Source organism: Zonotrichia leucophrys, chromosome 3 (genome assembly GCF_028769735.1).
Source record: "Zonotrichia leucophrys gambelii isolate GWCS_2022_RI chromosome 3, RI_Zleu_2.0, whole genome shotgun sequence".
Classification (NCBI taxonomy): domain Eukaryota; kingdom Metazoa; phylum Chordata; class Aves; order Passeriformes; family Passerellidae; genus Zonotrichia; species Zonotrichia leucophrys.
In genome coordinates this window covers 63245192-63533549 of record NC_088172.1, presented here as the reverse complement: position 1 = coordinate 63533549, position 288358 = coordinate 63245192, and the positions used below count along the sequence as shown (strand labels likewise).

The 288358-nt window shown below is 39.8% G+C and overlaps 1 protein-coding gene across 4 annotated transcripts; it reads right to left on the bottom strand.

The window, feature by feature from the left end:
• Window positions 1-112016: 112016 nt before the first annotated feature.
• On the bottom strand, window positions 112017-237139 carry SIPA1L2 (signal induced proliferation associated 1 like 2). 4 transcript variants are annotated; one of them, XM_064708519.1, is made up of 23 exons: window positions 236859-237139; window positions 210755-210827; window positions 182556-184262; window positions 176903-177036; window positions 175335-175523; window positions 170389-170563; window positions 166539-166642; window positions 160132-160289; window positions 158004-158580; window positions 153512-153786; window positions 142398-142655; window positions 138740-138823; window positions 137133-137236; window positions 136809-136912; window positions 135004-135392; window positions 133343-133567; window positions 131241-131394; window positions 129047-129266; window positions 122135-122266; window positions 116744-116797; window positions 115670-115793; window positions 113954-114035; window positions 112017-113250 (listed from the first exon to the last, which is right to left on the bottom strand). In XM_064708519.1, exons 3-23 carry the CDS (start codon window positions 184018-184020, stop codon window positions 113104-113106), a joined length of 5154 nt encoding a protein of 1717 aa, XP_064564589.1. In that variant the 5' UTR covers window positions 184021-184262; window positions 210755-210827; window positions 236859-237139; the 3' UTR covers window positions 112017-113103. The 4 variants fall into 4 exon arrangements, with proteins under 4 accessions (XP_064564589.1, XP_064564590.1, XP_064564591.1 ...); XM_064708520.1 differs by lacking the exon at window positions 116744-116797; XM_064708521.1 differs by lacking the exon at window positions 122135-122266.
• Window positions 237140-288358: the final 51219 nt, after the last annotated feature.

Genomic DNA, 288358 nt, shown 5'->3' with positions numbered 1-288358 from the left:
TTAGGACACCAAATACATAATAAGTTAAAGTTCCCAAAAAGGAAGGTTGAAGCCTTAATCTGGCAGCAAAAATGAATCTCCAAAAAAGAGACAGAAGATCCTTTCTTTACTGACATCAGATTTGTTCTTGGGTAGTTTTTTGAGGTCACTGGCATTGTTTCTGATATAGCTGCTTTGAGGACACAATCTCTATGCAGGTTTGGTTACAAAGAATTTTGGGAAAGTTGGAAATGGAGGCTAGGTCAAAGAACTGTCCTTGACTGTATTTCCTCATCTAAAAGAAGTGTCTGAAGTACAGACAGTTCAGAGAAAATCTATAAATGGAGAATTTATAAAATAAGGGGTCAGTGGGTTTTCTTGATCTAGAGCTAAGAATAATCAGGGCTGCAGCCAAGGTGCCTAGAGATATGGGTGACAGTAATTAGTTTCATGCTGTGTTTAAAAGATAACGTTTTAGATGTAATCATCAACAGCTCACAAGACAGCAGAGGATGGGTTCAAATTACATACAGAGAGAAAGAAGGTACACCAGGTCAGCACTGTGTGAAATACTCAGTTTTCCTTTTGCCTGGTATTTATTAATGAAATATGTAGAGAAATATGGCTAAATTTGATGCAGAATTTGTTTTACTTATTGTGCATGGAAGATAAACTTTTGTGGTGGAAGCAGGAAAAACTTCAGGGCAAGGTTCAGATGTAAGGCTTGCCATTGCTGACTCTCCCAATACTTCTAAAAACTCTGTTTAATAAAGACCCAAACTGCTTCCTTCTCAGCTGACTGACAATCTTTAACCTGGGAGGTGCTCAGATGTTGTAAGGTTGTAGGTAGGTGGTTATGAATTAGTTTGGTTTGCAAATTCATCTCCCTGCTTCACACATGCATTTAGCCTGCTCCCCAGAGTGGTGTGTCATAGCACCAGCTCTGGGATGGTTGAGGACACTGCCAGCCTGAGGGACTGCAGTAGGAAAGTAGGATTTGGAAGAAAGGAAGGAAATAGAGTCCTGTTTCATCTTACCATCAGAACAACACAGAAAAGATGGAGAAGGCAGCACAGCACACCCTGTATTTCAGAATAACCATCTGGAGTAAATGAGGAAGCAATTTCAAGCTGGGATTTCTGTGTCATGGTGAAGTAATATCTTCCAATCTGCTCCTGTGAAATCTCTGTCCAAGGCACAGCAGAGGGAGGAGAAAGGTAGCTCAGTACCAGCCAGGAATGGAAACTATTCTCACAAGGTATTCAGAAAGAGGAGGTGAAAGAGGTTAAAAAAGGCAGGCAGTGTCAATTACACCAGCTAGGATCCTAAGGCTGGTCCTTTTCTGAGTGAATATCAAGCACCATGACTGTGGGCTTTGGTGAGGCACTAGTTTATTCAGGTTCACTTCAGGCTCATGGAATCACAGAATTGTTAAGGTTGGGAAAGATCTTTAAGGCTATAACCTTATTTGCTCAGCAGGATGAAAGAGACAGCAATGCCTAAAGAAATTATATGTAAGCTACACATACTTTAGAGGGCTTACTGAATCTGTGTAATGTCCATAGCGTGCAAGTTTTTTCTTAGTTAATGGAAGAAAAATTCTGTTTCCAAGAGAAATCAGAGGAAAACTTTTCTGCTTCTGCATGAAAGGTGATTTCCTTTATGCTGTATGCAGATCCGAGTTTCAAAGTCAATAGCTACTCAAAAGGAAATTGGTATCAGCAAGTATCAGTCCTGTACCATGTGTAGGGACTGCTGTGTCTCCCAAAAGAGGATTCCCAGTATCTAGTAGGCTGGACAGAATAGGTCTTCATGAACCACTGAGTTTCAGGTTTAGTTGAGTAACTACTCTGCACCAATATTTAGCTGAGATGTCTTTCCTAGAAGTAACCCATCGAGCTTAAGGGAATGCATCTCAATTAATGAACAAACTAAGTTCCAGAAGCATAGGAATTACCCTCATGTTTCTTTGGCATTTTCATTACCTTAGGCGCTTCAGTAAAGAGGAAGCTGAAGGTCACTTATAAGACAGAAAGATTCAACCTGAAACAGTTCCATTTGTCACTCTGAAATTAAGGCAATTTCTCTTTTCTGGAGCATAAATATTCCTGCATTTTCAAGTTAAAATCTCCACTATATTTCATTGACACTTAGCTTATTTTACCCAAAACGTGTGAATAAATGACATTTTTTCTGGTTCCATGGGTCTTTTCAGGATACTTTCCTTTTTCAGCTAGATGTTCTGGAATACTTTCAGTAGCTTCCTAAATTACATTTTACTACTACTAGCAAAAATATCAGTACTGAAAACAAGGAACAGCACAATATTGAGGAAAGAAATACAAAACATACAGACAAGCAACAGGGAAAAGAGCCATGACCTTTTTATTTATACCAGGCAAACTTTTTGGTACATGTTCTATGTACTCTATTTTATCGGTGTCTCTGGGACAACTGCCAATACACTAGCATATCCAATTAATAGAGAGAGCAAAGACTACTCCTTGAACATCATCATGATACCAGATTTTCCATTTAGCAGGACATACATAAAATGGTAAATCCCGAACAGTGAGATTTAGCCTGAATAACAGGTAAGGCAAGGGCCTGATTCATCACTGCATTACTCTTATTTTACAGAGTACCTTTGTCAAACCCAACATATTTCTACAAGCACAAACCCCAGAGAAACATGTTGGTGAGTCAAGAGACTGAGACTGACACAATCAATATTTTTCTTAGCGTTTTTCTCTTAGTCATTTAATGTCTTTCCAGATTGTATTTCTGCCCCAAGGAAATAGTAATTTAAGATTTGATTCTTCCCAGAACATGTGTTGCTTCCACAAACACTCGATACAATAAAAGGAAGGCAGGGAACAATACAGTAAGTACAGCAAGCATGTATAAAATAGATGCACAGCAGTCAGGTCACCCTGCCTGGTAATGAGCAGGAAGACCAAGCAGGAGGTGCAATATTAGTGCCTGACCCAAACCCCAGTGAAATCACTGAGTTGAAGAGCACAGAGAGACTCAATTCCTCTGCTGAGTTTAGAGGCTGATACTTTAGAAACACCATGATCACATTTACATGGAGAGTCTCAGCTCTGGCCCTTCTGCTGTACACCATTCCAAGGCTTGGCAGAGAAATGCTCCCAGTCAACTCAGGAAGGTGTCAGGCTGTTTCAGCCTAAGACAATGGTACAATGGCCAAATCTAAAAGTTTTGGCCAGCATAAAAGGAAATGGAGAGACACTATATTAGAAAGAAATAAAATCAGCAAACTTAGCATCTGGAAAAATGATACAGTTCAAGATTCATTGCATTTTGCTGACAATGAGTAGACTGGTGTCTGTTGACATTCCCATTGAGTTCTCAGACAGCACAGTCCAGCTTTGCCCACCATGCTCTGGCACCCCCCAAGCCATTAAAGACTAACAAGAGACTCAATTTAACAGAGATTCCAGATATTGAATAATGCTTAGGCATCTAAACATTAAAGGAGTGATTCCAGCACTGAACCACAGATTTCTGGACTCCTTCAAAATTTCCTGGGATACCTGAGACACCTTTCTTGACCAGACAGACATGACATAGAGGAGAGACTGTAGAGACTGGGAGAGCTGCACACTCTGTGGCCGTGTTGGAGGCCTGGCAGGGTGCCTGAGGTGCTCTGCATGCCACTGGGTGCATATGTTTCATGGGAACACTCTGTCTAAAATATGATGGGGAAACAATCCTCCCGTACAGTGCACAGATGGCAGTCATCCTGCTACCTCAGGTTTCAGGGAGGCTGTCATGGTTTGAGCCTGGCACAGAGCCAGTGCCCCCATGAAAATGCCTCACCCTGGTGTCTGCTGTGAGATGTGACCAGGAATAAGCAAAACAGGCTCTAACTTAAACATAAAGACCACTTTATTACTTAAACTACAGGGAAATAGGGAGAGACTATAAGGAAAAAGAAGAAAAAGAATTGAAAACCTTACAAAAAAACCATTTTCCTCCTCCCCACCACCTGACTTTCCCAATCCAATACATTCTCTCAAAACAACTGCCCAGCCCGGCACGACACTTTAGTATACTCAAACATCAGTTCATGAAGAGGAAAGGAGTCCTTCTCGTTCCATAGGCTTCTCCTGGAAACACACTGAGAACCTCGTGTGCTTCTCTGTTACTTCGGCACCGCCCGGAAGAAAAAAAAGTCCTTCTGCCGCTTGTAACATCGTCCTTCCATGCCCAGTGCTCTCACCACTGACGGCATGGACCAGAGCTGCTTTTAGGGTTGTCTTTCAAGGATGCCTTGTCTCACTCCAAAAAGGCACAGTCTCTGCTTTTGGGACCTCTGTCCCCCCCATATTTTTCCAACCCCCTGGGGCCGGGGGGTCCTCACGAAGAACCTTCCTGGTTTTGAGGCACTGCCTCCCCCTAAATGCAGTCTGTGTCACAGGAACAACTGAGTCCATAGCCACGAGAAAAGTCCAGCCAAAAGGCCACTCCAAATCATCTCTCCCCATCCAATCATCTCCACATCTCATCTCTTATCTCCCTTCTTATTCAGCTTCGAGGAGGATTAGCATTTTTGCAAGGCTCTAATCATGAAAGGAAAGGGTTAAAAGTTTCAGTCTCTGTCTATCTTAGAACGATGATACTCCCACACCTGCTGCTGCTGCGGCCGGGCAGTCTCCCTCCTTCTCCTCCCGGCTGGCTGCTCTCCTGGGGGGGGGGGGAGAGGGGGAGCTGGCTGCCCGAGGGCTGACTCTCTGGGATCTTCCACCCTTCCATCCTCGAAGCCCCCCCGAAGCCCCCTCAACCCCATCTCTGTCCAGGCCCCGGGCCTACCGCTACCGCAGGGGCCGGCCCCTCCCCCGCCCAGCAGCAACAGGCTGGGCGGGGGAGAGAGATCTGAACGTCTCGCCGCGATGTCCAAAAGAAGAAGTGCCAGGGCAGTGCCTTGCTTTTAACCCCTGTGTATTCTCAGAGGTGTGTCCAAACTCCACTGGCCACACCAGGTGTCAGTATGAAACCCAAAACCTTCATTGGTTTGACCACAGCTTCCCAGAATTCCCACTCCTTCCTGGTCAAACCATGACAGAGGCTGAGTCATGTCAGGAGTTTCCTATCACTTTCAGATGAGTATGGACTGGTTTAGAGCCCTAATTCTGATAGCTGGAATATATGAGGCTCTGATCCTTCATATTGCAAGAGTGAGCTCTGCTTGTGAAATAACTGGATTGGTTAACATGACGATTTTCATAAAACCATGGAGTTATGCCATGTTGGAAAGGACCTCAAGGAGCATCTGGTACAACATTTCTTTGGAGATGGACAGTCTAGACAATATAGGCCAGCACCCCATCCAAAGAAATCTTAACTGCGTCCACCACTTCCCTGAGGAGGTTATTCCAACAGTTGATTATTCTCATTCTGAAAAATTTTCATCATGTCCAGTCAGAATCTCCCCAGGAATAACTTGTACCCATTGCCCTTTGTGTTTCCATGTGCCACCTTGCAAAAAGGCAGCATCCAATCTCTTTGTAGCCACCTTTTAAATACAGAAACAGTATTTAAACACTGATAAGGTCTCCCCTAAGTCCCAAGGATGAAGAAATACAGTTTTCTCATCATTTCCTTCCATGGAAAGCTTCCCAGTCCTTTGATCATCATTGTGGAACTTCTCTGGACCTTCCCCAGTCTTTCTGCATAGCAGGGACCACAACTGAGCACAGTATTCCAGATGTGGCTTGACAAGCACTGAATAGAGCAGGATAAAGGTTTTTTATCCCTGTGGATGATGTCCTTGTTGATGCAGCCCAGCATCCCACTGGCTTTCCTTGCCACAGCAGCACATGTTCCCTCATGCTGAGCTTGCTACCCACTGGACCCCAGCTCTCCAGCCAGGCATATCCCAGTCTGTGCTGCACTCCTGGGTTCTATTTTCCCATGTGAACATTACATTTGTCCTTGCTGAACTTCATAAAGCTCCTGTTAGCCCACTCTTACAGCCTGTCCAGGCCTTCCTGCAGGATGGCTCTCCCTTTCCAAGTGCCTACTTCCCCACTCAGTTTGGTATCATTGGCAAACTCCATCAGGGTGGATTGATCCCACCACCCAGATCACTCATGAAGATATTGAACACCACTGGGCCCAGTATCAATCCCTGGGAACCCCACTTGTGACAGTTTGGACCTCATTTGTCCAGTTTAAAAAGGATTTACGACCCACTCTGGTAAGTCAGTGCCCAGCCACCGCACAGACCCCTTGTCTCCACCCTAATGCATCAGTTTGTCTGGGAGGAGCCTGTGGGAAACTATATGAAACACCTTGGAGACCCCTTGGATTTTTGTGGTGGATAATCGAGTAAAGACAATCTCAGTAACCTAGGCTGCTTTCCAATCCTGAATTAAGCCACTTAATTCAGATTAATTGAGACAGAAAACAGGTAATGGGGTTCATTTTAGTTTTATAATTCTCTGGAGACAGATGGTTCAGCTAGTATATGAAGTGCCAAGTGTACTGCTAACTAAACCTTTAAGTGAATGCTACAGTGGGATTAGAAAATCTCAAAGGACAAATGTCATAGGCATACAGAAATATACTATGAAAGAGAAAGCACCTCTAGAATACTTGACATGGGAGAGGTTTTGAAGAACAGATGAGAGAAACACCTAGCAGAGAGCACAAAGAAATAATTGATCCTGCCATGAACTGGGAAGAAAGATTCAATGGCATTTTACAGACTTTCTGTTACTTGATTAATTCCCACGAGAGCTCTCAATATACCATGACATTCTTCATAACCTTACCATTTCTTTGTCCTATGACCTCTACACAAACCATTGTGTTCACTTTTCTTTCCTACTTTGAATTGGTTTCTTCTCCTTTTAAAGTACCAGGCAGTAATATCTGTAATATCTGTAAATAACATAAAGAAACACCTTAGATCAAGCTGTCAAGTAATTAAAGCTATTTCGGTGGATTTTATTTCTTGTTGTTGCTTAACTTAGAATGAAAAATAAATAATATGCTCTGGATGGCAACTAGTGTTTTTTATTTGGTTAGGTGAAAAAACACAAAGGGACATATATTCAAAATGTCTTATAATTTATGATATATTAGATAAAAATCGAAGTAATTTCACTCAAAGGTGTGCTTCAACCCTTGTCTTTCTGCTGCTGAGAACTGCAAGGAATGTGAACTGGTTCTGGCTCCAATTCTAATCTCACTTGTGCTAATGTAAATCCAAAATAACCACTCTGAAGCCAGTTTAAAATGCTGTAATTGAGGGAAGGATTAAAGCTTTAAAGGCATTTTTAAAAATAGGGATTTAGGTACCTGGTCTCTGAAATATCAATTTAAATCAGATTAAAATTTGACAGAGGAATTTATCCAGCTGTCAGTTACGTGTTACCGTGACCTCAGTAGCATTCAGCGCCTGGGTATAGCAAAGATAAAAGCTCAGCTTTGCATCATAAAATTTCTAACCTGCTGATGCAAGTGTTAACAGAATGGGGTTTGACCCTTGCCTGGCATCAGAAATATACTTTCATTTTGATTAAGTCTCTTAAACTACGAAGTATCAATCTTAAACTATGAAGAATCAATTGTATTTTCTCCCTTACTGATACTGGGCATCGTTGAATATTTGTTTCACATTTTCAAGGAAAACTTAGCATTTTTTTCTTAGCTGATATTTGAATGAACATGCATTTTCTTTGCTTTTCCCTTTAGTCTGTCCTTGTTGACCATGCAGAGATGTTCAGTCAGTAGAGGCAGTGGGATTATTCACTGCGAATGAATTATCAGATAAAGTCAGCTCTGTCCTCAATATTTCAGTGCAGAACTTACATCTAAAAATATTTCATTATTTCTAAATATTTTTGATAGTTTACATGTGTTTTTTTGATTTGTTTACATGTGTTTGATAGTTTACATGTGTAATTCAGTGGAGAGGATTTTTAAATGCTTTTATTAGAGCATAAATTACTTATTATTTTTAGCGTGCCATGTCACCTAGCATTATTTCTTCTCCCTAATTAGATGATTGTATTATTTGAATCAGAAATTAAAAGAAGTCAGATAGGGATCCATAATAATTAGCATGTATCTGTGAAACTTTCTTGATAAATTTCAGCTCTGGCACAAGAACATTCTCATTAACCACTTTCATATGAAATTATCTTTCTGTTTTCACTGCAGAATATTTGAATCATGTGAAGTCTGAAACACTTCTTTGCACAGAGATGCTGTTACATGGTTAATCTGCTTTGTGTGGTTGATCCACTTTTGGATCTGATCGGGGTGACTGACTGTGATTGCCAAGGGGATGGGGCGCAGCAGGTGCCTCTGCTGACATGGGGACCATGGGACAGACCTCTCTGGTGAGCAGAGTCACTGTGCTGGAGTCAGAGGGGAGCGGTGGTGGAGGATCGGAGAGGTGAACATAAAAGTCTGGGTGACTGAAAGGCATCTCAGATCTCCATGTATGGGACATGATCTGCAGATTTTCGTGTAAATGTGAGTTGAACAGAAACACCTAAAAAGGCACAGGCTGCAAATCATGGGCAGCTGAGGTCTAGTCCTCACAGGCAGTGATGCCAGCAGGTGGCTCAGCCTTCCAGCTGCTAAGGACACAATTCAGCTCCATAAATGTTGGAATCCAGCCCAGCTGCACACAGGACATTGAGGCACATGAGGTGCAGGAGCCTTGGGGGATGCACAGCCTTCAGGGACAGGCACTAGCTGCTATGTTGAGTGTGACAGAGCATCTAAAATGATGACCTATATGTTTGTCGTGGTTTGACCAGGAAGGAGTGGGAATTCTGGGAAGCTGTGGTCAAACCAATGAAGGTTTTGGGTTTGAGACTGGCGTCCGGTGTGGCCAGTGGGGTTTGGACACACCTCTGAGAATACACAGGGGTTAAAAGCAAGGCACTGCCCTTGGCACTTCCTCTTTTGGACATTGTCGGGCGAAGAGGTCAGATCTCTTCCCCCGCCCAGCCCGCTGCTGCTGGGCGGGGGAGGGGCCGGCCATGCGGTAGGCCAGGGGCCTGGACAGAGATGGGGTTGAGGGGGCTTCGGGGGGCTTCAAGGATGGAAGGGTGGAGGAGCCCCAAGAAACATCGGGCAGCCATCCCCCCCCCCAGGAGGGAGAGAGAGGGAGAGTCGGCGGTGATAGCAGCCGGCCCAGGAGGAGAAAGGGGGGGGAAGGGCGCAGCCCGGCCGGCCGCAGCAGCAGCACGTGTGGGAGTATCATCTCGTCCCAGGACAGACAGAGACTGAAAACTTTTAACCCTTTCTTGCATGATTGGGGCCTTGCAAAAATGCTAATCCTCCTCGAAGCTGAATAAGAAGGGAGATGAGAGATGAGATGAGATAAGGACCTGGCCCGGAGAATGTGGAGATGATTGGATGGGGAGAGATGATTTGGAGTGGCCTTTTGGCTGGACTTTTCTCGTGGCTATGGACTCAGTTGTTCCTGTGACACAGACTGCATTTAGGGGGAGGCAGTGCCTCAAAACCAGGAAGGTTCTTCGTGAGGACCCCCCGGCCCCAGGGGGTTGGAAAAATATGGGGGGGACAGATGTCCCAAAAGCAGATACTGTGCCTTTTTGGAGTGAGACAAGGCATCCTTGAAAGACAACCCTAAAAGCAGCTCTGGCCATGTCTCGGTGGTGAGAGCACTGAGCATGGAAGGAAGATGTCACAAGCGGCAAATGGACTTTCCGGGCGGTGCCGAAGTGACAGGGAAGCACACGAGGTTTTCAGTGTGTTTCCACGAGAAGCCTATGGAACGAGAAAGACTCCTTTCCTCTTCATGAACTGAAGTTTGAGTATACTAAAGTGTCGTGCCAGGGCTGGGCAGTTGTTTTGGGAGAATGTATTGGATTGGGAAAGTCAGGTGGTGGGGGAGGAGGAAAATGGTTTTTTTTGTAAGGTTTTCAATTTTTTTCTTTTTTCTTATAGTCTTTCCCTATTTTTCCTGTAGTTTTAGGTAATAAAGTGTTCTTTATGTTTAAGTTGGAGCCTGTTTTGCTTATTCCTGGTCACATCTCACAGCAGACACCAGGGTGAGGCATTTTCATGGGGGGCACTGGCTCTGTGCCAGGCTCAAAACCATGACAATGTTCTATACTGAATCCACTGAATAAATATTTAGATGGCTATTTTAGAACAAACTGAATAATTCCCCAAGCTCTGGTGATTGTATTGGCTTAAGTACCACCGGCTATAACACTGGAGCATATGCAGGTGCCTGTGAACATGGTTGTGAAATCCCTCCCTTATTGTCTATACGTGCCTATTGGACAACAAATGGGCAAATTCCAGCTACTCACATGTCTACTTAAACTGAATACTTAAATTGAAAAATAATTGGAATGTGACCTGCAGGCAGAAATCAGAAGGGGGAGCAGAGAAGAGAGAACCTGGGAAATGCAGAAAGTAGAAGTGGGTATATGTGACTGGGGAATCTTTGTCTAAAGAAATAGGAAATCTGTAGCCTAAATTAAGCTATAGAACAGCACTGGTAGGCAGAACACTCAGGAACTAAGAGAAAGGCTCAAAAGTGTAGGATATGAAACTAGAAGGTGTTAAGATAATAGAGATGTGTCCCACTTGTCATCCAAATTGTAACACAGATATTGAAAAGTATGCACTGATGAGGAGCAGCAGAAATCAAGAAAAATGTCATGGAGGAGTACTGTAAAAAAGAAAGAAATATGACTGAAAGAAATGAAAAGAAAATATGGGGGAAGAGGAATCTGTTTAAGTCAAACTCAGTTCAGAGAAGGACAACTGAGAAGGTTTTAGCAGAATATTGCTATGCGTCTGACAATTTCTTACATTTAGAAAAGTACAGAGATTACAGCCTTAGTGAAGAAATACTGTCAAATACTTCAGTGGTATAGTACAGTGTAGCAGGATGACAACATTTTTTACAATTTGGCCTTAGACTGTGTGTGACTCATAATCCTACGTTGTTCCTAGATAATATGAAAATTATTGTTGCATTAGCTGGTAATGTTGCTCATAATTTGATTACATTTAATCAGAGTCTGTAAGTGGATAGGCTAAAGAAAAAAAAAAGCCTCCAAGTAGTTTTCTAAATATGTTAGCGTTATTATTTCAAAATGGCAAACTTTGATGAATTAGGGGAAGTTAATGGCGAAGTGGATTGAATTTGCATTGGATTGGTGGTGAGCCCAAAGTCCTGAGTGCCAGGAAAGCATAGAATTTCCTCAATCAAAAGAACAAAATTTATTTGGACCTTAAATCTCCAGTGATGGAAAGAAACCTGTCTGAAAGAGCTTCTCAAGGAGAATTGCAGGGTATGAGGAAAAGGAGAAAGATGACAAAACAGCCTTCAAAAATGTTAGAGCTAAGAAGCAACTTTTTAATGCTTTAATAAAATAGTTTTCTTGTACTACATTCTTCTCAACTTTTAATGTATTTGTTACCACTTTGCATGCCTTTAAATAAAAAAGAATAGAAGAATGAAAGCAGGCTATTGCTGAGAAGTGTTCTTGAGAGAGCTCTTAAGCCGTGTTTTCCATTTGCTGTACCAGATAAGAGGGAGTGAACACAAAAAAATGGCACCAGCAAGCAGAGGTGAGGAACCCTGCAAAGTGGAAACCACATTTTCTCAAGGCAATACGTAGCTGCCACTGTAAGTCGTCTTGTATCTCTCCCTGGATCTGTCATGTGATACAGAAGGCTCAGAGACACAGCAGGTGGAATTGAGGAGTATCTGCTCCTTGGAACTCCTCCCCACAGCAGAAGGATGTCAAGGGCTGGTGGTGAAACACTTTGACATGATGTGTTTCCTTATGGTTCATGGAGACCTTTGCAGAAACAGGTTTGCAAGAGCTCCAGATATGTGAGATGACCTGGGGGGACACCAAATTGTCCAAGGCCAGAATATATCTGCCCAGGCATCCGCTGGCTTGAGAATGCTGTACTGCCCCTGTTCCAGGCAGGCACTGGCTGTTCCATGTTCCATGCTGCAGTCCCTCCCTGGTCACCACCTCTGTCTGGCTGCTGGCCAGGGTTTTGTATGAGGCAAAGGGAGGAGAGCAAAACCTTTAGAGGTAGAAGATGAAAAATTCTTATTAGCACTCACAGTCTGCTCTGTGTTTTAAGATAACAGGTTCTCTGGGAAGCCCAGAGGGACAGATGTTCTCTCCTGCTTTGTATTTGCACAACACTTAGCGGTGAGAATGACTAGCTCCTATTTGGGACATTTGGGAATAAGACAGCACAAATGAGACCATTAACTCTTCCTCAGACAAATGCTTCTTCTCTTTAGTGGTTACTGGAATCTGAAGTGTACTTCAAAAGAAAAAACACCACAAAAACCATTCCCAAAAAAGCAAAACACTGATTTTGTTTTAAGAAATCTTGAGGGTAATATGTTTCCTTTGCCTAAAGGAAATCTCTCAGCTATAATGTAATTTCTGATTTTATTATGTACTTTCCCCACTAATTATTACTATTCCTTCTCAGTTTGGACTTTAATTATAAAATTCCAATTACAATTTCTGCAGGTTTATTGCATGGAATGGCAATCTGATCCAACAATTGTCTGGAGTACTCCACTGAATTCAAGCTCAAAGCTCTATCTTTTTAAAAGAAAAAAATAATATGAAAACCAGCCAGTCCCTGACTGACCACAGAAGATAATTCCTTCATACTAGTTTTGAAAATAAATGACGAAAATTGACTTCTGAATACCAATGAAGGTGTTTTCCAAAGCAATTCTCCTGTTTGCTATTTTTTTAATGGTTATTTTTATTGAAGGTATGAAAAACTATTAAAAAAGGTAATTGCAGATCTTTCAGCTTGGGAAAAAGATGAGATGGAAAATTTTTATTACACATCTTTGAATGTGTTTGATTCAGCTATTCCATGGCTTCAGCAAGTCAATTTCTGGCCCCTGCTACTGCCGCTGGGCTACACTGTCCAGGAAATGTCTGGATTCATATTCTAGGGATGAGCAGCTGAAAGAGCTCCAGGGCAAGTTTGTATTTTAAACAGCAGTCCTGCTTCATTATAGGAACACACAGGAGCATAGCACCATTCACTTCAGAGGTGGTGCTTTCTGCATTTGCATTGACAAGGAATATCATCCTTGCTGGCTGTTTTTTGCAGTGCTTGGGATAAAAGTGTTGCATCTCTGGACTGCTGGCTGCAGTAAGGCTATTCTTGTAGTAAACCATGTCACATGAATAAGGGTAGCAACACTTAGTCCTATATTGAGTGTATGGAGGGTTAGATACCTCCATGCAAGCCTCAGAGCATCACCTCTCCTTGCTGAGTCTGTTTCCTGCCACAGCACTATTAAGTATTCTCAATTCTAATTAAATTCCCTGAGCTGGTTTTGCTGCAGTGTGCTTGAGACAGTAGGAAATCTGTTTAGAGTCAGAAAAAACATACCAGCATTGTCAGAGCCATGCTGGTGATTGGCTGGGGGTGGGGATGGGTGGGGAAGCATCCCACCCTTGGTGTATTTTCCTCTGGCAGTAGCTGGATGTGCCCTTCCTCTTCCTTCTGCTTGATCTCACACAATACATATTCATATGTGTTTTGCATCCAGCCTTTCTTTTCCAGAGTGCTTGTCCTCCATGCCTCAGGTGAGAACTTGCCCTCAAGCTGTTCTTGCTGTTCCTGCCTTTCTACTCCAAAGGGCACCTCCCTGCCCAGCTCCTCCTTCCTCATTTTTTGAGCTTCTGCTGTCTCGTCAGTGAAGCTCTAGATCAATAGCCAGTCATGTTGGGGAGGACTGTGACAAAGTGAGCCAGGCTGTTCAACCATGATGCTCTACCTTTGATGCCTTGCCAGGATCCTTTCTGCACTTCATCTTCCTCTTTCTCCTTCCTCTGCTAAGGACTTGACTGTCTCAGGACATGACAGATGGCCAGGAGTGCTTTTTCTCAGTCTCCCTCTTTACCCCTGCATGGAGGAACACAGCCATGGCTCCTGGTCCCTCCTTTAGGGGCTGGGTCTGCAGCTGAGATCTTGAAACCTCACCAGGTGCTTCTACACCCTGCCTTGGGACTTGCCTTTAGCACTTCCTACAGAAGTCCTTAAACTCTTCTGGTCTATGAGAAAGAAAGGAAAGAGAAAAGGGAAGAAAGATGGATAATGAGGAAGAATAACCCACTAAATGGAAGATTTGGATAAGAAAATGGGTAGCTGAACTGAGAGCTGCAGAATGGGCAGGTTGGGAGGTCTGGCATGTAAGTTTAGACACCATACTGCTCCATTCTTCCAACACACATGAGACTTCTACCCTTCTCAGGCATACCAGATAATATGAATTTGTGAGTCAGTTTTTAGAGGCTGGAAACAGAGAAACTGCTTGTAGGGTTTGTTCTGTAAAACATTTGCAGCTGCTACTTCAGCAAAGTATTAATTTTAACACACAGTATCTTATGAAAACATTCATATATAAAAAACTTGATAATCTAGAGCCACACAGAGTTGGCAGAGAGCAACGTTTACATGAGAGAAGTTGGCTGAACACTCTCTTTAACAGTGCAAGCTCTTGGGTGTTGCAAAGCTGATGGTCATGCTGCCTAGCAGACTGGGGAGATGCCAGAAGAATTGCTCAGCAAACGGCTGTATATGGATGGTGACATTTCACCAAGCAGTTAGATGAGAAGTATTTGTGGATAGAAGCCACCTTTTTTTGGTCTCTGTTTGTACATCTCTTAGCACAGTGAAATCCTGGCCTTTTTTGTGGGTGGCAGTGTTGCTGCGCTACAAATGAATAACAAAAAGCACAGCAGGAGGAACTGGTTGTAGGCTTTCCTGTTAACTGTATGAATGCACATGGTTGACAACATACATCATGATTGTATCACGGCTTCTTGCAGGTCTTTAGCATTGCTGCCAATTAGTGCTTTTCAGTGCTTGCACTCATCCTTAGGTGTCATGTTGTGATGGGGTTTACCACCAGTCTGACTGATACCACTCCAGGGCGAGCCACACCAGGGCTTGGTGTGCTGCTCATGTATTTGCTGTGCTCAGCTGAATGTGACCATGGCAAATACTTCTATGATGTGAAACTCAAACTGAGCTGTATGTAGCACCCAGCTGGAACCTGGTACTGTTATCACAGAGCCCAGCTCAAGTGTCAGACAGGAGAAATCTCTGTGTCTTGGCAAGTAACTGGCATTCTTATGATTGTTTGCAACATGCTGTGGATGATGAATAAATGAGTGCGGGTACAAACACGCTTCTGAGTTCGTGACTGGACTGCACCCATTGCAGACACGTTGCTGCCTGAACAGGGACACACAAGTGACTGCAGCATCTTCCCGTTGCTTCTGTCTATCACATTCACTGCCTCAGTGTTTGTGGGTCATGGGAATAGCTGGATGAGTTACTGTGCTTGCGTGCCTCGATCCGCGTATTGTAGTGTGCCACAATGCTACACAATACTGCTCCCAGCTTTGTCTAAAGACAACAGCCATGTCTAATAGCCTTCCATGGGTACTCCTGCTCTTGACATTTCTTTGCCTTTCTATCCCTTGTGCTGCTTCTCCATTCCAGGCACACCAAATTCAATCTGTTTGCTCCCATCTGCACAGAAACCTCAGCAGCCGCAGACCCCAGAGTCTGAGAGTGATTGCGCTTTTGCCTTCTATTCTTGGGAATAGTATGAATGGTATCCATATTCCTCTGCTCCCCTGCAGTCTAACTTGTCTGACATCAGCTACCCTTTCAAAACCACAGTCACAGAAATCACTGAGTTGTGGAAAACAGAGCTGGGAGGGCACCCAGACTTCCTTAGACTGTTTCTTATTGTTTGATGAACCCTTTCAAAAAACAAGCTTGCATCTGTTTGCCTGTACAGGATCCTCATTATCCTCAAAAATCTCCCATATCTTGCCCATAACTGTGCATACCTGTGACTTAGTTCATGTTCCTGTCTATCTTCACTGCTTGCTTGCCAATCTGTTTTTGGGATTCCTTTTGATGATGAACCCCTGTCTGAAGTGTGAGAAGTAGTTTGGAAAAGCTGCTGTGTATGGAGCACCCAACCCAGAGGATCTGACTTCCTGATACTGCTCCACAAACATGATTGCAAAAATAATTTTGAAGATCCAGTTTTATAGATGAGAATAAGAACATGAAATAAATGAAAAAATGCTGAGGGAGATCAGAGTAACACACCCTCTTGCCCAGCACACTGTTTATGGTGGTGGAAGATGCTAATCTGATGGTGCATGTGAAGCTGGCCACTTTCTGTAGTTTATTTCCTTCATGCTCCAGTATTAAATATCTATGATCAGAGTGTTTGTGATGATCATTTCCTCTAGAAAGATCACTGGCATGTTCTGCAACTGGTAACTCTCTATTTTAGAGAAAATGAGAAGTGCTCATCTGTGACTACTTCCAAATTGAGGATGAGAGTGACTTCCAACTAATCATACCTGCTTCAGTGGGAATGCAGCATGTGCTAGAGACAGACACATCACAGGCTCTCCAGAGACAGACCTGATACTGTCTTAAAACTACTCAGTACTTTTCATTCCTATAAAGCTGTTCTATTGCTCTAGTTGTCATCGACTTCTCCCTTATTTCCTTGCCAAATTTATGACCAGCAGCAGGTGTTGACCTATTTTTTCACATAGCCTTCCCTTACTGGTGTTTCACAGCCCAGCACAGAAGCAGTCTTCCCCTCTCAGCTTCCACTTTGATGGGCTAACCAAGGCAGGCTCTTAAAGTCTTTGTATTTTTCTCTGAATAATATGCATTACTCTTCCCTGCCCTTTCTTCCAGTAAAGATTTATTTCTGTCGGGAATGTTTTTCAAATTAGCCTTAATCCAGTTACGCCAGAGTTTAAGGGTTGGGTGAAAATTACAAACTCACTTCACACAGGCTGTATCAAAAAAAGACTTCAGGGGAACTGGTTTTAATTACTAGCTTTGTCGAGATTTGAATTATCAAGCTGTTTGTCTCTAGTAAACAGCATCAGTCAGATTTTTAGGTCACATAAAAATGGGTGAGTCAGGAGTTCACAGTTAAAAAATGTACTGAACAGAAAACCCAGACAGTCTCATAAGGATTCCCTCACCTTGGGTGGAAGTCTTGTGCAAACCACTGGGGCTTTTCTGATCTGTTTTTCTTAAGCTGCATGCAGCTCGACGCAGAAAACCAACATGACCTACTCCCCAAGGCCCATCCCTCTGCCAGCCTCAGCCTCTCCACCTCTTCTGCGCTCCATAGAGGACCACATAACCAAACTAAGGGAAAAAAAAAGAAAAGTTTTCAGTTTCAATTGTCAGATTTTGACCAGTGTACCTAGAAATCCAAGATCACAGTTTGCAGATACGTATGTACATTCTCAACACAAGATCTTGGATGGAGAGAGTGTAAGAGACAGTGTAGATCTTGGGGAATTGTTTATCATTTTTCTGTGGAAGATTTTAGTGCTGCAAAGCCTGGAGCTACACTATCAGGAACAGCGGGAACCCCACTTCAGCAAGGCTATGAGGGAGTGGCTACAGAGGGAAGGAGAAACCCACATAAATCGAGAGATATTTTCTGAGAAAAAAATACCACTTTGAAAAATTTATGCACAAAGATCAGAAAGTTCAGTCATCATAAAGTAAAGATCCTTAGTTTTCAATGTTTTCAGAAAGGTTCTTAAGTACACAAAAGCATACCACAGCCAGCTTTAGCAGTATGTGATAGCACAGCATAAAAGCGAAGAAGAAAAGGTAATTTTTTTAAAACATAAAATGTCTGCTCTAGGAAGTTATCTGTCAACACTTTCCTAAACTTCTTCAACACTTTCCTAAACTTCTATTTCCAAAGGAGCAAGAAAATTCTTTGGTCAAAAATACTTAACATTGCCTTCAAAGTCACAATATCTAAAGTCTGGGTGGGTTTGTTTTTTTTTTTTTTTGTTTTTTGGGGTTTTTTAAAAATTTTGTACAGAGATGTGGTTATGGTGTGAACAATGCAGTTGTGCTAATGAATCTCTTTGTCAACATTCACATACATCTCCCTTTTCTGTATCCATTCTCAACTGTGATACACCTCACACAGCAGAGTTGTGAATTAATCTTTGACTCTACTTGAAGCAGTTGTTCATTTCATTTTGTGGAAATTCACTGACCAGAGCATTTTCCAAGAGAAATACAGTCTGGGTATAATATTTTCAGGTACACCTACATTTGCTGATTTCATCTGCAGAAAGGTAACTAGCTATTAACAGTCTACCCGCCTCCATTTCAAGCATATTTATTCCCATCCTCATTTTCTTATGTAGCTTATACAAACTTCAGGATATTGGGTTGGTCTTTGATCCTAATATGTAAGAAAAGTTGGTCACTTTTCAAGAGTTAGAATGCACATTAAGAATCTTTCAAAAATTATAACCTCAGAGTGTTTTAATACCTGATCTGGAGGAATTAGCTGGCAGGTAGAAAGTGTGGATTCTGCAAATCTGCCATTTTCTGTCCATTACAAGGAGGCAGTTAAGAGTGGGCAGGGAATGCAACAGAAGTTCTCTGTCCATAGGAGCTTCTCAGAGTGTCCATGTCATGTACATGTACATATATTTATGTATGTATGTATAGGTGTGTGTGTATATATATATATGCCTATGCATATTTATGCTAGAGAGAGAAAGGGAGAGACAGAGCAGTGGTAATGCAATTATTGCCTTTTACTGTAGGGATTGAAAGCCTTTTATTTATGAGTCTAATATTCTACACTGAGTTTTAATGCAGGTAATGATCAGGGAAGGTGGGAAGACCACAGGTAATGTCCTGGCACAAAAGAAACTTGATACTTTCAGAGGCAGTAGGAACAGACATATTTAAAGACTTTTGAAACAAGGAGTCAGCTTGAGCAGAAGTTTGTGGAGTGGTGCAGAAAGAGCAAGGAAAACTTCACCTTTCCAAAAGAATGATGAACTTCAGAAGCCCCAAAAAGGAACCTCCTGTGGTTTGCAGCCCCACTTCTGGACTTTCTGTGCTCTGAGGAGGAAAAATAACCAAACCCCAAACACATTGATACATGATCTCTGTAAATGAAGGCAGTTATCAGATTAATGCCCATGTAAGAGACATTATTGCTTCTCAACAGTAATGGTGTGGCAATTCTAATTACTTCTGTAGACCTTATGACACTATTTTTGAACAGAACAATTAGTTTAATTACACATTGTTTTCAAGGTGGCTGAGCACTCATCTGGCTCTAAATGCCAACAAAGGGTAAAGGTTCTCTCTGAGTGAAGGAAGGCCATATGACATTGGGGCCAGCGCAGCCCAATGAGCTCATCCACTGCTCCACCCAAAAACTGACTGCAAAGCCCAAAAGCAGCTCAGTGCTCGGCAGCTCTCTGAGTAAAATACAGATGGGGAGTAAGGGTGAGGGAAAGGAAATGCTGTGTGGGAGTGGAGCTCAGTCCAGGCGCAGAACGTCTCTCATTTCTGATGATGATGGATTTGGCTGCTCTTGGAAACGCAGTGGAAAAGCAGTGCCTCATAGAGATGGCAGGGAAGCCCATGTAGCGATCAGGGGGAGAAAATAAACCAAAAAATAGTCTGGGAGTTTTTCCAATCAACAGATTTGCCACTGTGAAGAGATAATGATCTGTTGTGCTTTTGTAGAGAAATGGTAGCCCTACTGAAGCTAAGAGGCAGGGCAAGACAGATGTCACTCTGAGGTTTAATTTCCTAAAGGCAGAGATGACCAAAAGGGAGCTGCATAAGGGAAGAAGATAGGCCTTTTGGACTATGCTTCTGAAGTTAACATGCAGAGTAGAATAACGGAATGGAACAATAATGTCCCTCAGTTCCTCATCTGCAACAGTAAAAGCTGAGAAGGAAGGATATGAAGGTCTGAGGTAGTAGAAAGCCCTGGGAGGGAGGTATGGGATTTAGAGGGAGGTGTGAGATTTGTAGCTGGGTGATGGCTTCAGGAGAAAAGCTGGGATGCTGCAAGAGCACAATATGAGCTTTCCCACAAGCTTCAGAGATCATCCAAAGAAGAGTATTTCTCACTCCCTCTCTGCTTTTCACATTTTACAGTCATTGTTCATAACTTTGCAGCTTGCAGGACTTAATAAAAGATTTTAATTCTCATCTTCCACAGCAGTGAACAAGGGTATGAAATTTTGAGAACACATGGTGTATTTTGCCAGGTCCCTGTTAGACACTTGACATGTGACAGGGGAATGGAATTGTGTAATTAAGTCCTGAGTTCTGTAATCACCTCAGACTTCAGTTTATAAATCCCTTACACCCTATTGCCTCATGCTGGAGGGGAAAGGATCTTGTCCATTGACCTACCATGCTGCTTCTGCAATTGCTCAGCCTCATTGATCTCTCTGGAAGTTGCAAGGGACTTGCTGCAAAATCCAACTGCTGAAGACACAGGCAAAGAGGCTGGAGAGCGAGTATAAAGAGCTGCACGTCCTGCATTCAGTGTGAATCAATACTATTCATGGGTGCCTGCCCTTTCCCACAAACCTTCATTACACTTGCATGAGTGTATCTGAACAGAAGATCAGAAGAATCGGGGTGTGTCTGTTCATTCATACCACTGGCAGCCGCAGTAGGGAGGCAATCAAACACGACGTGCAGGAGCAGCACTGCCTGCTTGCAGGTGTGCTCTTAGAGGTGAACACACAGACTGTGCTGCAGCCACCCAGCATGGCTGTGTAAAGATGTCCTTTCATTGCCTATCTCTCCAAGCAAAGCAGCCTGGAGAAATAATCCAGCCTTTTCACACTGCTGTGCTTGCAGCTCCTGTGAATGGGTTTCCACATGAAGACCCTGTCACTGCTTCCATTACCAATGCTCTGCTCTGTAATAGTAGAATGAAATGAGTCTGCCTATCCTGTACACTTCTTCCCTTGTTCTGAGCTAAGGGATGTCCACATCTCTACCCAAGCCCCTGATCTGACATAGGACTTCTCCCTTTCTGCATGCCCTTTCTGAGCCAGCGTTGTCACTGCTTGTTTATTTTTCTACTGAAACAGCTGGTTATTTCTGAATAATGAGTAATGAGTGTCAGTGTAAGGAGGGATAGCCTTGCTGGAGCTTTGCTTGGCTGGGGAGTCCCTACATGTGGTCCAATTGCTCAGCTAGGAGGGCATCAGCTGCTTCCTAATCAGCACAGAAAAGGGATCCCCACAATTCAAATGGGCAGAAGCAAGCAAGGAAGGACACAGGAGGATCTCAGCCTCTCAAACTCCTGAGCAGCTTTGAAGGACCCAGGAGTGAGAGTGACTGTTTCACAGCTTTGGCATGGATCAGTCATTTCCTAGTCACTGCCAGTTTACTTGCTTTCTTGGTGCATTTGGTATGCAGCAGCCAAGAAACCATTCTGCAGAGGCACTGTCTTCCTTCTGTGCTTTGCAATGTGTCCCCAAAACCACCATCTCTTCACCATTCTGGGACTGTGTCAGCCCTCAACATCTCCTCCAGCATGCCTTGGACTCTCAGATGGAGAAGCATCCATGCAGAATGGCACTCCTATTCTCTTCCCCCTGGTGCCAAAGCTCAGGGCTGAATTAGGTGAGAGGGAGAGTATCTGGATGGTGGTTCCTTGCACAAATCTTTCATGCTGGATCGCTGAAGGGCCCAGAACATGATTCCAAAAGAGACCAGTAGGGGAATGGTAGTCCTGTCAGCCATGCTCACAGTGAATTCAAGGGATCTACCACTGCCCTTCCTGTACCCTGCAATGAAGGAGTCATGCTCCCATCCAGATGTTTCATCTGCCAAAACATTTCTGTTATTTATTAACCTACTTGATTATTTTATGGGTTTGTGGGTTGTAGTAGCAGCGCAATGATAAGATCTCCAAGTGGACACTGAGGAGAGATTTGGCCTACTGAATGAGGCCAAAGGCTCACAGAACTTCAGGACCTGAAAGTGGATGAAGTACCTGATGCCTGTGTGGGTTTTCAAACAAAAACTGCTGATCTGGACAAGCTTTCCTGACTTCCTCAAGCATCACATCTTGGAGTAAAGATTTGTACTTGCCTTGCAGTCTGTTCCCTCTGTTAGCAAACCTGCTGAAAGAGAAGCCTGTCACAAACAAGCCTTTAGTTATAACAAGGCTGCATTCCTACCTTCAGTGTTATTAATACATCACTAAAGATGACTTGTAATATTTTTCACTTCTGTAACGTGTTCTATCTGGGGAATCTCAGAACATTTTGCAAACATTAATTAATAAGACTTGCAACACCACTGTTTACTAGCTGAGTGTTGGAATTTCCGCCTGCTCTGGATGTTCCATCTCCCACATCCAGAAGAACCTACGTCAGGCCATGTGCAGCAGGACACAGCATTAAAATGCCCACTCTGCCCAAATCCCTTGTCTGTACTGGGGCATCAAATTACGTGCTTCAGAAAAACAATCTGATCCTAGAACTGAGATGCTTGGATAATGAGAGGACTGTGTGTGTTGTAACAGCTGGCTTAAAAAACAAGTGAATGAGTTGGTGGCTAAATTCAGATAAGGGTTGTGCTGGATGGAAAGGGGTTTGGCTTTTTGGAATTCACAAATCTTGTTTTCCACAGACTTGTGTTGCCTAAATTTCAACAATTATTTTTTTGTTTTTTTTCAGTTGATGTACTACTAATAGGAATTTTAACTGCTTTTAGGAAGACTACAATTTGAAAAGATTATACTCATTCCTATCTGTTAGCCATATTTCTTTATTGGCATCTTGTTTTTTCAGACATCTCCATTCCTCTTGTTTGTGTTTGTAGGCCTTCTGTTCACATGCTTATGTAGATGTGATTTCTCTGACACAATTACAGAGATCAGTCTCATTTCTTTTATTTTTCAGCATGTTCCTTTATTACTGTTCACCCTCCAAACTCAATACCAAAACATTTTCTCAATAAAGATATCAAGACTGCCAGAATTATCCTATTTGGTTCTTAACTTTCCAACTTTAAAGAGATACCTTAAAGGCAATTCCTCTTGTGATCCTGGGTTTATTTTCTTGCCAATTACTTTTGTGCATTTCTGCATATCTGTGCTGAATCAATGTAATGCCAGACAATCTAAAAAAAGCAAGATAACTATCTGTGGAATGATAAATAAATCTGCCACATATAATCTGAGACTAGGCTTTAAAAAAAAAGCATTACCAGTATCTGACACACAGAGAGAAAACACAGAGTTGTATTTGTTGTTGAAACCATTTCTTGCTGTTCCTAATTACTTTGAATTCTTCTAGGTTTTGCTAATGCCCCATACCAGACAATTTCTATGAATGAAAAAATTACCATTTCTTATGCTCCCCTCAGTGTTCCCCCCAAAAAATATCAGAACTCTTCCCCTTTTCCATCCAACTCTAGAGCCACTCCTTCTGAACAGCAAGTATTGCTGAAACTGATTTGCTTTAAATGAGAAAGTCCTAGTATAGGTGGAATTGACATGCCACAGAAGGGCCACAAAGTTGAACTGTATCAAAATTCTGATTACTTTTCCTCTTTTACATCCTTAACAACAGTTGGGGCAGTAGCAAGAGAGTCAGTGCTCTTACCCAAGCTCAGCAGTACAACCTCCCACAACAGCAGTAGGGTAATAGAAGTGCTGTGATGAATTGATGGGTTCATTAGCCTACCATCAATGGATAAAGCTTCATAATAGACCTCAGAGGAGCCAAACACCAGTGCTTTAATTGCAGCAGGTGCTCAGTGCCAGCTTACGTATTAAAAAGAAAAACCAAATCTTGCAGTGGAATAAAAAATCCCTAGAATCAAGTAGACCACAAGAACAAAGAACAGGTCGCCAAGAGAGATAGAAAAGGGAACACGTTAACAACCATGTGCATTTCCAGCTTTACAAACTGGAGCTGTATTTCTGAAAGCTGAGTATGTTGCCTGTTTCCTGGCCTGTAGTGCAGTAATATCTGAGTTCATGCAATCTGAAGCTTACTCATCCCCACAGCACTTTTGTGAGATCAGGGAAGCTCTCTTAATGCCTTTCATGGGCAGAGAAGTGACAGCTCAGAGGCACAAGTGTGTCCAGGCATTTCATCCCTGCTGGGCCAAGTGGGGAGACAGTGTGCAAGGGGTTGGGTGGGAAGGAGTGGGAAGGGATGGGAAGGAACCCAGATCCACTGGCCCTTTCTTGCCCCTTAGCACAAACACACTGCTCATTTGCAGGCACTGCCATTTTGGGAGCAGGACAAGAAAATGTCGAGCTTCCTCTCCTGCAAGGATCTCAGTTGTGTCTGCAGTAGTTCTCCTTCACAAGCTGTTCTTGGCAGACAGATAATCGGGCTGGAACTCTAGGGAGCTGCACCTTCTTCCTGCATCTGCAGCTGGACTTCTGTCCTCACTTTTAGGAGTGGCTTTGCCTCACAGCTCTCTTTGCATCAGATGTATACACAGCAGAACACTCACCTTGGCAGGCTGCAGCTGTAACACAGACTTCAGGCAACTCTAGCAGGAAAATATGCACCTTTTGCTCATTAGGTGCAGGTAAAGAACGTGTCTCCTAGAGGCCTTCAGCTCCAGACCTCCGCTGGTGTGGTGGGATGATATAAAACGAGTGGGATGAAAGGGAATCATGTGGGTGCTACAGCACCAAGCTACAGATAAAACAGCAATAAGTACCATCAGATCAGGAATTCGTGGGTTTGTGGTCTACTAGACATGCTAAATATGATTTGAGATGTGATCATTCTAGCATTTGGGACAAATTCTGTTCTCAGTTATTCAGTTTTGCCTCTGCTGAGGTTCTGGGGTGCCCAAATGCTGGTGTAGTTGGACAAAAACGGACAAACCGAGTTCTGATTTTAATCAGTCCATGCACCACTTACTTCAACAGAGGTTGTGTAGTTTACATGAGAATTTATTATTTCCTATTGCACCTGTCATGTGCAATAGTTGTGTTCCCAAAGAAATATGCAGTAAAAATATACTCAGAGAAGTTAAAGGAAACAGGCTAACAGTAAGTGTCCTCAGCAATGTCCCTGGCCAACAAAAAAAGCACTGAGTACAGTCCCTGTGTACGAATGCAAGAGAGGATATTTACATAAATATGAGCAAACCTGTTCAAAAAGACTATGTTAAATATGCAAAAATGATAGGGTATCTACATACATATGATTTTGGGCTTGTTTTTACATACATGTGGGGAGACAAATGTGCTTATGGAGAGGGAGATGTGAGTATATATTGATATATGAACAATACTGCAGTCTATATGTGTGAATTTCAGTGTATTTGAATACTTACAAATATAAACATACACACAATGTGGGACACTGTGATACTTATGAAAATATCTGTCCCTGTGGTCATGATAATCTCTGTTGTGGAACTACAGAGTGAGAATATTTTGTAAGATTTAAGACTTTTCCATATTGCAGACTTCAGAGATCTGTTTGATTTACCATAAGCTAGCAATTTGTCTTAATAAAACTGGAAATGAGCTTCTTGTGACTGATCTCTTTCTCCTCATGTGGTGTGTCTGTGTGTCACACTCCTGCACCTCTCAGATCTGCTGTTCTGTGGGCCCTGATGCTGTGCCCAGGGATGTGTGTCTCAGCTCTCGTAGTGAGGGGCTGCAGTGGGAGCATGTATGCTGCCTCCACAGGTAAAACAGGCATCCTGGACATGGCTGAGATTATAAGTCTCCCAATAAAGCACCTTAAGAGTCTGACACACCTGGTTTTGTAGCCTTTACTAGTGATACTAAATCCCTTTTCATCTTCGGCTTTATATGACTAAAGAGCTGGAGAGCTGAAGTTTTTTACTGCTGTGGGAAGAAAAGAGGAGAACAAAGGTGATGATGATCCAGGCAGAGAGGACTTGTGCTTTTCTTTGCCACAGGCTCTGCTTTTCATCTTCAGAGAGTCACTTATACCAGCGTTTTCAACATGTGGCTACTGGTTCCTGGTACTGATTATAGGACAATTCATTTCAGTACCCAGGCTTCAACACCTGTCTTTGTCAGCCTGGTCTGAATAGTTTGTCCTTAACACTCAGTGCTGCTTGTAATGTTAAGAAGGCTTTGCATTCACCATCAAAGATGAGACAGTTTCAGTAAGAGATGCTTTTCTTGTACAGAGTAACTGCTATCAGCAACTACTGTATTACTTCATATGCTCTGTGCATGTGCTGAATATTATCCACTGCAAATTCCGTGAGAGTGAGACCGCTGTGGGTGATTGTTCCTTTGTGCAAAACATCCTGGGAGAGCACAGCTATAGCTCACTATTGTCTTTCTTCCTTTGTACTTGGAGTTCATTTTGTACTTTCTTGAGCTGATAGCTCTGCACCACTGTTGGTCCAACACAGGCAGGGCAGAGAGGAAAAAAGGCTTGGGATCAGCTGTATTTTCTGTAGCATCCTACTGCATTTTATCAGTTCACTGCTAACAATAGCTGAAGGCAAGGCCTGATGATATGCTGTTGTTAGGAAGAATGAATCGGAATGTGTGAGGGAGAATATCATAAAACAGAAACAAAAACAGGGGCAATAAGATGAATGTTCTATCTGCTATGAATCTGTTGAAAGATAATGGGTTGCTATTGAAGAGCCTAATGAGAATGAATAAAATATGTATGTCGTATAAATAAAGGGAATAATTGCAAATGGCCGGGGGTCTGAAATGGAGCAGGAAGTAGCTTCTGTTCGACTTTACAAGAAAATGCTGATGCATGAGCTGCTTTCTGCCTGGCTGACAGAAATTCTTTTCAGGACCCCAGCATTACCAGCAAAGCCTCTGCTGGCAGCTGGACATGGGTCAAAGGTAACAAGGATTTGCAGGTCTGTGGCTTGGGGCTTGTGAGCTATTTAACATTCAGGAATAGGAATGAACAGAAGGGAAGCCCTGGATACCAAGAGCTAAAATAAGAAAATCTTGATCTTTTATTTTCTTTTCTTTCTTTTTTTTTTTAGAGCATAAGTGGTAACATTTTCATTAGAACATTAGAAAACAAATTATATTTTACCAGCAGGACAGTGCTTTAGTACTCTCAAGGTAGATGGTAATAGGAGAGTGAGCCCTAGAGACAAAAGAAAAGCTTCCTGCAGGAAATTAAACCCAAGCTTTGCAAATAAGAACAATAGCCTACAATCCAGGTAAAACTACAGACACAAATGAATGAATACAAAATGAACATTAGCAGAGCCTGAAGCAGTGACACCTCAAAATACAAAAGAGAGGAGAGTGGCTTCACAGCACCTACTGAAATGAATTTATAACAATATGCATACTAATGAACCTGAAACGCCACTTAGTTTTTGCATCCATTATTCATTGTTCAGCTTTATAGGAAAGGCAGCTGTACAATGGAACGATTACAGGGAGCATCTCTGGGAGTGGGATGATAACAGGGAGGAAATAGGAGCAGCATCTGTTCCTTCACCCCCATCCCCTTGCATGAAAATTACCATGGCATTGGAAAAGGTTGCAAGGAGAGAAAGCAGATGAGAGGCTCAAGATGTTTTAGAGTATTTTTTTATTTTCCCCCTTGCAATCTATGGGATCACTGTCCCTGAAGGGGCAGGAGGGGCCAGAGATTAAAAGAAACACTGTACAAGAGCCTGTGCTCTCCCTCCTTGTCTGAACACGTTTTCTGGGGTTGATATATTCTTCTGAAAGCAGAAACTGTTGATGATTAAACACAAGAAAAACAATATAGATAACAAGTGGAGCCAGTTCAGACAGCCAAAGCTGTGAAAGCTCCTGGGCTTTCACAGAGAAGCTGAAGGACAGTTTTTAGAGAAAAACAGACAGAGGCAGCAATGGTAGCCTGGCTATCCCAGGTTCCTCTGTGGTCCCTGTCCATTTATGTTTGGACAGGCAAAGGCTTTCCTGAAGATTTTCAGCTTTCTCAGCCACCTGCAGCACTGTGTGACATGCTGAATCTGACCTGATAGTGAAATCACACCAGACAAGACAGACCTAGAGTGAATTCTTCCCAGTGGAGTGGGTCTTTTTCAGTCCGAGGCAAATTTGAAGAAGAACTATTCAAACATCTATAAATACTCATATATATTTGAAAGTTTCTAATGATCCCCCTAAACTGGGTGCCCTTCACATTTTCTTTCCTGAGTATCCAGGGCCACAATAAAATCACAGGGGCTGATGCAGACCTGCTGGGATAACAGAAACCTTTTCTGCACTCCAGCGGCTTTATTTGCTCCCCTTTAACAGATTGCAGCTGGCATGGGACTAAGTTTTATACACTGAGAGCTTATTTTGCATAAATACACTGGAAACAGAATGGCTGAGGTTGGAAGCATTCTCTGGAGGTCATTTGCTCCACCCTTCCACAAAAGATGGAGCACAGGCTGCTTCAACCATGAGCACTATAAGGTTTCAAGAACTGTGTTCATATTTCCATATAAATATACAAAATATGCTGCACATTTACGACTTTTTGATCTAGAATCTGTGTCTGAATTACAAAATTTAGCAGGGAATGCCTGATTTTTACCTTTCAAACTACAGTGAAAAGGTAGAGGATAAACAGATTCATTGAAATCATGGAAGCTTTTGCTGATTTTGCATTTAGTGGATCTTAAAACCTGAGAAAGCAGGTTTTGGAGTGCTACACATTCTGCATCACACTCAGCAGGTTCATGGAAATTTTAGCATATTCTGGTATAGGCATCACTGTTAATAACCTACCAGAGGTGAAAGTCTTCGGCAATCAGGTGTTACATTCATGAGAGTTCAAAGTTGTGCTGAAATCTCTGTAAAGTTATAAATTTTCATGAGATGGGGAAAAATTTTCACACACCTGGGTTATAATGGAATGGCTTGTATTTCTCTGGGAGTACTGCTTCTACACCTGGGTTTGATATTGTAAGTTTTACTGAAAAGAAATGAAGGTAACAGGTTTTTACAATTTCACATTTTAGAAAGCAAATACATTGCGGGGAAGGTTTTTTGCTCTGTTGGTTGGGGTTTTTTTCAGGCTTTCCAGGTTTTGGTTGATGAAAAACCCATAACATTTTGTTGGCACTAAAAAATTATTTTTAAAAAATACAACTAAACATTGTTGTGAAAATTACAATGTCCAACAGCGATACATCATCAAACCCTCTGTGAGGTTTTGAGCTGTTGAACTGCTGGGTTTTTTCCACTGTGCTAAGTCATTGTCATGCAGAGACATTCGCAAAACTACAGCTTCAGTCACTTTTAATGAGTGAATTCCTGTTTTGTCTGATTTTCCCAGTAACAGGAAAAAACAAAACAAATGCATAATTCATGTAAAAAAAAAGTGTTCTCTTAAATTGAAGATATAGTCTGCCCGTCTCTCTGTGTGATAATATGCTTATTCTCATGATATCTGTGTATTTATTTTAAATGAAATACTAATTTTAAAGACTCCTGACATCCCAAATACAGCACACTGGAAAGAGAGCAGAAGGCTCATCCTCAGGGATTTTGTCTCTATTTTGTAAATTACAAGCCCAAATGAAACCTGGCTTCATAGCATGCAGATGTGTTGTTCATTATCTCTTTATGTACATAATGAATAAATCATAAAGTCCAAATAAAAGTGTATATTCATGTATACATGCAAATAGGGTTGCAGTAAATCAGTATTATCTGCTCTGCCTTGTGGTATCTTTCTATTATTGTTAAATATGTAGGAGCCGAGGAAATATATAATTTCTTTCTCATCCCATCACAACATTATTTTAAGATCTCCTGACACCTGCAACTTACAGAATTTGCACTCATGTTGTGGGGGGGTAGCCACTTTGTTGATGAAATCAAATCAGACCTAGATAGATGAGGTGGTAAAACATTTTTCAAAAATCCCATCAGTTTGAATTATAGCTATGCTCAGAAAATGCCTGGGGATGTGCTGCACCAGCGAGCTCTGCTGTCTCTTGGTGCACCACAGCTCCTCTCCAGGGAGAGAGGCAGCCTGCAGGCAGGCTCTGTGGGGTGAGCCCCACCTCTGCTATTGGCTTGTCCACCGTGAGTTCCAAGCTCACTCGTGTGATCAGTTCCCGAGATGTGAGGCTTGTGTTTTCAGGGGATCCCCTATGACAAGCAGTAGCACCAGCTGGGTGCACACGCTCTGGTTGGTGTAACCTACTGTCAGCCCTGAGGTGCAGGCGTGGGCTGCTGTGTCAGGTGAGGAGGTGAGGAGAAGGCTGGGTTTGACTTTAATACAAACTCCCTGCTTTGCCAAATGTCTACATTTCCGAAAGCTTTGGGGAAATTCTGTTTCTAATGAAGTCAGTGATAAAACTCCCTGGGCCTCTGGGTTAGATATTCCTATTTCAGTTTGCAGGACTAGCAGTGATAAATGAAATTGTTTGTTAGTTTTCCATTGGGTTTCCTCTGAAAATCAGGGCACGGGAGTGCAGAAGTATGGAATGCCAGGGCATCATTTTTCTATAGCCAGTTTTTCTCTCTCTCTGCCTTTTGATGTAACCAATGTCACACACAGCAAGTCACACTGAGTGTGTCTTACCCCCCCAACAGTGACATCTCAGGACCTCACCTGATTAGTCTGCTGTGTCTCTGTATATTGTCTTTGTGGAACATTGTCACTTGTCTAGCCATGTATGAAGCCGGAAATAAAAACTCCCAATTTACTTTGATGTATGTGCCTGCAAATCATATTGACTGGAAATATAAGTAGGCTGCTACCTATAACAGTTAATTCTTATAGGAGATAGTTGATTGCTGTGTGTGATGCTTATAAAATGACCAGGACTCCTTTTAGGAAGCAACTCCATCATGCTCAGTGATGGATAGCAAAACAGAGTGCTACTAAAATGAAATTCACACTATGCAGCAGGCCATGATGTGACTGAAAACAACATTAAGAAGGTTATTCTGATCTAATTTTTTAAGTTCATGTTGTTATTCTGGCTTTCTTGAAGGAGAAATCCAAATAGTCTGATTAATGGTTTAGGAACCACTTTGAGCACAAATTTGTAAGAAAATGTTCTGCACAACTTGTAGTTTTGGGTTAAAATAACACACATTGCCCGTGATTTAATTCCTCCTCCATATTCATGTGCAGAACTCAAATGATGATGTCTATTCATCTACTTCAATAACTACATCTTCAGCTCTTGCTTGTTTCCAGCACTGTGAATACACAGATGAAAAAAGACATGCTGTTCCATTTATAACCAGCAATTCCTTTGCTTCTGTCTAAAATAGTTTGCAGGAAACATTCTCGTGTTTCATGACTGAGCCTGGAGCAAGAGCACAGAGCGAGTGGTGGTGAAGAATGGCAGGCTTTTTTTGAGTTTCTGCTGCTCTCCTCTCAGTGCAGTCACAGAGTCACCTACAGTAGAGACTCCATGTCAGTCTCCAGGAGATTTGGGCAATGCTGCTATGAGATTCCAGGTTAGTGATGCAAAGGAGACAGTTTTAAATATGAACGGACATAAATTTCACAGCAAATGCAAAACTTCCCTTCCTCCACCTTACCTTCTTTACACATAAAATCTTCTTGACTAAATTACCTATTTCAAACCACCTCTTCAAAATATTCCGCCTTCACCTTATCTCTCAAGTACTGCAACCCACTTCCCTACTGCCTTATCTTCCTACCCAACCTACCGAATGTCCTTAAGCACTCCCAAGCCCCGCTCCAGCTGCAGCGACACACTATTTTGCACACCTGTTTTTCTCCTTACCCAACACCCAGACCCCCTGCAGCTGTCTTTCTCCCCAGGTTCCTTTTCCCACCTCAGCACCCAGTCCTGTCTCTTTGATAGCAGTTTATTCTGTGCCGGTTGTAGCACACTCAGCAGTGCAATGCTTCTGGGTGGTTCATTAGGCAGCACAACCAACAGCTGTTTTGTGATTGCTCTCTCATCTCTCCACATGGGAAGATGTGTGCACAGCACAGTGTTTGCTCTTGAGATTCTTTAACTCTGTGCATGCATTGATGCATATACATTTGTGTATGTACATGTATGTGTGTGCATAATCCTATATGTAAATGTGATTTTATATGTATATATACGTATGTATAAACACACACACTTTGCCTTGCATTGATATGAATGAAAGAAACAGCAAAGTGCCCTGCCTATAACCACAGCCAGGAATGAGGGCTGAGAGTGGCTTAATTTTTCAGGGAAGCTTCTCACCACAATTTTTGGCTAACTCCTGAGAAGTCCAAGTCCCACAAGAGTGAGTTTTCTCTTGGTTGTGGCAAGTTCCAGTGAGGGCTGGAGGAACAGATCATAGACCACTGCTTTGTCCCAGAGCTTTAGGGATAAAATAAGTCTTTCAGAGACTTACATCCTTTCCCTGAAATCTGAAAAATTAAAGGCATCTGAGAACCTGAGTCCATATTAGATGGGGTGCACAGCTACTCAGGGTATAGAGAAGGGCTCAATCCAAAAAAGCTATAGATACTCTGTTCTGTGCATTTGACATTGGTTATTTGAATGACTGATATTCCACTTATTTTCAGGACTGTGTCAGGGATGAAAAGGCACAAACTTGCTGTTTGGAAGCCTTTGGAGAACAGCTGCTTGGCAAAAGCAACAATGGTATTTCTTCTATACAGTTCACCAATTGCACACTTATTAGAGTGGAATACTTTCAGACATCCCAGCTTTTACTCTTTCCTCTTCCTCTTTAACAATTTACTGTGCTCCATTCAAAGCCATCTTTTTACCATATGGATCTTTACAATCCAACACCTCAGATGGTGTCTTGTGTACTCCAGGGCACCAAGAGCAGCCAAATCAGGCTGGGTCCATGCATTTGCTGCTAGCTGTGTGCAGGTAGGAGTGGGTTGCTCTGCATTGGTACATGGCTTTCCTCTGATCTAAGAACTGGCATTTGCAATCAGCCCACAAGTGTTTTTGCAAAGGTCAAGCCCAATTATCAGGGAATGAGCCCACCTTTTCTCTGAAGGCTCTCTGTGTGCCCAGAGAGCAACAGGAGGGGGCTGCAGGGCCAGGGTTTTTGGATTTTTTCAAACACATTGGGAGGTTGCATGGACTCCTTGGCACACCAAAACCCCTAACACCTGGTGCCCAGAGTGGTGTGGGTCCACAGGAAAATAAAAGTGGTGGAAGTTGCAGGGTGAATGTTGGAGCAAAATTTCAGTTTGTGATTGAGGAGCTGGATGGGAGAAAAACTTTTACACAGTTACAGCCCCAGGTATAAGCTTCTGTTTCCTATTAACTTCTAATGGTCATATACAAAATGCCTCATTGTATAGGATATTAAATTGTTATCATCAAGAATAAAATTAACTCATTTTAGCAAGATTGAGTTAAAATTATTGACTGTTCTCCCTTCCACACTCTTTACTGCAGACTAAATGATGTGCTTATCTATTGAAAATACCATAAGTTTGGACAGGACATATGAAATTTCCTAAAGTAGAAATAGCATGCAGAGGAAAATAGATTCTGTCAAAAGTACATTTTTGCACACAGGTCTACAGTTATGCAGTATGGAATAAAGCTGATCCTTCACTTCACTTCTATTCACTTGGCTTTATTTCTTAGGGGTATAAATCTACAGGCAAAGATAAGCTAGACAAATAAGGGATGTTCTGAGGATGCAAAGTTTATCACTGCATGCTCCTAGACTCCAAGTAATACTTCCCTTTGGGTGCTTTACCATTCTTGCTCTGGGGTAAATGGATGCCAGAGAGGGTCTACAGCTGCACACAACCAAGATATTTTTAGTTCAACACCAGCTGAAATTTTGGCTGTTTCAAGTGCAAAATGCCTGAGGTGGAATAATTGCTGTGCAGCAGTCTGCTCAGATGTGGTGCCAAGAGCCACATCAATGGCCAGGCTGGACTGAGCTGCATTGCTGCAGCCTCCTTGATGTCACAGCCCAGCCGTGCCACCCACCATGGGTGGCCCCTCACACAGGGCATCCTTCCACACATAGCAGCCCTGATCCCTGGCAGCTGCTGCCCTGGACAGCCCAGGAGGGCACTGGCTGGGCCATTTCCTCATGCTCCCTCCAGCAATGCCTTCTGGAAGCCACAGTCCAGGGCTCCCTAATGACACCTGCATGTGGAGGAGGTGGGTTTGGACTCCAGTAGCATTAGTGGAGGCCCATGGGCTCCCTCTGGCCCTTCTTTCACTTTACAGGCAAACACAATTTCATCAGAAAAGCTATTTTGGGAGGGAGCTTTTCCTTTAAAATGCAATTCAGTTTAGAGACCCTAAACCAAACCAGGCCAGGCTGCCCTTGAGCCCTGCCCATCTGGGGCGGAGGAGGAAGCAGTCTGCTCTCACATGGGTTACAACCAGAAATTGTGGGCACATAAATTGGCTATGGCTGGGGCCAGATGTTTTAAGCTTGATTGGATTTGGGGTTGCTCGCAGATTTCATAGAGAGAAAAAGCTAGTTTTGAAGACAGTGGAGTTCAGCTTTTTGAAAGCTGCAGTCATTTAAACAAGCACTAGGTATCAGCATATCTCAGCATCTCTGTACCTTTCTACATGAATTTTAAGAAAGGCATTTTTAAAAAAAGTTTTGTAGGTGAATGAAACCCTTTTCATTGATAAAATCTGGAGGCTCCACATCTTGAATAACTTTGAATCAGGACACATGCATGCCTTTGATAGCGACTTGGTATAAAAGGCATGCAAAGCTAGGAAAACATGACGTGACTCAGAATTGTTGCTACAACTGGGAGCACTTACTGGGGAAAATTGCAAGTTCTGTTCCAGAGAAGCAGCACACTGTGACTGCCTTCAGACACCAGGTGGAGATGGGCCCTCCTTATTGCAGGATGTGTGGGCTAGGAGCCTTCCAAAACTCTCGACAGGCTGTGCCTCAGTACCTGGCTGGAGGCAGCATGCAGGAACCTCCAGAGGCAAACCTCCCAGCCTTCCTGAGCCCCTTCCACAGGCTCCCAAGTGGCAGGCGTTGGAATGACACAGGGGTCACACACAGCATTACAGACATGGTTTTAGTTAGCAGAGGCAGCCATCCCCATCCTCCCTGTGCAGCTGTGTGATGGGAGTCCCAGCCCAGCTCTGGCAGAATCAGAGATGCAGCAATTAACAACATTCATTTCCTCTGCAAGGAGGGGACTCTCCTGGAATCAAAGCATCATTTTTGGTCAAGTAAAACTTGCCCAGAGCCAGATTGCAGGAAAAGAAATAATAGCCAGGGCTGCTTTGTACAGGCCAGCGCAGCTCCATGCTCCTGCTTTAGATCTCGGGTCTCCCACAGGCTCATCATCTCTATGGCAGGGGAGCCTCCAAGTACATGGGCTGGGCTTCTTTGGGATGAAACAAAACCAGAACACACATACCAGTTATAAGGAAAGCTCAGGCTGCTCCAGAGTCACCCACTGCTGCAGAGAGGACATTCACTTCTGGGCATTTTCTCTGCTGCTCTGGGGTCTTCCTGCAGTGGGGCTGAGCACTGGAGACACTACCCCTGTGGCCAGCCCTGAGGTTCAGCTGGACTTTCTCATTCACTGTTTCTGAGGAGAATGATGCACAGGAAAACATGTGCCAGAAGGACAGCACGGCAGAACTGGGGACAGAGCCCAGACCATCCTCACCTAGGACAAGGTATCATGCAGTAGCCTTCCCCTATAGGTGTTCAAGAGATAAACCTCCATGGGCACTGTGTTTACCAGGGACAACCCCATCACAGGGACCACAAGGCAGTTCACCATGTGTGCCAGTCCCAGCCTGTCCTTGTCATTCTGCTCCACCCAGCAAAGCACTGGGACACTGACTCAGTACCTTTCTGACAGGGAAAATGAAAGGAAAGAGAAAGAGAAAAAAAGTTCTCTGAACTCTATAATGAATTCTTAAACCTGTTTTCCTAAAGGCATGAATTCTTCTGCCTGGTGACCTAAAGACAAGTTTTGGACAGATCAGTAAAGGTTTAAAAACCTCAGTAGAGTGATGACCTTTGTCTGCTTGCTTTGACAAAAGATGTTTGTGGGAAAAAAATCTATACTTTTCTTGTCCCCAAAGGCATTATCTTCATTATGTCAATGTGGCAGGTTTGCAAATTTCAGCAGTAGAACAGCTAGTCTGCAGTTAATTATCTGTGTTCCTACTAATAGGCATAACAGTCAAACAAAAGGAACAACAATAAGCAAGCTTTTGCACACTTTACAAGAACTGTTTGTGACTCTAAAACTTGAGTTTGTTGACAGATGACCTTTAAGAATGTTCACATATGTATGTTTTGTTCTTAGCCATGCAGCACTTATTGCTGCATCTGCCTCTGTAAGATTGCAAGACAAAAAATATTGTATGAAATACCCATTTTTGAACCTTTCACAGTAAGCAGCAGCTTTGAGTCTTTCTTTACAAGGTCATTACTCCAGCAAGTGCCCTCTGCTTTGATTTTTGGGTAGTACAACAATTCAGATTAACAATTACAAATAATCTGTCTGCTCAGAATGAACAAACAGTGAGCTGATAAGTGGCTTTAGATGATATCTGAGTTCAGTGTTGCTCAGAGTCAGAAGATACAAGGAACACAGTGAATGCACCTCAGCTGCTTCTTGCCCACCTCTTCCACCCCAGACTTTCAAGGGAGATTCTCCAGGATTACATGTTTGTGATCCTGATAGAGGTCTGTGGGAAGAGAGGAGCCATTGTAATGACAGCTCTCTCCTCACCATCATACATCACTGTCTTGAGCTATTCTTAGGGATGCTTGGAAAGCAGTCAGAGCAATCTGTGAAACCAGGCAGGGATGCTGACAGCATCTTACCATAATTATGATGATGTATACAGTGCTAGCTAATAAGGCTCGGGAAAGAAAAATACCAAAACCAAATGAACATACTCTATTTTCCAGGTTGTTTTCAGGGGCATTGGCATGAAGGATTTTAGGTAAGGGAGGGAGGGAGTTAGGATTGAAGAAGGACACTAAAAGGACACATACACAAAAAAAAAACCAAAACAGAAAGCCTTTCTTCAAGCTCGCTTCTTGTTCATTATAGATAAATTTGGTTGACAATAATTCTGACTCAAAGGAATGAGAATTACTGGAGTGGATTTAAGAAAGCTTAAAATTCAGCATGGTTTCAGAAACAAGAAGTGGGAAAAATTTAACCTTGTTATACAGGGGACTGAAATTCTTAGGGAGGTATTCTTGCTGATGTAAATGAATGCAAACTTTATGCTTGGCAGTGAAACCATGCTGTTTTATGGCAATTGAGGCTTTGGCCTGGGTAGAGGAAACTGCTATTGCATTCCTTCCACTGCAAGGGTTTTCAGAGCTTCACATCTCTCATGATGCCCATTATAAACAGTTATTGTCAAATGATTGTGCTAAAACCTAGGCATAGAAAAACAAGTAAGCTCCTGGCATGCAAAGAATGCAGGGGAGATATCAGTGAAAATGTAGTAATGGTGAGATCTATTAAATTTTTGAATGCTTGCTCAGGGAGCTGCAGAAGTAACATTACTAGAATCTTTGGTCTTTGAGGTGCCAAATGCATATCTTGCAGAGAGGAATAACCCTGATTCTGTGTCATGGAGAAGAGGACATCTAATTTTTTGCACTGCTGACTTCTGCTGTGTATGGAACAAAGTGTCTGGGGGAAGGATCAGTCAGCATGAGGGCTTAGTGAGCCTGAGGCCCTGGCACTGTCAGAGGTGGTAACAACACGAGCAAAGCACAAGGCTAATTTCTGTCCATGGAAGTACGATCTGAGCTCTGATTAAAGTGTAGGATATTTTCAAGTGGTTTGTAGCTGCCTTGGGAGCCAAGGGGGTGCCCACCAGAAGTTAGCTCTTCCTCCCAGAGGTGCCATTTTGCTGAGAGCACAATTCTCCTACTAAATCTGTCATTGTATCAGACTCACCACAGAAGGCTCCTCTCCTACTACTGCCCATGTATAGAGCAAGCATATTACACACTCCACAGGAGCTGATCTAATCCTAGTAGCAAGCATTTCCCCAGTTAAAATCTTTTTTGTTCAGTGAAACCAGAAAAAAAAAAAAAGGTAAAAAAGATAAAGAGAAATGGTAAAAAAAAAAAAAAAAAAGGTAAAAAGTTAAAGCTGAATGCTTTTAGTGCTGCAGATGACAACAGTAGAGCTCTGAGCAATGGCCTTGCCATTTCTCATTGTGCTGGTTCATCCACCTTGAATGGGTCTGGCAACTCAGTGTGAGTTCCTCTGTCCTGGACAAAGGTGGTGCAACCTCCTGAAGATGTGACAGTTGCCCAGGAGTGCCCAGTTGTGTAGCAAGTAGCTCATGCCTCAATACAAAAAAAAGTGAAGATTCATTCAATTTTACTGGGGAGGTGGCTCCAAACCAGCAGCTCTGTTGGAAGACAAATGGGGATGCATCTTCCCGTTTGCATGATGCCAGTATTTAAAAATGCAGTGCCAGGACCCCATTGTGCCAGCTACTGCACAAATGGAACAAAAGGCAGCCCCAACAGGCAAACAAGCTGCCAGGCAAGAAGCTAGAGCTGTGCCAGTCCCACAAGGACAGATTGCTGCTGCCTGCTGGGTGGAATGCCAGCCCTGCCCAGGGAGGGGTGTGAGGGCAGACTGGAATGAGGACAAATGAAGTGGCTTTGCAGGTGTTTACAGGGAGCTTCTCCAGGGGGACAAGGAACATGGGAGAAAACCTGAACCCTCGAGCCACTCACCAAATAGGAGCTGAAGATCCTGTTAGCAGTGCTGGTTCCCTCCCACAGGAGGCTACAGCTCTCTGGTGCACTGCACAGCACAGCCCCAAGGCAGGGAGATGTGGGTTAAGCAGAGGGTGCTGTGCCTTAACTTGCAGTTTCTCAGCCTTTGTGGTGGCTTTAAACCTTTGCTGCTGGCTTTTATGTTGAGTATCCTAGAGTTTTTTATTCTAATATGTTTTCAGTCTGTCTTTGTTCCTTGCCTAGCTCTACAGACACACATGTATTCTGCAGGTCATCCTACAACCAGAAAACCTATCCAAACATTTCTCAGAAGGACTGGGAGTGGAAGCAGGAGATAAAGCACCCCAAGCAGAAAGCAAGAGATCCACTACAGCCCACTGCTGTGGCACTGTGAAGAGCACAGCCATGAGCAGTTAAACCAGCTGCTGCTACTGAATAGATGATCAATCTGGGAGGATGCCTCTCTGTATTCTACATTCTTCTTCTCTTGGTGTTACTACTACAGTGCAGCCAAAAAAAGCAGTTCCCAGAAACATACAGGGAATGTTGTAACCAGTGAGCAACACTGGGAAAAGGAGAGTTTAAATTCTAGAGAAATTCTTGCAAATCACTTCTGGTAGGGGACACGGAAACAAAGGAACTATCAGGCACCACTCTATGGAGATAAGCCAGTGATGGTCCTCATTAATGCTCTGTCATGCTTTAAAGTTCAAGAGATACTGCAGCTTAACTTGTTTCCCTTGACTGGAATTCATCACTACTAATAGATCAGAGCCACAGGGTAAGCTGTTAGACATGCACTGGCAAGAGCAAACTGTTACTGCATGAAAAATCACATTAATGTCCTTGAAGAACCAAAGTCTGGGTGGAGGAGGCACTTGCCTGCCATGCCCAGGGCAAGTTCTGTTTACTAACTGGCTAGAGGGTCAACAGCTCCTTTTTTCTTGACTTTCCAGTGTTAGAGTTTGTCTTTATTTCCTTCGGTTCAGCTGCACCCACAGAAAAATAATGTAAAGGAGAAATCAAACCACCAAAGCTTCAAAATCCCCAGGCAGGGCATTTTGTATGTGTTTGCATGCGCATTCTTAGGAGGGCTGTAACACATTTGAAGGAATTATTTTTTTCTCCTCAGCAAACAGAACAGTTGTGAAATGATTTTTGCAAGCTTTACTTTTCCAACACATCTAATTAGATGCAGTGTTGTGCCTCCAATCAGATGTATACAAGGTGAGAAGTCTTTCCTGTGATTCAGAGGAGTTGTAACTTCAAACTGTGATGCCTTTTGTTTATTGTGTACTTGCATTGCTCAGATCATGACTGTGCCACGCAACAGATCACCTCTTTTGTCCTCAGAGCTGCTGAAGCCTTTGTGTGGTGGAGATGTGCTGTGTTCTCTCACATTGAGACCTAACTTTTGTTCTTTCCACTTCTTTCCTTTCTTCCAAGTTAAGACATAAATCAGTACATAAGGCTGCTTGTCTGTTGACAGAAACTCTCCCCCCATGTGTGTATGAAGTCTTCCATCAGTGCTTCAGGCAGTGGGGCTGAGCATTCCAGAGCCTCTGGAGCCCAGGAACGGAGCAGTCGTGCTTGTTTACGTGCAGTAACTTCCCTTCCTTTCCTACACAAATTCTTCTGTGCCATTCAAAGAGAGATAGAGTGTTCTGCCAGGATTCCCCCCTCCAGGAGCTGAAACAGCCTCTGAATATCTGAGCGTTTGTTATTTTATCCCAATTGCGTGGCCCCTTTATAGATTAAAAAAAAAACCTCTGGAAAACATCAACACAAACACTAAGCATGTAAGCACTCCTTGAAAACCAACCTCAATTTGTAAACTCATTTCCCAGAGCCTGATGTTGCAATAGAGACTCTTTGAATATAAGTAAGTTTAAACAGAAGGGAAGTAAGCTGTGAAACCAAAGGATACATAGATAGAAACCTGATTTGCACATTTGTGATAAACTGTAAACTCTAATAGTGTTTTGAAAGCATAATAAAATATTTACCTTCAAAGAGCACTTAGTGCATCGAAAAGAGATTATGTGCTGTGATTGATGATAAGTCTTCTCCTCTTGCGAACGCAGCATGGGTAATTTTTTCTTTAATTTTAAAGGAATTAAGTAATTATTTTATCGTAATATAATTTATTATTTTCAAGCCTTGCTCTTGGACTGCAGGCTGCATCTGGAGCTACAAACACTATTGCTGATGATGTGTTTGTCCAGTATGCAGCTTCAAGAAGGAAAAGCAGTGTGCTTCCATAGAGAGAAAAATCATGATTCCCCCCAGAATCTGCCATAGAAGAGGCTTCGCAGGACATCATTAAGCCAAAGGCTCAAAGACCTTAACTCCTACTTTTTCAAATCAACTCCTCCTACTAAGACTGGAAGGTGAAGTACAGCATTTTAAAGCTCTACTGCATGAGATTTCCAGTGTTCATAGGACTATGCATGATTGGTTAAGAATTTTCTGAATTGTCTAGGGAAGAAGAGAAGCACAAATCAGTGGCATTTCCTTGGGCCCATGTGCCCCAGCCTCTTAGGCATTATCACAAATCAGCAGTCCCTCTTTCCTTCTGTATCAAATTCAACCTTCAGGTCAAGGCAGGATGTCTGAAGGGCAAGCAGAATATTCTAAGAGAAAACACCTGAAGACAGAAAGCAGAAGAGGGGCCGGATTGGTGTCTCTAAGGAACTCAAGCTCCAGTTATTCTTTCCACCAAGGGAAATGAGATTGTTTTCTTTCCATCATGCAACAATATGTACATCAATCTAATTAGCTTCTATTGGACGCTGATTTCCTTTTATAAAATTAAAAAGTAATATTTAGAGAAAGACTCACAGACAGCAGATTTTTTTTCCATCTCATTTAAGCAGTGATTTGCCATTACAAATACAATGGCCTTTTAATGTAGTGTTTTTGTAAGAAATAATTAATGATATGCTCTCAAACAAGAAAATAGATCAAAATGCACATTACTTTTCAATACCCAGGACATTTAGAACACTTTTTACAATGGCAAGCCTAACTATTTTTTGTAATGATTTATTTGCTTGCTAATCTCTTCAAGTTCTTCTGCATTTTTTAACTATAATTCAACACTGATTACCAGTGGAGTTTTGTTACTTTGTTCAATTAATTTTCAAAACTTTTTATTAAAAAAAATTAATCCCTCGCTGTATTGTTGTCCACGAAGGAGTGCAAATTTCAGCTGACCAAGTGGAAATTTTTGAAGTGACCCCCAAACCTATGCATGTCTGTAAATGAGTAACAGAAACAACACAAACTTTTTGCAATGTCACATATACAGTGGTTTCTGGAGAGATCCAGTGCTGATCTAGAGAAGCTAGATGTTTGCACCAAATTGAGAAAGCAGGACTGTGACCTAATGCTACTTTTCAGCCACACAGATCATCAGCAGCACCACTGAAATTATCAGACCATGACTTCAAATTAAGTATGGAAAACTGAGATCAGAATTCACACTTATAATTAAGCTTGGCAAACAAATTTTAATGCTGCCAAGTACAAAATGCCCAGTTCTGTGATCTTCAGTGTGCACATATCACCTGCTCAGGTGCTCCAGATGTACTTGAAGATTTACATTCTCTGTCTACATATTCCCATCAATTACAGCACACTTCACTCTTCAGTGAGATTTATTATCTTATTGTATCACTGGGGCTTGGAGACTGAAGAATTATAATCTTACAAGCCATTACGAAATGATTTCCACTCGTTGGGACAAGTTCTTTCCAGGAAGAGCAATTATTTCTTGTGGGTTTTCAGTGGCACTCAAACCTTAGCCAGAGGCTGGTCTTATGCTTATGTGGGTGCAGATCAGACCTAGAATCAGAGGGAGGTGTGCAGGGTGGGTGCTCAAATACAAAGTTAAAATTTTTTCATCTGTGCTAAGAACTGCTGTTCTCATCTAGCCTCTCCCTCCATTTTCAGAAGACCAGATGAATAAAAGGGTCCAAATATTCAGAGGTTGTGAAGATTTTGAGTTTTTGAAGGTAAACCTGCAAGCTTTGTGGTTTGCTGATATCTTTTTGGACAAATGTGCATTGTGTATTATCAGATTAGAATTGCTCAGGAAAGAGGAAAAACTTTGACAGTTTTTATTGTTGGAAATTCCAGCTAACAAGAACAAATGTTCCATAATTTGCTAGTTTTAGAAACAACTCTGGCAGAGCTTGGGTTTGGCTGAACCCTGCCCCATTTTCCCCTATCTCCTCTGCCCACAGGGATGCTGCTCCCTCCCAGGATAAGTAGGAGCCTCGAGGGTTTCACTCCAAATCCAGACAAAACCTGCTTTGGAAATAGTGAAATCTCCTGACAATGGGATTAACCTGTCAGCTCGGCTTCCACTGTTTGATCTATGCTAGCAAAGAGTATTTAGAGAAAGGCTTTAAATTACAATTCACATCAAATCTCCACATGGCTCAGTCCCTGGGCATAGGGGAGTGCTCTCTGCTCCCCATGCTGATGTGTTGAGGAAACAAACACTGCCTTGAGCCAGCTGTCCAGGCGGGATATGGCAGAGCTGCTTGGGGATGTCCCTGAGCCTTCTGTCTGTGTCAGATTCCTTTAGAGAGAGCCATGAGAGGCTGCCTAGAGCAGAGGCTAGACAGAGTTAAAGAAATCAAGTAGGTATTTATTAAAAGACTTTCAAGGGATACACCTTGGGCAGAACAAGAGCCTGGCCAGAGCTACACCCAAAATGGATGACGGGTCACACATTTTCACACTTTTATAAATTTCGGTCCATTTACATTTTGGGACTCATTGTTCAATTACAGCTTCAGGTAATGGAGTCCCATCTTCCAGTTTGCTCTCCTCAATTCACTGCTGTTTACACTATTTGGGCCTGAAGCTTCAGTGTCATTGGTTCTCAGGCTGGAAAAGGATTATTTTGTCTAACTAAACTGTGAGGAGAACTTGCTAACACTTTACGTGAAGCTCAGAGTTATATACTAATGTAGTACAGAATCTGAAAAATATGAAAGCTAAAACTTAAGGCATCAGTGCCAGGACACAGCCAGTTACCCTGGGAGGCTCCCAACAGGGATAAGAGTAAACAAATTAGGTATTTCCATGTCTATGGTGGTTGTTTCTAGGCAGGCACTCTGCACCTCAAGGTCCCACAACACCTTACAGGAAGGAGGCTGGAGCCCATTATCCCAGAAATGGAAATGCATAGGTAGCTCTCATGACACTTTTTCATCCATAATGAAAAGTTCATATAAGACTTTGGCATCATTGATCTCATTTTACAGTTGAGGGAAAACAAGGTTTGGGCCTGAAGTGAATTTTCCCGCAGGGTCACCAATGAGCCAGTGGCAGAGGTAGAAATGTTCCCAGCTCCCTGAAACTCAAGGTGGTGTTCTGTGCATGAGAGCGCATCTTCCCCCAAAACCTGCTCAGTGCAGACATCCAAGCCTCACTCATTCTGTCTAGGCTGCAAAGGGAAGAGGGCAAACAGAGCATCTGCAAATTCCTACTTTCCATCATGTCTCTCTGAGGTGTGACTTTTGCCTGCATCATTTCTCATGGAGGCATCATATTCTAATAGAAAAGAGCAAAAAAGCTGATCTGGCTGCTGCTGAAAGATGACAATCCAAAAACAATTAGGTATCTATCCACCCTTTGTTAAAATCATGAATAGCACATGTGGGGAACATACCCACTCAGATGACTGGAAAAATAAATTTTCTGGTTTTGCAGATCTTTTATTTAAATCCTGCAAGGAGCAAGAGAAGCAATTTTAATAAAAAATGCAATGTGCAGAAGAATTGCTGCTTTTCATCTGCGAAGTGAAGAATTTTCTTTATTTTTACTAATTTTGAATTTGATGCAGATATGATTCCAATGCTAATTATGCCCCCCACTGTCTCTATGCTCCAGTGAAATGTGACTCCCTGATGTTTCTCTTTGTCTTTTGTTTACAATTATGAGAAGTTGATGGAAATCATCTGGTTTTTGCTTCTGTACTGCTGTGGGATTTGTACAGCAGCAACCTGTCAAATTAATGACCTCTAGCACGAGAAGCTGTGGCCAATTCAGGCTGCAGCCACAGCTGAAATCTTAGCATTGCACTGTTTCTCTCTCATCCCCCACATATCTGTGAGGAAACAGTTCCTGCATCATGGAAGGCTGATCTTAGAATTAAAGGTAAACAGTAGGATCTTCACAAGTAAATATCCATACCAAATTTTGCTAAATGTTGTCTTGCTCAAGTCCTCTTTTCCTTGTGCCTCAGTTTTCTCCGGGGAAAAAAAAAAGAAGAAGAAAAGAGCGGAATAATGCAGATGTGTTCTGAGCATGATCTCATTTATGTTTCCAGTGCTTTGGGACAAACTGGAGACCAGAGGGTTCTCTCAGCACCTACACACTGAATGAAAATGCCTATTGTATAATTTACTGGTGGCCTGCTCATGACAATTCCCAGTCTGGACTGCCTGTGAATATGTTTGCATTTTCTGGAACTATGTGGCTCTGTGAGGCATCAGTCTTGCATCTTAGGGACATGCAAAGCTAATGTTTTAGGAAGATAAATAATTTAATTCACCGCTGATTATATATAATATATCTGAACATCTTGTGCATAGAAATACAATTACAATCTTTGTACTGGCAATGAAAGCATTACCAGGAAAAGCATCCTGGATTTCAGAAACCGGGAGACAAATACAGCTCACTATCTAAAGGGCTGGTTCAATTAATCCTTCAATGCCAATTGAAGTGAAATATCAGATTTCCTTCTGTACAGAGGAACAAGAGAAGGCTGTTTTCCCTATTTCCTTGGGGGTTTTGTCCTACTTTTCCCTAAATCCCATTCTCTTTTTCTACAGTTCCCTGTTCTCCCACTGTTCCTGGTGTTGCCCTCCTCGCAGCTGGTGCTCTGGGCTGGCTGGTGGCCAGCACACACTGGTGGCACTGGTGCTGCTGCTGCCATTGCTGCAGGGCCAGCAGGGGCAGGCTGGGCCAGGGATGGATGGCTGCTCCTCTGCAGGAGCTGGGAGCCCCACTTACAGGTGCACAATGCCAGTGGGCCTCTACTCACCTTGCTTCTGCATTCTCCCACTGACTTTCACAAAACAGTTGGGAATTTATCCCATTTTAGTATCTAAAAGCTACCTCTAAAGTTTTATCTAACATAGCTGAAAAAAGGCTAACTTTTTGGAGAGTAAATAATAGTTATAAATGTACATCCTGACATTCAGCCTGCTAGTTCTACACTTTGTGGTATACGCCAATTTATATGATGACCAGCAAGGGCAAAAACTGGAGGTTTAGACACCAGAATTGCTTAGTGGCAATTTGTCTCAGTTCAGCATCTTCAGCCACCCCAATGGGTCACAGTTACTTTACATAAAATATGAATATTAATAACATTTAATAATAGGAATAATGATGTCACCATCTGTATTTCGTAGGTTCAGTTGGGAGCACAGATAGTCAGCTTGGGTAACAAAGTCAAAACTGGAAAAAGGTTTTAACTTACTGGAAAAATGTGGCAATGAGTGTTGAATAGCAGACAGATGTTCCCATGACCCTCTGTTTTGGCATGTTCTTCCTTTAGAAGAAACCAGGGACTGAGCCAACATGGCAAACTAATCACTTTAAAATGCTAGAGGGTAAATCTGAAAAGATTTCAATTTTATATTGCAACTTGCAATCATCCACACTTTTCCAGTGCTAACCTCCCTGAGACCGAAGGCACAGACCTTAAACCCACTACAGTTTCAAACTGGTGGTATGAATTTAGCTCGAATGTATATTTGAGACTTAAGCTACTATAAATAAGAGAAAGACACACACCATCTTAAGCATACTAATGTATAAACATTTATGCTATTTTTTTCCAAGAACTAATTCACGTGACAGGAATTTCTTCATAAACTGAGGTTTGTGTCTGTGCATTTCTGACACATCTACACTTCCTTGCTGTCCTACTGTCATTTTAACCAGTTAAGAGTAATGAATGACCAGTTGTCTGCAACATTTATCCAGGTAGCATCTTCCTTCCAAGCACTAAGGATGCCAATATTCCTTATTCTCCAGCTGGTTCTTCTCCTTACTTTAAGGCTGTCAGAAATGGCAGGGTGTGTGTTTTGCTCTTGATGCACCCTGGTCAGCAACCTGACCTTCAGAAGGCCTGTCCCACCTGTCTCTACAGCTGCTTCACCTGGAACCATGCTCAGTGAAACTCACTGTCTTGTGTCCCACAAACATGGATCTGAAGCATCTTCTGTCTCAAAGAGAGCACAGCAAATCTGGGGCTCCCTGCACTACTCAAGCATTACAAGATAGATTGTCTGCAGGGAGGGAGGTGAAATAAAAGACAACCGGCAAAATCAGTTCTGTTGAACCAGGCTCCCTGCTGCTGGTGAGGACTCAAAAAATGTAATATTTGAGGGAAAAATGACTTCCAGTGCTCAAGTGTTATCAACCCCTGCTGCTGTATCCACCTACTGCTGCCCTCCTTCAGGCCTTTTCACCTGCTGGTGCCCTGATGCTTTATCCTGCAGTCCCCAGCACCTCCTGGCAGCCTGATGTGAACCTCTCCTGCCCTGTTTGCCTTTCTTCTTAAAAAACACGGCCTATTTCTGTTGGGTAACAACCACCTAGGAGCTGCTCACATCAGGGACGTGTCTCCAATTTCAGTCCTAACATCTTTAGGTCAAACCTCTTCAGTTTTTGGAGGCTTCCATGTTGTCCAGCACAAGCAGCCAGGCAAAGCCCCCTAGTACAAGCTGGGCCACAAAGGGTCACAAAGTAAATTCAATTGCAAGGGGAGAAAAACTTCAATACAATCTCTGTGAATCTTGGGCAGGACTTGCCCACGTCTCTGTTAGCAAACATAGTGTTCAAATGGGAAATTTGTAGTTCACGTGAAGCAGAGTGTTTCACAAAGGACATGGAACATGATGGTTCTCACATGACATGGGGTAAAAGAGGCCCAGAGACTCTAAACCAATCGCCCAAGGTCAAACAGGAGCCTGATGGCACATCTGGCACAGCAGATCTCCAGTCATTTAATAATCCTGTATTCACGAGATGGAATTGCCTCCCTAAAGCCAATATAATGATATTCACTAATGAGGTTGTTAGGTTTAATTAAAGCTGGTTGAGCACATTACGAAGAAGGAATGAAATTATTGTTTCATTATTGTATATTAAAATAATTACAGAATAACTAGACTTATACATTAACCACAGAAAAAGACTAGCCAAATTCTGTATCATATAAATTTTTTGACAGATGACATAGGGATTGCAATGGACAAAAAACCTCATGTTCTCAGTGTCATCCTTAAGTGCTTGCATTCTTCTGGCTTAGTAATCACTGTATTTTTTAATAAATAACAATAAAATTTAAATTAGTGTCATGGTTTGACCAGGAAGGAGTGGGAATTCTGGGAAGCTGTGGTCAAACCAATGAAGGTTTTGGGTTTCATACTGACACCTGGTGTAGCCAGTGGGGTTTGGACACACCTCCGAGAATACACAGGGGTTAAAAGCAAGGCACTGCCCTGGCACTTCCTCTTTTGGACATCGTCGGGCGAAGAGGTCAGATCTCTTCCCCCGCCCAGCCCGCTGCTGCTGGGCGGGGGAGGGGCCGCCATGCGGTAGGCCTGGGGCCTGGACAGAGGTGGGGGTTGAGGGGGCTTTCAAGGATGGAAGGGTGGGGGAGCCCCAAGAGACATCGAGACATCGGGCAGCCAGCCCCCCCCCCCCCCCCCCCCCCCCCCCCCCAGGAGAGAGAGAGAGAGCCGGCGGCACCGAATGTGATGGCAGCCAGCCAGGAGGAGAAGGGGGAAGGGCGCAGCCCGGCCGGCCGCAGCAGCAGCACGTGTGGGAGTATCATCTCGTCCCAGGACAGACAGAGACTGAAAACTTTTAACCCTTTCTTGCATGATTGGGGCCTTGCAAAAATGCTAATCCTCCTCGCAGCTGAATAAGAAAAGAGATAAGAGATGAGATAAGATAAGGACCTGGCCCAAAAAATGTGGAGATGATTGGATGGGGAGAGATGATTTGGAGTGGCCTTTTGGCTGGACTTTTCTCGTGGCTATGGACTCAGTTGTTCCTGTAACACAGACTGCATTTAGGGGGAGGCAGTGCCTCAAAACCAGGAAGGTTCTTCGTGAGGACCCCCCGGCCCCAGGGGGTTGGAAAAATATGGGGGGGACAGATGTCCCAAAAGCAGAGACTGTGCCTTTTTGGAGTGAGACAAGGCATCCTTGAAAGACAACCCTAAAAGCAGCTCTGGTCCATGCCGTCAGTGGTGAGAGCACTGGGCATGGAAGGACGATGTTACAAGCGGCAGAAGGACTTTTTTTCTTCCGGGCGGTGCCGAAGTAACAGAGAAGCACACGAGGTTTCAGTGTGTTTCCAGGAGAAGCCTATGGAACGAGAAGGACTCCTTTCCTCTTCATGAACTGATGTTGAGTATACTAAAATGTCGTGCCGGGCTGGGCAGTTGTTTTGGGAGAATGTATTGGATTGGGAAAGTCAGGTGGTGGGGGAGGAGGAAAATGGTTTTTTTTGTAAGGTTTTCAATTCTTTTCTTTTTTTTCCTTATAGTCTCTCCCTATTTTCCTGTAGTTTAAGTAATAAAGTGGTCTTTATGTTTAAGTTAGAGCCTGTTTTGCTTATTCCTGGTCACATCTCACAGCAGACACCAGGGTGAGGCATTTTCATGGGGGGCACTGGCTCTGTGCCAGGCTCAAACCATGACAATTAAAAAAACTTAAAATAAATTTAGTTCAAAATTAAATACTACTCACTTAAAAGGCTGATCCCCTGAATTTCCAGCTTGTTACTGGCAGTCTGTTTTGCTCTATCTATTGCCACATGATAAAATATTTAGGGGTGGGAAGACTTCAAAACACTGGAATATGAGTTATAGGATTCTTTCATTCTTGAATATTCTCTTTTGTTTCCCATTCAAACTGAGACCTAGCTGGAAAATGTAAACAATTTAGGGAAAAGCTGAAGATAAAATGGCTATAATTGAAATAGAAGTTTTTTAAGTTACTCTATTTGGATCTGTTTAGACCTCTATTATAACTTTACAATTGCATTACTATAGAGTGATGTGTGTTCTTTTACCAGATGGATTTCCCCTAGGACCAGAGTTTGATCCTATACGTGTACTTTCAGAGAAGATAAATATAACTTGCACAGGAAGATCTGCAGTCCTTTTCTCCTTGTCTCTGAGGAGTGCCTTTTTCCACAAAAATTATCCCTGAGACTTTTTGTGCTCCTTTTTGTAGGAAAGGGTGTCAGAAAGAAGTCCATAACTTACGGTCTTAACAATTTGCTCATCTTTATCCCTGAAACTCTATCCATCAGACAGCAACATCAATACTTTTCGTTCACATATTTTCTCCCTCTCCAAGACAATCAATGAGCGGGGGATCAGAAACCATCACAAGTGGTCAAGCTTAGGTGTAGCCATAGTGTTGAAACACAGCAATGCTGCTTGAGCCATCTTCAAATTCAATGAAAATGGCATGAAAGGGAACAGAAAAACTAGTTTAGAGTCAGCAGCCTGGGGATCATACAAATAATATCTGTTTTTCCCTTTCCTATCCCTTCCATACAAAAGAAAACCAGGAACAGGCCCAACAGACACAGGAATCATGCAGAATAGTATTGCTCAAGTCCCGTGTTCCTTCTGGCAGCTAACAGCACAGGCAGTCAGAAAGTGCTGAGATGACATTGGCCCTGTGCAGCATCAGTGCTCACACACTTCAATCCCCCAAAATAAGGCAACATCCCTAAAGCCTAAACATACTTCCCATATTCACTACCCTTGTTGTTCACCTCTTTTCCTCCCATCTGTATCAACAAAACTTCCCATTTCTGTATGACTGCTCAGACTCTTCTTGGTTCTCAGCTGAGTCACAGATATTTGTGGTTTATCTCAGGACTTCTTTTTAGCAGATCCCTTAATTCTCCAAGTGCATTAGACGATTTCAGTCTCATGCTGACTGTGGTCAAAAACATGCAGACAGAAGCATTCACAGGCATGTGAATAAAGAAATTCATATTCCTGGGTTCACAGAATAACTGCCTGCTCGTGACAGATAAGGAGGTGTGCACTTGTGTCTACTGCTGGATTTGCTAGTGCAGTCAGGAATTTGGGTGTGCAATTTCCCATCAGCTCTCTTTAAAGACCAGATTGATACCCAAAGAACCACAACAGAAAAATTTTAACTTTCCTGCTTAGGAATATGCTGTGGCCTCCATTTTCTTCAGAGGTTTGAGTTCAGTGTAAATCAACACCTGGAACAGAAATGCTCCATAAATAACAAACATCTTATAGAGCACTTTGCAGAAACTGTGGGAGGTCTGAGACTGTCCCTGAAAGCCACCAGAAAGCAAATAAGGAACTCTGTGACCAACAAGAGGGTTATGTGAGGGTGCAACATTCAGGTGTGTCTCTGCAAGTTTGAGCCTAGGCTGCAAATGACAATGATTCAGGTGTCACATTGATGTTTCCATCATCTGCACCCCAAAGCCGGAGTCTCAAAACCTGCCCAATGTCTCAGTCCTGTTTTTTCCAAGATAATATCCTCTCTCAATTTTTTGGTACAGACAGTGCTGGCAAACACACCCTTGGGAGGTCAAAGTTCTTCTGGAATGATGAAAAATATCTTGTACATGGTTGTTTTCTTTGGGCACACAGGATCAGGGTTTTGAGCAAATGCATCTTCCCTTCCTGAGCAACGCATGCCCACAGCTTTGTACAGCTCCCTGAGTTACATGGTGCTGAAGATCCAGTTCCACTTTCCCCCATCCACCTGATCAGGGAATCCACAGGAGCACAGGAAACTCAACACCTGGTGCCATGGGTGTATGAAACCCAGAGCAGACCAGTAAAAATTAAAGGAGGGAGAGATCCTGATAAGATCCATCCCTTGTGAGTGGTAAGGTCAGACAAGAATTGCCTGGGAAAGGTGAGACATGTGGTGCTGGGGGCTTTGGGAGCAGATATTTGTTCCTGGAAATAGTTCTTCACAGGGAGAAAAAAGCCACAGTTTTCTGCATGAAAGGGCTGATCTAGCTCAAGGGCCAAATTTACAGATAAGCTTCATGCCAGATCCACCCCCTTTCCTCAGCATTTTGTTTCCTACCATATAACGCTGATCTACGTCTGATCAGCGTGCTGGCATTCACAAATCTCATTCACAGCTCTTTCCATGAGTTCAGACCTCTCATGGAGCTTCTTTTCCTGTGCAAGAGGCCATTCCCTGGGCACAGGGCAGGAGCCAGGCCACAGCACTGTGCGGCAGACAGGGTGAGAGGTAACCCCAGAGAGAGCTGCAGGGCTGGATGAAGCTCAGCCCGACTCTTGCCAGGTCTCTGCATCCCAGCCCTGAATTCCAGAGGGCACCTGAGGTTACAGCACGGAGCCCAGCCACCTGCTCCAACTAAACCCTTCTTCCTGCAGAGATCAGTATCAGCCAGCACACAGCCCATAGGAGTGATCCCTGCATTTAATCCTATTACCTAAACACGAGGAGTTGAGCAGTGTGTCACACTGAGCCAGGAAATGGGAGAGCTTTAACAGTTTGTGTTTATGCAGGAAATGTTTCTGTGCCCATGGCAAATCCACATCAACCCACAACCCAAGACAAGCTTCCAAGAATGATGAAGATAACATCTTGTTAGCAGCAAATACAAAGACTTAATTAAATTATAATGTAGCAGCTTTTCAAAATGTCTGGGAGACCTTACTGGAAATTAAATACAATACAAAAAATAAAAAAACTAAATCTGTAGGTATAAGGCAGAGGAAATTCTAGGTATCCACGCTTTTCTTATTCTAACTCTGTTCATCCTTCCCCTTACTTGTTCTTCTCACCTTCATCTTCTCTTGAAAGTGTTTGCACCACTATGAAGATGAAAGGGAGAGAGGGGGGAAATTGTGAGGAGGAGACAGATTCCTCATAACCTGGGTTTAGCCTCATAGCAAAGTTGTTCATAATGAAAGTGTTAATCTGTGGCCTGGAGGAAAGCCTGGAAGGAAATCAGGCAAAGAAGGCAAAGAACAAGTAAAGCAGTTTAATTAAAGGTGTAAGAGAAATATCTTGAGCATCATTGCAACTCTAAATAAACCTCCATACTGGTTCTTGTGCTCTTCAAGGGGTTGTTTCTGGTTCCATCCTAAGACTGAGAAGAAAACTCTTCTGTCAGATTTATACCTCAAATATTCAATATCTTGTTCTTCAGTGCTTCATATTTATAGAAGAAGAAAATATTGCAGTGGAGATACACTGTGTGGTAAGGATCCAAGAGGGAATTTAAATTCATGACAGCTGTGATACAAGAAATGTATTTTGCTTTTATAGCCGGATTTATTTTTCTCTTGAAAGCAAAAAAAAAAAAAGCAGAATAAATTGCAGACAAAAATTGCAGTTTTTCTAGAACTGGGCCACCACTAGTTATTTCTTCCAAGCTAACCCCTCACTTACAGATACTATTCAAAAGAAGCACAGAAAAAACCTTTTCTTACATTACACAATGTAATAATTTCTTGCAAATGGATTACACATAATCCATTTTGCACATAAAACAAAATTCTTACATCCACTGCGTAAATTCTGAATAGGATTTTCTGCCCTCCTATTCTGTATTGTGGAGCTCAATGACGGCAATAATGAAGCAGAGCACAAAAATATTATGACCTTTGGTAGGGACTTGTTTTTGCAAAGTGAACCACATGTGCTGCTTACAGACCAAGCTCGGGTAGGCATCCTGCTTGTGAAATGTCACCAGATTAATGGTATCAGCAGCAATTGGCAAAACAATGGAGGAGTCTGCTCTTCAGCATACCTGGAGGGCAGCTTCTCCAGAGCAGAGTGAAGGCACATTACCAGAGCACCAGCTGGCCCAGAAAAAGCCTGCTGGGCTGTGCAGACTCAGTATCTAAAAGCTAGAGTCTTCACTCAAACACTCAGGGCAATTCAGCACAGTCTCTTGCAGAACATTTACATTTATCTAAATACATCTCTTAGATGGGTCTCTCACAGAATTGCCAGATCTAGGTGTAATTCAGCAAGGTTTAGAATCAGATCCAAGCTTCTCTCCATCCTTATTATTTCACATTTTCACACAAGACTTCGTGATTATTGGTTTGGAACATTAAAATGCAAATGATAGAGGAAGCAATACATATTTAAATGTACAGTGTCAGCTTGGTATAAAAGCTCTTCTGGAACAGAATGACACTGTTTTCTTCAGTTACTTCTAAAAGTGGCAAAATAAAAATGAAAGGAGGGGGAAAAAACTTCAGGCCTATTTGCATTCATGCTTTATTGGTCATGCTGAAAGAAAAAGCTTAGTAAGCTTGGAGGGGGAGGCAGAGGGAGAAAAACAGTCATTAGTGTAAATGCAACCAGCAGCTCTCTGAGACTTCCCAGGCAGCATAAGGAGGAGGAGGAGAGCATACCAGGAGCAGTGGATTTGGAGCAAGGCTGACCTCCTCCCTACAGAAAAACAAAGAGGAGCTTTGACTAACCTTTGCCTCTGTCACTTCTGGAATCAATATCCTCTTCACGTAAACACAAAGGAGAAAAAGTGAAGAAAGGGCAAAACCAGGGCAGAATACAGAAAGCCTCTCTGCCTCCCAGCCCATCCTTGTGGGATGCCCTGTTATTTTCTGAATTTAACTTCTAGCTAAAGAGTGACAGGAGGTCACTTATTCTCATGGTGGTTTATACAAAGCTTGTATGGTTACCAGGGCAATGAAGAATGTTTCTCATTTTACTTTTTTTAATAACACTTACCCACTGCCATATTCAGTCTTTCCTGAAGAGGCAAAGCAAGACTTTAGAAGTGTGGAAGATATTTTTCATAGTCTAAAGTGTCAGCTCACAGCTGTGTGCCTTTTCATTCCCCATTTTCACTCCACACTCGGCATTAGGACTTCAGTGTTATGTGCTGGGTTTTTGGGGGTAAAGGACTCAGGTGGCTGAGTTATCACTACAAGCAATTTCTGCCCCTCTTTACTCATAAAATATCCATGCACTTACCACCATGGATATATTTCTGCTTCCCAAGGAAGGACTGCAGAATTCAGTTCTGCTTTAGGAAGAGCAGGTGTGAATACAGATTGTAGACAGTCCCAAAAGGTAGTTCTGTATTTAGTCTGCAGCTCTGTGAAGCTGAGGAGCATCTGGACACAGGCCTGGACTGGCTCTCTGTTGTGGAACAGCTTGTCTTGATGAACTGACAAACTCAGCAGAAAACCTAATTCAGGCCCCTCTCCTGCATGCACCCACACACTCAGGCACAAACAGTCCCTCTCAGGTATAGCTTAAATATGTTCCCAGAATTTAGTCTTAACATGTCAAAAGTGTTTTTGCTGGAGGACTTGTGTCTGCATTAGCTTTTGGCAGCATAGTGAGGAGAGATGGGAAAGTAACACCCTTGGTTGAGGGAGTTAATGAGTTGGCAAAACTCCTGTCATGTGTACCAGCCTCTAGTGAGAGCACAATTAGGAGCTTTGAAACTTGTAGCCTTTGCAAGTATTTACATTTCAATTATCACAGAATTGGAAGCCAGAAGATTACAATAAAACAGAATTGAAAGAAAAATAGGAAAACTTCCTCTCAGGGAGCTAGTCGCTCGCAATTTCTTAGCTGCACTTGTTTCTAAGTTGCGGATAATCAAGTTTCAGAGGGAATGAGCTTGTTGAATCCCACTACTAGCATTCCCCTTTATTAGCACTTAGGCTGCCTTGTGCTCACTCCAAGGATGTGGTCACTTCAGCTGGGCTGTGGCCAGCAGCTGTGGGTGGGTGCCTTGCTCTTTTCTCTGCTGCTCTTTCCCTTCAGTACATGGAAACCTGAGACCCTTTATGTCTCTTACCCTTCAAAAAGTCATCTTCCATTATGTGGATTTATTCTTTTAAATGGAAATACATTCCAAACAGTGCCATCCAGTCCTCTGCCTCATCCCTGCTCTGACATTATGCAAGTGAAAGGCCAGCTGTTCTCTGCTCTCTGAGCTCCAGTCCTTTCTGCCCCCAGCTCGAGACAGGCAAAACTTGCTGCTCTGTGCCAGTACATGAATCACACTGGAAATTATGATGAGTGTGAATTAAAATAGCCCATGAAAATGCAATAAAAACCTCCTCTTCATTAGCTGAATGTCAGCAACAGGGTAACAGCCACCAAAGGGAATCCAAGGCTACATCCCAAAGATCCAGCCAGTTATCTAATGTCTTTCTGGAGGCGACACTGTCCCAAAAGCAAGTCAGTAATTTGTAGCAAAGCACTCATTTGTATTCTCTTCAGTAAGGGTCAAACTGGGTAATCACCATAACTGTTTCCTTTTAAACTAATAACCCCTTTCCAAAACTTGCTTTGGTTTAGCTTGTTCTGGATATCTTTACAGTCAATTTCTGGTAATAAACTTCTTTCTGAGACATAATTACAAACAGTACTGCCTAGGCTGCAGTTTATCACCAACAGAAGAGGTTTTTCCTGCTTTCTTCATCCTAGAGCCTTCTCATCCAGCAGAGTGCATGGTGGTATTGCCCTTCATTTGTACTTACACCTTTTTTCTTTATAAGCTGAGCTTCTTTTATGTATATATATATATATATATATGTGCATGCATATATGTCGGTGTGACCATTATCATTTTGACATATGTTCATATGTTTGACTTTTTTCCTGGATGTTCCATAGATTGCTGAGATGTAATGCATCTGCTCTATTGAGTGTTTCTGCAGCATTTCTCTCTTCCAGAACTCAAATCCTAGTACTTGAATTCACAACTCTTGACCTCTGTAACCACTCCATTATATCCTCTGCATCTTTTTGAAGGTCTGTTTCACATTGTGTTTCCTACCTGCTGTTGCTCTTTTCAATAAATAACCTGCTTGCAGTCTAAAGAGCGATGGAAATTTAAAAGAATCTACCTTGTATTTAGCTAAGAAATCTCCAGAGGTGCAGTTAGCAGCTGCATTAGTGGAGCTAATAAAATGGAGCAAACTACTATTGACTTGAAACACTCTGAAATCCCAGGAAGGAAGAAGACAAGGTTCATTGACAACCAAAAGGTAAAATTGAGGTATAGGTTGCTACACAGAGGAGCAAAGAGAGGTAGTACCAATACTGTTACATGTCCTTATTCCAAAAATACCTGTTTTCACAGATATCTCATTGCAGTTACTCAGAGAGAGATACTGGTAAATCTCATCATCAGAGTACATCAGAGTATCAGAGTATCTGGTAGAAATATCATTTAGCTAATAATTAAGCATAACCAGAATGCAAACAGAGTGTTTCTCTTTAGTTTTCCAGGATATGGGATGCTTAGGACATCTGAAGCTGCTGAACAAAGCACTAATTATGCAATGTGCACAATAACCTGATAGACATCTAGTCACATTACACCTTGATTTTAAAGAAAAATATTCTAGATGTGTATATGGACAATAAAACCACTTGAAGTTACTAAAATTTGCATTTTGGGTTTTTTTAAAGCAGGAGTACACAGGTTTATGTTTCTGTGGAGAAGCTTCATTATGAGTAGCTACAGTCCAATCACAGAGCACAGGACCTGCCTCCATTGTGCCTGAATGCCAGAGGGTAAAGATGATGGTGTCCTTTGTGACTGAGGACCTCCAGGCTTGGATGGAGTGGGGATTGCTTGCCTGTGTTAATGATCAGTGCTGTACTTCTCTGTCTCCAGCCTCATCTGGCTGCCCTCAGGTGGCTTATGCTTCCCCTGGGAAATTCACCCAAGCCTATTTTTCTTTTTCTTTCAGCATCCAGCTCTGTGTTCCCAGACATGTAGGGAATTGGCCCAGTGTGTCACAGGGAGACACATCAGCCTGCACATCAGGTGAAAAAATGGGTTGGCTCAGCTCCCTCCGCTTCTGCTTTAGTCACGGGAGACACCCAGGCTCAGGGATCCCAGGAAGGTGTTCCCATGGGCCAGGGGGAGCCTGGCCCTTCAGCCAGCACACAGAGGGCTTCACCTCACCCAAATTTACCTGGCCAGAAGTGAAGTCTCTCAGCTGAACTGGTGTCTGTACCGCCTCTGCAGCCAGAGGCAATGGAGGGAGGCAGCTCTTGTTGATTCATCCCTTTGTATTCCAGGTACATGGGTAGGTGGGATGAATCATTGTCTGGCACCACCTCCATTGACTGCAGAAAGAATTAGGCAACCAACTTAGGTGAGATGCTTAATTTCTAAATGAGTACAGCGAGGTTAAATTAATCGCTCCCTGTGTTCCACTCTGATGGGGAAGGCTAATGACTGCACATTATTTTAAGAGAGAGGCTGTTCCTCACCTCAGTAAAACAAAATCTCTTTGTTACTTGTTTTCAAGCTGTGCTATTTGTTCTGATGGGTGGATCACCGCTCTCTAATATAGCAGGTAAAATGAGGGGAGAGGTCTAAATCATTGATACAATATTGCCAAGTGCTTGTATCTTCTGCTGACATCTCACAGCATGTTCTGTTTCTTGAAGCCTTAGGCATTGAAAGCAAATGAGAATACCACCTTCTCTTTTTTTAATATAAACCAGAATTTTATGCTTCTAGTCATGCAGAAAACAAGGATGAAAAAGCATGATCTGAGTATGCCATACAAAGAAAAAAGTTAAAAACAAATAAAAAGTACCAAGGATATACTAAAAATAACAACTCCCACATTTTAACCCATTTTCCAAGTCCAACACAGGATTGTCTTCTTTCTGCTTTCAGTAGTTTTGCTCTATAATAAAATAGAATGAACCCTAAACTTTTTTGCGAACTTAGAATTAAAAAACCCAACAGTCTCCAGCTGGAGTATCCACTACAGCACAGTCAGTGAAAAACACCAATGACGTTGGCTTTGTCACCTGTTCCTTCACCAGCTGGACCCTCCAACAGTTTCCTTCCATTTTCTTTCACACATGCAAAGTTCAGAGACATCTCTGGCTGTTGCTTGTTGATTGGGCTGTTGTGTGAAAGTAGAAGAGAGTTCAGAAAGTTTGGGCTGTAACAGATGCCAGCGAGGTTTCACGGGTCCCCAGTCACATGGAAGACTCACACAGCTGTGGGCCAGACAAAATGCTTCTACTTCTACTTGTTATTAGCTGTTCATTCCTTCAGGCCACAGGTCTCCTATAGTCAGCTGCAGGTCAAAGCCTTTGTCCCACCCAGATCAAGAAAATCTATTCTATTTCAGCATGTAACAAGGTTCTTTCCAAATCTTGAGGAAGACAATAGAAGCAAGACTTTAATAATGGGAATTAATGAAAGAATGTATTCTAGATATTGAAGGATAATTCAAGAAAGCACAACCAACGCCACAATGAGCAGGTTCTTCACTTGGGGATTTGGCAGAGGAAAAACACATAGAAGTGCAGTTCTCAGTTTGGAAGCAATGCTGCATAAGCATGGGGATGATGGAGTAGGAGTCAAAGAGCTTTCTGTAACTATTTTTCTAACTTAGTAGGGTTGTTGGTACATGTATCTTAAAATGAAATTAGGAAGGGACTCAATGCAAAAGGAGTGTTTATATCACCCAGCAGTTGGAGATTCGGGACTCAAACCTTGGCAGTCAACTTCTGTCTTACCTGGGCAAATCGCCGGTCTCTCAACCTTCATTAAGCAGCTACATTTTAAACGGACCTATTCCACTTCATCTTCCATGGATTGTGGATATTTTAAATCATCTTTGAAACAGTCTTTGAAATTCTGCAAGGCAAGGAATTATATGCAGTGCAAAGTATGACTAATGTTTGTGTGAGTCATTGATCGTGCTACCGAAAATAGTTTGAGAGAAATGAGTATGCACAAAGTAAGGCTGATCCTGCAAATTTCAAAGATCTCCTGCCATGTGTAGGGTGGATGTGAGTACATCAAACAAAGTGCTGGGATTTTCCCAAGCGCCCCATGATAGCCTGCTCCAGCCTGCTGCCCCGAGAGGGAAAACACTGACTGCCAAGGCAAAGCTGAGTGCTTTGGATGTCCCGCCATGACCTGTGGGAAAACAAGGAAGCCTGGAAGAGGAAGAGTGCATCTCCTCCATAAGCAGATGAAATTTTGGGAATACTGACCTAAGATGCCCTGCCTGGCCACAATGACCACAGAAGCACTGGTGGCAAGCTGACCCTGACGAGCCAGCCATCTGGTACATGCAGCGTGCTGCAGTGGGAAGGAAGGGGTGCTGTGTTCCAGCAGCACTGTGGCCAAACAACCAGCAGCAGTCAGGGAAATGGCCTTATTCTTTTGGCAATAGCTTCTCCATGTATACATGTGTCTGTTCTCTCACCCACCCCCTGTCTGAATGAGAAATCAGGGGCTTCTTGACATGAGGCAGCACATGCCAGATGCCGAGCAGTCAACAAGACAGATGCTGCCAGGAGGACAAAAGAGGTAATCATATAAATACTTAAAAGCTCCTTTTAATCAAAATGTTCATTGTACTTTTTAAAAGGAAAGTACTTTTTAATAGCTATTTGATTCCTTTCAAAGGCAAGGAAGGGGTGGAGAAAATATTTCTTTAAGAGGATGAGGCATGCCTTTTTTTCCCCATAAATATAATAACTTATTTGAAACTTTCTTCCTTTTCTTTTCACAGTGTTTTTTCCCCATGGGAAATTATAACAGAGGCAAACTTGGGACTACTTCTTTGCACATACATATTTCAATTTTGTGTACAATATAAATGGTGTGTATTCTGAGGAAAAGTGTTCTCTGGACAGGATGGGAGAGCCTCGGTAAGAACTGATCCCCCACAATGCCCTCAGCCTTCTGCAACACCCAGAAATCTGCCGGTGGCATTAGGCCTGCAGAAATCTGCCTAACAGTCTCCACTGTCTTCTTTCATTATATACATCTGTATTTGTTTCTAATATATCTATTGACTCACAGTCCTGATTGTAAGGGCAAATAAAAGGCTTATGCCTTTCCTCAATACAGAGTAAGCATGAAATGGAAATGCCTGCCTCATCATGCAGTGCCCGGACCATCAGCTGTCAGCATGGCCTCTGCTGTCCTAGATCCTACAGGTCAGTGCTCACTGGAGTGGGATTCTTTGCTCTCCCATACCCAGGTGTTGCTGCAGTCACTGCCTGGGCTGTCAGAGAGGACAAAGATTTTACAAATAAGGAGTGGATACAACACCTACACTTGCTGCTTCCTCAACAGAGCACATCCTTGCTCTGAGGAAGGCAGGGCAACAGCTGTCTAAAAGTTTCATTTTAAGGCCCAGCTGCCCTCCCAGTCTTTGGGAATGGCATCATTGCCTTTGCCCTTTTCATCTGTGTGGAGAAAAGCAAAGAGGGACAGCGGCAGCAGGAAGCGGCGTCCCCAGACTCCCAGAGGCTCCTTTCTCCCAGCCTCTCTGCTTCCCTCCCCTCACCCTGTGAGGATGCTGGCATGGATCATGAGCGGGCTGAGGTCCCAGGGGATGGCACCATCTGCAGTGAGGCTGATGAATTATATTCTGCTCACCAGTGGCAGGCGGCACAGACAACACCCTGCCTACTCAGCTGAGGCAGAGGTAATGATGGGGGAAGAAACCTTGTTTTGTCATTGTGTCTCTTCCTGAACACATTCCAGACAAATGTTTCTCTACCTTTTCTCATTTGTGAAGGCAGTCTCTGCAACGACTCCCGCAGCAAATTCGCTGCTAGCTTCCATCTTTAGGACCCTGCAAGTCCTAAGCATACTCTGCCACCCTTTGGGTACATAAATAGCATAAGATCAGAGTCATGTTTTTTTTTCTCATAGTTTGTCTCACTTTTGTGTAAAGTAACTTTTTCATGTGTCACAAAGAATTCAGAAGTAGTTTGTAGTAGTCATGTCCAACGCAGGTGCTCTTACTCAGGTTTTGCTTTGCATTTCTCTCAGAAAGGGATGCCAGACTTTTATCTGGTGATGGATGTTGTCAAACCTGTGGAAAGCTTTGCATACCCCAGATGATTACTCAAGAGCATGTTCCAGATGTGGCACATCTCCATGACTGATGGCTGCCAGATGGCTGCTTGGGTGAGGGCAGAAAAAAGTACCATTTTAACATGTTTTTGTCTAACACCACCCCTTGGTCCTCAGGAGAAGGCAGACACAAGAGGCAGTGTTCCTGCAGAGTTTAAATACAGAAGCTCATTTTGACTCACACCACGGTCACTTTCTATGCTGTGTCCCAAACCACGAGGGCTGGTTTCCTGCATAGCCAAGAGCAGAAAAGCAGGGAGAAGAGGGAAGCCAGATTGTTCCCATCCTGACAGGGGCCGAGTCTTTGCAGCACACAAATCCCAACAAAACCCTTTACAGAAATCACAGTGAGATCACTGCCAGGGCAGATGCAGCCCTTGGAGGCTACATCTCTCCTCAGTGATCAGAGGATGCTCAGGTGGTGGGACAAGGGTGCTTGTGCTGCCAGCTTCTCAGGGTCCTGCCATGCAGGAGGGGCATGGCCTGGCTACAGCTCCGGGCTGGCCTGATGGGCTTCAGTCACTGTTTTTCTCATAGCATCCCTCAGTCTATAGGAAATGTCATTCAGACCACTTTCACAGAGCAGGAAAATGCTAGGAAAATGCCAGCTGATATGAGTATTGCCATATTTAACAATTGCTTTTCAATTTCACATGATACCCTCTATTCTGAGGGACTGCCCCTCCTAAACTTCTTAAATTCTACATGAAAAAAAAGCAGAAAATCTGGAAAAAATGATTTGATTTCTATTCAGACCGAGATCTAGTGGTGATATTGCCACTAACAATGTCAATAATGAAAAGCAGTTTATCTTTCTGCACAAAACATCACTACCAGCAACTCAGCTGAAGAGATCAAACCAACTTGTTCCAGTAGAGACACCATGAGTTAACAAGGCACAACCTTCCTGTGGCAAAACTTCCTGTGCCAAGCTTTTTTCTGTGCCAGCTAAGTACACAAAGCAATATTTAATGTTCAATGAACAGCCTGGTTTGATAGAATAGCAAAGAGCTGAAAGGTGTCTATTAATAGCAGAGAGCCCTACTGTATGGGGGTAGCACAGAGTTGTTCCCACCAAACCTTCCAGAAGGGTGGTCCTTCTACCCACCCTAACCTACCTCTTCACCTCCTTTTTGCCTCCAGACCCAGGCTGCTGGTTGAGATTCTGGGGTAGCTTCCTGCAGGGTCAGAATTCAATCCCTCTAACATGAACTGTCAGGACTAGAGCACCTTGAATTGTTTGCTGTTACTAAGCTATACAATGAATGCCACTTTTTGTTCCCATTCATGAAGTTTCTGAAAGAGGAAGTGACTTTTCAAGCATGGCCTTTCTTACAGGAGTTTGCATTTGTTCAGGGTTTGTTTTAGAGTTAATGGCTCTGAGCATTAGAAATATTTTGCTGTGCAAGCTGTGACCAAAGCTGCCATCCAAGTTCTTCTTTAGTTGGGACAATCAAGGAATTGCAACTAGGACTTGCATTCTCTCCCACTTAAAATTGTTGAGTACATGTACCATGATTTTTAGAGGTTTAATAAAAATAGACGCAGGAGTGTTATGTGGGCACAGCTTTTTTTGTCTGCTGGTATTTATGATGCTTGGCTTCTACAGTAATTCTGCAAGTCAGAACCCATTCATGTCTGTAAAAGGTAATAAAAGGGACTAGAGACACCAACCATGTGAGTCAGCAGCTTTTATTTTTACAGGCATTTTTGAATACTCATTGGTTGTATTAACCAAAGGGTCTCTCCTGCCAACTGAACAAAATGTGGCATGTTGTATGGTAGAGGAAATACTGTCAAAGAGGCTGGGTGCACAGCCAGTCCAAGCAGAGGGCCAAGTTAGGTGTGTACTCAAAATCCTTTGTAGTACTTGAGATAGCAAACTGATTGCAAAGTGAGCATCCCTCCAGCCTTTCTGTCCACTACCAGAGCAATGAATGGGTCAGCAGAGGGGATCCAAAATTGCTGCTTTGCCTCATAGAGCTCTGGATGGTTGGCCACACTTTCCCACAGCTGCAGCCAAATGTGGAGGAGGTAGTTGCATACTTCTTCAGCAGTTGTCCTGGTAGAGCTGACAGGATTCAATGCACACAATCCACACTTCTTACTTCTCCAAACAGCACAAGTGATGTCAGTGACTCCTATGGTGTCCTGACCTGGACACTGCAAAATCTCCAATGACATCTTGAGTTCTGTGGAGGCTGGATCAATTCAGACTTTTCCCTGCTATCAACAGCCTTTCACAGTTCTGAAATGCTTCTCTGAAGGCCTAATTTCAGGTGTTTTTATATTTTCAGTGTAAAAACAAAGAGACTGCAGATTGAGTGTGCCTGCAGTAGCACGTAAGATATTCAGCTCTTCCTTGCAGTAGGAGGCAGCTGATTCATGCTTCATTAACCTGAACAAAATTTGTAATCTCCCCTCTATCCCTAAGCAATAATTAACAGCTGAGTGCTGTAATGACTTCATGTTTTACTAAGGCTTCATTTTTTACTGAATATAAGCCAGCACATTTACTGGCACATTGAGGAGTATTACCATTAATAATTAAAAACTGAACTACAACTGTCCAAATAAATGAAAAGAGCATGTTTTATAATGCATGATTTTTGCTCCTATACTGCATTTAGTCACTTCCTAATTTGCAGCATCTACTGGTTAACTGCAAATTAATGCTATTCTGATGCACATATGTTTTAGCAATGAATTTTTAACATCTGTAGTTATTCTCTCTCTTTGAAAATACTGGTGAATACAACTGGGAGGGAAAGTAACTGGCCAGAAGAAAAGAATGAAGGGTAAACAGAACAGAAGAAACCCACAAGACACCCAGGAAATATCCTACTTTGCATTTTGTCTTTTAATCACCAGAACTCACCAGAAGATATTTTGCTTTGCAGGATTTCTGAGTTCTTAGCCTTGTGGAAAATTACAGCAACCTCATAAGGACGAGACCTGATTTTGTCCAATTATTTAGAGAGCAACACACAGATTAACATGTGGACTTGGGAGAAAAAAATGAGATAGAAAAGAAGATTGATAATCATAATTAAAGGTCTATGAGACACTTATATTTGATGCTTTGTTACTGAGGTAGGTTGTATTGTCTCAGTGCCAGTGTAACTTAACAGCAAGTCATTAAGCATCAAATCACTAATACCGATTTTAAATCAAATAATGTCTCTTTGAGATTTATCTGTAAGAGCTTGGGTGTCTGAAAAATAATGTGGTACTTAATCATTAGACCAATTAAGGGCTGCAGGTTAAATATGCTCCACAAAAGAGAGCCAGTGTTTTCTGCAAGATAGAAAACTCTGGTTCTGATTTCATTTACCAAGAGAACTCCTGCTAAGTCAAACATTTTAAGTCTCGTCTATGAAATCAGAATTCGACCCAGTCTTTCAGATTTTTATCTTTTTTTCCACCAGGAGATTAAAGACAAGACTTCATTACATGTGATGAACTTCTGAGTGTAAGAAAGAGACAAAATTAAAATAGATTTAATAAAAGCATGTGTCTTTGGTTTTTACCTTCAAGTATAATATACATATACTCACCTTCCTGTTTACATTGTAAAAATAGTCAAATTAATGAAAATAAAATCACTTCCTAGCTAGAACTTTAAAAGAAAGCTTGAGCCTGGAGGAAATTTCACAGCTGAGCCGTAGGCTCATGGGGAAAACGAGGCTTTATAACACCAGTGCTGCTGACACAACCTTCAGTGCAGAGATGCTGGCAGTTCTTACCATGTGTGCAAGGTCTTTTAGTTTAAGAAGTGATAAAAAAAATTGAAGGCAGCTGCTTTCAAAGGCATGACTTTAGGTCTTGCTATGAGTGGGTTGCAGTGAGGGGGATACATAATTGTAATGTATGATATCTCTCTTTCTCTCTCTCTCTCTCTCTCTGACCAAACCCTCTTTAACACTTTTTTTTTTTCCAGACAGAATTTCTTTTGCAGTGAGGAGTAGAGAAGTTCTGAACAGAGTATTATAATATATAGCTATACAGCAAATTGACCAATGTAATGGGGAGGACCATAAAAGCTGCAAACACCAGCATGAAGAAGGAAAGAGGAGTCCCAGATACAATTGTTTCTCTGCTTCCAGCATGGTACAGATTCTCTTCCTTGCTATATTTCCGTGGAGGATTCAAAGCACAATCACAGTGCAGCCAACTGTGGTCCTGCCCACTTGGGCTGTACAGTCCCCATGCATCCTGTAGAATGACAGATTTTTCTAGGAGACACTGCAGCTCTCTTTCTTTGCTCAGTGGGAAAAAAAAACCTAAACAAAATAAAAAAACCCCACCTAAATATTTTATCCCAAAGGTCAAGCCCAGGAAGAAAACAGAAGAGTGAATGAGGACATGGATTTACAGATTTTCCTGCTATGGCTGCATGTGCTTTCGTACAGGGCAGCTCAGGTTAGCACAAGTAAGGCACCTTTTGGGGCCTCCATAGAAATTGAAATAGCAATGATTGGCACTCTCATGCTCTTTTCCTGGGGGTAGCTCTAAGCTGTTTAATGTCACCTCACTGAAAATCCACAGCAGTTCTCTCTCTAAGATGCATTTGGCTAACCTTTTGCAGCCCTCTAGGCAGGGAGAGGGGCAGGAATTCGAGGTGGGTGGCAGGGGCACAGAAGCAATCTTACATGATTTTACAGTGAGATCTTTGGTGAATGCAATTGGGTCTCCATGACGAAGAGTTGCATTGCTATAATGTGTGCCAGAGTACCAGGAATGGTGCTTCCCACATCACTGCCCTGCAGCTCCCCTGACAAACTGCAACACCAGCCACACAGGGATTCCTGTTGCCCCTGGGCTTATTGGTTTAGTACTTCGGCATGAATCATCATGATTATTTCCCACTGGCACCTGCTTGTTTGTGGCACATCCTCATAAGAACCATAATGAAGGAAATGCACCCAACCCACAGCAGTGTGCAGCACATGGTATTAAACGTAATCCCTTTAATGCCACCCGAGGGACTCTCATCAGAACACCTTGCAGTACATCAGCCAGAGACATTATTCCAGGCCTTATTCTTGTTGGAATCTTTGAGTCTGAATAGAGGGCTGAGATTTCTGAAATTATAACTACCCACTGCAAAACCCACACTAATTTTCACGATGTGAGCTGTGGGCTACATTTCTAGATTACATGTTTGTAATCTAGAAAGTAGAAATCAAAGATCTCCTTACCTGTCATTTAGCCTCCAGTTTCTAAAACACTAGCTTTGGTTCTCTACCCTGTTAACTGTTTCCTCACTATTTATCTGCTAGAGGATTTTTGCTGTGGGGAAACTTTCATCTTTTACACCAGAATTTTGCAGAAACCAGCGTGGAGCCTCGAGGGTATGTCTGGGAAGCAGGCGATGTCTGCCGTGTCACTTGGTTTCACATCTCTGGGAAGTCACGGAGCAGTGAAGGCCTGAAATGGAAATGGTCTTTCCCATGCCTGGGGGTTATGACCCCATCTGCTGCCTAGGCCACCGACCTTCCACTCCATACCCTGAATGCCCAGCTCTGCTGGAGCTCCTGCCTCAAGGACTGACTGCAGATGGTCCATGGGAGCCATCCTGCTCCTTCTCTTCCTGACTCCATCCCTTCAGGGAGGAAACGCAGACCTCGAGCTGCGAGAAGAGTCAAGGACATGGTTCATCCTTACCTTAATTGGAAAATGCTGGAGTGACACAGCCAGCCATCTGGCTTCTCCATCAGGTTGTCAGCACTGTTTCACAGAGGAGTCTTTAAAGCCAGGAAGTGACCCTGGATCACTGGTGAGGAAAGGAAGGGCTACTGGCCCAGCATTTCTGATTTCAGCTTCTTGTGACCCCAAGAATATCACAGATCTTTGCTGGGGGTTACAAATCAGCCCATCAGAGAGAAAATTTTAATTCAGAGACCAAAGTTACTTTAAAGATCTGGATTTTGGAAAGGAATGAAGCAAAAGGGTAAGATTCATTCCTGTTCAGCATTTCTGTCCATCCGCAAGAAGCCCAGGAGTTAGTAAATCTGTCAGAGTTGTTTTAATAACTCTCAGCTAAAGCCTAATTCACTAAATCTGTCAATACAGAAAAGCTTTATTGCTGTGGAAAAGTAGATCCACTCAGTGCAAGCATGTATTTTGCTAAATGTGGGAGGATTATGGACATGGATAATCTCCTGCTTTTGCTGCCAGTTTATATTGTTTATTAACTCTCCTGTATTCCAGAAGTCTCTCTTCGCATTTGCCAGAATTTTGTAGTGTATGTGTGTAATTAAACAGAGACATCTATACACACGAATTGCACATTAATGTGTACCTACATGGAGAGTTTTCCACATTGCTGAAAGTGCTGCCCAGGCATCTCCATAATAAAAGAAAAAAATTACTTGCTGAAATCTTTCCCAGTTATTAAACTTTTTGGCTGAATTGTGGCAAATTTGAGCAAGTTGTTATATCTCTCTTCTTAGTCCTGTGGCTAGAAAATGGGAAGAACAGACCTACATATACAGCTCTTTAAGGTATCTCAGGTGCTGGAATGAGGACGGAAACTCCCAGGATAAAAATAGAGGACATGACGTAGGGCATGTTCAAGGTTACACACAAGTTCTTGGTGACTGATGCAGGCGTTTCATCGGGCTCTGCATGAGGCACCAGGCCGTCCATTTTCTGATAAGGCTAGAAAGAAAACCAGAACAGGTACACTGCTCATTGCACAGCTGCACAGTGTCCGTCCTTCCAAAGGAAGAGCTAAAGCTTCTGACAAAACAATTATGCGAGGGGGAAGTGAAAATCTGTGTTTGTATTGGGTATATCCACACACGCATGCACAGGGTTACTGGTGTAAAAACTCCAAGGGCAACTTTGTCACAGTCATTTCTCTGCAGCTTTGCAGCCATGAAAACCTAAATGCTCTTCTAATATTGGACTTTTGGTAAGGTGTTTTATGACTTCATTTGTCATGTAGTTTTTTCTGAGGTACTGCCTTTATTTTTGCTTTAAACTGGAGGATATATTGAGAAAGGGTGATAACGTGCCTATAATAGGGGGCAGAAAGAACAATTTCTCTGCCCATTTTTGCACAAAACAGAGGCAAAATATTCAGTGTAAGAGAGTTTTGATGACACCATATCTTTCAAGTCTTTCTCATATTTTCCAGTAATGGTGCTATTATGTATCTTTGATTCCTTTTATGATTACAGCGTGTGACATCCTAGTGCAGTGCATGAATTTATCCTTTTGCAATGATATGAAAGCTTTCTTTTCCACTTCAGTGCCTCCCTTATCTACCAGCTGCCCATCATTCTCTGTCTCTTTGGCGCCTTCTCTTTTTCCTCACTCCTTACCCTCCTTCCCCCAAAAAGAAGAAATCAATTTTCCGTTGAAAAATAATCTTGGTGTGATAACTTTCTGACCCTGGGTGGAAATACTTGTTATAAATGAGACCTGCTTGCCCCACATCCGTGAAGGTGAGATGAGCTAGACGGCACCTAAAATGGAGAGTGTGCAGAAGTCCCACAGATGTGCAGAAGGAGTTTTCCATGCAGGACTAGGAAGCCTGCAAAAATATCTGTCCCTTTGCTCACACCGGTGCTGCAATCAATGGCTAAAACAGCAACAATTTCCTTTATAGCATGGTAAGGGCACAGGTGGCCTGGGAAAATGATTATTTTGGTGATGCACAGGAATGACAATGACTGATAGATCAGAGAGCTCTGATGTGTCCTAACTAAACCCAGATCCCTAAACACCCAAAGAGTGCTCTGCATGAAGGGGAAGGGGAAGGTGCCATCGATGTGGCCCATGGACATGGTACTGACCTGTTTCAGGATGATCACACACTCCAGCTGCAGGCAGCTAGTGGGATGAATTTGGATCTCTTTTTTGAGGAAATCCTCTCACCTCTCTGACCATAGACAGAGTCTAGGAACAGGTGTCTAGCCTTGGCAAATAAATTAAAACACTGTGAGCATTTACTCTTTCAAACCTCATTCTTCTTTCCCACATGCTGAAATTCTTTTTAGAGAAATGGTTTATTTTCATTTTATGGGATTTTTATGTTTGCTTGGGGGGGGGGTTTGTTTGGTTTGGTTTTTGTTTGGCTTTTTTGTTTGTTTTTAAATAACAAGGATAAAAAAGACTGAGGCAAGAGTCAGGCACTTCTGACTGTATGCAATGAAAGCCACTCCCTGTAGAAATTTAACTCCCTGTAGGGATGTCTGCAGGTCTGAACCTCAGTCCTATAATCTTCCTGCCCTGAGCTGCAGAAAACTGCCAGTGGTGGCTGGGCTTGTGCTTTTGGGGATGATGTCACTTCTCCCCATTGTCACCTTGGCCAAGTCCCTGGAACACTCCCAGTGCCTCTCCTTACTGCTGTTTTACTGGACCCCATCTGCTTCCAGGAAAGGGGAGGATGGTGCCAGCCCCAGAGGACAGAGTGACCACCACAATTCTCACCCAGGGAGGTGCCAAAGTGAAAGCAACCATGACACCCTGGCAGTGGAGCTCCTCTGCTTCTCCTCTCTCAAACAGCACTCAGCAGCCTGCAGACCACAGCCACTCCTGCTGTAAAAGGCTGCTCCATTGATCCCAGTGAGCACTTCAATCCTCTCCACAGATAAATTAACCACAGGTGTGTTTTATCTCCACATACTTTTCTGGAGTTACACAAGGCCTTCCTAGAAGTAAATTTGGTTCATTGGGTTTTATCCTTTGATATATCCCCTTAAGCAAAATGTAGCTTAGAAAATATGTATTTATCATTTTCTCAGTAAAAGTAAAGAGAAAAAGCCACAATTTCTTCGTGGAAAAAAAAAAAACTGCTCAATCTTCAAAATTTCCTGGATGACAATTAAATAATCAGCTTAAGTTCTATTTCCTATTCCCTTCCCCAGAATAATATTAGTTTCTGCTTTCACAAAGCACGTAGATCATCCTCAGCAGGAAGCCAGGTAGAGTACATTAAAGAAGAAATGATAGAGTGGAGTGGGGTTTATGAAGAGAAGAGCAGTACCTGGTGGTCTAACCATGAAACATTGTCTGACTGAGGTAGGTTTAATCTTCTGCTACACAGACACCTTCTAAGCAACTTATCTACTTATGGGATACTTTTAATAGCTTTTTGGAAGCAATGAATAAGATCTTTCTTAGTGTCATGCAGTGATCTAGTATACTGCAAATAATTCCAGCTAGTAAAGGTGCACAGACCTCAGTATTTTCACATTTAAAATAAATATTTGCTCACTGAATCTTGCTTAGAGCTAGCCATAAAGCAAGGTACTACTCCAAACCAGAACTTTGTAACTACTAGTCTAATTTACATAGATACAAAAAAAAACAGAGATAAAATCTGGATTCCTGTCCAGATCAAAAGCAGACTAAATTTAAACATCATTTGATTTGAAGGCCTTTATAAAAACATGCAGTAACCATATATTATAGCTCATATATAATTTCAAATAGATGGTGGGAAAAGAGAGATGTTTATGTCTAATTCAGGCCTAAGACTGAGATTGGCCATGTTTCTGATGAAAGGTATATCCATGTTCTAGTAAGAGCAGGAAGAGTTGTGGAAGAAGAAAGCAAAAACCCTTATAGCAAACCAAAAAGGTTGTTAATTAGGAAATGTCACTCTGGGCTGTGTCTCTGCTTTTCCATCATTTACCTCCTCCAACGTAGATCTGAGGACTTGACTCCAAGAAGAAACCTGGGACACCAGCCCCTTCAGTATCATGTCCCAGAAGATGATGAAGGCGCTGGGTAGGTCTTGCACTTCAGCTCGTGTGATTCGCAGGGACCTTGTGCTGGCGCTGACAATACACCAGCCATGGGTGCAAGGCACTGTTGGAGAGCTACCAGCACCAAGGTGGGCCACAGACACACTTGGCCACAGCTCCCACCTGCCTGGTGAGCTGGTGGCCCCAAGGAGCAGATCCATTTGGTTACAGGCACCAAGCACCCATGATCACCTCATGCAGAGCTGTTACCCCCCAGTCAGGCCTGGAAGTGCATTTTTCTTATCAAAACTGAAAGGGGCATTTATGAAATCAGCTTTTTCTCATCTTGCTGCTGTTTTGGGCCATGATACAAAAACAAACAAAAAATTGTTGCAGTTGGATACATCTGAGTCAGCTTCCCTTAACTCTCTTTACAGCCCAGGGAGAGAAGAATCCATGTTAGGTTAGCTAAGCTTCCACTGCATCTGTGTGTTGACACCTTTGAAACAAACCATTGGTGACAGGCTACTGCTTTTATTGCCACCTTCAAAATGGAAAAATACTGTTGCCTGTCTCCATCTCCCAAAGGTTTCACAAGACTTAATTCATCCACTCCTCTGCTCACTCCTCTTGTAAATGGCTTTGAGATTCCTGAAGAGTAGGAAATTAGCAGATATATGTAAGGTCATTTTAGCTCACCCACCCTTTGTTATGATGTGGCTCTGTGTGATCAAGTTTAAGAGGAAATATTGTGCTCAAACCAGTGCTAAACTCAGCACGAGTGAAAATCTTGCACTGCTTAAAAAGTAATGTTTCTCTTTTGGCATACTCTGATATACTCATTCCTCATAAATGTTCAAGTTATCACTTCTGCTTGCTTTGAGATCTCAGCTGTAAGTAAAATCATTGCTGGAAAAAAACAACAAAAGAGCTTTCTGGACTGATCTATAATTTCCATTTACAGTGTTGCAGTCTGTGTGTGTTGAGGTTTAGAGGTTTTCCCTGGAAGCTGTTTTGGTCTGAGGAATGTCCTTTTTCCTGCTCTGTCTTCATCTTTATGACTTGTTGTGCTCTCCCCTTGCCATCCCAGGGACTGCCTGAGTGCCAGCAGCACCTCAGCCATGCTTTTGCTCTCCCAGCCTCCAAGGCCCGATGCTGTCAGCAGGCTGGCAGTGGTAGGACACCTCCAGCAATGCCCCAGAGAAAGTGCTGTTATCAGGAAGCATTTTCATGTTTATTTTTTGGCTGTGGTTGGTGGTGGGGACACAGGCACACTGGTGAAGCCAGGCAAAGCACTGCTTCACTCACTCCAGCTCCTGTACCTTTCCCTACCTCCCAGTCCAGGTGTTTTCCAATATGGGAAATAGGGCTTGAGCTGCCACACAGGAAGATGTGGGATGCCAGTGACTGCCTGCATTCTGGGAGACCCTGCAGCTGCCAGCTGTGACTTGCCAAATCCAAACCTGAACCCGAGTTCTCCCAAGGGGACTGAGCATGAAGACAACTTGTGCAAACTGTCCAGGTCCCTTGTTCCCCCAGGGCAGGTGACTTTGCTCCAGCACAAACCCTACACAGAGTTTCCTTGGGCCTTGGTGAATGGTGTGGAGTTCCTTTCTCCCTCCCAGCATTTAAAAAGAAGGAAAATAACAGCATCATGTTTTTAACTGAGGCAATTCTGGTGGGTATCAAGTTTTACTGTCATCCCTGCTGTTGGTTTTTATGATAGAGCCATTGAGCTGGATCCTTCACTGCATGCACACACTCAGCACTGGCTTGGCTGGAGCTCTGGCTGCTGTCCTGGGTATGGGTGCTGCCAGAAACACAGCAAGGATGCAGTCACAAACCTTTACTCTTTTGCACCTCCCAGATAAGAAAAGTTTATGAAAACTATTTGAAAATTAAATATGAACATTATTTTACTTCTGAGGGCTTCATTAGTCTTTTCTTCCAGCAGGTTCCACATAATGTGGTTAAACCAACATGAGGGAAACAAGAAAGCAGATATAGGGTCACAAAAATGGCCAGGATAGGACTCATTCATGTTTCTCTTGGCTTCTGTGACAGTGTTCACAGGGGTTCTTAGACTGGGGAAGAGACGTGGATCTGACTCCATGTTTCAGAAGGCTTGATTTATTATTTTATGATATATATTACATTAAAAGTATACTAAAAGAATAGAAGAAAAGGTTTCATCAGAAGGCTAGCTAAGAATAGAATAGGAAGGAATGATAACAAAGGCTTCTGCCTTGGACAGAGAGTCCAAGCCAGTTGACTGTGATTGGCCATGAACTAGAAACAACTCTCTGAGACCAATGACCTGTTGCATTCCACAGCAGCAGATAACCATTGTTTACATTTTGTTCCTGAGGCCTCTCGGCTTCTCAGGAGGAAAAATCCTAAGGAAGGATTTTCCATAAAGGATGTCTGCGACAATCCCCTGTATATGTGTGACAGGGCTGGTCCAAGAGCATTCACTTCTCTGTGAGAGCAGATATGTACTGCTTGGGCACAACTTGCCTTTTGTAGGAGGGGGCTCTGGTTCTTGGCAAAGCTCCAAGAGCTTGGCTTGCTCTGGGGAGCACTGCTAGTGCACCGAGTTCTTTCTAGGGTAAAAAAAATCTTTTCAGCTGAAATTACCATTAGGAACCTTCTGTTGCCAGGCTATATAGGTTTATACATACACTCATTTAAGGTACCACCCAAAGCAAATCTACTGCCATGAGGAAAATGTCCAAGGAGATTACAATGCCCACTAACAACAATCCCATTCATTAATGGTAAGTGGCACGGGGAGGCAGGTTTGATGCGGGACCATCTGCTCAGAGCTGCGGCAGTCCTGCAGCGTGGGGCGTGCGGAGTGCGGGAGCCGTGAGTAAGCAAGGGCTCCCCGCTGCCCTCTGACGCAGGTGGCTCTGGAGCTGGGAGAGATTTTTGAAGGACATGGTAGTTTGCTAATTAAAAAGATAAATCTCCTGAATTGCATTCCTATAATTACATTGTCATTACCGCGAACGCAGCGAAATTAACTTACAGGAACACGGCTTTTGCCTTGCCCCGTTATGTTTATGTACAAATCCCTGCATGTAGCAGCCCCTCAGCTGCTTTGCTGGCTTGTTCAGTACCATATGTTTCATCCTGTACACTCCAATGGGCAAATGGAGTCATCTTAATAATCCCAATAACTATATCACAAAATCCAGAACATTGATTTTGGTCATATGGTGCTGAGTCTCCACAATGACAGGAGAGTCTGACTCACTGCCTGAGTTCAGATCACCTGTCAGAACTCATCTTTTCTCCTTAAATTGTTGCATTTGGTATTCTTCTGCCACAGCAATACACTCAGACGTTTTCTTCCTGCAGAGATCAGCCATGATTCCCCACAGCTCACAGTTGTGCGTTGGGATGGCTGTGCAAGGTGGCTGTGATTTAAGTGAGGGTGATTTGCACCATGGGAGGCGACACAAGTTGGTGTTGAAGCTGAGGAAGGAGGGAAATATTCATATCAGGAGTAGAGAAAAGGAGCAGTAATACTAAAATCCTGGCCTTGGAAATGAGAAACACAACCATGGTTAACAGTCCATTTTTTCCTCCTGTGCCATTTGGGTGATGCTGTCAGACTATGAACTGGCAGGAGGGCATAAGGGATGTGCTGCCAGGAGCACCATGTGGGACAGAGAAAGGCAACACCTTGTAAATGTGTTTAATATCAAATGCTAGGAAATAAATGCATCTGACTTCCACAGAAAGATATACATGAGACAAATAACAATACAATTCTAGTCCTCTTCCCTCTAAAGATAACTTTTAAAACCTTGATAGACCTAAAAAATTGTTTATCACCATAAAAAGGTGCTAACTAATGTTGGCCCAAGATGGTCCTGTAAAGCAAGATTCCATTGGAGGATGCCAAGCCCACATACCTCTGTAAGAACTGGGTTAGCTGTGGGCTGCCAGCTCACTTAGCAGCTCACAAATGCACTGCCTGTCCCAGCTCAGGGAGCCCACAGTGGATGAAGCCTCTACTGATGCCCAGCATGGTCCAGCTGCATCCCCTGAGCCAAAAGCAGTTGTGGAGTCGCTGTGAGGGCAGAAACAAGCTCCCCAGAGGCTCCTCCACTGCCAGGCACAGTTTCAAGAGCCCCAATGGATGTGCTGGCCAGAGCTGAACTGGGAGCTAGGCAAGAGCAGAGCAGAGCAGAGCACTGCATCCCTGGCAGCCTGGGGGCGGTGGCCACAGCTGCCTGCCACTGCTGTTGGCAGCAAATGTGATGCCTGGGACTGAATCCTGCCTCCCCATCTCCCCTGAGTAGATTTCTGATGTAGTGGAGAGGGGAGCCACTATCCAAAAGCCTTATTAAACTATCTGGGGTCACAGAATGTAACAACATGAGCGGTTAGGAGTCACATAAATTTCTAATCCCAAGATTTTTTAAAGCCTGGCGCTAGGGAGGAGCCTTTCATTTTGTGTCGCTTTGTGGACTAAAATATCAGTGCAACAACAGTTTCAAGTTCCTTATATGTCTTTGCAAATCTTTCTTCTCTGAAATGAAGCAAAACAACAGGATGGTAACTCTCATTGTTTGGCTGGCTCAACATCCACCTACACTTCAGAATATCCATAGGTCACACTCATGCAGGGGAGACTCCCTCACTGTCTGCACTCTTTTATAGGCATAGCAGCTTGGTTCTAGGATGCAGGATTTTATGCCTTGCATAACATGCTGTTAATAATCAACAAGATCAAATGTTCCACTAGGACGGGGCTGTGGAGTAATCATGGCCTTTGGTAGCCAGGTTTCAAGAGAAGTGACACTCCCCTCCAGCCCTTCTGCTGCCCTGCAGGAAGTGTGGGTAGATGGAGAGGAGAGAACAGCAGGAAGGAGGACAAGGAAAGCACCAAGGGATCATTGCTCATAAAGGATCTGAACCTGCCACACCTTTTCCAGCATTTGGCCTGCTCTGAAATGGGCAAGTTTGATTGTGTCATTCAATGGCTCAGGTTTCCGAGGATCTGAAGCTGAAAGCCAGCCTGGGAACTTCCTTCAGATAGTTTTATTCTTTCAGATAGTTTTATTTCTGACCTCAAAATGAGAAACAAAAGCTGAGTGTTCGGCTCTGCCACTGGTATTTGCAATGGCATTTTGTCTTGGGTCACTTTTGTCTGGTCCACTGTCTTCGAGAGCTTCCCTTTGTGTTCAATGTTGGCAACTGCAAATAATTTCTTCTTCCGTGCAGTTTTTTCCTATGGAACTCATAGAACAGGATCATCATAAAGAAGAACAGGGAGGTCAACACCTTTCCTGTTAACTTGCGGACAAGTCTATACATTGCACACTTCACTGCCCTTCAGCGTCCATGATGAAAGTAAATAAATGAAGTTTTGCAGCACTGGAGGTGCACAAGTGCATAAACTGGAGACTCAAAAGCATAAATTTCAGTTCCCCTGTTTCTAGGAGCCCCACACAGAAATCAGACAAACGATAGCTGTGTCAGCCTCTGGCTTCATATTTCTCCTCCATATGTGCATCCAAACAGGTTAACAACACAGCCCAGCACAAGCTTTTCAGCACTACCTGTAAATAACCTGGAATTACCAAATTGTCCTGCTATACTCATTCCTCACTTGGCAAAGCAGGGACCTTTGCAGTTCCTCACGCTGCCACTATGATATATTTGTATCTCTGCATTGTCCATCAGCTCTCCCCATGAATCCCACACTGTTAGCACCATATGGATATAAAATGAAAAATGATCTGGCATACAGATGGCAATAAAAGAGGCAATCACAGGTGAAAAGTCTGCAGCAAGGATAAAATAGAAATAAGAGGCTAGGCTGAAAGCTGTCACTGATGGCATTGTTCTTGCCCATCCTTCCTGCCTGCTGTAAGGCATCAGTTCTGACTCCCCCTGGGCTGAGGGCAAATAAGGTGCTATTCTGATTGAGGAAGTGCCTCAGGGCACAGTGTACTCCCTAGGTGTCTCTAATCCCTGCAGGGCCCATTCTGCAGCTGTCCTTGGCCAGGAGGTGAGGCCTTTCTCCCCTGCTCAGCCCTGCTACCAGCTCAGCAATGCTGACTGCTGTAGGCACTGCCAACACATTATTCATGACTGCTCCAGCCCCTCCCCACCTGTGTGGCAGGCTCAGGAGCCAGGAATCAGAAAGGCAGGCATGTTCAGCACAGTCACCCTCCAGGACTGTTTCCTACATGGCAGCATGGTAGAGGTTCATGCCCCTGTCCCATCCTCATGTGATGGAGCTGCAGAAATAATCCTGGTGCCTGGCAGTTCATATGGTGGCTGAAACCAGATTGACCCCCATTGCAGATTGGGGCAAGGGAACTATTTCCTAAGGGAAGTGTCCATGTACTGAGGCACGTGTATGCTTCTGTAAATACTCAGGCAATGTAGTTACTGTCAACCACAAAGATGGAAAAGAAAAAAAAAAGAGGAAACAAAAAAAGGGGCAGGGAGAAGAAAAGCCAAGCATTTCCATGCCCATCACCATCCAGTGAAACAAGTCATGCATTCAGATATGGCTTCAGGCCTGGGTATTCTCAAAACAGTTTTTTACTTACAGCATTGCTCCATTTTTATTCTCTATTTTTGTACAGTAACACTGGCAATGGAAGTAGGGACAAGTCCATGTTCTTATTATGCTACCTTGAGTTGTTTCAAAGACCTCCTGGAGAAAAGATTTTGCTATAAACCTTTGCTTTTTAGCATATTTTACTTCTGGTTTCTTTTTTTTCCCCCCTGAAATGTATTTATGAATTACTCCTGAAGAGTGCATCTGTGTTGCTGGCATGCAGCAGATGTCCTTGCAGTCTGATGTGACCAGCACCAAGCACTGTGCTGCTGTATCTACACAAGCACCACTGCTATGAGCTGCTCAATCCAATCCTGGCTCAGGAATTGCACACTAAACTGTGAGGCCTGCCCCAGCCAGGCACTGCAGGAGTGCACTGGGAGCATCCCCACCCCAGGCTCCTGGCCGTGAGTCCTGAGAGCAGGGTTATCTCTGGTAGATGTGGCCATGGTGGCCAGGGGTGCTCACCTTTCCCCTCCCTGAGGGAAGGAAGAGCTTGTGATGCAAGGGTCAGACGAGTGGTAGAGGCACACCATAATGCAGATTTCCATCCCTCCAGCACATCCATGAGCTGCCCCTTATGTGGAGACCCAACACCACTCCACTGCCAGAGCTCTTCAGCACATTGGGGGGTCTTTGAAGAGCCCCAGGAAAGAGTTTCAAGCATGGACACAGCCCTGCCAGGAATATTGTCTGTAGTTACTGTTTGCCAAAGCACACAAAGCACCTGGCTGTCCTCAGACCTATCCAGCTCTAGTTTTCAGCCCATATGGTCACAGCTCATGAGAATCTTGATAAGCTGTGATGCCCCTCCTCATAAAGGTTTTTTAAAGACAAAATGGAAAAGTCTGGAATATGCTGGAGATGGATGCACTTGGAAACTAAAAGGCTAGCAACAGAACTGGTAAAGTTTCACTGTCTTAAGTTTTCGAAAGCAAAATCACATTTTCATGCCTTCATTTCACTTAGTGAGCAGCAGCAGGCTGGAAAACTTTTTTAAAATGTATTTGCAGCCAATGTGCAGAGCTCAATAACTAAGAACAATGCCATATTCAAGACACATCCAGCAAACCTTGATTACTATAGATGCTTCTCCTCAACTTAAACTCATTTGAATCTATATTTAACAGGTTTTGTGCTGTTGCTATTGTCATAGAAAAGTTCTTGGCAGTTGCAGGGACCATGGAGAGCTGGAAGAAGGAGCTGAGCTTTTCTTTCACATCCTCTCCTGCTAACTTTTTCTTCCTCTGCTGCCAAAAACCCACACACTTCTCTGAGAGGTAAAGTACATTAGTACTGTAGCAACTTAATCTAGTAGAGTATATGAGGCCTTAAAAAAATATATTTTAGATGTATTTTAAGCTGAACTGGTAGAATTATTTATTGTTGAGGCAACTTATGCTTCATGGTATAAGCCCTTTCTGTCTGCTGCTTAAAACTTTGATAAATGCTTTAGGTCATGAAATTTTCCATGCTCCAGTGTCCTTGCCACAGTGAAGGAGAGATTCAGCAAAAAAGCCTTCTCTGTTTTTTAAAAAAACCTCCAAAACGAAAAAGAGCATAGCCAAGCAAATACCTTCCTCTAAAAAATTACCTACTTGGGGTTTGGTTTAAAGAACCCACAGCATCCTAGTTCAAAGTCAAAGACTGAAACCTGCACCAGGGATTGCCTTTTGTGAGGGCAATTTTCATTTTATCATTCCCATCCAAAGCTACCTCAACTTGACCATAATGCCAGTTTGATGAAGCTCATTAAAGACTGCTGGGTCCTGGTTAGCTGTGGGAGGGTCTGGCCCAGGGAGAGCGGGGCGTCCCCGCTGTGGCTGCTCTGTGTTCCCAGCAGCTGTGGCAGAGCCCTGCCCTCCCCCAGAACATCTGGCTGCCTTACACCAGTGTCGTGCCCCATGCCAAGTCCTCTGCCCCCTCCATGTGGCCTCAGACGGGCTGATAAGGCAGAGCAGATTTTGGTGCAGAACCTCTGCACTTCTGGGACTCTGGAAGATCTTGCAGGACCCTGTGGCGCCTTACAGACCTCAAAACATCCTCGGTGCTGAGAGGGAAAGCAGATGGCTGAGATGTGGCAGCCGATCCTTTCAAACCTTCCTGGAGGCAGCAGGAAAACCTTTGGCGGGCAGCGCAAGCTGTGCTGCACCTCTGGGCCTCAGGCACGGGGCAATGGCCCCAGGCTGCACAGCTGAAACTTCAGTGGTGCCACTGCTGAGTGTGAGGGCGCTGCCCAGCCCCAGGCAAAATGGGCAAGGAGAGTCACTTTGGCGAAGCAGGAAAGGCAGGGGAATGAAAAAGGTTGAACAAGTCACCACACCCATTCCCCACTATACACCCCCAGACATTCCTCAGTGTAGAAAAGCGGATTCAGAGCACAAATTGCAGGTACTCAGAGACTAGAAGATGCCTGTATGAACCCAGTTTTTCAGTTTTGTGTGCTCATTAATAGCATACAATCTTTAGAGCCATTGATTTGGCCCCAAAAACACACAGTATGTGGACATCTTGTGGATGCCTCATGGCCAGAGAGAGAGGGAGGCTCCTTTGGTGAAGAAGCTGTGCAGTGAATGAGGGAGGGGAGGCATGCAAGAGGAGAAGCAGCAATTTCATGGTGGTTAACTGCTCTGAATGTTGCCTAGGAGCACCAGATGTCAATACTGCCTTTGCCACAAGGTTCCCACACAAAGCAAAGGTCATGGTACTTCCTTGTTTTCAGTGTGTCTGACTGGAAATTTGGGCCCGGTTTGCTGCAGAGATGAGCCTTCAGAGGCACAAAGATCTCCTTTTGTTTCCTGTTCCTTATTCTCACAGAGCTGTTCTGGGAAGAATTTAATTGATGTCTGAAGTTCTCCCATGTCATACTGATGAGTCCCTTAGAAAAGCCTGGAGGAAGCAAATAGCTCCCATTTGACAACCGTGCTTACACAGCAAACTGCAAATAAGGCACTGGGCCATGTGCTGCACAAAATAGCAGTCTTCCTTCTGAGACCACTCCTATCTTTTCTGTGCACTCAAGCAGGCAGGGGTGTGTAAAAGCAATTTAAAATTTCTCTTCCTTGCAATGCCTGCAGGAAATTTGACAATGATAAGGAGACTGGTTCTCTAGGATCCTGGCTTGCTTGCCAAGCTTTCCTCTTCTTCCCCTCCCTCTCATATTCAGATCCATTGCTTGCCTTGTCTACCACTTTGGGGCAGGGATGGGGCAGGAGATGGCTCTGAGCCAAACAGTGGCCCCAGCTAAAAAAAAGTTCCAAAGATTATTTCTGCTGTGATTCATGGGTCTGTCCTGTTTAGGGCCAGAAATTAGACTTTAGTGGTCCTTGTGGGCTACTTCCAACTCAGAACAGTCTATGATTCTATGATTCTGTGCATATCTCTAATGACTGGGATAATATAAGCATGTACACAAACCTCAGGCCAATTTTCTCTCTCATGCATAGTTTCCTCTTTGTCTCCTGTTTTCTCCTTTTGTTTCAGGGAACCTGTAATCTTGGATCACTTGGATTAAACTTGGATCACTTTGGCACTCTGGCTTACAGCCAGACAGGGAACGAGCTGTGATGGGAGAGATGGCAGGGCACGAGGCTGCAGCAGGGCAGGGTGGACATGGGAGCAAGGGCAGCTCCATGTGCTGCTTAAAGCAGCATGCAGGAAACCCCTGGAGTGAGATTTGAGTCTGATAGCTTGAGAAACATTAAATGAGAGCCTCAGATCTTGGCCTAGTAAAACTTAACATCACTTTTTATCTTCAAACCACTTCATAAACATCAACCATTACACCATCATAACACCACCCTGAGCAGGGTGAGGAAGTCAAAGGCTCAGTAAGGACAGAGATGAAGGAGCTGGATGTTTGTAATTGATTCCTAGGGTTTCTAAATAATTTAGTTCCTCTGAAGTGCTTCACCAAGAGTCAGATTTTGAGATGGGCACTGAATGCAGCTGCAGACCTTCAACAGGGCTTCAGCAGTGCCTCCTGGAAGATACTTCTGGGACTATTTGTCTCCAGATCAGATTTGCACAAGGAGGCAGCACTGCCACCTCTCACAGAGGCAGCTTGTCCCTTCTCAGGGACAGCTCCTAAGGATTTTTTTTCCTTTAGTCTTTCCCAGTTCTCAAAGTGAGAGCCTGTCTGGTTCCCCCACACTGAGGGGCACTGATCCCCCTGCCCTGTGCTGAGCTTTATTATGCAGGTGCAGTGCTGACACCAAAAAGGCCTCTCAGCATGAAAAACGTGCCCTCTGGCCTCTGGCTCACCCTGCCCTTGTCATGGCAGCATTTCCTCTCCACCACTCGAGCTGTTGCACCAGCAGAGCAGAACCTCATTGTTCCCCAGCTTCCTGCGGCCTGCCTGCCCTCTCGCAGAGCTCGGGCTGAGGGCAGCTCCCTCCCCTTGTTCAGCACACAGAACACAGCAGCATGCTCATGCCAGAAAGATCCAGGACAACAAGGGCTTTGCAACCCTCTCCAGCCTGTGGAGAGGTGAGGAGAGGACGAGTCCAGGATTTTGGCATTGGTAAGAATAATAATACCTAAATAATTTTCCATTTTGTGGAGTACATCCTGAGTGTGCAGCCCAGCTCAGGGCTCCTCATCTAACATCTGAGGCCATTATTTTCTTCCATTCTCATCCCAAGAGCCTCTCCAAAGTCCCAGAGAAAGAGCCAGGGAGGCTTTTCAAGAGCCTGAGCGTGCTTTTAAGTGGAAGTTACATTTTGTCTGCAGCTCCCAGAGGTCCAGTGTGTGAGAGCTATTGCACTGAAGAGAAGGTAAGCTGGGACACACAAAGAGCTGCTGGCCCTTCCCACAGAAGACAGAAAGGAAAGACACCACCAGGAGCTACACCTTAGTGGGACACAACAGGTGGGATGGCATTTGGGAATATTGCAACATGGGCAGGGGTGCTAAGGAGAAGGGGAGAGAGCCTGCCAAGCCTCACACATCCAGCAGCAATGCATGGATCCAACAGTGAGAGAGGTTTCTATATTTTTGGGGTTGCATACAGTGACCTATTGCAAATTTGGGAGGAATGAGACAGTCAGGCAGAGAGAGCTGCCTTCCCTCCACAGAGAGACCAGGAAAACAGCAGTGGGAGGCAGGGTTCTCCCTGCCCTTGCAGGGATCTCAGCGCTCTCAAGCAGCCACCTACGGACAGCTGTGCTCACTCTGTTCAGGCACCAGCTTAATTGGTGACACGGCTGTTTAGATTCAAAAATACACACTTGCCCTTCCCATGCAGCCTGATGTCAAGCAACACAGCAGCTCTGACCTGACCCAGAGATTATCAACAAAAAGCCCTTCCTTTTCAGTTCCTCACTCTCTGCCTGCCTTGGTGTGGGGTTCTGTCCTGGCACAGTCAGCTGTGCCACTCCACAGGGAAACAATTTGGCTGGCACTCGTCCCAGTGCTGCACCCAGGCGTCACCAAGACATGCCTTACAGAAATGGTGCTGCTTTCACCCAGCTCATGACTTAAGGATGGCTTTTCAGAAATACAGAAATACATAAATATTGCAATTTGCAGATAAGCAGCAGGTTTTCTTGAAAATCCACTAGGCACCTACATGCTCTAAACCCTTAGTTTTCTAAATACTTTTGGAAATACTGGCCCAGAGATGTTTAAGCAGCATTTTCAATAGCCCTCCCTCCCCCTGCTACCCCAACTAGCTTCCACACATTTCTCAAACTGACCCTTGGCAGCTCCCAAATGGACTGAAATGCTTTGCCCGGGCTGAGATTTTTAAGGAAACAAAACAGCAGCTGAGAACATCAGTCACAACAAAGCCTGTTTTGGCAACATAGAGAAACTCTGGGTTAGGTCATGTACAAATGCCACATGTGATTGCTCTTTTAGTCACAAACTGAAATTTATGTGTCTCATACAAAAACAACATCACTTCCCCCCTTTGCCCAACTCAGCATTGCAGGAGCTTTTAAGTTAAAACATCAGAAGAGGAGCTGATGTGAGGGGAGTTTTCAACATGTAATTAAGTTGTGGTCCTCTCATGTGTCACATGTCTCATGTGAGAGGTTGGTGAGAAGGATTACATGGCAAAAAACTCTCAAGAGGAGACCACATCCCCAAACACAGCCAGGCAAATGTGTGTGTGCATGTGCATATTTGCCTGTGCATAAAGCACTGGCAGGATCCAGCTGTGCCTGCTGATCCTCCAAGAGGTACTAGAGCAAGGTTTTTAACCAGGAAAATGGCATGCCTCTAAACCAAGGGAGAGAGAAGCAGGCATGGAAGTTAGGCAGGGCAAGGGAGATCCTTTAACAGCAGAGTGAAGGGAGAAAAAGGCATTTTACTTTCGTGTCTTTGCAGGAAGATTAGTTTTGCACAGTTCAATTTAATGAGATTCTGCACCTCTTCTCTTTTCCTTTCCAGCTTTGCTAGTTTTGCTAGTGTTTGCTGGGGAAATGGCAGGGCCCAGACAGCACTCTGCTTACAGCACAGTCTGTGATGCAGCCATTTCAGAGACCCTCAAGGATCCAGGGTGTGCAGTGACATCTATCAAACCATTGCAGCAAATGTGAACCAAATACACATCAGAAATCTGCGTCACAAGGCTGTTTCTAACAAGTGCTGCTTCTGACTCATTAAAGGTACACATCAGAGCTCCTGCACTGTCTTGCTGCTACTCAGGAAGGGACCCTGTCTTTCCTCCCAGATGCACGGCATGGTGCAGGATCATGGGAGGGGCTGAGAGGCAGGGTGGAGCAGAGAAACAGGGTATGTTTCCAGTCCTCATGGGAGCCACTGCATGGAAAATGCATCTCTTCCAGTCCTGGCATGTAAAGGACAAAGGAACCGAACTATTACCTAGAAAAGTGTAAGAGAAAAACTGACAAGTAAAATTACTGCTGTCAGGACACCTCCTTAGGATGAGATTTTTGTTTCATTTTCCTTATTTATTTTTCACTATCCAGGTTTTGTTTCTATTTTACACCTGCTGTGTGGCTCCAGAGTGTCTTCCTGCTGCAGGGATCAGACTTCCAGCACCCACAACCAGCCTCCATGGCCAACACTTGCACAGAGCTCCTGGGACACACAGCTGGCCACCAAGCATCCCATAGGATCGCCAAGTTTCCTGCTGGGGGTGTGAGAACTCAGTCAAGTTGTGGCCCAGGATGAGCCCAAGGCCAAGTGTTTAATAACCAAAATAGAGGCTCAGCAAGTATCTCATGTGCATAATTCAATACCCAGGCTGTAAACCTGCTGCTTGGATAATGATGTTCTTCCTCGTGTCTCAGACAAAACACCACTGAAGTCTCAGAATTGAATTATTGTCTAGTTCTTCCAGTGCCCAGCTACAAAAAGATCCAAGATTGCTGGAAGGCTGGAAGGACACAGTACTGCAGCCTATATCTCCTTTAATTAGGAATTATTTAAGATTTCTGCCATGTGACTCCTGACAGGAAAGCAGGCCACTTGGGCTGAAGGGTTTCCAAGCATCCAGCTCTAAGCCACAGCTCCCCTGAGGTTACATATTCAGTAGCACAGCAAAGGAAGGAGTGGTAGAATCACCAAAAGGGGACAAAAGGGTTGGAGAGGGGGTAAACATCAGAACCCCATCAGAACCTCTGCCTGGTTCTGTATTTCCCCCAGTGCCTTGGTGGTAGCACAGCCACCTCTCCTTGGGCCAGGAGTAACATTCAGGTTTCAGCACTACAGATTGGAATTAACCTCTGTCCTTTTGGGGGTTTAAGGTTCAGTCTGCACGGGTGCCCTTAAAGGTTGTGGGAGAACAACAGACAATGCCTTGTGAAAGTCAATATATGTCACCTATTTAGACAACCTATTTTATGAAATAGGTGGGCTGGTGAAAGGATAAGCTTCAGAAAATAGATCCAAGAAGATAAAGGACCTCTGCAGATAAAAGAAGATCAGACATGAGCTGTATCTTTCAGACCTTCAGTTTTTCACTGGGCACCAGCAGTATCATGAGAATGTGTCTACAGTAACAAAATGAGCTCTCTATATTGGACTGCCTTCTTCACCTCCTCTAAATTAAGGAAGTGCAATTAAATGACTGAAAAAAATCAATAAATATAAAGGAAAAGAGAAGAGGTTTCCATTCATTCTGCTCACTAGAAACCTCTGGGATGCCTGTTGCATTAGTGATGGACCAAAATGTTCTCTATTTGCCTTGGGCAAATGGTGTCACACAGCAGACAAAGTTAAAAGAGCAACATGTGGGAGCTTAGCATTGCCACTGCAGTGACGCTGGCATGCACAGGAGAAGAAAGTCATCAGTAATTCTGCTTAAGGGAACAAAGGCAAAGTCCAGGCCAATTACCTTCAAGGTAGCTCAGAAAACCTGGCAGCTGTACAGGGAAAGCAAAGAAATTAAGAGAAACACCAGGTTGTGGGGGATCAGCCATGAGAAACACAAGCCAGGTTCTCATTCCTCCTCTAAATAATAACTTTGGAACAGAGTTAATCTCTATGAGGCTGATCTAATGTAATACTATTGCTGCTCCTGAGCCCATAGCCAGAGATGTCCCTGCATGGGACTGGAAATAGCTGATGTGAGCCCAGATTGTAAGAAGTCAGAGCATGGGCCAGCTCCCGGTCTGGACACCTCCAAGGTGCTCCTGGGAAGAGCTGGCTCCAGAATCAGAGAAGAGAAAATCAAGGCTTTGAGTTCACAGATGAAGTTAAATTCTTGTCACCTGGAAGGTGGCAAGGCAGAAAAAGATTCTCCTTAACATTCCTCTCTGACTTTGAGCTCCTAATATTCTTCTTCTAGCACAGTTCAGTTGTACCAAGTTTTTCTCTCACTGGACCATCGCTGAGTGTAGACACCTGCACACAAAATGCTGCTTACTTTTCCTGGTGGTGACACAGCCTTCCCTCCCCTTTGCTTTGCTCGCACTGGGAGTTTCCATAAAGCAGCTACAGCAGATATTACTGCAAAAAAGAGTAAACCCAGTGAGTGATGTCAGCCACTGTCAGGCAGAAAGAGCAGGGAGAGCCCTGTCCTTGCTCTGTGGCATTATGGAAGGCACTGCAACATTTCTCCATCCCTGCAATGCTAATCATAGAAGAGTTTGGTTTGAAAGGGATGTTTAGAGGTCATCTAGTCCAATTCCACTGCAATGAGAAGGGACATAATCGATCAGATTATATTGCTTAGAGCTTAAACCTTGAATGCTTCCAGGGATGGGGAATCCACAACTTCTCTGAGCAACCGAGCAACCTGTTCCAGTGTTTTATCATCCTTATTGTGAAAACCTCCCTCTTTAAATCGAATTTCAATCAACCTTCCATCAGTTTAAAACCATTATCCCTTTCCTATCACAACAGGCCCTGCCAAAAATTTTGTCTGCATCTTTCTTTGTGAAAGGCTCCAGTAAATTCTCCCCAGAGCCTTCTCTTCTCTAATGATGAGCTGCTGTCTGCATCTCAGTCTTAAAAATACTGGATATCTTTAGCTCCTGAGCTGTTATATCACTTTTATGGTCTCACACTTGTGGGATACTGGGCTGCAGCATCCAGCCAGAGACAGGTACTCCACACCACTTACCACCACATGTCAAAACAGGTGGTGCAAGGAGATATGACTCAGATTTAAATTGAGGTGTTTACCTTAGGGAAAACTGCAAGGAAAAAACCCACCCAGATTTAGAAAGCTTTTAACACCATAAATTGAAGGTGAGCTCACCACAACAGAGCTTGGGGTAGATGCTGGCTGTGGGAATGTCCCTGGAGGGGAGGATGGCAGGCAGGGGCAGCATTCCAGAGGACAGGTGCAGTGTTTCCCCACTCGCCCCACGCAGGAAGGTGCAGGAAGGCTGCAGCTGTGAGCAGCCTCTGACTCCCAGCAGGGCTTCCTTGTCCCTGGGATGAGCAGGAAAACTGAGTAAACAGCTCCTTGGGTGGAGCAGCCTGTTAAAGATTATTCCAAATGAAGTAACTGGGGAAAGCTTGACCCTTTTTTTGCTGCTTCCAGGCCATCCCCGATCACAGAGCCAGAGCCTGACTTGCCGTGCTGGTTAGCTCTGCCCAAGGACTGCTAACTCTGCCTGTTCCTCCAGCTCTGGGTGATGGCAGTTCCCCCAAATGTTGCAAGGATCCCCTGAGGAGCTCCAGTCCTGCTGACCCACTCCTTGCCCCTGGTGCAGGGGTTAAAGCAGAGAGCCTGCCATGTCCCCAGACGCTCCTGAATTAGCACTGTGCCTCATCCCTTTCCCGAGGACAATCTTTGCTGCATTTAGAAGTGCTGCTTCCTTATGAGCACAAACAGCTGCTGTGCTTTCCAGGGGAAAGCAACAAGCTGTGCCTGAAAGCTCTCAGGGGACAAGGGTCTTGTGTCACAGAGGAGAGGCAGACAAGAAAGCAAAGCTGTGAGTGACAGCCCAGCCATCAGGCCAGAGGAGGGAGGTCCCTCTGGGTCTTGCTTCAAAGAAAGAGCTGAGAAAAGACCAAGTGGAGAGCAGAAGCACTGACCCAGAATGTGCCTGGCACCTCTGCAGGGCTGGATTGGTGGGAAGGAGAGAGGAGAGCCTGAGAAGAGCTTTGGGAAAGCAGACATTTTCTCACACTGTGGTTAAATGGTGTTTGGTGCCTCTGTAGCACTGCATTTAAAATATTCAGGTCTCTACTAATATTAATATCTTTGTCCTCTGCTAATGAGCTTCATGCTCCTGTTATTGTGGCCTTCTCCTGGGGCTGAACAAGCACCTTTAGGAGTGGGCTGTGTGCATTTCTGGTGAGTGAAGCTGTGCTGGCTTCTTGGGGCGGGTTGGGCTGCAGGAGATGGCAGCACGTGTGCTGTCACCATAACAGAGCAAGGGGCACATTTCAGGCTTCCCATCCCTCGTGTGCTGTCACCATAACAGAGCAAGGGGCACATTTCAGGCTTCCCATCCCTGTCCCTCCAACACTGACACCTCTACTTTCTTAGGAGAGACTCAAAGCTTGTTCAGGGGAGGACCGGGACAAACTTAATGCTGCTGTAAGTGTCACTACTTTCTTCTACCAGAGCCCAACAGTTTTGTGGCTTGGTTGAGGGACAAGGCCTGTCATCAGCTGGAGTAGCCAGGGGATAATATTCCCCTCTTTGTACATGCCTTTATATGTATATTTATGTGTATCTTCATCCCATAGTGGGTATCATTGAGATGCATTTGGCAACCAAGAGAGGGTGAGAGTTTATGCAGATGTTGAGAGTGAAGAAAGCACTGTTAGACTGAAGAAGTATAGGCAATAGTAATTTTGAAGAAAAACAATAACAATTTTAACAGTAGCTGACATTCTATTTGAAAAGACAGCAGGAATATTTGTTATCTTTTCTGCCAGTGGCCAAGTCCTGATGTATTGATATTATCTTGAAGATGACAGAAAACCATATTAATCTACTTGAAATGAAAGCTTGGGCTTTGAGAACAGCCATAGACACTTTCTGAGGGGTGAAGTGATTGAAATCAATCATATTTTATGACTCACAGCAGTTTCTGTAAGCAACTTGAAGATCCAGCTACCCTGCTAGTACCAGGTTTCCATGAATGGCTGCAATGCAGCTGTCAAAAACAGCTTCTCAATTCAAGTTACCCTTGCAGTAATAGTGGCAAATGGACAGAACCATGTGACCTCTCCACACAAATGTCTGGCCAGTATTGTGAAGATGCAGATCTGGCTGAAGACTAAACAGAATTTTTCATCCCAAGACTAAGGCATACAAGAAAGTACTCCTGGCACATGAAGGGTGAGCTAGAGGGAAAAGACTGAGTGATGCAGGATGCAAGTGGAATGGGAAGTGATAGTCCAAAAACATAGCCATGGAGTAATTTTTTGTGGAAGGAGCCTCTGGAGTTCACCTGCCTCTCAAAGAGCCCAACTTCAAAGTAAGAGCAGGTTGCTCAAAACCCTGACAAGCTGATCTCTGAACTGCTCAGTTCAGCTGAGCAGCTGGCACAGCAGAAGGAAGAGATGCCATCCAGGGTGACCTGGACAAGCTTGAGAAGTGGGTTCACGTGAACCTAATGAGGGGCTCCACCAGTCCAGCTGCAAGGCACCCCACTTGGGTAGACATAGCCCCAGACATGAGTACAGAGGGGGAGAAGAACCCATTGGGAGCAGCCCTGTGGAGAAGGACTTGAGGGCTCTTATGGATGAAAAGCTGAACATGAGCCAAGAGTGTGCACTCACAGTCCATCCTGACTGAAACAAAAGCAGCATGGACAGCAGGTTGAAGCAGGGAATTCTGATCTTCTCTGCTCTGGTGAGAGCCCACCTGAAGTGCTGCATCCAGCTTCAGGGTCTGCAGAGCACGAACCTGTTGGAGGGGGTTCAGACGAGGAATTAGGATGATAACAAATGTCTCTTTCAACCCAAGCCATTTTATGAATTCCACCAGAGAAGGAGGTCCAGCCTCCTCAAGGGGCAACATGTTGCAGTGACAAAATACTATCACTGCAATTTCTTTTCATGACACTTAACCCAAATGTCCCCTGTTGCATGTTGTGATGGTTGCACCCTGTCCTTTCTGTACCTTGTAGAAGAGTCTGGCTCTTATCTCTCTGTAATTCCCCATCAGCTCATGGCATCCTGTAGTTATTTCTCCATCTTAACTGCTCTTATCCAGGCTGCACAAGCCCCTTGCCCATCTCTTTTAGCCTCTTCTCATTTGTTATATTCTCCAGCCCCTTAACTGTCTTCATAGTCATCTTCTGGCCTTGTCCCATTCTGTTCAAAACTGGACGCTGCTTCTCATGTGCCCTCAAAAGTGCAAAACAGAAAGGCACAATGTTCTCCTGAGCTGCTGCAAGGCTCTTGCCCAGAGTGTGGTTGCCCTCCATCTCTGCTGGGAGGTCCTGCTGGCTGCTGCAGCCTGTGCTCACAGTCCTCTTCCACAGAGGCTCCTGAGGCAGGGGGCTCCCAGCCTGTTGTATGAGCTTGTTCTGTTCTACATGCATTTCTGTGTTGGTCTTCATAAGGCTTTTATCAGCCCATTTTATTTGATAGTTGAAGTCCCTCTGAATGACAATCCTAAAGTCCAAGCAAGCAATGTCTCCCCACCAACATAATGTGCTGTCATTCACATATCTTCCCATTTCTATTTTCCTCCATGTGTAGTCTTTTACTTGGTTAGTATTGCATGTGAAGCTGGACAAAATGACTGACAGATTGTGCAAATGTATCCTAGCATCACACATTTTTCCTGCAAAGTAGCATCTCCATTTTTATGTCTGGCAGCACTGCCTGTGCAAGTCCCTTCTGATTTATTAACACTATCAGCAGGAGACATCAAAAATTCCTAAGAAATACAAAAACCAAGACAGTTGTCTCAGCAGGTACCAACCTCACATGCAATGCACATACTCTCCTCTAATGCTAAAGCCAAAATGTGGCTGATTATTTGTTCTTATCAACTTATTTGCATATAGATGCGCAGACGTCCCACTCAAGAGACTCAAAGAACAACTTTTTGTTTATCATGGGTCCAAGGGCAGCAGAAAAACACCTTCAGCATTGCCTCAGCTCTGAAACCCAGGGACTCTCTAAAGCCTTCAGCTTCACATGACATAGGGTCCCACACTTCCACGGTCATTAATCAGTGCTTCACTATCATGGTGATGTAGAGCAGATTGAGGAGAGATAGTGGAAGATGAAAAGTGCTAATTAGTGCTAGGTGAGGTACAAGCTCCTGCCCACCACTACAGAGACTAGGGCTCTATTCCTGCTTGCCTGTTTAAAACTTTGACTTGTTTTACCCGTTCACACAACACATGTCTTGCCGGGTGCTTGGATGGGGCTGACAGCAATCTGAGCTGTCTGCTGTCACATGTACAGCCACAGCCTGAGCTGATGGATCTGATCCTATACCTCTGACCCCTTCTGTCAGCAAAAAGTGACAAGGACAGCATCATGGTAAATCCAGAAGGTTAACAGGGAGATAAAACACCATTTGTGTATGTCAGCTCTTTACTGTATACACTTACCACGTCTTTGCTTATGAAGTGCAAAGCACGCAGGTACCAAGCACAAACATTTTGTTATTCCTATAAGCTTTTTCTTATAAAAAGTACACCTGATTTATATTGGCTGAAATCAGAGATTTCAAGGAATTAATTTTAAGTCCACACTGTGCTCTGAATAAGTTTTGATTGAGCAAAGTCTCTTATGGCAGGCCCTTACCCTGGGTATGTAAGGAGGAATGCAGGAGTATGGGAATGAAAGCCCCTCCATGCCTGGTGCACATTCTGCAGCCAGTGGGGTTGAACACAACCATCTCATCAATGGTGTCTGCTTGGTTGGCTTTGAGGCAGCACACTGGAATATCAAAGTACTTGGATCAGGAGAAGGTACGAGCAGGGAGATGAGGAAAGTAATGAAAGCGTCAGCATGCTGCTGCAGCTGCCACAATGCAAACCTCAGCCAGCGCAAATGCACATGCCAGCCTGCTCACATACTCAGCCTGAGAGCTCCTCTGATTGAGAGCCACATAATTAATTAATTAGTAAAAAAATATACACTTAGTTATTGACTTTTGGTCACCAGTCATCATGTGGAGATATATTTACCCAATTCCACCAGAAAGATACCACCAGAAAGCCTTGACCCCACCCTGTTGGGGGTGACCTCAGCAGAGATCAGGTTTAGGGACTGCTGCATACCTGTGTGACCAGCTGTTCTGCCTTTTGGGAATGGTTGAACCAATCCAAACCTTTGCTTTGAGGAGATACTTGGCTGAGACATAGGTCAGTTTTTCTTATGCAAACTGGATACCATTTTCGTCTGGAAAAGTTGGATCCAGCCCTTTAATTCTCATGATGCTGACAAAGGGTTGCCAGTACTTCTTCATTTTCCATCAGCAGGAGTTTGGCCAAGTGGAGTTGATCACCCACTTGCCAAGTGCTCCCTTTCCCACCAGCACAGGAGTGTCGGCTCCATAGCTGAAGACCCTAAGAACTTCCTAGAGGATCGAAAAAACTTGTTACTTTTGTGTCCTGGTGCCTCACAACTGAGGCTGCAGTAAATAAACATTTTAATACTTCCCATTATCTTTGCCTTGAAGAATGTCGTAATATTCCATAATCCATTTTAATTTGGATAGGAACAACATGGTCCTGGAATGCAATGCTTCTCATGCTCTAATGTGCTCACTCAACTGCAATATTCAGAGAACTGAGAAATAGCAGCAATGTATAATCCTAATGCAAACTATGTGGTGGGAGGGTAATCTAAATTGTGTTTCTGAACAGTTTCTTCATTAAATTCAGGTGGGACCAAAAAGAAATTCTTGGCTTACTGCACAATAGCCAGGCCAGAACATGGCCTTATGTGTTTTGAGTTCATTTTATCCTGAGTGAACAGGAATTTGTTGCTCTTTCCAGAGCAGCAATGGTTATCATCTGCACTCTGTGTTTTCTGATTAATTTATTACACCCAAGGTAGCATTTTTAATATATGACTCAATTTTTTTCCATTATTTTGTTTCTGTCTCATCAAATGGACTTGAGCATATTATTTATGGCTCAAACCCAGACAGTTTTCAGTGTGTATTACACAGACTTGGTACACATGTAGTAATTAAGTAATTAAGTGATTGCTGTGGATGGAGCATGCCTTCAAGCATCATGCTTGGAGCACTTCTGCCCACTTAGCAAACTTCATCACACATGAGCATGCTTTGTCACACCACATTCAGAAACTGAAGAGGCCTGTACAAATTTGGAAAAGACATATCATCTGTGCCTGTAAGCACAGCAGAGGCTTAAACTGACCACAACTCACTGAACCCAAAGCAGGAGAAAACCTTTAGCCCTGTTTGACACCAGAGGTCAAATGTGGCAGCTGCTGGGCTCCATTTGAGTCTGACCATTTATGAATCAGCTCTCTCTCCCTACGGAGAGCTAGGCCTGGTCAGCCTGCAAAGGAAGAGCAACACAAGTGACTCATAAGAGATGATTCACTCCTGCTGAGAATACAGATGTCCTCATGGAGATGCTGCAAGTGCTGAACTGTGGAAAGCCCTCAGTTCACCAGAGGTTGTTGTCTAGATTCTCCAGAAGAGAAACGCCAGACCTTACAGTGCACCTATATCTACAGTGTTTTCTGCCTCTGTAATCCAGGGCAGGATTGAGTCAGAGCCAAAGCACAGATGATCTTTTACCTGTTTAGTTTGTGTTCACCACTTCCCCCCTGAAAATAAAGGAAGGATCCCTTACCCAGGCACACTTTTTCTCACATGCCAAATTTTGTGTGTCCATTCCACCATGCACAAAGCAGCATGGCCACCACTGCCCTGAGAAGAGTCTCTTGCTTTTTATTTTGGGGTATTTCAGGTTCTAAGGTGGTGTTTTAGCCTGAATCTTAATACTTTATAACCCCTTCTTGTACCCCTGTTTCAAACACTACTGCAAATCCTACACTCTGCTCTTCCCTCTTTTACAAAGGGACAAGTGACAAGATCCTGTACAAGATAAAACTTACTGAGTTTCCCAGTGAGGCATTCCTGCTACAGCAAAAGACCTAGTCCTTGGATGCTGGCCAATCAGAGAAGAAGGACAGGGTGAGAATGTGAATAAGTCCCCACAGAGAAAGAAAATAATGTTCTGGATCAGTGAGAGAACAGAAAGAAACATTTATTAAGGTGCATGATAAATTGTACCTGTAAGGTACTCCCATTGATTATTGCTATTATCCAACTGCTATCCCTTCAGGTATTGCAAAGGAAGTTCCCTGAGAGATGATTATTTCTGAAGTTATCCTGCTAGTTTCATCCATTTTATCATACTGCATGCTGTCCAGTCATCTTGAAGACAACTGTTTGTGTTGTACCACAAAGTCATTAAAAATCAAACAAAAATACAGAGCCTGTCCTTAGCTACATTATTTCTGCACTTTTATCTGGGCAGCCTCTGTACTGCAGGAGGCAAAGGTCCTGGGACAAACCATGTGTGACTAGACTGCTGCCTCTGGAAGCCAGCCCAGATGCCCAAACCACAACCCAGCTGCCTGGAAAGTTTGAGAGGTGTGGGCAGGGTTTAGCTCTCTCATCCTTCACCACCCCTAGCACCTGCAGGTGCTGAAACCTGCACCTAGCAATGGCCATGTTCCCTGATTTTCTGTGTTGCTGCCAACTTTGGAGAAGGTTAATGAAGGAAAACAACATCTGTAGCAGTTATAAGTGAGCTAATTCTAGAACAGACTGTGGTGGGTGAAGACAAGGTATATCTGTAGATCAGCATCTCTCCAGATGCCAAATTCTAACCATCTGCTATGGGCAATTACAGAAAAATAAATCCTTAAAAAAATATAATCTCTTGTATAGGGAAACTGCAGCAGCCCAACTATGTAGTTAGGTATCAGCAATCCCCAAGCTCTACTATTTATAGAAAGCTTAGGAAAATGTAGAGGAAAGCACCACACAGAACTCTTGCTTTATTTGAATTCCTGTTTTTCCAGTACCAGAAGAGGAATTATATAAAAACCTGCCTGTAAAAAGTTACTTGGATATTTCTTTTTGAAGAAATTCAAGTCAAGCTAGTGAAGGTGTTGTCTTTGCTGGCATGTAAACATTATTCCAAGGCATTGCCATGCAGATTTGAATCTTTCTTACTGCAGCCCACTGGCTTTTCTCAATAGCCTTTTCTTGAGTTTTCTGCATGCCTGTGCATTAACTGCTGGGCAGCAATCCACACAAACCCCATACAGGCAGCACTCCTATGTAGGTGCTGGCAAAACTCTCAAGTGTTCTACAGAGCTTTCAGTGGTGCAGAGATGTCTGAGGCCAGAGACCACAGTGCTGAACTAGAAAACTAGAGAGGAGCTCTTCAGGCTGGCAATCAAGAAGGCCAAAAAAAAAGAAAAGAGAAACAAAAGAAAAACAAAAAGGAAAAGATTATTGTGAACTCTACCTCACTGACCACTCAACAGTACTTTTTATATTTTAATAAGGGCTCCTATGACATTTGGGACAGATAGATCTTTCTTCATACCCCCCCAACACATACAAACACACGCTTTAGGACACTGGGCAGTATTTTTCTGTTGTCAGACCTCACTGAAGATTAAAACAAGCATCTTTACTAATATATTATTACTGCCATTATTCAAGCAATTCCCTCTTTAGAAGTTATGAAATATGGATAATAAATAGAATCTGAATAAGCACATATTTTCTTTGTTATGTTAATGGCCTGGCTGAAGTCCACCAGGGCAGTCTTATGTGTGTGACTGATTGCTTTGTTTCAAACCTCTGGATACTTTATAGGAACGGGCTCAAAAAAGGGCACTTTGCACAGACCTGATCATTTGGTGCTACCTCAGCCAGGAGAAGAGCCCAGTCTGAAAACTTTTTTTAACCAAGACATCCTTACAGTTATGAAAATAAATTCATAATTGGCACTTGGGGAAAAAAAATTCCTTGCAATAGGCAACAGGAGACATGTCTTTTTGGAATTCTGAATTCTCCTATAAAATAGTTTATTTCTTACGTTTTTCAAAGCCCAATCCACAGACAAGAGATGATTCATATAGATGAGCCAGTTACCCAAAAAAGTCCTAGTTTCTGGGATATGAAAACTTTGCCTGACAATGAAAGTACAGTTAAAGGACAAGCTAAAGCAATGGGTGTAATTCCTGGAGGGGACTAGGAATTTAGTCACTAAATTCTTTCAAGCTACGCCACCACCTTGGTTTAGAAAAAGTGCTTTAAATAAGTTTCCTCCAAGATTCACCGCATTTTTTTTGCCTGATTTGAATAACACAACAGTAAGAATACTCTCAGTTTTTCTGCCTCCCATTTTGGTGTCCTTCCTTTCAGCCTGTCCCTGATCAGCATCCAGGTCTATAACCATGTTTTCTCAGACCTCAAGTTTTTAAGAACCTGGCAAAAGACCATCATGAACAATTTTTTCCCAAGGAGCTGGTCCGGCCATTCAATTGATTCCTGTGCAACGTTCAAACACCTGGAAATGGAGGAGATGTATGTGGCCAAAAAAATATAACTGCTCTTCAGTCTTTGAAAATTTCCAGGAGGAAGTGAGATCATTTCCTGAAGTGTTTAAATGGCAAGCTCTTTTCATCCACAAAATAATCCTGTGAGCCCTGGCAATTTGCTTTGCTTTAATGAGCTGATTGCATCCAGCAAGACCAATAAGAGAAGCTACCCCAGATAATCCCTCCTGCCACATGTGATGTTCACCTCTCTACATGCACTTACATCTTACCAGAGCCTCCAGTTCCCACTGCTGTGTGAACTCAGGCTGGCAAACTCTCCAGCAACCTTCACTTTTGTTTTGTTTTACTGACATGGACCCAGAGCTTGTGAGAGCCTCCCCAGAGCCAGCCATGACACCGCAGCATCACTGCACACGGTCACACAGGACATGTGGGGCCTGAGCAGAGAGAGCAGGAACTCCCTCACTCTGTGTAATGACCACATCTCCTGTCTGAACTGGACAAGCACACTTGGATTGTGGCCTGTCTGTAAGTCAGCTTTTAGCCTCTCTTCCAAGACTGACAACAGAAGTGCTCTCCAGCATGAGTTGTGATGCTGATTCCTGGTAGAGGTATTTCCAGCACCTAGCTGGAGCATGAAAATGTATTGCCTCACAAATCTGGGCTACCAAAACTCTGCTGCTGTCTGTGCTCCCTGCAGCTCAGGGAGGAGCACTGGAGTGGGGCAGGGAGGAGGAGGCAGGAGTGTTGCTCTTAGAATGTAAGGCACATTCAAACTCCTTGAAATCCTCCTCCTTCCCTGTCCTTTACTTTATTCTCAAGCCAGGAGTAGTTACTGTCTTTCTGAGCACAATATTAAGTCATCAAAGGTGTTGTGCCTGCCAAATTGTTCACTGAAGAGGGAGTTCCTTTGGGTGATGCTCCTCTGAAGCTATTGCCTCCTCAAAGCACAGTGCTGACACCACACCAAGTAACCAAATAAGAGAACTAGTTCCCAAGGACTTGCAGGTTGTGAAATCCGACTCTGCTTTTGCATCCCTGTGTAAATCAACAATAATGCCTGTGTGACCTTAGATCCCAGCTCCCAAGTGGAGACATTCCACCTCAGCTCTTAAGAAGAAAAGGCACAAACCCTTGAGCTATAAAAGTGCAAGCCATTTGATGAATTTTCCCATCCAAAAGTTTCAGAAGACATAAATACAGACCTGTAGTTTCCCTTCGGGCTGGACAGATCCCATGTGTCCAAAGGAGACACCTGGAAGTAACACGAGAGAAGGATGAGCCCATGTTAGACTTTTCACCCAAAGCAAATGCTGTCTGTAGTGCCAAAATTGTTGTTTCACCTGCCATGTCCTGCCTGCCCTTTTCTTCTTTCAAGATCCCATGCTGGCAGAGACAAGTGAAACTCTCTGTCTGAGCTGTCCTGTGGGTGAGAAGCTTTCTTCAAGGAAGTTATTCTACTCAGGGAACCTGGCAGTCCATAAATCACAAGACTAATGCTCATTGCAAATTAATGCAGGATCAGCCAGGCAGAAAACTCCAGTGGCTATAACATTTCACACGATATAAATAGGAGTAGTTGCTTTGTACAACATGAAATAACCAAGAAACAATAAGACATCTCTTAAATTGTGGCTCAAAGTCTCCTTCCATGCACCTGAAAAAAGTAATAGCATCATTTATTTAATGATCGACGTTTAGGCTTCAAAGGAAAAATCAGCTTCTTTTTCTTCTTGGCTGATCTCAGGTGAAATTGAGTTTGTTGTTCACCTCCTGCACTAGAGAGAGAACAAAGCTTTATGCATTGTTCATCTTTTGTCATCATGAGAAAAAAGAAACAACAAATTTCCATATAACTTTTACCTGGCTGTAATTCATATCAAAGTGCATTGAGCCTGTTAACAGGTTGAGGTTCAATGACAGACCAATGGAACCATCCAAATCTGACCCAGGGCTTCTCTAGGGTCAAGAGAAAGCCCTAAAGCTCAGGCTTGGAGCAGGCTGTCAATGGAATATATTATGGGGAAGGCAGTGGCTCTGGCCTGCAGAATGGTCTCTCCACCTCCTGCTCAGTTTAATACAATTTCCCCTCCCAGGTCTGGCTGTCCAGGGCTCTGGCACAGGCAGAGAAAACACTGAGACAACTCTCATTTATAGTCCATCACCACCTCAGCTATCTGCAGCTTCAAGCAGAAGAAATCAGCTGTTGAGGAAAGAGGTATAGCTTGGGGAACAAGCTGGATGTCTGGTATTAATGAGTGGTGTCACTGGTTTTCATTCTTTAAACAAATTTGGTATGCCTTTATGCACAGTGATGGTGCTTGTATCACACCTGGCTAAGGCAATCTGCATTTTGGGTGCTCCTGGGAGGTAGCACAGCCTGCTCCACTGGGGATGGGAAGCCCCATGGGACCCCCAGCAGGGAGGTGGTTGTGTAAAAACATATCAGGCCAGAGATCCAGGAGGAAAAACCGAGCAGACCCTGTCACTCCCTTGCTCTCTATTGTCTCCCTTTTGTGTAGCTGTACTTGCATTCCCCTAGCCTTTACCTTCTATTTTTTAAAAAAAATCTAGACATTCACAGTCAACTGTCTTGGAATCTCCCCTGAACTTCCCCTGTGTGCACAACTCTTGCCAGTGCCTTAAAAAATGAAGTCACCATCAGCCCAGTAAAAACCCTGATGAACACCTGCAAACAGGCAAAATGGAGGCAGTGTTTGCACTGCCGAACATCCAGAGAACAGGTGACAGTGACTCTGTGCTGAGGAATCTGCTTTCATTGCCCAGCTGTGGCTCTATGGGTTTTGCATCAGCTGCCAGCTTGACTCCCTATCTAAATAAGTGATGTTATTTATGAAGGACCTAAAAGGCACAGCAAATAGGGAGGTACCCAGCTCCACTACAGTCAGTGAGGGCTAGATGAGGAGGAGCAGAGAGTTCAAATGCTCTTGCTGTATCAGGTGCACTGAGGCTTCAGGATCAGCATGGGGCTCCTCAGATCTCTTAGCTGACAAATGTGAAGGAGTTACTTGTCTGGGACCACTTGGACTGTGTGGCTGCAAATGCAGCATGGGAACTGCCTGGGACCCTGCACCCTCCCACAGGATAGTAACTGGAGAGGTGGAGATGGCACCTCAGTAAATCTGATAGCTCACAGATCCACAGAGCAGAGTTGTTTTTTTTCTCCTTACTTGCACTCTCCTTTATCTTTGAGCGTCATATTTCCCTCAGCAGTGGTGCAGCTTACTCCCAGACTGTCAATGAGCTCTTCTTGAGGCCTCAGGAGATGAAGTCATTCTGTGAAATCCTACACTCTCTAAAGGACATTTGATAAATTGCTAGGGATTATTATAAAATATACATGCCTGGTCCCCAATCTGGCCTTGGAAAACTCTTGTATTCCTTCTCTAAAAGACCAGAAGTCAGGTACAGTGTGGCTCCCCATACTCAAAACAGGTCTCCTCTACCATGAGACTTGCAATGCGTATTTGTACTTAACAAAAGGGGTGGGGGTGGGGGAGAATGGTGCAGATTTCTGCACTAGGAGCCCAAAATATTACATTCAGGCTTCAGCTGGTTTGGTTTTCTCCTGCAGCAGTGCCTGAAACAGCTTTCTGAAAATGGGAAATGGACATTTTCTCAGTCATAATCAAAGAAGCTCATTATTTCCCAGAGACACTGTGACTGTGGCTGTCATCTGTGTGCAATGAGGCAAGCAAGAGAAACACCATGTCTTTTGCTACTTATGCTTTCAGTGTGTCAACACATTCACCCATCTGTACCTTACATCACCCTGTGTATATTGGCTCAAACACAATTATTTAGAAAATCTGTGGAAAAGTTGTGTGATGGAAAAGCTGCAATGTGGTATAATCCTAATAACTCTTCGGTAACAGCACAGAGCTCTTATCACAATCTCTTCACGCATTTGATTTTGCCACTAAATCCCTCATGCTCTCTCAGGCTAGTTATCCTTACAGACTGGAGGTCAGGTTGCATCCAGAATGGAAGATTCTTCTCTGATAGCACGTTCACTATGAGGGAGATTCCCTGCCTTCAGCAAGTCTTTTAAATGAGATTATTGATTTCATTTTGCAAGCGAATCAAAGTAGATCACCTGATCAAGAGTGATGGGATTTCATTAGAGGGGTAAGGACAAAAGGTGAAAGTTTTTTCCATGAAGTGGTGAGCAGAAAGAGCAAAGAAAGACTCCTCCAGTTTTGAAGCTCTCAACTCTGCTCTGGACATTTTTGCAAAAAACCAAGAGTAACAGAACCTCTGGTTCTTTTAGCAGCTCATTGAGTTGCAGTTGCTTAAAATAATGTAAGTTTTCCTTTAAGACATTCACCTTATACTAGGTTACCTTCCCTACACTGGTTATCAGATTTATGAAATATGTAAGTTCAAAAGGGCCTTCATGTCTGAAATGGTGGAGAGCATGAGAGGAAGATGAAATCATATGAAATACAGGATAGTGCCAGAAGGAGATTCTCTGTGAGGTTTGACAGATAAATTGATGCATCCCCTCATAAATCCATCTCTGCTACTGAAGAAATGCTCATAAAGGAAGAAATATTTTATAGGCTAAAAGTAGCCTTGCAAAAAGGAACTCATTTTGGAGAAACAAATATGATGTCTTCACAGGGGATTTCACACATATTGTTTCCATAATCGCTGTTGGATTATGGATCATTTGTGCCTGGCACCAGTACACTCACCTGTGGGGTAATGGGCTCTACCAGCAAAAACAAAGATGCTGTGCCCTCTGTTTTCTGGAGGGAGTGACAGAAGAGCTCAGGCTCCACAGAGCTGGGCAAGTTTTCCTGCCCCAGCACCAGCGTACATCAAAGGCCTGATGGTGTTTCCTGCCGCATTGAAGGCAGTGCTTCTTGACGCCCATTTCTATTTAGGGAATGTGTGCAGCTCTCTCCAGGCTCTGATGAAAGGAGACTAAACTGCAGCAGCCTGGCCTGCCCCAAGCACAGCCCCATTTTAATGTCAAAGTAACTACATTCCCAGCCAAAATCTTCCATAGGTACCAATGGGAGGGAGGGTGAGCCTTAGCCTCTCCACATGTCGGTGGGTGAGTCACTCCAGCCTGCTGGGATTCCAGCCCCTGGCACATATTCCAGCTGGCTGCAGCGAGGAAGCCCAGGGCATGAAGAGGGGGAGGCAGGCAGACCTGTTGCTCTCTCAGTTACTCTGGCTCTTGTGATCCTGGCTCTGTTCCCCAACATAATTTCCATTACCTTGAAGAATGATCCAAACAACTTCAGTAACATGATCAACTGAGTATGAAAAGATGCAGAGGTGATTCAGTATGTCGGTGCTATGGAGGCACAAATGTAATGGTGAATCTCAGTAGCTCGCCTTCTCTCCCGTTCCTGCACAGCCGAGGGACTCTCAGCACCAGCCTGCCCTGCAGTAACAAAGACAGCACAACCCCTGTATGTGGCTGCTGCATTTGGCTGCTGACGGCTTCCTTTGGAGAGGGAAAACCTAGAAATGCTCCATTGTTTCACATTATTGTGCATTAGAAATAACCAGAGGATTTAACTTCAACTCAACACAGAGTTGTTAGTTTTGTATATTTTTGCTTTTTGGAAAGTTTTATCTGTGGAGTGTAAAACAAAGGCGTAAGTAAAAAATCCCTAGTATTGCCTATTTTTTTTGTTTGGTGGCGCTTTCTCCTTTGCATTTTGCTTTTGCACTGTCATTTACAAACTGATCACAACAATTAATTAATTTACTTGAATCATGTACCATATTGAGTTTCATTACAAGTATCCACAAAGCACTTTTCCTCAGATAATCCTTTATGGCTTTAATGTTTGAGGATCAATTTGTCTCACAAGATGAAACAGAGGTCAGAAATGCAATGCAGTGTGACAACACTCTGTTATTCCACTTATTATTATGGCAACATTCTCTGGTATAACAAGTGTTAAGACTTGCATAAAAATTCCAATTTGAAATCTTATTTTGAGAGATCTGCAGCTCAGTCATAGAGATTTGCTGTAGGCAGAACTTGTCATACAAATATTCAGCCTAGAACTAATTTTCTTTAACGCGTTTTAACATCTTCCAAAACAAACAAAGACTCAGCACTTTTAAAAATACAGTTCTCTGTATCTTGATCAAAACACAGGACTTGATTCAACAATGAATAGCTGTAGTTCAAAGCTAATATAAAGCATAGTAAGGTTAAGTGTGAAGTGAATTTCTCTAGAGGCAAGCTAGAATAACACACTAGTAGATCAGGCTCAAAGTCATTTTGTTTATTAGATACTCTGTTAGGGCCTCCTCTAGATTTTACTTTAATATCAGGTTGAATCCAGCTGAACTCTGCTCCTCAGAACAATGTGTCCAAAAAGGATAGCAAACCTGTTTTGTAGAAGTCTGTTTCCAGATGATTGTATATCATTTACTGAGGCATCCAACAATGCTTCAAACCTGCTTCAGCTAAGATAAATTGGGTGAGTGCATCTCACATCTCATGTTTTCATTTACTCAAAGTGAAAAATCACCTTCAAGGGATAATACCTTGTGTCAAACACAAAGAAGGCTGACTTCAAATAATTCAAACACTGATCTAGCTTGTAGCTAAAGCAGGTCAGGGTGTTTTGCATTGTGTTCAAGATCTTCATAACATTCATTTAAACATCAAAGGCAACAAAAGCAATGAAAAATTAGGAACTCCAGAAAGCATACTGTAGTGCTGAACTCCACACCTGTGCTCCTTTTCTGTGCTCCTCTTGTATTGAAGGAAGAGAGAAAGGAACTGTCAGTGGGTGACTCTGGGATGTCATCCAGCTGAACCACCTTCTGGAAACCCTTGTTTTCCTTCTCCAGCTGTTAAGAAAATGTACTTGGTGAGTTCAGATATAGGAGGCTTCATCCAGACAGGTCTTTGAGAATCTGCAGCAGAAACACAAGTGAGAGGATTGCTACCAAGCAATCTTTCTTGGATTTGCAACAAATAGCAACAGCAAGTTCAGAAACAACCTTGAACTAAAGTTTTTTTTTTTTGCAGTAACCACACCCCTCTGGGGAGTTTCAGTGAATGCGCATCTCACAGAAGGTGTACATATGTGATTTTTTATTTCAACTTCTGCCCAACACCAACATTTTTGACTGTGTCTATCAAGAGTAGGTGTGCCTCTGCAGAGGTGACTTTGTGGCCACCTCCACAGTTTACATCAATAGCAAAGCATCTGTTTCCCCCAAACCTGTAGCCAGACAAACTCTCAGAGGTAACAAAAGGAAAAAAATTAAAAAGCTGCATGTCCAGAGAGCATTGAGTTGGTGGGAAAGAGAAGAAACAGTGCAGAAACTACAGGTGTGCTGCATGGCCCTGGAAAATTGGATTAAATCACTGTCTGGTAAAGCTTCAACTGGAATATTGTGTCCTTTTTTGGTCTTCCAGTATGAGATGGATGATAAAAACTGGAGAGAGAGCAGCAGAGAACTGTTAAAATGGTCAGGAGCCTTAAGGAAAAAGTGGCAGTTGAGAGAATTGAATTGTTTAATCTTGTTTAATCTGATAAAGAGACTAAGGGATGATTTAATAATAGTCTACAACTATTTTTGGGGTATTTACACAAATGAAACAAGACAAAATTCTGGTATTGCCAGCAAGGGGGAACATTGAAAGATTGTGGCTGGGATGGATCTTAGAAAAAACTTCCAGTTTTTGTCAGGGATAATGCAGGGTACTCAGGGAGGTTGTGGGACCTCTGTCCTTGGAGGTTTGTAAGACTTAGCTAGACAAAGCCATACCTAACGTGGTAAAATGGCAGTGCTGCTTCAGGAGGTTGGACCTGATGACCTCCAGACATTCCTTCCAGCCAAAATTTCTGTCACAAATTTTAAGTCCTGTTAATTGACAGTAAATGCAACAGCTTCAAAAGGAAATGTGGTTCCTCACAGGGGAGGAAAAAATATCTCTGCCTGTACGAAAAATAGACTTTCAACTTTCTGAATCCATACAGATCAAGTGATGTAAATGCACTTGGAGATGAAAGAGAGCATTTACTTTTCTGGAAATGTTGTCTTAGCAAGTTTAAGGTCACCAGATTATTTTAAGAGAACAAAAAGCAGCCTCATTAAAAAACAGAATTCTCCATACTTCCTGCTCAGAGTGGGAACATAAAGCCCCAGTTATAAAAGGTTCATAGAGAAGGGCATTTTTAGACAGTAGAACACTTAATGCATATTGGGGGTTAAATATATTTTCAAAGGGATAGCTATTCAGCTGTACAGGCCACTGCTTTGGACAGTAGAAAAGATACTTCATGCACTTTAAATATAGATATAGCTCTTATGGTTACCTCCAGAATAACCTAGGAACCCTGAATTTATTTGTCTGCCACTAGAAAAAGTTCTACAAAAAAGTTTGAATCATCTCATGGCTTCTGCAAAAGTTTGTTTAAAACTAAAACCATATATTAAAAAAAAGGAAAAAAAATTCGTGTGTAGCCAGTGAAGATCATGTAACCAAGAAATAAGCCTTTCCTCAAAGTATGTGAAGTAGATAACTTTAATAAGACAAAGCTGTTTACATTTTTTCAAGCCCGCTTGATTTCCTGCATTTCCAGCTGTGATCCACTGAACTTGTGCTCAGCACAGGTAACACCAGATTGCCCAGAGTTACCATTAAATGACCACAAGGAAACGTTTCAGAAACACTTGTGTGGGAAGTGGGAAGGACATAATCTCCTGTATTTCACAGAATACCAGGTTGGGAGTGACCTCAAGGATCATCTGGTCCAACCTTTCTTGGCAAAAGCATGGTCTGGATGCGGCACCCAGTGTTAAGAGTGGGCAGTTTGAAAGGAGGACAGCACAGGGGCTTCTGCTTTACTCCAGCATGCAAGTAAGCAGCTGCAGCACGTGGGCCAGATGGAGCCAGTGGAGGAAGGGAACAAAAGAGAGCAGGGAGCTTGCAAGCCAGCTGGGCACTCAAAACAGGAATGGGAGACTTGTCTGTAACAAAAGGACTCATAAAATAATCTGCAAGATGCTAGGGAAAATGGCACTTTCTTCAGGTGCCAGATGGGACCATGCAATTTAGGAAGATGCTCAAAGCTCCACAACAGAAGCAGGAGGAAAAAAACAGCCCTCATGAGTGGGGAGGAAAGATTTGATTGTGAACATGGGGTAAAAACAATCTGTCTCCATCAGAAGACCAGAGCACCTCTGCCAGCAATTACCTTGCTCTCATCTGTAGTCTGATCAAATCAAGTATTAGACACTAGACAGCCTTTTGTATTTCTGGCATATTTCCTTCAAGGAGAAGGTGCAGGTGTATCTACAACTCTGATCTGCATCTGCATTTAGCATCAGCACAGCTTAGAATGAGCTTAGAATGAGCTCAGAATGCTCGCTCTCATTCACAACACCAACAAATGGATGCATGCTATCAACAGAAACTGAATATCTCCATATTACTCTAAGAAGTGCAGCTTGGGTATTTCTGAGAACTTCCCTAGAGATGAAAAATAGTGATTTTTATTGAAGGAATTTGTAGTGTTTCTTGTAAAATGTGGACAAATCATTATTACCATATGGTACCCATTCACTGCAATGGAGTTTGCTATACACATGGTGTGACAGAGAAACTGTGGTGTGTTCAGGAATGATAGAATGGCTGTTATATATGCAAGCCTAGTCATTTTTCTCTTCTTCTCTCTAAGAGGATTATGAAAGCATCTCTGTGACATTATAAAAACATTTTAAAAGGATGCTCCTTTGTGTTAGTCTGCAGATTGATTTCCCTCTCTTTCCTTAGGTTTCTTTCAGACTCTCTTCTAGTTCATGTTTAATTTATTAAAAAAATAAAACAAAACAAAATAAGTCAACTAAAAAGTAATCAGCAGCTGAGCAATGCTAGGATGTTCTGCAATAACAAACTAGGACAGACTGGAAAAGAAGGTACTGACACACAGTCATAGCAAGAATTCACACTTCAAAAACCCAAGGGGATTTTATGCCTGAGCCTTAATAAGGCTATTTACAGATGATGAAACTCTCCTGTCAGCATCCCTTTAAAGTTTCTCTGTATACATCAACAATCCTGCTGGACAATTGGCGAGACGTTAGGAGGCTTATGGCATGCTGTGCTGTAAAGCTATCTAGTTTTAAAGAGCAAATGACTCATTTAATAGACATGGTTCTGTTGAAAGAACATTCTTCAGAGCTTAGTAAGAAGTTCAAACCACATTAACATTAGAAATCAATAAGCCAAACCACTGTGGACTACTGAGGTCACGGTTAATAAAGAACGACTTCAATTTTATTTTCATATCCTGTTTTTGGTCTAATCACTTGACCTCATTTTAAAATATGGTCTGGATGTAATTCACTATTCCACACAAAGAGACTGATTCTTTTCCCAATTTTACTCTCTTAAGTAATTTCTATTTTATTAAGTCTGATTTACACCAGAGGAACCAAATACATTTTCTCGTATTTTTAAAGGAAATCAGCCTCCCAGTTTACAAAGCACAGCTCGATTTAATGGTGCCATTTGGACCTTTTCTGGCTACATGATATACAGCTTCTGTTTAGTATGTGACATAAAAATATGTAGGAATTGTTTGCCCATTGAAATTGAAAAATATGAGCCCATTGTTTGCTTTCTCCTTTTGAGTGGCAGGTAACTCAATTGTCCAATTCCTCATTGTCCAAACTGCATAGACTGCAACTGATGGAATAGCATTTCCCCCACTGGAAGCAAAGTTGCCTCTGGTCTGCATACAGTCTGAAAGCACACTGAACATATTTGTATATTAATTAGAGCTTGTGTGGAAGATCCCCTACCCATAAACAAGTATCTCAGTATTTCAAACAGGCTTTGAATTGTTCAAGTATTGAGCCACCCTGAAGTTCCTTGCTAAACCATCTGACAGGAAAAGACACAGAAAGGAACATCAAAGGATGTTTGTACCTTTGCAAAACTCTATGCATTTCCTAAAAAATGAAGACGCTGCCAGTCTGAAAGAGCTTTTTGTTTTGTGCTTGTTTTTACTGAACCCCCCTACTGAGAAACTCAGTTTTTAGCAAACAAAAGGAAGACCAAGAATCCAGAAGTGGTGTGGCAGAAGACAGAGAGTCTGCTGTCTGTCCTTCAGCACAAACAGCTAAAAATTGCACTACTGCTAGAATATACTTCCTGGAGCTCTGGTCTTATACACAGGAGAAACACTGCTCCTTGGAAAGAAACACTGTGTCTTGGATTTGAGAAGGAATATCCATCATCTTGAATAAATGCCTGTGCAGAGGCAGAAACACAGCACTGACAAGAATGCAGATACCTCAGGTTTCCATAAAAAATCCTTCAGAAAATATTATCTATCAAACTTATGCCTGAGCTGAAAGCAAGACTATAATTTAGTGGTAACAAGAATCTCAGATGATCAGACTATTATTTGCTACTGGACAGCCCTGGGGTCATTTATTTATTCTATTACTAACAGCTCTTTAGTTACTCAAATAATCATACATTTTCGTATGTTTCAAAATAGGAAGCAAAGAAAAAAAGGAATGAGTTTCTAACACTTTAAATTTGGGTTTCAGTATTACCTCACAGCTTAAATTCAGTCATAACTATCCAAGTTTTGCAGACCATATATTAGACCTATAGGACTAATATATGGGTTTTCTCAAGGCAAGCTCACAATTGTTTTCTGGGTTCCAAACAGTGGATTTAGAAAACATAAAACAGGTTGTGAAAATTTCCTATTCTTTTAAAGTTCTAGTCTTTGGACATAGAGTCATCATTCAATATATTGCCCATGATTACTACTGCTGCACTTCACATATCCCACTTTTCACATGCCATGGTTTTGTCTCCTTACTTTCCCATGATCACTCCTCTGAATTATTTTAAACACCTCCAGCTGATGTCTACACACATGGGCACCTGAATCAGTATCAACAGCATATTCAGTAAATTTTAATTTTTTTAAATTTTTTAATGACTTTGTTCAGAAAATGCTTGTCTGCTGTTTTTTGGCAGCAGCTCAAGCTGTGTCTGTGATGGTGCACTGTGAATAAATGGCTTCATGGAACAAGACATCTGAGACTCTGTCTTGGGAAAGCTGGGGTTGAACTGGTGAGGAAATCCGGTCTGTGTCAGGGGGATGTGTGGGAGCCAAGCAGGGCACCTGGCAGCTTCCTGGAGCCACCCTTTGGAAGGGGCTCTGGTGCCAGCAGTGAAAGTCTCTTGGGAGTGTGACTGCCAGGGAAACTCATGAATGGGAAGACTGGGATGTTTCCTTAACAATGACCTCCACTAGAGTAATTCTGTGATGTATAGAAAGAAGCTTTTAAATAGTCATGGTAAGAGGAGGACAAAAAAATATGAAACAAAGGACATAATACAATTTCCCTTGAGGAGTCAATAAAATAAATGGGATCCCAACACTAATAGGTCTGAAGCCTTCCTGTGATTTCTGAATTAGAAGGCTATGAGCAAATTGGTCTCTTCATTTCATTCCCTACGACCTTTCTGTACCAGCCTTGCTCTCTGTTCTGTGGCCACGGTGGAGCTGACCCAGCAAAATACTTCGGCCCTGCCACTCTATGGCTGGCCAGACCAGGCACCTAACACAGAACTTTTCCTTCTACCATTGGATTCTCCATGAGAGAGAATAAAGGCAATATGGTGAAAGATAGAAATAAAGGAAGTGCAAGGAATCAAAGGAAAAATAGCTGTGTGCATGGATAAAAGAGCAAAGATCAAGATTTGTATTTGCTTTTGAGTTGAAAGATATTATAGTCTTTGCTGTAGAAGAAGGAAGATGAAGAATAACTTGTTTTGGCAATAATTCATGGCTCTGATGGTTTCAAATTGTACAACACAAATTCCTGAGTTTCACTGACTTTCTTCTACATTAGAACCAGTCAGCATAGAGCTCAAGTGCTGCAACGACATAATGCACATAGCAATTCTCTTTTTTCCATACCAAAATTTTTTTTCCTAAACATCTGTTCTACAATTAGCTAGTTTGCATTACAAATATTCTAAACATTGTCCCACATTACTGGATTTTAGGCACAAAAAAAGATGAACTATTTTGAGAATTTACATCGACTAACATGCAGAGGACTTAAATAGCTTCCATATAAAGCTTTCACATGCCTAAATCAAATACACTACCCTCTCAGAAAAAAAAAAAAAAAAATACCTGAAATTATCCCTTATGTTTGTAATAGTGGCCTCAGAAAAAAAACTGTACATACAGTGCACATTGTGATAAATGTCTCAATAAGGATCCCTTCAATAAAGGTATGCATATAAATCTTGATATGTCACTTCTAGGGCAGAAACAGAACATTTTGTAAATTTGCCTGATTGGGGTTTTTTCCTCTTACAGAAGTAAACATCTGCATCAACTTGTATTTGATTTTGGTCCCTCAGTACTTCATAGCATGGCTTGCTGTGCTGGGAGGGCTTTGTTGATGTTTTAAATATTTCCACATTACTGTTCTAATTCAGATCACAAACACAGCTTTGAAGTCAATTTCCCAATCACCTCCACTACTTGGCTTCAGATCATACAGAATGGTCTTAAGAGCACAGAGCCTTCAGACAGAGCCAACCCAACATGATTTCAGCCACTAAAAGGCATCCAGTCATGGAACTGGACAAGGAAGAGCCTGAAAGATCTCCAAAATCTGAGCTAGCCACACCCTGAATTTTCCTAGTGCTCCACACTTGTTGCACATGTAAATGTAGTCTTTGCCTTCATGTGTCTAAACCAGGCTTTTTTTTTGAGTACAATGCTTCCAAGAGGATTATTCTTAAAAACCCCAGTTAATTAAAAGGTCCAATTAAACGTCCTTTACCTATGCCAAAACCGTATTATGGTCTCTGATAAATATTGTATTCCCATGTCATCAAAACACTAACAGCCAGACTAAAAACTTTTCCCCATGGTGAAGGTTAATTAAAGAAGAACCATGTGCCCCAACACAACTGCTTTGTCAGCAAAAGAAATAGGAGCTCTGTAGACAAATCTTTCTGTCACTTTTGGAAATAAAACATTTTCAGTTGGATGGGAAAAATGGAAAAATAGGTACTGAGAGTCTTTTTTGTGTGTGGTTATAACTGCTGGTTTTCAATAACTGAGATAAAGAACTAAAATGAATACTGGACTATAAACTCTTACACAAACACAAGTGTTCCTTCAGAGGCAGCTTACCCTCGAGTTCATTTCTGCTAGCACAGCTTTTCGAAGGGAACAGACCAATCCTCACAGAAACGTGTTCACAGACAAATTGCCCACGCTGTTCAGCACTGGTATTTGGCAAGGTCTCCAGCCAGATGGGTTTGCTAATGACTTCTGTAAGGTGCTTAAATCAGAAGCTACTGTAACACATGACTGCCATGTCTAATTACCCTGCTAATACAGCTTAGTGGATTTTGTTTGGTATGTAAAAGTCAGAGTTTTTGATGAAAAGTACAGTACAAAATGGTCCTTTAAATTTCAGTGTAACCAAAGGCTCGATTGTTTGCCCATATACAACCTTTCCTAAGAACCGTCTCTCAGAATAATTGTTACAGCAGTGACAGACATTTCTTCAATTTATAAAATATTTCTCAGCCAATGTGCACTAACAATAGACATGGAATTTTAGTTGCATGAGTTGAATATATTTTTTAATTATTCAATAATTTTCCATAGGTTTGCCTGAACGCATTCAGCAGCCAAGAGGAAAATGCGATAAAACTATGGTCTTGGACTTTTTTTTTCATCAGGGTAACTCAAATGTGCTCATTAGCCTCACTTCATTTTGCAAAGATATCCTTTTTTCATGTAGACTTGAAGCTCAGTACTGTACACATACTGTTACATATCTGCACATATGCTAACACTGCAATCAAATTCTCAGTTGCTGGCACATGAAGATGGCAAGTTATTTCCTGCTACAACTAACATATAAGGAAATATGAAGAAACTAAACCTCTTTTCAACATTTTCTCCAGGATGTGTTTGTCAGCAAAGCAGGATTTTTTTTCTCCCAGGCCACTAATCAATGCCTATGACCAGCCCCAACAGCTTTTGTTCAGACCGGGGAAGCCAACTCCTGGGTTCCAGGACAGGATGCACCAAAGAAATTAACTGGTATGGGTGATAATGGTGGCAAGCCCTCCTCAATAACAAGGGATCCTGACAGCTCTGAGGGGTTGGACTGCCTCTGGATGAAGAGCCCAGGGACTGAGCTGAACAGAAACCCGAGTTGTTACTGGTAACAATGACTTCAGATAATACAAGATAAAATATTTCAGGTTTAGATTTTTAACATTTATTAAAAAAGCAGGATGTATGTTCATTTCAAATTAAACGGTTAAAAATGTTAAAGCATACAAACAAATCAATTGTGTACTAGCAGCATCCAATTGTTAGAATTTTCTAGAACTCCTCCGTACAGTCTTGGCAAGCTCAAAATATTACAACTTGCAACCAACTGACCTCACCATAGTGCAGATAAAACAAACTTTATAAAAACAACAATTTAAGGTTAAATAAGCTTAAATAAAGGTGTTAAATACAAGACACTTGATCAAAGCTTCTGTACAAAGATAAACAAATTTGGCATTGTACAACTGATTGGTTGGCTCACAGCATACATGATTTCCATAGTTAAGCAGTGTAGCTGTTTAGCTGAACATCAACTATACAAAAGTAACTGAAGTTGGGAGTGGGCTAACCCCGGTGAGCCATTTACAAGGCATGTGTATTTTTAGAAAATCAGAACACTGTTTATATTCAGGCACCATTTGTTCCTGCAAATAAATAATCTCTAATGTATCTGCATCCAAACTAGTGTTAAACACGTCAGTGCTAACATTTTATAAACACAGCTCTGTGACTATTCACTATACCTCCATTCTTATTGCTATGACAATGTGGACTGTGGAAATAAAACTACTGTACATACAAAAAAATAGAGCACCTTTTAAACATTAAAGTATATGTCTGGTTATTCTTTTTATCTTACAATACTGAAGCCCAAGCTAATTTAAATTGCTTTAACATCTTCACCAGCACACCTGAAATGAAGGAACTAAAACCCCAAATATTCCTCTTCAGGCAAGCCCCAGCCAGAGCAACTTCTAAAAATGTCTAAAATGACACTAAGGATTTTTTACATTCATCTGCACACAAACAAGTATCTGCTATTCTCTGCTTTCTTCATATGAATTTAAAGACAGGTTGCCACAGTTCTCTCTCCTTTTCAGATGAATAAAGCTGGACAGAAAATGTAGCAGAAACACCTAAAATGGATTGTGAACACAGTGAAATTATTACCCTGCTATTTCAAAGATACAGCTGTTAGGTTGTTCAAATAAGTATTTTGCAGGGCCCCAGCCATTAGGATTTTTTGTCTATCGTATTAAAAAACCATTCTGTAAATTTCCTCAGTTGAGCAGCTGCTGTTTGAGACTCTTCCTGAAGTCTCATGTTATCTTGTCTCAGGTGCTGCACCTCTGCTTGGAGAACTGCCTTGTCCTGTTTTTCCTGGTTAACAAAGACACAAGTTGAGCAAAGTGAGTAGTTGTGATGACAACATTTATATTTTGTTAATATTTCTATGTGAGTCACAACTGTTATATTTTGTTGAGCTCCCTAATTCATTCTGACAACTGTTAACTGTAAGTAATAAATTATATGTGAGAGCCCAAGTTGTAAGTAATAGATTTCAAACAAGGAAGAACAAGATCTAATTTCAAAATTTTCTCTTACATGATTATTTTCCTACCAAAAGCAGCCTCATTTCTATTATCCTGGCAATATCTCCAGCTCAGAATTTTGACAGCAAATGAGGCACAAATCAAGTCGTTGCTACATGAGCAAGGTAGCACAAGGCAATAAGTATGACAAAACTGGGGTGCTCACTACTTACCAATGGTGCCCTGTCCATATCCCTATCCTATGGTAAATCCAAAGTACCACAAATAAAGATGAAGTGTTTCCTTTTTTCTGGGGTATGACTATTTGTAGGACTGTTGTTCTGAAGTAAAGAACCATAAACTACTTTGCCTTGGGCCAATTTCCCCACATAACCATTCCCACAGGACCTTCTGCACCTCAGTGCTCCGAGCAACCACTGAGTCCTCCTGTCTAGTTTAACTCATGTACTTCTTTCAAGCCCTTGGTGATCTCTCTGCAAAAATAAAACTACTAAAACTGGGGAACAGTTATGGTGCTTGTGGTCTCTTACCTTTCTCAGGTCAGTTTGTAGCTGCCTGAGGATGACCTCCAGCTGGTTTACTTTTCCAGTCAGAGTACTTGGAGCATGTTCCCTGTAAAGTAAACCACTACCTTCACTCTGAGTTAGTGAAAAACATCTTCTTCCCAGCTCTAGCAGAGTTACACTTTTAGTAGTAGCAAAGGAAACCAATCATAGTTAGGAAAATAGACACAAAACCGGCATCAGTAAAAGACTATTACTAGAACATAAATAGAGTCCTGCAATATCTGAAATGCAGCACTGTTTCTCATGCAAATCAGGCAGAAGTAACAATCATTTTAAGAAGCAATGTTTAGGAATGACTAGCACATACCCTCACAGTGCAAGTCACACTCACTGCTCCATGGTGTGCAGGCACTGTGGTTAACAAGCTGCTTTCTGATAAGCACTAATCTCAAGCAAGATGCAGCAGCAATTACTGCAAACCAAAAGAGCTGTAAAAAGTTCTTTTGTCTGCTGTGCAATAGTGTCATTTGCAGTAAAGGATAAACCTATGGCTGAATGGAGACAAATATTTTGTTTAAAGGTCAAAACATAAAATATTGCCACAGGTTAATCAAATGCATGACTGAGGGAAAATACTGAGATAACTTCTGTTTTCTGAATGACAATGAGTACTGTGGGAGACAGTCCCATGTACATTATAGATGCAATTAGCCATCATGTGAGTAATTGTGTCTAAAAGAGAGCAGGTGAAGAGAGGGGCATTACATTCAAAGCTGAATCAGCTACTTCATGCAATTGCACAAATCTGCCAGGTTTGCCATGGCTAAAAGGGAAAAATCTTTAACAGTCTTTTGCAGTCCTTACTGATCATTAGCCTCAGGAAAGATATGGACTTAAAAGTCATTACAATAAATGTGCTTTACCATATAAGCAAGCTAATTTGTGTAAAATTGGTTCAATTTAAATTGTGATAGTCTAACAAGCAAGAAGACTGCTCCCTCTATTTCCCATTCTTCCATTCCTACAATTGAAGAGCAAAACTAATCAAAGATGTGTTTTTCTTTTAAAGTGTAGTGGTGGACAGATTATGCTGCTGAATCTATAACAAGAATGATCTTTAAATTAACAAGTACACTCCTTAGAGCAGGATAGGTGGAGAGTCAGGGGGGAAAAAAAGCCATCATTTCTCTAACAGCACTGGGAAGAATTTGGAGAATTGGGTAGTTTGGCATAAAATCTGCAATCCTCTGTTACAGATTCTCTTTATTTATTTTACCTCCGTATAAAAGAAAAATTACAGGTTTGCAAATAGCAAATACTTGCTAAGATAGGATAGACCCTGTTCCAAGGTTTGAGACATTTGCTGCCAATTAGATTATTGCATCCTACAGAGTTGAGCTCCTGTTATTAGTTCTATGAAAAAGAAAACAGAAATAAATGTAACAAAAATTATTATTGTAAAGGAGGAATACAGTAAGAAATTTGATTATCTGAAATTCTGCATCTAACCTTGATCTGCATTACAGACCTATTGCAGTGAGAGAGAAGTTGATTTGAAGAAACAAAATTTTTCAAAATTAAAGAAATTATAAGTCCAGGCAACAAGTCTGCCATCAAACTGCCATGAAACATGCATACAGGCAATTTGACATGCAACATTAAGAGAAAATCTTTCCTTAAAATAAGAAAAATTAAATAAATCATGCATTTTGAAAGAAACATGCCTCAATTCTGACATACCCCGCATCCTCAAGGAAATCTTTTCCATCTGGGGGACTCTCATCCAAAGGTAACTCCTGTGCTCCTTCCAAGCCCTGAGCTTGCGGCATATCATTCAAGGTGCAGAAAGATGCTACTCTCTGATCTGTAAAAAAGTAACATAAGGATACCTCTAAAACTGGACAAAATAAAAGTCTATATTACAGCCATTATTCTGGTTCAGTTAGCAAAAATGGATGTAGGCTTCTACATCTCAGCTTTGAAGATAACCAGCAGACGTATGCACCAACTAGTTGGCTTCCCCACACCTGCATCCAAAGGCAACCCCAAAGCAATTTTTTTATGTCTATCAGCAGCATGACAGTTTAGTCCAGACCACTTAATGCTGATATGAACAGTAAATTGGTCTTGATGAAATATGCAGAAAACCATTACAGAATTCAGGTCCACAACCAACGACAGTAATAATTCAGCAAAAAGGTTTGCATTTTTTCCATGGACTTAAAGCCATCAGATTCCCCAGAAATCTTCACTTTTCATACTGCTTTACTGTCTCAAGCATTCGCAGAAGCTGATGGTAATCTGCATACTTGAAAACCAATAAATTCACATTATTTTTATCAATTGAGCTTTTATTATAGGTATTACTAAAGCACTCTGTTATCTGCATTGAATTTCACTAGAACATAATCTAACAAGCACAGATGCAATTACCTATGGATATACAGTGTGGTTGCCAAAATACATCAGTCACCACATAATAGAAGTATGCCATGCAGATCATCATTGCACAGAACAGGAGTAAATGATGCATTCATTAGGATTTAATTTGTCTTCTTTAAGGAAAAAAAAAAACCAAAACCAAACAACCAAAATCCATATTCTGTGGAGATTGATTTAGCTTATTTCTGCCAAACAAAATCCATGTCTGTAGGCTTGTATGAATTCTGGCGACAACATGCCTGCCTTGCCCTTTCTCCCCTTGCTGTACTACCCCACCAGGCCCAAAGCTTGCATTATCATGCAAACGTGCAAACATAGGAAGTACCAAAAAAAGTTTACAAAAGGCAAAAGTCATCAATCCCAGACCATCACCTAGAAACGGCGTCTGATGACAGAACGGCCCAAATTCTTCATCTGAGTCAAAACCTGGAATAAGATTTAGAATGTTCCTATAAACAACAGAGTCCATCTCCACTGGAGCAGCTGTGGCCCTTGCAGCAGTGGGATGTTCCCGTGCAGTTCCTGCTGTGCTCACTCCCAGCCTTGCCAGGCCATTTCTACTCAACACCAACATCACAGTAAGTATGAGGCGCTGCACCCCACGTCTCTGATAGCAACACCCAGTGTTGTGACACAGCCTGGCCACTTGGCAGGCTACATAACAGGACAATCCTTCAAACTCTTAAGGACACAAACAGTGAATACAGGCCTGATCTCTGCAAACAGGAAGGACAAGTTCTACCAAACAAAAATAGGAAATCACTAAAATGCTCTTTGTTGGTTTAAAAAACCCCTTCAGCATAGCATAGATCGCCAATTCATTCTATAATACAATGAACAAAAGTTGCATTTCTGATTTTGTCCAGTTTCAAGACTGCAGCACATTTCCCCTGCTTTTAGCCTTATTTCTGAATGCTGATGGATCTCAACAAATATGAACACGATTATTCCATATGTTCTGACAATAAGGTAAGACTGTAATTTTAAACACATAATCAATGACACCATTTGCAGATTTGAAACCTACTAAGATAAATAGATTTACTTTGTACAGATAAATAAAACTTTGTTTCCCAGATCAAACACAGTGTGTAGCCCAGAAACAAGACAGTGTAAACAAGTAGTCTGAAGTACACAGATAATTAATTTCCCCTTCATAGTATTAACATTTTCATTAAAACAACTAGTTTTTATAAAGAAAAATTAAGTGTATTTCTGGGTATGACGCTGTAGACCTAGATTCTGCTTCCTCCAAATTACAGATACCCTTCCTATTCAATTGAATCAAAATGTATATACTAAACAGAAGATAATACATGTAAATCTCAGAGGTCTTATTTTTAAATGAGATGTCCCTGCCAAACTCCAAAGAGAGTCCACCCACAGAAAACTATTTACAAATAATATATTGGTCTTTATATCAAAAGTTTAAACAACTGACTTAGCGAGACCAAAGATGAGACAAAAATTAATGTTTAAATTTACAGTAAAAGAGTCATACAGCTTTAACCACTAAGAGTTTGAATCTGTATTTTCATTGCTCCAAACCACTAACAGAGGCCAGAAAAAACTCCAGGCAATTTTGATGTACTGGAAGCAGAAAAGGCTAAAATGAGTATAGTGCATGAAGCCACTCTCTCATTGTTAAGGTAAAGTCTACCCACAAACATATACTGACATATGCATTGAAGCAAAAAGAGTTACACATGCATGCCCTAGAAATCATCAAATGTTAACTAAATATTGTTATTTTTTCTTTTTCTAGCAGTTTAACACACTACTTTAGTTAAAATAATTATCTGTCATGCTAAATGATCCACTTCTTTCTCATTATATTATGTGCAGCATTACATTTAGCTATGAAGAATTTAAATCAAAGTATTAAAATAACATTAATTATAATAGCACAGATGTTTCTGCAATGATAAATTTGCATTAAGAAACACTGCATTTTGATTGGCACCAGTAGACATTCATAAAAATCACCTGGAAAAAAAATCAGGAGTTGAAACCGCCAATTTTAATGAACAGGGATGTCAGAAGGACTATCTTAGGCTTTTAATGCTCACAACACGACTTATCAAACACTAAATAATTATTTTAAAGCATAATAAACCCACTTTGAAATAGAACAAATAGTACAAAATTCTACTAATAACAATATTCAATATTTGTATTTGTGTCAGCTGTCTTTTACGATTGCAGTAGCAGGTATGGACATCCAAAAATGCTTCTCTTTTTTGTCCTCAAAACATGGAAAAGATAAAAAAAGTCATCAACACAGGTTGAAAGCCAGTCCTTCTTCCCTAACTTGATCTTTTGGAAGATCTATTGGAAGGATAATGTGAAAAGAGAATTGAAAAATTAAATCTCTGATTTTCCCTTAGTCTTCTCTGGGATTCCTCCTTTTTCAAATTTGGCGTTCCAATTTATTCTCCCATATCTTTATCTTTACTCAGTTGAGCATGCTTTCTTTCTTTTTGGTTCGTTAACTTTTCATTTTTCACCCCAACTACTCTCCCTCTTTTGCTGTACAGTCACATAGAGTCCTATCTATTTTTTATTCTTTGCTCCAGGGATGGACACAGGAACATTACAACAGAGTATTTCCATCATGTGAACTCCTCCCTGGTTATGTCTCTCTGCACTTCCCAATGAAATAAGAGACAGGAACTGGAAGTAGCCGATCCATGTATGGCAGAAATGGGAGGATTCCCCTTGCTACTGACTGGACTGATGTTAGCATGCATGCCAAATATAATCTCTGGAGAGATATCAGAATCAAAACCATGTCTTGCAAAGGAAGGAGTGCAGAGTGTTAAAAAAATGCTCCACTGTGCTCCAGCTTATGGGCACTGACCCTCCACAGAGGCAGCTCAAGCGAAGAACCCTGCAGCTTCTGGAGCTTGTGGATTTAATGCATGCACAGCTTTCCATTACACTGTGAACACCTGTCTTAGGAATAAGAGAGGATTTTCAGAAAAAGTTTGAAGTAAAATATTCAGCTTTGCACAAAGGTTTTTCTCAAGTAAATGCAGTGAAAATTAAATCCTGACAAAGAGAAAAGCATTACCACCATACTTTCAATTAAAAACAAAACAAAACAATAGTAATAGCATCTTCCATCAGGATCAAGGCTTCAGCTGAATAAAAGCTACAACTAATAAACAGCCTTGTCCACTCTTCCTCTGAGGAGAGGAACAAAGTGAAAAATGAGACTACTGCTCTTGCTACACCCACACGTAAACTCTGAGTATGGATGATGGCAGCAAAAATCTTCCTACTAATTTAGTTCTTAATCCAACTGATGGCAACAATAGAAGCACATAAAAAGTCTATATCTAACATTAATCAAGATACAAATGCTTTTTGAGACAGAGATGAAAGATCATAAGGCCCACACTAGGGATGTTGAACTGATCAAATGATATAAATTGTCAACACATAATCTAGAGAGATAACAAGGAAAAAACTATGACCTTGGAATCAGATTGGTAATCCTGATAAACTCATAGTAAGAAAAGACATTGGTACAAAGAAAAAATTAAAGTTAAGACCAATATCTAGGTTCTAGAAGAGAACACAATTTCAAAATATCAGGCTGGCAAAGCCAAACTAGAGAAAACCTCTAATTTCACAGGTTCAGTATTAGAAAATTCTTATCATTTTAGTGATCCTTTCCATTGAAAGTGGGGAGGCAGGTGTTTTGTTTACTTTTTTGGTTTTTTAATATGGTCCTATATGAAATGTGATCCCATTTTCATCGAGTTTAAAAAAAAAGATCAAAGCCGTTTTATATTCAGAAGTGGACAAACTTCAGAATCATCCACTCTCTTTTTCTCATTGATGGAATGCAGAACAGTAGTTCCAAACTATTTTTAAAAAGAATGTTGAAGCAGCTTCTAAGTAAACAATATTAAAATACACATGGAAACTGCACTGTTAATTCATATGCAACACATTTCTTTCCAGTGATCTTTTATGACATGCCTATCAGTTATTCTTTCTTAAATTACTTTCAAATTGCAAGACATAGGATGAAGTTGAATAAGGGTTTAAAAATTCCATTCCCTGAAAAGGTTTCTAGTTGCAGCACTATGAATTTAGTCAAAACATTGTATAAACCATCTACCATATACACATATGTCTCTACTGTAGAGTCCTAAACAGAAAAGAATTATATTCCTTCATACAAAAATAGATTATTATTTACTACTCAAAATCTTACAATAAACCAAAAAATATATAATAAATAGCTTCTGTCTTACAACTCAGACCATCAGTTTTTCAGCATTATCTACAGATATATCTAAGTTATTTGCAATTAAAAGCCAACAAATTAATACCCTTCCTCCCTAGGATACAGCACTGTGGGTTAGCTGTATTGTTCTACCTCTCATTCTCAAATTCAAATGTAATTACACTTACATAACACTTAGCAAAGTGAAATTATTTTAATCATGATACTATGTAGTAAAAAGAATGAAAATCTATTAGTTTTCAAAGAAAGCTAAAAATAGAGGAGCATAACTGGTACAGAATGATCTTTCACTCAGCTGAACTCAACATTTTTATTAGCATTTTAAAATATTCTTCAAGTACAAAGTTACAGAGCTAGTCATTTACTGATGCAAACCTTTTTTCAGTAGTTGAAGATGTCAGTAACAAATACCAGGGTGTTCCCTGAGCAATTGAACATAGGAATGCATGGGAAGAGCTGTCAAGATTCTCAGTGTCACAATAGTTCCTGCCAGCTACCACAGCCATGTTTGAGCAGTATTGAATAGTAATGAATGCACATCAGGTCAAGAAATAATGCAGTTCTTCAAATTCCTAATCATTGCTGTTGGTTTGGGTTTTCACAATGCCATTTAAATTAGTGCAACAAATAGTTCTGAAGAGCTTTTGGTCAAAGTGTACTATAATCGCTTTATGCTTTGGGAAGGAATCAGAAAACTTATTTACATGGTTAAAAGAAGTTAAGAAAAGATCCAAATCACTAAATTCACAGACAGTTTTCACAAAGTTAAGACCTGTATCTTACACAACGATGACTGTGGTAACGTCATCCCTTATTCACAGGTTACATTCAGTAACGCAAGCAACACCAGTTAATGAGGACAGCACTAAACAAACACCTCTCAAACAACAAAACACCAACACTCAAATGTGTATATTCATATAAACACTCAAACCAACATCTGCTTTCTCTGCTTAGACATTAAGTGTAGGTTTAGCTCCCAGAGGCAGATGAGTTTTTTTTCCTTGGTTAATCTGGTTCCATAATTTAATAAAGCACACCCGGTCTGTATCCTGTACCCCAAATCCTGCTACTGCAAAATACACTGTACATTTCTCCTGGTCTTCAAGGGCTTATGAAAACTGACAGGGACCACAACATCATTTGGACTACACATGCCAGTTTAGAAACACAACAAACGGTGTCATTCCCAGTTTCATTTTAAACATCTAACTTAAACTGTTTTGAATCTCTCCTTCAAAGATCTAACCTTGCAATTGATTACAAAAGACACTTAGGCACTAAAGTGGAGGAATTGCATCTAAAATGGATATAGAGAGTATCATGAAGACCCCAAATTTTCAGTGACAATCTTCCACACTGAGAATTGATATTGCCAAAAGAACTAAAGGGCTACAGAGGCAAACACTAGATTTTTGCAATTCGAAATGTGGCTAAACAATATATATTTTAAAAAAAGTTTGTGTACTGAACATTGATCTTTATTCAAATTTTCCTGTTACCTTCAAACGCTCGTGCAGCATCTACCAGGTGAGACCAGTCTAGCCCTGTGGCAGTGTCTGGCAGGGGCATCAGGCCAGGATCATTGAATTTGGCTTTATCAGATAAGGACCCATCTGAGAACCAGAATTCATCTAAACAATAAACACAATAATTAGTCTTCCTATAACAATTATGTACAATTAATTTTGAAGCTACTATAATGATCTGTAAAAAATGTATAAGCAAAAAGTGCTTATCTTCATTTCCCTTGTGTTTGTCTTTTCCTGTTCAATACTCAGTAGGGGTGGAACAATCTCTTAACTGTTGGCAAAGTAAGATGGCACAGTTTTAAGGGGTATTTTTTGGTGCCACTGCACATGGTGTGTCCCTCACATTTTCATAAGAACGCTATGTGAGCAGGCAACATCCATTCTAAAGCACAGCATGTTAAACCTGAATGCTGAGCAGAAAAGTTGCTAGATACACCAAGTTATATTTGTGAAGCAACATGAAAGATATAAACATGCAGAGTTTTACTCTGAAACTGTAAATATTCCTGTTCCAGAAGCAATTAAATAAACCACGTGCTTTTCTTTTAATGCATTTGTAAATTCTAGCCTATATCCAAATCTCCCTTTCTCAATGAAAGTATTACCCTATTAGTTTAACATCTGCAGCTGTATCTCTGAGGATGAGATACATTGGTGAGATTTCAGAGTGAGCCATAACACACTGTAAAAGGTACACAGATCATATATTAAATGAAATGTATACACTATAAACTGTTCAAACAAACCTCTCAGTTATGCACATTCTAGAATGTACTACAAATATACATTTTAGTATAGGAGATTCTAATTTTCATAATTTTCTTGAATATCTTTACATGTTCCTAATTTGTCAATAGCAATCTCCACTCTGATCAATGTGAATATGTTAAAACTGAACAGACACACAGTTTCTTAAAACTGATCATAAACCAAAACTATTGTTTGCAATCACATTTCATCTTAACCATAAAGTCAGCAATGGAATATAATAATTTCATCACACAGTATTGTCAGGCAAAGAGAATTTTTGTTTCCAACATATCCACTCCAATGAAACAAAAAGGTCAAAATAGTAATTTTTTCTCAAATATTTCAGGAGGAAATTTCCATCTAGTCATTCCAGTGATTTAAACTATAATACTGAAGATGAGTATTTTTTTCCCAGGAAAAGACCAAACACAAAAAACAATGAAGGAAGAAATGCATTCACACAAGTGGAAGATACATTAGCGTTTAAGGAAATGGCATGCTGTCATTGTCCTGATATTAATGTCCATTTGACTTAAAGATTCTGACCTAAAAATCCAAAGAGAGTAGGCTGTTACAAACCATTCCACTGCACAGAGCAATGATTCACACATATGATATGCTCTATTCTTTGCAGAAACCTTGCTTAAAGAGAATACAAAATACGAGGAAAAAGAAAGTGAAGGAGGGTTACAATCCTCTGTCAAAAATTAGGAGTCCCTGCAGACGAGGTTGCAATTCTCTTTACTGTGGAATTTATCTTGTTCTACACTTTAATGAAAGATGCAGTATTGTTACATTACATTTGGAAGTGGCTTGACAAAACTCTGTAGAAATGTCCTTCTCAATATCTACTCTCAGTATGTAAAAGTGGATGTTACATGAAATGGAAAATATACTATAGACATATATTCTACTCATATATCTGTACTAAGATTTTATTTTCAGTTCTGTATAAACATACATAAAGCCTTACCTAAGGCTGCCTTTGTGCAAATACATTGAAAGCTGAAAGTCAGAGCAGGCTCTGAGATTCTGTATATGACTTGGGAATGGTGAGAACCTTATTTGTGCAAGTACAAATGTTTCATACATCCCTGTTGTGGAAAATAGACAGAATACCTTGTTTGAAAGACTGGCAAGCCAGCTTTTGGTTCTAGACCAGCAGGCAGGCCCTAAGGGACAGCCCTTGCTTTTGTGTGATCAGCCTGAGAGGCTGATTGTGAAACCTGTCAGAAAGAAGCCTGCTCCCAGCACGATGCTGCCAGCTCTCCAAATTAAAGTGTAGGAGTGATATATTCACCAGTAGTCATCCTTCATTATGCATTGTCTCTGTGAGAACCTCAGTTCACCTTAGGGTGGATCCTATTCAGTCCTGCATAAGCCCTGACAGAGCCACTCAACTGCAGAAAGCCTGCCAGGGTAGAGATTTGAATATTGATAGCTCTGAAAATGCAAGTGCTCATGCTGATGGCTGAAAGTCTAAGTGGAATAACTGAACAGGCATAAGTATACCACTACAGAATAATTCATTTTCAAGACATAAATTGTGTTCTTCTGCAATGGGGGAGCAAAAAGAGGGGGAAGAAGAAAAAGAATAAAAATGCCAAACATGAGCTCTAATAACATAGGCCTTGGTGCCGTTGAATTTCAGAGAATATTGTTTGCATTCCAGGAGTGCTCTGGGTGAGATAAATTATTTGTGGCCTCCTGTATTTGCATTTCTTCTCTGCTCCTCTTTACCTTGCTGTTGCCTTACTCTGTCTGTGTAGGACTGCCACATCAGCAGCTGTTGCTTCTCTCCGTTTTTGATTTGTGCAAAGGTGGCAAGTGATGCTTAAGCATTCCCACCTCTGTACATCCAGAAGGACATGCCTAATCTAGTAGGCCACTACTTTACTGTGTACAAGACTGACTTTTGAAGCAACACAATTTCCTTTGAGGAAACGTTTTCAGCGTTATCTTCAGTTTTAAAGATTATTTTATTTGTTGTACTCCTTTTGGCATAAAATTACTAATCTTGTAGTTTCCAGTCTTTTCAGTTGTGTCACTTCCTACACTTAGGAATTCTATTGATTTTTATTACTGATGCATAAAAGGATAAAGCACTATCAAGAAATATTTTTAAAATTTTGTGGTCAGTTCAGTTTCCAACACAGCTCCTGAAATTGGTGGTTATTGGTCCCACATACATCCATATACAAAAAGTAACTAGTTATGCAGAAAGAAGAAGGATTCACCTGACTTAACCTATATTACTTCCAAGGCAATTATCCTGCTTCAGTTGGAACTGCTACTTTTATGCAGAGACTGCAGATAATGCAAAAACTATCATCTGCTAAGTACTCCTTGCTTCAAACTAGACATGTCATTTAACAAGTAAATTCTCTCCAAAGAAGCTGCGGGTGAAGAAATATATCAAATCTCACACAAATGTAAATCCCACACTCTGTGGGATGCCTGTTTTTCTTTTCTGCAATCAGTAATTATATCTCTATAGTCCTCTTAAGCAACAAAATCTGTCTGCTGAGCCCTTCCCTTCTTTAGTTTTGCCCAGGGTTGCCCTGCTTCAAGGATGCCAGCCTGCTCAAAGGCTCTCAGGCACATGTGCTCCTGATAACCGCTTTTGCCTTCCCTTCTCTTACTGAAGACAGCCTCATGTTGTAGTAATGTGAACCATTCACTGTGTGAGAACAGGCAACACCAAACATGCTCTACACTTCAGTTGTGTGAATTAATCAACAGCCTTTATCTGCTTGCTGACAAACTGATTTTCAAACTCCTGCCACTGCACATCACCAATATACAGTGATGCTCTTCCATTTTAATACTGCTTCTTATCAACAAGTTTAGTTTTGGATTGAAGTTAACATGGGCAGTAAGGCAGTTTGAAGATAAGACTTTCATCTATGAACATAGTTGCAGAGATAGTCACTGCACTCCTGGCATCTTTTTCCCTATGCCATGTATAGTCTGAGAACTTTCAGAATTTGTCAGTATATCACTGTAAAATATTCCCTTCCTTATGACCCTCTTCACTGCAACAGTTCTGCACCTCGCTCCTTTCCTCACAGCACAGGAACATCCTGCCCTTTATCACTTAGGGCATTTTCTTTCCCCTCTCTTTTTGTGCTTCATGATAGAGTGGACCATGGTGCCTGATGTGTAAATCAGATTTGTCTCCATGTGTTTCCCTGGGTTCCCCACTTAAGTTATTACACTGGTTCAGTATCAGTGGTTCTCATTGTTTTAATTCTTTCCCTGCTCATTCATCTGCCATGAATTTGCAAGAAGGGCATAGATTTGTACCTGCAACTGCATGTTAGAATCACTCAGTAGGAACAGCACTGTTTCAGTCAGGGAATCCTTAATGTCCCCAAGGTAAAATTACATAGTTCTTACCTACACAAATTCTCCTTTCTGGTTTCATTTAAAAATAAGATAGAATTAAGTGAATATTTCTACATTTGTGTACTGTTTGCAATCAACAGCACTGGACTGTCAGACCTTGCAATTCAGGCTTTACTGAAAGCAATTTGTTTTTTCATGTCGCTTCCCCAGTGATAAAACAATAATTAAAAAGCCCTATAGCTTCACTTTTCCCACCATCTTCTTACAGTCAACATCACACACAGATGAAGTTTCTGTTTCTTTATTTGTGTGGTCATTCTGTCTCATAATTCTGATTTCCCAGTAAACTGAAAGCCTTCAGGGTCACCTATTACTCTTTGGTTTTGGTGCGGCCTTGCTTACCACCTATTAATCACACTCTTTGCCTTGCTAGAGGGGTCTCATGAGATTTGGGGCTGCCACAGTATTCCATGTAGATAATGTGCAAGAATATACCTTTCTTAAATTGATTTCAGCCAAAACCATGCTATTTCCACTGATATCTATAAACATTAAATATCAGTAAAATTAAAATGCTTTGAGATCATACACAAAAGACATTATCATGACAGGATATCTGTCATGATATTTCAGAATCCTGATATGTGAAACCACAACCTTATGTTAAAATTATAAATGAAAAAGAAACCTCTCACATCACTGCTGTAGAATGTAAATGCCTACTAGGCACTGACTACATACAGCCTTCCTAAAAAGAGCCAAATTAGTTTCTCATATGGAGATACTGACTAAACTTATTTTTGAAACATAGGTGGGCAAGCCATGATGTGGTTTTTTTCAGAGTAATTACAGATAACCAATTAAATCATCCTTGAAACAAACACCACAAAAGATCCTATACAGGTGGCATTGATAAGCACTTTTAAAACACAGAACCAGAAGCAGAAAAATAGAGGTTGCATATGAAAACAGCACGAATTGCCTTGGATCAGTTTTTGACTGACAGGGTACTGATTTAATGGGGTTTTTTTTCCAGTTACATGTATGTGTATATATAACTTTCTGTATCTAAGAAGCAGCAAGAATGAAATATTAGGTGTCTAAGACAGAACTAATACAAAACCCACTAAAATATGACTGCTGGAGAAGCAGCATAAAGCTTGGATGTACACAGTTAATTGCCTTGTGCCAATCTCCTGAAGAAAAGCAAGCTGAAGCTTTGATCTCATTGCATGTTTACATGCACAAGAAATGGCTCTAAAAAACAAGGCCTAACATAGAGGAAAACAAAAAAAGAAAATACAAGCAGGATGCCTGTGTACTATACAGCTCCTTCACAGACAACAAAAATCCACTGAATTAATCTCCTGTGAAACAAAATGGATCTCCATTTGCCATCCATGAAGGAAAAGGATCCTCTCAGGTTAAATTTATAGTAAAGAGTTTCACTCTGATAGAAGAATATTTTTAGAATGGCAAAAGGCACACCAAGCATGCATTCTCACCTGAGGCAGGAATTTAGCACTTGTCTGAGATACCAATTTAAAATTAACCAGTGGTTAGTGACCAAAACTTGGTCTCATGGCTGAGGCCACTCTAACTAGAAAAGTGTTTTGTATATAAAGCTTATTTCTCAAAGTTAGGAGATGACTGCTAGTTCCTGAAGGACATGATAAATGACAGAGCCCTTTTTATTGCTACTTCTTTTAAATCATCTGGCCACATTCTCCCTGGACAGGGGCCTAAAATGTCCTTAATGCTTTCAAGAAATTCACCCACAGCTTCTTAACTATGGACTTCAGAGTCCATTTTTTAAATTGCAGTCAGCTGCGATGCAAAATTAGAGTAGCTAAAGAAAAGAGGGGGTTTTTTTCAGATTGCATGTCAACTCCAGGTGTCCACTATATGTCAGCCTAAACTAACTGAAAAGCATATATATTCAGCATTTTTGAAAAAACAATTCACTCTTATTAAGTAAACAAATATAGATATTTAACCTAAATATACATATCTTTCTGTGTTGATTTGGGCTTTTCATTTGATTTTTTTTTAATTACTACAAACTTCATAGTTCATCCTGGAATTATTGCAAGCTAAGCGTTAATAAATGTCTCACGTACAAAAGCTTCACAAGTAAAAAACCACATTCATAAAATAGCTTTAACTTAGCACCTCAGACTACTCTTCTGCTGCCATTAGAAATGAAATGTCTTTTTTAAAGCTTTTACTAGTATGTTTAAAAAAGTACTAGCAAATTCAATTTGGAAATAGAAGTCAAAGTAAACATTTATTGCATATTTCCTTTTAAGAAGTTACTAAAAGGATCATCTAAACAAAAGCTGTTCCATTTAGCTATTGTTTAAATATATTTGTATATATATATGTATATTGTATAAATATATTTGTGAATATTTCAATAATTCAAATGCACATAAAATTAAAAAAAAACCAAAACAACAAAAAATAGGCCAACTTGGCTTAATTAGGTCACCACTGGAAAATAAAAGGATAACTAGAAATATCTTCAGACACAGTTCTTTGCATATCAGTGGTCTCATGAGAAATCTTTGGGAAGTAAAGTGAATATTGTCTCCAAACATGATAAATATGAAATAATGGCAAGATGAGCATGTATCGCTGACCAAATATTTTTTTACTAGGATAACTAGAGCAGTGACATTTCTTAATTTCACCTTAAAAGTAAAATCTCACATAATACCTGGTGATATGTTTGAGCATACTACAAATATTCCAAACTCAGCAATGACAGTGACAATGACTTACTTCTCAGATTTCCCATTCCAGGGGTCAGGCTCATTCTGGGAGGCAGAGTGCTGTGGTATGGTGGGGTAGTGCTGAACAAGATGTCATTTGGCAAGGCCTGGTCTATCATGGAGCTCCGAGAGCTGGCATAGGAAGATCCCCTTCGATTGCTACATATGCTTTCATCAGAGAGCGTGCGGTACAGCGTCCTCCGGGGGGAAAGGTTTCCATAGCATGAAAACTAAAGATAAAAATAAGAGCATGTATTGCTGGTTGAAGTGATTCATACAATCATATCCCCATCACCAGCTCTTGGGAGTGTTTTTCTGGAAAGGCACTCTGGAATTCTTGAACTAATACAGAAGATCAGAGATTTCTTCTGCCATATCAGATCTACTGGGGCCGCAAAGGAGTTACTGAATTGGATATTCAGAATTCCTCTCAATATTTTGGAATATATCACCATGAATTCATCAGATTCTGTGCTGTTTTAGTAATCACGAAATGTTAAATGAAAACTTCATAGCCTTATGACAGCAATGTTTTACAGAAATGTATATAAGGTTACCAACTCTGGCAACATGTATGCAAGACTATACACAGAACTGTTTGATTTTAATTTGAAATGACTGTGCTTTACTGTTAAGCATTCTGAACTGATATATGCTGCCACATAATTCATTGGATGATAAAAATTACTTGAAGCACTGCATCTCTCTGGATATCACATAACAGACTTAGAAAAGAGGGTAACAGGGTTCAGTGAAAACTGCTTATGCATTTCAAAAAGTTACTTAGACCACAACCCAAATATCTACAGTAAAACAAGATGCTACTGTATTGTAAAGCTGGATCATTCCACTTTGTACACTTTGTAAGTCATTTCTCTGCACTGCAAACACAGTTTTCTTTACATCTACAAAGCACAGTTAATGCTTTAATTATTCTACTGGTTTGTCCTGCACACAATTACATGTTTCCTTTGCGATTAATTGTACGTTCCATGTTTCCTATGCGGAACAAATACTTAAGAGGAAGCAAACACTGAATATACCATAGAATCTCACATATTCATTTCTGACTTCATTGTCAAAGGTAACTGGCTCACCAATATCAAGATTATTATCCTCTATGAAGGCATAGCCACAGACTGTACACTGCCAACTCCTGTGGATGGGGCTCTTTGTGGGTCAGGGCCCATGGTCTCACTTACTTAACTTTTGTTTAGGTGCCTTGGGGAGGAAGGGACAGCAGTCATTTATCTCAGCCACACCTCCTCTCTCTTAGTTGATTCTTATTCAGGCAGCCAGAAACACTGGCAGTTCTTGGAATCTTCACAAAACCCCTCCAATTATTGTATCAACCATAAATCATAAAAACCTCTAGGACATGACCCACAAAAGCATGTATAATGCACACATAACATACCTCATATTATAAAATATATATGATCTGAATTTTAAATTCAACTCTGCACTTACAAGATTCCCATATGTTACTTTTGTTCAGACATGATGATTATGCTATTTAGCATATTGTATAAACACAGTGGGTTAAGAGAGCATTGACTTAATATGGAAGTGTGACAATTATCTCAAGTAATTTAATTGCTTTGTTCTTTATTCCACATTAAGCACAGCATTTAGAACCATTTATTTTGGGGAGCAGCAAATTTTAAGATCACTATCCACTTACTGTGAAACTATTAAGCATTACCAACTGTCTTCATACTATAAGGATTAGATCCAGGCTCTCCAGTAGCACTGACAATTATGCCTTCAGAGCAGCTGCCACTGATACCCACATGAAACTGATTTGGATTTCTAGCAAATTGTTGGTACTATTACAGGGCAGAGGAAAGTGGGCTACTTTTATTCACGTGTTTTAGTATCACACAAAATGTACAAATTTAGGTCCCCTTCCATGAAAATGTCACTTTTAACCTTTCAAATTATAACGAAGTTGCTCAACCTACACTGGTCAAGCTAAGCAAAGACATACTTAAACAAACACTGCATTTTATAAATAATCATCAAACAAACATTTCCCATCCTCGTGGGAAATGATATTTTGGGATTTATGGTCATTGCCATAGAATAGACTCAGCTTGTAGAAAACAATATTGCACTCTGTATAGCAATTTTGGGCATACCAGAAAACCATTTCTAAGGTTACTGAAGGACTGAAACAAATGGAGCCAAAGGAAGTAGCCAACCTTTCTTCTCCCTTCCTCCATAGAGAGGCTGTCTGGCAGCATCAACTTCAGAAAATCTTCTTTGGACAAGACTTGCTGGCTTTCAACAATAGCATTCCTGACAGATGTTTGGAGTGGACTCGATGCAGACACAGCATCAATATCATCATACACTCTGTTGAGAAAATGGATGTTTTTAGCAAGAAATTGGATTTGAAAGACTGCAATAATTTTCTGTCAAAGTGAAAATTGTTAGAATATCTCCTGACACAGCACACTGTTTAGAAATTTTTTTTGATCTCTTAACCTTTATGAAACTGTGGGTACAAAATGAAATTCTTTAACCACTGAGAAATGGAGCTTAGGAATTCTAAACAACAATTTCAAAAAGCATAATCCTTGTTTCTCCTAGCTTGCCTCTCTCTTTTTTACACATCCCACTTCTCTATCAATACAAAAGTTATATTTTTTTCAACATTTCCAAAGGTTCATTGCAAAATACTTTATCTTTTAGTTCCATAGCAAATAAACAACCCGATATTTTATAGTACCATATTGCATCCAGCTTCACAATCTGGCAAAATTACTATGGTCATCACAGCAATGTTTGAAGTGTATTGGCAATCAATTGGCCAGTGTAAGTATATTTTATTATCAGCAATTTCATAAAGCTATTTAGATAAATTCAACAGGTGTCTTTAACTATCAGCACATAAAAATCTAGTTACAGTCAGCAAAAGACTGTCAAACTAAATTATTAGCCTTCAGCTCCTTCCAGTGAGAAAGGAGAGAAAGGGCTTTAACAGGCTGAATGTAATGGAAGGAACTGGAGATGGCGACTCACAGAGAGCACACACTGGAAGCCATTGCTCTCTGCCAAGTGCAGCCTCATCAGTGCCTGTCTTCAGCAGAGAGAAAATAAGCTTTGCTATGGTAAGGTGTAATTCTCACTGAATTATAACCTACAGTGGCACAACATTCAGCAATTGACCTGATATTCATCATCACTGCTAATTAGAGATGCTATTTTATTTCAACATAATTATCCTCAGCGAGATATTTCCTCTCTGTGATATAGAGAGCTTTCCTAGAAAGAAAGAGGTGAGGCAATTCTGTATGCCATGGAAAAATCTGAAAATATTTTTGATATAGGAAGTGCTGTCATATTCAATTAATAGTTCTTTAACAGAACATTCTCTTGAGATAATTTTTCATTTTTTAGCCTAAATACCCCAATTCATGATGCAATTTTATTTTAAGGCTGCCATTCAAAATAAGAATACATTGTTTCAGTAATTCATTGATTTCAAAATACAAATATTTGTGGGAAAACCCGGAAGCTAGCCCACTATAATTTAAATACTACTATGACCAAACAATTTATGTAATTAAAACATTAATTAGTGGGAGAGAAACAAAATCATTCCTCTGTTAACACAAAGGAACACATATAGCCAGAATATCTTCTCCTTTAAGAATTATGAATGTAAGAGCTTAACTTCAGATTCATATTTCATAGCATATATATTCTAGCATATATTTTTAAATATTACTTTTGCCATAAAGTAATGCACACATATGCAAAATTAGGTATCAGATAAAAATAATCCATTCCTATTAAACATAAAATAATCCCAATTAAACATTTGAAAATGTTACAATACATCGATTGCAAATGTTACATACATTACTGCATGCCATCTTGTCAATTTATTGAGATGGACAGTGACTGGCTATGGTTTATTGAGAAACAGCACCAAAAAAAAAAGTAATCACAGACATTATCCATGAAGAATATTTTTGAAGCCAGCAGGAATTTCAAGGTCAGCTTTAACCAGCAGATTCAAACATTATTTATTACTGATCCACTATTGTGAAAGTATTATCTCTCTATATTTGAGGTACTGTATGTTTTCCTTTGAGTTCAAGACTTTTTCTTCTACCTAAGAACAACACATTTCTCATGGACTACCCCAATGTTAAGCAGCATTAGATACATAAAGGTACAGAAAAAAAACCCTGAGCATTTAAAGGCAAAACAGGATTTGCAATTTTTTCCATTTTATTTTAAAATTGATTTTCACTACCCTTCTTCCCTCAATAAAGTAAAACAGAGTGCTTACTCATGACATTCTGCAACTTCAGATTCTTCGGGTGTAGGACTTCCTTCCGATTTTTTCCATCCAATGACATATTTACTCACTGCTCCTTGTCTGTGGTAAGGTTTTGAAATAGACCCAGACATCTGTTGACTGCTATTCTGTGACACTATATAAACTTTGGAGGTATCTAGGGAGCCACTCTTTTTAGAGCAGTGTGTTGATGGGCTTCCTGAATGATGTGACCCACTGGAAAAGTGAACCAAACACACAAAGGGAAAAATTAAATGTGCTATGCAACAACAAATCAGAAACGCTTTGCCTGGTATGCAGCAATAATTCCCAGTTAAGTTTTTCTGAAGGTTAAAATCAATGAAGCAAAATTGGCACAGTAATTTTCTACACACCAACTGTGTACACATTAAAGCTCTTTGAGAACAGAATTGTGATGAATTTCTAGAACAAACAATGTACGGAATTCAGCCTGCTCAAATGCCAATGCAAACTGATGTGAATCGAAACTAAAAGCCACAATTTAATATATATATATATATATATATTCAATTTCTGTGTGCAATTTTAAGTAAATGTGTACACACACATTTACATAAAGAACTGCATAGGGAATTACTCAAATATCTCCCTAATCATAAAACCTATGTGGTTTTCCATTTCAAAATAATTTTGCCAGTTGATGCAAGATTAGGCTGTGCCCTTCAATCAGACACACCAATATTAAATTACCAGCAAATTTAACAGAAGTAAATTTCAGTTCAACAAGACCATCCTCTGGATAATTTTAACAACCCCTTTTATTATGAATAATAGCACCAGTAGGTACTAAGACATACTTTTAGTGAAGACTCTAAAACCTATTTCAAATAAACTAAATAAACACTTCCTTGAAGAATAAATTTCTTCAGAAGAACCATAGAAGACAAATTCACTCATGTCAAGCATATAAGTAAATCAGTACACAAGATATCATTTGGTTATTTTCCTGTACTGATTGACACTGAAAACAGGAAAATCAGAGGGAAAGAAGAACAAACAATTTCCTTCTATCCTTTACAGAGTAAAAACCTTAACACCTAGACCAAAGCTTCAATTTCAAAGTCACCATAAAATGGGAACTGGAAGATAAAGGCAACCAGCTATAAAAGGGTACTTTCAACAAGCTTTACAACAGATGTACCATGCACATGTTTCATTAGTATTAAAAAGAATAGCTGAAAATCAATCAAAAATGCCATTCAAAAAGCAAAACTGTAAAACATACATCAGAATAATGTAAATCTGGGGGGACAGTATGCAATGCAGTTTCTTTGTATGTAAAAATTGTCCAAATTTTTCTGATTTCCCTCAGCAAAGCAAAAGTATGTGAAATAAGTTCGAGTGCAAATGTCCATTTTACTCAAGGATGCTTCCCAATTTTAAAAATCCTTGCAATTTGCAAGGGTCACGTATAAGGCCTCCATCAGATCTGGGAGGTCTGGCTATGCTGTCCAGGCAGACTCACCAAAAATTGCTTGAAAACTGCTCGTACAGGCATTTGAATTCAACAAAAACATCAAAATCTTCTAAGTTCAGTTTCAAAGAAGGGCAAACAGAATCAAACCAACACAGAAGCGCTACCTGTATGTTAACACCTAATCCATAACCCCTGCTTTGTAAGAAACACGCACCTGGAATGAGAGGAGATCTCGCTCAGGTCCCCCATGCTGCCCTCAGCCGCGTGGCTGGCGGAGATAGCAGAGGCGTAGCCATGGACAGCGTAGATCTTGGCTGGCTCCTCGTCGGGCCCGGGTGGCTCCGCAGGCTCCGGCCAGGGCTCCGTGTGGCAGTGCACCGCGGACCTGCTGCCGGCCAGGTGCAGCGGGGCCAGCAGCGGCGCCGGCATGCAGGGCGCCGTGTCGATGCCGCTGTCCGTGGAAGCTCCCTTTATGTACGTCAATCCCAGCAGCTCGGGATCCATCAGGTCTCCAGAGCCAAAGTGCTTCTCATCGCTGTTGCTGGATGTATTGCTGGATAAGGTGTTGCTGCTGGAGTGGCTGGAACAGCTTTTGTCCCCAATCTTAACAACAAGAAAACAAACCAAAAGACATCCCCCTCAAATTAAATAGTAAGAGATCTATTTTCATTTAAATGACGGCATTTGTGCTATTCAAAGACCATTTTATTATTTTTTTTACAGTATGCTATCATATAACTGCTAAGTATGAAAAGAGCCAATTATACCACCAGTTTCTGTGAAATGAATTGCACAGCTGGCTAGACACATTAAAGGTTGATGTCACTGCAAATAAAAAGGCTCTAGTTCCATCTTCAATCACAAATCTTAAAATCAGAATTGAGTTTTCTGATTATAGGACCTGCTTAACATCCATAAAATTGCATTTCTGAACAGTTAAAATAAGCATTTGTTAAAGCTAGAAGCCTTAGTTATTATTTGTTTAAACAAGCTCTACTACAAATCTGAAAATCACCAAAGATTGAATTATTGTTGGCTTTTTCTCAGTGTGGCTGAAGTATGCAGCTCATTGGATCAAATCCAATTGGATGTGTGGCTAGTTAAATTGAAGCCAATTGTGATGTATGTGTACCAGATGAAAGTAACTCAAGTCATAAGGCCCCAAACTAAGCATGGCTATTGAAGTGGAATAATTACGTCAGACTTTTGTGCCAATAAAGTCCAGGGGTTTTGTTATTTACCTTTTAAAATAAATTTTATAGAGAGTTGGATTCACTTATGTCTGTGACAGTAGCCAGAATAAAGCCAGATGGACTTCTACTACGGCAAATGGACTTCTTTTAGGTAGGATATAAATGGGAAGGGTGACTAGCTTTTTCATGAGATCCTTCCCCTAGCAGGTACTAGGAGATGCTGTTACTCACACATAAAATCCAAGTTTACAGTATACAGACTCCTACTACATATAGCAGATTTTCCAGGAAACAAACATTATGTACTTTCCATCACTAGACTGTTGAGGATTTTGCCATTACTGAAGACAAGCTACTAAACAAGGTAGACTAGAAAATCTGTTCAGCATTCCCAGCACACAAGTTACATTTTTATAGTGCTTATTGATAATTACACTCCATGGGTATTTCACATAAGATGAAAGCAGTATGGTAAATATAATTTTATTTTCTTTTAAAGGATAATTAAATACTCCACATCCTAACCAAGACAGTATAAATGAAGCTATAAATTCACAGTTGAATAGAGACCATACTAGTTTTATCCACTCAATGCCCCAGATTCAAGGTCTCTTGGAATTCTGAGTTTGTTTACAAAGATTAAGCCTATTAGATTCAACCCATATGAGCATAATGTTTGCCTCCCAAAACACACAGTGGTCTTTATAAATTACTAAAATGTACTTTTAAGATTTATTTCTGTAAGTCCAGAGTAGTTTCTTGTTGTTGCTATTTTGGGGTTTGTTTGTTTTTAGAGTTCTGAATAACATCCAAAGAAAAGACTTACATGTGAAAGCTTGTTTGGCGACTCCTTGCCACTGCCTTCCTTCTGTAAAGCTCGCTCTTTGTAGGAGCTCAGGACTTTGGTTGATGGTGCATGCCACTTGGCTTCTGCCAAAAATAATGGAGAAAGGTACACCACTCAGCATCAGCTTTCAAACCTGCACACTCTGCAATCACACAATCAGGTATCTTTGCAGAATGTTGTAAGTTTTACTGCCACATCACACATTCTGTGTGAGTCAAACCTCCACAAGGGGAGGTGGCTGCATTTCAACAGGCACTGCATTGCAAAGAACATGTACTTGAAAAATACAGTGGGTTTTATTACCAGAATGTCTAGTTCCTTCCAAAGTTTCCTCTCGATCTCTGCCTCCTTCACACTCCAGTGAGCCTGAACCTTGGTGATGTTCATGGAGTAAAGGGGACTGGCATCTTTTAATGTAAGCAGAAAATTAAGTTGTTAAGGTTTTTATCCTGTAAGATTAGCTACATGATGAACTACACCACTTTTTACTCTTAAAAGCAAGTATTTTGTGACTTTTAATAATAATCATAATTCCCAAACATTTCCAAACACTGCATACAAATATTTATATGCCATTTTTTCAAAAGCACACTGCTATATCTGAAGTGTGAACATGCCAAGAAGACACTGAACTTTAAGACGAAATGTATTCTTGGGGCTATAAACCCAAAAGCTTTTGTTTTAATGGTAATGGTAATATATGCTTAAACTCCTTGTGATCCAAGCCCCACAGAAAGTAATTGTAGTTTTGCAGGGTTTCACACTGAGAATATTTAAGTTAGTACCAGATCCACTGTTTTGTATTACACTGCAAAAGTTTAAACATTTCACAAAGCAACATACTAAAACCTGGATTGTTATTAGAAATAACTGTGCTGAAAAAAAATGGCACAAGATGCATTTTGATGAGCTGACTGTCAAAAAAAAAAAAAAGAAAAAGAGCTATGGTTTTATTTGAATTATTACCATCTATTTAGCTGCCAGAGATTTCACTGAGTTATGTGAAATTCCTTGAAGAGTCTACAAGATACTGCAAATATATCTGCTACATGGAATATCTTATCTACAATCAATCATGCCAAAGTATTAATAAGCTTCAAGGAGCGAAGCTGATGCTTTCAATATTCACATTTTTTTCTCTGAAAAGTAGCTTCTGAAAGCCACTTGGCAAGTCTGGAATGCTTTTATATTACTCTATTGTAGATACTGCCATAGCTCAATATTTTATAAGAGGAGTGTTTTCAGTAGCTGTATATACACAACAAAGTCATAAATTTAAACTAGTTTAGAACAGATGTCTCACATAATATTCTTATGAGATGAGTTATATTGGGGTGGTCTTTTATATACAGACAGCTAACTTCTGAAATTTCAGTACCAAGGGATTAATAGGGATGCAAACAGACCATCAATGCACATCCTTTTAGAAAGAAAAAACCTCTGAAACCTCTGAAATTCCTACTTTTTTGAGGACATATGCTAGGGAATGGGTGTCACAAAAAAAAAAAAAAAACCATAGCAGAAAACAAAACATTTGAAGACCATAAAGGTTTTTTTTATTTAGTCAAACACCTTCCTCCTGAGGCAGGAGGAGGAAGTATTATTATTTTATTCTAGTTCTGAGTTACTAGCTGATTTCTGGCCTTTTACAGGGGAAATACATCTAAGAACCATTTCTCGTTTACCTGAATTTAAATATATGATCCTAAAGAGATAAATTAGGATGACTTTAAAATTGCAGTTGCATGCATCTTACATCAAAAATCAGTAAACCTGTACATCTTAAAAGATACTAACAGTGTTTGAAAAAAAATACATCTAGAAGACGCATACAAATTTTGCTTAAGAAAGCAAAGATGCATAGAAGTTCTTGCAAGATTTAAATAAAAGCTTTTAAAAATCACCAATACCCGTCATATCCCACTTGCTGTCTCCAGTGGCTGCTCCCGCTTGGCCCTGGGTCACTGGATGAGGACTGGTTGCTTGGAGAACTTCTGTAATGTTGATTTTAGCATCATTAACAGTGCACTGAGGTATTTTAGGTGTTTCAGATTTCAACTGGGCTGTACTTTTTTTATCAAATACATTCATTTTCATAAATAATACAGATGCATTATGAACAATTAGTTACATCCATTTGGGGAATTTAAAAGGTTTATCTCAGTTTCATAAAACTTTAACAATAAATTTGAAAGTATAGTATTTATTCACAAATAAAATATCTCAAACTGAATATATAAAAAGGCACAAAAAGAGAAAGAAAGACTAAGTGCCAAATCCTATTTTCTCTAGATCTGGCTTTAGTTCTGAATAAGTGGGATTACTTAGGAGTCAGAGCAGCTGGATTAGGTCTCTAAACTCATGTGTGGGAAGCTCTCATAGTGGATCAGAAATGATTGTTAGTTCCTTGGCACTTATTCCAATTTTAAAGCTAGTAAAATTGGAAGAGGCAATTCTAATACTTTTAAAAATTTTATTTTAATAATCCTTTGACATAGAAAACCAACAAAAAAATTTTCTTGAAGGGTATTATTTGTACTTAATTATTTAAATTTTTAAGCCTCATGTCTTAACAATGTCTCTAAGCAGTTTTGTTAGATTTCCAGACAGTTGAAATTTAATGCTTAAATTTGGATTTGATCACATCCATTCCTACACTTCAGTGCAAATCATTCCATAACTACAATACAATTTCCTTCAATTATCTTGACATTATGTTGAATTCAATTCCCTGTGTTTATCTTTTTTCTTTTCTCTCTCCTCTTTCCTACTTCATGTAGGAACGAATGTATGTACTCAGGGAGGAAATGAAGAGGTGTCTTTTTCTTTATGCAAAATACTTTCGCAAGAATGTGACCTTTTAATAACCAACATTACTGCTCAGCTTGAAAATTTTAAAGACAGTAGCTATATATTTTGCTTTTTAAAGACATTAGGTGTTACATTTTGTCTAATGGCCAATGTACAATAGTGTAGTACCTTATTTTTCAGCATGTCTTTCTCTGAGAAGTACTGACAGGACTGAACGTCTCTCAATTAAGTGAAGTAATCAATAGGCTCCAGCATAATTCAGTTCCATGAACTTGTAGTTACTGTCAAGAATTATGCATTTTGTGCACAGATTAAGTGATCCAGTATTAAGGAATGGATAAATTATGATCTCGTGTGTTTCCATCCTCCAGGCAGATGTTTAGGACATTGTCCTCAAAGCCAGGATATTGCTTTGTGCTGTTCCAAGGCTGAACAAAACATGTCTGCCTCCCATTTGCTGGGCAAGTGTGAAGCCCTTAGCCTAGTAAACAATGAGTAGCCACAAAAGGAGAACCACAGAAATCCCATCAATGACTGCCTCACACAGTTCCTTCACACAAAAATTACAACCATCTGCTCTCAGGAATGTATTCCAGACTCCAGGTGATAGGATGCATTGTCAACAAGTGTGACTCAGGGACTAAAGCGCACAGAGGCTTCTTGGTGCAAAAATCAGAAGAGTGAGTTCACCTAAAGCTTCACTTAGGCACATGCTATGAGTAGCTGTCACAGAATTAGCCACTTTGCGAAAACAGGAGAAGAGCTGAAGGATAACCTTGTATTTCTAAGTAGAGGAAACTCCTTGAACAACACCAAAATACTTGGACTGCCTTCTCAAAGCACTTAATTCTCAGGAATTGTATTAGGAGCATAAGCATTCAGCTCTCAGTCTCTAATTTCCCTCCATATATGTCACAGTAGTTGAATTTTTGCTGCTTAAGTCTCTTACTGTATCTAGCCCACATTTCTTCTGCTTCTTCCTCTTTTTATTTCTAAACCAAACAATTTTATTGCTGACTTCACCCTTAGCTTATTTTCAGATCTGCTGTTAAATCTTCCCTGTTTTATCAACCTGCTTCTCCCTGCTTGCACTCTTAAACCAATACGAGGTCTTTAATCCCCTAAAATCTCTTCATCATTTTCCTAGCCTGAGTACACTTTCACACTTGCAGGACTACTAATAAGTACTACTGCACCTTACTTCAAACTCTTCTGTTTTAAGCTCATCTCTCTGCCAAATCATCATATGCCTCTTCCCATGTGGAAAGACTTTGCCAATTAGGTACTTTTCTTTACATGTTTCATTACCTACAAGCCAGAATCCATAATTTTCCTCTTTTCATTATTTATACTCTGAATCATGTCTTCCCCAGAATAGCACTTCTGCTATTGTTTTGCTTAAAAGATACAGAAATTTCTTCATGACAAGAATAGACTCAATCTAAGCATTTTTTCACATGCTTTGCTGAATGTTATGAGAAGCACAGCTTATGTTTGTCTTTTTGGAATTGAGTAGCATGTCAGAAAGCTTTCATTTCTTTTCTGTATCAGTATACAGTATGCTTAATAAAGTTTCATAAATTATGAAGTATTTCTAGACATCTGATACATTGTCTTCCTATGTTAGATGTTATCGAGAATTTAATTAACAAGATGCTTAGGTGAAGGTTAAGTACTATAACGGTATTTAAATGCTTACAGAAATGCACCTCTCAATTTTTCAGGGGATAAAGATGGGGGTAGAGGAGAAGGAGAACACAAATTATCTAACAGTCATAACTGGGAGTCTTCCTTCCCCAGACAATAAATGAGACTTATTTTCAAATACATTTACTATTACTTCTGTACATTTCAATGCAAAAAGCCATTAATTCTTTTCTACTAAATAAGGTAGTCAATGTAGCCATAGTGGCATTTAATGATTTCATCTAGAATTGTTTTAAACCCATTTAAGACCAGTATTTCAGATTTTTGTATCATTCAGATATTTTCAACACGCAATAATTATTTCCTTGGAAATTAGAATTGCATCACCCCATAAAGGCATAAGCTGAAATAATTATAAACAATAAAGGACACAGTTCTGCTCAAGACATATGGTTTTCCTAAATAATTCAAAGGTCAAATGTATTTGCAAATTTTTATCTTTAAAAACGAAGTTTCAGCTTACGAAGAATTATGATTAAATTAGAACAGAGCTAGCATTTAAGAACACCATCCCATCATCTATGAGGTATTACATATTCAAATCACAAGCTCTGCTTTGTTTAATTAAAAGCAAAGCAAAGCATAAGGGCTGGTAATGAGTTACAGAACCCTTTGAAACTATGCCAATACCTTGGTAAAGAGATTAAATAATTAATTTTTAAAGGAATGAGTTCATTTTATTTACACTCATTTGTTTAAATTTACACTATTTGTTTAAATAGTCTTCCAAAAGGTGGGGAACAGAACATTATTAAGATTCAAAAGTTATAAGGCAGTTTCCCACTTCACTGATTTGGGACTAAAGGGAAAGGTCAGCTGTCCTCAGCAGTGGGGTCCTCAGCACAGCCTGCTTCCAACACAAACACCAAAAGCCACTTGTTTCAAGCAGACTGGTCCAGTGAATACTACTTAATACAACCTCGGAATTCAAAATATGCCAAAACTCAGTAAAATAAGTTTAAAAAAGAAGACACCAAAGTTCTAGAAAGCAGAGATTTCAAAATTAATGCCATTAGGAAGGTGACAGGCATTAACCAGAGAGAGCATTACCTTGCGCCATCTGGCAGTTTTCTATCAAAGGAAGTGCTACGAGGAATGGCTGTCTGAGCCTGCTGGAGAAGCTGCTGGCACTGCAGTCTGTCAGATGTTCCTAGGATTGGAGAGGCACGAGAGAGAGGCTGCCCAGCGGGAGTCGGCACCCGATGCCAAGTGGTATTCCTTCTGAAAGGGGTTTTATACTCACATGGGGTGCCTTCACTGTCAAGTTTGTATTCCACCATGGGGATACGACAAAGTTCTGAACAACCCCTGTGCGACAAAGGAAAATGCTCATCAGACTCACAGGAGGGAACAGAGAGAGGAATCATGCATTCACGGTCAGAAGTATATACATATTTTGTTTTTAGGTGTCCAAAGGTGTTTATGCAGCATTGTACTTTGAACACTTCAAAACTGTCAGGCCAAGCAGGTAGAGAACATTTCAAAATAAAATATTTGCCATCATGTGCTCAAAGATCTTTGAACTGTCTCTTCACCCTTCAAAATGGGGAACATATTAAACTTTTATAAATTAATCTGCAGCTGGAATTTTACATAAAAAAAAACTTCTAGAGACAAGGCATTTGGAAATCATAAAGCATCAAGTTCTTCTAAAAGAGCATTGATTTGTTTAAATTTCAGAAATAGGTGCATGGCTTTGCAGCAAACTAAACATTTCTTGGTGGAGTTGCAATCTCCCCTTTAGAATCTCACCTTGTCCCCACCAAATGACAGAGTGCATAGACTACAATGCAAATGAATATTTGGCACCTAAATATTTTTCCCTGTGTTTTCAAAGTGTACTTTCTAATGTCACTTTTCCCAGGATTTGTAAGCCTGGATGATAAATGGGGAAGGGGAAGGAAGAGACAGATCAGAAATAGTCTGCCTTACCTCCTCTGCCTGAAGTTTGCAGTGTGGTTAAATACTAACAGTATTCACAGACAGTGTAAACCCAGGTAAAAGTACTGGTAGTGTTCCACAAAAGATCAGCGTGCCTTTGGGATATTTGCTATAGACTCAGAGTGCACTCAATAACTAAGTGTTACTGTTTCAGAAATTCGTTAATAGAAGCTTCACACACTCTTTAAGTCAACACTGATTATCACTGGAGGTTTTTTATAATCCCAACATTCCATCTCCATTTTTCTGATAGGCAGTGTATACTAAATCAATATCTATGAAGAGAACACCATAAATACTTCCAAAGCAACACATCAGGTTTAAGTAAGAAACAGTGGAAATTTGCTCCTCTGTCTCAACTACAATTCTGCTCCATTCCTTAGCTGAGTCTTGATCAAGCTTTGCTTGTGTTAAAAACTCAACATTTACTATTTGCAACTAAATTAAAATCACCTAGAGAAAGTGCAATAGAGTGTAAAGAGTTTACAGTCTTAATCTTGAAAACATCTTGGCATAAATGATGTAACAGAAATGTGCAGTGCAAGTAAATTGTATAAATTCCCATACATTAAATCACTGTGCACTAAAGCTTCTGAATCAACCCTCCCAAAAATATTTTTGCTATCTGTACTCTGGTAAACAGATTAGAAGAAAAAATATTAGACAAAAAAGCAAACTGCCTTATTCAAAGTTGTTGAAGGGAAGACCCATGAGCAACAGTAGAAATTCCATTCTAAATACTTCTGGATAGTCTGATCCAGCCAAATGTTTCACTCTGCTGAATTTTTTAGTAGCAAATAGGCCAGTTTATCCTGTAGCACTAAATCGCTCTCTCTGGTGGCACTCAAACACATGAAAAAGTTAAAGAACTTAAAAATATAGATGATGAAAGTATTGAGAATGGAGATCAATAGCCAACATAGGGTGGAAGACACCTTGATGAAGATGAGCTGAAGAGCTAGAATGTTCCAAAGCAGAACCAGAATTCTTGGTTTTTCCGTGTTACTCTTTTATCAGAAATATCATTGTAAGATGTACCAATAAAATCTGACATGTCCAACCTCTGCTGACAAATCATAGCTGGACACGCTGGAGGCATCACAAAATTTTGCAATGATTTTCTGGTTTGAGCTTCTCTAAGGAGGTTAAATCACTCTAATAATCTCTTCTCACAGACATGGAATGGTGCTACAGAGAAATCACTGTTATAAAACTATCACATCATTTCAAAGGGTCAGTTTGGAATCTCTCCACCCTTCCCCCCACCCGAAAATGCCATAGTTATTCAGAACACCACTTCAAACTGCCTCAGTCCATGTATCGATTTTTAAAACTTTTTTCACACTTCTGAGAATCACACGTTGGGCTCTTAGAATGAGGAACACCATGAAAAAAGGTCAAGTTAATTGCACAGAATTATGCAAACTCTTCTACTGCTGAAGCATATACAGAATATATTTATCCAGTGTAATTTTCAACTGTTTATGTTCCAAGATCATGCTTCCCTTCATCCCCATTCACTGCCTGCAAGAAAGAAGGTGTAGGAGACAACAGCCTCCAGCAATGTAATGCTGATCCTTTTTTTTCTTTTTTTCCTTTTTTTTGTTTTTAACTAAGAAGTTTTACATACAAAACAAACCAATCAAAGAATGCAGAAATGGCACAGCTAGGTTACTATTACTTTGGTGCACTGCACAACTTTTCATGTGGCCAAATATACATAGTTTTGCATTATATGATGAAGGAGTTGAACAATTATGTAGGCTAAAATTTCAATCTCCCTTCTGCTTATTTCTTAGTATTGTTTCACTCCCTTCTTCATTCCTTTAGACTTTAGGCATTTGAAAAAAACCAACCCCTCTTCAACTTTTGTAAATAAGATATCAATTTTACAGTTCATCTTGGTAATTGAGGAAGTTATAACATGCATTGTGATATATATATATATGTGTGTGTGCGTATACTCCCCATAAAGTTCTCTAAATGCTGTAAAAGAGCCACGGGTTTTAAAAGCAGAAGGGACTGTTTAGTTTGACTTAGCTTGCTGACTAATTAACAAAAGCATTTTATAAAAACAGTAAACAATAAGCTTTCCCACAATAAGAACTGAAATTTTTTTTTTTTCTGTTTGTTTGCATCAGGAAAACATATTCTTCCTACAAATTTAAAAAAAATATAAATGACACAGTTCCTGCAGAAAAAGGCTTATAAAACAACCTCGTTTCAAATCAGTATGAAAATTCAACAGTGTTGCTTATGAATTTAAAACAGAGCCCTAGAATGCCTGATTTAATTGGTTCAAAAAGAATTTCCATGGTTTCAGATAGCTTCTTTTGCCACATAAGGCTTTTAAACCTTAATTTAAAAGTATCAAACCAATCACTCCAACATTTATATGAAAAAATATGCTTCACTGCTTCACAAGCACTGCCTAAAGAACAGATACTGCAGCATACTGAGATAGGTAAAATTGTAATTGTAGCTGCCTCCTGTATCAGGAAGACAGAGGAGGAATTACTTCATGCCTGCAATCCCCACCTCCACTCCCCACCATGGATCAAATTGTAAGTTATCTTGCATGAAAAAAACCCCACAAAAATAAATGCAATTCCCTCTTAAATATGTAATTTGACCTTTATCTAACTTTAATTTATTATTTTGTTACTTATTCCACCAGTGCAAGTATACACATTGGCACTGGTATTGAATGATAGCTTTTCAATTTACATATCATATATTTCTTTTAAATTCATTTTAAAGGACACATAAGCACATATCTCCATTTTATGGTTTTAAAAAGATACTTAAATTTATGTTAAAAAAGTATAGGATATCAAATGTCTTTCACATTTGATAAATGTTATATTCAATATAACATTTGAAAAACAGACTCACAAAATGTAACAAGCAAATGTGACCATATTGTAACCACACATCAGGAATTATAGCACTTCCTGCCCTTCACCATACTTTGGTATTAATTAAATCAATGCTTCAACATAAAGCACAGATTCCTACTAATACCTTTGGTTCAAGAGCCATATTATCCCATTAAAAATTTGGTTAATAAAACATACTCAGCAATTAAAGAGAGCATGACTATGATACAGCTAGCGGGTCACGACAACATAATAAAATTTAAGAGTCCACTATAAAATCTGCAATATTCAAATGTTCCTGCAAGAAGCATTATGCTCTGAAAGAATTATCAAGAAGTCCATTAAATTTTTAAAACTACATTAGCCAAACCTTTCAATATTAGCTTCGGATTCCATATAAAGGTTCTGTAATAGGCCCTGTGAAAGGCCTACATTAGGCAGGGTGTCTAGGTAAGTAATAAAATATCCATCTCCATGGAAAAGATACAAGCTTCCATGCACCATGATCAGCATCCTGTCACCTTGATAGCTACACAAAAACCTTCTTTTCTGCAAAATCCTAGAACTATTATCTACTCGGTACAACTTCAGTATTTGGACCCTAGGCATCTGCAGATTTCAAGCATGAAGAATTTGTTAGGGTGTCAACATAAGCAGAATACCTGGTTACAATTTAACTTCCAGTTCAATGTATTGCAAGGAGATGTAGGGATAAAGAAGGAATCATTGGTGTGCATCAGTTTATTACACTGATGAATTATCCCTTTCTATCACCCTTTCAATACCAAACATCTATTCCTACTCCAGAAAGAGCCTTTATGCAGTAGTACAATAACTGCAGTCTGCTAACTCAAACTTTGTTTTTGAAAACAATCACTTCTGTCAGAGTGCATGCTTGTTCTCACACTACAGTAGTGCCCAAAGTGACATAACGAGCTTGAGGACTCACGGTGCAACCTATTAAATACACATAATAAAACACAGATTCATTTCATGTAATTGTCGAGATTTAACTGAAAAGCAGAATTTAGTTGCTTAGTTTTGATGAGACTCAGAATGTAGTTAGTTAAGATATACATAGATTTTTCTTCCCCTGACACTGAGAAGTACCTCCTGGAGGTAATATTTCAAATTCACTGATCTCCTGTATCAGTCACAGCAGTCCAAGACACTGCACAATACTAAAATGGTCTAAGAGAATTTTGGTCAAAAAGTCAAGAGAAAAAAAATCCAAGTTCTGACATCTCAGAAATCTACTAACAGTGTTCATACATAATTAAAAAAATGTTAAAGCAAAATCAATTTTATATTTAAATAATTTCATACCACAACAGATGTATAAAATTGCTTACAGCAACCTCAGACAGGCCTGCTGCCCACCCTGTCACTTTGGTTTAAGGGAAGTGATGACTCTGACAGTCCCTCCATGGAGCTAAAGAGTTGAAGCTGCCAATCCCTCCCTCCTGAAGATAAACTCATCATCCTTCTGATCTTTATTACTATTCAGTTTTAAAAGGAACCTTCGTGTTGGTGAACTGACAAGCAATTCAGAGGCTTCCTAAAGAGCCTCTACATCTTTACTGTTACATGAAAAAGAGAAATAAAGACAGAAACTAGATGATCTTTAAGGTCCTTTCCAACCCACAATATTCTATGATTCTAATATGATTCCATGAGTAGAGAGAAGAAAGAAGAAAAGAAAAAAAGGGGAAAAAAAGAGTCTGGAAGTTTTCTTTGCATCTCTCCATAGAGACAAACAGTGCTTTGCCAGGCATTTAGGGATGGTTTTTTTTCTTCTTGACTGTAACGACTGTACACATAATTAACTTCAGCAATTATAATTAATCTCTACTATAAGTTCATTCATAACTCAGACAGAAAAAAAAATCAAAGACTTCATTTGTATGAGAAACACAGTTAAGAATTTTCTACTTTTTTTTTTTTTTGTTGGGTAGAAGGGATTAACTTTTGTAAGTAGTACAGCTTCCAGTTAGTATAATTACATTTTCGTAGTGGCAGTTCTTTCAGTTACTTCTACAGAACATCAGAATCTAGACATTTCAGATATTTGCATTATTCTTAGATTAGTAGCAGGGGTGGTAATTAAAAGGTTTGGTATATCCAAATTCTACTTTTATAACCAAACATTGAGTTTCAGGTTTTTCTGCTTAAACCTGCCTCAGGTGATGTTAGACTTGGCTTCTTTCTAGCCCAGGTGGCTTAATTTATTAAATAAGTAAATAAATATTAAGAATCTGAAGGCCCTGTGAACTATCCCAGCAGCTCATGGCAAACACCCCTGTGACAATAACTGAATTCCACCACACAGCCTCTTCCCCTTCCTAAAAGCACTTTCCAAACATTCTATAGTCTGTTGGCTATCTGTTACTTTTAAAAAGCCCCAGAAAGATGATTCTTTTAAAGAAATCATAATCATTTAAGGGTAACAAGCACCAGGACTGGAAAATAAGTCATTCCATCTATTTCATTTGTAAGGAGTTTGCAAGGTTCAAAAGAATAAAACAACCTCAGAAGAATTGCAGTAGTACTTAAAAATGGCCCACAGGCAGTTTCACTCATAGTTACTAAAGTATTTCCATTTTCAGAACTACCTACAACAGCAGAAAAAGAGTCTCTCACTTGTTCAGACCAATAGAGGAAACTACTGCTCCTACAGCTCTCCAGCTTCTGTTTATAGTCAGCCCTGGAAATTTTGCTTAAAGTTTTGTTTGCTTTCTAAATTTATTAGAAATTGTTTCTTAATCGGCTCTCAAGCAGTTTCTTTTCTTATATAAAATGGTAGTTGAGCTAAGACAAACACATAGGTAAAATGTAAAGAAAAGAATCTAGCAAAATCTACAGTTTAAAATAGATTTACAAGTGCTTGAATTCCTTGATTGGACTTGGCTGATTAAGGATATACTGTCCTTGAACACTACCATAACACCACCAACAAAAGCAAATCAGAATGAACATCATTATTCTCTTGTTCAAAGGCACACAATCCCAAATCAACAATTCTGAAGGGACAGACCTAGCACAGAAACAAATATTACACAAGGATACTTCTTCAGATCTGAAAACAATGACCAACGTATTTGTTCTAATAACACTTTCTCATTTAAAGAATCTATGTTTTAAATAGCAATTTCTTCTTTCTATCAAAATATCAGCCGGATGCCACACAAATAATTTTGATTTCTGCATTAATTTGTGCATGATTATTTAATTGCTGGAGCAAACTGAAAACAGCAGGAGCTTTGTCTCAAGTTCATTAATTTTACAGGATAGTAAATGAAAGGCCTTATTCCATGATTGCTTTTGCATATACTACTGTCAAGACTTCAGTAGAAGGATCTACATTAAGTAATGGAAGACATTTATCGAGCAGAATTTTCCTCTGTAATTTCCTAATCACCCTGTAACATTTCTTTGTAAGCACCTTCAACATTCAAATAGTTTATTTTCATGCTGAAATAAATGAATACAAGACAGTTTGCAAAAAAAATCCTTGTTAATAGTTTATTGCTAATAGTTTCTTCTCAGTAGGTGCACAATTACATCTTGTTGGTTTTCTTTTAAAATGATGGGTTGAAGATTATTTGTGGGTAAGCTAACAGACAAAAAAAATCAAGTCAAGAACTTGATTAAAGATCTCCACTTCAGCTGATTTCTTTTTCAAGGGACTGCTTTGGAAACACCCCTGCACACTTAAAACCCATTTTTATTTGAAGGATACAATTCCCAAGACACTCCACGGCATTCATGTCCAATCTCTGTAAACTCACTTCAGAATTTGATCCCAGCAAGGAACAAGTGTTAGTAAGCAACTCAAAGAGAAATTCCTCATTGCTTTGTATTCATAAAACCCAGCAGACAAAGCAAAGCAGAAACTAGTCTTTCAAGAAGTGGAAATCAGCTGATTAATTCAGAAAATGAAAGACATTAATATAATGATACATTTGGATTTTTTCAAGAAACTCTGGAATTTTTTTTTGCTTAAATTTGCTTAATTTTGCTCAAATTATATTCTTGCAAATGTATATAAATTTTTAATGCAACTCATTCTTTTTATACAAAGATGAATGTATTTTTATATCTATTCACTGTGGGCAAAATCTTAGCAGCTGAACTTGAAACCCTAGATTATGGCATTTAAATAAAAAAAAAAAAAAACCCACAAAAAAAACCCAAAAACAAAAGAACAAACCACCAGTATGTACTCTGAGAAAGCAGGCTGAAATACAGAGAAGAAAAGCCTATCCAACTGCCAGAAGATCACATACTTTGTAGGACAAGTCAAACTTTCAAGCGACTTACTTTACCCTCCAAATGTACTTTCCTACATATGTCAGATAATCTGATGCATCATTTCCTAGCAGAAAACCTCTAAAACCAGCTGTGAGCAAAAGCAACAAGTACTGGAACATAGATGTAAAGCCTTCTGCTTTTTAACCATTGTTTTAGACACTTCTAATGCGTGGGTCAAGGATGGATGGATCCCCAAATATGACAAGAGTATCTGTATGTCTGCTTTGAGTGTTATTTGATAATTATTACAGCTACTTGATACAAAAATGTTCCCTCCTGACAAGCTGTCACAGCTGCCTTAAATGTTTATCACAGGTACGTTTGCAATCACTCACAGAGGCTTGATTCTATCCATGCATGGACTCTCCACGGACAGGGACATTTCTTGTCAAGCAAAGGTGAAATAGATTTTAGTTCTCCAGATACTCCTGCTTTACATCCAAAAACACTACCTGAAAATTTCTGAGTAAACCTGATACCAGAGTACAAGAGAGACATGGACATATGGAGCAGGTCCAGCAAAGGATCAAAGACGATTAAGGGATCAGAGCATCTGAAACACAAGGAGAGACTGAGAGTGCTGGTATCATTCAGCCAGGGAAAGAGAAGGCTCAGGAGGGATTTTATCAATGTGTACAAAATATCTAATGGGGTGATTAGGGAAAAAAGATGACAAACTAAGAATTGTATCCAGTGAAAACACAGGAGGCAGAGTGCAAAATTGAAGTACAGGAAATCCCTTTAAAGGACACAGAAAAAACTTCTTACTGAAAGGACGACTGCATACCGAAACTGAAATACTGAATCTTTGAATCTCCTTTCTTGGAGATACACAAAACCCAGTGAGCCTGTCCATGAGCAGTCTGCTCTGGCTGACCTTGCTTTGAGCAATGGGGTTGCACTCAACTTGCAGAGGTCCTTTCCAACCTCAGCAATTCTATGTTTCTGTGACAAGAACCCGCAGAAGGCTAAGAGAAGCAACTGAGCAGTAGACAGGGAGATGGATTTGCACAGGTTTTAACTAGTAAGAAGCGGTAATAGGCTATCTTTTTTCCACAAAATTCTGATAATTTATCCCTTTCTGCCCTCTCCTCCTTTCCCTCATTCATTAATATATTGTACAAAGTCAAAGATCATATTTGTCAACTGAAATTCTCAGACCTATCATGCAATATCTATAACTGCTGTCTGCTCTGTTTAGATTATAAACATTGCAAAAAGGCAGGGCTCAAAACCCTGCAGAGACTGGACAGTCGAAATCACTAATCATATTTTTGAGGATATACAAGTGAAAATGAACAGTCTTCCGTGGGAAATTGATATTTGAGAGAAAGAGACATTTCTTTTATATATATATATATATATATATACACTAGAAAGGTGAAGCTAAAAAAGAACTTTAACATGTTTTTAAAAAAATTTTAGAGTAGACACATAGTGTTAAAAAATTCATTTCTCTTAGTAATTCGTCACAATTTTAAGATGGTAAAAATTATAAACAGGAGCAGCTTTTGCAGATTTTTCTCAGTGTGGTAACACTCAGTTCAAACTCCTCCTACACATACACTTGGGTGCTATGTACCACACTGATCTGGGATTTAAACATTTTATCTCTAGAAGAAGATTTATATCAAAGACAATATAAACAGTTCATACAGTATGTATTTTTCTATCAGGGCCTATAAAATACACGTTTTTACCTTCAATAGAAAAGGATCAGCTCATTAGGCTCATATTCTGTAAACAGCTTGGAAATGTATACCAAACAAGTCAGTGAAAATTCATACCCAGAAGCAGATGGTGAGAATAGCAAAGCTAAGCAAAGAGAGGCTTAATTGCAAATTTCTACCCAACTAAGCAAAACGGTGGTATTTTACATTCACAGGCATTTTGTTCAGAAAGGGAGGCATCACCATGCAGGTTGAGGCAGGGGACAGCCCTTGTGTGTCATACATCAGGCCAATGACTACTTGGAGAATTGCCACCAATTAAGCAGCATTCGTATACGGCTGGCATCGACTTCACAGTGCTGCACGCTACGTAAAATTTTATTGCTTGCTCTCTTGCCAAGAGCAACACATCTAATGTTTTTTCTGTTGAATTAAAAATCAACAAGAGATTTAAAGTTGGCCTGCTAAAAGAAGACAAGTAATTAAATTTACTCTGGTACAGTTCTCATTTAGAATGAGCCAAATTAACACTGACTAGACAAGGTGTGTGAGAAATAAAGTCACACTGTTACAAAGTTTCAATTTATTCCTACTTCTCTGCCTCATGATATTAAAACAAAGTATTCCTTTTTGTCACCAAAAAAGGAATACTAATGACAGAAAAATGCATTTAATCCCTGAAAATACTGGCACAGTAACTGTAATGATTGCTATTACAGACTTTCCCCAGGCATGAGCATGTATTTCATGTAGCAATAAGATTTTGCTGCTTTAAATGACAAAATTGTTGATGTAACTCACCATTTAATGTGAATAAAATTAGATATCTGTAGAAAGTGAGGAGAACTCTAAGACTTGGTACCATATATGTCCAGAACCCACTAATTCACTATTTTCATTAAATTTCAACATAACAGAAAAAAAACCCAAAACAGCCCAAATCTTTCCAATAGTCAGGAGCTGGAAAAATCTCAAAGATGAACAAGGTGCAATTTCATGAAAAGGATTCTACATTTTTAAATTCAGCATTAAGACATAAAGCTCTCCTGTGGAAGGAAAGAAGTAACATCAGCTTCCAGGATGGCTCAGTCAGCATACACCAAAATTTACTTCCTACCCTTTTAAAGTCATATAAAGTAAATTCCTTGTAGGACCTTATTTTATCTTCTATAACAAGTCAATATGGGTTTTGGGGAAAAGACTGCTTTAAGAGCCTCGACAATATTACCACGCAACATGATGGACAACATCCATTTACTGAAGGCCTTCAATAGAAGAGTCATGGTTTAAGCAGGAGCAGAGGAAAAAAAACCCAAACAGACACAAATGTTACTGAGAACTGCTGCTCACTGAGAACTGTTACCTTCTGGGCGCTCCATCCTCGTGTGGTTGAATAATGACCACTTTTACTGTCACCGATGTGCGCAAGAGGTCGATCATTTGCTCGTGGGTCAGAGTTGCCACAGCCACTTTACAGATCTCGACCAGGCGGCTCCCCTGCCGCAGGCCTGCTTTCCATGCAAATCCAAAGGGCTCCACGTCTGCCACTATCCCTTCAAAGTTCACGTGGAATCCGAGCTGGCCCAGCCCATTTCTCCTCAGGGTCATTTCCGTGGTTTCGCATCCTCTGGTCACTATCTGAGGAAGCACCGGATTGTTACGCCATTGTCAGGGCACATAAACATTATAAAGTTATGTATGGCTTGATATTGCCTCTCTTTAATATACTAACATTAAATTATCTTAACATTATGTTTGAATGAGGGTTTCTGCATAAAATAAAGTGAATGACACATTTCACAATGCTAAAAATCTTCCATCTCCAGTGACCCATGTCAAGTTCTTCCCCTTTGCCCAATGTTAACACAATGCCATTTATATCCTACCAAAAACTTTACAGCTGGTTTAGTTTCAAAACACAAAGCAAGAAAAATGTTGCCTGTCAATTACTTAGTTCTTTTTTGGCTGACTGCAGGTGTGCAGACATTTATATTCAGAACTAAACAGTATTAAACCTGAGATATAACATGAGTCCAATTGAGTGAAGTGCCTCAATTCTAGCAGCTTGTTTTCCTTGAGAACATAGCAATGAAGAAAATATTAATTTATTTTGCTTCATAGGCAGATTCCTAACTACCATTATCTCCAGATGAGGATACCACTAAAATGGGATGAGAGTTTCCATGTAACTGGGAAACTTAGAAATGAAAAAATGACTTTCCTCATATTCAGTGAAACGTAACTGTCATTATACAGAGCAGCCAAAATCCTTCAAATTCAGATTTTGCTAAGCAGGCTCATTTCTACATGCTGTGAAACAAGTTCTCAGTTAATAAACAGTCTTGCCATGTAAATCATAACCATACAACAGCCTGTAAGCTGGGGTACTGCACCACACTCAGAAGACAAAATTCTAGCCTGCATTACAAGGAAGTTTGAGAGTTACCCCAGTCTTGCCTTTTGTCAGTGTCACAAAACTAGATTCTATTTAGCTTTATTAGTTCAATTAGAACAAAAGCTTAACCACTATGAAACATTATCAAAGAACAAAGTGCCACAAATCCATGAGTTATTTTAACTTTGCTGATCTGGTGTATGCTCATGCTTTTAACCTGTAGGGTAAGTAAATACAATTAGCTCTCATTCATTAAGGGATAATCTTCTGGGAACTGTAAAATATTGGAGATATTGCAAGGATCAGATATTCTGAGTATTATTGCTTGGAAATTTTGATTCATAATCTTTCCAGTTACTTCTGAAGATGTAGGGTTTTAAGGTTAAAATGTGAAAGTCATTATTGAGATGTCAAAAATGCACTGAGGAGACTTTGTTTATGATGTCAAGTTCTGAGTTCTCATAAAAAAAACAAAACAGCTATTTCCTTTGTAATTTTTCAGCTCTGAGGTTTTAGTGTAGTTTAGAAACTTTCCTTTTAAAGTAGAACTTTCTATTGTGCTTATAACTCTGCATATAGTATTAGAACTACATAGTATACTGGAAACTTTAACATACTGTTAACCTAGCTCTCTTACAACTAAATTTCAGTAAAAAAAATACTTCCATAATTTGTAACCTAGATAAGGGAAAATGAAATTTTCAGCTCTTCATCAGCTATACTTCCATCACAAGTTTTGAAAATATAAATTTAGTCATGCAGTGAAAAGAAGAACATGCTATTACAGGCAGGAGTCCAGCTGAGGGATGGAATTTTATCCTTATTAAGCTACATAATATTCTTTTTGGGGGGCTGACACCTCCTTATCATTATGCCACAATTATAGACTACTGCAAAATGAATGCACCAAAGTATATGGATTTCTCCAACTCAGAGCATTCAAAATCTCTTCTTCAAGTTAGTTAAATATTCAAAAGTTAAAAGGTAAGAAAGATAAAGATTCCTGCCAAAGACTCATCTATTCCCAAGGGGAAGTATTCCAGGAGATCTAGTCCTCCCCAAGTGTATATTCCCTAAAAGGTAACACTGCATATTACATGGTAATGTCACATTAAACACAGTGCTGCTCCACTTCAAAACACAGCATTCTGCTGACTTGGTTGCAGCTTCACTGATCTTGTGGCCACAAATGAAATAAGAGCTGGCTTCTCTGAAAGAACTTAAAACAGATAAAAGACAGAGATCCTGTAAGTGCCATGAAGATGAAGAGGTATTTTTTTAATATACAGGATACTAAGGAAATTTTGTCAACTCAGATTCTTATCTTAGGATCCATTCAGTGTTTCCATTTAATCTTTTATCACCCTGCCATTCTCTGTTGCTTTTCCTGCCTCCCAACATAACCCTCCAAGTCAATCTACAGCTTGCTGCTTTTTCTACTCTCTATAACTAGATATTCTCCCCCACAAATAGAGATTTGTCTCAACTGACAAGTCACAGCTCTTTTTTCAGTCCTAGACTGATTGTTACAGTTCAAACTAAAACCATGGTCTCAGCCAGCTTTTTGCACCTTTTCTTAATCTGGATATTCAGTTGTCCTTTTTACCAGCATGATTCAAATCCAAGCAATAAAGTCTAGTTATTTCTTTGGCAATCTCATTTAGCAATTGCAATGTTCTACTCACTAGTTCTAAGAAATGCTTTAACTCATGACTGAAAAGGGTTAATCATCTGGTCATTGAAGATTGATATTACATCACAATTTGAGCTTTCATGTTTAGCATCTGCTGGCACATACGGCTGTTAACCTCAGCTGTGTTCTGAGTCACTTGAAAGGTTTTTAAAGTTTGCACATGAAGTGTGGCATCAGAGTTTTAAATAATTTTTACTAGTTCTAACGGTTCTATACCAAATATATTTAAGGACTGTAGAAAGCATTCAATGTGATAAATCAACCAGGAAATAACATCAATAGGCAGCTTTCAAAAGAGAGGAAGAAGCAGGAGAAAATGAGAAAAAGATGAGGCAAGAAACATGGACAAAAAATGTTCTAAAACAAATATTGATAGTTAACTCTCAATTAGTATGAAAGTTGAACAGGTAGCAGGGGAAGAAAAGGCAGGCAGAGTTCATGGAATAGACACTTGAAGTTAATATTCAGGTAAACTTAGTAAGAGCTGATGCTAAATTTGAGGCTTAAAACCAATTTGTCATTATTTAACCACTTATCTGGCCATAAGAAAGAGGAAGTAGTAAAGTAAACATAGACAAACATTTCATTTTGTGGTTTTAATTACCAAATCGTAAAGATCTGTCTTCAGGAACATGGGTTATTTACAGGCTTTGCAAAACCAAGTAAACGCAAAATAGCAAAAAAAAAAAAAAAAAAACCAACAAAAAAACGTCACTGATGACAGCAGAACTTTTCACTGGAACTTTAAATCTTGTTTTTCACTTGTGCTAAGAAATTTATCCTGCTGGGTTAACAAGACCTAATGGGAGCACTATTTTCTAGAAGGGAAATACCTGTCTAAGGAAAGTGAAACTGAAGACATCAATTGAAAAGGATAATATAATAGTGGCAAGAAGACTCTTAAGACATTCAATTCTTGAAATAGCAATTGTACTCTGGAAGAAAGTTATTATTTAGAGCATGATATTAAGCAATGCTAAATGAGACTGCAGTACTAGAGAGGCCCTAAATCATCAGCTGCAATCCAACTATTCCAGTGTGAAAACTGTAAGCAGACTGAATACTTTTCAGTGCCAAGCCTTCCAACAGAAGAAACCCCTAAGACCATCTAAATCACTTAAATTAAGATCAAAGAGTGAAGTGCAACCACTAGATGAATCAGCACATTTACTTTGGAGTTATTGTCATTTCATTTGGACTGACTGAAATAGCTACAGTAGAGTAGTACTGACACGGTCATCAAGTGTCTGAAAAACTTTATCTCCAGTCAGCTGTTAAAAGTGGCATTAGTTGGTGTAGTTTTCTTTACTTCCTGCACTTTCTCAGTACAGAGGAACAAATCAGCAGAACCACTTACATAAAATTTTCTGCTAATATTCTCACAGGTTATTACAGAAAGTATATTTTACATACTAAGATTTTATAAATTTTTAAAATTATCATACTTCTACCTACAAGGGTGTGATTTGAGAACAGGCTACAGTAAGAGGTGGCAAAAGCTTTTCAGTCCTGATTTCAACACTGGAACCATCCATGGCCTTGGGCAAGTTATCAGATTAATGGTATCGGAAACCTTACCCCTGATAAACAGGTTGATAACATTTATCTCCCATGCTGTTGTGAAGATTACTATTTGTAATGCTCTCTGAAGACCAAAACCACTCCTGAACTATAAACACAGAACATTTTTAATTATATCTCAGAGGAGATGTAGACAAATAACTGTTAATAAAAAAAGTGGAACTCCAGTTTAGAAACTGTACTTACTTCAAGTCTTTGAACAATCTCTCTGATGTCTTCAGCACAATTATCTGCTGCAGACAGCAGAATACATTCTCCTCTTTCATAAAATATTTTGATGCTCATTAATCCAGATGTCCATCCAATAACATCTCTGCAGGAGCAGTTAAACACAACATTTTTTGATTCCTTTTCAATCAACATGATAAACTCATTGGAAATTCCGAGGAGACATTCAATGTCAGCAGACTGGCCAAAATCTCGGGCAATCACATTCCACATAATCGCTCCAACACTGAATAGATGTGCATCTTTCCTTGGTTTCACTTTCTCCTTCTTTTTTGCCCCTAAAGTAATAAAGCTGAACTTGGCTGAAGTATCCACTGTAGCTGTGGTAACAAAGTTTTCTGCCAGATCTTTCAAGTATTCCTGACGCGTCCTTGTGGCCATGGCTCGAAATTTTTCTGACTTATGTGCTGCATTTTCAGCATTAATAACTTTGGCTAAAAGGAAGTCCCTAAAGACTGCAGACTTGGGGAAAGTTACTCCTTTGGGAATGGGTGGACCAAATGAGGGAACATCTTTTGATCGTGAAACACCAACACTGGAAATAGAAGAAAAAAAACAACCAACAAAACAATTAATTCCCTAAAAAAAAAATAAATCACATGATAAGCAGAACTGTGATCTCTGCAATCCATTTACACAATTAAGTACAGCTTTGACATGCCAATTTGCAGACATTTCAGACACATCAAAGAAAGCTGATTGTCTGTTTTAGAATGGCTTTTTTCTTTTAAAGATATAAAGGACATTATGAAGGTATCTTGCTAAAACAAACAATATCAAAGAGAACTTCTTAGGGTGTCAACATCTCCTTTCCTGAATGTAATAAATATTAAAATGAATTGTGAAAAATAAAGGAGAGAAGTATTTTTAAAAATTATTTTTATGTAAATCTGTCATTTCAGCTGTCACTCAGTTACATCATCTTAAAACTAAGCAATGTAAAAACAGAAACAGAAAATAATTTTTATCCTCAGATCGTCTTCTACAATGAAGTTTGAATTCAATGAAAAAATATTGGTGTCAAAAGTGACTATAATGGAGCATTCTCCACCTGTTTAAACTGCCTACTCTATGCTCATAAAATTGGAAACACAATTCTTGATCTAGACAGTTCACATCCAAATGTAAGAAAAAATAGGATTTTTTCCTAATTGATACAATTATACCTCTCATTGATTGATACAAACATAATATACTTCAACTGAAAAATAATTTCAAAATACTGCACACAGTAGGTACAACTACTATTTGCTTGACTGAAAGATAGTCAAATTTGGGATGACAGATAGAGTTTAATAGTAAGAAAAGTATAACTTAGGAAATGTCATGTATTAATCAACACAAAGCAGTTACTGAAATGAAATCAAGTCCTAAAAGATAGTTTAAGTTCTAGTAGACTGCTAAAAGACAGTAACATGACTCACCATCATTATGTAATTTAATTTAATTCTAAACAATGAATAAATAACGTTTATAAATACAGCTCTGTAATTATACTTCATGCCTTTATCACTACTTGCACAATTGCCAGTCCATTCACAAATCTGATTTCCACCTTGGTTACCTTGCTAAAATTCATGATGCAGTGACTTAAATGTGACAGTCAAAATAATCTGAAATTTATGGTTTTTTTCCATTCTCCAAAAGTCTTTGTTTATTTGCTTAAAGGCTATGACTCATCATATTGTCATACTCAGGGATTCATACAGGTTAAAGGACCTTCTGAAATGCTTTAAATAATTTTCTTTAAAAAAAGGAAACATGCAATACAAGTTCTAAATTAATTTCTATTGGTGTGTCTGCAAATCTTATTTTCACTAACTTGTTATATCCCCATTCTGTGGCCATAAATCAGCAACATGCAATTCTGCACATGCACCTTTGAGTCTACAAATTGTGCTCCATAACTCTATATGTGTGCAAGCGACACAAAGGGGTTTCAAATTCACAGGAAGTGCAGCAGAAATTTTAAAATTGAGTACATAATAGCCATAAGAAATACAAAACATCCAGAAAACTAAGACTGCAATCCAGACTGCATTGCAGTCTTAGTAACAAACATATATAGTTATAAGGTTCTACTCACCTGTAACACACATTTTCAGTGCATGGATTATGCACTTTGACAATGACAAATACATGTTGAAAGTGGGAACGAATATTTTTTGGAGTAAAAGGAAGTGCTCCTGGCTCTTGGAAGACAATGGTAACTATGTCATTTCCTATATGCCTTTTCCTTAGCAGCTAGACAAGAAACATGCATTGAAAAATTAGTTATTAAAAATAAATTTTAAAAAATCATAAATTCATCATTAGGGAAAAAAAAAAACCAAGCCAAACCAATACAAATAAAGCATAATTTTTCAGAAATAGCTTTTATTGCATCATGGAGAAAAACATGTAAAGGATGGCAGAACTTCAAAAATATAGGGAAAGGAAATTAGGCTAAGTTCACAAACATACTAATAAATTTTCTCACATCCCCACACTAGTTCTCCATAGTTTCTGTTCATTTATATTTTACTCTAAAAGAAAAATGTGTTTCTCTTATTCTTACTAATGCAGCACTTCAGTAATAAAAAAGCATTGCATCACTTGACATTTCTCACTATCCAGAAAACAGTACATCCATTCCCTCTTTACAGTGTAATATGTCTTTATATTGAAAATATAATATTGCTTCTATGTCTCAATAAAACTTCCTTTTCCACGTCACAACACTTAAATATTGTCCGTAGTATTGTGATCTTAATTTAGAAAAAATATTATCATGAACATCCATCACAAATGTTAACAACTGCATACCTGAGGAACAGAACCAAGACTCATGGAGAAACGACAGCTAATAGGAACACTTAAATTAAAAATTTGTTCTTGTAATTGGTAGCTTTTAACAACAAAATATATTTAAGAACTAATTTAAAGTACTAAATCATTGTTATAGGCTAAAATTTAATAAAAATTACAAAATATATCCAGCAATAAGGGACTACTTGTTGGGTTTTCTTTCTCCCCAGAAAAACCCAACAAAATAACACAGTAAAATGATGCTCACTTTCTTCATGGAAGAATATTGTAACTTTCAAATTTTGTACATTAACAAACAAAAAAAGCAGTCTACTAGGTGCTACATTTAAAATATGAGATGCTACATTGAAAATATGAGGTGCTACATTAAAATAAAAGATCTTGCATTGTCAACTAATAGCATAAAGACACTTACAGCTGTACCTTAGCTCATGTGTAACCAAAAAGGATTTAAGAATAAATTTACTTGGAAACTTAATGACAGAGCAAGTGAAAATTTCTCTGTGAAGGTGATTTCATGGAAAAGAATCTTTCTTTGCTGCATTTTTGTTGCATTTTTCCAGTTCCACTAACAGTTAGTATTTCAACTACCAACAACAAAAAGCAAAGTTGCACATACTAAAGCCTAGAATCCATAACCCTTTCCTTATAACCCTCAAAATAACATAAAGGATGATATTCTGAAGGTAGGCAGAAGGGCCAAAGCCACAATTTTAAAGCACGAAGTACATCTATATTATTTTAAACATAACCAAAATCCCAAATACAGATAAAGAAATAAGACTTCTTATGAAACTTGAAAACAGACATAAGAACAGAAAACAGTATTTGTTGTGTGGCTCAGTCAAGTTCTCAGGTTTTTAAGATTAAAATGATTATTTCAGCCATTTAAGATGCACAGACTGTTGCACACAGAAGTACACTTTGAGGAAGTGATCACAGAACTTAGTGTGTCAGATATTCTTTAATTTGCTCATCTAGTGAGCCACACAATTAGATCATAGTAGGGCAGCACAAGTTAACATTTAGAAGTTATTACTATCACACAGGTTGGAATTTAAATTAGTTAAATTTGTAAGCAACCTTCCAATTATGAGGTACAAGATGATTCATTTCTGCCCTTGTTGTACCACTAAGTGCCCAATTACTTGTTCTTGCTACAGTGGTTCATGCCTGTACATTTCCATGGAGTAAATTATAAAAATGAAGATGCAATCCTCTTTAAAGATATATTTATTTTTCAAGGTAATTACTGCTTGCAAGAATATTTTCTGCTTTTGTAGATCCCTTTAGGAGGTTCTGCTTGCCATCATACATAGCATAAGCAAGAACAGCATTCACTTGATTGAAGGTAAGTTTTAGAAATGTTTGAAATTTTACTAGCTAAGACTTTTTAAAAGTATGACAGTGCCCATATCCTACCCCTAGGATATTTTTCAAGAGGGGAAACCTGTTTAAGGTACAAAAAAAAAGAAATAGGAAGACAGGTCATTATTTTTAAAGAACCTTACCAAGACTGTAGAGATCTTAGTGACTTCTTCAGTATAACATAAAACCAGTGTAACACTTATAAATAGTTGTCATGCACAAGTGGTCAGTCAACTTCAACACAATGCAAAAGGCAAAGCACAGTTGTGGCTGTGCACAGAGGATCATAATGCAAAGAATTTCTAAAGTGGGGAGAATTAAATTGGGGTGATCTGGAACATGGAAAGAAGTGCTATGGATAGGATAAAGGAACAGGAAAAGAATAAAGTATTGAATGGAGAAGAAGGAGGGAACACATACCTCTCTGGGAAATGGGAGATAAGGACAGCATACTGAAAATGAAAAAGGAATTGAAGGAAACCAGAACTCAACAAAATGATCTATAAGAAACCTTTCTAGTTTCCATTCTATAGCCTAGATTTTTATCCCAACTTTTGCTTCCTAGGTTGTTTGGGTGGTCTTTTCAGGTTCTCAGTTTCCCCTTCCTCTCCCATTTTGAGGTCTGCTCAGGTTCGGGGGGTTTTGGATGTTGTAAAATTTTTTTTTAATCTGCCTTTCTAACATACTCTAAAGAATCTCATGCCAGTGTTGAGAATTGATGTTGACAGGAACTCTCAACTGGGTGCAAAGATTACAGAGAATTACTTGCAGTAAAGGAGCCATCATTGTCATGTTAGAATTTGAAAATAAACCTAATCAAGTATGATAGGCTGCCAAAAGGAAATCAGTGAAGTGTTATGTAAGAATATAAGACACAAAAAGGGGACTCCAGTCAGGAAAATATGTTAGAAAAGCAGAATCTATTAGATTAAAGTTATTTCCACTAAATGATAGTCATTATATTTATTCTCAGATTTTAGTGACTCAATTCTTAATTTTCAGATATGCATGTCTGGAGGAAAAAACTGTCTTAAAACTTTACATATTAACAGCTTGTGCTCGGCCTTAAAAATCCACCCACTTCAGTAGGATTAATTGCTTTGTCAAACTGCAAAACAACAAGGAATTCTGGTTGAAATAGCAGTGAAATATACTCTTCATTCAATTAAATTATGAAGTGTTAAGAGTCAAATAAGAAAATCTCCAAACTTATTTTAGCACATTTCTAAAATAAGTGGTTTCAAAAGTTTTATTTTCAATTTAGTTTCTTAGCCAGTACCAAAACTAGAAATGAATGGCAAAAGCTCTTCCAACAGCTCTGATCAACTGTGTTTTGTATAACCACAGGTATTGTTACCTAACTATTTGAACAGTAGTTAAATGCAACAAGCTTATTTCATAATTGCATATCTGTTTAATTTTCAAGTTTTCATAAAACCAGGTGAAAATTTATTATTTGAACAGATTTGGATTAATCGGGTCTGACCATGTGAACACAAGCAGACTGCAAATGTGTGAGTGGGAAACTTGCAAGGGAATGATTTGGAAAGGAACATAGCAAAGGTAAAGTTTAAAGGGGAAAGCCTTGAACTGCTTTGAAGAAAAGGCCAGTAAAGGAAAAGGAACTGGCCATACCAGGGCTGGTTGTCTTCTCCGTCCTAGGGAAGGAGCAGCTGACTTGAAAATTCCCAGCCTACATTGCAGCCAAAATAAAAATTACCTTGCTCTTTGGATCTCCTGCTGGTTCTAAAACTAGAGGGATGTCCTGATCAGGGACCAAGCAGGGCGTAGTTATATCCTGGAAGAAGCAACAAACAGTTCTGGTGCGGCCTATTTTTGGCTCACAGGTATTTGGAGCACAAGCAATGCTCGGTGCTTGCTCACTGAAGGTCACCATCATGGATTAGGAGGGACTGAATACCTTGCCCAGTCATTACCAAACAAGGGACATGGGGAAAGGATGCAACAACCTCAGCCAGTACATTCATAATACGCTAGTAGAAAATAACTATTGAAGGGGGGCTTCAATCCTAACATAACCTAACAGGAAATTTACTGCGATCTCTAACTTCCCCGTACTTGGGTATGCAGTGAGCCAAACTCTGAAGAGACTTTATTATGTATTTTGGAGCTAAACAGTAAGAGAAAAAAAATAAACAGTTATTATAAATCTGTTTTGCACATTAAGGCTGGCTAAATTCTAGTAATTTGGGTGCACTTGTCACATTTCATTAAGACAGTGTACATGCTGTGCAAACACTGATAGATCTCATCACCTGAAAAATAATGTGGTGGGTCTTCAGATAGACATACTGCTTGAACTTGGAAAACTGCCACATTATTTTGATCCCAAGAAAACCATGAATAACAACACAGTGCTTCTACTAAATATTGAACCTTTTAAAGGGACAATGATGAGAGCTTACTAAAACACTGTGGAAAGGAGAGCTTGTTGCTAGGGAAAACCATGGAGTTAAAACTGAAAGGTTTTTCTGTTCACAAGAATCAGCACCTGACTATAAAGAAAGACATATAAGGAAATTATAAGAATGAAAGAAAGGCACAGGAAGAAGTGAAAGGACAGTAACAGGGGGTGGCTGAGCAACACAGCAGTGAAGCTGACAGACAAACAGCAAAAAACTATGAAAATAAGTGGATCATGGCAAAAAGATATCCTTTGTTTTCACAAACAAGGAAAATTCACGAAAGACAACAAAAGTACTAAACTCCAAGTAAGGCCATATTTACTGTCAGTGCCTGTGATTTGCTACAAAAATATTAATTTTTTTCTTTTAAGGCAAGCTCATTCAGTGTACTATATCGTCTTAGTAGGGTACAGTTTTCCCTATTTACATGCATTTCCAGTCAAAGATTGTTAGACTGATTACAGACAGAACAACTCCTAGAGCGTTTACCAAATTAACCCTGTTTGGTAATAAGATGCAACTGGAAGTTTAGAGAAGCAGAACAATCTGAAATCAGTAATGAAGATCCAATCCCTTCATTACTAGCTATGTCACAGTTGAGTGTCTGATGAACATTCTGTCTCCTAAAAGCCACACATTTTAGGAAGTGAGTCATCTAAACTTTGTGTTATTAATATGGTGAAAAGTTTGTCTTTTGATTCTTAATTTAGTTCCTTTAAACCACATCTAAATACTAAGTGTAATGTCTTAACTGTTCACTTGAAACAGCTTTTCAAACTGTTCAGAGCTCTATGCACAGATTATTTCAAATACATGACACGATATACTTCCTTCCATTGTTATTTTTATTTATCCCTTCTGAAGAATTTCAGTACTTTTATCCTTTTCTTGCTGCCTTGACACATCTCTTTCTGCTCACACAAGACCTATTGATAGGACAGACATGAAAGATTCAACTGCCATATGGTTCAACAATCAATTAGTAAGCATCTTTTGTGAGCTGTTCAAAACCAAAGTGAGACAGCATCCTTATTTCATGACAACCTTCCACAATGGCTGAGATGATTGTACCTTGCATGGCAAGGTGAGACTATCCCAAAACTAACTGCATAAATCAACACTTCTGCACACCTGGAGGAACATAGAGTAGTAGCACAGAAAGTTACAAACTACCATCAGTCTGTTCTACAAGCAATTCTAGTGCTTTTCTGTTAGGCATTAATACTGATATATTATACCAAATGCGCTTGTACATTTTAATTAAGTCACAAGAAATATCTTAGACAGGCAAGACAGAGTAACCTTACTGGTGCACCGCACACTTTGGATGCTGTGCTGGTTTTTAGCCATCCTTAATGCTTTGAAAGCATTCTGAATTATTGCATAAACAAAGGGAATTCTCTAGAAATAAGACAAATACATTGCAATTTTCTGTTTTCACAGACACCTCGAAGGATATGTTTAAAACTATTACTAAGCTCACACATTAATAAACATTTCAAGATCTGTAATACAAGGATTAAGTGGAATAGTTTTAAAAGTCTTATTACATGCATATTTTAAGCACAAGACTATTTTCAAGATTCATTTCACTCAATGTTTAAAACATACATAAGATGTGAATTCAGTCTAAACCAAAAATAACATATTCACGAGAGGCAATATTGCCTTTTAATAATATAATGAAATAGGGTACATGGGATAAGTTCCTGAATTATACAGAATAAACTCTTACAAGATTTCTAACGTCTTACACTATTTCAAGAGAATAAATATAATTGATCATATTTCTTTTAAAACAATTCCATTTTCAACCAAAACTAATAAAAAACCCCAGCACTCAATGTCAAACATTTATAATGTAAAATACAATAAAAAGCTAGAGACATACCTGTTGCCTGTTACTGGGCATGTAGGGAAGCATTGTTGATACATGAAACATTAATTCATAATCTTTATAGGTAGTATAGAGGGAATGAGTTCCTGTTGAATCAGCTGAAAATTAATTTAATCGGTCAGTAAATTAGAATATTCATATTACTATTTAGGACACCACTCTGCATGCTCTGATTTAAATCTATTTAAACAACTTCTATATTTTTTACAATTGAACAAAACCAGTTTCCATCACCTAAAAATCTAGTCTTTATTTCTGTATTATGACATAGAGGGGGCCTGCAGTAAAAAACCCAAAGAGTTTGCTGTCTCTGAGACCTAAATAAACTAATTTCAAATATACTGGCATTTCACAGTAAAAACAAAACACTACACTACTTCAGTGTAGTTTTATATAACATGTATTTTCGTTATTTAAACAATAATAAGGACAATTGACTAAACCGATACTTTATCAAAAGTGAACTGGCTATTTCAAACCTAACATTAAGACACATGTTGCAGATCAGGCATTTTTAAAACATAAAACATGTGCATACTACATATATTTGAAAATTATTTAAGTAAATGTAATATATTATATGACTTAACACTATCTTTTATTTAGAAAGTTTATTAATAGCATTTTGTGATGTTTATAGTAAATGAGTTTTATACTGTAGTCATGAGTTAATCATTTTTATTCCTATTCTTCAATTTGTACAGACTATTTAAGTAAGTACAATGAAATTGAAAAAAGTTTAAGGTTTAACTCTACTGAACACCTTACTGAGTGAAGACGACTGCCAATTTCTCTTGTCTTTTTCCACGTTTAATTATTTTTTAGCATAATTTTATGTTATCTGTAGAAATAAATATTCTCCAGTACACTCTTTAACATGCTGTTTAAGGTTTCAGAGTTTTGATCAGTTTTGAAGAGTATAACTATATTCCAAAAATAAATCAAAAATCAATTAGCCATGCTAGTTCTACAGTTAAAAAGTATATAAAAGTATATCAACATACACTTCTTTATCTGCAGACCTAAATCTAAAAATATTTGCCTGTATACAATTAGGAGCGCATTCATTTGTGATGTGCTGGGTGTATCAGTTATGTCTGTATGATAATTAAATTACCTTCATTTATTAAACACAGATTACAGTTGCATAAGAAATAAAAAGCATCATTTCAACTGAAGTTTATTACTTAAGTGTTGCTAAAAGAAGGAAACCTTATTGCACTCTTCTATTTCAAAATCTTAGCTAAAAATCTAATTCCATTATAACCTTTCAGTGGCATTTTAGAGAGCCAGTTTTGAAGAGATAGAAAGAGAAAATACGTTCCAACAATAAAACATTTTATCTTATTTCCAGTAGACTGGTATGTTTTAAAACATATACGAAACAAATTATATAATATTGAATTAGTAAAATTTCATTTAATTTTCTCATTTCTTTATCTTGGGGTTTGGAACTGCATGTCACTAAATCTGCACTAAAGAAGGGCAGAAGAGAATTTATAGTTAATACATTCCATATGTTCTGAACATTTGCACTGGGCCTGGCGTGGATGCAGCTATAATTCTTCATGGCAGCCCACATGGTGCTGTGTGCTGTCTGTGTGACCAGGGCAGTGCTGGTAACCCAGAGATGATTCAGCTGTGGCTCACAGTGCCTGCACAGCGCCAGCTCTGCCCCCACACTGTCCCCTGTCCCAGGAAGTGTGCTGGGCTGGCCACGGGCTTGGGAGGACACAGCCCATCAAATGGACCAAAAACATATCCCATGCCCTGTAAAGTCATGTTCTGCAGGAAAAACTGGAGCAGGGAGAGTTTTTTCATGGTAGATGGTGCTCAGAGAATGGCTGGGCATCAGTCAACTAATGGCAGGTGGCAAGTGATTGCCTTTGCATCAGTTGTATTGTTGCCTGATGGACGTAGTGGTGGGTTGTGCTTTCATTGCTGATTGGGTGTTTTTGTTGTTGGTGTTTGTTTTGGAGTTTTTGTTTGTTTGGGAGGTTTTTTTGCAGGTGTTTTTTTTCCTTTCTTTCCCTTCACTCATTGAACTCAATCTTGACTCACAAACTGGAGGGTGGGTGAGCACACAAGAGGTGGGGGCTTATTTGGCAGACAGGGCAACCCATCAAAACATCCTACTTTCTCTGTTACATAAGAAATGGACTAATCACTTATCCAAATAGTAAATAAACAATTGTTTAAAATAAATAAATTCTAAAAAGAGAACTTTTTAGAGAAAAACCTCACAGCTCATCAAGCATTCGAGAATAAAAAAAATTAATAAATTTTACTCCTACAAGAACTAAGTAAGATTTTTTACTGAAACATTGTGTCTACCAAAAATATAGCTCCCAGAGACTACATTATCACAACCCTCTGAACCTACAGGCAGTCAGAACAACATGTAAGTCTAAATATGACACACAGTAATACTTATTGCATTGTTAAATATAACAAAAATATGATACTTAAATGTGATACTAATGTGATACATTAAGTGATAATTAATGTACTTTGCATTTAATATAATACTAAAGACTGTATCTTTTTGAATTCTTAATTCCATTTTGCCTGTTGCAAACGATGAGGACACACTATGACAGGACAATATAGTTAATGGCACAGAGACTTTGTAAAACATTAAAATCACGTTACTGACTGATACATACACAACGCTGATCAGCAATGTAAGTTCATACAGAAGCACAGCAAATACAGAAACTGAATTTGCTGACAGATCAGCATTTGTTTTCATATGTACAACTTACTAGGTGATATTCAGTCACATTCTGATTGGGAAAAAAAAAAGCAAACCCAAACATCCCTTATTCCTTTTAATTTGTCATCCCTATTTATCAATGCATTCCAGAAGTCTGATATACACAGCATATTAATATGTATTTCCACAAATTAATTTGAAAAATGATTTGTTATTTTTCTGTACTGAAATAGGATGCAATAGTCTCTAAATTAGGATGCAATAGTCTCTAGCTCAAATTATTAAAGGGAAACAAGCACAGATTTAAGGAAAAAGGCAATAACATTATTGGAAATAAATGTGGTGCTTACACTAGGTTGACACTATGTTAAAATGAAGTAGATGAGTAACTAAATATCCTTAGATTACAGCTCATATGATCAGCTGTCAAAATTCTGCTAAAACATCATTAAACTAAGAATTAATTTAGGTTAAATTTAAGGGCAGCAAAAACAGTACTAATAAGGAAGAGTCTTAACATCTCATTGACTTTTTTAAACAGCAATACTTCAGTTCCTATTTTGCTATAAAATCCAACCAATTTGTACAATTAAATTTTTATACTACTGCACTTAAGGAACTGGAAAGACCTGGGGAAATGGCAGTACTAACACAGCACTGAGGTAGATTAAAAATTATCAGCTGACAAATGAGGACATGCTTACTGTGCATGTGTGAGAAACCAGAAAACTTGACTGCTTGTGTGTGTTGGGTAAAAGCAAGCATGTATGTTCAGCTGAAATAAGGGAAATTACTCCATATTTTGAAATACATATATTTTATTGCCTTTAAAAGAATAAGATGCTTGAAGTGTACCTGTGGAAATATTACTCATGTAGCATGATTTTAACTAAATTAAAACAAATGAAATAAACTGTTTTGATATTCAGTTCTACTAATGCCACAGAAAAAGTAAATGACCTTTCAGGAAAGATTTGATACATGTTCTTACCATATGCTCCATCTTCCTCATTTACCATATAATCCTACTATTCAAAACCTGAAGTCAAGAGCAGGAAAAGACAACATAATTTACAGAACATCAACTGGATTTTTACCCTTTGTTCCATAGCTTGAAACATAACTTACTTTTATTATCCAGCTGAGCCCTGTATTTACTGAATCCTTTTAGCCGTACTCTCTGGCCCAGTAGATCAAGGAACTCTTCAAAAGCTGGTCCTGCCATCTCATTGTTATACATTTCTTCTTCTGTGCTTTGGCCTGCTTTGCAGTAAAGGATACCAATCTTGTGCTGAAAACTCAGCTGAAATTAAAAATTAAATAAAATAAAAAAAGGAAAATTTACAGAAGCAAAGTCAATACTAGAATAAATATTCACAATTAAAATACAACACTGTTATAACCCCTGACAGAAGGCATCTGAAAATGAAAAAATAAGTGTTCTGATTTGGGAAATTAAATCACCACAGGACGAAAACAAAAAAGGAAAAATCCACAAAAGACACCCTCCAACTCTTGAAAGAAAACTGGATTGGCACTATTCAAACACAGATAAAAGCAGTACAAAGACTTTTTACTTTGTTATCTATAAAAGCACACTCTACTTCATGCTACGATATGAAAAATTTAATTGGCAATATTTGTATATTGGTCTTTTTTTCTAAGCTTTAAAAGAAGGTGAGTTTATCTTCCCTCATTTTTACCCTTTAAAGTTCACTGTAGTTCAGTTAAAACAGGCCCTCAGAACAGTCCTTTCTATGTCATCTTTTGCCTTCCCCATAAAATCATGCACTGTTAAAAACTATATGCCATTTTAAAAAGTATACTTAAAACAAGAAATTAGATTGCAGTCAAATAGTTTTGCTAAAGAGATTCTCAGTTATGGAACATTACACAAATCACATCTATTCAAAAATAAAGTACAAAACCCATAAAACATTAGGCATAAAGAGAGATCATTACTTCTTGAGCAGACCATTTTCCCCTTAGCTTTTGTGCACACTTAAGCTGACAAAGAGGAAACTCCACATGGATGGATTTGTCCTATTATCCTTAACCAACACCTTCCAGAGCTTCACAAACTGACAGAGGCCATCAGTCACACCCGATTCCCTTCAGGCGCTTATCTATATTCATGACTCAAATCAACTCTCCAGCTGTAGACCTCTCCTAATCAAACTTCAGGATTAGCGTCCAAAATGCAAATTATGCAAAGGCTGGATGTGTTTCTGTTAGACCAAAGGTGACAACAACAGCCTGCTTCCACTCAGTCCTAAGGGAATAACGGCTTTGTTTAGGGGTGGGCCCTTGGGGAACCTGCTCTGGCAGAATTCCCTTGACCAGAGAGCAGCTAGGAGCAAAGGACAGGAATAAGGAATAAGGTTTCACCTGGCCAGCCTAGAAGACAGGAGAGTCAGAAGCTGTAAGATGGATGCCCATCTGAGATAAGAGGGGATTCTGGGTTATGGATGCACTATAGGAGCTGCCTGAGTCAGACCCATGAAACCTAGAGCTACTGGTTCACTCCTGTCATTTCCTTTTGACTGGCATTAGGTGCCACCCCTACCCAAAGTGCTTCCTGGATCCCCATTTTAAAGAGAGTTAGGTATTTAACAAAAGGTTCCAGATTGCACGCTGGGGACTATTTCATTCAGCAGAAAGCTAGCATGAACAATTCATCAAGGAAACTGCAAAATAGCTGGTCAAACAAACATTGGATGTCAGGAAGCAGGGCTGTTACTTGACATATACCAGAAGACTTTAAATGATGGCGACCACACTGTCACCTTTATACCAGCCCTGTGTCCAATAGTTTAGCTTAAACCACAGGGGATTTAAGTTGATTTCCTTGACTTCACACTAGAATTGACAAGTAAGTTAAATGCTAAATTGAGCCACCAAAAATAGAGACAAGAGTAAAACTAAGAGTAAAAAGGCACCTGGGCAAAATATTTGTTCTAGTCACACTTTTTCATTCTGTGGATGCCAGTCATTCCTGCATAATATTCCAAACAGGATTGAAGTACATGCCTATGTACTTGTTAAAGAACAACCCAATATCTCACAGTTTAAACAATGAGCTAAGAGACATAGAAAATTATGATCTGAGACTCGCCAGCCCAAGATATGAAGTAATCCTGGGATTTGACTTCGTGGACAAACAAGTACTGTGAACACTATACAGTTCTGAACAAAGCCAATACTACAAAAAAACCCACTATTGCTAAACAAGCTGCAAGCTCTTTTATAGTAATCTCAATCTCCTGCCTCTGTGCTAAAGCCCTTCACAACTATGAAATCAGAACATCTGAGTAAAAGAACTCTCAGCCAAGATCATGGTGGCTGTGCAGAAGATCAAGGTACATTCAGAATGTCAGTGTCTAAAAGGGAATAACTCAACGAGCTTTGGCAGGATCTTCTTATGTCATATATTTAACTTGCATGAAGAACTATCAGAATATTTAAAACTGATAAAGTTTGCCAGTTTTGAAACGGTACCACGTGCTTGTTCAAATTTTTTTGAGAAAATAATTGCAGACATGGTTCCAATTTCATTATTTCCAACTCATAAATTTTACATTTAGTTATATTTTACACTGAGAACAATTTAATAACATGACACCACAAAAAACCTGCTAAACCCATTTAGCTACTTGGGTATGTGATATGTATTGAAGGTGCACATCAGTCCTTCCTGACTCAAAATAATTGTGTTCTTGTCAGAATCACTCACTACTGAATCTTGGCATCCTGTCAAATTTTTGCACAGATTATTTATCATGTAACAAGAACTTGTTGACTTCCATCATTTGAAGATTTTAGATTCTTTTCTATCAAGGAACATCAAGAGATTAGATGCACAATTGCCACTAAATACCACTGCAACCAATCCTAATTTCTTTGGTCCTTTTTAAACTTTATCCTACAGCTCAGAGAGAAGTGAACATCCCTAGAGGGATGTAGGGGAACCAAAAAGCATATACAATAAACAACCATTAGCAGAAGTTGAAAGGGAAACTAGGGGGAAATTGGTGAAAGCTTAAAAAAAACAACAGTAGCAGACAAAATGTTGACTTTTCTTGCAAATATACAGCTGAATTTAATGATGAGCATCATATGGCAGAATAAATTGGGAAAAGGCAATTTCTTAATGTATTCAAATTAGGTCAACCATCCAATTTACAACTGGTTTCTACAGCCATTTTAGAGACAAAATTTAGCCACATATTTCCTTCATAATCCATATTAGATGTCACAGAAAATTTATCTAACATGTAGAGAATGAAATCAAAACATAAAAGTAGTCTTCAGTTGGCTATGGAAATATGAGAACATTTAATACTCCATTAGACAAAATTCACATCACTCTGGTGACAGTACTAATCTTCCAGATCATAATTCATCTTTTTAAATTCATGATATTTCCACCAGTCATCACCTTCACTTGCCAAGCATAACTCTTTTTGTATTTACTTGATTAATAAACTGAATGCATTAAGTACCTAAGAGGATTAAAACCAAAAATTGATCTCATGCCAGCTCTTTGCACAGCTTTCTGTCTATGTTCAAGTAATTACCTTGTAGTAAGTGGCACATAAGGTATATTAATATTACATTTTGTCAGCTGACAGCCCATTTAATAATAGGACTGAACTTCAGAACTGATCATGCAAAATAAAAGTGCTATATACTGCTGCTTCTCCAAATGAGGAGGTGATGATTAAAGAATCACTTTGGTCATTTCAACAGACAATCTCAATTTCCATTATTTGGGAAATACTGTTAGTGAGTTTGAGAAATACTCAAATCAGATCAAACACAGTCATATTCAATACTGCCTTGAAGATATTGCCCCTCTGAAGTGAATATTATTTACTAGATTAATCTAAACTCACTCTGAAGCTCAAACAACAGAGAGCAAGAGCACATCAGGAATTCTTGGATTCAGAATTCAGTGCCTCTGATTTCCCTGTATTGTTTCACCAGAAAAACTGACAAATTCAGAAGAAAACAACAACATTCAGCAAAATCAACACCATCCTCAGACATCAATGTGAACAAAAGTACTAAAATTAGCTTAAGTAAACAGTACTAAAGATAGCTTAACAATCCATCCAAAAAAAGCCAATTCTGTTCCTCTGACTACACATGCTTTGTTTCGAGCAATTGTTATGGGCACAAGGAATTCTGGTAGACACCACTAGTGATTAGATGCAATCACTACATTTGAAACTGAGTCAGCAATAAAAAATTAACCATAGCACCATCATATTCAACTGGTACAATCATTGCATTGGACTTCAATGGGTAGATACTAACCTTCACCTAGGACGTAAAATCTTCAATTTAAATGACATTTTTTAAAAACCATCACAAGTGTTTCCTTCACAAAATATTCAGAAACCATAAATTTAACTACTAGCTTTGAATGAAGCATATTCACTTTTATTGAACCTAATAGACCTTACCATTTTCTCTCAAAATTTAAGCCATTCAAATAATATTTTATTGCCATGCATTTAATTCAGTTGTCTCAATCACAATTTCAGTTCTGCGAATATAGAAGTATTCTATCCTAGTTAGAATACAGCAAATTCATAAAATACAAATACATATTATAAAATCGTATTGTAAAAAATAACCATAAATTTTAGATGCAGACTTAAGACACAACATGCTTTGCCTCCTTACCCACACAAAATACTACTAGTGTTAGATGTATTTTCATGTGCATTCATGTGTTCGATGTATTTTCATATTTAAGTGCAAATACAGATTGTGAAAATCCCTTCTTACTGATGTTGAAACTTAACAACCTTTCACTCAGCCATTGAAAGACAATCTCCATAGACCAATATTTATTTCTTTCAGCTGAAATGTATTTTAAGAACTATTTGCTTAGGAAAGCAAACTTCATTTTGTCAGCGAAAAATAGGCAAGTTTCTCTAAAACCAAGAAACGGAATGGTTTGCATTACAGATCCATGTTAATTAGCATTCTCTGCAAAATATTTAATAATTTTTTTCTATTTATCTAAGGAATAGTCTTTAAGAGGAAGGCCATGTGCTACATACCCCTTGTTCATCCAGTTTAAGCAGCTGCTCAGGTACTTTGGGTGAGCTGGAAGCCTGTCTCAGGCATTGGATGCTCAGCTCTGGTATTACATACTCCAGTACCTCTTTGAGAGGCAGACCTCTTGCCGTGCCATGACGAGCAGTGGATGGTATAGCATCTTCTAAAATTGCTCCTCTAAGTGTAGTAAGCTGCAGTAAAGGTACAACAAACAAAACATTTTTAGCTATAATACTCTAAACCCTAGAGATAAAAACTTCAAGGTTTAGCAAAAGCATGGGAAAAAAGAAATGGAAAGAAAAATATCCTCATTTTAATTTATTTTTTTAGCCAGTAAAAAAATTATTAAATAACTTTAAAGAGCAGATAAGCTTTCAATTTCTAAGTGACAAATACAATTTTGCTTAAAGAAATTAATGAAGCATGTTAACAATTCATTACAATTGCTAAGAATATTCCCTTTCTGAGGGAGGGGAAAGTATTAAAGACACCAGTAAACTAAAACCAGTTAATTCTGCTATACTACCCTAGCAAACACAGTAATCAAGTGTGAGGCTGGACATGTGAGCTAAGCTACAGCCGATCACAACTTTACTTAGCCCATTCACCTATTATTTTATCTATGCTGTTCTATCTTCATTGGATTTGACAAAAAAAGAGTAATTTCTTACAACTGGGTCACCCGGATCACCTTTCCACACAAGCATACACGGACACCCCATTTTTGGCTATTAAAAAAAACAAACCTAAACTGCAAACAAAAATTGTATCTACATCTATATCTGTTTTTACGTCTGTTTGCAAAAGCACAAGAGCCTAGTGATATCAGGTCTGGCTAACACTTCTCTATATCCTAGGCAAAATAAAAATCAGTAGTTCTAAGGATTCCAAAAATTTACAGATGTTTGCTACAATAATACCGTTGCATGTTTTCATACAAATCTAAGGTAGTTGCTGTGATAAAGAAATTTTTTACCAAGAGATATTAAATTGCTTGAAATAGAAGTTATGAGACTTCGCACACAACAACCATAAGCAAATTCTTCTTCCAAGTAAGACCATTATTTTATAAATATATTAATACTCTTTCTGCAAATCATCCATATAGAAGTACATAGAAATATGTCACAAAAAAGCTTCTAAGAAAGTATTTTTAAACAAAATGAAAAGGTACAAATAAGTCATTATACTAGTTTTCCTATTTTACAGCTCCCTTTATCCCTACATTTCTTAATCTTTCATTTCCATCACTAGAAACACAACATTAAGCAGCCTGATCCACACTTATCTTTAGCTGTGTTAACATCTGTTCCCTTGCTTGCACCTTGCAGTTCTCTTCAGCCAACTTACCTCCTTTTTGGGTGCTCAGCCAAAAAGACAAAAACTTTATGTGGTACAGAAAAGGAAAACTTTGCTCAGGAGCAACTACATTTACTAATGGTACAGGAATCTTTCCCACTAAGAGATTTACTTTCGAAGTTAGTAATGTACTCCCAGACAAAAAAACCTAGTATCCTAAGCTCTAAGTCAACTTTTCCATTGCTTTGCAGAATTATGGAATGAACATTACCTCACTTGTCCTGAAAACTATACGATAGTTGAACTGAGATCCTTCTTTCTCTTTAGCATCTTCAACCTTTTCCCTCCGGATGCTGACTGCTACAGGTCCAAGATTTTCATCTATTCCAAAGTAGTTCTGATGCTCTTTTACACAGGAATGAATGAAGAGATAAGAGTAAAGTATGAATCACCTAGAAAATGTTCATCAAATCCCAAAAACATTTCTGCAGCAAGAAAAGGAGATCATTTTTAATTGAACCATGAGGTCTGTGAATACACCAGCTGGTGATCTTCTGAACTGTACAATAAGTGCATAAATCACAAATGCTAAGTTTGATGAGCAAAATGGTCACTCATATCACATAAATTACTGCAACTGCTGCTATTATGAAATATTTTTCCCCTTTTTTACTGCAAAATTAATATTTTTGTTTCATGCCATACGAAACTAGTTTGGAGAAACTATATCTACATATAATCTTGAATAAAAGCTAGGAGTCTTCAAACAAATAAGATTTATTCTTATTCTTATTTACAACTTTACATTCCAAGCAGCAACTCGGTCTCAACAAGGGAAAACTGAGTCTAGTAACTCCTAAGTGTTTGATGAATAGTTAAATTCATCCTTGAGGCAATTGGTCCAGTCTGGCAGAGTAAAGCACTATGAGCTGAAGAGAAAGATCACATTAGAGATGTGATCATTTAAGGAGACCAGACACACTCAACTCCATGTGACCTAAGCCTGTGCTGAGGCTCCTTCTTAACACCTTAGAAAGGTCATAGTGAGTAGCTACAGTCACCTGTAAAAAAGGGCAAGAGGGTCTGGGAAGCCATAGAACAGCCATGGCAAATTTTAGTTCCCAGGGAGATTAAGGAAAAAATTCCCAGGGAAGACATTTCCAGGCACATGAAGGACAAAAAGATACTTGGAAACAGCCTGCATAGATTTGAAGAATGCAAATCATGCATGACCAATCCAGTTGTATTCTGCAGTGATGTGACTGGCTTTATGGATGAGGAAGGAGCAATGAATGTCACCCACTTGTGCTTTAGCAATGCTTTTCACACAGTCTCCCACAGTATATCTGTGTAGCTAAATTGAAAAGACATGGTCTGGACATGCAAATTATAAGGTGGGCAGAAACAGCTGGACAGTTAACCTTAAAGGACTGTGGTCAGTAATACAAATTGCCATTAGTGGCCAGTTACTAAAATGTTTATCAGAATTTGATGGTGGAGGTGTTATTGTTTAATAGAGTTTTACATTATTTCTTTTTGGCACTTTTGAGGGCACATGAGAAGCAGTGTCCAGTCTTGGACAGAGTGGGCCTGGCCAACAGACAACTATGAAGACAATTGGAGGGCTGGAGAATACAACAGATGAGGAAAGGCTAAAAGAAATGGGCTTGAGGAGCTGAAGAAGAACAGATTAACAGGGGAAATAACTGCTGGATCCCACGAGCTGCTGGGAGGTTGTAGAGAAAGGAGAATCAGACTCTTCTAGAAGGTACAAAGTGAAAGAACAAGATGCAACCATCACAACATGCAGCCTCTGAGTGGGGGAATCCAACACAAACAGGTCTCCAAGAGAGATTGTGAAGTCTCCATCCTCAGATACTATAAAAAACCTAAAGCAACAGCTAAAGGGAAATAGGTTTTGAGCAACTTATTCAGAACCTACATTTAAAGGGAACTTTAAAGAGGGAATTAGACTAGATGGCCTGCAGAAATGTCTTCCAATCCAATTTATACTATAGTCCCATATTTTAGATAACAATTAATTTACTAGTTTCTCCTTAAAGATTGTCTGGATTTAAAAAAAAAAAGCATTTTGCTAGCATTTTTTAGTTAGTTTAGTACTTTTTTTAAAGTAATGTATTTATAGAAACGTGAAAAAAAGTTTTTTCCAAAATGTCTTTCAATAAGAAGTTACCCATACTCTCGGAATTAATGCAAAAAAATGAAATAGTCTCTACATAAAGGACAGTCTTATTTCTCAAATCAAGTTTAAATTAAGTTTTCAGTAGTCTTTAAAAAATCTTTCTATGATGTATGTAGGTGGTTCCAATCCATCTCCTAGTGGAGGGAAAATGAGCATCAGCACATTACAACTTTTTTTGGAAGGAACACCTGGAATCAAAGAGGTGCGGGCATTAAATTATCTGCTCCTGCTCTCCAACTACATTCCTTTCCCAGTCTGAGAATTCTACCTGCATGGATAAATAATGTACACCTTATGGACTTCCCAGTGTTAAATTAAAACTTTGAGTCTAAATGGGCAATTTTATTAAATGGAACAGGACTTAACAGAGAACACAAAGAAAGGGAGAGAGAGAAGTTCAGACATCAAACATTTCCAATAACATAAAAGCTCCCCACAGCTGCGAAATTCAGGCTTTGACATAAAGTAAACTCCTCAGTTAGAAGTCTAGAGCTTTCCATTCTGATGTAAATCTAGAAAATTGTTGCTCACAGTTGCTAGATTTCTTGGCTGCAGTATTACTGAGCAAAAAAATACAAGTGTGTGCAGATACCTACAAATTTCTTGTACAACATGAAAGACACAAACCCAAACACACTATTTATGTTCATTAAAAATAAAACAGATAAACCAGAAAAAAAAAGTAAGGAAGCTGAATGAAATTGAATAGCATGGCTACTGATATACTGGGATTTGGGGAACACATTTTCAATTCAAGACATCTTTTTTTTTAATTTCAAAAAGTACAAACTCATTAAACTCATTTAAATGTGTTTATGTTAGTTTAAAAGAATCAGTAGGGGAGAAAAGAAGAAAATAAGTGCTACTTTCTAGCTGAGATCTAGAGAGATGCTTAAATATTTGTCATTTTTTACTTTTTCATTTTGAAGAATAGTTGTCAATTTTTCTCCTAACACAAAAGTCTTAGTTGTACAAAACTGAGTTAATATCAATACCTTGCCAAGCCTGTACATTTCTTTTAGGACATTTTTTCAATCCCATATCAGCAGATAGTGTCAGCAACATTAAATGGTTGCAAGCATCCCTCAAATAAAAAGTATGGTAATAATAAACAAGTCTCAAGGAATTATGAGGATAATTGTGTGAGGGGAAATGGAAAAATCAATGAAAATCAAAATAATGAGATAAAAAATATATTCTAGCTTTTGCAATTCTCAACTGAAAACTGAGACAATATATTCAATAAATATAACATTTTATATCAGCTGCAATGGATTTGATTTTAACAATAGTTACAAAGCTTATAAATATGCAGTATAAAACTACAACTCATTTCAGAAAGCACTGAATCCCAAATCTCACATTTCTTGAAAGGGAATGGAATAATTAGTGCTACACATGCCAGGGTGTTTCTTCCATGCATCTTAAAACAGAAATAAAACTAGTATGATGACAAGTGCCAATTATAAAACTGTGAACAAAATGAAATGTTCAGAAAGTAATTTCTTTTTCATATATATTTTCCTAAAGGCAACAGAAATCAGTGATAGTATGTAAAAGTAACTATTGTTTGCTCAATTGTTGTTTCATCCTACCACAATGATTTTCACAAAATTAAACTGCACAATAAAATCTAAAAATCAGCTAGGAGAGCTCACTGTCATGGAAGAGCATCACATAGACCCAGTATGAACATAAATGTCAATTTTTCTTTTCAATACAGAAGTTCAGGCCAGCAGCAAGACATCTTGGTGCCCAGTGCAAAATGTCTAGATTATTTCCTCTGTCCACACTAAGTTTTGCTTAGGTGAGAACTGTATTCAATTAGAATTAATGAGATGGTTCCCTATGTGCTTGATCCCTTAAAAATTAAGATTTTAGTTTCATCAGCTTGTTCGCCCTGACTTATTGCATCATAAAAGCCATTCAATACAGATTTCTCTCATTTAGCCTCTGTTACTGCTCTATAAAAAGATAATGCAGAACAGGCCATGGCTTTCATATCATAGTAAAGGTGAGAAGGTAACAATTCATTACTGGATATTAAATGAGTCATACCATATTTACTTTTGAAGAACTCTGCCTAGAGAACAATTAGTAACAATTCAAGTTTCTGAGTCTTACACTATGTGGGACAAAACTCTGAGAAACTGATACTATTTCAGAACAGAAGTTAAAAAAAACTAATTACGTGCACATCAATTTTCCAGAAAGGTCATTAGGTTTGTTCATAATATAGTATGTAAAGTGGCTTTGAGTATGCATCTGCATTTTCTTTTTATAATTTCTCTGACAAGATTTTTCTTCACAGAAGTGTTCCACACTTCAGCACTTGTAACTCATCCAAGATAAAAGCACTTCACAAACAAGTCCTCTTTCATCTGGCTTAATTTTTGTCTCCCCCTTCGCCCTGCCCATCCTGCCACCACCTTTGTCTACTGACAGTCTTCCTTTCATTTTTGTGTCAATCTTTTCTTCTCTCTGTCCCTCCAAAAATGTGCCACCCTTTTTTCAAAAGCTTCACTTCATTGTCTTGCACTCTGACTCTCTCAACACTTTTTATATCATTTACAACCTGTCTAGCTTGGAATTCATTTTGAACCTGTGAATTTACTGCCCATTCCTTGCTTAGTTGTGGGTCTTTTTTTTCCTCTTCCATCACAGATCCAGATTCTTCTCTTCCTTGCCTTTTAAGCAATTTTTTTACACCTAATATATTCTCAGTTTCTATTGTATTGTGACCAGCACTGTACTGGATCCTCTTTTGAGTCCCTTTTAAAGGGTTACAGGAGGAAGGAGCAGCAGCACCGTGCTTATTTCCTGATGTTCAAATATAGCTAGAAAGCAGAGGAAGTATGATTTCAAGAGCAAGAATTGAGCTGTAACAGTTCTTTAAACAAAGAAGCAGACTTTTCTTTTAGTAAAAGCAAGAAGATTTAGCTGTAATTCATAATAAAGAAAGGACAGAGACAGGTATTTTGGAGTTCTCCCACAAAACCAGGGATTTCATCCACGTTGCACAAGCCAGTACTAAATGCAGACTATCAAAGTTGATCACAAAGTAGAAACAGTTTATCTGAATAATGGTTAAAGCCAAGATAATTATTATGCTGACAAGAGTATCCTGGCAGTTTGCAGACTGAACACATCCTAGAAGAAAGGGCTATAAGGCTAGGAGAAAGGCATAAGACATCCTTCTTTATGCTGAAAAACTAAATAATATCAGAAGGTCTCTATTTAAGAAGTATGTAAATGTGCATACAATAAGAAAGGCCTCAAGACACACTTGAAGACAGCTGAATCTAGAAGAGAGTCAGAAGCCTCAATAATAAAACTTTCTCTTTTGGAGTCATCTTTTAGGAAATAATTATTTCCACTCTGAGTATCAGTATTTCCAGTGCATTTACCGGATATAAATGACATCTTTTCCTCCTGCTTATTAAGACAGTTTGGGTTGGAGAAGTTAACTTACATGCTATTTTATATGACCATTCATTAAATCACTTAATGAACTCACACAGTTATTGCACAACCATACATAACCCACTGCTTTGCCCTGAGAGAGCAAAAATAACAGGCTTGATTTCAATAAAGACTTTCAAGATGCTCTGGAATACCTAGGTCTCTCCATAAAGAAGAAGGAGAACAGATTATAATATTTAATAAACAACTTAAATCTGATGCATGGATACGTCAGAACAGTTGCATTAGAAAAATTTACCTTTTCCATAGAAGAACTTGCGGTAATAATATGCTCCAAGATCAATGTGTTCTATGATGTAACGCTTCACTTTCTCTCTGTGAATGGACTGGTTTTCCCTCGGTACTTCCAGTACTGAAACACCAGCATTTGTGCAATGGGAGCTCAGAGAGGATTCAAAAGAACAACTTTCACCTGAAGAAAAAGATGCTGAATTTGCCCTAGAAAGTGCGATCCGTCTATCTCCTTCCCCACCAGTTTCATTCCTGAAGTAAGGGCAACTCAATACTAAATCATTGCTTTTCCCATCGCCCTCATCAGCATCTAAATTCTCTTTTGAATTGAGGTCCTCTTTGCTTCCCAAAGGAGATTCACAGTTTCCAGTCTGGCCTGCTGGCATCTGAGTCTGTGACGCAGCTGAGGCCCCAGTGGTGATATTTTTTCTTTTTCCTACATTTACTCTGGTAGCCATTGCTTCATTTATGTTAAACAAAACGCTCTGAACATCATAATGTGCAAAACATTTCTGACAGTTCCAAGAACGAACATTTCTGTCAAGTCTATCATCCAGGTCTGATGAAAACTTAAAAGTTTCGTGCTCGCTTTTAACTGTTCGCAATTTTCTAAACAGAGATGTTTCTACTGCTTCTGATTTAAGTCTCCTCTTGAAAGATTTCTCCCTGTCTCGACCAATAAGTAGGGCACTATCCATATAATCCAATCCAGAAATCCTGACAAATTCTCCCCTGGAAATCTGTGCAGCAGCATGTAGACTCGGAGAAACTGTAGGATCACAGTGGAAAAACTCAGAAAATCCAAAAGGAGCAAGGGTTTTATGTTCAAAATTTTCCACTCTGTATCCTCTCAGCATTGCAAAAAAATTTTCTCCAGACAAGCCTTGTCTATCAATTGAAGAAGTACTGCCATATTCTCTGTGAAGAGCTGCTCCAGTATTTGGGTTAACAGCATTTTGGTCTAACACATCTTCAGCATCAATATCACTTATTGTCACATCACTGTTGCTCCTTTGCCTTATGGGATGAAGACCCCTTTGAGGTGAATGAACAAAAAGATCTCCAATTGAATATTTTCCCTCTGTAAATTCCAGTTCTAGCTCTTCTTGCTGTTCATCACTTTGGTCATTTTGTCCATTTGGAAGTACGGAGCCAACACCTTCATAACTGGCTGGAGGTCTGTTTTCCCAAGCAGCTTTACTCAGCTCCTTAGAACAATCCTTTTTGGGAGGCCATTCAGATACCCTTGCTCGAACACCCATTTTAGGCACGGCTGGTGTACCATTTGTTTGATTACTTTCAGCTTTGCTAGAGGCATTTGAAGGAACAGGAGGACCCATGCTACCGTTCAAGGCTTTAAGTTTCCTAGCGAAATAATCATCAGATTGCATGCTTCTTGAAGACTCCCTGAACTTGGAGGAAGTTCTGCTAACCTTGTGCTTATCTTCTTGCAAAGACCTTTGATCACTCATGTCCAGTCAGTGGGAGGGGAACCACTACTATTGCATAAATTTACTGTTACGTTTGTTATTACATCGTCTTTTATGGGCCAATAAACTGTGATATAAAAATACTGTTACAGTCTTCCCACAGGTGCAGGCAGGGACCTCAGTGTACCATTTTTGCACAATTTCTATCAGGAGAGCAATCTGAAAACATTTCCTTCAGCTCAGATGCATTCAGTTCAGTATTAGTCCAGAAAAATTTCTTAAATCTGTTCATAAGGAAAAGGAAAAAAAAAGTTAAAATGTTTATACTCAATAACAGTAAGTTTTCACTGTTTCTTGTATACACATAACACCCCATGAAACTGAATGGACCTAAAGTGACTTGCTTTGTATTATTTTCTATCCTTGGACTCCTTAAAACCCAGCAAATGTAGTAATTCCAAGTTTTTCACACAATTCCACAGGATGTGAGCAGCTTGAACCTGCATCTCCCATGGGCTCTCCAGTACATGCACAAGCAGAATAGTCACAGACAATTCTCTCTGCATTCCCTGCAATGCTGACAGCAACTCAGATGCCTACTCTCCATCTGATCACTGGGGTTTGTTTACATAACATCTAAGACGCTCTTTTCCAAACTTTCCTGAAAATGGTTAATGCACACAGGAGTGATGGAGCAAGACTGGTAGAAAATGTAAGTAAAATACATGGAGCAGATAGGACCTTATAAAGAGAGATGTGTTTTGCCCCATTTAAAAGAATATTTAAAGATAAGTAATTGTACCACTATGATTAAGTCAGTGAATTAATGTATTTCGTTTCCTTCCCCTTCTCTCTTCCCAAAGGGGAGGTTTACTTACATTCCTTTCTTTGGAGTGCAAACCATTATTTAGCTGTGTAAAACAGTTACAGTTGTTTCTGTTATATTATATTCCTCTGGTTGGAAACCCAGACTATTAACCCCGTTATTGTGATAAAGAACATGTATCTTTTCTTCTGTAAATAAGAAAAGATATCAGCTCTATTGATAAGCCCCAATTTGATTACAAAACTGGAACTGTCAGGATATAAAAATACTCTTCAATAGTCCATGACTCATGCTGTGAAGATTCATATGCAGGCACAGTCCATCCATTAATCCATTGCATAAAAGCAGATTAAAGCCAGAGACAAGACAGAATGCTGTGTACTTCTTCAGATTTTATTCCTTGAACAAAAATGCCAACATAACAATCTTTTAAGATGCTGCAAATAAGGACAATATGCATTTACCAGAGACTAAAAAGAAGTCAGGTTAAATTAGCTTGAAATATGAATTCTCCCTGGATTTCAATTACGAGATGAGGTAGCAAGAGGAGTTCAGAAGATGAGTGGTTTTTGTCCTATATTTAATTCCTATTAAAATTCCTTGGAGGATGGGGAGGAAGGATGAGACGAGGGACAAGGGAATAATATAAATTAAAATGTGACACCTTACTTTTTCCTGCTTGTCAGAAATCAACTGAAATTGTGTTTGATACAGCAAACTTTAGAAGACTTCTGCAGTATTGAGCTAACAAACACAAGTTATCTTTCAGCACTCCTATGGTTTCTATGTGACCAGTCGTAGAAATTGCTAACAGTTTCAATGACAATGTATCTCTGCAGCCTACTTTCACTCCATAGAAATTCCTTGCTGGCCAATGAAGACAATTAAATTGGTTCCTCACAGAAGTCCAAAAGATTACTTAAACAACTGACATATTCAGAGAAATAGCACTTGAAATAAAAGAAGTGGTAAGTAGGATTTGTAAACACTGACTTACGAAAATACTATGCAAAAAGAAAAGTAGTGGTCAAAGAATCATAGAATGGTTTGGGTTTCAAGGGACCTTAAAGATCATCTAGTCCCAACTCCCTGGCATGTACAGGGACACTTTCCACTAGACCAGGTTGCTCAGAGCCCCATTCAACCTGGCCTTGAACACTTTCAGGGATAGGAGACCCACAGTTTCCCTGGACAACCTGTTGCAGTGCCTCACCACCCTCACAATGAAGAATTTCTTCCTAATATCTGATGTCTTTCAGTTTAAGACAGTTAATCATCATCTAGCCACTACATGCCCTGTAGAAGTCCCTTTCCAGATCTCTTGTAGGCCCTTTTTAGGTACTGGAAGGCCAGAATTAGGCCTCCTTGGAGCCATCTCTCCTCCAGGCTGAACAATCCCAACTCCCTCACAGTCCTTCCTCACAAGAGATGTGCCACTCCCCTGATCATCTTCATGGCCTCCTCTGGACTCACTCCAACAGGCCCATGTCCTTCCTGTGCCAGGTATCCCAGAGCTGGATGCAGGGTTCCAGGTGGGCTCTCACCAGAGCAGAGCAGAGGGGCAGAATCCCCTCCCTCACCTGCTGCCCACGCTGCTCTGGATGCAGCCCAGGACGTGTTTGGCTTTCTGAGCTGCAAGCACACACTGCTGGGTCATGTCCAGCTTATCCTGCACCAATAACCCACAGAGTTCTTTGCAGGACTGCTCTCAGATATGTCAATATGCTCAACATTTTTGGAGCACAAGTAATACTGCAAAGTTAAAATAAAAGAAAGTTCCTTGCAAATTAACATGAACAGCTGACAGCTTTTTAATCACTTCTTAGACTGTTCTTTATACCATCATAGAAGTGGAAGAAACCTTTGCTATATAAAAACTCTGAAGGAAAACTAAACTTTTCCAGAATCATCTTTTCTGTTTCTGCCAGAATATAGAAGAGTGAGAACACACAGTAAGTTTAATTTCACACACTGGGAAAGACATTTAACTTCTTATTAAAGGTTAATACAATGTTCTTTGAAATTATGGTGAATTACATCTTGTAGCCTCCCTGCCCTTTTCTACATAAAAACCATTCATAGAAGTCATTAGTTTATGCATCTCGAAATTTTAAAAAATCTCTGAATAATAGGAAAAAAGACATATAAGGTAAGAAAAGGCTGTCTTGCAAAAAATCCGTTCTTTTTTTCTCTTGTGTTAGCCTTTTTCCTATCATAAGCATTTGCAGTGTAGCATTTTTCTATCAATCACAAGCATTTGCAAAAGTAGTGAATTGGACCAGGAGTATAATGAAGGTTGAATTGAAACTGGAGATGAGGTGGTGGGAGGCAGAAGGAAAGAGCTATAGATGGACACTACCAGCTCACTTACTTTAAATCCAAATTCACAATGTGATTTAATGTTTGACCTCACAAACATCTGCATTTGTGAGAGGCATCAGAGCCTGAAGGCCATGGGGAAGCAAGACTTTTTTTGTTTCTTCTCTGGTAGTGGTGGTAGCTTAAATACTTGATGAAGTATGGCCTGAATATTTTAACAGAGGTACATTGCAAAAGACAGTACTTTAATAGAGAATTCATTTTCTTTACAGTGCAAAGCTGGTGTGACAGAAAACTAAAGAAATGCCTCTTTGGAAATGAAGGTTGATATTTTATTGTAAAAAATAAAGTAATGTTTGAAGAAATGATGCAATATATTTAAGACATATTGGTGATTTTTTTTTCTTAATCTGAAATTGGCCTAATTGAAAAAAAAAAAAGTCTGCCTGTTTTTTAACATGACAGACCCTTTCTGTAAATTCCTATAACTCAGCACAGTAGCATCCTCTGGCTGACAACTGACTTATGCTCATGGGTGGCACTATAGTCTCATGTTATCTGTTGTTAAGGATTTTCTCTCTCCACAGTAAGAATTTACCAACTTGCAAATATTGCACTGATGTTGACGCTATTTATTGTAAACCCTTTTTTAAAATTTTTTTTGTTGCTGAATTTAGTGAACTATTACTTCCACAAAGAATGACTTCAATGTAATCATGAGTACTCTTCTCTTCAAACCTGCACAGCTCTTTTGGTCAAGTTTTTCACTTCCCTCTTTTCATCTCACCCTAGCATTGAAGAATGGAATCAGTGACAGATAAGGTCAAAAAAGAAAAGCTGGATGCCTACCCTGCTGTTGTGCTCCTGCCAACCCTTCCCACTAAGACTGCTGGATGTTATGCAAATAACTTAAGTTCCTTCCACACAGCTACAAAGACTTCCTTCTGAGCTCAATACAGCAGCTGGTTTGTTAGCTACAGTTACAGTTCTTTAACATGGAACGATTCCAAGTTTCCTGGGGACCTGGATATGTGCCCACAAATGTTCCTGTGCCAGTAGCAGAGCAATGAATGAGAACTGTGCTATTGGACTATCCTGTCAAAAGGAGGTTGTTTGGTAACGCTGCCTCATGTCAGCCTTGATAGATGGAAATGAATTATTTAAGAAGTCTTTCTGTGATCATTTTGTTGATCAAGACTTTGGAAATCTGCCCCTATTATTATGTAATGCTATCATCCTAAAAAAGAATGCATAATTTGGATGAAAGCATTAATCTCTACTATTTATCAAGATGACAATTCTATACACCATGACTCTCAAGCTCTACTAATCTTAAAAAAAATGGGAAGTGCAATTTGATAAAACTGGAGTACAGGCAGTAATAATATGCCAAAAGCTGAAGACCTGACATTTAATTTGCATTCAATTGGTTCTACACAGCATTTTCTGTGTCTCCCTCCAGTTAGTTTCAGAGAAACACAGAGTGGTGCAGTAGTGTTATTTATTTGGCCAGTACAGCAGACCACAGCTACACAACTGCCACTTCATGGGAATCTGAAGTTTGCAAGAAAATTCTGCACATGCTTTCAAGTGCAATGAAATAGAAGAGTTCAAGGGACAAATGAACATGGTTCCTAAGCTGCCTGTATTTCCACAAGTTCTAGAAGAGATAACTCACTGGACAAATGTGTCACGAGATCTGTCACAAAACTAAGATCACCACTGAAAAAAGTAAATAATTTTTGAAAAATTACAAAATAGAAGAAGAAACTTTTAAAATTCAAGTTCCAACTTGTGGGGTTTTTTTTTTAAACAGACTACGTTAGCAAGTATTCTTAGATTACATACTTTAATATATCTGTTAACAGCATCCATTTCTTAATGATTTCCTTAATATTTTTAATAGTTCCTCAAAGAACAATGTAACAGCCATGTCTGGTTTCCAAGCAATGTTATTTGTGTGTTCAATTCAGGGAACTTTGATCACACTAAACTGTGATATCATATCACATGACAGTTGATTATGATGTCACACAGGAGACTTATTACTGCAGATAGTAGTACGAAAAAGAAAAATGAAAAATTAGTTCTTCATGTTTTTGCCTTTTTTTCATGCAAATGTCTTTAGAAAACTATGATATTTAAGCATAATTGTCTTTAAATAGAATATTTCTTTCAAAGTTTTCCATAGGGCTCAGTGAATATTAAAGAATAACACTAAACTATAATTGAGCTACTTATTCAGATTGCAGCTGTGGAAAATGGATTGGAAATAATACAATGATCAAATTATGAGCAGAGCTCATGAAAAAAAATGGTTCAAATTATTGTACATCAAATTTACAACTAAAGCTATAACTACTACAGTATAAATGGTTACCTCAGCTATGCATATTTCAGATACTTGATTAATATGCAGACATGGAAAAGAGGCAGAAGAACGATGGGAGTACCCTCATTTGACAAACAGAAATACAGATGAGCTGCTCTGTAATGAAAATTTGTTGCACACTTCCTTAGCTATGATGTATTTCTTTACATTTGTAGTCTCTGTGAGTGAAATTTCAAAGTAGAAAACCGAAAAAAATCCTGTTGTTGAAATAACACAGTTACAAAAATGTATCCACAAACAATCACGAGGAGTGGGAGGGAGGGAAGGAGCTATAGCTAACAGTGACAACAGCCTACATGATTCTCAGTGCTGGTGTAAGACCCTCACTTTTCTTAGCAAAACAGTGGAATTGCACTAATTTTGGACTGGTACAAGATTTTGGGTAAAAAAGAAATAAAAAAACCATACTCTGTTCTTCAAACATAGTTCCCTCCTCAAACAAAGAAAATGGCAGATGAACATAAATACTGAGAAAGAGATGCAACAGAACTTTGAATTCCACGTCTGTTTGGTGCTGTTCAGTGAAAGATATTTTACTTTTAAGGGAGAGACCTCTCCAGCCATAACTTTCTCCTTCACCAACAGGCTGAGAAAAATCTGATGACCATGTGTAGAGATAAATGTGTAAGGGGTAATAGCAAATAGACCCTTTGAAATGCTAGACTTGTTCATCCTATGGTCAAGATCCCCCAACTGTCATCCTGGCATTTTCGGAGTAAACATTTTAATAAATCTCTCCTTCCAACTGCTAAATACAAAACTCAATACTTTGCATCAGTTTGGTTATTTTTAAATATACTGCATCCATTCAATGAAAAAGAAAAAAAAAAAAAAACAAAAAAAGGATGCACATACTTCAGTGTAACTCATTATACCAAAGAATATCTATCACAAAGTTCTCGCAGCTTCCCTTTAGCTTATCTTCTATTACTTTTCCTGAATATGTGGTCCTACATATTTTATCTCAGTTCATGCTTTGTTTAGTTAAAAAACACTGCTTAAGTTTTTCATCCAGCAACCTAGGTTATCTTTCAGTGAATATCAGTGTTTTATACAGAGCTGTTACTGACCATAGCCTTACTGTCATTTATTTCAAACCTTGTTAGAAATCACCCTCTGTTACTAAAAACTGCATTTAGATAAATTTGTGACTGTTTCAGCACTGAAATTTCTTAGACTATTAATACCAGTGTTCTGTTGTTCAATTAACACAAGACTTGACAGAGATACATTAAGGCTAATTTGATTTCCAGAACCAATTGGATATCATCCTATTCTTACAGCTCTTATGCAGAGCTCATCTATAAAACTGGAACTGAAGCTATCTTATTCAGGTTGAACCATGTAAAGTAGCAGAGTTTAAACAATAGCAAAACTGCCACTGAAAAACAGACTGAGAAGATTTCATTTGCATTCTTCCAACTCAGTTCAGTTATTTTTAACTGGAATTATGATACTTAAAATACAGTAAAGCCTACAACATAAAATAATTAATGAAGTAAAAAGGAAACTTTTAACCAGGAAGTCTTAGACCAAAGAATTGTTCCAGGAAAAGGTTGAAAATATATATACATCTTTTATATATATGTAATTGACCACCTATTATTCCAGGGGGAGGGGACATGCACCAAACTCCTCATAGACTATTATTATTAACTGATACTATTTTTACAGTCTTTAATAATTGCAAATAGAAGTTATTCAACTTATCAGTCAAATTCTGGTATCAGTGAATTTTTTTTACAATCTCACATATTCTAAACTCTCTTTGTTTTCTTTCATTCTTTCCATACAAGAATCTAGACATCAAAGGGCAAGAATAAGAAAAAAGTACCCAACTTATTGTTTATTAAATAATCTGGCTTCTTTAGAGAGACTAAAAAGACATCCAGAATGTCATTTACATAGAATCATCAAGTCTGACATACTAAGACACGGCCCTACTTTAAAGAATTTAGAGATACTTATGCCTGTTCCTCCAACATTTCACAATAATTGCAATTTCCTCATAAATAGAGTCATCCTTAAAATACTAGTAAAGCAGAATTTTAATTCTAGTTTCATCTTTGAAAATGAAGAGTCTTCAACACATAATGATACAGATGCCTTATAAACAAGATTCACACAAAAAATAGAAGTCAGCAGATAAATACAAATAAATTTTGCATAATACTTGATACGTTCAGTGTAGTTCAAGATTCTAGAAAGAAGGAAGCAAAATCTGTTTGCATTACGTGTTCTTTTCCTCAGCCATAGATCCAATTCAGTTATGGAGTTCACATTAGACAAAGCAGGAATTATTCTGAAAGGGTAAGGATGACTCATGTTCAGTTATAATACAGAAACACTGCATTGAAGCAAGTTCCACTCAAAAAGCAAGAACAAAAAAAGTGGTCTTCTCAAACAAGCTGGACAACATCTGAAACTTCAGTGAAAAGAGAATTGTCTATAGGCTCAGAAATTGTCAAAAGTCAAACTGTCAGAAGATTGTTGAATTGGCCCTTCCTGCAGGATTGCATGCATTCTCATTTAAATTGCATAATCCACAAGGCAGGGACCATTCCTTTGTCCACTGTACAGGATGCCAAACACCATCATAACCCACATGGCAAACAACAAGTGGGCCAAGTCACTGTCAGAGGCAAAACTTAGAAAGATAAAGACAGGACTCATGCAGCTTGTTCACATTATTTAAAGACAAAGAAAAGGACAGCCAGTTGTATGAGCACCTGGATAACAACACCAAAAGAGAAATACAGGCCCTGTAAATCACCTAGTAGAAGAGTATACAGAAAGGACCATATTCATATTGTATGTTGAGAAATAAACATACATGTGCTCCATTTCAAAACAAACTTTTTACCTTTGAGTTGTTAAGAAACATTTGCAAGTACTACAAATGGTATATTTTATGCAGTTCTTATAGAATACTGGCAGAAACAAAAAGCAACAAAAATGCAGAAGGGTACTGCATTATTTTAAAACAAAGAAAAGAACATATTGTACACCTTTTCCCATAATTAGTCACATCAGAAATTATTTCTTCTAATTCTAGCTCAGGGCACAGAATTGAAATTCCAATTGAAAAGGACTCTGCCTAAGAGCAGGCATAGAGAAAACTAGATGAAAAACTCACAAGAAGCAACCCACTTAACATTAAGAAATGTCCATTTCATTAAAAAAAAGTCACACTGTAAGAATTTTTAACAAATTGCTACAGATAGAATGATGGGATTGAAAAATTAGAAGTAGTTAAATAATATCATTATCTGAGTTATCAATCTTCAACATTTAAGTCTTTGTGAATGGAGACAGATTTTCAACTGAAAAATATGCTCAAATAAATTTCTGACAATGCACTAGCACTGTATTTTCTAGAGTTTTTTTCTGCAGCTTTTGGGACATATATGTCAGGCTGTTCCCACATAGTGCACAAAATTGCTTTTGATTATTCTGAAAAAAATAGGAATTCTGGAGTTGGCACCTCTTTAGCTATCTGAAGAAATGGGTTTTAATTAGAAGTTGATAGGAAAGTAGAAATGTCCTAACATTTTGACTGTTGTTTCACATTCTGAGGTAGAAATTTGGAAGCAGGTTCAGAAGCTGCACTGAAGTTGAACAAGGAGTCTAGTTCAGAAAGAGAGAACAAGATTGCAAGGTTTGGCTTTTCAGAGTCAGTATGTCACAAAAATTTGTGAGCCAATTCCACTTTTCATAACTCTAGTAGAGTGAGGCCTAAAATAAAGCTTTTTCATCCACTCAGTGAAAAGATAAAACAATGCATCTATTAAACAGCTGAGGCTGCCTATTCCACGAAAGAGGTTTCAGATGCTGACACAACTCAAGAAAGCTTTTGAAATGTACAAAGCCATTTTTAGCCAGAACAAGAAAGTTCTTTTACATATTTCCATTAATAACTGTGCTTCACAGTAAAAATGCTGCTCAGCCTGGATCAAGCCTGCCACGCTCACACCAGTGATGTCAGACCTAAGCACTCACTTGGATTCCATGGTATGACCTTACAGACCCAAACACTGGGCTTGGCTCCAGAGATCACCAAACTTCTCCAAACAGCAAACCACTTACAACATCAATGCTACTTCTACCAGAAATACTCGCTCCAATGGGTACAGCTTTTAAAAGAACCTGATTTTTTGAAGCAGAAAGGAAGAGCCTCCCTAAAGCAAAGACACCCAGTACATCGGTCAATGAATGACACAGTCAGAGACCTTGCATGGATTTTAGTCACGGCTGCACAACAGCTTGAAAACTCACTATTTCAGCTCAAAAACTTCTGCTTTGACACACTACCATCAGTAAGAATTCTGTTATCCAATGGAAGCCAGCATTCCAAAAAGGTTTTAGAGGTATAAAATGAAAGGACTAAGCGATAAGTGATAAAAGGTTAAACTGTCATTCTCCTCATGTTCATGAGAAATATATATGTCATCCAGCAGATTTCCACACACTTACTCAGAGCAGACCTTGGTGGCTTAAAATAACCAGATTTTTGCATTTAAACCATATGTAAAAAACATACATATTACTGATAACCTTTCAAACGTCCATCAACTGTAAAAAACTTTTGGTACCAGGGAATATATGGATATGGTACTTATACTCAGCCTAGAAAATTACAATATTTTGCTACTTATACTATTTTATCCAATTTTCTGTTGTACATAGAAATTTGAGAGAAAACTGCAGTGATTAAAATAAGATGTGAGAAACTTTGCTAAACACACATTTTGGTTATATATCTCCTCATATTTCACCCCCAATAATCAAGATATGTCCATGTTCTTCTTGAGTTTTCCTGTAGTAACACTTATGATGATACTTGAGTTTTTCTACTAAAGGACTTCAATTTCTGTTGGAGTTTTTCTATTAGAAAGGGTCACACCAAGCTAACACTGGTCTTCCAACACATTGCAACATCTGGGCTAAGAGGAAATCAGAAAGTGTATAAATACAGTTTTTGAAGTTCAAGTTAGTTCATTTGTAGAGGAAAAAAAATTGCTTGAGTCCACTTCACTTCTAAAGCAAAGGAGAATTTGAATAACCTCTCTCATTGCAAAAGTTCACAGCGATGAAAAACACCCCAAAACACTGTCTATGACAGCAGAGAAACGCTGCCTGTGACAACTCAAAACATTCCTGTTCACTAAGTACAGAAGCACATGCTAAGGAAAGAAGAGAAAGAAAGCTAAGATTTCTCTTATGTTTTCAAGAAAGTAAAACAGGAAGTAGGTTTCCTGTCATGTCATTTTGCAGTAGAGTGGCTCTGATACCACAATTCTGAATTATTTTTAGTCTTAATGAAGGAAGTGGTTGATTAAAATAAAATAAGTTTTTAAAAAAAGGAAATGTGAACATGAGACATTGTTTCTTATGGAAACCAGTTTAGTTTGACCCTGATTCTTTATCAACTGGCAGGAATTGTGAGGTAGTACAAACTGATAATATTAGTGGCCAGTTTTTCGAACTTTAGCTTCGAGCTGACTGAGGATCTGCAGTTTCAAAAGCCACCACGTAATTTCTCTGGTACTTCTGCATCACTGTAGAGCTGTAAACTGTCCCACCACATCACTGTGCATCAAGACCTTTTTTAAAAATTTATGTTGTGAGAACAGAGGTTTCACTTTTTTCTATCCTTCCTCTCAGAAACAAAAGAGCAGGAGTTCCATACAGAAATCTATGATGGCCATGATGCCCTTGATTCATACAGTCTTACTACATATAAATAGTTTTGTTCTTAATTTACACTGCAAATTTGGAAAGCAGGCTTAATAATATTAATATACACTAAATATTTTGGCAGTTACCAAATAATTTGGTAACTTGTGTCCACATGACCTTTCCAAGCACATGCAATTGGACCTGGACCACCTGGCACTGAACAATTCAGCTTGGGCAAACAAGTGCCTCTGTGAGACAGCCACCCTCCAGGCTGGTTGGTTCCACAGCTTTGTACAGTAACAGCTCTTTTTCTGATGAATAGAATCTTTTTACATAATTCCAGATATGAACAGAAGAACAGTAGCCGGAGAGTGAGGGAGTTGTTAGCAGAATATTGTTCTTCATTTTTCATCAGTCCACTCAAATTTGGCACAACCTGATAGCAATAAAATGTCACTGCCATCTGTTCAGTGATCATTTGAAATCCATCTAGAAACAAATTGCTATTAAGCTAAAAAACTTGTTCTCAATGAGACTAAAGAGGGCTATAATTGAAAATAATTTTGTTACAGCTTTATATCAACTTTATGGATTCCTTCTGCTTCCCCCTCAAATTAAAAAAACCAAAAAAAAAAACCAAAAAAAAAACAAAAAAAAACCAAAAAAACCAAACCAACAAACAAAAAAATACAAAAATAGCCAAACCCACCCCAAACAATAAGATTGCATTATCATTGCTCTACAGATTTGCTTCAGTTTACTAAGTTATAGCACGTCTGAGAACTTTCTGGAGTTGTCCTGCTGAGAAAATATGCTATATATTTTCATTTTAAACAGGGAAAAAAACCCTGTTTTTATAAATACAGTGTGGAAACACATCTTTCAAATATTCTGAGTCAGAGAGGTAAGATCTCAATTTTTCTAGATTGGAAAGAAGACACCCTGTTGTATATATGTATTTTCCAGACAAAGTCATCATCCTGACTGGGGTTAAGGAATGCAGATTCAGAGTTGTATTCTTTTATGTTAGAGACTCATTAGAGAAAATGGCTATAAGCCTTTCTTGATTCTTAGCTGCAATCCACCATAAGCATGCTGATATCTTCTAAATTTAATGCTTTATGAAAAGGCAAAAATGCTTGAAAATGAAGTCTTGCTTTAAGGTGACTTACTGACATGTTCAATAATCAATAATTTATCTTTAAACAGATCTCCAAGCACACTAAGAAACAGCACTATTTGGAACCATGAAAAACATAACTGTGGTCCACTTTTGGGAAGCATGGGGAATGCTAGTTTTAAATTCATATTCATCTGGAATGGTTTGCTTTTATAGGGCCAATTTTGTTTTAACTTTTGCTTTTAAAATTCTGGTTACATAACACCCCATCCAATAAATCAGACACTGAATTTTATATTTGATTTATCAAGTTCTGCTCCTTATGTAAATGAAAACGCTCAAATAGGAGGGTATAATTAACTGATCCAAAGTGTTCACACACAGGCATAGTAATGCAGTGTAGGCATTGTAAAAAATCTGCCTCTGAATTTCATTATTGGCTTTGATTTAGCACAAAGTTTCGGGTCAGCCAACAAACTGTATATCATTTATACAGACCACACATTTCTGGAGCTGTGTTTTTACTTGCTGTCAGTGCATATCTCCCTCATTTTGAAACATATTTGCATTATAGAAACTACAGATCTATTTCAAAATCCAAATTTAGAAAGGAACAATCACATTTGCCATGTTTCTGACTGTTAGAAAGCTCATATTAAATTACAAAAGAAACTGCACATTTGACATATAAACTACCTGAATGGCATTCTCTCTCCTTCCCCACACACACTCAACTATTTACTAGCAAAATCCATAGATTCTTTTTCCCCAAAATACAGATCATTATCAAATAAATAATATTTTCTTTATAACCTAAATAACCTTTATAACTGACTGAATATCTGTCAACAAATTATGAATTGCTTACAAAGGGTCTCAGCTATTCATGTCAACATTATGTATGATCCTGTACGAAAAATATCCTTACCTAGGGCAATTCGTAACGTGACTGATTTTAAATATTATTCTAAGATCTGCCCAGCTAGTTTTTCTAAACTCAATACATGTACATGAAGAAAAAAAAAAGCCAAGTCTTGAGCAAAAAAACCCAATGCTAATGTCTCATGAATGGCTATTTCAGCACTATTAACCAGGGATTGTCCCTACTTCACTGGGAAGGTTTTTTTAATGCATATTTATATTTCAAAAACAAATAGCTTGAGTACAGCTTTCTTTCCATTCAAGGACTGTGTACATCTGCATGCCATGTTTGGTGCACAACACCAGCAATTCTTTGCCTCTCATGATGTGGTTCCCATCCATATTTATTCCAGTGTACTTCTTCACTTCCTCTTTTCTCTATTTCCATATACTTGGCACCATGCATTCACCAAATCATACCCAATTCATGCAATATTTTCCACCTCAATCCATATGTCCATCATCCTCCATTCAAGGAGCACAAACCAGACAAGTGAATATGTGTTAGGCCCATGACACCCTTTGGTCTGGAATGGGAGTGCTCACAGATAACCCTTACTCAGGCACAGCTAGGCAGAATGAAAGCAGGCCAATGAGGTAAACTATGATGCTAGGCAAAGTTGGGATGGCAATGGTTGTCATCAACCATTTATTTAATTTGTAGGCACTCAGAAGCCAGCAGCTTTGCTGATTACCAGTCAAAAGCTCTCACTCCATCTTCTTTCTGTTTTTCACCCAGAAGCCACAGAGAGGCTTCTGCTAACTGACTGCTAAAACCATCCCCAATCCAAACCCTTGTCCAAAATAGTCTCTTATCAAGGAGTGATCTGCTTGGTCCTGGCAAGTTCAGTCACCTAAACCATCATGAAAGGAAAAGAAACATCCTCTATCATTGTCTTAATCCAAGACCATTTCTTCCTCTTTTATAAATATCCTTTTCCTTGTCCTTTAGACAGTTTACTAGTCTGACAAAAGTCCAGCTTTCCAACACAGCATTTCAGTTCATCTGAATCTAAAAGCATGTCTTTGCTGTAGCCTTATCTAGAAATACTCACTTTGGGTTCTATTTAATTCTGCCATTTTTCTATTCATTCTCTCTCTGAATGTTTTGTCCTCTTTGATATCACTACTGACACTTGCTTTATTTCAATTTTTTTTCTCCTCCTTACCATCTTTCTAAAGTTTCATAAATCCTTTCTTTTCTCCCAGGACACAACTTTTTAGTATCCATGTTAGTCAGTTGAGACACTGTACAACAGTACCTGTATCAGTTACCTCAGTTTCCTTTATCCTTCCCAGGAGACTAGGAAAGCTATGGGAATTCTTTTAAAATCTTCACTATGCCGTATGACTATTTAAATGCTTCTTTTCCTCTGAATAAGAAGGGTCTGTACCTACACTCAACAGTTAATACAATGTGTTACTCTTAGGTGATAATCCATTCCTCCACCTCTTGTCAAAACCAAGGCAAAACAAATATGTACTTCAATATGTTCTTAAAGCTAGCAAATTATCTAGTTCAAACAATAGTCTAGAAAAGATTCCAATGAACAAAACCTTTCAGAGAATACTCTGTCATCAACACTGTCAATTACAAAAATAAGTAAACAAATAAGGTCCTAAAGATCAAAAATTATGTATTTTTAGTATAGATAAAGTAAGACAAAACCATAAAAAGGAAAACAGAATATATAATAGCCTTTGTGGTACTATATCATACTTTTTAAAATTGGAATTATTTTTCATAATGTTTTTTCATTTTTCAGCTATTATTTTTAGAGGAAATACAGCAGAAATATATAGCCTTTGCTTTAAAAAAATTATTATTAAATACCCTCACAAACTCCTTAAAGCTGCTTGAAAGTCTTAAATTAATATTTGAGTTTAAACGCAGGTTGCTACTTAAAAACATCAAAGATATACATCAAAGCCATCAAATAACTCAAACAAAGGGAACATGTATAAGGAAAAACCCAAAACCATTTGTATCCAGGATAACAAATACCTGTTCTTCAAAGTATTTAATGAATGCCAGAACTCACCTTGAAGCTAAAATGAAAATGCCAGATTATTTTGCCACATCTTCCTACAAAACTTATTTTCCCTTGGATTACTGGGGCCTAATTTTGTTCCCCATTTATGTCTTCAAGATTCACCCTGTTCTTCAGGGTACCCAAAGAACATCTGGTCTAGCTGTTAAAGACTGAGGCAAAGAAGGAAGGAGTACCTCAGCTTTTTCCTCATCCTTTGTCACTATGTTTTCCCCTACTTGCAATAAAGGCTGGAGAAAGAACCTCAGTGTAAGAGTTAATTTCACATTTGGTTCTCAAACCAGTTGTAAGGAGTATTTGCCAAACCTCTTAATTTTAAATAAATTTTAATAAACCTAGTTTTCCAAGCAGATATCAGCAACATTTGTAACTGAGTTAGAAAAAAAGCACATTATGAAACAAACACACGAAAATTGAATTCAATTTGCTGATATACAATTAATTGTTCCTACACACACAATGACTCCACTTTTGAATGAGACAGGATTCAATGCATGATGCAAACGTCTTCGCACATAAAAAAAGTTGGGTGAAACTACTATAGTAGGATATTGTGCTTAAGCTAAACAAGACAAGCATTATTTCCATTGAACTCTACAGAACCCCAGTGACAGTGTGAAGTAACTGGGAAAAGAGTGCACATTAACATAAAAATTCTGAGTCCACTGGAGAAAAGCAGCTTTGTGGAAACTGTAGAACCAAACTACAAATACAGAAAGAATTATCTAATAGTGCTGTACAGTACAACACAGCAAACATCCTCCTACCCTGAAATACTCAAGAGAAGGATATAAATTTGAGTTTGACTTGTTTTGATACTGTTAGGGTAGAGGTTTATGTTGGGTCTTTTTGTTTGTGGGTTAGTTGGTTTGCTTTTTGGGGGGAGGGCTATTTTATTTTTGTTTTAAGAAAAAAAGTTATTTTATTAATTAGAAAAGAGTACAGTCTGTTCAATCTACAGCTTGCCTTCCAAGCAATATCCTAAGCTATGCATTCCTGTTTTGTTGCAATATCGTTTAGATTCCAGTAAGAAATAAGCTCTCACGTCTCTATGTAATACCAGAAAGTAAATTAAATCTTAGTGGATTTACAAAATGGAACTTCAGCAATCAATGTGCCAGTGAAATACTGAAACTACCAGGCAACTGGCTACTATGAAGTGGGAAGGCACCGAGAGGAAAGTTTGCCTCCTCACCCTCACCAAATACAGAAACACTTGGAAACTAAATTGTTCACATAATAGGAAAACCAAAATCTTCACAGTTGTAGCTATAATCAACATCTAAAAACTATAGACAAGACAACAGAAGCAGATCCTGAGTCTGGGCAATGGACATGTAGGAGGCACTTTACTGGAAATGTTTGCTTCCAGAGAAGGAATGAACACTACTTGACACACCACAGATGTGGTCAACCAAATGATTTTTTTAAACATGAATCAGTATCAAAACCAGATGTCTTCTGATTCAATTAATAAGCAGATTTCATAACAACTGAATAAAGAAAGTACCACGTTACAGAATAAAGCAAATATGAATGATATACTACAAAGACTCATCCACAGAACACATGCAGACTCTTCTGTCCTGCTTTTGTAGACATTTTTTATAAGGTGATGCAAACTAAAAGCACTTAAAAAAACCCAACAACTCAACCCCAATCCATCATATAGATAGCCTTCAAAGAGGGTATGGGATACCACTAAAGCCTTTTTCCAGAGCCTCTGTCTTTCCAGTGCTATGAAACAAGGTAATTTGACAATATTCTTAATTTAAACATAAATAGAGAAACGTCTGTTTACACTGGGCTTAGCTCTGCTTCTGCTACCTAGAGAAGATGAGTGAAAAAGCATTTTAGTAAAATCTTCACTGAGCAGTATACTCAACATAGCTGGGCAGTTTCTGGGCTGAACACTTCAAGGAAATACGCCGTGTCAAAAGGACAAGGTGGTAATAACTGAATCTAAGAAATGGGGGTTGTTGTCTGCATGCAAATGAGCGGGGCTATCAAGGGTTGGAAAGAGACAGGAAGTATATTATAGTCCAAGCTGACACTTAGAAGTCAGTAACAGTAATTTAAAAAACTAAATCTGTTAGTTAGAAAACCTAATCTGTATGTTAACATTTGAGGCACAGAGCTGGAAGAAGGGGGGAAAAACCTTTTGTCCCCCTCATCACCCATCCATTGATCTTATGGCCAGTACTGAGGGGTTAGTAGGAGAAACTGTCTTTTCTTGCAAAAGAAAGCTAAACAAATAAATAACTAACCCAACCTAGTTTAGTTAAGATTTTTTCACTCAGCACTACAGTAAAAGATGGGAAAGGAAAAAATGCTAAAATAATTTCAAATCAACCAGAGGAGTAAAGCATTAATACTACATCATCCACTTCACCTTGATATTCACAAAGAAAAGAGATGAGAGACCAGGAAACCCAAAACTTCCAACAATGAAATAATTGCTTTAGTACACAGTTCTAGAAGCTCTGCACACAACCTCATAGTACACACACACCTGAAACAATGGAGAACTCTATTTTAGTTTCCTGTGTGAACTTAATAACAAAAAAATACAAGGGCAACAGAAATACAAACATGGAAGGTTCAAGGCAAAAGCAATCCTAATTAAATACATTTGTCAACTATAACATAATTTCAGTACGCAGTTTGTCAATTTTTATATTTTCACAATTACTTCTTTACAGAGACACTCTGCTAACACACACACACACAAAATCACTTAAAAATACCCTTCATTTTAACTCTCTAACTACACAAAATGTCAATCCCAACAACTCCTTCTAGTGGTAATAGGCATATGATAGAGCAAATTTCCTTCCTACTTCATCCAGTAATACCATATTACATCAACTTGAAATCTATCATGGTTACAAACACTAACCCATTTGAGAAAAACAAAGTATTTCAATTGCTTATTTCTAGTTTAGGAACAGTGTTTTTAAGTCAAACTATATGAAATGCAAAGTAGGAGAGAACCTAAGTTTACATTACTAAAAATACTGTAAATTCTGGCTGCCCTGGAGACAAAGTTAGCTGAAACAAGTTCAGCTGCCATAAAATCCACACTCTTCCTCCTGCTCAGACAAAGCTACCAACTGCCAAATGTTATCTAATAATTACCATATGTAAAGTAAAACGGCTGGACTATGCCCTCAGTTTACCTGTCTTAAGACAATAGCTTTGAATTAAACCTGCAGCCCACTCCAACCTTCCAAGTTCTAAAAAGTCTTGCCAAAGAGAACAGAACAGACAAGAAAACCCCGAAGAAATCTATTTACAGGTGTATTCTAAATTCCAAAAATGCGTAGGAAGACATTTCTAAACATTCTGCTCTTAAAAAAAAAAAATAAAATCCTACTTAAGGAAAGATGAAAATAGAGCCAAAAGTCAAAGTCACATTCTTTGTATCTGGTTTCTAAATGTGATACAGCAATAACATCAATCCCCAAGTAAGAGAAGTTAAGTAAATATCTGTGAATGGTGATTTGGAGCCAACTGAAAAATAAAGAAAGGCAAAGTAGAAATAGTCTATCTAATCTGTCATTCACCCAAACATAATTAACTGTTATCATCATTAACAATAACAAAGATCACTTTTCTGTAATCTGCAAGAGACAAATGACAAAAGGAAGGATGTCACATACAGAAATGTCTCAACTTCTCTTTTCTTCTAAGCCGTTAGTATATATGCTTAACAAACAGTACATGAAATGGAAATGTGTGCTCCTATCCCTCTTGGAAATAACCCCTTCAATAAATGTTTACAAATTTAGTTTCTATTTTTGAGAAAATTTTGCTGCAGTGGACTTTGATCTTCAGCATTTGATGGCTTGTAGCCCTGCCCTTCCTGAAGCTGTCCAAAGCAGTTACTGTCACTGGTCTTAACTATGACAAAAAAAACTTAAGAAATTTCAGGAATAATGTTTTTCTTTTTTATTTGTTTTTCAACTATTATTTCTTTCCATCCATTTCACTTTCTCCTATTTGCAGTAAGATAAAACAAGAAACTGTATACAAGCAGACACTTGATGAAGTGAAGGACCTGAGAAAAGTTTGTATTCCTCCTTCCCTCTCCTCACAGGCTGCCATGCAAGACAAAGTACACACTCCATTCACGGGGAAGAATTTGACAAGGCAGCAAATCAGGTTACTAGGCTAAATGGCTGAAATGAGATGGCAAAACAAAAGAAAAAACTTGCAAAAAGAAAAAAGCCTAACAGCTAAGAACTACAAAGTATTTGAATGATATTCACAGCAAATGAATAGCTTTTTAGAGGACCATAAAAGATAACTGAGAGTACTTGTGGGGTTTCTATTTTTGAAACTAGATGCTTCCTCGCCTCTTGCCCCCTCCTCCCCCCTCACTTTGCAAACAGACAGGACTCAGAGTGTGCTGGTTAATAACCAGACCAGGTCAGCCTGCAAGAGATTATTTTAAGCTGTCTGCATTTTTTTAGATAGGAGTGGATGTGACAGGCTACCCCAGAGAAGATCAAATATAACAAGAGGTCATCTGTATCACATTATCAATATTTTAAGACTAAAATTTACTGAAAACAAAAGCTTAGGCCTTGCATAGACAGGGTAAAAAATATTACAGCACAGCCAATTTCACAAAATTCAAAGCTCTCATAGATTTCTTAGCCAATCAATTTTGACCCTGAATAATGCTTATAAAACCTCATTAAATCTTCTCCCCTCTTAATTAACTGAGCCTGAAAAATATTCTGAGTCTATTGCCCTGCTACCTAAGCTCACTAACCAAGGAATGAACAACCTGAGCATTTTCCCTACAACTTGATTAAGAAAGAGCTGCAGGTGACCTTGACTTCATCTTTTAATTAATGGAATTTATCAATGTGTTCCAGCATTTTTTCTGCTCACAAAATATACATCAGCTTCTTCCCTTCGCCCACGTTCCCACAATCACACAGAGTCTTTGAGGTAGGAAGAGACCACTGGAGATTTTCTACCCCAACCCCCTGCTCACACTGGGTCAGATAGATTAGCTAGAAACCATTAGATAGAAACCATGTCCAGCCAGGTTTTAAATATCTTCAAGGATGAAGACACAACCTCTCCTGTAAAACAGTTCCAGAGCCCAACTACTCTCAGAAGCCTTTCCTTATGTTCAGATAGAATTTCATGTATTTCAAATTACACTCATGGCCTCTTATCCTGTCACTGGGCACCACTGAAAAGAGCCTGGCCCCATCCTCTTTTCACTCTCCTCCAAGAATTTATACACTGATGAGATCCCCCTGAGCCTTCTCTAGGCCAAACAGTTCCAGCTCACTCAGCATCTCACTGTATGAAAAACGCTCCAGCCTTTTAACCTTCTCTGTGGCCTGCACTGGATGCTCTCCAAAATGTCCTTATCTCTCTTGTACCAGGAAACCCAGAACTGCACACAGTATTCCAGGTGTGGCCTCACCAGTGCTGCCACAAGGACACTTTGCTGGCTCGTGTCCTGCTCGCTGTCCTCCCAGACCTCCAGGTCCTTTTCTGCAGGGCTGTTTGCAGGTGGCTGACCTCCAGTAAATGCTGGCTTTTGGGGTCATTTCTCTGCAGGAATTGGCATTGTCCTTTTTTGAATTAGGAATGTTCTCTGCCCACTCTTCATCTTGTTGAGGTCCCTCTGGATGGCAGCCCAGCAACCTGGGCTATCAAACACTCCTGGTTTTGCATCATCAGGAAACTTGCAGAGGGTGTGCTCAGTCCTAGCAACAGGGTCACTGAACAAGGACATTAAACAGTGTTGAACACAGTACCAGTCCCCAGGGTGCACCACTGGCCTCCCACTGGAGCTAGTGCTGCTGATCAAAACCCTCCAAATCTGGCAGTTCAGCCACCTTTCAGTCTATTTCACTGTCCCTCTATCAAGGCCATCTCCCCTCATCCACCAAGCCAGTCATTTCATCATAGAAGGCTACCAGGTGGGTTAAGTAGGATTTTCCATGCTTCAATTCATGCTCACTACTCCCAGCCATTCATGCATCTGCAAATACCTTCCAAGATGACTTGTCCTCTCACCCTCACAGGCACAAGGCTCATCTGTCTGTACTTCCCCAGTATACTTCTCTGTATACTTTTCTCCAGTCCTCAGTAACCTCTCCAAATTGCATGACCTTTTGAATGAATCGAGTACTCTCACACTGCTATCAGTCAGCTCCATAGGTGCATTCTACCAAGTCCCATGGGCTTCTTTATGCTCAGTTTGTTTAAATATCCCTTAATTTAATAACCCTCCACTGAGGGTAAGTGCTCCTTGCTCCACAATGTCTGGGATTTCAGAAGGCCAGTCTTACCAGGGAAGACTGAAATGGAAACTGTGTTGAACACTTCAGTCTTTTCTGTGGCTGTTGTAGATCCCCTACCCCAGTACCAGTGGGCTCACATCTTCCCTGCATCCTTCCACTCCTTATGTACTTGCTACAGGTTTTCTATTGCCCTTCACATCCTTCACCAACTTTAATTGCAGAATGGTTTTGGCTGTCCCCGAACCATTTTCAAATTCTTGAATTTTTTCATTTTTTGTTTTCCCATGTTGTTCCATGTTCTATTTCTCCAATTTTCTATGAGAATTCTCTCCTTCACATATGCACAACTCTTTTTTCCAACTTTATCACTTATCCTGCACAGTTCTAGTAGTAACCAAAAACAAGCTCATAGGATATGGTTTTGACCCATTGGTTTTGCAGTTTATCTTCAAAAGTATTTGCATTAATTCTTAATTATTTCAAATATTTTATTAGAAGTCTTTTTCTGCATGAGCCAGAAACAAGGGATTTCAATTAAGATAATTTACTATTAAGCTTTCACTTTGTATAAAACAATAATACCAAAGCATTTTACTAAAATAAATTAGATTACATTATTTAAGGAATCAGGATGGTTTGCATCCTTTCCTCCCTCCCTCCCTCCCTCCCAACAACTTCCTTTCAATTCTTTTTATTTGTTTATTAAGCCATTTTTTCAGGTTTTATACATCTGTTTAGTTGGAACTAGTGGCAGTTCTAACTAAACAGAACTGCCACATCAGCCTCTTCCTCAAAGAAAAAATAAATACTACTTTTACTGAGGGCTAGGGAAAGAAAGTTTAACACTAGCTTCTCCCAATTTTTTTAAATTAGCCATCTCTTTCCCTTCTAAGACTCATCACTCTTCAGTCTGTTCTTGATGCTAACTATCCTAACCAACCTGCCAACAGTCCTTTTTTCCCTCTATTCTCTCTCCAAAACAGCTAACCCAAAATGCATGTTAGTAAGCTCTTCCATTTTTCCATTGTTATTTTACCTTGACTTTTATTTTGGAAGACCACACTAATGCTTTTTCTTACTGTTACCTCCTTATTATTTAGAGTGATATAGCATTTGAAGAGGTGAGAGAGTCGTACTTCTTTCCAAGCTCCAGTAAGCTAAATGGGAAGATCCAAACAAACTAATAAATCTTTTCAGAACCACAAACTTTGTGTAGCACAGGGCACAGAGACATAACATAGAACAGATATTTTTTTGGCTCACTGCCTTTAGGAACCAAAATAGCCCTCTCCCTGAACTGATCAGTCCTGCCAGATTTGCAGCAGCCAGAAAGGAACCAGACTGGGAAAACCAACTCTGTTGATTGGTATTATTTTACCAATACAAACAAACAACTCATAGAATTACTAGTATTTTGTAGTATGTCACCCAATAACTTTTAAGCAAAACATTGGTTCATTTACCCTACAACCTTTCCACTCAGGTGGCAGAACTATTAAGACTATGAGCCATTCCAAAACTGAAGAACATATACCTTGTAAGATAAAGCAGCTTGATATTTTATTTATACCTAAGTATATTTTAATTCTTCTTATAGAGGAAATAAAGAATAACAATTTTGAGATCGAAAAGGTGTATTTGAGACATCAAACACCATACAAAATTACTGAATATATTATATTGCTATTGACAAAAATGGTATGTGCCTATCAGCATTCCTAGCTAGTTATTTTTCACTTACTTGTTAGAGCTAAAATTCCATCATCAGTCCCTCATGCCATCTGGAGTATTGTGTTCTGTACTCCCCCAGTACAAGAATGACACAGAAATATAGGGACAAATCCAGAGAAGTGTCACTAAAATGACTGAGGGATTGAAGCATCTTTCACGTGAGGAATGGCTGAGGGGGCTGGGGCTGCTCATCCTGAAGAAGAGAAAGCTCAGAGAGGATTTCCCCAATGCCTAACTGGGACCATGAAAGGCAGACAGACTCTCCTCATGGGTGTTCAGTGCCAGGATAAAGGGAAATAAGACAGGAAATACATTAAACTCCACCTACACATAGGAAAATGCCCTTTGATTATGAAAGTCAGACAACAGAACAGGTTGCCCAGACAGGTTGTGGAGTTTCCACACTTGAAGATATTTAAAATCCAGCTGGCCTTGACCTGTAAGCAGGGATGGTTGACTATGTGATCTCAAGAGGTGCCTCTACATTTCAGCAATTCTCTGAATTTTCTAATATAGTTTAGCTTCTGAAAACAATTTGCACCAAATGCACACCATGTTTTCTGTGAAAAAGTTAACATCATGCCCTACATTTATTATCAGACCAAATTTACTGCTACACATTTTTTGTTTGCATTAGTTTCTAAATATATGGTATGTTTATGCCCAAACTACATTGTCCTATCTATGCCCATATCACAACTACCAACACACACAAACTGTCAACAGACGATGTTTTCATTGGCTCACATAAACATGTAAGCCTTTAGATGCCAGTTCATGCCCTGATCACAAAAATACTTCCAAAATACCACACTATACGATTGGATTGGGTGTCTCATGTAAATGTGTCCCTATGAAATAACTATCAAAATTATTACAGAAATAGTGCCTCAGTAGCTAGTAGAGTTCAGTCTATCAGTAACTAGAGACAAAGAGGAATGCGTTTAGTTTTTAATTTATTTATTATTATGAAAAGGAAACATGCTACTGGATGCAAAACTAAGACTAAATGCTGCATTTAGGTTTCCTGACTCTATATTTACATCATATATTTGGACACATCCTTCCAATGAAAACATATCCCACAAAGCTGATGATAACTTAGGCAATATAATAAGTTTATCACTTGAATCTGACATATTCTGCATGGATGCACACCCTTCAATTTTATTATCTGTTGCTCTGCCTTAAAAGTACCTGTACAGTGCAACGTAGGCAGCCGCGCAGTTGCAACAGCTTAACAATGTCATGTAAGTAATTCAGATTCCTTTTTAAATTATTGCAATTGTAAGCACTTTTCAAACATTTAGTTTTGTGTAACCAATTTTAGAATGCCTCTTAAAGAGAAGCTTCAAACGTGTTTTACTTTTTAGTATTAGCATTCTTTAAGAAATCATTAACTATTTAGCTTGGGAAATAAAACCACTATCAGTTTTCTACAACTAAAATAATTTCCCATCTATCTTCTTATGCCTGTACTTATGATGATAAGAAAGAGCGAATAAATTTTTATGGTCTACAAAATCACATATTTCAAAGTCCGGATTATCAAATCTGCTAATCAGTACCACTGCTACCATAATTGCAAAATACATCAAAAGAACTATTTTGGCATAAAGGTTTTGTCTGGATTATATGGAACAAAAAAAAACCCAAAAAACAACTGATGTGTATTTATTTCAGGGGTGAGCAAATCACAAGTTTCTTCTCCTAGCTTAAACAGCAATATTCCTTGTTAAATACCTTTCAAATTATGAAAGAAAAGCAATGGACGTTATTAGACATCAGCAACCATCATTCTTTTTGCAGCATTATTATATTATACCTACTACTACCCTAAACCACAAAAAGAGGGCCAAATATACAAATTATATCTTTCAGGTTCTTCCAGATTTCTTTAAACATTGGTCAACTTTACAGCCAAAAGATAAAGCAAAGGCAATACAAAAGTGGTTAGCACACAATTCTAGACTAGAAATACTAGTGTTCTCTTTCACTACATTAGCATTATTCAGATGAAGATATTATTGACAACAAACAATGCAAAATATGCTACAATATTGTCTTCTAAGTCTGACTATTTCCAAAGTCAAACACATTGTTTATATGAGAAGTAGTAGGTAAGATTTTCAGAGATATGTTCTACTCTGCCATTAATAAAGCAGAGCTTCATCAGGCTCAGTAACACAGGAGTCTTGTGATATTATTGTGTATTACAGAATTGACCATTTATTGAAAAAATGCAGTCTCAGATGAGAAGAGGAAAAAAAACTATTAACCTGATGTGAGCAAAGGGAGACACTTAAAATCTGATAAACAACAACACAGATATTGAGCATCCACCTAGTTTAACAGCTGCAGCACACAGAGGGCTGAGGGGCTCAGGTGGCTGAACACAAAGTTCAATCTTTTCTCCTGCATCAAGGCATGTGGCAAGCATGGCAAGGAAGATCAATTATTCAGACTCTCCTAAATCTATGATTCTTTGAATAGGTTGACAAAAAACAATTATCTTACTTCATACAAATCTCTGAATGCATAATGAATTTAAGATAAAATTTTTTAAAATTCTTGTTTCAGAATTTTTTCCTCCCTGAAACCATCTGTAGTTGGAAATGAAAGTTAAAAGTTTTACTGGTGTCAGAAATATGATAGAAACAAAACTACTACACTGAATGTCTTCAGATGATAGACTGTGTTCAGCCAACATGAAGTATTTCCAAGCCTGAGCCATATCCTAGAACTAAAACCAATCCAGTTGAGCTAGATCAAGGAGTTTGTAGAGAGAGGAATTTGGCTTCTCTGATGCATTACAGAACACAATAATCCTTCTGTATAGTAACAGCTGTATAGTATTGATTGTACCCTACACTTCAATATTAATGAGAGGCAATCTGCCAAGTTACAGATTTCAAAAAAAAGGCTGAACTTTCTCTAGAGACAGGTTTTGTTCAGCCTGAAGACAGGGGACACCTTACAGCAGCCTTCCAGTAGGCAAAGGGGGTTACAAGAGTGCCAGAGAGAGACATTATACAAGGGAATGAAGTGATAGGACAAAGGGGAATGGCTTCAAACTGAAAGAGGGTGGGTTTAGACTGGATATTAAGAATAAATCCTTTACTGTGAGGGTGGTGAAACACTGAAAGAGGTCATCCTGAGAAGCTGTGAAAGACCAGGTTGAATGGAGGCAGTAGAAAGTGTCCTGCCTATGACAGGGATGTTGGAATGAGATTATCTTAAAGTCCCTTCCAACCCAAAGCATTCTGTGATTCTTTATTCATTTGTACATCCAGCCACATAAATGATTATCTTAGGGGTTTTTAGAGCGCCTTAGGTATCCCTAGGAAATACCATTTGTGAGATGTCAAACATCAAGAAAACAGCACAACTGCATTTTTACTTAAAAGTACTACAAGCATAGTAAAAACATATTTGCCATCAGCTACAAATTTGGCTTACCTTTGGCTAGAAGGGTTCACAAAGGATGCCAACTTCAGTCACTCTTTTTCTGATATCACCAAAATGGAGATACCTGCAAGTCAAATGAGAAAGATTTATTGGTTTTGGGTGAACATGTCCCCTTATGATATTAAAGGATAAGTTAAAAAAAAAAAAACTTCAATAAACACTAGTGAAAAATTAAAATCTACTAATTTCTACATAGAAATAAAATATCAAGAACAACTCACTGGCTTTAAAAATCAGCTTAGTTTCATATGTATGTGTTGCAACAAAGAATTTAAAGGTGTTATCTGTGCAAGTTCCTGGCAATAACTGGAAAAAAACCGTTGCTAGGGCAAAGGGTCATGAGCCAGTAGGTGCTGAACCATCAGACTGTTTCATTATGGCTCTGCTTCAAAGGTTATGATAAAGGGCCCACAGCTATTCCTACAACTGTACTGTAAAATGCAAGTAGCCTAATGATATTTTCAATTACAGGGATGAGGAAAGTCATGAAGTTCCATAAAATGTTTTGAGAGAAAAGAGTAGTGAGTTGATCCAGAAGGTTTAGAAATATGCTCTGAGATTCTGTGGGACAACTTACAGCCAAGAAATTATCTAACACTGCAAAATTTATATTTGACAATTTTATATTTGCTTCTGAACAAAGGAAAATAAAAGCATATGTAAAATAAAAATATTCTAGCTAGGTCTGTCTGATCAACATTAGAGAAAGAAATCACAAAACTATCAGCAAGTTGATTTGTCTATTTTATATCAGAGCCAACAAAGTTTCAAAAGGAATTAGTTTTACCATGATCTCAGACAGTAAAATCTGGCTTGAAAATACACAATGTTATATTCATACTGAAAGAAAGGAAAAAGAACACACACACAGCAGGAACAGATGTTATTTCCTGTACTAAATCACCACCATAGGGACAAAAATAATTCTAATAGGTATTTTACAGAATAGTGCATACAATGGAAAAGAACACAAAGCCTCAAAATCAAACGTCAGCTGCATATCTAGGTATTATAGACACCAGTAACACAAACAAACAAAAAGCCCATACAGATGGAATGCAGGACAGTTCACTGTTATCCTCATTCTAGGTCTAGCCAAAACTATGCAACCCCTTAAGTCTACTTTCCCCAGTATGCTCGCACTAGCAAAAACAAAACACCCAACTCCTGGTGCAGTTACAACCTACAACTTGAGCAACCACCTTGGCCAGTGCAGTTCTCATAGGAAAGCTAAAAAAATCCCTAAACTCTATCAGTAGCAGTGTTGACCAGCATCATCAGGTAACTAATCTGTTTGCCAACAGAAGACACAATTAAAAACCCCAAGATATTAAACAGAAATTTCTCATTCCTAACCTAAAAATTACACCTGAAGAAAACAAATTTCTCAGATAAACCTCAGTCTAGTAAAATCTGAAATTAAAGTCATAGTAAATACTGAAAGTCAAAAGTAAAAACATTAGAAGAAAGCAACTGCAAAATTAAAACCAAAGGGTTTTTTTTTAGAATGACTTAGAAATCTGGTCCATTTTCCAATAGAAACTGCTTCCAGTTTTCTTTAAATAAGGTTATGAGAATATTATAATTATTAGCATTGTTTTTCTCACAAAAATAAAAAAGTAATCATATATTCAAATCACTGGAAAAAAGCAAGCTTCAAAACGTCTGTCTCAAAGACAGTTTTTAAATTGTCCATTTATCAGAAGAAAAAGTGGAATCAATTGATCCTCAGAGTAAAGTAGGATTTAGAGGATTATGTTACTCTTTTGTGAGGCAGCCAAATGGGAAAACATTAGGCCTTGTCCACATACTAATTTTTTTCTTTAATCCAAAGTTCTTATACAGAACACTGAATCAGGAAAAGCATTTAAGAACTGAGAAGAAAAATGTTATATATTCCAAAAATAACTTCTTATTTCACCAGTATTCAAAAGTTTTCTTTATAACATCTTGCCCCCACATTCATTAAGGTCTACAAATGGAAAATAACCTCAAAATTTCAAGTAATGTAGGTTCCTTTAAGCTCACATAAAGTAACAAATTACAAATCAGAAATGATGATATGCCTATTTTCTTTCATGTACTTCAAAACTTATTTGTAGTATTGGACACGATAAAGCTGCTGCACAGTAAGTGATTACCACAGATCTGTTTGTCCTGGACATCTCATCTTTTATTGCTCGTGGAGTTATATGTGGGTTGCTTTATTCTCCAGGATGCAATAATGGATTTCATTTGTTGGTTTCTTAATCTTTATCTGAATGTCTAGTGGAACTGAAAACCAGTACCTTGTTTCTACAGGAATTGTCACCAAGGAAGTCAAGTTGGCAAAAGAGAAGGCAAAGAAGAGTTCACACTGAAAGATACTGAAATGCAGGCAGAAATAATTTCTGCATAGGAAAGTCAATCCTTGTTAGTAGCCCTGTTTAGCAAAAAGACTTTCCTAACTGTGGTTTGCCATATACTGCACCTAATTTTCGACTGCAAAAAAAGTATTTTTCTGCATGAATATGTAGCATTACTTATGTCCCAGTCTTTTAATATTTTCTATTCCTATTTTTTTCTGTTATAGAAAAAGGAGAAAGACAGAATAATATCAGTACAAGCTCTCTAGTTTTCCCTGGGCAAGTTTTCTTTCTCTACCCAAAAAGTTTTGTCTATTTAGAAGAAATTGATTCCAGAAAGAATGGGCAAAGAGGCAGGATCCTCATCGGGAAAGCCTAGTTCCAAGCGGCTTCTTAGTGCTCCAAAACACTGTACAGATGGTCACTGCTGAGATGAGCTCCACAGCATGTTCGGTATGTCCAGAATATCAACCTGACACAGTCAATCTACCCAGCAAGTCCAATGTACCCTGGACACACTCAATTTACATAGTAGGAGCTGCATTTTTGGTGGGACATCCAATTAAAAATAAATTCCATGAAGGACCACAAAGGCTAGCTAATGCCTTGTCAAGTCACTTGTTCTCAACTGTGGGATACAGCGACATCAGAAAGTGTCTTCAGCACTCCAAACTTTTAAGAAGAAACTTTGACCTTCCCTCTACACCTAGACCAAGTCTCATACATGACTGTAGGAGACCTTTTTGTAATAAGAGGCTTTGTTTGTTCAAGCCCCTGCCTTGAACAAAGAATTAGAAAACTACAGAGAGAAAGCAAACAAGCAGACTGACAATTCTGGCCCAGAAGAACAGAAATCCAAATACAGGCAGCAAAGGATTCCTTTTCTTCTGTTGGGACAAAGACAGGGCACATTCTCCTTTCACCAAGACACGCCAGAAGATACACAACTCTCGGCTGCCTTTGACAAACACAGATGCATATACTGCAGCCTTATTTGCCAACCTAGGCTGAAATATCCAGACATCAGGATTTCTGTGTGAGGAAGTGGACCCATCACACAAGAAAAAAAAAAACATCATTTCTTTAACAGCTAATACTGCTATTAAAGCTTTTTGTATTTAAGCACCCCTTTTGAAAAAATGGAGTTCAGCATCTATTAAGCAAACAAGATTTTTTACTTTCTTCTTTCCCATACTTACAACTGCCTTTTCATGATATTCAAGTACTAAGAATCTTGAACTTAATATATAGAGCAAAGAAATGACAAAAACTGCTACAATACATTTCCATTTTCAAGCATGACTTAAGTACAAGAAGTGCAGATAAAAGTGATACAATCAATGACAAGATTTTCCTCTATCTACTCAATTTTATTGGCAAAGCTATTGTCAGTCCTATCATCTTATACACCCAAGATTTCAAGAAAGCTGTATTATTCCATAATACTTATGCAGAGTTTAAATACCTCATCCACAATTCTTACTGGCGATAAAGACTCTTGCTGGTGCTACACAAGACAAATGAAAATCAAATAGCTATTCAGAGAAATTAATTTTATAACACAGGCCAGGCAATCTTTTATAAGATTGCCAGGTTCACACCAGAATTTAGTGAATATATTTCATATGTGAAGCAGAACTTTGAAAATATATACGCTCTACAAGTACATTGGAAACCATTACTTCCATGAAAAATCCAATTATGACACTTGTCCAGCAAAGACAACCGTACTTCAAAGAGATCAAAACCAGATGTGCAAAAGTAACTTGAACATCTATCTAAAAGTACAAGTATCAAAACTGCTTGTTTATAAATAAAAGCCATACTGCATCAGCTCTTAGTGTAGTCTCTCTCTGATCTAGTTCTTACAGTGATCACAGGTTACACAAAGGATTTGGGATCAAACCACAGCACTCCATGTCCTACCTCCTGCTTTGATTTCAGCAACTAATGGAAGCATCTAGCACTTTAAAGGGGCAAGACTGAAGTGATTGCATGTATTTTGCCGTGTATTTCCTCTCCAAGTACTAAACTCAATTTAACTACATATAACTTTCCGTATTCCCAACACAATAGACTGATCTCTGTAAAGGCCTTTTCCTTCCTTTCATACAGAAAATATCCTGTAAATAGCTTATTTCCCACTCTCTAAGTGACTCCTGTTGTTTACAGGAAGGAAAAGGAACAGAAATCTTGCCATAAAACAGTGAGAGCTAAAAAGTTCTGTTTCACTTCCTCCTGTGCAGGTGTTTCATACAAAAAATCTATTTTAATTCTTCATTTCAGGGAGAAAACATTTTGCTTCTTTTTGAAATACAGACTGAGAAATAGAAAACAATAAGGTTAAGGAAGTAGCAGCATGCTTTACTGTGAAACAAAGCAAAGATATACAATCACCATTGCCATAAAACTTGTGAAATCCCTGGCTTTGCAGACAGCAATTATTTTACATGTTGACTTGTAAACTGGGCTTTCCTTCTAAATCCGTAAGTTCATTCTTAATTTTTTGCTGCCCAGATAAATGTGTAGAGGTCAATGTTCCAGATATCTTTGACAAAAAAAAAAAAAATCCAACTCCAAAACAACACAAAAAACAATACCAAACTCCTCCCTTTTCTGACAAGGTAGTTGATTTTAATACCAATGCTGCCCACAATGCTACAATGTCCATTTAACACCCAGAATGGAATTCCCTAGCAACAGATCCTGCTTGAACTCTATATTCTAAACTAAAGGGACAAGGACAATGAAAAATAACTTGTGTTCGTTCAAGATGTATGGCATCTCTGTTTGTACACTTGTTTTTCAGTTTCAGAAATATCAACATCCACCATAGTAAGAATTATATTCATCTCCCTAAGAGCTGTAATTCTCTATTGCCCACTGGTGTGTGGAAAACTCAAATTCTAAAAGAAGTCAAGCACGTGAGGGCACTAATCATCTTACAGGCCACACATATCACCCAGTTCAAAAGGAAATTGAGAACTTTATTACATAATACCACAACACACCTATCACAGATGCTGTCACAATATAAAATTATATAAAAATATTATCACAAGCTTATATGTGCCTCTCTGAGGAAGGAGGCTTATTTGATCCAGGCTGGCTGAACCTCACCAGCTACAGGTCAGATTACAGATATTTCCCCATCACAGTAAATGCTGTTCCTAGTTCTACGTACCAGTCCCTGTACAGGCAGCAAAGGAGGGATGCCTTCCCAGTGGATGCACTTCCAAACTGTTCTACCTGAGCTGCACAGGGAACAACATTAATTTACCAGTGAGCACACTGCCCAAACACCCATTTCCTATCTTAAAGCAACAGTAAGCCAGCTGGAAGGAGTGGATGGGCCCAAGACACACTGAGGGTCATCAGATAAATCACCACTGTTTCAATCAAAGCCAGTGTTCCAGTGAAACATGCAATTACTTGGAGTTCGTTAAAAGCAGCTTTCCATATTTTGTGATCAGTTACCTGGGAAAACAAATTACATCACTGCACTGTGGATACTTAAAGAAAGATTTGCTAATTAAGCACAATTAATTACACAGCAGCACTAATTTGAAAAGCAATCTCCATTCATCTTTTGTCTGCTTAAGTCTCAGATTGACTGCTGAGAATAATTATTTATAGAACCTGCAATTTTGGATGATCCTTTCTCTGAGAAGGATAACAAAGAGCACTGGCTAAGAAACACATAAGGTGAACAGCAAATGTACACAACTGACACACTCTCTAATATAAGTGCCAGCATAAATAGATCTATCCTTAGGCTATCAGAATTTCCTTACATACACTCAAATGCAACTATAGCTTCATCCTGAACATGACAAAAAATCCACTAACCCTGCTCTGACCTGAAAGAGCTCTACCACATTTAGAATATAACCCCGGGTAAAGAACATTCCTTATTACAAAAACAGAAAAGGTAATCTTGAGATAGGTTTACCTTCTGAGCTGACTTTTTAACTGGGAAAGGATCTGTGCTTAACATCAAAGTTATTTTGCCAAAAATGAACAGAACACCCCACAATGCCCATCATTTCCATAGATGTCTTTTTACCTGCAATAAATCTGCAATTAATATGGAATGTAAGTATCTTTAATAAACGGTAATAAGCATAGAGCTTGATCTTTCTCATTTGTATTTTCAACATGACACTCCACACACTGCTATCCCCATACATAATGTGAACATCATCTTCATTCCCACCTTTATTTTTCTCCTATGAAACAATGTTCAGCTCCAGGCATCCTTTTCTCCCTTTGCAATACCTCATTTTGACAGCACAGCAAAAGCATGTAATAAGCAAGATCACAAAGAAAGCACGAAACAATATCCATTCTGGCACCACCAACTATCAGGTTTGGACCACCAATTATAGAAAATACAGTAGATGAGAGAGATTAAATAGTATAGCTATTTTCAGGAATAGTTCAACATTTAGCCCTAATAGTCTTTTGTTCCTTGTTTGGCTGGGGGTTTTTCTCAGGGTTTTTTTGGTGTGGTTTTTTTGGGTTTTTTGTTTTGGGGGGGGGGGGTTTGGGTTTTTTTGTTTGTTTCTTTGTTTGGTCTGGGTTTTTTTGTTTGATTTGTTTTATTTTCAACTTTGCATTATGCCAAACTTAATCACAGAAGAGATAAAGGGCTTAAATGTGAGTAGTCTGGTATAATCACAGCAAAGCTGAGTACCACACCACACAATGAAAGACACAGGGGCTCTTGAATTCCGTGCATTTTCAGAGTACAGCAGTAAGACATGCGCAGTACCTCCTGAATACAAAAAAATAGAAATATCATGAACATAAGTATGCTGAAAATATTAACGATAAAGGAGAATTATCAGCCTGGAAGTGAAGTTACTAAACAAGGCAGAAGTTATTGGCTTCATCCACAGAAAAGCAGAGTAAAAAAAAAATCAGCTGGATGATGAGGTAGCACCTGACAATTTCAATTAAAGATAAGTGAAACATGGCAGCTGACTTGGAGCAACAGCTTAAAAGCAGGAAAGACACAAAAATTACTCACAAGTCATAAAATGGGTGTGAAAAAACCCCATAACTATATCACAGTGTTGTGAAGGCTATTCACAGAAATAGCATGAATACTTTTCTATATTGCTTCCATAGGTCTGCTTAATACTTTATTTATCATTGGCATTTCTCTGAGGTGGAAAAATACTTTTTTGTCATTTTTGAGTAGAAAGTAACATATTAAGTACTATGCAAAAACCCAAAGCATTTCTTTATCAGCTCTGTTTTCATCAAGCATGAAAAGTAAGATGATTTTCAAATACAGTCAGTGGAGAGGAATTTCTTTATTATTACTGTCTCTCAAAAACAAGAGTAGAGTTTTGTGCATATCATTTGTAAATGACTTCATGTTTGTAGCATATGCTTTTTGACAGTGTCGCTTGCTTTTTCAAATATACACATGAGCCAGTCATTTCAGAATGAGGTAATAAAAGGGCTAAAAGATGAAGAAAAATGTAATAATCTTAAGTTTTGTCGTGGCTGAGAGGCACTTCTGGAAGTCATGCAGTCCAATCTTCTGCTCATCAGAATGGAAATGGTAAGGCATGGCCAGGTCTTGCTGAGTGTTCAAGATCTCCAGGGATGGAAAATGCAGCCATGACTCCAGGCAGTCTGTCCCGGGCCTGTACTGGCCTCCTGGCAGTGTGCTTCCTCCCTCTGACCCCAACACACCATACCAGAGCTTGGGGCCAGTCTGAGGACAGTGGAAAAAACTCACTTCTATCCTTTTGTGGAACTACCCCCAAGCACCTATGGGATACCCTTGGGTCACTCAGGAGCTGCTGCTTTGTCAGAGTGAGCAAGCCTAGCTCTGTCAGCTTCTCCTGCCATTTCATTTTCTCCAAGCAAGGTCCTTTGACCCCTTCTTGGTGCTCTTCAGTTTCTCAACATCCCTCTTGAAATGCAGGGACTAAAATTACATATTTAGCATAAATCAAGATCTTTAACATTTCATCCAGCTCTCCTACTGAAATACCCAGCAATGTAAACAAAGTAGTTTGCAGAATTTGGAAATTAATTCTTCATTCAATTATAGCCTCATAGTGTATTCCTTACACACTGAACCCACGCATTTGATTGAAAATCCTATTCAAAATTCTGGAAACCTCTTCCAGCCTTCACTCTGAAACAGCACTGAAAAGATTGACAATGCCCAGAACTGCATTTGAATGTCTCCCATTTCCCTCAGAATATCAGAGGCAAAAATAGCATAATTGGTCATCAAATTCATTCCAAGAATATGAGTCTTAGAGTTTACTACTATTGCTTTTTATAGTCAACACTCATTACACGGTGTTTATGGCCAGATTAAACACAAACAACACAAACTGAAGAGGAATAGACAAGGCAAATACACAACAGAAGAGAAAGATTTAACAGAGATTCTTTCAATCTATACCAAGACCTGAGCTGGTATGTACACTACAATATGCTGTAACAAGAACATTACCCCTCTTAGGTCAAGAGGGGCTAATCTGGACGCAGTCCAAAACCTTCAGCATCCCAAATAACTTTCATCTATATCCATAGATGAGCAAAATTTGGTGACAGATTTTTGGGTAGATGTTTATTCTAATTACACAGAGGTCAAAGAAAGTTTGACATAGACTAAAATCATTTCACCCATTAAGTGAACTGAAAAGAACACCTTTTTTGAAGGTTGCAACACCAGATGTTTCAGGATATGGTAGCTGCCTCATATTAAAAAAAAGACTGAAGCTCAATAAAGTGTGAATTTTATATAACAACTTTGATTTGAGTAAACATTTTTGGGAAGTTGGAATGGGACCATAGATCTTTACAGGCTCTGAAAAATTACAAATTAATTCTTCTTTGATTACTTTTGACTAAGGAAACATTTTCACTACATTTTGGATTCCCATCGCAACTAGAGCCCAATATACTTACACTACAGGCCAGGTAGGGTATACTCTGTTTGCATGACCAAAAAAAGAAAAAATATTTGTTCACCACCCTTTCACTCATCCAAAGTTCCTGACCTGTTACTAAATAAATAATTTATATAACCTGTTGGGGGTCAGGAGAAGCTGTTGGTTTTGTTTGGGGTTTTTTGTATTATTGTGTTTCTCTCCTTCTCCATCCTCAACCCCCAGGCATTGGTGCAGTGAAGTCTCCTTCACAAAGCATTTCAAATGTGGGCAATTACAATTACCACTTCTACTGCTATTTCCCAGAACTTTTTTCTTTACTGAATGGCAAAACCAAATTAAGTAAAAACTTTAGCTTAGTCTCTGGTCAAGATTACCTCATTTTGATTCCTTTTCCATTTATGTTTGACAGATACTTTTTCTCTTCTATTACAGAAAACCGCTAGAGAATTTTGATTGTACAGGTTTTCCAGTTTAAATTTGTAAGGTCATCATTCTTGCAGATGAGACTTCAGTAACTTATTTAAAATATGGCACAGTTTGTACAGTTCTGAACAAAAACACAGTTTGTATTTCAGACATGCCTAAATATGCCAGCCTGCCAATCAAACCAAAAGCCTCCCAAAGGCACTATTGCACAAGAAGAGAGATGAAGAGAGGCATGGATAATAGCATGGTTCCTGTAAAAAAATTGCTAAGAGCCAGGTTTGTTTGCTGTACCAGAAATATGTGAAAGCAATGCTTTTCAGGAATTTTTTTAGATTTTACTGCCTGGGGAATAAAAAAAAAAAACATATCTAAATTATTGAATAATTAGCAGGGATAAAATTTTCACTTCTCCATGTGCCACATACAGCAGCTTTTTCTCCTTCAGTAGGATAGACCCTGGGTTTGTGTATTTAAAATGGCCATCTGCTTCTGAACTTAGACAAATGCACTTAACTGTGGACTAGTTACAGATATTCAGTATTTGACAAACAGGAGTAATAGCCACCTATGACAGCAGTGAACAAAACAAAGTTGGCTAGAAGACAAATCCTGTCCCCATAATTCTACACACAATTACATGGTTTAGATACCAGCACACATCAAAGCAAATAAAACAGTGTTTAAAAAGGCATTTACACTCTTAAACTTAAAATCCACCAGTTAAGATTTTACAAATTTCAGCACAATTCACATACGACCTAATCTACATCTAAATAAACCAAGAGTAAGCAGATTTTGGACACATTTATTTAAGAAAATCAAAATAAAATACAAAACTAGGAGCCTCATTTTGATAATATCAATATATTCAATTATTTTTTCTGTAAAAGAAAATTAATTACCACATTTATACAAAGAGAACAACACATTCTCTCAATGTGTGTTTTTTAAGCCACAAATTTTAAATTTTTTTCCCCCAAACATTAATTACAGGCATTCTGCCACCTAGTAAAGGTTGAGCAGGGCTTTGGCACCAGGCCATGCCACATCTGCCTCAAAATCAAGTCTCCCTCATTCACCCAGCACATTGGTCTGCCATGCTGTTGGCACAGGCTTTCGGTCCTGTTAAAAAATTCAGTAAATCAGAGGAATTGAACCTAACTTGAAACAAACTTGCAAGGCTGTTGGAAGTTCTAGAAACACATCCTTTATCTCAGCCATTGAATCAAAACTAAACAAAGACAAAGCTTTCTATGATGAAGCTTCAATTGCTCCTAGGAAGAAGACTGGAGTAAAATATTGATTTACAAATATTTCAAAACTGTGTTTGCCACCACATAATTTTATCTCAATAAAAATTACATATTTACATAACAATTTTTACTCATTAAGGTTGTATGATTTATTTCGTGCTGAAAATGGCAATAAAATGAAAGAGTAATAAAAATCTGCAGCCAAACAGTACAACATTTCTACCAGGAATAGACATCTAGAAATAAAAAAAAATAAATTCTAAGTCATAAACATCACAGACCAAGGATCAACTATCTCCTTCTGCTGACTTATAAACCCAAGACCAACAACAGAAGTCTCACCAGTGCCGTGTTTCAGATCTGAGAGTTTTGCTTCTTTTGCCCACTTGGAACAGACAATGAAAGACTCACTCATAGTTGTGCCTTATTTCTCTTTCTGCATTTCAGAGGTGTGCACAGGCACCCAAGAATACACACCCAAGCCACTCACCCCTCTCACATGCGGCAAAGATTTCCCTGCTCCCCAACCCAAGATCATTACTGTTGTTTTATTTCTTTCCATGCTCAAGACAAAGGTTCAATTGAAGTATACACACTTTGCCTGTATCACAAATATCCTAAATATCACCCAGCACGTCTTCTCCCTTCCCACTAAGGGACAGGATTTCTTGTTTCAATCATGATTATCACCTGTAAGATTTTTAAGCAGCTAACGCTTTTAAGAAAAATCAGGTACACAACTGCTTTCTGCAGAAAACCAAAGTCTTTACAAGTTAACCTACATTTAGAAGTATAGACAAAAAGAAACAAAGAAACAAAAGGAACATAAAATACTAAACAAAGAAACAAAAGGAACATAAAATACTATCTAATATACTTTGGATATGAAGAGAGCAGAATATTTTTGCTTGAAAATTTTTTTATCCCCTACCACATGAGACAAATAGCATCTAGTGTTAATTACTGAAACAAACATACTTTGAAAACTGACCATGAACTTAGAAAACACAGAAAGGTCAGAATTCTAGACCTTGGCATTCCAATGGGACAAATGGTCAATAATCTTGCAGGCCTCAGACTCTGCTTTAGATAAAAATCAGACTAAGACAGTGGGAGTAAGTCCAGGCACAGGCTTTGTCCCCTTTGTACTGAAAGTGACAGCTGAAAAGAATCTGTATCAGCCAAGCAGGGCAGTGATAGTTCTGTACAAAGAGAGACTCACTCTGCAAGTTTTTCATTTTTTCTTGTATATCCCTCTACCACAAAAGACAGTGTTAAGTTTCAGACACGTTTTTTTGTTCTGTGAAGGCTGCAAGGTTCAGGCATGCAGAGTAGTTACCCACTTGTGGACTACAAGACAAACAGACCATCATTTTGTTACAAACTGCTCACAATATAATAATGGAAAATTATTCTTGGAAAAAAATATAGGAAAATGACATACAAAGCAAGCTTGCAGTGTGCTTGGTATAAATCCCTAATTCTCAAATATTCTACTCAAAATATCAATGATCATAAAATACAGAGCTGCACTCCCATCTGTAATTATCACAGAGCAGTCAGGAAATAACTGAATGGCATTCTTTTGATACAAGGAAAAAAACCCACAAACCCACCACCTAAATTCATCTAATCTAGTGCTTAATGTATAACAATGAAACTTGAAGTGATTTATTTTCTTTCAGATGAACAATTATTTTAATCTAGCAAAAACTTAGAGCATTTTGTATAAATTATCATTAACATTTTCATATTTCCCATGTGTTTTTATTCACTTGGTCTTCTCACCCCCCTCAAGAGCACCTTGAAAGCACAAATATCCACTTATTCCGCAGCCCATCAGTTTCTGGAGAGAAACTGTTGTTAATATATTAACTTCCCAGAAAACACTGCTATACACCTTACTGCCTCTTAAACATTACTGTTATCAACTCTTCTAATAGGATAATGGCATCTTAATTAACTTTGTTACTCTGTGTACTTGCAGAGTGGAAGTTCTACAAATCGTTCATCTTTGATTACAAACATAATATTAAAACATACCAGTGGCTATGGTAGTCACATAAAAGAGAGGAAAAAAGAAAAGTGAAGCTATTTCTGTCAAGTATATCAGAGTTATCATTAAATTTATGAACAACTTCCAGAGTATATATACTAAATGTTTGTTTCAGGCAAGATGTTAAAATAAGAAAAAAACCCTGATTCTACAGGAGACAAAATCTTTCTGTCAAAGTATTTAAAATATTGATGACATAGAAGCTCAAGAGGTTTTCATTGCCACCATACTCAAACATCACACAGTTGTTTCATTTGATTACTTCATCTGTATGATAAAAGGTGCTAGTCCTATAGGTATTAAAGAGGGGGGAAAAATAAAATGACAAGATTTGTATCCTGAAAAGTATTCAGGCATTTAAGTCTATTAAATAAACAATCCCTCTCCAGCCCCCTCCTCCACCACCACCTTTGTGAACCATATACAGACTTTCTAGTCTTTGGAACCTCCTGCAGAGTTTTTATTTCCTCTGACTGCTGAGATAGAAAATTGTTTAAAGCCCAAGTTGTTTGAAAGGACAGAACAATCTCTATGCCTAAAAAACACTCTCCATCTACTCCTCTACGTCATGCTCCATTATTTTAAAATGCACAGCTGGAAAAGGAATTTCACCAATTTGCCAGTGGTCAAGGGACAACCTGTGGTGTTGGACTACTCAGGGGCTGAGAGCACATCCTCTTGGCAGCAATAAATGGGAAACCTTATGGGTAGGCTGCAAATCTGAGCACATACTTCCCAGCCAGAAGGTGCCCAGGAGCTGACAGCCAGCTGTCTTTCACCAGGAGGTGTGCTCTGCCTCCAGCCTCCACAGGGATAAACCACACACTGGGCCCCTTTGGGGACAGTAAACCACCCAGGGTTTCTGTCAGCTGTGCAGCTGTACCACAGGCCTATGCTTTCTAAGCAAAGAAAAGTCATTTTTTGTTCCACAAGGGGGTAATAGCAAGTCAGTAGAGGGGTGTGGGAGACAGAATAGAGCACAAGTGAAGGGCATGAAAACTTTTACTGCAGAATGAAAGACTCCATGTGGGAGAAGAAAAGTATTAGAGTAGAAATTATGTCATTACAGTTTAAGGAAAAAATGCATTCTAAACAGATTTCTTGGGTTTTAATTTATTGCCAAAGAGGTTGAAGGCCATAAACATTTTATTAGAAGCTCAGATTTTAGGTTTCAAAATATCTCATAACTGCAAGGTTTTATTGTGGTCAGCTCAACTATGAGAATTTTTATGTTGTTGCTATAAATCAGCTGGGCTACTGGCAATTAGTTGCAATTTTGTTGAAAGCTACTTTAAAAGAACAAAAAAAGCCAGAATAGAAATAGAAAAAAGGCAGAGATAGAAAAAAAGCAGAAATATAAAAATACAAAGCAAATATATCAAGCTGTGTTTTTATTTTGGTGCAAGTAACCAAAACACTGGTATGTGATCAAATCTGAGAGTCAAACTACTATAGCAAGCAAAAGTCATAAAAATTAAACATTGAAAAAGTCACCATTACAAGATAGTGCTCTGTGATCATTCCATTAAGATTTCATGTAACAGCCATGCTGCCTTCATGAAGAGAAAAGGGAGAAGAGGGGACAGCCCAAGGAATATGCACTTTTTCCACCTCAAGCTGAACATGAAAAAAGCCTGAAAAATACCTAAAGAGCAAAGTAGGTGCAGCTAATGTAATGCTTTTAAACCTGCAGAACAACACTTCTCAGTCACTTTTCTTAATAGTGTGGGGGGTTTGGTAGGTTCTGTTTATTTAAGTACCCTTCCCATTGAGTAACCATGTCTCAGATTACTCAACTCCATTTGAGTGAGCTTGACAAAATGAAGACACAGTATTTTTATAATTCTGTCCAAGTCATAACAAGCTAGAGAAAATATTTACTTCCTGAATACTGAGAAATAAGTGTTTACTCCAAAAACTTTGGTTCATCTTGCTATTTGCTTTCTTCTCAAATATTCACCTTAAAAATTTGTAAAGCACATCAGCATCAGCAGTGTTCTTTTTAGCTTCCATTTCTCAATTGCTCTGTCACATTGTGTAGCATTCAGAACTAGAAACACAGTTTATGTTAAGGTCAAAATTTTATTTGAGTTAGCTTCATGAAAAATATATTTTAAATTCTCTAAAATTTCTCTGTCATGCAAACAAAATATTGTTGAGAGAAAAGATCAGGAGATAACCCTCCAAAGCTTAGTCCTGCTCCAAAAAGAAAATGCCAATGAACAGACTTTTTAAACTCACTAATGAGTTAGTTCTGAAGGTTTTTGTTTCTGAAGACACTGATCTGTACCTATCATCAGTCTTAATGCAACAGTTTTGGAGATTCGTAAGTTTAATAGAATTAATGTTCGAATTCTTTTTTTTTTGCTGAAAGTATGGTTTAAAAAGGACATCTGACTGAGCTTTTCCATGCTCTTCCATTTTGAGCAAAATAAAACCTTCAGAAGGCAAGTCCCAGCTTTCCTTGCCAATTGACAAGCACTATCTATCATGGTTATTTTAACTTAAAGGAATTTTACCCTAAAGGAAATTCTTTCCATTCCCTTTCCTGTTTGTTTTGATTATCTCAGTACGTATTTGCAACCTTGTTCATACTGAAGCTGAATGTTATACAAACACCTGAAATTTTAAACACTTAATAAAATGGATTCTAAAAACCAAAACAGGGATCTGAAGGTCTGGCTCATGCTTTGGTAAACATAGAAATACTTAAAAGTGTAACCACTGTGAAGCTGGATGAGAAAGAGCAGGAATCATCTCAAGCTTCTGGGGTTCTGCTGAGTCTTGTTTATAGCTAATGAAACTAAGAGGTTAAGGATGAACAAAGTGCAAACAGAAGATTTTTCCAGAACTGAACCATTTTAATTTGTACTTTAAAATACTCAAACAAATCACAGAATTTTTTTCCCCTGCCACATAGGTACCTTTAGCATGAGTTATCACAAGTTTCATCGTACTAAAATTAGTAGCCAAAGCAAAAGAACCAAATACAAATGTAAGTTTGACTTGCTGAGAGCCAATTTCAAATTCATATCCTGTTTCTTAACATTAAAACAATCTTTTGGAAGGGATCCAATGGAATTGCTCAATAGAAATTCACACACTCAAATTCTAGTATTGCTAAACATGTTTTAATCAGTGACAAAGTCAGCAAAGTGTATCTGAAGCCAAACCTGAGAGGACATGCTATTGTCTTCAAACATCTATTTTATTGTTAAGTTCTAGAGTTGTAAAGTATTTAACTGCCAATAATTTATTTGAGAATTCTTGTCTACTGGTTTAAACGAAGAATATACAATATGAGCCTATAATGCAAGACCATAAGGAGTCTTGTAAAAAGATCTTCACAATATTGTAATAGAGAAATATTCTGTACAAATTCTGAGATATGATAAAGTGAAATCACAGTATGCTGGAATAGCAACTAAAATTTTCAATTATCAGAGCAACTGATAATCCCAGAAAATGTTGTGATATTTCATAGATTAATCCACACTGGAAGCCGCAACAGTACTGACTTGCTTATGGCTTTGCCCAGTTTAGTCTTAAAAAATATGGAAAGGACGTGCATTTGACAACCTGTGCTACCTGTTTCAGCTCCTCAAGGTCCTTAGGGTGAATTTTATTTGCAGGTGCCAAATCAGAACCTCACCTGTTTTAGGCTGTGACCACTGTCTCTGTTCCTCCTGCCATGTACCCCTGTGAAGGGCCTGGACATGTGTTCTTGATGACCTCTTAGGTATCACCTTGTGAGGTACGCATCCCCTGAACTTTCTGATGTCCAGCCTGTGCAAAGCCATTTCTCTCAGCCTCTCCTTATACGCTCTAAACCCCTCATTTTCCTGGCTTTCCACCAAATTAGATTCCATTTACTCAATGTATTTCGGGAACCAAAACTGGATGGGTGTATCCAAAGTGGTGGCCTAAAGAATACTGAGTTTTGGCAACCCACTGGCTCTGCTTCTGCTCATCCAGCCTAGCATGCTGCTGGCATTTGTCACTGGCAGTGAAGCCTGACGTGCTGGCTCGTGTGTCACAACGTGCAGGTCCCTTCCCAGGAAGTCACTCCCCAGCCCATCCTGTGCCAAGGGGTAGGAAGATGCATTTATCCTTGTGGAATGTCATGGGGTCCATTCCACCAGCCTCTCTCAGCTGCAGAGCACTGTCCTCAAATGTGTCAATTACTCCCACAACATGATGTCACATGCAAATTTGGTGAGAATACACTTCATCTCTTCCTCCAGATCAAGGTACTAAACAAAATAGGTCCTAGTACAGCACTCCTCATGTAACTCATCTCCAGGTGGAATACAAACCACTAAGTGCGATGTTTTGAGCCTGACAATCATGCTTAAAGCCTGGATAAACTGAAGATAAATGATGGTCCAACTGCCATATGCAATATTAAATCTGATCTGATGGCATTTACAGTTTCAGTAGTAGACAAAAAGGTCCCATGACTAAAAATAAGTATATAAAAGATGCTCAGAAACTTCACACAAGGCTATTTTAATTACCGCTTAAGGAAAAAAAAGAAAACAAAACTGAACACAAAACAAAACCAACTTCAATAGATTCCTTCCTAACAAGGAAGAAAACATATGACTAAAGAAAAATATGTTTACACATGAAATATACATGATGAATGGGTTTAAGTTTCAAAATCTGTAAATACAGTCCATGAAAATAAAAATTAATTTCATCACCCAACCAAGGAAACCTAGTCATTATCCACCATAAATGAGTCATGAAATAGGAAAGTCTTCACACTGTAACAAACAAAGCAATACAAATAATTTCTTAAAATGAAGTTTAAAGTTATTTATCAATTTAATTGATTCATATTATACCTACAGTTATATTATAGCTAAACCACAGATACATTGACCCCTACTTATGGGATTTCTAGTTGAGCAAATCTCTACCCACAGAAAACAACCCTTGCTGAGAATGGGTTATACTGTGGAGTATTTTTTCATTCTTATAACTGTGGAGTTTTTTTAATTCTTATAACTGGTTGTTAAGTCACAGAGACAAATACCTAACAGATTTTAGATATTTCTTACTATTACCTTTCCCTGCAGTGATTACTGTAGCTGCCATAAAGAATACATACAACTGCACTGAGAAATTCAATTGAGACAGCTGACATAGAAAACAAGAAAATCTCTAACTTGCAACTTTAAACACCTCTGACCTACAAGCATACTGAACACTGGAAAATGAATGTATAGGAATATTGATACTGTTGGGTACTGCCTACATAAGAAAGAGAAAATCATTACTATTAAGCATCTATTTTCCTCAGCAGAAAGAATTATTATAATATATATATGTAAATACTCTATTTTAACACTCAGCCCCACAAAGCAAGGGCAGATACTCAATCAGTAATTTGTGCATACAAAGACACAGTTTGTACACCCATTACCAGGCAGAGGTACACTCTGTACATTGATAGTCATAATGTAATCTTATATATGTAACAATACTTTTTAAAAGAAGGCAATAAAATACAAAGTAAAACCAAAACACTTTTCAAATGCAGTATATATTTGCGGCAGATCAGTATAACAGGAAGAATGATCACCAATTTTTATTTCCTAAGGAAACAAGGCAGTCATACAGTGCAATACCTCCCTCCACCTCCAGATTTGTTGAGCCTATTTGACTCAGCAGAATCTGATAAAGTTTCAAGGGTAGTTATGCTCCTAGAAACTTCATTTCAAATATCAAACAACCACAGAGAAAAAGCACAAAGCATTCCAAGTGTGAGAGAAGCAGACATTAGCAAAATTACCAAATCTGACAAGCACACAGCCTAATGAAACTTCACTCAGCAATCTTCACCAGAGGCAAGGATTTCCAGGGGTCCAGGTTAAGCAGCCTGGCTCAGAATGTCAGTAAAACCCTCTGCTCTATCAGTAGAAACTTCATCTTATACAGAAAATATTTGAGCTCAATTTGTATTTGAGGTTTTTCAGTGTAGAACCTGTACTGTTCTTGGCCAGTTTAGATAATCTCATCTATTCTGATCCCTTCTTGTAACAAACTGCTCAAAATCCTACATTTAAAGTGGAACTGAGCAAACATGCTCACACACTGTTATGGATTACACCAATCACTGTATTTACTCCACCTCATCTCAACAACTCTAAAAATAACCTTTTTGAAATGGTTTCCCATGCAAACAATTCAAAGACATGTATGAAGATACCAAGAAAAGTTTGGGGTGAGGGGATAGAAACAGCAGAAGATCTGAGAGGAGGAAGATACCACCTCTGGAATACCTGTTCTCAAAAAAAAAAAATGGTAGCCAGACCATGTTTTGAACACTGACAGGTTTATTCCAATAGTTTTTAATTCTGCCAGGCACCTTCCAGAACTGAATGCAGATGCCTGTGTATCTTTGCCAAATTTGAATGGCCTTTGTGAATGGACTGTTGTTTCAGCTGTCTGAAAAGGGAACTTGAAATAAAAGGTTACAGTTTTGATAAAAGGATTTTAAGTACCTGGACATCACTTAATTACTACTACACTTCAACCCAGATCAAAGAACTTGGATCAAGCTAAAAAATCCCTCTATAATAATAATATAAAGGAGGCCATGGAAGTGCTAAAATAAGTCTCATGTTTTAGCATATTAGGAAATAAAAATTTTTAAATCCTCAACTATTTAAAAGCTTTCTTCATGTGACCTTCCCTGCTGAACATCTCAACAAGTTTCCCACACCTGAACATCCCAAGAATCTAAAAGGTGAAAATACTTGCACCTCTTACATAAAATGACCATACTCAGAGAATGACTTTGTAGCTATTAAGCTTACTGTATTTAACAACATACATTCTTTTTCTAATTTACCATGTAACAAGAACAGAACAGTAGCTCTTCAAAATGCCAACACCTCAACAGTTACTGTGTGGCTTATCACTGAACACCAAGTTATCTCATGTTTTTGTCAAAAACATCACAAACTCAACCTAACAGAAACCCCAGTTGATTTCACTTGTTACCTCCAGTGTCAGACTGTAGCACACTGACACAACATAGCTTTAAACTAATTCCTACCTTGTCTCAACTCTTATCACAAGTTCCATACTGTCAAATTTCAAACATTTTTCTCTGAGCCTCAGAGGGAAGAGAACAGAAGATTAATGGCAATACTGTGGAGAAAATAGGACATGGGTTTGTAAATACAATGGGTTGTTTCACATTAGTCCAATGAAGAAAAATTATTCTCACACTGGGTTTGCATTCATCATCAATTGGAATTTTTCACAACAAACCTAGAGCATCCTGCTGAACCCAAATCACAGCTGGCAATCCTGCAGCCCAGTGAGGCAAGGCAGCCACTGCCTTTGAAAAAGCTCCCTTCATTGCTTTAGGGAAACACCAAGAGGAGCAAGAATAATAAGCTGTTGTCCTGACAACCTTACAAAATAAACCCAAGGCTTACTTTACTACAGCAGAACACTACAGACAACCTGATCACTGTAAACTGCTCCTAATTCTTCAAGAGCAGCTGGCAGTGCAATAAGCAAGACCAGCACAGCAAAATACATATGCTTACTTACACACTGTTGATGATATGCACATGATGAATGAGAATGCATAAACAGACACAGCCACACTCTTCTGGTCTTTTTTTCTCCTCACACTTTGTGTCACACTAGTATTACAATGATGTTTCAAGCTAAAACACATCAGGTATTTATTTTCAGTGCTGAGAAGCCAGAAAAACACAAGAAGCAGTGGAGTGCTCTTTTCCTTGAAAGTACTTCAGGTATCTAAAAGTGGGAAGTAATCAGTTTTGAACAGAAAGCCACAAATGAGAACAACCAGAGAAGAAGAATGATTAAATAACTTGCAACTCTCAGGTGAGGAAAAAAAAAAATCAAAACAACAAGCCTGGAAAAACCCTAACTGACTGAAATGTCCTATCTCCCACAAACACCTTCTTCACAAAATATAGGAAATGGAGCTGCTTTTTTGCAATTACTATTTCGCAAACTATGCATTAATTTCAGTACTTCTTTTTACTCCCCCACATGAAAGGGAAAAAACTAGCAAAAAATATTTTAACACTATGTGCACTTATAACACATACTTTAGAATGTTTCACTCCACCCTTATTCACCTTAATTGCCATTTCACTGTCACATCCCTTCACAATTTATCAGATTTGACTGAAGTGACTGTAAAAATCCAAAATGGAATACAGAGTGGCCCAGAAACTCCTTTCCATCTCATATATAGGGAACAAACAAGTGTAAAAAAGAAAAGGCAACTCAAAACACCAAAAAAATTCCAAATCACTAGAAAAATTGTATCGAGGTATTAAAAGACATTTTATTGCATTTAAATTAACCTGCCACAGAATGCCTGATTTTCTCAGAGTACCTTTCCTAATAAAAACATTTTAAGTATTGTAATCTGCTGTTCCTGTAATTTGTAAAATGGTTCTGTCATTTCACCACAGTTTGTATCAGGTTTAAAAAAAAGTTGGTGAGCCTAAAGGGAAATGGAAGGGCAAATTGATGAGTTTTATGAGAGCTTTGTATCTTTAGTCTTTTAGGTAGTCTTTGAAGCATAGGTATTCCACAATATGATTTTTCAGGTGTAAGTTATATGAAACCAATTTGATGGGATTTATGTTAGAGGACACATGATACACATAAATGCAGGCAGGCATTATCACAATCCACAGCCACTACGCCAGTGAGAATTCAGGCAGCCAAGGCAGAGGGGGAGGAAAGAACAAACAGCAAACAATACAGGAGCATTGCACAAATATCTGCAGAGCTGGGTATGCGGCTCTGCAGGATCCAGAACAAAAAATGAAGACATTATATAAGAAAAGACTCAATGGCAAAACTCCAAGTCCTGTGCTCAGAATTTTATTTGAGCTGCCGAGGGGGAGGGGCAGCCAGACAACTTCAGCTACTGCCACCTTCCAGCCTCCCAGCTACAGAAGCCAATTTACTACTGCTCCTCTAGCCTCCTTCTAGATTCCCTCTCTTTCAAAAAATAGCTATGGTATCTTTCTACATTACATGTCACAGCTTAAAAAAAACCCAGAAAAAGTAGTTACAGGTCTTTTTCCAAAGTAACACAGAATCCCCAGTTAACAGCACTAAAATAAATGCCTACTTCATTTCAAACATCTACAATCCTTAAAATGTTTTACAAGCCTCGAATCCAATGAAGCTGTTTGCCTGCATGTCCAAAAAGATGGGACAGCAGCTGCTTACATTATTACATGTTCAGAACACTGCCTCCATAAGGATCCAAGACATTTTTTAAACAAAAACTTTAATTATGTATGCACTGCTCATTATTTAAGAAATTCCAGAAAACCAGAAGAATCCACTTATAAATCCTGAGTAGCTAACTGCTGATGTAATTACAGTTTCATGATCCAAACAAGAGCCTACATATCTTCTAGCAAGAACTATGGTGCAAACTAATCACAATGACATTTCTGCCTACTGCTGTCCTGTCTAACTAAAAACTAGAAGAGTATCACCAATTATAATAATCCTTTTCAATCTTCTGCTCATTCAATTATGCCTCAAAGTGGCTTCAAATCTGGGGTCAGTGCTTTACTACAAAGAAAGGCAGGTTCTCTCTCATTTACTTCTGTCAGGATAAATCAGATGTTTAACATTAAGTTTGCTCTTTCACAACAAACTAAAAAAAAATAAAAAAGACAGCTATTCATGTGAAATCCTCACAATTCTTAAAAATCTAACCAGTCATATGACATCATCACTGAATCTCATCAGGAATTAATGTTATCCTTAATGAAATTTATGTAAACAACTAGTGTTTAACAAACAAACAAACAACTGTGAAACATACTTTTCAATCTACTAAATACAAATTCCCTTATAAATTCTTCCTATTGGATTATTTGATTTGATAGACAGTCCTCTCACTCTTCTCTTAAAATTCAGGTAGAAAAACCAGGGTTGAAAAGGACTATGAGGGGCAGCCCTACCTCAAACTTCATTAACTGTCCAGATTCACAAAAGGATGAAAATTGTGCTGAAAATAAAGAGATAAACTGAAGCTGATCTTAACTTTGCAAGAGGCAACGTTTTCAAGAATCAGATACAAATTATGTTACCTAATACCAAAAAAAATCTACTCTGAGGACAGTATTGCAACATACAGAAAATAAACAGCCACCTCCACTTTACTGATCCACAACCCAACTTACCCAAACATTTTAAAATTGCAAAGCATTTTAAATTGCAAAGCAAAAATCACATGGAAAAAGAGCACTTGTCAAACCCTGATTACATTTCAATCTGCAAAAACAGCTACTGTTGGTAATCTTGGATGACTAACGTGAGAAACTAGATAACCCAGTGCCCCACCCTCTTTCCACAATCCCTAACTTGTATCATCATAAGAGCATAGCTTTTCTCTTTCTATATTACCAAACTAGATCTTTCAGCAGTAAAAGGCAGGAACCTACTGAAAATATTTTAACATACAACCATCTAAATATAATCCTAACTCCAGCCAAGGCAAGGAGAAAATACTTCCTTTCTCCTGCAGTTTGAACAGGTGATCCACAGATAAGGAGCTTAGGTGCAATGCCTATGCCCAGTATGAAGCTGGAAGTGAAAAAACAAACTGCCTCAATTCAGTCACAAAAGTCAAAAGCAGCAAAAAAAAAAAAAAAAAGGGGGGGATGATTTTGCCATCTGTTTGACCACTGCTTTGCTTAGTTCCTCATTTGACTCTCTTCATTTGCAAGAGTATTTCACAATGCACTTGAGTAATGGCATGTCATAAATGCCTACAAAAAGAAGACCATATTATCTTTCTTTCAGGAAAATGAAATATAAACCTTTAAAAATACTCTGATATGTACAGTAAGCAAATACCAGCTACAAAGAACTGACAAGGTTTTGTTTAGTTCTAAGCGTCACATTATATCCTTGGCATATATGAATGAAATGATCTTTAATTGATCCAACAGGATTGGTGAAACAGTCTGGCATCCTTACAAGCATTCCTTCTGGTTCCGTCTAAGTGCTACATGACCTGCTAAGGTAACCCACTGGGCATGCAAAACCAAGACAATACCTTCAGAGATCTCTCTAAATCTAGCTTTATATGAATGCTACATGAATTATAAATCAACTGTTGTGGACCCTAAGTGATGTTTAAATATCTATAATGCATTAGAGCTCTTGATGATTTAAACATGTTGGCATTAATAATACAAGATATTTCAAAGATCAAATTTGAAGATTTAAGAATTTCAGAGCCACCACTGAAGAAGCGAATGGAGGGCAAATAATACATTCCCACTGACAAAAGGCACAGTTTTGTAAAAATGCAAGAAACACAGTAATAAGGCATCAAGTCTAGGCATTTCTATATCCAGCAGGCTGTGACACACTATGTTTCTGAATCCAATTCCAAAACGTTTCAGTCTAAGGTAGCTAGGTTCAGAATCTAGGGGGAAAATAGCTGAACAGACAATATTAATGCACTACGGTCCCTTTTAAAATAAATCCATCAAACTAAGTAACAACTGAGACTGAATTATTTGTTTTTCCCCATTTTCAAACATCCTGCGTTATCCAGCTGCTTTCCTTTATAGCAATGTAAATATTATGCAGAGTTACCTTCCAACTAAACAAACTTTCTTTAGATATTAGTAACATACATGTAAAATAAAGTCTAAAGAGGCAACATGAGCTAATCAAAACAACAAATTCTGTCAGCTAGTAGGCAAGTTTCAGATCTGCTCGTGTCTCATCGGTGCAGAACTGACCAGAAGATAGTTTACTATTCACGTGAAAAAAAAAAAATAAAATAGGCAAACACAGAAATAGCAGGCTGCAGAGACAGATTACATGCTTTCCTTCCCTGCAGGATAGCTGATATAAGAAAGCCATCTAGTGTTAACTTTCAGAAGTGAAAACTGCGCACAAAAGAGCTCGGGAAAATTTACATGTGCAATTCTCTTTAACTTTGCATGCCTTTTCCATCATAAAAAAAAATAAAACTCGTTTCCTCTAGAAAAGTCAGGCTGAAAGCAAGTATTCAAACTACCGATGTATTACAATAATGCAGCACCAAGCACTAAGGTAGTTTACTGACCTACTTCGTGAACCTTAACAGCCATATCTGAGATTTGTCAGCTTCGGAGTTGCCTTTGTCAATGCTGTGTAACGCTACTTCCCCATTCGCAGGGGCTCGCACAGCGCAGCCGAGCGCTGCCGCCCAGCACACAAGGGCTGCGAAGCCACCAACATCAAATCCGAGGCAAAGTTGAGCCGAGCTGGCTGCTATTTAACAAACCGAACGTCAACTTTGGAGAACGGACCCCTGAACAGCTACGGGAGATAGCAAGATGACAAAGAGTGCAAAAGGATGCAGCCCGCGCCTTGTATCCAGCAAGCAAAAAAAAAAGGGGGGGGGGGGATTTAAATCATTTAAGGAAACTGCACGGGCTGGAGAGGCTTTTCCTCTGCTACCCCAAGCGCTTGGCGGTCCCCGCTGCACCGTGCCCGCTCTGAGCAGCAGCTCTCCCCAGAGATGTCCGATCCGGGCAAACTTACTCCGCGATTGCCATTATTCTTGGAGTGAGACTCGGGGAGGGGAGCGGGGGGCTCGGGCTGCCTCACTCGGCGGCAGAAGCGCCCCGCAGGTGACTGGCGACCCGGCGGACGCCCCCGCGGCCATTCTCCACGGGGCGGATGGCATCGCTATGTATAAAGGCGACGTGCGGGAGCGAGTCGCCCCGGCCGCCACACGGAGCCCGCCGCGCCGGGGCGGGGTGGCTGCGGCCGGGGCGAGGACGGGGTGCCGCTGGGGACAGGGGGCCGCCAGGGAAGTGGGGCCCGCGCCTCCCCGCCGCTTTCCCACCCGCCTCAGCCCTCCGTCCTGCAGCGCAGACCGGAGAAGCCAAGCCTCCCTCCCAAAGGCACCTGAGGGAAGAAGAGCTGGGTCTGCCCTCACAGCACCCCCTTCCCTGAAGTGCTCCCGAGCCCTTCCCGGGAGGGAAGGCACTCGCACGCCCGCGGGGCACGGACGCGGTGGCGGGCGCCGCTCCTTACCTGGTGCTGCCGCGGCCGCCGCTGCTGCCCGCGCTCCGGCTGCTCCGGCCGCGGGACCCCCATGCCCCCCGCGCACACGGGCTGCGCTCCGCTCCCTCCTGCGGGACCCGCCACCCGCGGCGGCCCGGAGCCCTGCACACAACCGGGGGCCGTGCGCTGGGGTGCTGCGGGCTGGCGTGAGCGCCGCTGCTCCTCCTCTCGTTCCCCCGCCACCCCTTCCCGGCGCTCCCCCGCGCTCCGCCCGGCGCTGGGGCTGGAGTGCGCCTCCGCCGCCGGACGGGAGGGCGGGGCGGCGGCGGGAGGGCGGGGGCAGCGGCGACACTCACACCCGCGCTGCCGCCCCGCACGCCGCGGCCCCGCCCGCCCGCCCCGCCTCCAGCGGCTCCGCCGGCGCGGCCCAGGGGACCGCCAGCCCCGCATTGGGCACTCGCGCTGTCGCGCATCCCGAACACCGCGCCCCGCCTGACACCGCGCGGGAGGGATCTCGGGGCTCCCCGGGGACGGGCGGCCAGCTCGGGATCGGAAGCGAGCAACAGGTGGGGTGCGGGACGCAGCGAGGCAGAGCATGGGGGCCCGGGAAGGGCCCTCCCGGCAGCGAGCCGGGGAGCGCCCCGTCCTTCAGCCCGCCCGGGCCTCCCAGCCGAGTGCGGCGGAGCAGCGCCGAGGCAGAGCGGCCCGGCACCTGCCCCTGCCCCGCACGGGCACTTCTCCTCGCTTTCAAGACCCTGGACAACGCCGCCCGGCCCGGGCGCTCTCAGCCCCTGCCCTTGCCCCTCTGCTGCCCTCGGGCCCCTGAGACCCCCGGCTCCTTCCCGCGGGAGCTCCCCGAGTGGCGAGCAGCGCGGTGACCGGGACTCTGTGTCATCGCACAGGCTCTGCATTGCCTCAGCGAAAGTCCGTCTGAGAGCCCCTGGGCTTGCGGCGGGGCTGCTGTGTCCGCACCCCTTTAGTGCTCTTACCCACATCTTGAAACCGGGGATGCCTATAGAGAAGAAACGGATGGCAGTGGAGTTCTCAGAATTGCCCTCTGTGCTCTTATGTCTCCTGTGTACACTCTTAAGTTTCACGTGGGTCAGGAGTATGGAGCTTTCCCTCTGTCTTGTGTAGCCCTGAACAGATTCGTTTGCCTGCCAAATAAGCCATGGCTAGATATCCACATTTCCTCCACCTCCCCCACATGTTCTGGTAAGCAAACCAAAGGCTGTTTTCAGAATTTGAATTTCCCTATTTCTGCTCTGCAGGCTAGTTCTGCAAAGAGCTGTATCTGTAATCATAGGACCCACTTCTACATAGAGGTTGCAAAATAGAAGATGTTATCAGGACTAATGTGGCTGCTCCCATCTGCTACCCCAAATGACGAGGCCTGCAATACTATTGGAATAAAGTCTACTCCTACAGAACCCTACAGAAACAATCCAGGATTCTTTTATGTTTTTCCAGTCCTCTCTTGCTTTCTTTCCCCTCCGCCCATACCCACATCTCATGGGTAAGTAACTTTCTGGTTGTACCAGTTCACTCAGCTCTGGCAAGCAGGCTGGATGTTGACATTTACAAGTATTCCACTGCCTAGTAAACTTCTCCTCATTGCCTGCCTTTTGCTGGAAGCAGAACAGAAGACTAGAGTGGAAAGGAACTGCCACGTGTATGCTAAAGATCCAAAGGCCAAGTTTTGGATTATTGCATCTAACGGTTCCTTCAATGCACATTTTACATCAAGAAACACAGTCCACAATCATAAATGCAGGCTTAGGTTCATAGGTTCATGCAGGCTTACTAGAACAAACTTTGAGGTGTCAAGATTAAAAGCACTGGCAAGCATTACATTCATTAGTTAGGGTTTGGATGCCTGCTTGAGTGTTATTGTTTTGGTTAAAATGTTATTTTAGAATGTTACCATTTCTACCCAAAATCACTAGTCTAGTTAGGGCAGCAGACTGCCTCTGTACTGACAGGACCACAGAAATAATATTATTATTGTCCTAACAAAAAAATGCACCACAAGTGAAAGGAATGGTGTATTTTTCACTTTGTCCTGTTATAGGCAGTGTCTTTCCTGGAAGGTTCACTCCTTTAAAACGGAATAAAATGACAAAATGACAGAAAATGTAAGTGGAAACAGAGGGAATCGGGAGAGGTGTGAGTGGGCATAGAGTATGGCAGGCAGTGCTCGTCTCTGATTTCCGTGCTGACCAAGTCCTCAGTGCTAGAGGGCTCTGGCTGCTTGTTCCGATGAGTCCCCCTCACTCCGAGGACAGACTCCGCAGCAACTGCTCAATTTTCTCTCCTTGTTGCCATTCCTCTCGCTCGCCGCATCTCTTGCGCCGAAGGGAAGCTGGGGGAGCAGCGCACGGAGGGAAGCTGGGGGAAGCAGGAGGAGGGAACTGGGGAGCAGAACTGGGGAGCAGAGACGACGGGGAGCAGCACGGGGGAAGCTGGGGAGCAACGGGGGAAGCTGGGGAGCACAGGGGGAAGCTGGGGAGCAGAGCACGGGGAAGCTGGGGAGCAGACTGGGGAGCAGAGCACGGAGGGAAGCTGGGGGAGCAGAGCTGGGGGAGCAGAGCACGGGGGGAAGCTGGGAGAGCAGAGCTGCGGGAGCAGAGCACGGAGGGAAGCTGGGGGAGCAGAGCTGCGGGAGCAGAGCACGGAGGGAAGCTGGGGGAGCAGAGCTGGGGGAGCAGAGCACGGAGGGAAGCTGGGGGAGCAGAGCTGGGGGAGCAGCGCCGTGGCTCCCCATCCCCCGTGGGGCCGGCGCTCGGCTCCGGGAGCGCCGCCCGGCGAGAGCCGCCCTCGGCCGCCAGGTGTCCTCTGGCAGCCGCCCGGGGCCGCGCTCTGGCTCCGCTGTGCTCAACTCGCTCGTGTAGTGCCTGACCCACCTCGGCTGCGGCTGATTTTCTCCCTCCTGCACTCTCAGTGCAGCTAAATGGTTCTTTCATAAGCTTGGCTACATTTCACGTGCAAACTTAGGAAGGCGGTAGCGCACTGTACTAATAGCAGCAATATTTTGTATGCTAAGAACAATATTTGCATATACTTACTCTGTTTTCTTTTAAAGGATCGTTTTAGAAAGCACTTTGGATGCAAATCAGCTTCCTCCAAGAATATTTCGGTGTTTCACCTACTATCCTAAAGAGCACTATGCTTAAAAAAACCTGACATCTTATCTGTAAGTCATGGCATTTCCTTATCCTCTGAAAAAATGCTACTCAGTCCTTACCGACTGCAGTGGTGAGATTAACTCCTTCCTGCACATAGGGTGCATTCACCCCTCTGCATACTGTCCTATCTAAAGGGACTTCATCTGGATGTGAGAAATGCTTAGGCGTTCTGCTGTGGGGTGCCTCCAAAGCTGACATCCACCATTAAAGAACAGACAAAGTGTGGTAATGCCTGTGAATAAAAAAAAAAAAAAAAAGATTTCTCAGCTAACAGAATGTACTTCATGATGGAACTGTGATAACTGACTTACTTAACAGGTCTAACATTTACAGCCAACACACTAAATGGTATTTAGGTTGCATTCCCAAAAATAATCATTACCTGTGTCTTGACAAGATCCAGCACACTGATATGTATTAGGGTTTTGCTGTTAGGACAGTCTGGAATCTTGCTGTGATCACTGCTTTGCTATTTTTTCCCCCCCTTTATTTATTTTTTTACTTTTTTTCCCCCTCTCTGACTCCTTTTCCTTCTCTCTCACTCTCCTCTCACTCCTCCAGTATCATTCCTTTTGGCTTCCAGGCTACCATCTGTGTACCCTTAGGGAGTCAACAAGAGAGGAACAAGGGCCAGAAACCAGAACACAGGTGAAAAGAGGTAAACAGAAGCTTCTTGCAATAGTTAAGGAATGTTCAAGCCTCAAAAGCACAAGAGCAAATGGGGCAAGAGGAATCTCTTGCCCAAATTACAAAACGGATAAACCTACAATTGAAATTGGTGGGGGAAAAAAAGAGGACTCTGACTTTCCATTCAGGTTCTAATTCTTGCAGGATGCATGTATTTATTTGAATCACCTAAGTGAAGGACACTTGCTGCAGATTTGGGATAAATCACAGCAGGACAGTTCAGCCTTTGACAATATGGATCCAGAAGCAGCTCAGCTACACAAATAACATGCAAGCAGAAATCAGACAGAAGACATCCCACAGGCTACAGGTTGGGGAGCTCCTATTAAGACGGGTGCCAACTTTTCCCTGCAGTACATTTTCTTCACTTCTCCTGTTCATATTTAACTTCAAAGTGCCCAGCTCAGCCACATGTAAAGCTAGTCTTCAGGCACTGTTAACACACAAGGAATTGTTCCAACATCACCTACTAACTGTTTGTTTCCAGTGACATAAAGACAACTCTAACAACAAAAGTGGACTTTTTCATTCGTTCTTAGGGAAGTGGGTCCAGCTGGGATCTTTGGAAGTGGTATGGGAGGTGGAAAAGACATCCGGTAGCCACATGATGAGGCTTGTTTTGCTGACACAAGGTAAACAGAAATAGGCAAGCTGAAGAAAGTTTAGGTTTGTTTCCTCAGCCTTGGGCATAAGCCTAGAATCCAGATGAAGTAAGCGCGTGCTGAGCACAAGATTTCACTGATGCATAAAGATGTCATCTCACTCAAAAATCTTTTTGCTGAGGTTGCTCAGTATTTCCTGATGCAGTTAACAAGGTGAAGTGCTCTGTTTGGGAATTCTGGCTAGGTGTTTGGAGTAACTTCAACTCTCTCTGGTAAACTAGAGGAAAGCTGTGAGCAGTAGCAGCAAGGCAGTTCTGGCTTCACAGGCTCCCAGTGAATCACCATGCCATCTGCAGGCAAATCCCCAGACTCCATGTTTCCACAGATCCAGCAGCCCTGGAGCCACACTTGTATAGCCTGGTGAACACAAGAGCTCCTGTTCCAGTAACCACTATGATTTGGCAGTTTCTTGTACCTTAGAGTAGGCTGAGTAGATTTTGTTCTTCTAACCCCAAGCTGCCCTTTCATTTGGACATTATATGGCTGAAACCATGTACTCACACTCTGTAAAGTGCTTATTTTACATGCTGCTGTCAAAGTGCAAGCAGAGTTTACCACAATACTAATATTTCATCCCAGTGGCTTCCCTAAGATATGAGCAATTCAGTGAAACAAAACATCCTCTGTATCCTCTGAAACTAGTTGTGAAAGCCCAGATGGCAGAAAATACCATTGGTTTTAATTAGCAATATCCTTCACATGAATCCCCTATTAACCAAAAGAGTATACTATATTTCATCTCACTTCCTCTAGTTTACCTACTACTGCCTCTCTTCTCTGTGGTTTACCAGCAGGAAACCACTGGAGGGGACATGCCCAGATAAGATTAAACAACATAATATTATCATCTTTACTATAACCAGGCTGACAGCTTTTTTTGCTAGATGCTGAAATGAGCTTCACAGTCATTTTGGCTTCCATTTTCACTGTGGAAACTATTCTTGTAAATCCACAATACTTCAATAATTCCTGAACTATTTCACTCGTGACAGACCATTTTATTTTATTCCTTTTTTTTTCCACTGAAATGCACTTCAGACAGTAATCCAGGTTCACCCTAGTTGAATGTAATAGGAAGCGGAAGCAGGGTGTCCTGGAAGTATCTCCAAGGGTAAGACTGTCACAGAGCAAGGTTGCTGTGAGTGCTCCTCTGCTGAGGAACTATTGGAAAGTCACCAAGTGGCTTCTTTTAGTGGCAGTGGGACAAGAGTATGCCTGGCTCCATACATTTCTACCTCAGCTTTCCCTAGGGGTCTTTTAATGGATACAAAACCTCAAGAGTACATTTGAGAAAAAAGAGAAGCAGACAGCAGAGGAAACAAAGATATTTTTTTCTTGCCCCATGCTAATCTCATTCTGCCTTGGATATTCCCAGTCCGAATTCTTTATGCCTTGTAATGCTGGTTAACATATAAACTCCCTGCAGCAGCGTGAGTAGAGCTGCATAAAGACATGTGACATTTCCAGCCATTGTGTACATCACTTTTCACTGAAACTGGAGCAATATTAACCAATAGCTAACATGGATAGTCACTTTCTACTTGCAAAATCTCCCACAGTTTTTTATGGGATCAGTATTGTTCTGCAGCTCTGGCAGAATGCTGCTGTGGTCTTTATCAGAAACCTTCAGCGTCTTGAAAAGACATCTCTAATCCCTTAGCTGTTCCACAGATACCGAGACCACATTAATTCCTAAGGAATTTCTCCTGCCAGGTAACAGAAAGTTCACCCAGTAAGGGAATCTCCTCACAGTAAATAGGTTGCAACATCCAACTGCTGAGGAGGGAGGGGGAAAAATTGGAGTAAATTGGCATGACGAGGCGTGTGAATGAAGTCAGCCAGGGAGAAAAGACAGTCTAGGCATCAAAAGACAGGCTGCTTCAGCACATCTCCAGGGCAACTTCTGCTAGCAACTCTCTTCATGTCTGCATCTTAGGTCAGGCAAACTGATAATAAGCACTAAAATTCCATTATAATTATCATTGAGTTCAGTTCTTAACATGACCACTCCTCTTCTTTTTTTTGGGTTTTTTGTTTTTGTTTTTGTTTTTTTTTTCCTGGTTGCTATTAATTTGACAAGCATGTCTTCTGGGACTGACATTTTCCAGACATGGTATTAGCACATGACAAGTTTTGAAAGATGAAAGAAAATCAGCAGAGCAATTTAAGCATGTAAAGATTGTTTTCCACATGGCCTGGGCAAAACCTTTGCACTTGATGTAGCTCCAAAAAATCTGAAGTTACAAATGAAACAAAATTATTTTTTAAAAATACTTAGTTCTTAATGGAAAAATGTTCACAGCTAATTTTTTAAGACGTTTGAAGGTTTTGGCATTTCTTAGTTGGCAGTTTTACTATGTTTGTTAAATTTTCAATTTAAGATACTGTAATGAGATATAATTTGGTGGGTTGTTTATCAAATAGAATAAATGATTATACATATTTAGACTAGACTAGATTATATATATTTAGACTAGTTCTTTCAATAACTGAGGTAGGGTGAAGAAGAGAAAGCACTATGAAATCACTATTGATCTCAGCACACCAAACTAATTTATTTGGGAAAGACTTAGGACAGTACTGAGAAGTATGGAAAATCCATTGATAGATAGAGAAATTGATCTTTGTTAGGGATATTCTACTGGAAGAAAATTAGTTAATACCTTTTCAATGTTCCATAAAGTCCAAGACTTTAAAGTTCCAAAGGCCCATTTTTGATAATCTACTCTGACCTCCTATATATGACATGTCATTGAACTTCTATGAATTAATTTTTGTTTCAACTACGTGTCTTCGAGAAAAATTTCCAGTCGTTATATACATATTCTCACTAGAGGAAAATTCACTGGAGTCCTTGGTACATTATTTCAATTACTTTCAGTGTTAAAATTGTGTGCCTTATTCCTAGTTTGAAATGTCTACTTTTCAGTTAATGTATCTTGTTATACTTTTGTCCACTATACTGAAAAGTTCATTCACGCTGTGCGCTCAGTGCTGGTACTTACTGACAGTAACTGTGTTACTCCTCGGTCCCTTCTTTTATAAAGGAAACAGATACAGCAATGAGAGTTTTGTGCTATGATCTGTTTCTCATTTCCCATAATAAGTTTCGTGGGTTTTCTCTGAATTGTTTTCCCTCTGAGCTCGTTCTAAATTCCTGAAATGTAGGAGAATGTAGATGCCATACTGTCAAGAACCCCAGGGAGATGCCTTCTGCAAGCAAGGATCTTTGTTAAGTTGCTATTGAACCATTTCTGTTACTTTCAAATTGTGCCATTAGAATCTAAGCTCCTATTCCATCTCACATCTCTCAATTCTCATTTTAAAGTATTCCATTTGAAACAGCAGAGAGACAGGAAACAATCATGACTTATTTTGTGGGCCTATTATATAGCATTGTTCTGCTGACCACCATTTGGAGTGGAAATACAGAATATTTTAATTCACAGGAGGAATCACAAATCTCAGAGAAGTCATTTGTTTTAGCTCACCAAACTATTTCTAGTGTAATCAAAATGCAAATTCACTTACTTTTGATGGCTCTCACATGGCCCAAATGCTGTATTTAACTCTTTATCTTTGGTGTTATGTAGGTAGGTGATGAAGCCTTTCTTGGATCACGTACACGTGAAACACATTTCACTGGTTAATCTGGCCCACATGAGAGAAGCAAAGGTGAATATTCTTGAACCTGGGCCTCAGAACTTTTACTTTTGTTCAGTGCTACAACATCCACTGATAGCACTATTTTCTACAGTTTTCTAGACGCACACTTTCTGCTCCTAAAATTCACAAAGGATGCAAACTGAGGGTCACAAGATAATCCATGTCTGCTTTTAATTTGGTGCCAGACCCTGCTAGTATCTAATGTACCTGCTGGTGGTCTTTGGAGAAGGCACCTCCTTCTGCTCACAGCAGAAAACAGCTGGAAAGAATGGTAACTTGGATTTAATTGTTCAAATGCTTGAAGAACCAGGACACACCCTGTACCCACATAGTGTGTCTCCTGGTATTTTTAATTGATGTATCTTGTCTTTCATCTACCCCACAAGCTGCGGGCATTTTTCACAAATTATCTCTTCTTTGTCATCCACAGCTCCATTTTCTCGTTTTGCAGCCTGCTAAATTGGTAACAGTGTAGCAGGAAAGAAAGAGTTTCTGACTCATCTATCATGAGTCATCTAACAGTTTGGTGAGGTTTTGTTTTTCTGCTATGACTCTGCACCTGGCACTGGGAGTAGTACAACATTACCTTTATGTTTCTTCTGACACTGCAATAAAACTTGTGAATTCATTGAGCATTCTGCTCAGAAATGAACAGGCCACAAAAGAAACCTTGCTAATACCCTCCAGCTTCTTTGTGTTTAAGTTGTGATTCAGACCTGATTTTCTTCTGCACCAATGGGCTGTTTGCACTACGCTGGCAGCAAGGCTGGGCACCCCAGGAGAGCCAGGGCTTTGCTCAGATGTGTGTCTGTTCTGGGCAGATGCTCTTTGCAGGGGCAACAACAAACTTGAGCAGTAAAAGTCTGGGGTAGTCCGCCCAAGAGGGAACATGACAGCAGAGGCTTCATTGCTCAGTTTGCTGTGTCACTTTGAGCAGCTCTGCTACCACAGCTACTCAGGTGGCCACGGTCTGCAAAATGATCCAGCCACTAGGAGACATACACCCTCTGCCAGGCCTGGAAAAGAGGTTTTCTGGGCTGTTTGATCCTACTAGTGGGGCACCACAGGGAAATTCTGACAGACACACAAGGCCTTAGCTGAGTCTTGATATTGCCAGTTGTAGCTACTTGATCATTAACTACTTGGGTAATTGAGAAACTTAAGAACAAATCAACTGGTTTGTTTTTTTTTTTTCTTTTCCCCCTTGGTTCTATCATTTGTTGCCTTTGCTTTTTCCATTTTTTGTTAGAAACTTATTTAATGTGGATTACTGGACTTGACAGCCTGCCACTGTGGACATTAGATAACTGGAACAGACAGACAACCACATAACCTTGCTCTTTTGGTGTGATTGAAAGCTCATTGATGTTGTAGAAATCTTTTCATTTTCCTCAGTGCGTTTTCTACTGAAGTCTTACAGCAAAATTCTGATAGATAGAAAAGGAAAGAGAGGTAAGGTACACAGCTTTCACAGCTTTTCCTCTTTGCATTAAAAAAGTCACACTGGTTCAGAGCTTGGGTACATTTACAAATCACCATGGATTTGATGTACAGCTGGGCAGGCTGCCTGAGCAGTAGATGTAGTGACAACCAGGCAGTGCAGGACAGTACCTAAGTGAGGGGTAGGTCTGTGCAGTCTGGTAGAGCAGCAATCACAGGGTGTGGGGCTTTCAGGGCACAAAGATCCATGCAGGGCTGTATTTAGTCAAATACATTTCTCAGTGCAAACTTGGTCAAAAGCATGTCTTTGCACGGTGCCTCAGGACAAAGCAAACATCTCCATCCCCTTTTTTCATGGTTTTTCTGCTTTTACTTCATTTTACAAGTCCAATGCTGAGAAAATGAAAAGGTCATTCATCCATTAAATAGATCTGTGAAATGGTAGCATTCACCATGGGTTTTTGCCTGTTTGACTGGTTGGTTGATAATGTAATTACTTTCAGCATAATAGCCAAAAATGAGCAGGCATGTGGATTGAGTTTCCAGTTTTTCACAGACATGGTAAATGAAGTAGTGATACTCAGGTAATCTCCTAATTATTGTTGCTTTGAAAGGTTGGTATTTTGGTAGATACTATCTTCTAAATTTTGTTGTGCAAGAGTGACTGTATTAGGAGACTTCCTCTGGCCTACTTTCCTTTTCACACACACATTACAAAGGGATATTCTGGCTACTCAGAATATCTCCCTCAGTACAGTGAGCTGTACTGCCTCCCACCTGTCAAAACAATGTCACTCCATGGTGACTTACAGAAAAGCTGTAAATTGGCTTTTGTTTTTGCACTGTGCTTTTCACTTTTCCCCAAACAGGAACTCCCACCTCATTTTGCATCTGCTCTTACTGTGGATGGAACCAAGCCCAGATACTGCAGGTGATCCCCCGCTCTCCGCTTCAGATTACTCTAACTTGAGAAGGGTTGGGAAAACAGTTCTGAAGGACCACTGCACCACTCAGTAAAGGAACAAAGACAACTCAAAAAAGGAAAATGCATTTTAGTCTGGTTATTTATTTTGGCAGCCAAAAGCTAATTTTAATTACGCCTAATGCCTCATGAAGTGCTGTCTTACAGCCAGTTGAAACAGGCCACTGTTGAAATAATGAAGACATAGTAACATGAGATAATGCTTCTGTGCATACTCCTAAATCTGTCCTGAGCAGAGCCATCTTTTCTCATGCAAACTGAGGTTCATTCTAGTTAAGTGCTAAATATGGCAAACCAGGTTTAACTCTGTCATCTCTGGCTACCTCCATGAGCACATTTCGTTTCACTGGATGCAATGTGGCAGCTCTGGTGCCAATCTATCTTGCACTGGTGAAGGAAAGACAGGAGTGTAGAGGAAGACAAAAGCACCTTTAGGGGAATGAAGCCTTCTTGCAGAATGGCTTAGCAAACCCCAGCATAAGAGATATTAATTCTGCAATCTAGCCCTGGCTGTCTGGACTAGTCAGAGTCTTGTGCTTTCAGACAGAAACATACAAAACATGCTTGCCTTCCCCAGTGCTCTGAAAGCTATTACTTAGCAGGAAATGTGTCTCTTTAAATATCACAGCTAGTCCACCCCAGACCCATTCCCTGTGAAACTAGCAGCAAAGCTCCTATCACCTCTGGTGGGAACAGGATCAAGCACAGGACAGAGGTAATATTTTGAATCTTCAATGACCCCAAAATGCAACATTTCATTTACATATTTTAGTCTTCTTTTAAATGGCTACACACAATTTTTGCCTGAAGTTGAAGCATAAGAGATTCATGACCAATAGATGATACCTAGGAGCCTTGCATGTGTTGAGAGTGCTCTGCTGTTGGGTTACAATGCACCAGCAAAGGAGAAGAGTTCTGTTTTTGAAACTATTTAATTAGGAAACCAAAAACACTTCTGGAAAAGTAAAGAGTACTATAAAAGAAAATTGGAATAAATTTTGTCCTGTATAAAACTAGTTTCAGCCCATTCATAAATAGTATTACCAGCATTATTTTTATAATAGTATTTGAATGTTTTCTTGGATTTACTTTCACAATTATTCTGGAACATGTTCTCCCTATTTTAAAGCTGGAAATAGTAACAGAAGATAAGGACATATTCAAGGTGACAGTCAATCCCTGACACAGCTGGGAACTGAACACAGGTCTCCAGTGCCCCACCCTGCTTCCTCCCTCTCTAAGGCTGCAGAGCTGGGACTCAGCAGGGGCTGCACAGAGGGCACGGCTGGGCCCAGAACAGGAAGCTGCAGAAAGCTGCAGAGCCATGATGCTCTACCCAGGGATGTTTCCTATGGGTCTCGGCAGCAGACCAGCTCTGTGCTAGCTGTTTTTTTTAATGTTGTTTTCAGTATCTAAAATAGTTTCTTGGCAATTGCTGTAGGCTCTGGACACTGGAAGATCAGCCAGCACTGAGGAACCTCAAGGTGATGTAAAACCAACATGTTTTGCTTCTCTAATAGTACCTAAGTTTTACACCTGATAGCACGTTTCATTACTGTAAGATCCCATGCAGAATGATTTGGAAAGGCAAGGAGCAGTGACAGAGTTGTTCCAGAGGACGGAATGTGCTGTTGAAACAGCAGACAAGACTATCAGAAAATCAAAGGGGAATAGAGGAATGAGCATGGGGAGTGAACAAAATTAAGTGCACTGAGTGAGTCTGAAATAAGTTTACGTAAGGCTTGACAGTGACACACTTCTTCATACTTAATATTATGTTAGTATATGTAGGGTAAATTGTTACTGACTTGGGGGCATCAAAATCACATTCATCAGGCTCTAGAAGTAAGAAAGCTACTGTCTGGAAACATCACTTAAAATTAACAAGTCAGTGAAACTGCTTTAGCTTAGGCAAACAGGTCAATCTGCTTTGAATTTGTTAAGCAGCAATGCTTTGAAATGGCTGTGTTGATGCTTTTAAGAGTGATTCACAGATATGCTTTAGAAGCTATGCTTGAATTGAGAAAGAAAAGGGAACTGCATATTAAATGTATTCCAAAAGAGAGAGCACACCCAAATTTAGCTTCAAGTTTTCTTTTTCAGTCATCTGGCAGCAATGGGAAGCCATGGTGGGTACAATCATCTCATGTAGCTTAAGCTGCCCAAAAAAGGAAAAGAAAAGTTAAGAAAAAGCTATGCACTGTATTTTGTCTCTAAAACATTTATAGGCAAAGCACTAATATCTAGCCATCTGCTATGTTGCATCTGATAGTTCCTCCAGGTAAATAAAATATTTGTTCAATGAACTCAAAAAGGTTGACTCAAACCCTTTAGCAACTCTGATTATGCACCTCTGAATTTCCTGAGATTAACACTGTCTCTTTTGCCAGGAGGCTGCAAGGAGTGCAGAATAATGTGTGCATGCTACATTTTGTTAAATAAGCCTCACAACCAGCACTGTGGAAAGAGGAAGATGTATTAAAAAAATTTGTGGATGCAAGCTTATCAAAACTTGTTATTTCAGCAGCTCTCAGCATGAAGGACTGTACTTTACTGCTAAAGAAATTTATACTAGGACTACTAATTTATCCTCTTTTTATGGTACCTTATGCAGGTTCATAAACTGAAGTTTACCCAGAATATTTTTTTCTAAATACTAATACCAATTAATAAGCATAGATGTATTTCTCTGTGTGTGTGTGTGTTGTCAATTGTTTGATTTGAAAATTTCAAGAGCAGAGACCTACTAATTAATGCAGAAACCATTTCCAAACTAGTGAAATTGGAGTCCAAAAGGACAACTCAGATGAGAGAACATTAAAAGACTTTAGGTGGAGTGCCTGTCAGAGCAGGGGAGTGAGCACCAGGATTCCTCACCTGCATCCTGGTTAAGGCATCCACTCTCCCAGACTGCACAAGGGGGAGGATGCCAACCCACCTCGCAGCACTGACAGCCCTCAGCTCCTCAAACAAAGCCACAAAAGCCATGTTGAGGCCAATGGTGGGCATCAGGGGAAAATCAAGCAACTCCAGTCTGCCAGACAAGATAACAACACAAGGGGAAGATGTGGAAAGCCTTGCTAAAATGCTCAAAGTGAAGAAATTGGGTAATTATTGACATAAGGCTTAATTGTCCTGTCGTGCTGGTATTGTGACAGCATAACTCTGCTGACTATGAAAGAGTTGCTTCTGATTCAGACTGAACTAAGCTGAGTGGGAATCATGATGAGAACCATGAGAAAGTCTGAGCATGATGCTGAGCTTGGTACATCTCTGTGTATCTGAGTCATGAACTGGCATGAGAATTTGGACTTGAGGATCCTTGACTCTTCCTCACCCACTCTCCTGACTAGACAAACCAAGCCAGTACTCAAACTGCTCTCTGCAGCAGGACCAGCTGAACCCTTTCTGAGAATACTTGTGATAGAAGTCACAAATTTTCTTTTTTTTATTTAAATCTGCCAATTTATTTTATTTTCTGTAGCACAGAACCAAGGCCAAGGCCAGTCAGTTTCCTCATCTGTCTCCTTGCTCTCGGTGCCTCCCTTGTACCAACACCAGTGTTGGGCAAGCATGTGCAAGTGACCCAGCAGATAGTATTTTCAGGTGAGGCACTTTTCGGTTCCATCTGTTCTCCCACCTGACTCATCATAAATCATATCAATGTTCATGTCACCACAAAAGAGGCAGCAGCAGGCACAGGTGGTTAGTGAGGGTTACGAGATGGAACATGACCCCATGGCAGCACAAATGGCAGCACAAATGGCAGCACAGTTCATTTTGGTTTAAAGCAACCATTTAAAGCAACATGAAAGCTTAGTGAAATGCAAACTTTTTGTGTTGTTTGGTGTTTTTTTCTAATTAGCTTTTGAGAGAATATTGGTGGCTATAATTTTACTAGTGTCCTAGAGACATGGAGAAATTCTGGCTTTTGGAAGTTCCATGGCAAGGGCATTTCTTCCTCTCTCCTCCAGGACAGCTGCTTGTATGAAGCAATAATACATGCAAAATCATAGAGCTAGTCAGACAGAAAGTGCCAAATTCTATACCTACTGCAAAAAGCTGAACTGATTCCTGTATTTTATAAAGGAGTTTTCTGCAGGAATTTAATATGAACTATTCTAGTCCTCTGTGTCTCTCAATCAACACCACACATTAAATAACACCTATAACAAACACAGTTTCAACTGTAAATTAGCATGCACTGAATGTGTCACATACAAAAACAACTAAGATTTTAATTTTGGCTTTAAAAAGGCAGAAATCCTATGGTTTGTTTATCTTGGCATTGCAGGCGCATCCCGAGGCAAATAATTCAACCCAAGGATTTCCAAGAGCCAGCTCTTATCTAGACAACAAGAAATGGAAGTGTTAATAGCACCAATGTACAGATGTCAGTGCCACTGCAATAATTGCACTACAAGTCAGAGACTGACACTTTCATAAAAGATAGTGTCAAAACAGTAGAAATTGGGGCTGTGAAATTTTCTTCACTCACGAGAAAGGTCTAAAACAGGTATTCAAATGTTCAGCTGAATTTGCAACTACATTTAAGATGACAATTAAAACTGACCTCTTTGCACTGAAAAAAAAAAAAAAAGCATGAAATTGTCCTGTCACCATCAACATGACAGAAATAAAGGAAGTAAGGGAAGTAGGCTTATCCAGGTGAGAAGTGCTCATGGGCTGTAAGACACCAGTTCCAATGAAGGGAAGGCTTGTTTTCACGATGGGACAAAGATATTCCCAGTGTTTCAGGTGGAGTTACTTGGAGACCAACATTTTTTGTACAAAAAAAGTAAAATAAATGTATCAGTTGCAAAAGAGAAACATTCACATATCTATGTAAAATGCAGTCTTATCAAAATGGTGTCTGTAATTCTAAGGAGATGCTCTTTGATTTTTTCCTTTTTTTGTTTGTTTGTTTTCCTTTTTTAACCTTTGTTGCTCTTATTTCCTCTAATCAGAATTGACCAGAATACTTAGGACTTATGTCTGCCATCAGTAGGTCTTTCATAAAGAACTTTTAGTTTATTTTGTGTGACAACAAAGAAATTGATTACTCTCTACCTAAATTAAGTAGGTAGAAATTAGGATCTCAGCCCAATTTGAAGTCAAAAGTAATTATGTGTGATTATCTGATCTTCTCAAGGCAAAATGGACACAATGGACTAAGACAGATGATTTGTCTGATCATTTTCCTTGACCTTTGATGCAAAAGTTGATTTCTTTATGAGAATCTTTTGGATTCAACTCTTTCATCTCTGCAAATAGGAATTCATAAGCAATGAATTTTCTTCAATACAGAGAAATAAATCATGGGGCAGATGGGATTATCATACATGAGCAAGAGATAAAAAAGTGACATGTTCTAACTCTGCAAACACAGCTGCTGAGAGCAGCGAGATTAACTTTACATTGCCTGCTTAATTCTGCTCTCTGGGGTGGCAAGCTGTGATGGCATTACAAGATGTCATGGGCATCGAGTACAAGCCTGGGGAGCACTTTGTAAGGCCAAGTTTTGTGTCTTGCTCTGGTAACTGTGCTGTTCACACAGAGTTGCCAAGAGATGCCATGATGAGGTAAGCAGATTTTGAGCAGATGAGGAAGCAACTTGTGAGAATAAGGAGAAAGAGGGTGGGAAAAAGAGGGAAATAAAGGGGGATAGCGGGAGAGAAAGGTTGAACAGAGGCCCATTTGGGTCTCAGCACAGTAGAGCACGATGAAATCAGGGAGTCCCTGGCATCAATTCAACACCCACATGGTCATGGCCCATGCCTGCCTTTCCTTCCCACCTGCAGCTGCTGGCTGACTAAGGGCCTCTTTCTTAATGGCCTTTTATTCCACCCTTGGTTCCTTGAGTAATGAAGGCTGAAGACATATGCTAGTTACAGACCCAAGTCCTTACTTAGTGTAAAAGCACTGACTTGTGGTATGCCAGCATGAAGAAATTCTTCAGAGCACTTCTGAAAAGTTCTCTGCAGCCAGGTGTCCACCTACAAGGTCTGTTTATATTACAAAAACTTCAGCACATTTACAAAACCCCTAAGTCATTGATGCAAGTCATTAGCGTGCCACTCTATGTACATCACCTCCCAGAAATACTATCAAAAGTATAAACTAAATATCTGAAGGGGGTTGCTTTCCTCATTAGTCAGACAGATGACATATGTCTCTGGCTGGATGTTCAGAAAAATGCAGACAACCCTCACCACATCACTGTTCTTTCTAGCTGAAGAGCGCCTGTGGAAAAATAGCTCTCTCATTTAAGAGTCTAAAAGACTTTAGGCACTTTCAAAAACTGAGGGAATCCTGTTGTAGGCCAATTCAGTGGGATTGGAACTAATGAGATATCCATTTGAATTCAAATTTCACCGGTACAATTAAGGGAATCTGTGCACAGAACTTTGACTGGGGCAGGAATGAGGGATCAGCAGCATTCTGGCCTCTGCAGTGGGGAACAGATTGATGCTTTGTGTGAAGGTGACACCTTCAAAAGCAACAAGTGCAGAACTGCAAGCATAACTCCTCATTCCCCTGACCTGGCTCTGTTACTGTACTGATGAAATAGGATTTATTTCTGGATGTATTTCTAAAATACGAAGTTGCTCTTATATTTGAATATATATTAGAAAAGAAAGTTGTGAATGGAATAAGCTCCTGAATGTGCCCCCACACTGCAAATGGCCACTATATTAGCTTCCAAGGATGCAATTAACTTTCAGCTCAATCTTTCTTATAGACATAAATTCAGTCCTGAGGTTTATTTGTATTTAACAATTTTTCCCAGCTCTGAATATTGCACTACATAATTCTGCAGATTTTTAAAAAACCTGCTGCAAATACTAAGTTCAGTTTCAAAAAAAGAAAAAAAACCCCACAACTGGGAGGGATTTTCATAGGAGTGCAAGCAGATATTCTGTTATTCAGTATATTTATATTTGGGATTGTCTACGGATTTTACATATCTCAGCACTCCCTGTCCAAAGGATCACTTAAGAAGACAGGGGTATATAGATTATTGGAAAGTGGAGACCAAAACCACAGTGCCAGGATGGAGCATAGAAGCCTGCACCTTTGTGGCCAGTGTCACAGCTTTCTGTGCATAAATAAAAGATCACTATCCTAGACTAGGAAGTTAAAGTATGACATTCACCCCTGCAGAAGGAAATTTGAAGAATGAAAATAAACAAAACCAAGAAAGCAAGTCAAAGCCAGTGAGTGACAAAGCTGAGTGAAGTTCCCAAGAAAACCCCATGCAATGCTAGTTAGGCACTAACAATGCAAAAAACCATTAATTGCTTAAAAATCATTAGTAAACAAATATTCTTTGACTCATAGAGTGCTGCTGTCAAGACCTCTGTATAGAAAATACCCTACTGATTTGCACACAGCTGAACAGTCACCAATTTTGTCTTCCTCCAGACTATCCCAAACCTGGGCAGAAATCTTGAGCCCCTCCAGCTTCAACCTCTTTTCCCTCTGAGATGCATGCTTTGATTTCTCATGCCCATGCTATTTTATGGTCTCTGCCTTTCCTTCCTTCTAAGCTTTGACTTTTTTCAAATAATGTAAAAGAGGTATCATCTACAGCAGAAAAATCTTTAGCCGTCTCATTCATTCCAAACCATTCCAAATGGTTAGTAACAGTTAAATCAGGATGAGACTCACTGACCTCAAAAAAGTTATGACTTATACCAGTTAAAAAGCAGTCCTGTTTCTAGACTATCAAATAGTTTCCAAATCAACGTGTCATTTAACATTTCTTCCCTCAGTTCAAATATTTGATCTACTCTGTCATGGCCTGAAGGATTGCAGCAGTTGAATATTTATCGTGATTTTCATACAGCAATGCCCCAGGGCCTCTAGCAGAACTAGAATCCTACTTTTTTGGTGTTTTTAAATGTACAAGAAAAGGAAATGGGTCAGGAAAAGCTTACAATCAAATGAGTAGGCAATACCATTGGGCTTGTTTGAACAAGAGAACTGGGAAGCTTACCAGCAGTTCATGCTAAGTTGGAAACACCATTCCAGTTGGTAAAATGGAGTGGAGTAGGAAAACCTGCCAGCTCTTTTAAGGAATCATATGTACTTACCAAAAAGCATAACTTTACATTCCAACTCAACTTATTGAGTGGAAAACTCATGTGTAAAAAAAAAATAAATTAGGATCTTTGTTCTCCCTAGAATTGTCCATTAAGTTTCTTCTGAAAGATGCTATAGCAAAATGGTTGTAGCTCCAGATAGGAAGTCTTATTGATATGAAACATGAGAAACCTTTAAAAGGCAAGTATTTGGATGGGAGACACGCAGGTTAAGGAACTTGGCCTATTGTCAGCTTCCCTTGGCATGGTCAAAGTACCCACTGATACACAGGCCAGTATATCACACACTGACCTTCTTTTTAAAGGTGTAAGTTGGAAGGTGCAGACAGTATCGAGAAAATCTTGCACAAAATGGTAATTCTTTTTCAGGTACTTTTCCCTGGATTCTGGGATCATCAAATACTTCTGTAGTGTTTTCTTGAGACACAATGAAGCCAGGAGCTTATTTTCCTATACTAGATTTTGCACATATATGTAGCTTGATTTAAGTACAGGGAAAGCAAGACCATTAAGAATAAAAATAATTGAGCACAAGGGCAACAAGGAGGAATGACATAAACTGACTTGATAGAGTGATTTTCCTCTCCTTACAATCACTTGCATGAGATTTATGAAATTGAGGATAAAATAAAACTAAGGGTGCAAAGAGACAGGCTACTGAAAAAAAGAGGAAGAAGACTTAGATCTTTATCTTAGCCTTTGCAACCAAAAGGCATAGAATCAATGATCTTATTTGTTACTTTTCATTTTCAAATGGATTTGCATTATTCCATCCTCATTATCACTTTCAGGGGAAACAATAATACAGTGTGGTTACAACAAAGGCTTTGCACAATTTGTTTCAACAGTTTCTTCATAACAGTAGATAAAACTACCTTCTACTTACTGCTTGCAACAATCTGAAATGACTCTACCTATGATGCAGTATTTTATACATATGAGTGTTTGATAGGTTTGGGGTCAGACTGCTTTGTTCCACAGTCTGCTTAAAGGTAAGTCATGTCTAAATCAATGAGACATAGGTTCATCAGGTAATTTCAATATATGCCTATATAAGTTGTGTACCTGATTTAAATTAGGGTCTCTTGAAAGAATTTTTCCTGTCACCTGCTGGCTAGAGAAGATTCAGCAGAAGGACTGGGAAATTTTTAGGGAATTTTCTGTTCATAGCAGATGAACATTGCTATCTTACTCAGTTGCAGGGATAAAGAAGTGTCTTGGGACAAGAGGTGCAGGGATAACACTCACCTCCTTAAACTATAGAGGATTGCAGTGCAGTCTGGTACACCTCAACTATCCCCCAACATCCCTCTCAGTTAATGGACAAACAGGCCTTTGTAACAGTCTCATCCTAAGACAGATGGTAGGACACAGAAGATCAGTTATGACCCTTAGGCCCCTCTCTCACTCCACTTATGCAGTAGGTTATCTCAAAGGCAGCCACCTACACTGCAACTGTCTAACATTAGGTGAGATTAGATACTCTCATTCTCCCAGGAGGAAACTCTTAGACAAAGGCCTGGAATCACATTTGTATTTTCCTTGAAATAGTTTCAGATCCTACTTTTGCCTCTATTCATCCATCTGACTTAGGGTCCTCCTTCCTGATCCTGTGTCATTAAAGACCCCCAAATGTGAGCATGACACTGGCAACATGCACTGGCCCATGCTTTTATTTATGACAGTGACACTACAGACTGCAGCACTGAGACCAGATATGTCCTCAGGGTTCAGTCAGAAATTTTGCAGCTGCAAGAAAACTTGGTAAAACATTTAGATACAAAATTTCTGCAAAATCCAATGAAGTGCAGCATCACTTGTCCAGATCTATATTCTTTAGTACCAAAAATACAACCCTGTCAATAAGTAAAGAAACAAATAAATAGCCAATTGATTCCTATGTGTGACCTCTTCCTATTTAAATTCAAAGCATTTATAGAAGTGTCTATTCTACTTTGAGTACCTTGTATCCTGGATATTCAATTTGCTCAATTTGGTCAAACAGCACACTTTCCTTTTGAGGCATGAGTCACATCCTAGGTGAAATAACACTTAATCTAGAGCTGAAAGGAAACTAAAACCCAGCCTCTGTGGGGTTCAGTGCTGCTTTTAAAATATACAGTTATCAACATGGAAGCTAAAAATCTGGCTGGCCAAAGACTTCTTAACTCTAAGCTGAACATCTGTGTCCAGAGATGTCAATAGGATTGTGCACAATGCCTGATACTAACTGGAGTATTAATCTTGTCAGATTGGTTCTTAGATACTCAACCCCACAAGGTTCTAGGCATTCTGGTCCTAGTCTAAAATCAAGAGAACTATTCATGTCATCTACTCTTTTCACTTAAATGACCAATAAATAAAAGAAATCTATTATTCGAAGTATAGAATTATATACTTAGATCCCATCCTTTATATGGTAAATTTTTCTCCCACAGAATTAAAACTGAACTTATGAAACTCAGGTGACTAAATTAGATGAGTTGCTAGCAAAATGAACCATGTTCAACAATGGGGATTATTTTTCCCCAGAAGAAAGTATTAAGCAAGGGAATTGCATCAAGAATGCATATTTCAAAAAACACACTCTGGTATTCTTTCTGTATTGACTGAAATTAACATTCTATTCAGCACTCTGATGAGTGTTTTATGCCATAGCTGAACCAACTTTGTTAAAGTAAAGGCTTTTTTACAGACAACTTATTTTTCTCCTGCCTTGGTGGGAATATTAACTTGCATCCTGCCAATTTTAACATAACTCAGCAGCTTCATCTTGTGCAAAATACATGATAATATACAGGTGCACAACTCTAAGGATGGTGACTGTGTTTAAAAAAAAAAAAAGAGGTCAAATGTGGTCATGGGAATTTCCTTTAAAACTATATAAAGCATCAGCCATATGCAGTCTTTTGTGACAATTTTATGCTCTATCAGAATTTTTCCCATGTCTAAAAAAGCCTACAGAGAGCAGGAAACATCATGTTCTTTTAGTGCTGAGTGTGATGTTACTAGCAATTTGGTGAATTAAGGCTGATTTGTCAGTTGTATCTAATTTCAACAGCTATTCCCTCATTCTAAATCTGGAGCTGGCACTTCCTACAAACTGCAAGTATCCTCAGTTCCCCTTTGCATTCTTAGAGCTATCAAGAGTGGGATTCACCAGACCTTAAGGCATCTGTCAACATACATTTACAACTGAGCTAAGCTAAGCTAGGATCTCTTCATAAGCTTTGGAGAGAAATGGATAGTTTTAGGGAATGAGTCATCCAAGCACTTTTGGATCCATGAAAGGAAAACACTTCTTTGACTTTAAAGAGAAGTTAAGGTTACTAACTCAGAGATGCCTGCTCAGAGAAGCTCCTTCCTAGCATAATTTATGAACTACATCTATTGATTTCTCATAGCCCAGCAGAAGTTGAGACTGATTCCCTTGAAGATGGAATTTACTTTCCTACAGACACATGTAAAGTGACATAGATTTTAAAGATGACAAGCATCCAATGTATATGACCAGTGGCAAACTAGATGAATCCCTGGCAAATCCAGGGGAAATACTGGCAAATCTAGTAAAAATAACTAAAAAAAACAAACTATAAAAGAAGGTCAGAAAAGGCTTTCATTTTACTGCCTACTATTTCTCCCTCTCCTACTTTCAAGATCCCCCAACATGACTTTCAGGCCCTGCTTTTTCACCTTCTGATAAAGCTGAAATTTCCATAAGTTTCAAATGTGCTTTTGCCAAATACCCTCAGCCTCAGCAAGAAATGGCTGTCAGAAAATGGCAGCACTTGCAGAAATTAGAAATGTTCAGGTGACACCAGAAATCAAAAAGAGCACAGGAAAGGGTTTCTGCCTCCACTGCTCCCTGTGTGCATAGCTAATCTTCACTGAACAACTGTGTTGCTAAAGAAAAGTGAGATTTCAAACTGAATGTTCTTCTGGGCTTTTGTCAGTAGCTATTTCACTTTTTCATTTCTCATTTTTGACAAGGGAAATGTCGTAAATTGTATGCATAGAAAGATTCTGGAAAAAACACCCAAAGGCAACAATAGGTTTACTCCAGGATCCCAACGTTGGTTGTGGAACTAATGAAAAAATATGAATTCTTTATATAAGTGTCAAATGATGCAACCATCCTGCTGGGTCATTTACCATTCAGAACCACTGCCAAAGGCAATCAGGCCAAATACACTGTAAATGTATTTCACAGAAAGAAAAAGAAGACGTAAGTCTTGAAAATAGTTAATAAAACAAACAACCCAACTGCTGTGTGATGGAGACTGACCTCAGAAGACACTTGCTCTGAAGTCAAGAGGAGACCTGACAGCTAATAAGAAATAATCAATAACTAGGCAATAAAAGAGTTTCTGCACATTTCAGTGGAGGAACCCATGGACACATCCAGAAGACTGGCCCCAAACAATCAGCTGCTGTGCAAAAAATACTGATTTTCTTCTACTGAAAGGTATGGGTGCATTTCCCATTTGCATTTCAATTAATTCCCCTGGGTGTTCACATATGAAACACAAGGCACAGCAACTAGTTTTGCAGATTTTTTTTCCTAAGGTCATTCTCTAAAAGCCATCTTTCTTTTCCTCCACATTTATCATCATTTGCCTGCAGGGAATCCAAGACCAAGGCAAGTACATCTCTATGTACTCAAAGTGTGGCTGGCCTTTTTGCTCTAGTGAGTGAGCAATAAGAAAAATAAAAGAAAGAAATAAAAATAACCTGAAAAGCATCCAAATTATCAAGCCAGCAAGGACTTTCAGACTGGGACAAACATACTTCTTGTTTGCACAAAGGCGTACACAAAGGAGTGCTGCCAGTGCTTTGTGGCTTTATTCCAAACTTACATCACCGTAAAATGAGAGCGAATTCTGGTGCCCAAAAAGAAGTTGAACAAAGGTGAAGCAAGCCTGAGGCTCATGTAATATGCTGGATTGATAGAGTACTGCACTTCAGAGGCAATGTACCGAAGTGTGCCAATAATAATCAACTATCAGCAGGGAATATCCATCAACTTCAAGCTTTTGAGGCCTTGAACTGTATGACTCAGTGATGCACCACAGCTCCATTTAGTTCAGTGAAATTGCACTGACTTGTGCCATCTTGCAGGTCTGGCCTTTTCTCTTTTATTGCTGATTCTTAAATCAAAGTAGTGAAATCAGCCAAATTCCTAAGGGCAAGTAGGTTTCATATTTATCACTGGTTTCTGAATATGGCTTTAAATGTTTTTTCAAACCTTCTTGCAGTTTGGTTGGCAAGAATCAGCGTGCCTTACTCCTCAGAACAGACTTGCTCTATACATTGTGGCAATTTCCATTACACATTTGTACAAGGCTTGGGATGTAAACATATACTCCTTTATCACAGCCCAGAAGAGGCAAACATGCAGGTACCAGCACCCAGTCCTCAAAGCACGGTCTGCCAAGGCCTTTGGGCACAGATCAATGACTGCCACCCACAGCTCAGGCACCACAGCACACTGAACTGCTCCGACTCCTGCCACTAAAGGTCAATTTGCACTGTCCCATACACCACAGTGACTACAGACAGCACAAAGAAAAAGGCAGGCATCCTTCAGAGAAGGATCTTTGCTCTTCTAGTTTAGCTCAATACACAGTCTTCCCAAGTACAAAAAGTACCTGAAAATGACCAACAGCCATTGAAAGTCAGGAGGAAGTGAAGATCTAAAATATTCCTCACTATACATTGAAGTACACATTACTGCTACAGGATTGCTTAAGGAACAAATCACCAAACCATCCTGAATTCTTCTCCAGTGAAGCTTTTGAATGAGGCACAGAAATAGTTTTGAGTTGTGCCTATCCTTAAGAGAATGGGACAACAGATGATGAGTCTGCAGGTAAATCCTTAGGGGGATATCTGGGGGTGAGAACACCAAGCTGCTGTCAGGGCACCCCATTACTGGGACTGGCAGCTTCAGGACAAACACTTGTTTATTCAACAAGATGTAAAAGTATGACTTTCAAGGTTAATTTTCTTAGCATGTCTCTCAGCTTGCCATCTCACCCATGGGGCGGCTCTGTATGAACCCAGATCTGGAAGTGCCTACCCTGGAATTATTTCCACGAGGATAATGTCATTCAGAGTCCACTGGAGACACACAGGTGCTGCTTTGACATCATGATAAGTGAAAATCTCAGACAAGCTAAGACAGGGTAGTGACAATCCTACCAAAGTGGATTCAAAAGCAGCCTTGGTATTCCAGTTTCAGAGTCGGGTGTGACTGGAGGCATTGCACTCATAATGGGTTTCTTATCTCAGGATGAGCTGCAGTCCAGTGACTCATACTGAGAGTATCTGCACTACTATTTGTCTAGCAGGGAATGCTGATAGTTTGTGGGGAGAGAATAGCCTTATTGCAAAGGAGTAAAGTAATGGTACAACAGTAATAATAACTTACTTCTGCAAAGAGCCTCTTATTGTAAAGAATCACTCAACAGATTATAAACGTGTATATATGGGGATCAATCAGTCACCTCTGCAGGGGACTTGGCAACTATTCTGCACCAGCAATGCTGCACAGAAGCATTTCAGAAAGAACAGCTTCTCCAAATACGCACATAGAAAGAGGATGTTGTGCAGAAAAAAACACCAAGACACATTTATCAATATCTGTATCTTCAAACAGGAAGCTCTCTTCTCTCCTAATTCCAGGGCAATACCAGAACAAGGCTTTGTTAAAAAACACACATACAACATGAGAAAAAACCTGGGGCACAAAGGAAAACAATAACTACATGCCAATTAGAGAGATGAGAACCCAGCACCCTACCTGGATGTAACAATTAGTTATTGTTACATCCAGTCTCATCCCCATGGAACTGCAGCCCACAGAGCCAACCAAAAAGCCTTGCCTTGACAAAACATGAAGGTGTTGCAGTTTAGCCCCTGCTTAGAGGACCCTGTTAGATCAGACCACTAAACAAAGAGGGAACCCCATGTGTGAAAATATGCCTTCCACCTATGCAAGGGCAGACACCACCCCTCCCTCTCACACTTGCCCCTGGTACTCAGCATTGCTGGGTCTCACACGCCATGAAGGGACAGAACTTTAGCTCCTTCAGCAGGAGATAGAGCACCTCCTCTGGACTCAGTGATTTTTGTCCCAAGTTAGGCCAGCTGAGAATATCATATCTCAGCTGTCACCCACCACCAAGGCAGGAGCCCAAGCAGGCAAGGGTCTCCTCACCCCAAGCAGTCAAGGTGCAGCCTCTGGCCTGCCTAGCAGTGCTCTCTCTTCAGCTGGAGCCACTCCACTGGGGACCAGGGTCCTCTTGCACCCTTTCATGAGGTTCCCAGGCTCCTATATCCCTGAAAAAAACTTACTTGAGCTTTAGGACTGCTAAGTGAAAGGGGGTGAAGCCCACCTTCCTCCCCACCTCCAGAAACATCCCACTCCCTCTTCCTCTCTGCCGTTAGTGATCATCTGGCTGCAGGGCAACCAAGGGAACAGACAGATAAATAAAAAAACCCAACACACACACACACACATATATATATGTATATATATGTATAAAATAAAATAAATAACATTTGTCAACTCTTTTGGGTCCCCAACCCAATTCACAGTGAACAGCGCAGGGGTACTTATGCTGACACAGCACAGCCTTGGTCACCACACCCTCTGCTTTGCAGCAGATGAGCAAATCCACCAGCTCTTGGTTCAATTCTTAGTCACACCTGAGGAACCTGTGAGAATATCATAAGTGGGTGCAAGTCCTCACTGGATAGTGGTAGGAGTGCCTCAAGGGAGGATCGTATTTTCTAGGCAAACCGCTTTCCTCTTTTCACAATAATATAACTGTGCTTATTAACTCTGTGTAAGGTGTTACATGAACACTTTGCCACGCTGGCTTATACCACAAAAGGGACAGGAAAAAAGTCCCATACCATTTAGAAGTTATTCTATTCCTGACCATTACAAGTACGCTTTAATATAAGAATTGCTGCAGTTAATGTATATAAGCAACCTAAACCATAGGAAAAAAAGCCAGTTGGTCTCTAAAGACAATGCCAGCCAAGCAAACGATAGATAGCCAGTGTGGGAATTCTAAGACAACCCACAGTGACCTAATTGTTCTCCTATCAAAGTCTATGGGGGTTTTGCTATTGATTTCCAATATAGCTACCGTTTGCATAAACTGGAATTTAACAGTGGGGAAAAGACCTTTCCTTCACCTTCAGTTTTACAGATTGCCTCTTCCTGTTCATAACTGTGGAGTGCTTTTTTTCATGTCAGCTCAAGAACATTTTAATATAGAAAAGTCATAACGATTCAACCATATCAAATTTTCTCTTGGTTCAATTTGGAAGCTGGAAGCATGGCAGAAAAACCAGTATCATAGATTCAGAAAAAAAAATCAGCAAACTTTGCAAAATCCGTCTGCAGAAAACCACATGTACTGTCTGATATGTATTCTTTACAAAGTGCTACAAGAAATTTTAATCTGGGAAGATATGAGATGGATTCATGAAATGTTTGACTTTTGGGGCAGAAAAAATAGGTAGGAGCCTAGACTGTGAGCCTAGACTATAGCAGTCCAGGAACCACTGAGACCAAAATCCTATCAGATTACCATCACAGTTTTATGTCCAACACATTCACACTTATGTATATGAGGTATCACACTCCAAAACCTCCCAGGAAAGCACATTATATATTTGTACAGCAGTAATGGCTCAAAACTGTTTGCCATGGTGGGATTTTTAATTTGTTTCCTGCTGATAGGAATGCCATGCTGGATGGCACATGAAAGAATTCCCCCACAACAAGTAAGAGCAAAGGCAACACACCTCAGAAGGACAAGGTGAACAAATGAACAACATGTGGGTATGGTATTTTGCCACCCCTCTGCTCGTACAGTACAGCTACCCACCCAACCAGAAGATACTTCTCAGATGCTATTTAGAATATTACAACAAATGCATGTTTATGTAAAAATGTTAATTGCGACCATGTAAAGGAAATCAAGATGATATTAATGATCCCCTCTGCTCTTGCTTTGACTTTGCTTTCATTTGTTTCATTGAGTTGCCTCACTGTGAGTTCCAGGGTGGCTGAGACTTAAAAGCACACATGATGGATCTCTCAGACTGAAGTACCCAGCAGCCTTTGTAGCGAAGGTCATGTCTTAAACCATTCCCTTGCTCGTAATCATGTCAGAGTCAATAAACACTCATATCTGAATACCAAATGTAGCAGTGCTGGTGGTTTAGATTAAGGAGGGAGGAACACAGGTCAGGCAAAGAGACTGCTCTGTTGGTTTTCTCTGTCACAGAATCTTTGATCAATACAACTAGCATCTCTCATCACCTGTCCCAGCACGTGAGAATATCCTACCTATCTCAGCAGAATAGCTTGCCTAAAGTCTCTTATAAAAAGAAATAAATATGATTACTCTCTTGGTATTTTTACAGAACCTTGAAATAGGATATGTTCAGGTCTTCAAGGTGAGACCTGATCTTTTCAGCCATGAATTTGCAAAGCTAACAAAACAACTCAGACATGTTCATGAGGCCGTTTCCAATGTCACCAAGACAGATCATAAATTTCATTGCTTCTGAGAAAACCAGGAGATAAGCTCTATGCTAAATTGCAAAGTCAGCGTAGTCAGCTCAAGGCTGAGCCCAAATGCTTCTGACACTCCTGCACATATGTTGAAGTACACGTAGTTAGCCTCTGGATTTCAGAATTGGCATTTAAGTAGCTAAAATCTGCGCTCCTCTGGGTCTCAAATAAATTTTACTGAGTGGAAAATAGAGTATGTAAATTATTAGTCCCAAGATTTGGGTATTTAGAGGTTTAGCCAATTTATATCAGCAACTGCAACAACAAAGAGAATGCTTCAGCATGCCTTCTGTATCTTTCTGGACCAATTGGTACTTAACAACAGTAAAATTCAAGGTTCACTGCTGACAAGCCAGTCCTCCCAACTGACAGCCAGAGCTTGTGAACTGCCTTCTGTGATTTTTCTGCCAATGCTGTGCACAAGTTGCTTGAAATCTCACCTTTGCGGGAAATTGGGGAAAATTAGGAACTCATAACTTACTGAGTATTCTCAGACTAATTTTTTTCCAAAGCAACATCTGGTTCCCGTCACCCATTCAGAGCAGCCACTGGAGGAATGTGTTCACTGTGGCAAAACAATAACAATTTTGGAAACATTTTCAGTACATTTCAGTAAATTTGAAGTACTCTTCTGTGTATTCTTCCTTAGCTCAGTTTGTTAAAGCTTGGTTGTAATAATACCAAGGTTGTAAATTCAATCCCTGTATAGGCCATTTACTTAAGTGTTGGACTCAATGATCCTTGTGGGTCCCTTGCAACTCAGAATATTCTGTGATTCTGATTTTTGGAGAAAAAGAATAAACTGAGTCTAAACTTCCAGCACAGTGCAGTCAGCGTCTCTGTGCAAGCTGGGTGTACCAGACCTAAAGCAAATGTTGTTGTGAAAAAGCTGAACTCTTCAGTGCCATGGGCCTTACAGAGATATTCATACCAAGGAATACTTGTAAAAATTATTCTCCTACTTTATAACATTATATAGTGTTGCAGTGTGTTGTAATAGCCTGTTTTAAACTTCCAGGTCCCTTCCCAGGTGTACCTATACCTCTTCCCCTTCCCCCTTGCCCCCTTGCTGAGTGAGTCCTGTCAATCAGGCTTAACATTCCAGGAAGGTCATCGTGTGATTGGTCAAGTTCAAAGGATGCCCCTCAGGCCTGGGGGTCATTGGCCTGTCTAGGTGTCCCTCGTCCCTTGAGACCCTGCCCCTCCCACCTGGTTGGTGGCTCACCTGTCCCTCCCCTTCCCCTGTCCCTGAACTTAAAAGCCGAATCAAGCCATGTGGTCAGAATTCTGTTGGAGCTGTTGCAAAGATTCAGACCTCTGTGACCATGGAATAAAGCTCTGGATATAACCCTCTGGCAGAATCCGTCTCCTTCTTCCTCACCATTAGCCTGAAGCCTTCCCTCCTGAGGTAAATGGAGTTCCTAACAAGCCTGAACTTGTTCAGCTGCCCAGCTGCAACCTCCACCAAGCTAAAGGTGTCTCTGGGGTGATACATCACAGCTGCCGCCTTTGGCCCAGCAGCGAGGGTCAGACTGGCCCAGGCACAATCTAACTGGTAATATTGGGATTCATATTCCAATAATATAGGATCCCTTCTGTGCTGGTAGAAATACCAACGTAAAATACAGAGCAGTAGCAATCCAGACTAGTCACTGTGATAGCTGTTCACCTGAACTCCAAACATAGCTCCCCTTGACCACACACATCTCTGCTATTAATTGCTATTTACTCACAAGAGAGTCCATTCACCTCAAAGCTTGGGAAGCCCTGGGAACATGGACCAGTATTCACTCTTCCATGCTAGCAAAGACACCAATGACACCTGAAGTTATGTCTTCAGCTACCTTCAAAAATCACACTTCATCAGGATTTGCATCTGTCCCCTCCCATTTCTGGTGTTTTTTGATTTGTTATGCTCTTCAGAAAGTTCTACCCACCAGCAACATGAAGTTTGGTTAAGAAATTCTACCCCATGAAATAGACAATTTGAACATCATGGAAATTTTATATTTTCTGCCATGTTTGTAAGAGCTGCAATTAGGGGGAAAAAGAAAGGGAAAGAGGAGAAAAGAGAGAAATTAGAACTCCCTAATTGATTCACAAACCAAAAGGATCAAGAATGCTTTGGATTATTTATTCATAGTTAACGATTTATCCAGCCCTAATTACAGCCGCTAGAACATTTTCCTTGCTGCAATATTAATTATATTCCTTTCATGGCTGCTATTTATATAAGCAGAAGATGAAATATGCAATTAGGTGATCAGATGCTGCAGCGGTGTCACTGATAATTTTTTTCACAATAGTTATTATCCTCTTAAAAGGATGGTAAAGGTTGGGTGTAATTGCTGCCCGTCATTTACCACAGAGTTCAGAGAGTTCCAGAACAGCCCTAATGGAGCTGGCAAGTGGGTCCAAGGCATCTCCTGTCCCAAGAGCAAGCCCAGGTCTCCCAAAACAAAGACATATGTGCAGAACGCTTCCTTCAATTGCAAAGGCTTAAGTATCAATCACAAACATGAAAAGAAATAGAGAAGCTGAGGGACAAGGCTGCCTATAAACACCAGATCAGAGTCAGGACAACACAAGGCGCACAGCCCTAAAGAAAACTAAAGCAAAGAAGGTTCTGCACCTACATGTGGAGTGGAAAGGGGCTCAACACCACAGGCAAGAGCGCCAACCAGCTGGAATCCCTCTGCCATCAGAAAACCAAGACTCTGGCTTCACAGAGAAGAAGAAATTAAAAGAAACCCTTGATTCTATCACCATTTTCTCTGGCTATGGGAGCAATCTATCATGACACTTTATACTTAGCTGAATGCTTGCGTCAGAAAGGATAAAAAACAGGAAGAGCACTAATATCCTGATCTTTTATACTGCTCCATGTATACTGGCTTTCATAGGCTTGCTATTTTAATTTTGTAGGCAGTAAAGCTGAAGTGCAAAAGAAAATAAAAATATGCTAAAGCATTACTGCATGATTTAACAGAAGAAATAATATTTCTATTATAGAAGCTACTATAAAATCTATTAAAGCAATAAGTTCTTAAAATTACTTTTTATGGCATGCTAAAAAAAGGAAAAAAAAAGGACAAAGAGACAGCATATTCCAGAAAATCTTGGAGTAAATTATCCATCTACAAAGATACGTGTTAATATTCAATAGAACATATAGTGGCATTATATATGTTTATTTTATGTCTCATATGATTTCTTCTCATAAAGAAAAGAACAGAGGAGATGTGTCCCAGGGCTTCAGTTCTCTTACTTGCAAGTGGGAGAAGGAGGGCGTTGCAGACTGGTTTTTACCCCATTCTTTCATCAAAAGTCTATTTTGGTCATTTCTGTGAACCTGGCTTCTAAGGTTAGTTGACTGCACTTTCTGTGTGGAAAATGAGAACAGTACTACAGGTTCAAGGATTTCCTTTTAAAAAGAGAAGTATAAATATAAGAGGATTATCACACTTACTATTTAAAGACCCAATGAGCTGCAGGATTTTTTTCTATGAGTGCTGTTAATTGTCACACTTCTAGGAAACAGTAAAATTTAACTAACAGAAAGGAAGCTGGTTTGCTTGTGTTTTGCTCTAACACAGAGAATCAAGCCAGACATCGAGTTATTGCAAGCACGCACATTTTTGAAGGCCTGAAAAGACTGCAGAAAGTAGAATGATTTTGGTCAGAGATTTATTGCTCTGGAGGGGCAACTGTGGGGCTGAATCTCAAACTGGTGAGAGGGTGCTTAACACTTGCCCTTTTGTAAGAAACACCAGTTCACAGAGTAATTGTGACCAGCCAGATTTTTGGTAAGAACATGCCACTGGTGATACACACTAATTACAGTATTGTAGGTCAAAAAATATTTGGTGGCCAAATGTTCCTTTAGAGCTTCTCCAAAAGTGAAACTCTGAAAGGGAATCCAGTGCTTTGGAACAAGTGTAATATAAGTGAAAGCTTAAATAAATTTCCACAGCATTTACATTAGCTATTCCATCCAGTTAAGATGAAACTGTTGTTGTGATGCTAAAGTGTTTACACTTACCTGATTATTTTGGCTATTTAAAATAATAAAACATTTCACTTAATAAATGACATTAAACTATTGTAATATAACCAGAATGAGATGATTAAATATTTTCCAATTATTTTTAAAGCAGGGATACTTTTAAATACTTCTAAAACTTTGATTCCTATTTAGAGTGTAAGTTTTCAAATACTTGAATTTCTATTTTCTAACCAATTTTTGTCAAAGTGCCTTATGGCACAACCTAATTTTCACTGGTTTTTTGTCCATTTAACAAATAACTCCTACCACTTACTCAGAGTTCATTGCTAGAATTGTATGTCTGTAGGGACTTCTTTTTTTATGGCCGTAGCACTCTTCCTTCCCAAATTTCACTTATTGAATTCCTTTTGTTTTCTTAGCTGACTTGAGCTTGCCAAGGAGAAATATGTATCTTAATATATTTGAGGCAATAAGAGCCCTCATGTAGCAGCAGCAGTGGCTAAGGTTGATGGGGGAGCAAGAATCCCCTTAGAACATGCTCGGTGTGGTACCATGGAAATCAAAAAGATTTCGCTGAGTAAAGAAGACATTTTACTTTGAATATTGCCTCCTTCAAAGCAAACTAAACTCCAGTCCCTCTCCTCAGAACCATGCACTGCTTTCTGAGACTGAAACACATGATGGATGGCCCACATTGTTTGAAGACAAAGCTGTTTATAAATATCTCAGCTTCTGACAAAGGGCCTGATCTCACTTATAACAATTTTAGCCCAGCTTTACATTAACTTACATGAAAGAAGATCTGTAACATATAAACTCTGGAGAGTAAAGGTCCTTCCAGAAACGTGATCTGCTTCCTGTATTTAGAAGATATTTATGCTCCCTCTGTAGCAGGCTGGAGTCTGCAGGGATTTTTTTTCCTGAAGAAAGATTGATTTATGAAGCTCTGTTCATGTTGCTATGCAGTCAGTCCCTTCTGCATTTAGGTCTTTACGTTTTTACCTTCACCAGCAGGACTTACCAGCAAATACATACAGCAAAAGGGGATCACCAGGATGTGGCTGTCACCTGATGACCTCAGGGCAGACATTTGTCATGCAAATTTCTGTATCTCATAACACAGACTGTGAAAAATAGCAGGTATATTGATACAGTACAACCTGCCCTCATTTTAATCAACATAAGTAATTAATCTATCTTCCCAATTCCTGCTTCTATACCCTTGCAGCTCATTGCCTCCTTGCCCTCCTTTCCAGGCTTGATGAGAAATATCCACAGTTTATCAAACATGTACCAGTCAAACTGGATTCATATGTCTGAAAACCAGTGATGAAAGCAAGCTGGAAGATTAGAGAAATGCTGCAGTAGGTCATCCAGAAGAATTGGCTCTGGAGGGGAAAGCAGAGTCCATTAGTAACAGAATTGTTTCTTTCCACTTCAGAGCTCTCAAGGTGCAAAGCTTCAGATGTGCAAGACTTGACAGGCCTGCGGCACTTACAATTAGGGTGTGCAGACTGGGGCATTTGGCACCAATGAAATGGCTTGTGGAGAGAATGTGCCATTTCAGTCATCTGAAAAAGGGAGCTTTAGACAGTTGTCACAGGCAGAAATTGGAGGGAGATGGCAGGTGAACGAGGGCAAGGACACTTGTAGCCAGGTTACTGAGAAGGCCGGAGTTTAAGTAGTGGGAGAGGAGTGTCTTGGTGATCAGATACCCAGAGAAGTAATGCATCTGTAAGGAATGTCCCAAGGGAGCAGCAGCGCAAGAGGGGGAAGAGGGGTCAGTAGGGCTGAGCCAAAATACAAGACTCCTGAGGAGCCAGAAAAAAAAGACAGTGAAGCTAAAGTTGAAAAGCAGCAAGCTCCACCAGGGCTAGATTTACAGAAGTAGGGAAATCATGAATTTCAAGCCAAAGTCAGGGCTCAGTTCTTCCACGAGGGAGTCTCTGAGCAGCTGCCTACAGAATGTGAAGAGCCCATGCAAAGCTTGGCTTCTGCACCCACTCCTAGGGAAGCAGCACTGGGGCTCTGTGAGAACCAAAGGCACAGGAACAATGCCTGACTGGTACAGGACTGATGGGTCTGGTTTATCCAGTCATGCATGTTAAGTTAGCCTTTAGCATTTGCCAATTAAAAAAAGAAAAATAAAACAACAAAAAGGGCAGAAAATTCACACCTCAGACACAAGCAACATAATATTACTCAGCTTCCCATCTAAAATACACTGTAGGACTCAAAACACTTGGGTAAAACTCACCAATACAATCCCCATAAGTAAACAGAAATGAGAACATTCATTCAAAACAAAGACTTTGAAAGGGAAATTGCATTGTTATCACATGTTATTTTCCCTTTCAGCTCATGGAGGGTTTCTTATTCCTTATTTCAGTGTGATAAGAACTTGAATTTTGGTTGTGCTACTTGGTTTGTTTGTTTTGGGTTGTTTACTCTTTATAATCTCTGCAGGGCCAGATTATGATATCACTACCTACACTAAAGTTTTGTTGGCTTTGTGGGTCTACAAGTAGTAAAGTTTACTTTACAAGGGAAATCTAGCTTCATCGTGTCATTTCAGAAATATTAACAAAAGATGACTTTAAGTCAGCTGTCTAGTGAAAGAGAGCAAAGGAAAATAAAATATCTGTATTTCTACCATTGTTTCTCCAAAGCCTGGAGACACTGAATAGGTATTTTCTCTATTATTTCTTCCTTTAGCAAAAGCTATCCTACCTAAAACCCACCTCTATATCTGCTTTTAAGTAAACTACACCATCTCAAGATTAAAAACCCATCTCTTGAATTGTTTTGAAGCACAGACTTGACTTATATCTACTCAAGAATGCTTACTTTAACACATCTTGAAAGTACTTGTAAAAATATATCCTGTCTCAGGGAAAACAAACTGCAAAAGACTAAATGTTGATTTTATCCATGCTATAAGTTAATACAATATGCATGGTAACTGTACATACAAAAGGATTTCCTGCAGAAATGTGGACTTATTTTTTTAAAAGAGGAAAATAAGTGAGCCTTATTAGAGCAGCCAATGTGAGAAACATAGACTAACAATGTGCTTGGCACTGAAATCACACTGGTGTAGAGCTGATTCACTTCTGATTTATATTAGTGAAAATTCAAACTGGCTGTGACTTTCTGGTTAATGTGATGGTAAAACTCTCTCTCTAGTCACTGATGCAAAGTGTTTCCCTCAAGGCAACTGTGACAGAGTGATGATTTCAAGAAGGCTGTTACCTTTATGGCTCTGTCACTGTCCATAGAACAAAATGAGTCTCAGAAACCTGAACTATTCTTTAAACTAGTGCTATGCAGAACTGGAGAAAAGCACTGTATGAAGAAAACAGGATAGAAGGCCTTGCCTCTTTACTCAACTGTTTTCTGAAAATAATTGAGAATAAAAATAGGGCAGTATAAAATCAGACCTCTCCATTGGTCTATGTCATTTAGACAGTTTTCTTAACTGTCTTTCTATCTCTTCTATTGCACACTGGTGAATCACTTCCTGCACTCTTGCTACACACTCTTTAGTAATGGTGACATCAACTACTGCTGTAAATGACAGAAAAAAAAATATTTCCTTTCCTTTGACAAAGAAATTGAAGTCTTCATGGAAAACAAAAAAACTCTGATTATGTGGCACCTGCAGCTATGGCAACCTTCCAGAGTGATTATCTAATAAAGTACAGAACACTGGTAAACCTCTATTGCAGCCTGCCCAAATCAAATAGATTTTCAGCATAGAACAACACGTACCTAAAACTCTGCAAAGTGATGTGAGATTGCAGCGGTGAGCAAAATCAGAGCAATGTGTCACAAGCAATCACACGTTCTGGCCAGTGTCCCAGAAGAAAAGCAGACATTTTATCTCTCAAGAGGGCAAAAGTAATGAAAGGGCTTAATCTATTCCTTCTGTTCTCAACAACAGGGCCCAATTCTAGCATAATATCACAAACAGCATCTGTTTCATGTTGGCAATCAGTCATTCATCAGCATTTAAGCCACCATAAATTCATCAACCTGCAACACACCTGAGGGAAAACACAAGACTGGAAAAGCAGGAATGTGGGTGAACCAGATAAAGACACAATGACAGCTCAAGTCAGGAAAAGTCCTGGGCCCCCAGTTTCAGGACCCCTCCTTTTAAACTTGTGCTACCAGAACTCATCCAAATCCCACAGGCACACATATGCAAACCATGTAAAAATCTTAGACCCTTCCAAAACTAAGGAAAGGACCCTTTCCTATATCCACGGAAAATATGACCTCTTCAGGCCTTGTCCAGCCTTAATGACTCTATGACTTCACTTCCTTTGCTATCCATTGCAGCAGGATAAGCAAACCTGGGAACAAGCCATAGTCCACTGCCTGTAGGCAGCACACCGCACCTCTGGCAGGGCAAGCATCCACTGCTGCCTGCCAGATTCCCTGGAGATCTTTCACCAGAGCAGCAGGCACTGCTCTTGGTGCCAGGGTGCCATAGGTTGGCATAACTTTAGCCTTTACTTCTGCCGATATGAGGAAGCTGTCCAAATGCTGGAGATGAAAGGCAACAAACACACTGGCATGGCAGCAGTTTCTGTCCTTAATAAGCACTTATGAAGGCAGGCAGGGTGGCTGCGCCATGGCTGCCTTTGCAGACAACTAGGTTTAGTGTCAGATATATAAAGCAGCCTAAATAGTACTTTACTGGGGCTAATATCAGGTACTTCCATATGAGACTGCAGATCTTAATCCACAGCAGTCAGATTGATCACTTACATTTCAGGAATGTACTACAACTCCCACTCCAATATATGTCCTACAGTTCCTCCTTTTACAGTGACAGTTCCCAGGAATGCTTTGCTAAAATTAAGCTGTATGTGCTCAAGGAAGCAATGGTTTAAATTCATTAAAACATTTCAATTACCCAAATTTCTGATTTCTTTCAAATGTTTCCTCTGTAGCTGGCACTAAGTGCACCATGGCTGACTCCAATCACAAACCCAGCTGTGAGGCAGTTAGGACTGACCTCCACCTTCCTCTGCTTCACCCTCCCCACCCAGCAAGCAGCATGCAGCCTGGCCGGTGCAGCACAGTGCTGAATTGCAACTCTATTCCTGAAATTTAGACCTCAATACATCAGCAAATGCTTTTACAAACATACTACTTATCATCTGCACTCCTCACAATTGAATTTTATAGGAAGTCAAACATGGTGCTACTGAATGAAAGTCTTTAAAGGTTTGTTTTACTTCAAAGATTTGTCTGCCCTCTTCCTCTGCCACAGAAAACCTAACATTTCCCCATATATTTGTCATTCTCAAGGAAAAATGCACATTTGGTGCACTTACAATATTTGATTAAGAATTCATATGTATAAAAATTTAACTGAAACACCATTTGCTTTTACAGCTTCTTTTAGTACCAGAGAAAAATACTATTAGGCAGGTTGGCAAATGGTTAAAAAGAGCGTTCCACAGGTGCTACAATGCCATTTCTTTGACTCAAAGAGCAAGCTTTGGAATTTTTCTGTTGAGGTGAGATATAAAGGATTGGATATATCTAGCACCATTTCAGACCTCCTAGGACATCTAGGCCACATCTGATGCAGGGCTTCTAAGAGACCATTGCTCAGTGGAGAGGGAGTTAGGAAGTTAAGCAGGATACTGTTAGAACATCTCAAAGATGGCAAATTGCTGAATTGTTTCACATATCTTGTTTCTTCCATTGAAGAAAAGTAGGCAGTCTCCTAGCTGTCAAAATCTCTGCTAACTATCCCAGGAGACTCCATATCCAACCCCTCTCTCCCTCAGCTTCATTTTAAAGCCAATTTTACAGTAGGGACAGAAGAACATTTCCTTAGCTGCTAAGTTCATTTGTGTGTTCAAAAACCTGGAAACACCTCAGTTCATATGATTTAGTTCTGAGCTGCCACTGAGTTCTTCACCTTCAGAAGAAAATTAAAAATCCTAGCAACCTCAAATAGATAATTGATTATAAATGTACCTTCTCAGATTTATGGATGCATGTGAAAGAGCTCTGATAAGTTTTGGATGCCTCAATATAAAAGGCCACTTAGAAATTAGACATTTGCCAAAAATATTTAAGGGTGTTCCAGTATATTGAGCAGTAGCCTCATATATCCAGCTATTTTTACTATTAAAAAAGCTCTGTTGAAGCTGAGGGCAAATGTTTAACTTTCATAAGCTGATGGCTCCTGGATCTGGAACTCACTTATTCACAGTAATTAACATTTCTCAGACTAAGAGCAGATTACTAAGAGTACAACAATGTCAATGTAACAATGTGTAACAACTCACAAACCAATTTCAGTGAAGCATTTATAATGATGGATTGTTACCAGTTTTAAAATACTTGTCATACTTCCTTATGTCTGGAGTTAGAAGGTATCATCTCAGGCTCCTTGACTACTTTAACAAAACACAGACCTTACTAGAGCTGCCCCTGAGTCGCTGCACAGACAGCAGAGCAAAGGAACACATGCAGGGCACGATGTTCCTGTCCTGAAATGGATGCCAGGACAGGGCAAAAAACCTGGCAAAGAGCTATAAAAGCGAGTATTTCTCCCCTCAACAATAACAGGTGGGCAGTGTGATCAGCCTAGCTCACAGAGACTGTAGACTTTCACGTGCAGCAAGAACACTCCACTGAGAGTGCCTGTGCCTTCATTTTGGTAATAGCCCCAGGGGCTATGACAGATTGAAAGGGAAGATACACAAGCAGAAGGCCAAGGGCCTGGCCTAGATTATCTAAGACATGTTAAAGAATCGCCACTCTTCACATACATTTTTTTCTTTTTGAAGAGGAGAAAGTGTATCATTACTTTTTAAATGTAGGTCCTTTTCCACAGCTGACAAGGACAGCTGTGGATGAGCAGTTACACTGAAACACAGGCAGACATCCTGTAGGCAAGGCTGGGATGTTTGTAAACAGGAAAACAACTTTGATTTATGCTGTTCAGGAGAAATGCCTTTGTCTTTGTTACTAGAAATACAGCTCTTCATAAAGTCAAATTTTCTGTGAGTACAAGTAATTTTTCACTTTTTCATTAGACACAGAAATGAAATGCCTTTGAATCATGTCAGTCTTGATAGAAATGTCTCAGATGAATTTGTGGAGTGTCAGCTCAACACGAAGCTGTGTCCACTTGAACTGCTGCAGTGCTGCACACAAGGCTGCAGCACAACGTAAGCATTCTCTTGGGGGAACTCCCTCATGCTGCCCCTTTGGCTGAAGCATGACACACAGATGGGCAGTGCATGGCTGTGGTGTGGTCAAGTAGCTTCAATTCAATCAAAACACTCAGGCTGGGGAGAAATGTTGAAAGCAGAGGAGCTCGAAGGAAGAGCCCCACAAGACTCATATTCTCAGCCTCCTGGACACATTGAAGCTAAAAAAACCCAACCAAACAAAAGACAAAAAGAAGCATTTTATTTCAGTTAAACAAGGGGTACAATAAATGTGAGACTGGAAAGTTTGGGACTTCCCTACACCATCTCAACTTTTCATTTCAAGTAATGGAGAAGAAAAATTAGAAGTATCAGAGCTTTTCACTGGATGAGAACTCTGGTCTTATGCCCACCCACAAGAATGACCTCAGGTTTTCTGCATTTAAGATGTATGCGGATAGGAAGTGAAAAAAGCAGCTTTTTCTTTCTCAGTATAAGTATTTCAATTTGTCAATTGTTTAGGAAGAACAGACTCAACTGATAGACATTCAGAGGCAGCTTTTTCAAAATAAAAAGTCAATTTTTTTTTTAGTTTGAAAATTATATTTAGCAGAAAATAAAAGCGATATCTGACATATTTCTAGGAGCTATAATTAGTTCATCTCTCTTCAAAATAAATTAAATCCATTACTAACTAATGCTTTTGCTAAGAACCAAAATGGTATTTAGACCATCCTATGCCACAAACCCCTTTCTTACCTTGTGTACATTTCTAAAGATGAGACTCTCACACGTGAAAGATCCCTTGGAGGACATGTGTTTATAATTGAAGTGACAATGAGAAGTTGATTATATTCATGTTAATTTAACAAATAATCTAAAATCCTTTAACAGCAATTACGTTAAATTATAAAATATTATCATATTTTTTTCTTTGATTTTGAAACAGCCCAAATAGACCTGTTACTTTAAACGGATGCTTCAGGCAGTCTCATCCAGTCCCTGATCGCCTTAATATTTTATGTACAGGTGCCATGCATATTTACTTGCACTACATGCCCAAGGGTGAAAGTATGGTGCAGGCTGTCCAATTAGAGTTATCAAATATTTATGCAGATTTATAACTCTGCTGGATATGCTTTAAGAGCTCCAATGCAAGAAACAAAAGGTGTGTGGAGGAAAACAATCTGCACAAAGATGATCCATATGCAACAGTTGCTGGGAACTCTGTTCAAACAATACTACCCACTTTCTGCTTTTTTTAACCCAGGATGTCAAAGAAATGGTGTAACTGAAAAAAAATGAAAGTAGCAGATTCTGGATTTCTGACTCAATTCACTCCTTTCTAAACATTTATAATCCTAAGTGGCAATACTTTTCTTCTAATTCATTCTGTTGCAACTTGATAAAGTGATTGTACATACAGGGACAAGGTATTTAAAAATGTACTGGCCTTGATCATAGGTAACTTCATATGTCTTTCCAAAGGGCAATAGGTGTCCCCCTCTGGGATCCAAAGTCAGACATAGTTATTTCCAGATAATTTATGAAACGATTTTATAGTCTCAGGTTCCCAAATTAAGGTGTAATGAGGTGGAGGAGATCTATGTGCTATCATAGCTTTTTGTGATAACTAGCCTTCAAAGGAGTTATAGATAAAATGGTCAGATCTGTACTTTACCTGCATTGGTCTCTGGGATCTATCCCCAACTCCCCAAGTCTGGAAGAAAGCAATGGGCAGTTTACTTGTAAAAAGTATTCAATGGCAGAAATTAATGTCTGGCTAAGGCGCTTTCAAGGGGCACCTCATCATGTAGTGGCTGGCAGTCTGGGATCTGCAGACATGGGGCAGGCAAAGTATCTTCCTAAAGTGACCACGAGAAAAGGTTAAGGAAAACAAGACTATTAAAGAAAGAGGGTTATGTACCTCAGTACATCTACTGGAGGATGTGTCTTGGCCATTAAATCAGAATTAAGATTACTCAGCCTACTCTAAGTCAGTGTGTAGAACAGTTCCATCTTATACAGTAAAGTAGAAGGATTGCCTCCAGAAGAATTAGAAAAAAAAGACATTTAATTACAGTTGTTTCTAACACATTCTCTAGAATAACATCGATCTCATCTTTCAGATTGCATACCATTCATTGCACTGTCATCTCGCTGCTGTTTTCATTCCAGAATTAACTGTGCAAATTTACTCTTTGTCATGAGAAGCAATGGATGTTTAATTTTGGTGTATAGCTGTGAAGGCCAAGATTTTCACATAAGTGAGAGCCACAGATCCTTTTGACCTTGCACAGCTGAGTTTGTAATCAGTAGCTACAGTTCTTTGCAACTACTTCGTCTGCCATAAACTTCAATATTATGACAACCACTTTATTTTGTAAAGGGCACAGTGACTGATCACTGGCTATATTTTAAAACCTCCCAGACCATCATCAACTGAATACATTTTCGGGGCTCTCTGCATACATGATTGAATTCTGCATCCCTCCCTTGAATTTTTGCTTACTTGCATTCAAGGTCATTGCCCACCTGGCTGTCTGCAGACAAATGCAAAAGCCTAAGGACATAGTGGCTCTGGGAGTTACCACTCCTGAGGAGCTGTGTTTGAGAAGGGTCTTTGCAGCTCCTAAGAGCAGGCTACTTGGTGTGATCAGGTCAGAGAGGCAAAGCTCTGCTTGGGACTTCTCACAGCCACAGCTGGGTGGAGCAGGGGACTGGTATGGGATAGAAACCTTTCTTCCACATCACCTCTATTTCCCTTCTCTCTCGTGGGCAGCAGAATGGGAATTGTTATCTCTATTAATAACTAGTAAGCCCAAGGTGTCACTGAAAAAGTATCACACTCAGCTCTGGTGTAACCCACTTGTAACCGCACCAAAACTGGCTCTCACGTATGTCCATAGGACTTGTGCCTGAGAATCAGAACTGAAGTGCTACACGTATTTTTGGAAGAATCAACAATTGCCAGAGTATCCAGAAATGTGCTTCTCTGTCAGAAGTTATACAGCACCAGCTTGAACCAAAAATTCCTTGTTGCTATGGTTGCCACTTGTTCTAAATCTTTTTACTGTTCCTCGTTGAAAAGCAGCAAAGGAGAATAAAAACACACACAACAATTGTAATTGCCTGGTGTGTATTGTAACATTTCTCTTTGGTGGCTGCTTTAAATTATGCAGTAATATTGCTGGCATGTTTCTCCACTCCCTCTTCCCTAAGAGGATACATTTTACAGTGGTGAAATTGGACACTGGGTGCAAGAATCACAAATCTGAATAATTTTTTCAGGACTAGACATGTCACACGCAATGTATTAAAACTCAGGCTGTAAAAATTAAGTGGCATTTGCATTCATTAAGCATACATGAAATTTAATTCCATTAGGTCCAGCAGCATTAAGGTCTGTCTGTTGCTGATGTTACAGCTTAAGGACATTATATCTTCTGGCTAGATACTATTTCATAACCTAATAAAGCCAGGAATTACATCCTGGCTTGATGCCTTTGTAAATCCAGCTCAGTAAACATACAACATGAAAGCTGTCGATGTAAATTATTTATATTCATCATTTTCCAAAATATTAATTTATAAAAAAGGTTTAACAGATTAAGAAGACTACAGGCACTGTGCCCACAGCAGAACTAATTTAAAAGACAACAGTATGATTTCCTCAAAACAAACCTCACATCTAATCTTCCCACTTTTTTACAGATACAATACAGAAGAACTGTGAACATTTCAATGAGGCCATTTAAGGAATCAAAAGCTTACATTACAATTCAGTCTGTTTCCCAGAAATTTTGATAAGCACAATCTCCCAGGAAAATCTTTAGATTTTGACATTCTTAGCTGATATAAAAACTAGGTAAAAGGAGGCAAAATATGAAAATAATTGAATTGCAGCTTTTTAAAATTTGTTCTGCTGAAAAAATATTTTGGATTCAGTACAAGCCTAAACATAGCAAATAAACTTATGAGGACAAATATTTTTTCTCTGGATGAAGTTTCATAGAAGACATCATGACTGGGAACACAAGACTGCCCTCCTAACTACTCCCAGATAAGATCAATCATTAAAAAGCATGAATATTTGAATATGAATAAAGGATGACATTTTTATTGGCAATTTATGTGAGATGAATACAGGTGCCAGCATAAGTTTTCATTAAGAATCCTTAACTCCCAACTATCGAATTAGCAAGGGTTCATGAACTACAAGTTCCTACCTTCCAGTCTTTGATTTGTTCTCTGATTGTTATTAGCACCATCCAGCTAATCCTCCTGGTTGAAGTACCAGCAAAATGTTTATTTCTAATGATCTGAACAACAAGCCTATTTCCATGGAGATGTGAGAAACAGAAGTGTTTACTTAATTATGCCTTATTTTCCTGTAACTAACTTTGTAGTGGTCTAAGATGTTAATTATTTCAGAAATCATTGTCATTTCAATGTCATACAATGGCATTTCAATGGCATAAATGTTTACCATAGGCATGAGACAATATTTTTTTCCTTTTCAAGGACATTTTGTGGGGGAAAAAAAAATAAAGCATGCTAAGTGTATAAATAGTATTTGCATATAGTTTATTAATATATATATCAAAATTAAAATATAATATTTATATTTTATACATATACTTTTATACTTTATGTAGCTATGCTTCCATTTCAAAACTATTCTGTCATCTCTTAAAAAAACATGTCTCAAGCTACCAAAATTGTCTTTGAAATTCTTTAGCTCTAAGTCACTAAGCTTTCTGCATAGTCAATGGAGAGAGATAAGAACCCTCAGAAAACAAATTTTATCTTAAAATAGGTGTCTTAGATAAAGGACCTAAGCCATTTTGGAGTTTGCCCTGTAGGCAAGTATGCACTGGACAGCTTAGATGAGTAACTCTTAGAAGGCTCAGTCTAACTGAGATGCCACTTGTTTTCTGCTTCAGCTGGAATCCACTTCCAGATCACAGTCTCAGCAATATGTTTTCTATTATTTTACTGCAATTTTAGGGGAAGAAGCTATGAGCAATAAATCTCTTATTTATGAGTCAACATAAACTATTTCATCAACAGGAAAAAAACACATGGGGGATGACTTAGCAACAAATGGTCCAGACAGCATTGTATCCAACTCCAGGAAAAAGCCATAATGTAAAGTCTCAGTCCTACTAAGGAAGAAACTAAGTAAATAAATTTTTGTGAAGTTCAAAAAAAAAAAAATCTTTATTTCATTTTCTGCTTTCTATTTGTCATGTTTTCACATTGGTGTCTGTCTGGAACTTGACAGACCACAAAATACAGATCTATTTCTCTGACACTTAAATCTGGAGAAATGCAAAATGCTGTGATCAGAGGCTTTGCACAGAAGTGATACAAAATGCGCAGATAAAGCCCTTTAGGGAAAGCTCATTTTGCTCCTGTCTGCAGCTCCTCTGCACGGTTAATCTGCAGCAGCTCATCCTGACCTTTTCTCCACAGCAGTTTGTGTCACACCTGCGTAACAACATTCACCTCGGCGTGGTGACTCAGCTGGGAGACATTTCGGGCCAGGGCGAACTGGAGAGGAGGGTGATTTTTCCTGGGTACTCACAATTCAACTTACTTACAAACCTGCCCCTCATTTACAGAGTGCACTTACCTTTCTTCTCCCTCCTTCTCTAGCCCAGCACAGAGCTCCTATGTGTAACAAGAGAAGCATGTTTTATGTAAATCACTTCCCAGTGGAGTCACTCATTATTATTGTAGACAGCTCTAAAGAGAGAAACCCACAGCATTTACCAGCAAAAACTGTTAATGAAAATGTCATTAAATAAGTCAATCTGCAAGTCACAAAATGGCCTATTTATCTTTTCTCTTTTCCTATCTTCCACACTTCTGCATCTCTGGGTACACTTCACTCAAGTCAATCTTTTTTAGCACCAAGTTACAGCTTTCCCTGGAAAGGAGCACCCCTTTCTGGCAAACTAGTTATAATAGAGAGGAGGTGCTGTTTAAACATTGTGGAAATGTGTCAGAAACACACTGGGTAGGTATGGGGCTAAACAGTAAGGCCAAGGAGGAGGAGACTACAATCCCTGGCTGGCTGTAGTGAGGCAATTTCCAGCAGCAGCCATCTGGAAAGTACAACATAAGCCCTGCTTTGCTATGCATTTTGCAGAGTTCATGACTGAGCCTCTCATTTAGAACTTGCAAGGTCCTCAAGTTTGTAATTCATGTTGTTCACTGGACTATCTTTCTGGTCACATGTACATCCTTAGGATCTACTTTGCTGATTCAAAAAGCCTAATCCAACAATTCTGCTAAAAATTTCCATACTCCTTCAAACCATTTATATCTCATCATAATGGACTATATTAACCCAGAGCAACTGCCTGATAAACTGACTTGGATTGGCAGTAGTGCCCCTTTTTAATTTATTTCCTAAGGCCTTTCCATTTCCACATCTGAACATTGGGAGTTTTCCTTGGAAAAAGGAGCTATTGGTACCAGGGAGAGGTCACTCTTGACTGGGTGCACATGGCTCACATTCCTAAGCTATAAAGGAATTCACCTTTCTCCTTAATTCTGAGAGCTATCAGGATCTGTATTGTACATATGTGTCTATATTAAGCCCAAAAGATTGTGTGGATAAAGTCAGTCTCTTTTATTAAAACATCTATCATATTTATAAAAATACCTAAGATTTTAGGTGTGCAGAATGTGATGAAAGCATCTGTTCAAAGCTCTGGCCATTTTTTTTCCTAACATAATTGGTCTAATAAAAAGTAAAACTCCTCTACTCACAAATCTTTTCTCCCTTCTGACCTGAAAAAGTTATGGCTGTAACAACCTGAAGTGCATAAGCACAGGATCATAGAAGGGTTGAGGCTGGAAGGTCACCTAGTTCAAATCCCCTGCTCAGGCAGGACCACCTAGAACTGATTGCCCAGGACCATGTCCAGATGGCTTTCAACTGTCTTCATGCATGGAGACTCCACTGCCTCCTGGGCAACCTGTGCCAGTGCTTAGTCATTCTCACATTAAAAGTCCTTCCTGGTGTTCAGACAGAAACTCATGTTTAAATATAATGTTTAAAGGGTACATAGATCCTTATTTGTGCTCAATATACATCATTCTGGTTGGACAGTACATTCCTTTTCACATCAACATGGAAACAGATTCAGACTTCTACACTTTTGTATTACAGCCCAGCCATAGCCAAAGGGAAAATTATTAACCTGTTTTTTCTCACACAGAGCAGCAAAAGAAAGAAGCATATTTTCCCCATTTTGCAAAGAAGTGGAGGCATAGAGAGACTGCTACCAGCCTAAGCTTGTTCCTCCTTCCCTGTTACTTGGCAAGAAGAAGGAAAGAGTACTGAAAATATTCACACCAGACAATAATAGACAGCCAGCGATGGGCAGGGAAGAGCAAAGCAAAGCTGTTTCTTGCTGAAGTGTTAAGAAATAAATGAAAGTCCAACAGACAGAAAAAATGTAACGAGCATTTCAGGACACTGCTCCTTTTGCCTTTGAAACTTGCACCCATTTTGGCAGCTGGCACAGGGGAAGGCCACTAGCCCATCCTGACTGCTATGGGATTCCCATGGGACAGAGAGCAGTGCTGTGTGATAGCCATAGTGACTTGCAATGGACTGTCCCCGTATCCAGCTGCTATTTATTGTGCAGGACACATATAACATTTTGTCTTGGCGAATGTATTTCACTGTCATGCCTAATCAAAAACGTTGCCTTGGAGCAATCTTAGCTTGAGAGAACCCCAAGCAGTTTTATAAGCAAGGAGTCACCCCAAGGTGACACTTGAGAGGAACAGCATTAAAGTGAACTCATCTCTCTTGTGTCCCTGGCTACTTCAGAAGCTCACAAACAAAGCCTAGCTCTGCTAGGTACTACTCAGAAGGGGAAAGAACCCTTATGCCCTCGTTCATGATGTATCAGCACTTCCTAAGTAGAAAACTAACTAAAAATGCTGACTCTAGTCATGACCACTAGAGTTTTGAAATAAGATAGCTAAGTGAAAGATTTATTTTGAGGATATATTTAAAAGAAAGGACAAAAACATGTAAACCCCGCTTACATGAGCTCACTCTTTCTCAAACCCAAGAAGAAACCAACAGCACAGAAATGACACTTCACATGGGATCTCAAGGCACAAAATAGTTTAGTTGCACACAGAACAGTCATATACCCATACACACATGCAGGCAATTCCCATAAGCAATGCAAGCTGCAGTCTCCCAAGGATTTTCCTTCACCCCAAGGAAATGTCAAGGTATGAAGCAGAGATGCCTGAGCTAGCTTCAGAGCCAGCAAAAGCACAGAGAGCACAGCATCTGCTAAAACACCTGGCTGACACAAGCCAAGTGCACGTCTCCCAGATGCAAGGACTGAGGCACCATCTCTGCACCACCTTGCCCAGAGACAGCCTTAGTGTGGGGAGAAGGAAATGATCTCCCCTTGAATCTCCTGGATGAAGACAGTCCTTCTGAAATATCCTTCTGGTCAGCATTGCTGAGACCACACTTTCCCGCTCCTTGATCCAGCCTGCCTACATCCTCACTGTTCCACTTAAACTGATTTCCCCCCCCCTGCCATTGGCACAGCATCCACAAGCACACAGGCAGATTAAATTCTCTTTAAGCTTTCTCTTGCTAGGCTTATTCATAAAAGTAAGACTCAAGCAGCATCTTATAGCCCTCAGTCAGATCTGCATCAAAATCAGAAACACAAATCCCGATAATGGGCTGCAGCCAGCAGCCAAAAATGGGTTAAGTGAGTCTCTTGGGCAAAATGAAAAATGCCACTTCTCAGTAACTGAGATAGGATTTGTCTTGAGCAAAAACACTTGGGATGTGGCTGCCAGTGTTATTTATGTCCTCAGTATGACAAAGACTTGAAGGGAAGGATTTGCTAAAGATTCATCAACCTTTCTCATTTGTTTAAGGGCTGGGAAATCATAGAAAGGAGTCCTCTAAGCAGACCTCTGCTGAAGGCAGAGGAGAACTCTTGGGGGAGAAAACAAGAAAGCCAGTTTGCTTACGAGCAAAAACACCTCCATTTTTTCAGATGGTATCAATTTTCTTCTTTCCCAACCAGGTCAGCTGAAGAATTCCTGTTATATGCTGTGCCAGAGGTCATTACAGACACTAGAACAGACTCTCTGCTTTTACAGTTGATGGAATTTTTATATCTGCCCACATGAATCCCAGTAAAGACAACAAAATTATGCTTTGAAATCAGCCAACCCAAATGCTTCTGCAGCATCAAATACTCAATTAGATTTCTCTAAATTCTATTAGAAAGGGGAGAAAATACCTATTTCCTCTCATTTTTCATCCACATGGAAGTGTAAATCTCTCATAGAGAAATTTAGAAATTTAATTTCTTTTCACTACACAGTGCACCAGGGTTTTGTGTTCCAAAGTCCTCTGAAAAGCTAAGATATCAAAAATGCATATCAAATACTAGTAAGCCATATAAAATTGACCTGGAAAATAAAAGGGTATTTGGAAATCTGCCAAAAGACTTCCATCTAAAATACAGTAAAATTAACTTCATTTTTCTGAAAACTTTAAAAGCCCAACGTTGTTAAACACCTAGAGATAGTTCATAAAGCTTTCAATTAAATGTTTTTTCATCAGAAAAAGTGGCAAGTGACTGAAACAAGTGTGCATTCTGCAGGCAAACATAGCAGCATTGCCAAAACTTTTGTCAGAAAAGATTTTTCATCTCTAGGGTGTGATTTATGATCAAAACCCAAGAGAGGCTTAGAATCAACAATAGCCTAAAGTCCTGGGCTCTCACAGACCTGAACTTAGGACCCCTGTGTACTAGGCAGGCACTATAAATTACCAAGCTATCAACTACCTACCAAAGCCAGCCTCTTACTTTCACATGTTGGCACCATTCCATTTAGCATTAAAAAAAAAAAAAAAAAAAAAAAAAGAAAGAAAGAAAAGGAAAAAAAAAAAAAAGAAAGAGAAGACTATGAAGAATATCCTTAATATTTCTGTGGTCAGAGAATGTTTCTGGAATGTGGGAGGCTGGCAATGTTGAATCTTTTTCACCTGATGTGAGCTGATTAATGAACTGTTGGCTGTGCTTACTGAGGATCTTTCTTTATTTTTTTTCCATATAGAAGGAACGTGGTTTCAGTCCCATGTGGAACAAAAAAGGGCTTGGGGATTTTTCAAACCTCAAAGTTGTGTACAACTAGAAAATCCTCTCTCACCTAGCTGTCAGAGATGACTCATCCCTGTGAGATGGCCATAATTTCCTTTTGGGAACACCTGATAACTTCCAAGTGAGCAGCAGTGCAGCACATAATGGACATGGCCTGAACTGGAGGGACTTCTAAATCAAGGCCAGACTAAATGAAGCTCCTTGGAGTTTGGGAAGAGAGATACAATTTTAAGATGGACATAGAGGGAGAGAACTGTACCAGCCGAGAAGTTGCAGGGTTTTTGCTTAGTCTTTTTACCAGGGCTCTTCTGCTTCATGTGCAACCAGGATCTGGATTCAGGAACAAGGCAGGTTTTTAAAGCAGCCTGCTTTGGATATGACAAATGAAATGCAACATTTGTTGTAGAGCAAGCACACAGTTTTGCAGTTGGGGTGAATCTAGGTTCCATTTTAGCTTTAAATCAACCTTGGGATATAACAGTTCATTCTAGTCCAATGCCTCTGCTTTCACCTTACCACAGGTTAACTGGGGGCCATCACACAACCAGTTATTGTTTCATGTAACTTGCAGTAAAACTACCTGTCTGGATCACTGCACACTTCTATATCAATGACAGGACATGATTTAGGAGTGCTTGGTCCTGCCGTTTCAGTCATGAAACCTCAATGAGGCATACCCACCATGTCAAAAGCTGCTCTTAGGGCCAGGATTTGAGCAAAGTTGTGTTTACCCAGAAGACTTGAGCTTCACATATCCAAACCAGCTGTTTCAATTTGTGGCATTGCAAATACAGTCTACATACATACATACATACTCACATACATACATGTATACATACATACACACACACACACATACATACATACATATGTGCACATCCAGCCAAGTGATGTGGGAACAACGGCCTGCTGCCTGGAATTTTTACCTGTGAGCATCCCAGGATGAGCAAAAGAAGCAGGCTACCTTCCACAGGGCACCAAGGTGTATGTGCAGCCCAGTTTGCTGTGGTTTCCCTCTAGAGCAGAGCTGGAGGATTGTGTAGCATTAGACTTCTCATAACTCTTCCCAGATTATCTGAAATCTCCTCCTTCTCCTTAATGTCACTTCTCTTGCAACCACTCGGCAGGCATAAGGGCATTTCATGCCTGGATGTATACTGTTACTCCTCTCCCTTCACTCTTTCACACCTTTTACATATTTTCTCAAGCAGTACAAGACAGGAAAAAAAAATTAGAAACCAGCAATTTTATTAAAACTATCTGCTTCACCTGTAGCAGGAGTATATTCTACTGAGGATGTATTCCTTTGCAGCTGCACAATTCTATAGGATAGAATAAAACCAAGTCCCCTTCAAGCAAAAATGTAGCTAGGTGTCTAGGGATCTCCTGAAAATCTCCAGCTTATCACAGCAATGAAACAGGTGGAGAGGTGAGAGAAAACAAAATAAAAGTAGATGCTAATCTACCTTTCCAAGTCAGTGCCCAACTACATCAGCCCCACAGAAGAGCATGCAGCTGCCCTCGCATTCCTCTAGCAATTACTTATCCTTTTCTTGAAGACTTCAAATGGCTGAAGGCACACACCATCCCTTTGAAAAGCTAGTGATAGTTGTCCGTCCCCTTTTATTCTTCCAAAATAACAGTTTTAGACTGGCTCCCAAAACCACAAAATACCATTTTTCTTCTGAAAACTTCTAAATAATTCCTAAGACCTGGGAGTTGGGCAGAAATTCTCTGGGATGTAAATGGTGCTGCCTTTATTTCAAGTGTGCTGGCTGACAACTGACACATACAGACAGCAAACGTGAAATAATACAACTATGATTACCTG

Bases quoted from the DNA above. Each gene is read 5' to 3' on its own strand.
- SIPA1L2 (XM_064708519.1), bottom strand. From the start codon at position 184,020: ATGAGTGATCAAAGGTCTTTGCAAGAAGATAAGCACAAGGTTAGCAGA. The intron at 175,524-176,902 runs GTAATGTTCATT...CCTTTACTGCAG, and splicing joins TAGTTTTCAGGACAAGTGAG to CTTACTACACTTAGAGGAGC. The intron at 115,794-116,743 runs GTGATGGTCTGG...ACTTTTTTACAG, and splicing joins TCATCAGACGCCGTTTCTAG to ATCAGAGAGTAGCATCTTTC.